The 254,704-nt window shown below is 32.9% G+C and overlaps 1 protein-coding gene across 2 annotated transcripts; it reads right to left on the bottom strand.

Moving 5' to 3' along the window:
• Nucleotides 1-78,896: 78,896 nt before the first annotated feature.
• Nucleotides 78,897-250,244, bottom strand: LOC118198298 (ras association domain-containing protein 10-like). Of its 2 annotated transcripts, XM_035369939.2 has the most exons (3): nucleotides 249,383-250,244; nucleotides 125,854-125,902; nucleotides 78,897-80,556 (listed from the first exon to the last, which is right to left on the bottom strand). In XM_035369939.2, exon 3 carries the CDS (start codon nucleotides 80,526-80,528, stop codon nucleotides 79,269-79,271), a length of 1,260 nt encoding a protein of 419 aa, XP_035225830.1. In that variant the 5' UTR covers nucleotides 80,529-80,556; nucleotides 125,854-125,902; nucleotides 249,383-250,244; the 3' UTR covers nucleotides 78,897-79,268. The 2 variants fall into 2 exon arrangements, with proteins under 2 accessions (XP_035225830.1, XP_035225831.1); XM_035369940.2 differs by lacking the exons at nucleotides 125,854-125,902; nucleotides 249,383-250,244 and adding an exon at nucleotides 92,663-92,786.
• Between the last annotated feature and the right edge of the window lie 4,460 nt (nucleotides 250,245-254,704).

The raw sequence follows: 254,704 nt of genomic DNA, 5'->3' as shown, positions 1-254,704 counted from the left end.
GTATAATACATTTGTACAGAACAGCATTTGATACCTACTAAACTATTCTTATCTAACTAATCCTCTAATCCTGAGTATGTTCATTTCGTTCATACAAAGAAGATTAGTGGTAAATGAAATAATTATGTATGTTGTAGTATAGGCTTCTGAGTGCGTGTATGTTAAAGTAAGTGTCCCTTTCGATGTTGCAACAGGTTACAGAAAGAATAAATTTAGCACTGTCTCTGGGTTAAAGCTAAGTTCACAGTTTCCTTTAATTAAGCTTTAATTTTTTTTAAACTGCGAATTCTATACACTGATAGCTTTTCCTTCCTTTATGATTTTTCTCTTCTTATTCAAAAAAAAAAAAAAAAAAAAAAAAAAAAAAAAAAACTGAAATAAACGTAAAAATAAATTAACTACATTCAGGCCCCGCGTGAAGTATTTAGGTAATCGAGAATGGCAATATGTTGGCCGAAGATGTTGCCTTAATTCCAACTGCCCTGGGAGACAGCAAAGAGGCATCTGGGACACAGAAAAAAGCTATTATATTAATGAAAAAGAACTTGCGGTCTGGAAAGCGAGAGAGCTTCCAGAGAAAAAAATAATTTGTATGTGTATCTTGGTAAATTAGCAAATGTATCCATTAAGTGAATACATAACAATATTGATCTAAATCAAATAAATTGTAAGCGGAATGGGGGAGCGATTTACGTCTTTTCTCTCACAATTTTTCTCGAGTCATTATGCTTTTGTGTAACTATGGGGATTGCTCCGTGAGAGCAGACATCTTGTTTAGGTCTGTCACCAGCCTTAATTCGTAAGAAACAGATTCTGCTCTTTTAATTTCAAAGATCTTTTAAGAAATATTTTGTTTTATCTTTAATTTACAGGGATTTTGCTCAGTTGCTTTTTAAATCCCAATATCAGTATAGTGGAAAGGTGTACTGGTGCACAAGATATTTATCTTTTCCTGAAAGAAGCGCATAACTTCTTTCGTAATTATCTCCGTTTCACTAGAATTAAAATATTGTTGACTTTCCGAAAAGGTTTTAATGTTTTCAGACAGCTGTTAAGTCTATCTCATTGAAAATAAGAATCAGAAACACTAAAGATAGCTTTGACGATAGACTTTACTTAAGATATGTCAATTATTTTCAATAATAGTATAACGATGAGTTGCTCATAAAAATGAAAATTTTAATCATTTAAAAAACCCTATTACTGGGACATGACAAACGGATTTTGCAACAAGTGTTACTTCACACGATGAGTAATCATAAGTAGAACAGAATATGTCTATCATTCCATAGAATCAGACGTCTATCATTCCATAACAGTTCGAATGCGAACTGTGTAATATTTTTCTTGTGTATTGTGTCATTTGGATTCAAAATAAAATGTAATGGATACGGTAAATTTTTGCAGTAACGTACAGTTTATGATTACAATGCTTCTCTCCCATTTTCTTTCTTACAATCAAAAACGAAATACTTAAGCTTTTATTGTTAAAATCTTTTTAAGTTTCGATTTCATTCAATAGTATAAAGATGCAGTTTTATAGAACTTGGCAACAATATATGTTACTAGAAAGGCTTCCAATTCTCTAACGAATTGAATAATGCTTTAAATTAAAATGACCAGTCAACCATACCTGTATAAAAGTTTTAACCTTTGTTTTTAATCACCAGTGATCTATCTCAATAATAATTTAATGTGATCATATTGATGTTAACTCTCGTCGAGCGCTTTGACGGCTCAATGTTGATGTTAACTCACTAAACGCACAGAGAGAACTCAAATGTTTTGACCGCTCAATGATCTGTCTCTGATTGTATTTGATTACTTACAATTTCAAAATAATTATTTGTATTAAAATTTTTTTTCGAGTGTTACATTTTACTAAATAAGAAAGTTAATTATTAGTTTTGGAATACTGCCAGCTGCAGCTACACGTTCACACCATTTTTTTTCTCTTCGCCATTCTGAAACATATTAACCAAGATGCTGATGTCACACCTAACGCTAGGAATAATAACTAAAATAGGTAACTCATGCCTTAAAACTCATTGATCTGATAATACCTTAAATGTAACTTCAAAACAGTTCACAGAATGGAAATCATAGAATTAGATAATAATAATAAGACTTATAACATCCTATACAATGTATTATTGGAATCTTAAAATTCATAGTTTTAAAAATATAAAAATTATACCTTACTTGTTTTCAAAAGTAAAAGTTTTAAAACTTTGTATTCCATTTTAAATATTATACAAATTGTTGCCATCTACAGATTCAGAGAAAACTAAACTAAACATTTCCAGATAACAAATTAGTATTTTCGGTTGTTAAATGTTCGTATAAACGTATATCTGTGAATAAACATGCCAAAAGAGCAAAAGCATTTTTTAAAAATCTGAAAGCTTTCAGATTTTATATTACGCTCAAAGAGGCTTTTTGCCGTTTTGTGTGTTACCTTTATTTGTTAGGTATCATGTTCTTCGCACTTAAACCACATAAAATGCAATTGAACAGCAGTAGCACAAAATATTTAAAAACAGCATATCTTTAGAACTTCCGATACACAGTCTCGCGCGCTCTTGATAAAAATGTTTCTTTTTCGTACAGTGTTGCCGTTGCTCGCTTTGAAACCATTGAGTTTGTTAACCATAAATTCGCTAATGTTTTACAAAATATGAAATAGATAATAAAGCAAATTCGAAATTCAAAATTCTGGACTCCAGTGCCCACATTCGAGTGTAGAAAGAACTACGTTATTTAAATGTTGGTGGCTCTAGGTTCCCAGTGTGATGAACATGCATACATTCATGCAGATTCCTCTTTATTTAAATTCTTTACATATAATAGAAGGCGATAATGGTTGGTGAAAACAATATGAAAAGAGATTCGCCGTTTATTCACGTCGTATGAAAGAGATTCGCCGTTTAGAGAAACGCCACAAAATGCTGTTTTATTGCCTTTGGCCACAAATGCCGCCTTTGGTCTAAAAATTTGGAACGTTTTTTACAACTCCAAGGAATAACAATTTTTAACGGTGAAAGTATCCAGAGCAAATTATTCGAAGACTTTTATTAATAAATAAATAGAATAGCGAACGTAAAAAAAGCATGGCAACATAATACTGAGACTTCTGCCCGCATAATTCGCCTTTTCTAAAATACAATTATTATTTAAGATTATTATTTTATTTTATTATTTTTAATAGTAAACTATTTTTTGAGGTATTGATTGCACGCTAAAATTTCAGATTTCAAGTTTTTATTTTTATTAGCCCAAAAGAGTCGTTAGTTCGTAATGGGGTATTAGACCTTAAACGGCATTTTACGTTGAATCATTATAAACGGCGTATCGCTTTTCAGGTTGTTGTCCCCAACACATAAAACATTAATAACAAAGGGGAAAAAAGGTTTTGTAAAGCCTATAAGGTATTTCTTCCGCCTTTCAAGCGTGTCTTAGTGGTGTAGTGGGTCAGCACACTGAGCCGATATTTCAGGCGTCCTTGGCTCGATTCCCGGCGAAAGCGACTGCACATTTTTCATCTTGCCTGCTTCCAAAAAATAGCTAATATCTCCACAGTTTTGCCCAAACTAAAAGGGTTGTGGATGATGACTCTCCACACCCAGGATTTGGCGATCGGGTCCCCAAAAAACCCCAGTCGCCCTTTAAAAGGGGTGTTCATAAGATATTTCTCCCGCCTTTCTATCGTGCCTTCGGGGTGTAGTGGTTCTGTATGCTGGGCCGGTATTCTAGAGGTCCGTGGTTCGATTCCCGGCGAAGGGAATTGCTCATTTTTCATCTTGCCTGCTTCCAAAAAATACCTAATGTCTCTACAAAAGTAATATAAATTTTTAATTCATTTATTAAGATCTTTTTGTGGTATGTCTCAGTTTAAATCGACAATTTAATATTCAAACTTTTGTTTTATTTCTCGGTGTAGTTACAGAATAACGTATTAATATAGTATATTTTATTTACTCATTACTTCCGATTAGTATGTAATTCCAGTGTATGCAGTTTCTTGAAAACAAATCACTTCACCTTACGAAATTCAAATAAAGTAACTACCTTAATGTAGCGCTTAAACAGTGGTAGCGTTAATGGTACGCATCTTAAATGCTCCTCTTTATCGAGTTAAGAAGGATTTACTTAAACCGATTATTAAATTACTGGATATGCGTCATACGAGTTTTAGCTTAATGTCAATATCTTTAAAAATAGCGTTTAAAAAGTACAGATAATAGTGGAAAGCTGCACTCTTTGCCTATTATTTGCCTATTTACATGAGTATTAAGGAATAAATTCAGAATCTTTATTATCACTTCACGTATAAATCACTCAAATTTATTTTCATATTTCGGGCAGTACTTATGATATTTTATTTCACGCATAAAGAAGATGACAGAGCAAATATATTAATTTATATACGCATTAAATCCATACGATAATGATTTTTGAGAAATGCCTTGATATTTCAAAAGTTATGTTCTATTAAAATTGGTTTTTTTACGTTCTGCTAAAATTTTGTTTTCCTTTGGTTTATCACAAAAGTAAAACTGTTTACTTCTATGTGTGAAGAATATTTTATTATAGGTAGATAAAGAATGAAGAATGAAATGCGAAGTCTTGTATTATTTTCTTATGACCTGTAGATTATACTTCAGTATCACAAGACCCAAAGTATGTTTACTTACATTAAAGGCGTTGCGAGAACTTAACGCTTGCTTAAATAATACAATTGCATGCTGTGGTTTACAATTTCACAGCATGCACTTTTTTAAAAAAGCAATTATTGAAAAGCTGTAATGCTATAATGGTTTAAATAAATTTAATTTATTTCACTTCATTTTAAATAAATTTAATTTATTTAAAAACATTAAGGAAATTTTATTAGTCAAAAAGCATTTCTTAAGATTAAGTCTTTTACTTGGCTTTTAATGACTAATAATTGAAATATAAATCAGTTGTATATTTAAACGCATTATAATAATTTATGTATGCTTGTCATGTTAGGAATTTCTTTAGGGGAACATTTCCACTTTTCTTATTTCATGAAAAATGTCGCGATTTATTCGCAGGTTATTAATAATAATGTGCTTTATTAAATACTTAAATTCTTATTTTTGTTTATATCTCTAATTAACCAAATGAGCTTTCACAGCAACAAGTTTACTACGAGTTATAAAATATGAAACTTAGCTCCCCTGAATGATATGAACGAGTTTTGTATTAAGAGATTGTACGGTTTATTTACGATAATTAACCAGTCATTTTATATTCTGAATCTGTACTATCACTTCGGTCTTTCCGTTTTTCTGCCCAGAATGCAAATTAACTCTCGCATATTTAAGTGAGGATTTGAGATTGTTTAGACAGAACCTATTCTGCTTGCCGAAGGCCACGTTACTAGTTCTTATTCTAAGGTAAGAGTTCCTGTCTTCGACGTTGCTTTAATCTTGCCATTTCACGCCTGTGTAAGCTTAAGAGCCAATTAAATTACTCTGCGTTGCCTTTGGTTGATAGACACTTAAATTTAGTTTTAGTTTTAAAATTCTACGTTTCAGTTTTGGCCATAATTGCTGGCTGAATTGTAAGCACCATGTGTGCCTTCTATTCAACTTGTTTAGTTTTAAATAGAAGGGTCTTTTATGTCCTTCTTAAGTTAAGTGTTTTGTGATGATATTATTCTACGTATAAGAATAACTCCCTTTTTTTAGGAAAAAATGTGTCATTCAGAAAGCAATAGATGGGCATGCAACGCTTTTTTACTCTGTAGGTACATCACCAGAATTTGTGTTGGAACATTACTTTTTTATTGTCATTGTGATTATTTTACTGTCCTTTTTATTGCCATTATATCATTGTTTATGTTTGTTATTATAATTTTTATTATCTTCATTGATCTTATAAAAACATTATTATTTCAAAACCGAAAAGAATACAATAAGGAAAATTAACAAAAAGAAATATTTTTTGGAGAAAATGTGCATTTTTGAACAATGTTCATATATTTAAATGTCTTCAGTAATTAAATTCTTGCAGTATAATTGTCATAACTCTGTAGAGACATTAGATTATTTTTAAAGGAGTGATGAAAAATGAGCAGCGTCTTCGCCGGGAATAGAACCATCGCCCTCTGGAATACGCGCCCAGCGTGCAGCCACTACACTACGAAGGCGGGAGAAATACCTTATAATTTTTTTGTTAATTATGGAATAGGAATTCATAAAAAGGTCGTCAACAAAAAGGAGTACATATGAAAGAAAAAATTAACGACTTTTGTTATATCATTTTGACTTTAATGCATTCATAAATAAGGCATATTACAAAATATGTGCGCACAGAGAGATATGTGCAGGATTCTTCAATCATGATTTACAAGATATTTCTAAATTTGAAGAAGAAGCAAATACAGACACATTTATAGAAGCGTTCGAGAATGTTGCCTCACACGTTTAGGTGGCCTGCTTTATAGGACACAGGTTTTCATTTCATATAATATATTTGAATGTAAGACGAAACAGATGCGTAGTGCCTTACATTAATTCTTATTTTATTTGCTTTTGTATGCCTAATTTACATACACAAACTATTTAGTCAATAAAAAACATAACAAACTGTAAAATGTTTATTTGAAACACACTAATTAATAATTTTGCTTAGTTTTTCAAGCGATAAAATATAATAGACTTATATTTATGAAAGAAGTGTCAAGTATATTAAAATTTAAATATCGCTTTTGAATGCGTTAAAAAGTTTTGTATGAGCTGTACATGTTACATTATACTAATTAAATTACGAAAATACAATATTAGAAATTTAAAATGTGCATGTCCCTTAATTTTTTTATTTCTCGCACTAATATAAAGGGAAGGAGGTAATGTTTTCTGTCCAAAAAATTCAATAGCGAGTTTTGATAATAAATGAGCACGAATTAGGGTCTCCGCAACACCTTTTTACCATTTTTACAATGACATCTTCTGTCTGTGTGTATGTGTGTTTCATCCACAATAATTTTTTTTATCAAACTTTCATCAATTCCTGTTTTCCGTAGTTAATATGTATTCTTTCAAAGAGTTGGTTAGGTTTAGGGTAAAATTGGCAAACGTAAGAAGTATTTAAGAAGCCCATAAGAATTTTTAATGGACACCCGGAAGTGATAATTTACTTGAAGTCCAAAATAGTTTTTAATGGAACCTGTATTAAAATAAAATCCAAAAATTTTTCAGTTTTAGTGTTTACCAGATATATCGTTGGGAATAACTAGATTTTGGCTAAAGTTGATAAAACGGAAGTCATACTTTTTTTAACTCTGAACAGATTTATGTGATAGAATATGTCATGATATAGACAATTAAAAGTGATGATTAGAGTGATGATTAAATTTGGTATGTAAAACTGGTATAAGCATATATGATGCATATACAGTCAATAGAGGATATTTATATGTATCAAAATATAGTGTAAAGAATGATTTTTATAATACCGTTTCATTTGCAGAGCTTCAAAAGTGTTCTTATACAAGCATGTTAACAAAAAATGTACTTGTACAAAAAAGACACTATTAATGATGACACGATACAAGAGCAAATAGCATAATATGGTATCTCTCGATCAAGTTTTCATCATACATTTTATGAATTGTAGTTTTATAAAACCCTTAGATTCATTTTTAAGAAGCTCTGCGTATGTAAATTTAGCTTAGCTCTGTGTGAAGGTAATGGAACCTTAAGTTTTCTGCTTCATTACATGAATATAGTAAATATATTCTACGTGTATATGAGTTTGTACGTTGTCTATGACATTACAGTTACAAACCTATTATGTCTTAGATCCAACATAACTCAGAACTCCATTTAATGCAAACACTTAATCCTTATCCTGTTTGTAGGTATTTCGCCCAAAGCATCTTAGTTTCCATTTAATATGAACGTAAGGAGTTACGTTCAAATATTGTAGGATTCAGCATCCACTCTGAATCAGATGCTCAGAACAGGGTATTGTGGTAGGCTAATTTTTATTAAATGTCATGATTACAAATAAAATATATATATGTAAAGTCTTTTAGCAAAACGTTCTTTATAGGTTATTATACCAAACCTTTGACAGATTACTAGCTAAAGCACGCAGAAATTTTATTTGCTAGAAGTCATTTAATACTGTTTCTTAGAATGGTTTAACATGGAATCTTATCACATAAGTTTTTTTTTATTATTATCATATTCTAAATCGCATTACCTCATATGTTGGTGCATTTCATTGTTCGAATGAGTAATTCATTCTCTGTCCGACGCTAAATTTGTTCAAGACATCTGCAATGGTATATTTCAGTTTCTGATATCTTTAATATATAAATCGGTCAGGTGAACTCCAACTTTATTCAAGTACTTTTGCTTACGAAGACTAAAATTTTCAACTAAAATACAACTGAAAAAAGCGTGTAAAAATTGTTACGCGTCTGAAAACTGCGTGTGAGTGGCAATGCACCTTCTCACGCATTGCCATGAATATGCAAGGAATTTTGCTATCATTTCAACTAAATTCCATTCTATAAACATAGGATCCGCTGTGCATCGCTTGTAAAGAAATAGGCTACGTTTCGTAACTAAATAAGCATTACACTTAATAATAAATTTATTTTTAGAATTCAGTTTAACAAGCTAATTCTTAAATTCTGCTGGACACTCTTAAAATTAAACTCCTCTTTTGCGAAGAAGCAAAAATTTCATGGCTGTAGCCTTATAAACTTCATAAATAAAATTTCAGACGTACAGTATTTATTGCATCACGAAATTGAAGATTATGCAAAAAAGTAAAATTCCTATTTTCAAAAAATAGAATGTTAAGTGAATTGACATTTACCTTGCGATATATCAGATATACTATTGTTCAAAAATTACCTATAAAATGCATTAAATGTTCAGTTATTAAATGCTATCTATCATTTTGTTATTCAAACCTCATACAAGTACTATTAGAAACGATGTAAATTACTCGGAGAGACCTCAAATATTTATACATGTACTATTAGAAACGATGTAAATTACTCGGAGAGACCTCAAATATTTAATATATTTCATCATTTAATAATCAAAATAGCTTAGGTATTTTCTAGAAGAATGTTAATATGATGTTCGTTTCCCAAATTTCAACATTCAGATAGCTTGAGATTTAAAACATTTTAGAAATATGAAACAATTGATGTAAACATAATAAATAATAAACAGTCAGAAGATGAAGGGATTTTTGATCTGTAGTGTTTTGCTAAGTAATGTGACAATATTTCCTCAAAAATAAACCAATCGAACTACGATGTAAATATTTCAAGCCTAAAAATCTACAACAATTTGTTTATAAGTTGGTTGCCACCATACCAAACTAAAATAATCTTGTCTGCCTGTCACTGTAATTATTTTCTTGGAAGAATAAGTTTCATTACAACCATTTTGTAAGCCCAAAGGGGAAATTTGCCCAGAAAAGGCTATTAATTTAGTTTTGATATTTTGCGTCATCTTATAAAACAGTGTTTCACTTTTCGAATTGTTACCACCAAATATTAGAGCCCTGAATTATATTTAAAGAAATTAAATAATCAAGAATCTGCATGAATGTATGTATATTTCTTGCAATGTGGAAAAACAACGGTACCTAGAGCTATCAAATTATGAATAACGTAGTCCTCCACTAGAATATGGGCATCTGAAAGCCCAAGTTTAGAATTTGAAATTTGTTTTATTATCTATTTAACATTAAAAAAAAGTAACGAATTTTTTCTTTTCAAACTCAATGATTTTTAAGTGAGAAATGGCAACATTGCAGGGAAAAAAACCTTTTTATCTCCAGAGCACGATACTGTGTATCGGAAATTCCAAAGATGTGCTCTTTTTTAAATTATTTTGTGATGCTGCTGTTGAATCGAATTTGATTGTTTAAGTGCGAAGAACATTATATTTGATAAATAAATGTAACTTAGAAAACATTAACCTTTTGGGCGTAATATAAAATCTGAAAGCTTTCAGACTTCTTTTTTTTTTTTTTTTTTTTTTTTTTGCCAGGGTGTATTTATATCTTACACTCGCCTGTGTTTGCTTTTGAATACATATTATTTTGGAATATATATTACACAGCAGCATAATTTAAAGCAAATGCATGAACAGAGGTATTTAATTATTCATTAATTCAGAGGTATGAGAATACTGGATCACGTAACTCTACCCATTCTCATTAGATAGGTTAATACCATATCTTTATAATTTACCAATATAGAGTACCCAATAAATTTTTATGCTATTTGGAAACATTTAAAATCAACAAAATATTATATTGGAGTGTAATTTACAGATCAAGACTTATTATAGCTGCCGAGTGGTGTCGTGAGATAAATTTCATTTGAATTCGAATTTTCACCAATAGATGATGTCATATCATTAATATATCACCGTAATGTTTGAAAATTAAAATACTTTGAAGGATGTGTAAAGGACAGCTCATGATAGACTGCTACGGTAATAAAAGTATTGTAATACACTTACGAATTCACACAAATACTAACTTCTGTATAATCATGAATTATTTTTATTGTATTTATGTAAAGTGTGATATTAATACAGTCAAAGTAATTAGAGCTAAAACTGATCCTCACATAAATAATCTACTATTGATAAGTCTCTACATGTATACCGCACTTTGATATCTTACTTTTTGATTTTTAGGAATTTTTAAAAGTATCTAAATTTATGAAACACCATGTATACATACTGTCGTTGAAGAACTCAAGCATTATCAATGTATAATTATAAACTTTTAATGGAGATCAATACCTATTTACAGCAGCAAGCGTGTTAAGCCTAATCACCTTTTAATTTCAAAGGAAAGCTGATTATTGGTAACTTAAATAAAGGTAATAAAATGTTCTCAGGCATCCCTTTCATTAGCATCTGAAAGTTTTAGATGAAATATTTTAAGTGCACTTTGAAAAATATTTCTTTTAAAAAAGGAACTGCTAATACTTATAGAACTTATCTCAACGTGCATTGAAAACGTTGATACCAGTTTAAAGCAAAACAGGCGTGGGGGCTTCTGCGGTATGAGAGATGTTTTAGGAAAATTTACTCGTATTCACGTTACACAAGGTAAAGAACACAAAGCCTCCCATGTAGCCAGGACCCCATACAGCTTCTTTTACAGGAATTCGAATCCGGATCGAACTGTTAATGTCCAGCACTTTTACCTCTTCTGCCAGTGGTAAGCTGCATTAAAAAGGATAAGTTTCTAAGAAGGAATATTATAACATATCTCTTGGTTAGGTTATTTGAGTATGGCAAAACACACTGAGGCCATCAACCTAAGCAGAGGGTGGCAAAACACACTCAGGCCATCAAACTAAGCAGAGGGATGCCCTTGATAAGAACCTTTTTAAGGGAAAGTAGCTCATAGGGGGAAAACGCCCCTTTAACCGTAAAGTACCGATCATAGTTTACTTTAAAACATACCGTCTAAGGAGTAGAAATACTTGACAGTAAGTGCGGAATACGTGTGGTGATCATGTGTGGTGATCTGAAATTTCTAGCCGTTCGTTTTGATCAAAGTAGCTCAACGTTTTGTTGAGTTCGGTTAAAAAACATCCGTTTAATGTATGAGCTAAGAAGAATTGCTTGATGTTAAAGGAAAATTAAAACTCGCTTTCCTGAATATCGGATACCTTTGATATATTTGACACCTTTGGCAAATTCCTGCGCTAAATTTTAAATACTCAGCTTTAGTTGAATTTTTTATACTGCATGTATTACGCGTAAGTTGTTATTCCTTTCATGTTTTCTGATTCACGACGCTTTCGTTACAGAAAATATTAGGTGAAAATCAGACTGAGTTTATTATCAATTCGAAATATTATTTTACATTTCTGAGTTCCGCCTAATCTTCGGGAAACGTCATATGGTGGCACTATTAATTTAATGAATAGTTTAAGGCAATATTTAACTTATTGATTTCGTTCTGTTGCTCGAGAAGTGAGACTTTTAAGCGCATACCTATCTTTAATTGGCTGTTTTGGAAGGCATAAATTTTGCAGTTTCATGTCGATGCGGATAGCATTAATATCTTCATAGGGAAATATTTGAATCGTCAAAAATATCTGTTTGGTTCTCTCCTAATTTAATCATAGTATTCATAATCAATTAATTGAATTATTTCCTGAAGGTATAGAGTAGTAAGTCGGAAATTAAATATACTAGTGGTTCGACATTGCTGGCTTTAATATAAGACATCTCTTTTACAATCTGTGATTTATGTTATCTTTATTCGATATGCTTTAATATAATGGCTGATTAAATTTTACCGTTATATATTGTCTCATTTCTTATTTATGTTGATATTTTTAGTTAAAAAATCCATCCTATAATCATTTCCTTTGCTTACTGATGAATAATGGAAGTTTAATAAAAGTTTCTGATTGAATTTCAGTATAAATGGTCTATAATTTCAGAAGTTTATAATTTTTACAAGAGAAATACGTTATCTTATCAATCTAATAAAAGTTTTGAAAGGTAGTTCTCAAATAGACGGAACATAATAAAATATTTCATTACCATCCATTGTGATACTTTTTAGTTTATATATTTTCCTATTCATAAACTTGGTTGCAATAGCATGAAGCTTATTAAATGCAAAAACGCAGGATCACAACAGCCACTCTGAATTAGCATTTAAGAATTTTAGAATTTACTTGCACAGTTGGAAAAGCTATTTTAGTTTATTCTAGTCTAAATCTTTCATGTGTCAATAGTATTTTACTAAAAAATTAAGGAATAAGGTTAGTTAGAGATAGGGCATTCGAATCTCAAATGTTCTGAAAATGAATCGAGATTCAAAAACTCCAGTCTTTGCGAATTTTTCATCGTTCGAATCTTTTAAAACCTGATACAAAAACCTATATCTGCGAGCTTTTGAATTTAATGCATTTAAAGTCAAAACTTTGGAAGTATTTGCTTTATTGACGTACAAAAGAAGAGTTAATTAAAAGAAGAGTGCACGTTTTTGCAATTTCCCTGGGTATTGATCCCAAATATCATCTCGTAAAAGCTCTAAATGCCAAATTTTTCTTTCAGTTTCTGGACAGCATTTACCATTCCATTTTTATTTCAGTTTCTCCTCCATGTATTAACTATCGAAGTTATCCTGTCCAAGCTGTACTTTCTCTTATATAAAACGATAATGGGAATGGGAAAATATAATGAAAACGAATTGTTTTTCAAATATTTTTTCCAAATTATTTTAAGAAACGAAACTGAGCATTCAAAAATTTTAATAAAATGCATGTTTTAGATTTTGATTTAATTAAACGCTTTTAAGAAAAGTATTTCCCCTTTTTTTTCTTCTCCGTCATAGATGAAATGTTCAAAACGTTTGAGATTCGAGAGCCGTTTGAATTCGGATTCCAGGGAAATCAGGATTCATTTTACCTCTAATTTTTAAAGAAATGTAAAAGTACTCTTTGGATAAGTAAGTTTGGTGCTCAAATAACACAACAATAACAAATAGTCGGAAATTTTAAGTGAAGAGAAAATGAAAGATAAAATTAAGTAAAATTACTACAAACATTTAAAATTTTTCTATTGTTATTTAAATCCACATAGCTTCGTTGTGAAACTGGAAGCCCACTCAATGTATGTTCGAGCAGTTCAGGGTTCGAGTCCCGACGAGATCACTGCACATTTTTCACCTCTCCTTTTTCAGAAGAAACCTAATGACGCTACTGTATATAATTATACAGCTTATGTTACATTCTTAGTTTGCATCATTTAAAATCTGGTGAAAGAGATTTTGGTTCAAATAAAATATATATTTATTTTTAAGTGGACATTTTCTGTTATCATATTTGTTTAAAACAAAACAAATTCTTAGTATATTAAATCTTATAATTAGAGATGCCTTTTTGCGAAAGTATTCTGGATGTCTTTTTTCCTAAATTTTATCTGCTTAAAACGATTAAATAATAAAATGAATGTTTAGTTCCTATAATAATTAAATTCGGGGATAAAAATGTATACTTCTGGTTATTATTTGTAATTTTATATTACGAATATATATTTTATATATAAAAAATTACATAAAATTTTAATAAAAAAGTTTAACACAAACTAGTAAACTTAAATCAATAAAAGATGCTATGTACCGAATTTAGTATGTATTAATCTAATTTAGGGGTATTCAACGAAGGCTATCTTATATAAGTTGTGCGTGAATATTCAGTAATTAATTAAAAATATTACATACTTCTGCTTAAAATGGAACTTTTTCACAAGACCTGTAATTATTGTCTTGTTTCTAATAGCGCCATGTATACTTATGTAATGAGGATTCCTAATAAATAATTTTAATATTTATTCCATGGTTACAAGGAAGATAGTGCTTAGGAGAGGAATATGAAATAAAATAGCATAACCAAGCAAGTAATAACAGAATTGATTGTTGAATCAAATTTCTCAGTATGGAATTTAGTATTACATAAGACGCAATAGGAAGATTAAAATAACGGTAATAATGATTTTTTATTATATTGTTCTAAGAAAACGATCAAAATAAAGTATTAAACACATATAATCATCCATAAAACCAAAGATATTTGAAACTAGATGAAAGTGACAAATTTGACGTTTCATTACAAATTAACCGAAAAATGCTTTAACAGTTTGTTTTATATTTCATTATATCGCTCATCTTTTGGACTATGTCAATTAGTAACAATATGTATGCCATGCAGTAATGTTATCTTTTTACTTCATTCACCAGAACGATCCTCTGCAGCAACGCCTGCTATTTTTATCGATCACAGTAGACTACTGTCCAATAGAAGTCTTTCTTTAGGACTGGCAGACTATAATTCCTTCAAAATGAAACTTTAAATTTATGAGCACATTTGGAAGTCTTGAATTTAACGTCCAAAGTGGGACGATCCATCCGCAAAATGCTTGGGGTTCGTTTTTATGGGTTGAGATTTAAGTAAATTGGGAGTTTCCTTTATGTGGGTTTACCCATATGCCACTTCTTGGACTTTATATTGGCTTAGTTTACAGGAAAGCTAATAAAAGTTTTTTTCCATGGTACAAAATGGTATTTTTTTAATTTTTATTTTTCTTTCGCTTTTATTACTGCAAGCAAGCTCTCAGACATATATGAAACGCACTTATCTAATATTGTTTTAAGATTTTTATATATTTACATAGCAAACATAAAACTGTCATTTGCTCCTCGTGGATGTAAAGATCTTAAACATAAAAAAATTAAACTTACACACATTAAATGATTTAGATTAGCATGTCTGCAATCTTGGACTGAAATTCAAGCCCGTACAGCAATAAATTTGCCTCAAAACAATAAACTCTTATACTTTATCTACTTTACTCGCAAGATGAAAAGCAAGTACTGAGTAATGATAGTGACTAGGGCTAATTATGAATGTCGCCATAATGAATTGAGGCCTTTTCTTAGCTTTTAGAACAATTAAAAGAGCAAGCAAACTCTCCTTCTAATGATTTCAAATTAAAATAAATGTTGTACACCTATTTCAGGATCCAAAAATAACGTAACATACAATAACCAAATATACAATAACCCAAACCAAAAATAGTGTTTCAGTATACAAAAGTACATTAATACAAGTAAGGCATAAATTGATTTAGTTTAAAAATTAGTTTCGTTCAAATTAATTTTTAAAACTTTCAAAACTTAGTTTGAAAGTGGTTAATGTAATAAAAAAATTTTATGCATAAAAATACAATTAATTCTTTAACTTTAGGTAAGTAATGAAATTCAACTTGTATTTAACACTTATAATTTTATTAACACCAATATTAAGTTGAAGTTTAAAATTTATTTCATATACACTGAGCTTAATTTCATAAATACTATTCAATTAATATCGCTATTCAAAATTTCTTAATATCATCTTTATTTCAGACTCAGAGTGTACATATTTCTGTAATAAATATATTTTGTTTCCATCTGATTTTCTTACTAATATTTTACAACAGTAAATTTAAATTTCTGTGTTTCACCTAGGAAATATATTATACTGTATGTTTATCAGGATAAGCCTGCTTTGTTAACTTTGTCACTCGATGTTCTGGTGGGGTACACGTTTGCAAATTAGTACGAATTAACTTTGTAATAATCAAATCAGTCCTTTTAAATGTTTTTAATTTTTTTGCCACATTGAACAAAAATTATCTGTTCTTTTAATATTTATATGCAATTCTTAGAAAATTGTAACTTATGTTTTCAACCTTAATTTCTTTTTATTTTTAATGTAAATGAAACAACAGTTGTTGGAATATCACACTCTCAGACCGTCAAGTGCTTTACAAACAGTAAAAAAGTACATGAAAATTTAAATATTATTACTAAGGCAGAGAAGAATTTCAGCATATTTTACTTTGAAAATACACAAAAGAGATAAAGTATTAAAAGTTTAGGAAACATAAATACTAATCAGTAAATGGAAATCCACTCAAGTAGTAAATCCTGGAAGAAGGCGATGATCAAAAACGTGATAATTAAGAGATACAAGAAACATCAGTAAGTGGCATGCATATATTTTTTTGAATGTCTCCTAAGCCCCAAGAAAAAAGTCAACTAGCTTTAATCTTTAAGATCCTGAAGTTTAGGATCCTGAATTTTTGAAGTTTAGGAGAAATAAGAACAAAAATTGAAATGAGATTTACATTCCTGAAATTGATTTATTGTTCCTTGCAAAATAATATTTTTTGCCGTTCTTTTGGATTTCATGTCTTTTTTGCTTTACGAAGTCAGGATTAATCAACGTGAGTTTCTTGTATCATCATTAACTTCAAGTAAATCTTTCAAAATTCTTTTATGTTTTGCAAGAAGTATGTTTTTGTGTCACTTGTTGAATGGCAACCTTAACATTTATTTTCTGCTTGAATGTTAGACTGAAGCAAATTCTTTTATCTGGCCCTTTTAGTAAGATTGCTTATTTGCTCTTAAACCTATAATGTTTACTCAGAAACATCTAGATTTCTATTTTCATCGCACCACCCACCGCAAAGCTTCGGTAATAATGTTCTCAAAATGAATTCGCGCAGTAGTTCAATTTCACTTTCCAATCTAAATTTAATCACAACAAAAACTCAAGCAATAGTGTAATAGATTACGTTTTGGCATGTCTATACGCATTTCTACTGATTGTGATTTATCACATCGTTCTGGAATCATTTTGTAACCTTTGTAACCAAGACGCGCTTTTCTGCAGGAAGTTGTTACATATTAAAAAAACTGCTGTTTATAAGACTATAACCTCTTTTCACAGTATTTTAGTCGCACAAAACGCAAGTTTATCCATTTCAAGAAAACATTAGCGTCATTTACCGGTACCATATTAAACTGAAGTAAGATAAAATGGATTCATCAGTCTGAGAAACATATTCTGAAAAATAGTCTGCATACGGAGACTTTCATCTTGTGATACGATTTAATTTCAGATTTATTTGATATTTTTCGTCTTATTTTCCAACTACATCTAGAGATAGTTTTTTTTTTTTTTTTTTTGTTTCTTTTTTATTTTTCTCAGAATTTCGCACTTTAAAGTATCGTATTTCATTATAGATATATCATCTATATGCATTCATCTGTTTAATTTTGGTACTTTCAGCTTTTTCACTTTTTTGATTTCCTCCAGCATCTCTACTTTTATGGGTTCGAGAATTGCTTTGATGTTTTCTATTTGCTTGGCATATATGATTGCACTTTCAATGCTTTACTCTATCTGATGAAACGTAGCTTGACGCATCTGGAAGTTGTTGATCTCTTCTTACTTTAATAATTCCGCACGCTGTTTAGTAGCTGAATATTTGTTAAGATATTTTCTCCTTCAATCCAGCATGCCTTCGTGGTGTAACGGTAGCATACTCGGCGTGTATTCGAGAGCTCCAGGTTCGAGTCACGGTGAAGGCATTGGATATTTTTCATGCTTTCTGCTTAAAAGCCCTAATGACTTCATAGAGTTAATTGGTAAGAACTGTTCTGCATTTTACTAACGTCGCTGTAGGCTAACTCATTTATTTTCTGTAATTTTTCCGGAATTCCTTCATGTTCTAAAAATAATTTACCAAACTTTAGTATCCTCTATAAATTACTAGAATAATAATATTTAACTCTTACATTATTGCTCCTTTTTTTTAGCTAGGCCTTCACATTCTTTGTATTCATAGTCCATGTAAATAGGAGCAATATCCATTTCTTGAAAGGCCAAGACACATATGTGAAAGCAAGTTTACATTTTTACTTCGATTGTTTCTTCTTCTTTGTGAGAGAGTTGATTGGAATAAATACCTAGTCTGACTGGCTTCTTTCTCTCTCCTGAATAACATGAGAGGCGAGAGAGATGTCGCTACGGGTAAACCTCTTTTTCTCTTGTCAGTCTCAGATGAAAGTTCTTCCATTTTTCCTATTCTTTTGTCATGAAAAGAAGTTGTAAGATGTCTGCAAGTTGACATCATTTATACTTTTATGTGAAACTGCAGTCTTCTATTGGAAACATTATAGTCATTCCATGATTCTTGAAGAGTGAAGCAGGTTTTTTCCGCCATTTGAAGAACAATCCAGCAAAAATAATATTTGGGCACTATTCAACCATGTTAAATTCTAGCTGAAATTCCGTTCATTAAGTGCCAGAAAGGAAACTATTCGCTGCGACACATACAGATAGCCATTTGTTTCCTGTATTACGGTTCAGAGCGATGAGCTTGAAAGAACCTCTTTGTAGGCTGAGTGATTAGCTGACAGCTTTTTTTTTTTTTTTAAATCTTATGATAAGTATCAGTTTCTACAATTACAACTAAAAAATAAAAAAAATTCACATGTGAACGCACTTATTTATTCTAGCAGTATGCAATAATGCAAGTAATTAAGCTGTATGTCTTTATCATATAGTTACTGCGGAAAAATCACATTCACAATTTAATTCATATTTGGTTCTAATAAATCATAGTTTTCGACATCCAAATATTTTTAATATTGGCAATTTTACTACAGAATATTAAGCATTGCTTATTATCCCAGGATATTATATATCCTATGTTGATCAACAGGATAGTATATCTTAAGGTGAAAGTGCATAAAAGAAGTGGGGAGCTTTCCTTGATACAATGCTTCAAATCATCGCTCGATATAAGAAGTGGCTCTGTAACTTAACAATGCAGCCAGTCGATGAGGTAGATATAGTGTTGCGCATCGACACTGAGTACTAGAATCTTGAATTTGCGTACTGGTAGGGGTGGCTCCTTTGACCGAGACCTCACAGAAAGAATTCTTCGCGCACCTAACTCTCGAATGTATTTCCGTTTGTCTGTGAAAACAGCTACGGACAAATTCTCTGGATGTGCTGCGTAACCGTTTCGCTTAATGGAACCATTCTCGATGATCATCAGATTGTCATTGAGGTACTGAAAGAACAAAAGTGTATTTCATATCTTAATGGAATCATATTTAACGGTTGGATTGATTTAATGTAAAACCACACTGGAGAATATATTCTTATGATAAAGGAAACCATTTTCTTCACTGCGACAGGTGGTTTACTGCTTATTATGTAAACTGGAAGGACTCTTTGCCATAGTGAGCCATTTGCATTAGAAAATTCCCAGGACTTCGCGTCACTAGATACTTTGATCATTTACTCGAAGGAACAGTATGGCTTATATACCACTGATATTTTTTATTTGTTTTGAGATTTACATCATTCTCCACCACTGATTTCAAATTTTCCTCAAGTGGTCTAAAATCAAGAGCTTTGAGGTGCTCAGAACTGACCACGCTCTTGCTTGTAGGTCCATAAAATGTATGAGAACTCACTGGCGATCCATACAGATAGTGTGCCATAATTTTAGCTCGTTGACATAGGATTCACTTCAAAGATCTTTCAAATTTCTTCTCTTGTAAACAAATGACATCTTTGAATTTCCTGTATTCATATAAGTCCCGTCGCATCCAACCGCTATATATATCAATGTTTTCACATTCAGAAAAATCAAAATAACTTCCTTGATCCTAGACGTTGCAGGGTTTCATGTAAAAAAGTTTCCAATGTACACCCCGGTTCTAGAATAATCGATATATGTTCTTCCGTTTTAGATTGTCGTATTTACCATCTTTCGTGTCCTCCATGGCCAATTCTTTGTCCTTTATTCTACCAAAATATAGATCCTGAAGCTTGATTTCTTCTTTGTCTACTTAGTTCTGCAGATTTTTAATCAGTTTTCTTTACTCCCTTTGATCTTTGCCTCTGTCTAAGATAACTAGTGAATCTACACATTTCTTAATTTCTTCTGTACTTTCCGTTACTTTCTCAGTACTGTCACTCCTCAAATGGCGTATTGATGTTGATGCGAGGCAGCTCGTCAGGAATGCCGTATCAGTAGCATGCTCTAGCAAATGTTGCAAGCTTAAATATGGTTTGGGGCACGGTTGAAGTTGCGTGGGGAATCCGAGACGTCTAGGTCTTCTTTTCTGGCATGGGTTTGAGAATTTTTTAAATACTTTTCTGCGACTTTGTCTTCGTCTTTAATTGAAACGCAACTCTTTTGGTTGTATTCTTAAAATTTGGCAATTCGTACTTCCCCAAAAGTAGCTTTTTTTGTTTCTTTCGATTTTTTTTATTTAGCTTCTCAGTAATTTGCAGATTAACGGAACCAATGACCGTTTTTCTTACAGTTCTCTGACCAGATAGGAAAGTCTGCTCTTTCGCAGAAAGTTTCGATGCTTTCTCATAACTACAATATTTGTTGCCAATGCATTTTCTCGTGCCTCTCGCTCCCGCAGTACATTACAACTAAAATCTTTCGAATTACCAGTAATAGCGCGTAGTAATTGCCAATTTGTAACAATGACCTCCAGGCATCATTTGCTCTAGGTATCCTTCTGTTCGTTAAATTCTACATGTAACTTTTTGAATAATCGCCATTTTGTGACTTTTCCTAATTAATGATAACCGCTATATTTTATGGTGTGAAAATTAAAATAATGTGAATTATTTTTTTAAGTGAATAGTAATTTCTCTGAACCCATAAATATATGAAATTTTTTATAGTTTTGTTAGTTTAAATGAGGAACGCTTACAATACTTTGCTTAATGCATCGCCATTTTATTTCTGCAAGTCTACAGTGTTACTGTGGAAAATTACGTACTCAGATACTTTGCTATAATATACTTCACCAGCAAGATAGAAAAAAATCGCTTTGCATAGAAAATTATTTTTCCGCTAAATAATGTAATAAAAAATAATGTTTTATATAAAAAATATATCCGTGGTAAATAATATGTTCTGCTCTTCTGGCAAGAGAAATACAGAGTTGAAATAATAAGACAAAATCGTCAGAATGGCTGAAATCTCAAGGAAAATATATCTCGAGGCAGTCGAAAATCAAATCATATGCTCCACTCAAGATTTCAAAATGTACATAATTTTCACTCCCATTTCTTCACTATAAAAGGGTGGTGATAATCCCCTTAGAAACTGTACTGACGGCACTGAATTTTTTACAGTTGGAGAAAAATTAAAGCGAGAGCACAATAAATGGATTAAACTTCTAAATCTCTCGGCAGCGGGCTTTAACATCAATTGTGCATTTATGTATCGCCACCCACTATTAAACTATTCAAGAAATGATTTTTAGAGTTCTTTTCTTTTAGAAGGATAGGACAGCATTATGGAAGTGATATCTAAAGCGTGGAATTTAGGCTGACAGTTATAAAGTTTTTAAGCAAGTCATGCATAATAAAATGCAAATACTTTATTCTAATAAGTTATTCTACAGATTTAAAGCAGTGTAGGAGAACGAATGCCAGAAGGAAGAGAACCTTGAATACAGAAAACAATACCTCTCTAAAAGTGTCGAGTGATCCATATTTAAAATTTTGTTATAATTTGATTTCCGGATGATATCATACGTATGATATTATATTTGCTTTTCATAATAGCTGGAAGAGAATCAGTCTCTCAACCATGAAGGAAATCAAAGCATGATTATTAATAGTTGTTCATTATTGACTCTATTAAGGGGAAAATTACATAGTGGTAAGTGATACATATGCCGTATTCTCTTTGAGAGTATGTGGTGTTTGGTGAAATCATACCGGGTAGTTATAACAAATCCTTTATACAAGCTTAAAATACAAAAGGCTTTCCGAAGAGGATGTGGTATTCGTAATGTGTCCAACAAATTAGTTATTCTTTTGTGAATGAGTAAACTCGAAGCTATTGGCTCTGTCCTCTGCAAAAGTGGAAATCCTTGGCAATCATCCAATTTACAGAGGATAATGTATAAGGTACAAGGCTGAAATCCTCATTGCAGTTAGTGGCAATATTCTTCATCTTCACTGCACAATATGCATATGTGCTCGCCATAGCGCAAGGTTAAAAACTTGACCTTTTTTCTCGAAACTTACCTTACTACGTACTTCTCACATTTTTGCTTGTTCGTTGCTGATGCTTGACGTCGGCTCGTGTGTGCGTTAATGTTTAAATATTTAACCTCTTGCGAGATCTAATTTCCTTTTCTAAATGCTGAAAAAAGTTGGTTTTAACCGTTAGCTGAAGTTCTTGTGATTCTTAGGCCTTTCTGACGAGTCTAACGGCGGAGTCCAGGGTTAGAGCTCTAGCGAGGGTTACAAGTGGCACTTGAACAAAATGTTGGTGAACGATAATTCGTCACCACCAGGATTTGGCGGCTAGGTGCTCTTATCCCGAGTCATCCTTTAACAGGAGGGAGTACATAAGGCATATTCTCCCTCCTTCCCGCATGCGTTCATAGTGTAATCGGAAATACGCTAAACGCGTATTCGGAAGGTCCGGAGTTCGAATCCCGGAAAGAGCAATGCACATTTTTCTCGTTTTCAGCATCGAAAACCCTAATGACTCTAATGTTGCCATAAATTCGAGAGAAAGCACTCGAATTCATATGTTCCATGTGATCAAGAATTTATTTTATTATTAAAGGAGTAAGAGTTTTAGTATAAATTGTTGCTTAACTATAATGCAAGAAAAATACAAATTTTTAACGAAAATATGATTCAATAATAGCAATTATGCAATTTTATTAATTGTGTATTTGTAATTAAAAAGTTTAAAAAAATGACATTTTTACGAGTTTCTTTACTTTTATCAGTCACTAGAACTTCGTGCTGCTCAACCGGGATAGCGGTTAGCGACCCTGACTGCCGTACCGAATGGCCCGGGTTCGAATCCCGGAAAAGGCATGGATGTCTGTAAATGTATAGTGTCTGTGCGGTATGGGGACACTCTAAATACGTGGCATCTGAAAATCCTCTCGAGAGGTTGGTGGTAGGGAAAGCGGTATGGGATATCCTCGGAACCGTCTTCCCGGGGTGCTCTGTATCAAAATCGGGGGGAGGGGTGGAAGTCAACAATGTCATACGGTGACCTACGGTGCTCAAGACGCTTGCCAACGATAGGCACAATCTTGCACTCCTTGCCATGGTGAATTTCATGGTGTAAAGAACGCTCCTGAACTCTCTACTAGAAAGATCTATGATGCTCTCGACTAGAGATCACACTACGAGGACTATAATTCATTTTTAATTCATATTTTAAAGAACTGTGAATGGCAACGACTTAACTGAGTAATACGCATGCGTAAAGAGAAGAGGTTTCTGGTCGGACGCCAGTCAGAGAGGGAGTTTGGGAAGCTCCGCCAGCGAGCTGAGGTGTGGAGACTAAATTTGTCGAGTGATGACGAGTGCTATCTTCGTTAACGTCTCTGATCGTGTCACCAACTCGGATATGTACTCAAGTTTTCTAAATGTATTAATTAAATGTTGTATCTGTGGTACGTGCTGTAATTAAAGTGATGCATCACCAATACCAGTGTTGATTCCGTTCCCAATGAAGCATCCACGACGTCATAGACGAAAAAGAAATAAAAATTGGAGGTCCCACCGAGATATGTGTGACAAGAGACCAGGTATGTGTTCTCCACAATATTCATTTCCAGGCCTGAAGTGTATAATGTAGTTATTTTTTACTTATTTGGGAAATCAATTCCCAAAGCAGAAGTAGCACGTTAGTGCATACGAGTTTAAGCAATGTGTTTGGTTTATATATCTAACAAGATATTTTCCTTTTGTGGTATATTCGGGAAAACATTTTCCCATTAACACGTAGCACATCAGTGCATTTTATAGCACGTCAGTGCATAAGAGTTTTTTTTAAAAAAAATCAAAGTGTTGCATTTATATATCTAACGAGATATTTTTCTTTTGTATGATAATGGGAAAAATCCATTCCCGTAAATAAACAGCACATCAGTGTATTTATGTTTAACGTTTCGTTATAAATTGGTGTGATAGAATCTGAACTGTTTATTTTGTGTATATGTGAAAGCACATCAGTGCAATATTGCAATTTTCATTTCTAAGTCATTAGAAGAAAATTTATGTTAAATTCTTGTGAATGAAATAAGTTGTTGAATATATTAAAAACTTGTTACTTTGGTTTTCTTATGAAAGCACACCTGTGCTGTATTTTAATAGGATGTGTATTTTCTGATAAGTAGAGTGTTAAATTTTATCATTTCATTTTTAATTTTAAAGCTTTGAGCAGTAAAGAAATGTTCTAATAGTGTTCTGATTTAAACCTGCTGCGCCTATCGATTTACGTAGTATTTGCGTTGGCCATGTGGTTGCTAACGGAAGTAGCTGTCATGAAAACGATAGTTAATTAAAGGTGTTTATATTTATTGGCGCCACTCTGGGTTTTTTCTGTCTGGCTGTACTAAATGAAAAGAATTTGTTATTATTTTTTTTATACGAAGTATTCAGTAAGGATGTTTATTTGCTTTATGTTTGAATGGAAATAAATTCAAAATGATTAATGCTTTTATTAATCTTTTATTTTTATTTGCCTAATTTTGTAAGCAAGAAGAAAGTGTTTTTTATATCTCTGATATATTTTTATGTGTATTATTTGTGAATAACTATTTGAGTTACTTGTTTTGAACAATTACTTTTGTGAAAATGGCATTTCTGGGGAAAGCTAAGAAAAGGGATCTATTCCTTGTCGCTTCAGAACTTGGGGAATTAGCTTTAGAAGATATGAAAGTAATAGATTTAAAACATTTAATAACGAATAGTAAAAATTATGAGGAAAAATTTGTTAAAAATTTGTTAGAAAGTATTATGACTGATAGAATAGAAAAGGAAAACTTAGAGAAGCAAACAAGAGCAAAAGAATTACAGTTAGAACAGGAAGCTAGGGAGAGGGAATTTCAGATACTACAACAAAATAAAGAAATTGAAAAGCAACAGTTAGAACTAGAATGCCTTAAAGCAAAACAGAACACTGAATTTGCTAAACCTGGAGGTGAAACCGTATTTAATCAGAATTTTCAGAAACTTATGCCTAAGTGATGATATCAGTTTATTCTTAGAACTTTTTGAGAGGCAAGCTAAAGTTTTAAAATTGCCCACGGATCAATGGGTGTCATATCTCATTGGTGTCCTTCCGGTTGAGGTAAATAATATAATTGCTAGGGAGCCTGAAGAACAGGCTAGAGATTACCAACATATTAAAGAATTACTACTTAAAAGATTTAAGTTAAGTGCTGAGAAGTTTCGGCAACTTCTTGTTAAAACTCAGAAAAATCCGGATGCTACGTGGTACGATTTTTATCACGAAATTAAAACATTTTTAGATGGGTGGCTCAAGGGATTAAAAATCGAAACATTTGAGCAACTCAAGGATTTAATGTTGGTAGATCAGATTAAAAGGCGCACGCCTAATGAGTTTAAGGAACATTTTATAGATGAATGGGCCACGATCACTTCACCAAAACAGTTGGTGGGTAAAATAGAGGAATTTGAAGATGCGAAAAAGACGATGGTTGGGAAAACGAAATTGGGTGAACTGGAAACGAAAATATCAGGTAGACAAATGGGTGTTTTTCAGTCCACTGGTAACGTTTTCAAAAATAGAAAAAAACCCTCAAGGCACACAATTTAAAAAAGATGATGATGCACGCAAAGTTAGGAAAAAGTTGGACTCAAATTTTGATTGGAGAAAAAGACTCCAGTGTTATGAATGTGGATCTTTTGACCATTTACGTCCTCAGTGCCCCAATTTAAAAACTCAAAAGGCAGATTTGTATCGGATAAGCGGGAGATCAGAGAAGAATCTGTTAGATCCCTATACATTAAATGGAAGAGTAAATGGTTTTGAAGTACCTATTCTAAGAGATACAGGAGCAACGGTAGATATTAGATTGTCAGAAATATGTAGACAGAGATAGAATGAAGGGGGAACATGTGTGGGTTCGACATTTGTTGGATGATCATATGACTTGTTTACCTGTTGCTGAAATAGATATTGAATGCGATTTGGGTACAGTAACCACCAAAGCAGCTGTTATAGGAGACCACTTAGACCAAGGACGATATATATTAGGCAACCAGACAGCGGCTTTTCTCAGAGGAACTGAGCAAAATTATTCGTCGTATGTCGGTAATGTTAATGCGGTCGTTACTCGATCTCAAGCACGACAATTTAAGGAAGCAGAAAATTTAAGTGAGACGAATCAAAATTCTGAGCAGAATGAGTTAGAATTGGAAGAGGAGGACGATGCTCATGAGAGGTCTGAAAACAAAGAGATATTACCTCCTGTCAACCTTTGTGTCCCCACAAGTCCTGCGATTCAAATAGACTCAAGTACTTTTATTGATGAACAACAAAAAAGTAAAGAACTTGCGCCTTTATTAGAACTAATAAAAAGCGGAAGTAAAACAAGTTATGGGATTAAAAATGGGGTTTTAGTAAAAAAGAAGGTAAATAAGTTAGGAAGAGAAGAACATTTAATTGTTGTTCCAGAAAACCTCAGAGAGCAAATTAAAGCAATTTGTCATGAAGGAACTTCAGGTTACTTAGGAGTTCTGAAAACAAAAGACCGGTTACTAAGACATTTTTTCTGGCGAAATTGTTATAAAGACAATGAGGAATTCGTTAAAACATGCGACTCCTGTCAACGTGTAGGAAAAGCAAGTGACAAAAAGAAAGCACCGTTGGTAATAGTACCTGTGATATCTGAAGTCTTTAGTAAGGTTAATGTAGATGCTTGCGGGCCTATGCCTACATCTACTGAAGGTAATAAATATCTTATTACAGTTATGTGCTTAGCATCTAAATATCCTGACGCCGTCCCGGTACCGGATATAATGTCGAAATCTGTTGTAAGTGCACTCTTGCAGGTATTTAGTCGGATGGGTTTTCCAAGGGAGGTTCAAACTGATCAAGGAAAATCTTTCATGAGTCGCTTAACCGTTGAATTTTTGAAGAGGTTTGCTATAAAAATTTCCAGAAGTTCGGTTTACCACCCCCAGAGCAATCCTGTAGAACGGTTCCATAGGTCAATAAAAAGGGTCTTAAAGGTATTATGTATTGATGCTGCCCCAAATTGGGAAGTACAATTACCTGCCGCTCTCTTTGCCCTGCGGACAGTAACGCATGATAGTACAAGATTTAGTCCAGCTGAATTAGTGTACGGGACCAACCTCAGAACACCTGTTGCATTATTGTATGAGAAATGGTTAGATTCTCAGGAAAAAGAAGATACCGTAATAGAATATGTTTTCGAATTAATCAATAGGTTAAAGAAATGTAGAGAATTAGCTACAGAGAAAATGGAAGAGGTGAGAGACAAAAGGAAGCAATGGTATGACAAAAATGCCGTGAAAAGGGAATTCCAGCCAGGAGATTCTGTATTAGTATTAGCAGCGAATCAACCACATAAACTCTCTCCTCAATGGAAAGGGCCGGGAAAAATAGAGAAAAGATTATCAGAAACAAACTATGTGGTTAGTTTTGAAGGGAATCAGGAAGGGAATAAAGTGTATCACATCAATATGTTAAAACCTTATCGTAAGAGATCTGAACTTTTGAATATGGTGCTCCTTGACAACGAGGAGATAGTTGAACCCTCGGAATTAGAGGAGGATTTTCCTTATATGTTAACCGACCCCAATGTGTTTGATATTAATGAAATAATATCAAAAGATAATCTTAAACAAAGACTTAGTGATGAACAAATCCTGCAGTTGGGAAAGTTGTTGGTAAAGTTTTCTGCTATATTTTCGAATATTCCAGGGAAACCAAATTTAGTCGAACATGATATCGAACTAATTAGTGATAAACGCGTACAGCATAAGCCTTACAGAATGAAAAATCGACAGAACGAAATTCTTAAAGTCGAGATTGAAAAAATGTTAAAATACAAGATTATTGAACCAGAGCCCTCTGAGTATACTTCATCCATGATCCTTGTTGAAGCACCAGGTAGGGATCCTAGGCCGTGTATTGATTACAGAAAGTTAAACGAAATAACGCGTACTGAGTTCTATCCGATCCCCAATATAGAGCAACGTGTTGAAACTGTTGCAGCAGCGAAATTTATCACCTTGATAGACTTAACGAAAGGTTATTGGGAAATTCCGCTGACCCCTAGGGCGCAGAAAATTGCTGCATTTGCTACAAATTTTGGCGTATATAGGCCTTTGCGCATGCCATTTGGGCTTAAAAATGCTCCTTATTATTTCAGTAAAATGATGAGCGAAATATTGTGCGGATATGAGAAATATGCGAACCCTTATTTAGATGATATTGCTATTTTTTCTGAAACGTGGGAGGAACATTTACAACATTTACATGAAATTTTAGAAAGAATAAGAAAAGCCAATTTAACTACTAAACCCTCTAAGTGCAAGTTTGCACAAGAAGAAGTGCAATATCTCGGTCACATAGTAGGTCGAGGAAAACGTTCTCCAGCAGAACTAAAAATCGAAGCGGTTCAAAATTTTCCTGTTCCCACAACTAAAACTGAGATTAGAGCTTTCTTAGGGTTAGCTGGATACTACAGACAATACATACCTATGTTTTCTGCTATAGCCGCACCTTTGACAGATTTGTTAAAAGGGAATAAGAAAAAGGGTAAAATTGTTTGGAATGATGAATGTAATGAATCATTCAAATCGTTTAAAGAAAAGCTATCTAGTAGGCCTGTGCTACATGCACCCGATTTTTCTAAACCATTTATACTACAGACAGACGCATCAGATCAAGGATATGGTGTTGTTTTAGTCCAGAAGGATGATAAAGAAAAGAACATCCCATATTGTATCTCAGTAAAACATTTACTGATAGTGAGCGGAAGTATTCCACCACTGAAAAAGAGTGTGCTGCAATTCTGTATAGAATAAAAAAATTGAAAGGGTATATAGATGAGCAGACTAACTTTTCAATTCAAGCTGACCATAATCCCCTAGTATGGCTAAAAAATAATGCAGGTAGAAACGGTCGATTATTACGCTGGGCCTTAGCCTTGCAATCTTATAATTTTACGATACATCATAAAAAGGGAAGTGACAACTTAAATGTAGACTGCTTAAGTAGAAACTCTGTATATGCCAGTTAAATAGACTAGTTATCATTTCTTTTAAGTTGTCTTGTTATTTGATTATGTATATTGTATTTTTTTAAATTAATACTATATAGTAAATTGTTAGCTTTATTCTTAAAGACAAAAATTTTTGTTTTGGTTTTTCATATATTGTATGTGTATTTTTATATGTGTTTTTTTTTATGATGGTCTGGTTATGAGAGTGGAGAGCTTTTTTAACAGTGTGGTTTAAAATTAACTGCTAAAATGTTGAACAATCTCTTTTGAAACCAGAAACTGTGAACTGTGAAGTTTTACTTCTCCTGCGTCCGCAGAAACAAAAACTGGAGGCGGAAGGTGTTTGTGTGTAGCGAACGCCAGCCTGAACTTGTATTTTATCCTGTAGTAACTTAAAAAAAAGTTTTGTTTCCTTTGTGTCCGAGGAAAACAAAATCTGGAGGCGGAAGGAGTTACTCTGTAAAGAACGCTCCTGAACTCTCTACTAGAAAGATCTATGATGCTCTCGACTAGAGATCACACTACGAGGACTATAATTCATTTTTAATTCATATTTTAAAGAACTGTGAATGGCAACGACTTAACTGAATAATACGCATGCGTAAAGAGAAGAGGTTTCTGGTCGAACGTCAGTCAGAGGGGGAGTTTGGGAAGCTCCGCCAGCGAGCTGAGGTGTGGAGACTAAATTTGTCGAGTGATGACGAGTGCTATCTTCGTTAACGTCTCTGATCGTGTCACCAACTCGGATATGTACTCAAGTTTTCTAAATGTATTAGTTAAATGTTGTATCTGTGGTATGTGCTGTAATTAAAGTGATGCATCACCAATACCAGTGTTGATTCCGTTCCCAATGAAGCATCCACGACGTCACAATGAGATTGTTCTGATGTTATTGTCAGACAAGTGAGATAAGTCAGATAAACGTAACAACAGAACTTTAAACTCGGTTTGGAATTGGACAAATCTTGTTTTTCCCTTTTTTAATTCCTTTCATCAAATTTTAGGGTCTCTCGAATTAATTCGGTTTATGACGAGACTAAAGAAAGGATGATGATCGCTCCTCCGTTGTTTTACAACGTACTACATTCAGTTGAACATTTAATTATCTTATTGGTTCGGGTACAAAACGGCTTCATATGTGTGAAAATCCTTTTAATTTTGAAAGTTTTTTAAAAGAAAAACTAGATCATACATAAGACAGCCTTAGGTATGAGTTTGATATACTGAAGTTCTCTGGAAGCAAAAGGAGATAATTAAATGGTTTAAATAGCATGTGAAACTACGTTATAGCATTTATTATTCAAATTATTTAAGTTATTTATAATTTCATCTATATTACAATTCTTTCCGTTTTCTCACCAAAAATCTTCATCAGTAAGAAGGTATTTAAGGGGACTCAAACACCTTAAAACCCATAAGATCTTCGAATATGGGACTTTTGCAGGAATTGGGATAACTTATTTATTTTAAAAGCAATTACTTCGAACTTTTTACAGCTGATTACAAAATATAACTGCTTTCTGAACTAGTAATCAAAAAGTTTGTGTTGCCACAAATATTTTTATAATTTAATCCGCTTTGTTGCAAAATTTTTCGTCGTGTTTCCAGTTTGCGCGCACAGTTTAAAACATTATGTTGCATAATTTAGTTCCATATTTAATATATAGCTTTTATAACATTTGGAAACTACTGTGATTCAAAAATCCTAAGAATTTCATGTTAAAATTTTTATTTTATTTGGAGTTAATAAAATGTATTTTTTAAAAAATCTGTAATGTTTTCGTACATAAAATTTTTTAATATTAAAATATTCATTAGATTTTATGTTCAGTTAGAAAATAGTGCCCATATAAAGAATTTCATCAAATTTTAAATATGTACCATTAGCCATTTTTAAAGTACCATGCGCGCAAGTTGGAAACATGAAAAAACATTTTGTCACAAAGCGGATTAAATTATAAAAATATTTGTGGCAACACAAACTTTCTGGTTGCTAGATCTCAAAGCAGCTATATTATGTAGTGAGCTGTAAAACGTTGGAAGTAATTGCTTTTAAAATAAATAAAATATCCTAATTCTTGCAACAGTCACATATTCAAAGATCATAAGGAGTTTAAGGTGTATGATCCCCCTTAAGCTCAGGTTTTTGAAATTACAAGACAGAGCGTGTCTCTACCTCTCGTGGTCAAGTGTACTTACTTCAATTCTGCTATCTCGGTTAAGCTGGTAATTATTCGGCTTTGCGCTATTTGTTGCCGACATTTAAATTGTTACCCCGGTTAGAGTTTTAAGCCAACTTCGATTTAAATTGAATTGTGTAGCCTTTGATTAGCAGTCTAAGTTTTAACTTTAATTTGACTGTTACTTAAGTTGCATAGTCACAAGGGGTGGTTGATTTCTGTAGGCACGAGAAGCGCATATACTATGTTCTAAGGTCTGTTAAATAAAAGAGTTGTTTAATTTTTTTAGGTCTCTGTAGGTGTTTCAGACACAGCGATAATTCGCTTTGCGTCTGTTAGGAGTTTTAAATTAGTTTATGTTTCCAAAGCGAGTCAAACGCTATCACGTAAATACGCTCTCTTTTAGCTAAAGGAAAAGTGATACATTATTCTAATACGTAACTATTAATGTCCTTCTTAAACCCAGTACAGCTTTCAGGTTAGTATTGTGAAGAAAACAAACACAGGAAATTATATTCATTTGAATAGTCTATCAAAATTTAATCGTATATGAAAACTTTATTCAGAATCCCACACAATAAATTTTAATTGATACAACTGGTGATTGATACAACTAACCTCTCTCAAAATTATCTCTTTATGAAATATATTTTTTAAATGCAGCAATTGCTAGTTCTTACCCTTCAGAAACAAATTCTGTGAAATTAAATTAAGAATTTCTATTACTTGTTAAAAAGGGGAAGACAAATAGGAAACCTATGCGAATTATACTATGCTTGATTAATAATTCAGCTGTATCGAAGAGTGCTGGAAAGCATTCTATATTATTCTAAGGTCTCTCACTAAAGTACTTTTTAATTTATTAAAAATATCATTAAATGCCTAAATTTTTAAAATGATTTCGAATTTAAAGTGTGGCATAATGTATTCCGTTTTTGTCAATTAATTATTGCAGATTTGCTTTGGAAATGATGCACTAGAATTTTCAATTTTTTGTAACGAATGTAGTATTTATTTATTAATGTATTTGACCTCAACTGCGTTTCATTGTAATTCATTCACTCAACAAATATTTTCAATAAAAATTTAATTTAATTTTCATAATATAATATACAGTTCGTTTCAGAAAAATCACATGACAAAACACCCTCAAATGATTTGATCATAAATCTGTGATCTCAAGTAAAAAACAATGAATTCTTTTAAAATGCGACAATTTTGGTCACATAATAGTTTTAAGAGAACGATATGAAGTTTAATTTTAAGGATTTATGACGAAATTAAAAAGTCATTGATAAAATGTTTTTCTGAATTTAATCAGTAAATTTTTAAAAAATCACATTATCAAAATTACCAAAGATATCACTAATCAGGATAGTGGTTATGCGACCACTATCCTAATTGGTTCCACTATCATCCATCACAGTATCCACTATCCTGGTAGTACCACTATCCACTAGGATAGTGGTAATCTGAACTCTAAAAATTGACGACTGATGCACTCTCGAGGCTTATATAGTATTCTCTCTTCCGACGAGAAATTTTCAGTATCTTCGAGTTCTCGAAATTGCTCGAAGATATACACAGTCACTCTGACTGCCGTACCAAAAGGCCTGAGTTCGAATCCCGGAAAGGGGTGGATGTTTGTAAATATATAGTGTCTGAATGGCATGGGGCACTCTAAATATACGGCGAGCCGAAAGTTCTCTCGAAAGGCTAGTGGTAGGGAAAAAGGGGTGGAGTACCTTTGCGCCTGTCCTCCGGGGTGTTCTCCTTTAAAACCGGGGGCGGAACTGAGCAAAGTCGCACTGTCACCTGTATGATGTCCAAGGCTCTTTGCCAACGACAGGCGCAATCTTGCCTCCTTGCCACGATGAATTTTGTGGGCGTGCACTGATATCAGACAAGCGAGATTAGTCAACAATAGCACGAAAATAGAGAATATCTGGATAAATATCATGAATACTTTTGAATAGAGAGAGGAAATTAAAGAAATATATTAAAATATTTAGACCAATAGTACAAAGGGAAATATTTGGCCCATCTTAGAAACCTGAATGAAACTAATAAAATCAAAGATAAAAAACAGGCGAAATAATTTTGTAATCACAAGAGCAAACTCATTGATGGACAGCTAACAACAATACTAAAATAGCATCCCGGGAAACATATGCTTGTGTTGCCGAAACGAAAACTAGAAAGGCTGATATAATAAGACACATACATTTCATTTCATTTCGCCTTCAACGGACAGCTGGTCTTCTGGGTATCTTATCAGCTTACTAAGTTCTGTCAACAGATGTATGTAGTATATTGTGAAAGCTGGGTTTATGACCCTTGAGGAAAATTGCAAAAATGCGTGGTGGCGTATGAAAGTAATATAGTTTTGGTAATATTTGCAGTGAGCGCATAGACAAACATTTAGCTTCTAAATTATATAATATGAAATCTGATTACTGTTGATGGGTGTACATTGCAATATTAACAATTAAACACCATATATAATTAAAAATTTGTTACTGTGATACATTGACAGACATTAATTATTGACTGGGATACATTGACATGTAAACTTTAAAACACAGTACGCAGGTAACCATTTCCTACAATGATAATATGTACCTTGAAGAAAGTTCAGTTACTAAATTATAAACAGGTATTCAACTGCTATTTTAAAATTATGCATTATGTGAACTTTAATTGTATTATGAATTTAAATTGCATTGAGTGCAATCAAATATTCCTTACTGTGACAGTATGTCAGTTCTATATACTTAATACAGTTTTATTCTATTGATAATTGCTAGAGTTTGTATATTAACAATTGATACATTATGCTTTAACTATAAATATTTACAATACGGCATGTACACAGTACAGTTATACTAATAATTACCCTATAATATATATCTATATATATAAAACTAAGTGCAACTCAGTGGGCGGGGGCATAGCTTACTATTCTTCCAATCTTTTTGAGATACTTGGGCATTCCTTTATTCTTCTGATTGTGTAAGGATTGTTACAGGTCTTATTGATCTATGCATGATTCTTAGTGTCAAAAGGTTTGCGCAGATGGTCTTTGATCTTCTTCGGGTAGTCAAATGCATAATGGTCGGGGTTACCGACTCTGTTCACCCTCCCACATACGCAAAGATCATTGTCTCCACATACTAAACGATAATATAGTTCATATATGGCGCAATTTCTGTGAGAATCTGTGCCAGTGTCTGGTACTTTGTATTAAGCTTTGCTTTTATTTTTGATAATGTTGATAATACTCGCCACGGTGAAGAGGTGTATCACAAAACTTGCATTTGAGGCAAGTCAACTTTCTTTTTTTTATGTGCCGCACAAACTACGCAGTTTCGTTGGGCATACAGCTTTTTGCATTTATTTTCTATCCGAATTAGTTTATGCATTCAACATTTAATGTCGATCTCATTCTATTTATATTGCCATTCTTCCATTAGTTATATTGTCATTCTTATTATCAGTGAAGAAAGCTGATGTAGTAGGCATAAACGGTAATGTTAAACTCTTTCAGGGTGTAAAGGTTAGCAGTGGAATACAGAATTCATAGTCAGTATGAACGTAGGTCTTGTTCCATAAATTTGAGCTTGTTTTCTATCTGTTACACTTTAACATTATACAGCTAGATGGAAGGAAGGGAATCCTGCAAGCACATTCATGGAGTAATTGGGGATGTACACCATCTTGCAGGGTAACAGAATTTGGACGCTTGAGCCCCAGGTTTCCTTGTTGGCGGATTCGATTCTATTATTGGCTTATCTTCTCGTTAAAATTCTGAGCTAGGGGAATACTAGCAATTTAGTTATCGTTATTTTCGTAATTATAATTAACATTTGATGCACATTAGGTGTTAAAAAAATTCTACATCCATTGCTTTAGTGCCATCTGTATTCAGTGCTTTAGCATAACAGAAGTGTTTCGTTTTCCTTGATTCACGCTTGAAAAAGTGTCCAGTAGAATTGGCCCCTTTCCATATTTACACATTTCCTATTTAAAATATGCGGAATTACAGCTGATACTTATCAAACCTCCTTACAGATAAATTTAAATTCACAAAAAAGAGATTATTTGAGGGTTTTTTATATGAAAATAATCATTTAGAAAAATGATTGGATTATTGTTATAAAAACATACTTTTGGAATAACTTCTTATACTAGTATGGTGTATCACCTAAATCATTTTGAATGGAAATTCAGAAAATGACCAGGAAAATGAAAAAATCACTTTCTTTGAGTAGATTCAGTAAATTTAAAGAATTGGAGAAAGTCATAATATTAATAGGTAACGTAATTTTAGGTACAGAATTCGATCTTCTAGATTGAAAGTCAAACAGAGCAAAATGAAAAATTTCTTCTATTTCCAATATCTAAACTTTCTGAAAGCAAGTGAAAACTCGATGAACTAAATTTCTATGTTAGATCTTGCAGGAGGCTTCAAGCTGTAATACGAAAATGCTTGCTGCACGAGAAGAATCTCAACAACCAAACGAAGAATACTATCCTTAGCAGTATTCATATTAAACACAATTGCATTTCATACTATATAATTTGCTCTATACAATTTTTGTTGTGAGACTAGACGTTATTTAAACAGCACATCATGAATGCATTGAAGTTTAATTAAGCGCAGAATTTTTCTTTTCATACATTGTTAAGTAAGGTAGTAAATTTATCGTTAGGGAAAATCTCAAGAGTCGCAGATAAATCGTTATATTTCGCGAGAAACCGAAGGCATAAAGTCATTTGGCAAGTTTTGGCAATATTAGTAACGGCTATACATAAGAATAAGAGAGCCCCATTTAATGTCATGTTCTGTAACATGTGTAACTTCTGTAAGTTTATTGTTCTGTAACATCGTTTGCAATTTTGAAAAGAATCCTTTGGCACGATATTGTTAATTATGTGTGGGTCAGACAGATGATAATTGATTGTCAGCTTCACGTATTTTAGGGAAACAAACATTTTCATGTCTTGTCAGGTAATTCAAAGTTCTGGCTCTGTTCCTGGAATAAATTTACCTTGTATCATTTATTCATGTTCCAATAAATGAAAAGTTAAAACTTTTAAAAGATAAAAAATAATATAACAATTATAATAGAAAATAGAAAATAAATAGGAGAAACTTAAAAGTCGTCAATTTATTTCATGTTTGTGAAAATTAATGTTTATGTTTGCAAAATGTTCCTAAATTCTCTAAAATAATCACGGAAATTTCCGTTGCGACAAATTTACTACTCCAATCAAAAGAACGCTGAAATTTTTTATTAACATAATTCCTAAATAACAAGAAATGAAGAAATTAACCATTAATTGCATACTTGCGTTTAATATAGACACATAAATTTTCTCAACGAGAAGGGACACTTCTTCACGTTGCGTATCACATTTACACGTACCACGTTTACTAAAACAAACTTTTAACTATCTCAGAAAAAGGAGAAAATATCCTTATAAATAATGTTAGGCAAGTCTATCTCTCCTTCTGTCTGCCACCTGTTTTTCACATCTCTGTCGCGTCGCTTTTCTTTTCCTTTGAGGATGATAATTCTAGTAACTCCAGTTCGACATATGCTAAAATTATGAAAGAAAAATATTATTATACAAGATTGTTTAAGCTTCATAGCAAAGAACTTTTATTAAGTATTACTGTGGATATCGCTTCCTATTATCTCAAATTTAAATTCGCTTCGGATTTAAAATTTTAATGAGAATTGCACTTACTTCAAAACTTTTCTTTCGCGAACATTTCGCTGAACTTTTCTGTATCTCAAACCTTCAATATTTTCCTTCCTATGAAAAGCTCATGGCTATCCTTCGCGTTCATATTTTTACGTTTCCTGCTTTTGTATACTAAATTTGATTCTTTGATTAGATGTTGTTATTCATCGAACCAAACTCGCATCTAAGAGAAAGAATTTCATCATTTCTGAATTCTCCAGCACCTAACTGCACATTTGGGTCGACTAACTCCCCTATCTGCCGTAAAAGAAACATTTTCCTTTGTTTTGGAAACATTTTCCTTTTTTATTTGGTATTACACTTGGAAAATATGGAGATAAATGTACTTTTCTACCACGAAGTTATAGTTTGGATTTAATATTCGTCGTCTGTATGCCACAGCTTTTGTCAAGGTATATTTTGCAAACCAACGCGTAGGAATTCAGAAAAACACGTAGTAAAAAAGAAATATTTCGAGTATATTTAGTGTAAGGATAAAAGTTTCAACGTTAAAAATAAGTGCAGTTTATTTTAAATGTCCTTTAAACGTTTTTACTTGCAGTTAATATAATATATATAGCCTATTCGGTATATAACGCGAAACTTTTAATACAAAAAATGAAATTGAAATTTACGAGTGCGCGTTATATGCCGTATATACAAATGATGGATTTAAAAATAAAGAAAAGATAATTATACAAAAATTTGATTTCTACATGTACCAATATGCTGTTAATTGTGATTCTGAAGATTTTCTAGGACCCAGCACTTTCTTCTAGGGTAGGCCATTTCGTTGCTCCTTTCTGCAAAGCATATTCATTCTTTGGCATGTTAATTATTGTGATATCATTTTGGATCCACTCACGCGTGAGACTTTCATCACCACCAAACATCTTTGCTGCAGCACCATTTCCATGGCATTGCATTTGAAACCAACGCTATGTTTTTTTTTTTTTTTTTTTTTTTTCGTTTGGCAAGAACATATTTACCACCAAAAAGAACACTAAATCAATTGTATTTCCTCTAAAGCATATGCGGTCCATTCGATATTCACTTCAAAATAACGGTTTCAAATGACTGCAGAAAGAGAAAACATGTGACTTCTAATATAGCAAATTCGTTTGGGCCGGAAGTACATTCGTATCCTAAATTAATATTTCTTTTTCTCGATACCCTAAAATAGCATTCTTGCGCACATCTGCATTGAATAAAATCCACACTTTTTGCAGAATTATTTACTCCCTCAAGTATTTATTCCACACATATATGGTTCTCCTTATTGTTTATCAGTTCAGTATACCATTGTTCGAAAGCCTGCGAAAAATCTTCGAATGAATGACTAAAAAAGACAAGAGCATCGCACATTTATCTTTCAGATATCTTGATAAAGAAACGGGTGCGCGTTATACTGCGATTGCATATAAAAATTTTTTAAATGCACTTTGAAATTACAGTTGCGCGTTATACGCCAGAATATACGATTATACAAATGCATAATATATGAGCAAATAGATTTGCTTGAAGCTTCAATTCAAAAACAAGACTTTCAAGTGTGATTTAATTTCAATATTTCCTAAACCGCGCTGTTGTAAAAAATTCACGAATCCGATAAGCGTCATTCCAGTCACAGGTAACTGACACTCTACTTTCTGTTCGTACATCATCAGTAACCGATGACTGATAGTATACTTCCCATTGAGGCCACCTTCAACCACTATTAAATGATGATATACAACTTGAAAAATTATATTATTCTATTAGATCTATCGTCTATCAAATTTTACAGATATCTTCGGTCCGCAGCGTATCTAGATAATCACGGATCGTGGGCTAAATGGAAAGGAAGACAAAATAAGTTTAGCTTTTAACGTATTTATCATTCTATTTTCCACACTTCGAGACCTCGGTTCCGAGTCCAGATTCCTGTAAAGACAACTGAAGTTCTTTTTAGCTGCCCGATCATGCAATTCAGATGGAAGTATTTCTGTTTAGTGGTTTTTATCAATTTTTAAGGGAAATCTTCTGGCAGATATACTCATGCCTACACTTTTAGACATATAGATATACAGGGGGGGGGCAAAAATATGGAAACACCTCAATAAAAACCTATTGCTGTGACTAATACGGTGTACAAAAACAGTTGGCATTCAAAACAGCTTGCAGTCTTCCCGGAATAGGTGAGCAGAGCGAAAAAAACAAAGCAATTATTCTTATTGATTGCGAAAATTCGTAACTGAGAATATTTAACGTCTGATGATAACTACTAATAAAGATTAATCAAATTTGTATCTTCAAATCTTTGAATGTGATGAGTGTAAATTAATTAGCTCCATATCTAGATCTTCCAGAGCTTTATTCACTTTCATTTTTAGCAATGAAGACGATGTAAAACTGAATTTGAAATCATTAAAATCTTAAAACTTTTTCTTCAAATCCTTGTCATAGTAATGTTAATTAATTTACGATAATATATCCGTGGGCCGCATAAAAATGCCTCGTGGTCGCATGGGGCCAGTTTGACACATGGGACCACTACATTACGCAGTTTAGCCTAGACGCGGCAAATTCCGAAAAATGGTGTAAAACGAAATTCACTTTTAAACATCATTGGTTTACATTCATCGTTACAGATAAATAAGTGCATATTTATATTTACATAAATATTTATTCTCATTTTACGGGCGAATATACGTTATAACTAGCCCAATGACATTGTAAAATTTAGCTTTGAAACATAAATCCTAAAAACCATGGAAAATTACGGAACTGATTAAATCTAATTGAAGTGTACAGTTTTCTGGTGGTTAAGAATCTTTTAAATGAAATTGGTAATAATTCGGAAGCAGAGTTAACTACTTTCTTTTTGACATTCAGAACGACTCGATTAACTGGATGCCTGAAAAAAATAAATTGTAAAACAAATTTTGAAAAAGCTTTCTGTACTGCAGTCACTAACATATTTTTTATCTTGGGATTTGTAATAAATTATGACTAACTTAAATGAAAACTTTTTAAGGAATTTTGACATACATTTAAATGATTTACAAAATCAAAACTATAACACTGCAGTTAAATGAGCTTTCAAAATATTAAGTTTCATTTATATAAATAAACTAACAATCTCTTCGAAGCGGCATGCATTCGTACCGGACACCTTGTTTAAAAAAGGTCGTCTTTACCATAAAAAACATAAAAATGTGAAAATATCACTTTGATACAAATAAAGGTATATGAGCAAAACAACGGATTGGCAGATCAATTTCTCTTAATAACTGCTCGTTCAAACAAGAATTTGATCACTAGAAAGAAAGGCCACCACTGAAACTTTTGTGCTGCGGCCAATTGTACGTACAAGGCTTAATGAGATAGTCAATAATTTGTGTTCCATTGACATCACAACAAAAGGACCTGTTTGAATTGCGTAGAAAACATCGTAGTCTATAACATGTCAATAACAACGAGTAGAAACATTCCCACCCACATTAATGCGACGGTAATGGAGGTGTGGATATGACGGAAAGGAAAACCACTACTGATCAATAGGCAAGCACCATTTCGAGAATTTTGGACAGACGATCTGTGTCTGCCCAAAGATATTCAGATGAAGCCTTACAACCGTATAATAAATCATTTTAGATGTGATCTGTCTTAATCTTTGTAAGATTCTAACTAAGTTAAAGTTACCTTTTTAGCTAGATCTTTACTTGAATTGTGAAGCGACTATTCGCTAAGTTCAAACTGTATCAATAACGACATTTACGAAGAGTGAAAAGACTCTTTTATTCGACTTCAGAAATAATTTACAGTCGGCACCCCGGGTGTTTTCAGAACTTAGCCAATAAATTTGGTTGTAACTCAAAATAGCAATATAAAGTTAAAACAAAATTCTGTGCAGATTTCTACTGTGCAGCTTAGGTTGATTATTTAAGTTAAATAATCAGCCTAAGCTGCACAGAGGAAACTGTCGCGAGCTGGCTCTTTGTCCTACCACCGACATAGACAAACCAGCAATTAATATGCACTGCCGTAAAATAGCGAGCTTAAATATCAGCGAAACAACGTGGTCGGAAAGCAGAACACGCTGAAGTAATTCATACATAAATTAAATGTCTGAAGTAAGTCAGACACCTATTTAAATAGTATCTTTCTACTCTACTTTGTGTAACGCGCGAAACTGAAGTTTCATTTTGTGAGGAAACCGAAATGAGAGAACACGTAAAAGGTAAATAACTGAACAAAACTGGTTAGTTTAAAACTAAATAACTTCTTACTTTATGGATTATAATGTGTGTTCATGTGACCTGGTTCATGAATTTCTTGAACGCTTCAAGAAAATAAACTGGCTATACAATTCCGATTTAAATCCCATATAAAATCTGAGTGACAACCTTAGAGGAACGTTTAGAGGTGGCAAAAATTCTCCAAAATCTCTCAATGCCTTCATAATCTTACTGGAAGAGAAATGAAACATATTCCACTGAGCTCCAATTAACTACGCGAGAGAAAGTGTGAAATATTATTGTGATGCGTATCTGTGAGTCAAGATTAGTTTCCGTATTCATGTCAAAGTTTGCATTTGTTTCTAATTATATTAATTTTATTTGTTTCGAAATACATTTTTGTACTCCACGCATTCTTATTCCTTTTTCCAGTTTTTATGTATGTCTCGTAGCGCTACATATCATTCCGCGCAAATTAATGTAATTTCATTCATTTCTGAGAAATCTAACGACAGACATATTTAACATCAAATTTTTTGGATCTTTTCGAGTATTTATGAAAAATCATTCTCCACTTGCAACAGCGGTTTACTTTAAATATTTTACTCCTTAATAGATCGAAAATATTTTTTCCAAAAATTTTGATGAATGTGTGTATGATCCAGGAAGTGTGTTTCGCTTCCCTTCAGTTGAAATTAATTGTCTTAATCTATCTTAAACTCACTTTACGAAAGCAATTTCTATATTGCGATAAATGTAGACGTTATTTTCCTTCAAAATGCTAAATTCTGCTTTAAACCAAATTATTTCCAACTTTAATAAGAAAAAGGCCTCATCGTTTGCTATTTTCTCCAGCAACAAAATTTATTATCAAAATAACGAATTCTCACGCTCTCCTTTTTTATCTGTCCGCATTCCAAATCATTCATCTTCAATGTTTATTTCAATAAATGGAATAAACTAATTTACAAATTTATAACCCTGGAAGAAATGCTGAAGGCCTCAGCCTTCATTTCTTCAGCATTTTCTTTCTTAAAAGAAGAGATTTTACGCCATTCTAGAAATATAGTGTTTTTTTTAAATATGAAAATTAACTATACGTTAACAATAAAGTTATTTTTTTTCTAATTTATTGCTAAATTTAAAACCAGATTTTTTATATTTTCGTAAGTACTTCCAATTACATCGCTTTCAAAATACTGAATTTATTAAAAGTTTCAAAAAAATTCTTAATAAATTTGCTTTAAAGGCAACAGAAAAATGTTCTCATGCAGTTTGTTTTAGAATGGATAACACATGCACACAAAAAAACTGGTGATGACTAACTGTGAGATTAACGAACAGATTTGTTCTTTGACCAGCTTTTTTAATTCCTTCCCTCTTTTTTATAAAAATTACATTGTTATTGTCTCTTCAAATGCACTGAGCACTTTACTTGAAATAAAAGCTAAATGAAGTTTGGATTTTCTTGTTGTTGAAGCTATACTAGGAAAAATTATTTTATTTGAGCTCTGTTATGTGCGCAAACATTAAACTGGTATTCTTCGTATTCCGTAGTTTTCTTTGTCTATTTTAATGGCATTTAATACTATATAAAAATAAACTTTACCTTTACGCTTATATTGGAAATATAAAGAAACATTTGCCAGACATTTAATCATCCTTTATACTACTGCAGAAATTTATCTTTTTATAACACACAAAATTTTCTTATTTTTCCTTCACGCGAGGTTTTTTGAGGTCACAAGCGGCAATATCATAACTTAGTTGCTAGGCAGCCAGACTATGCTAAGTCAGAGAAACTGACATAAAGATTCAAAATTTGACTTCATATAGGAGCATATACTAGGATCAACCTTAATAGACTAGAGATTTTTTTTTTTTTTTTACTGGAAGTATGCATCTGAAACCTATAGTTGGGAAACTATACAGAATTTTGCACGTTTTTTAATGTTTAGCTACAGTCAGATGATTGCATTCAGATTCAGCTTTAATCGGTAATAGAAATAACTATTCCTGCTTCGTATCCTTTGTATTTACGATGTTTCCATTGGAGATGCTACAAATGTCAGTCCTTAAACTTCATTTCATTTTTCTCATATATGTAAAAGGCAAAAAATAAGTCTTTTCATGTTATTTGAAATACTTTTTAAGATTCTTCATAATAAAATACTCACGTACATCTGTCTGAGACTCATTTTCAACAATACCATAAACTAGCTGCAATGAATTTCTATAATTTCTTAATTTTAGACTGAAGTAATATCGGATTACTTCAGTACATACAAGACTTTCAAGAGTAGACGTCAGTCCTAAAGTGTAAAGCAATTTGATTCTAAATACGTTTGAGTAATCGCCGTATTATTAAGTAAAACTGCTTTACGACGTTCTCAAATAATTAAAATAGTTATGATCAAAATATACGTTTCATAAATTTGTATGAGAAATGGGAATACTAATTAGCAAGGATTTAATTATAGTTTTCAACCGCATGCAAGGTACTTCACTGCTTCAGGCCTGTGTCATGACCTTATTTTAGGGATTAATATTCATTAGTGTTTACAGCAAATATTTAGCTTTAAATTTTGAATATCTGATGAGAAATTTTGAATAGTATGAATATTTATATATATGATTACAACTGATTTCAATTTTACCAATAATTACATTAAGGTGTTGTACAGCTGCAAATCTTAATAATAAGGAATTCCATCTTCTTAAACAGAACGGTGCTTTAGACGACGAACAAATACTATGTAAATGTCCATATTAAAGGTGTTAATGATTATCTAAATGAGGGTTTTTAAGTGTCATGCAAGAGATTTATCATTGGCTGTGTTACTAGCTATATTATATATTTCATTTTAAAAAATAAAATTTTAGAGATAAAAGTACATATGAACTTAAACTATATTATAATTTCATCTGAGACGAAAAGCAAGGTTTGTAGAATATTTAATGTTAATTAGCCAGTTATTATGATTTAAACTTTTCTCCTTTCTTCCTCCTTTTCTTTCTTCCTCAACAGAATGCAAATCAGTTGCTAAAGTGTTTAAGAAGATGGTTTTCAAAGTTTTAGTGTAAAAGCTTTTGACATCCTCACCTGCAGTTACATTTAATTGCCCAAATCTGCTTTGTGACTTCAGCCATTTCTCTAGCCGACGTTAAAACTGCGCTATAACAAATATTGAGCTTGCTTTAAGTAGACCATCTTGTGTAGTTCCGACTACCTTACCTTTAATCTGAAATTTGAAATTACGCTATTTTAAATACCTGCAAGTGGTGTTGCTTTCGTTGTAAGTTCACGAGTTTTATTGTAAGTTCATTCGTTTACGAGTTGTGAGTTTTGTCTAAGTTCAAGATTAAATAAAAGGGTTATTTAAAACTTTCTCAATACTTTTTGTCATAATATTTCAGACGAAACGATAAGTCGCTTATCAACCTCAAGGATCAGAAGGACTTAACATTTCATAATTACGACTCTATAAGTTAACTTTCGTAATTCGGAATTTTCGAATTCTTCGAATTTTCCGAAATATTGCTCACGACTTAAAATTAAGCACAAAAGCAACTTAGATTTCCAATGATATTGAGTATGGTAGAGTTTTATTCAAAACATAAGTCTAGTGATGCTCATTTGTTTAATTTAAATTTTCACATTGGTTTGTTTCCCTTACGATTCTTATACTAAGCGTAAACAGGTTATTGGAACTTTTTTTTTTTTTAATTTTTCTTTTATTAGCTTGGTTATCTCTAACACACAACTCAAAATGCTACTGCAGTGTATTAAACTAATTTCCTGTGTAATCTTACATTTATACTTTACTCTGAAAGCAAATATTTCGTTATTTGCAAAAGTGGCTCAGCGAAGCATCAGAAACAATCTATGTATATTTTCTTGGTTAATTAAAAAGTTTTTCACCATAGAATCCCACAGAACACATTGATAATAAGCTATCAACATTTCTAGATTTTATGGATTGAAGAAAATGGTCCTAATCGTGTAAAAATGATATGTAAATGCTTAATATGTTTTTGAAAACGTTAAACTTATACTTTAAAAACATCACGCATTCTAATTTAACATATATTTTGTAGCTATAATTCGCCTAAGTGCTTTTTCGCAACTAGTTCTAATTTCATAACAGACTTATGCGAATTATAGCTTTGTCTGAAGTAATTACAGAGACTAGAAAAGTTTTAAACAACATTTTTATTAAAACAAAACTTTGAACACAAATGCGCTTTTTACGCTAGCAGAATTAACTACCATTTGTGGCGATGTAACTAAAGTAAAAGTCAATTTCAGATTTAAAACGTAGAGTAGTATTCAAAGACTACACGATTAAATTTAAAACTAAGCTTGCTCAAAAACTCTAACCGACTTATAAAATTTAAATTTCAGCAGCAACAAGACAAAGCCGAATAATACAAACTTCTGAGAGCTGGCAGCAATAAATAACGTAACATGGCCTAGTAGCTAAACTGATAATTTGTTCCAAAAAAATTTCTTATTTTTCAATTAAAAAAAGCGGCTCACCTTTTTCATGAAGAGTGATTCTAAATTTTATTCTAAAATGAACTACTTAAATTTCTTGAGCACAGAATCTTTCTAACACTTTTTTCGGAACTCATTATTACTTACTAACTTACCACCAACTGTGTTGCTGTACCACCTGCTATATGACTATCAGCATTTGTACTGAACTGGTGGAGCATTCTATTTTTCGCTAAGCCTAGCCAAAAATATCTATAGAATATTAAAATTTAATTAAAAATTAAATAAATTTTAGCTGAATTTATAAAATTACTTCGGAAGGTAGGTATTTGTGACCTGTGGTTATTAAAGAGACTCTAGACTTTGACCGTGCTGAATTTTGAATTTTTTTTTTTTTTTTTTAGATTGCTTTTAGATTTTCGCAGTTCATTGCCAGGTATTCTATGAGAGTTTTAAGTTTTTTCATAGTACATTACTCTTTTGGTGTTGTTTCATTCATACGTGGGCATTTTCAGCTGTGTACGACCAGAAATGTAGGTCTTTGGTGATTTCACACTCGAACATATAGTGATCGAAGGTACCTGTTGAGCCGCATATGCATGAGTCTGTGTGGTGCAATCCGAAGCGAAACAGGTTGCGAAATAGACATGCGCCGTCAGGAAATATGGGCTTATTATTATTGTGAAAATGGCGTCAGCCCCAACGGGCTATCAGTGTAGAAACGGGAATAGTCTACTATAAACGGCGAATTACTTTTTAAATTGCTTATCGCTTTGTATGTATTATCTTTAAAGAAATTAAATAATGAAAAATCTGCATGTATGCATGCTTCTCGCTCTGTGTAAAAACGGCGGTATATAGAGCCATTAAAATTTGGATAAAATTGGCAACACATGAGCATGGGCACCTGGACGCCCGAAATTTGAATTTCGAATTTTATGTTACTTGTTAAACTTTAATAAATTTTGATTAACAAACTCAGCGTTTTGAAAGCGAGTAGTGGCAACACTGTACGGAATAAATATCGATATATATCCAGCGCGCGAGACTGTCTGTCGGAAAATCTAAGGATATGCTGTTTTTAAATATTTAGTAATTTTTATGTTGAATTGAAGTTTGTGTGACTTAGGGGCAAAGAGCGTAATATCTAAAAAATAACACAGAAAATGTTAATAATAAAAAGAGACCAAAAAGAACATTAGTTTTGTAAGCCATCCTACTAAGAAAATTGAACATTAATATGATGAACCGAGAAAAGACTTGAAAAAAAAATGTGAAAACGTTATGCCAATGCTTACACTGCAACGGGAATTCAAAACATATACCACTATGCTGCGTTTAAATTTTTTGTAATTTTGGTGTTCAATCTTATATGACGTAAGTGCGAAGAAAATGGTGCTTAATAATAAAGCTGGCAGAAGTGAGTGCAACCGTAGGCTGGTAGACTGAGGGCTCAGCAGTAACATAAAAAATCTTACCATCCTTTTGGGCGATCGTTAAAATCTGATCTCTTTCAGGACTGTTTACTTAATGTTATTTTAAATGGATATTAAAATTTTATCATCACGAATGGACTTTACTGTAGATTTGAATATCCAAAGCTGATATAGGAAAGTTATTTCAACATTAAAATTCACAGACAAGCACTTCCTCGTGCTACGTAGCTTCCACATCAAGGATATTAGTTGCGATTCATAACTGCATTCGGAACGGGGTGTTTTTCCAATACCCATACTTCTGTTGACAGAAATTGGTCTTTTACGTGCTTCAAGCTTAGGATAGTCTACACGACTAAGCTAGCGACGTAAATCACACAACGAAACGTACGTCACTTGCGAAAAGTCGTTCAAACGCAGACGCGAGCGAAGTTTGCGTGTAGCCAATAGAATTGCTGAAGAGAAAAATCATGCGACACTCACAGAAGGATGCAAGCACAAAAGTGTTTCATCTGCGGTTTCGTAGTCAGGTATGAAATCATTTAATTCTCTTTATATACCGTATTCCAAAACAATTTTTAAAATATGCATGAAAACTGATTTATGCGTGTAATGACTGTTTAATATTACTATCCTGAGTTGTTAAATTGCTTAATATAAACAAAATTTCACAATAAAGCGAACCGAGTCTGACAGTTTTCTGACCGGACTACGAAACCGCAGATGAAACAATTTGCGCCTCATAGTAATATAACTTCACTATATTAATATAAAATAAAATAATAAATAATTATAAGATAAAACTTCATTAAAAATTATTTCTGTATTAAAAGTATTATCTGCATTAATTTTTAAGATGTTATTTTAGTTCAAAGGGTTGCCCAGAAGGACTATTTCGTTTTGGCATTTTGCGTCCATTCACGATAGGCGTTGTTTCACTTTTCAAATTGTTGCCACCAAATATTAGAGCACTGTATTATATTCATAGAAATTAAATAATGAAGAATCTGCATGAATGTATATATGTTTCTCTCATTGGGATAAAACAACGGTACCTAGATCCATCAAAATTTGAATAACGTAATCTTCCATAGAATAGGGACACGTGGAAGCCCTAATTTGAATTTGAAATTTTTATTATCTATTTCGTATTTTGTAACACTTCAACGAATTTTTGATTAAAAAAACTAAGCGATTTTAAAGCGAGCAATGGTAACACTGTACGAAAAAAAAAAAAAAAAAAAAAAAAATTATCTCCAGCACGCGAGACTTTCGGAAATTCTAAAAATATGCTCATTTTAAAATTATTTTGCGATATTCCTGTTGAACTGAATTTTATAGTTTGAGTACGTAGAACATAATATTTAATAAAAAAAAAAGGTAACACACAAAACGTTAAAAAACCACCCATTTGGACATAATTTCAAATCTGAAACCTTTCAGATTTTTTATTCATTTATTTATTTTTTTATTTCAGCTAAAATTTAATTTGCTTGGAAATTTCCAAATCAGACTTTAGTGAGTACTAACTTATTGCCGGAATTATAAGCGAGCTATTGCTGTACGTATAAACGAGTTATTGCTGTACTTACCACTGGATTCAAAATGCTTGCATAAATAAAGCTTGTATTTTCCCTGCATAATAAGATCGCTCTTGCATGAGTATGTTGACCATTACTGACAGCATGCTGACCATTGCGTACAAAATATACGGTTGATTATAATATTTCGGCCCATAGCTTTTTAGCTGTCTCATTTAAAATTCGCTGGATTTTTTTTTTTGGGGGGGGAGGGAGTATAATAAAAAAATTAACAATTTCTCAAAGAATATTTCAAAATGAAGCATTTTAGTTAATGGCGGTCATTGAATATTCTAATGCTAACTTTAAACTATGAGCTACATAATGTCAATTTGCAGTGTTAGTAAATTTTTGTGGATGTTTGATTGCCACTCCTGAATTTCTTCCTAACTTTTACACTAGCAAAAGAGGAAAAAAAAAAAAAAAAAAAAAATGAAACAATTTTTTAAGTTATTTTCCAAAATCTCCATACGAGGCTTAGGCATTAATTATATAAGCATGCTTACATACAGCGGTGTTACTTTCTAGCTCCAAACAAAAACGGCAAGAGGCTTTCAAATTAAAGATAAATTTAACAAAAAGCGACCTCCTTAAAGTTTAACCACTCTTCATATTATCTTTTCATTAATTCGATTTACGCAAAACTAATTACCGGATATGCAAGTAATTTCATCAGAAAGGCAAAAAATTATCATTCAAAGAGGGGAAATATCTTAAAATTTACCGCAATTTATGATGTAATGTATTAGAAAAGATGTCGAGAAATTATTATACATACATATAACATTATAGAAGATACTTTTCTCAAATAGTGATAATGGCAGTTATTCTTTGACGAATTTACTGAATTTATATCATAATAATATGCGTGTATTAAGTTCTAATGGTGATCGCGATTTCAATTAGATCAGAGTAACTGAACTCCTAATCCGCGAAATCTCTCGATATTTCACCGCAGAAAAACATGGAGTGGTGCTGCCATCTCTCGATCACATTTTATACTAACAATAGATGTTCCTAACAATAGTTTCTTCCTAAAAGAAAGTTTCAGATTTTTCGTTTTGTAAGAAGATTTTTAAAAACATGAAAAATCATAGATAATTATATACGGAAATATATTTAAATTTCTTAGCTGTATATATATATAGTTGAAAATAGTCATTACTGAAGTTTTAAAAATAAAAAACAAAGAGACAAATATGCGCGTCTGCTGCTAAATTGAAAATGATAGAACTCAAAAAGTAAAGGTTTTTTGTCAATCCTTTTTCAACAACTTCAATCATTTTAACATCATAACAAATAAAAAGTTATTTTGTTTCGTTATGTATCATAACAAAAAATAATGTAATTTCTTAAAAAAATTTCTGTTTTAATCTTTTAATGATTCCGTTTTTGAAAGTTTCTTTAATTTGCTTTAATTCAGTTTGGTATCTTTTACTCGGAGAAGAAAGATTAGACCTTCCTATTGCAGGAACAGAATTTTATTCATTTCCGTTCCAAAGTTTATTTTTTGAAATATATATATGGTTTAATAAATTTTTTACTCAGAACAGCTTAGATTACATTCTAGCGCTTTAGAGCAGCTGGGGGCAAAAGCCGGCCCGCGGTTTAATGCGGCCCTTTTAATAGCTTAATTCGGCTCGTTATGAGATTCTTTCTGTCTAAGAATATTTTCAGCGTTTTCCTACCCGATTTTGTACGCAAAACTACTGAAATTAATAGTACGAGTGCATATCTCTTGGTAAAGTGTATATGCGCATATATACGATATAACTACGGTATCAACCTAAGCTGAGAATACTGGATTAACGAATTTTTTTAATTGTAACTGAAGAATGATTTCTTCTCTGTTGACATATTAACTTATTTGAACGATTAAATATTGAAGGTAAAGAGAAATATATAATAATAATAATAATAATAATAATAATAATAATAATAATAATAATTGTTCTCTTGGCGGAAGATGAAAACAATTCACGTTAAGTCATGGCCGGAAAAACTGTTGCGTTGATGACTGGACATTACGTCGTAATGGATGATCGGATGAAATTTGAGAAGCACGACCAGCTTGATAGTTAAACATTATTTATTCTTGAATGACGAATTTCCTAATACATAACTGTAGAGGACTAGGGTTGCTAAACGCGCCCTATAATTATAGATATGCAATTACATTTTAAATCATGATGAATAGCTAGCAAAGACTGAGCGACAAACTAGGCGAAGAGGCGAAAGAGAGAAAGACTACGCAGTTAGTAGCTATTTATACAAGATAGGTGCACAAAGGTACAGCTAATCTGTGATTGGTTAAATTTTGGGTTTCATTTTCATTTACATCATCAGATTTAGATTTTCTGGAAATGACGCAATGCAAAGAGAGCTTGCTATTTTTAGTATACAGAAAAATCAGAAAAAGGGAATTAATTTTCTCTGCTAATTTATTCTTTTACATATTATTTATTTTTCTTATTTCTTATGCTCAAAAATGAGGGTATTTTTGACAATTTTAATTTATTTGCTGAAAATTTTTAACGAGAAACAGTAAATCACATCTCATTATTAGAAACGCATCGAAAAAACTTGAGAAATGATGATTTTATTATATATGGAGAAATAGTAAAAAGGTTGCATGCTGAATTTGGCAGAAAATTTGAGGACTTTAATAAAAAAACAACTGAAAAGATTTGTCATTAAGTATGCCATTTAAGTTTTATGTGCAGGATACTGACCGTAGTTCAGAATCAGTTAGAACTGACTGATTTGCGTTTGGATCATTTATTAAAGGAGCAGTTTTTTATTCAAGCAAATTAACGGTTTTTGAATTATAAAAAAAATATTTAATTGGATTTGAATCTACGTATTTATGCGAGAAAAATTTTTCGTTCATGAGGTAAGCAAAAAATATATACCGATCCCAAATTCCTGATGAAAATTTACATTCAGTATTAAGGATTGCTACAGTGAATTGAAACCTACATTGGATGAAATAATCCCAAACCAACATTTCCATGTCCTACATTAAGCATATATTAATTAATAACTATTTTTATCAATATACTGTTTGCAATAAAAATAAAATTGTAACCAGAATCATAAAAATATATGATTAATCATCGATGCATTTTTATGTTTCGTCTTCCTTGAAATTTACGTCTACATTATATGTTTCATTTGTTGATCCGCGTGCAGGACCGTCGTGACCATGTATTCACTTTCTAGGGCTCTAGGGCTTATTTAAAGTAAAAATAAATATAAAATTACAATTTTGTTTTTAAATATTTTATCGGGTAAAGCTGTTATTCTCTCTGCTCCCACATGGTAAACAATAAGGATACCGCAAAAGCCACGACTGTAGTCGTGTCCCAAGGTCCGTACAGTGAAAGTCCGTTTCACTGTACGGACCTTGGTCGTGTCCTATTGTTTACCATCTGGAGATAATTTAATATAAAATATGAAATTAGGGGTACAAAATGCTCTCCATCGCATCGTGGCAAATAACAGAGTCAATTCAAAAGATCTCCACACAAGCGTCATCGCACCTTACAATGGTACTGCCCGCGTGATACACTAAAAAAGACCTTTTGGGACCTGGTTAAAAGTATTTGCCCATACCCTGTTTTAGAGAGTATTTTACCATGAAAGAAATGAAGGGAAAAAAAACTGAAATATTTGAGATTTTAAACGGTCATCCAGAAGGGTTTGTTAAGTTTTTTTTACACTCTCGCTGAGCTCGCAGTCTACCAGTCTGTTATTACTCTAACTAATATTAACAATTTGCTGTTTTTGTTGTCTTTTTAGCTTTAAACATGATTTTTTTCGCCCTCGCATATACAACTCTACTGCAAAATCACAAAATTTCAAAAGCAGCATAGCAGTATACGTTTAAAATCCCGATGACGCATACATTTTTCTATTTTATTCAATCTTTTCTCAGTCCATCATATCAATGCTCAGTTTTCCTTACTAAGATGGTTTTACAAAACATTTTTCCCTACCTTTTTATTATTAACTTTTTGTGTGTTTACTATATGTATTAACCATCATTTACTTGGAGCTTAAGGTACATTTAATTCGATTCAACAGCAAAATCACAAAATATTTAAAAGCAGCATATTATTAGACTACCCGCTAGACAGACTCGACCGCTGGAGATAATTTTTTTTTTTTTTTGGCAGTGTTGCCACTGCTCGCTTTGAAGTCCTTGATTTTGTTAATCAAAATTCTTTAAAGGTTTACAAAATATGAAATAGATGATAAAACAAATTCGAAATTCAAAATTCGGACTTTCAGGTGCCCATGTTTGAGTGGAGGACTGCGTTATTAAAAATTGGCTGGCTGTAGGTACCGTTGTTTTTTCACAGTGCCAGAAACATTCATACATTCATGCAGATTCTTCATTATTTAATGTCTTTAAGTATAATACAGGACGATAATATTTGGTGGCAACAATCTGAAAAGTTACAGGCCGTTTACAGTGATTCAAAGTAAAATGCCGTTTCTAAACTGATATCCCATTTGGTATTAACGTCCCTTTTAGGCTAAAAGTACCAGTGGTTGACAACTTATAAAACTAAATATTTAATGTTAGACAAAAACAACTCAATGTTTTACTACAAATATTTCATCAGTACTGCTAGGTTTTGATGCGAAAGGACGACTGTGTATGCAGTAACTAGAGACGTAAATTGCTCATTCGACATGTTACAAAAATGAATAATGGTTTATTTACCTTTTAAACAACAATAGCACTATAGAAATCAATTGCAAATATTAATAATGTTAATAAAATCATATTTTCTACAAAATACAGTTAAGCAATTTACATATAAAACCTGCGTTTTAGACTATTAATTTTATAATGCTTTTGAGCAATAGTCTTCTATATTATGTTGGATAAATGAAAGATTTTAGGTCCTTCGACAGGTAGTAGTAACTTTTGTCCTTTACCTGAAGAAGACGAAACCTTAAGTAATGACAAACTTTCGAAATCTGAGTATATATATATATTGATACATAAAATGGATGCTTTACTTTATAAATCGCATATTATTCCTTTTTCTTAATATTCCGTAGCAAATGTTTCTGCAGAAAAGCAATGAAGAGAATTCTGTGCTAAGTTCTTTTTAATCATTTCGTTTTGATATAAAATTAAAGCATATTCCAAGGGCCAATTAGAAATTTTTACAGCTGGCATCAGTTATGAATTATAAATGTAACAAACTTGAAATTAATTCCGTTGCAAAGCTATTTCACGTGTAAAAGTAGTTTTGGTGTTTCAGAAAATATAAAGTTGTATTAAAAGATACATAAGGTTACTGAATAATTATACTTCTATAATTCGTATCTCATCATTTTAAGTTCTTAAAAGACTCACTAGATGGCAACACGAGACTTTTTTAAAAACTGGAAACAATTTCTCTCGCGCTCCGAGAAGCAAAAGTTTTTATTTCCTCAGTTTTGTTCTTTTCACTTTTAATTCCTTTTAGGAGGTTTACGATTCTCACTTAGAATATAAAATCCTGTCCCAACCAAATAATCAGTAAACACAATCATACTTCAAAAATTGGCTGATCGGAAACGTGGAAGCAATTTAGACGGCCTTTGGCAAGCTTTGCCAATATACACCTTCGAGCGTAATGAATTTTTAGCAATAGCGTTCGGTGTCGCAGGATCTCTAATTTATCTTTTTATAGTTAAAGAGTTTGTGAGTAACTAACAAATTGAGTAGCTTAAAAGCAGTATATTGTTACCGAGGGAGGAAAAAAAAAAAAAAATGTCTTAATCTTTCCTCTCCGTCGCCCAGTTCTCAGACAGCGGGAGGGCTCACTAATAGCCCGAGCAAGCAGTAGAATTGCTAAATACTGTAGTTCCGACCTGTGTTCGAATCCAGGCGAACGGGCTGACTGCGTAACCGTTTTCGTGTTTTTCACCATGTGTATACAATCCAGTTCCATTAGAAAGTCCTCCACGAAGGCATCCCTACCCTTAGGCAGATTGCTCTAGTGCGCTTTGCCATAATAAATTAAATCAAAGCCAAACTAAACCTCAGAAAGCTGACATTCAGCAAAACGGTAAGATGTTTTGCCTTTGAAATTTACTCAGCTTGTTTCTGATTAACAAACTGAATGAATTAAAATAATAAACGTACTTCTTTATGATTTACATCTTTACTATAATAGGTTTCCACTATGGTTGGAATTTTGTCATGCATTTTTGACCAACTTCCTGATAAGCTATCGAGTTCAAATTTTATGCGCCCACTATTAGTGGATGACAATGCAATGTGGCGAAGCTATTTTGAAACATTTTATTTTGATTTTTTTATTTAATGTTTAAACGATTTAGTTTCGTCTAGCACATAGCTTCCCTTAACGAACAAACTAATAATAGCAAACTTTTAATGTTTGCACCATCAAACTGGGTGGAAAAAACTTTGAAATAAAAGTTTCTGAATTTTTGGTAATTGCCCGATTTGTTCGACTGTTTGATATGTCTATTTTTAAACTTCAACATTAAAAATGCATCGGACATGATTTTAAAATTTTCATAAATTATAACACAAACAGTTCTATACATTAAATAATAAATTAACAAGTTTTCAATAACATGAGATGAAAATCTGAAGATAATTAATTATTACATTCAAGCCAAAAAACTTTAAATAGATAAATAACAATTTTATGTTGCAAAAAATTGCTAAAGCGAAAAGAAGTTATTGAAACTTATTTATTATTAGAAAACATGGCACACTATTAGCGTAACACATTTTACTTTTACGTCCTTGTACGAAAAAAGTATTGTAATCGCGCAAAATTTCGGGTATCATATTTCAACGGAAATATAAAATTTGACTTTTCCCAAATCCATCTGGACGATTTTGGAGGATGATAGCTGAACGTAAGGACAAAAAAAAAAAAAAAAAAAAAAAGCCTTTCTTTTCAGAGAGGATTGTAAAATTGATTTAAAATGGATTCAAAAAAGGACCATATAAGAGCCACAACAACTTCGAAAGGTCATATGTAGCATCAAATGCGCGACGACATAAAGAAATGACGGCTAAAGTTTTCTGAGGACCTGCTGAGGAATCAGAAACAACAATTCCGGAGCAAAATGTGTACAGACTACTATAGATCAGGCCTAGTAGATGCGTAACACGTTTTCCCTTAGACATTATTTCACGAAGGTTAACTCTACTTTTCCTAAGCTTTATTCAACCAAAATCGGTAAACGAAAAAACAAAAATTCTTTCATCTAAGTTACAATAAATATATACTTGTGTGTATATATTTATTACAATATATTTACTACAATAAATACATATCTAGATGTATTCTAGATATTTCGATTGCCCGGATCTCTGAACACTGGTAATTCGACCAGATCTTGACAAAAGGCCTGAATGTAATCAAAATCGCAACAGCCAGGTTTCGTCTTTTTTTCTGCATGTGCAACGTGAATAAGAACCAGTTTTCTTGAAAGTGTTCTCCACGAAGGCATCCATCTCTTCAAGCAGATAGTCTTCGCGTTCATTTCCGTAATCTAAATAATGTAATCCGGTTATACGAACAGACTTTGTTTCAGTTTGTGAAGTTAACGGAAGTTCTGCTTTGTCTAATTCTTGAGAACTTTTTATCTTTATTTCATTTTCTAATTATCAGTCTACTTAATGTAGTGATAATTTTTATAATTCTTGGATTATTAGTTACATGAATTGACTAATAAAAAAAGGAATCATAAATAGAAAGGTTGTATGCATACGACAAAATTTAGATGTGGAGAAATCATATGATCATCCAAGAAATATTTAATTTACAATAAAATAGCATTGTACAATCAACGAATTACAAGGAAAATCAAATTAATTATACTAATGTATTAACTAAAACTATAATTAAAATTATATGATATTATAATTAATTAAAATTTTATATTAATTTATTACAAGATTATTGTATTATTTCTTTTAAACCGGGAGAAAATCCAATGCTTTGGACTTGCCCTGAGAACTGTATCATTAATTGCTTTTTTGGTTTTCTATAAATAATAGTGAAGGTACCGTAGCTGTTCTTCAAAGGTTAAAAATATGGGCTTTATAATAGTCAAACATCCGCATTTCAATCCATGTCCAGTCACACAACCCATGCATAGGATGGATTAGTTTAAAGGTCACTGCGAATGGATTCTGGAATAGTGGAAGCGCTATCTATAGAATCAGTAATCCCATTTCATCAATGAAGTACAGCAGTGGGCGAGTTCAGTTTCGGTAAATACTAAGAAAATATTATTTTCTTTAATTTATGAAATATGTTGAAGTTGAATGAAGCGAAGAAGGCGGTTGCATTCTAGAACTGCTTTTTATGCTTCACCCTAGAGTGACTAGCTAACTAGATTTCGTAATGCTGGTGATAAATGAACCGTATAATAGTTCTATGAAACTACCTTATGATAATTCCTCAGAGAAGATTCTGATGTCTGTAATTGGAAAATTACTTATTCGCATAATTTTCCCCTTCGATTTACGACAATAAAATTAGCAAAAGGGGGGAGAATATCGCAGTAAATACGGTATATGCTTCTAGTTAATATAATTTTAAATAAAGAAAACTTCAAATCATAGCTATGCTCAACATATAAGTGTTACACATATCTCAGAAGCATAAAAGATTTAAGATTTGAAATTGTATCAGTCACCTGTGGTCCGGCGATTTCTAAATGGACTGTAACTCTCAATTAAACTAACTTACAAACTATTTTGTAACATATCTTTATCTTTATTATATTAATTTTTGAGAGACGCTCAGGCTTCCACAATCACTCTCTGCTTCGCCATTGAAGCCAACTCTAAAGTAATTAACATTCTTTTTGTAAACAGTAACGATGGCAGCGCCATCTGGCTTCAGAGGGACTTAACACTCCCCCGGATTGAAATTACAAAATTTCAAGAAATTATACAAACATTCTTAAACAAAGTTAATATACTTATAAACAACATAATATACTATTACTAATACTACAGCTATTACAATACTATAACAATACAATACATATGCAAAAATATCATTTCAGTTTTCTATCGGAAGAACGGCGATCTTTGTTATCGCTCTTTTTAATTCTCCTGATTTTGTTTTGATTTTAACCGTTCTTACTTTATTGTCAGATCCATGATAGACTTTAATAACCCGACCTAATATCCATTTGCAAATTGGCAGATAATCCTCCTTGACGAGTACCATAGTACCAACAGAAATATTGTCCTTCTCTATCATCCACTTGTTTCTCTGCTGCAGAGTTCCTAAATAGTCATTTGACCATTTCTTCCAAATAATTTGAACTACTTTCGTTGTTCTCTGCCACCGGCTTAACCGATTTTCATTTACGTCTATTATCATTGGCTCCGGAATCATCTGTATTAATCTCCCTATTAAAAAATGACCTGGGGTCAAAACGTCATAACAATCAAAATCATTGGAAATAGGTGTAAGAGGTCTCGAATTTAGTATTCCCTCTACCTGCACAATTATAGTTTCAAACTCCTCATATGTAAAACGCAAATCTCCTATCGTTCTCTTTAAATGATACTTTACGGACTTTACACCGGCTTCCCATAGCCCTCCGAAATGGACTTGGGAGGTATAAAGTTCCAGTCTATTCTTTCGGACGTGAAATATGAGGCCAAAGTTTTATCAGGAAAATTAATTACATTGTAAAATTTCTTCAACAGAGAATTTGCTCCTACAAAATTAGGGGCATTATCAGTGAATATTTTCGCACATTTGCCACGTCTGGCCATGAAACGTTTAAGAGTGGCAATTAAAGCACTAGAAGTTAAATCTGACAAAGGCTCAAGATGAATAGCTCGTGTCACAAAACATATACATACACAAATGTAAATTTTATTTAGCACGCCCTTTCTCTGATGCTTGTAAGTCACATAAAAGGGACCGCATAGATCCAAACCTGAAATACTAAATGGGGGTGATCTATTAACTCTCTCGTATGGAAAATTGCCCATAATCTATACAAAGACAAAATCGATTGAAGACAAAATCGGTTTGCATTTAAAGCATGTCACACAAAGATGTACTGTTTTTCGCGCCAAATCTCTACCACCTAATGGCCAAAATTTTAAACGTACTGCATTCAATAATCCTTGGGGGCCAACATGCAATAATCTTCTGTGCACACTAGAAAAATAAATCTTACTTAGCTTAGAATTTTTTGGTAGGATTGTAGGATATTTCTGAGAAAATGGTAAAGAAGCTTTTTCAAGACGGCCACCAACGCGAATTATTCCTTTACGATCAACAAAGGGATGTAAATTTTTTAAGTTACCTGTTATGTCCTTTTTACAAAATAGAACCTTCTGCTCATGCTTAATAAGCATTTCCTCAGCTATTCTTACCTCCTCTAGTTGAAGAGGGCCTACCTTTCTTGATTCACCTTTCCTGCAATTACAAATAAACCTAAAAATATAAGAAAGAACATTAATTATTCTATAATAAGTGTTACTAATATTCAAGAGTTCGTCTAAAACGTTAGAGTTCATGTCAATCAACATAGTTCTCTCAGAAATGTCATTAATGTCACTAGAACTTTTGCTTTCTTGCACAAAGGACTCCCTTTCATTTGGTGTTAGGTTCTCAACCTCTGGAACTATTGGTTGTAAGCACTTGTAGGGAAGATGCGGCTCTGTAAAACATTCTGCACAAGTCCACCACTTAGAATTGTTCACTAGAGAAGAGGCACTAACTCCACGCGTTAGAAGATCAACTGGATTGTCTTTGGTTGAACAATAAAACCATGAATCTGGATTAGTCAACTTCTGAATCTCGTCGACGCGATTTTGAACGAAAGACTTTCATCTTCTGCTTGATCCTTTGATCCAATACAGTGTAACTTTATAATCACTCCAAAAAAAGATATTAGATGAACCTTTACGATCTAGAACTTTTTTAACTTCCGTTCCCAATCTTGCAGCAATCAGTGCACCCAGCAATTCAAGTCGAGGCAAGGAAACTTTTTTGACAGGTGAAACTCTGCTCTTGGAAGCCAGCAAATTCACAGAAATTTTTTCTTGATTCTGTACTTTTACGTAAACGGCTGCACCATACAACCTTTGACTTGCGTCAGAAAAAACATGGATCTCTATATTTTCATCACATGAATCCAAAGCAAATCTTGGAACACTAATGTTACTAAGTTCTGAAAGCTCGCTACACCACTGAGACCACTCGTCGTTCAAATCAGAAGGAAGCTCTTCATCCCATGGTAATTTACGTAACCATAGCTTTTGTAGTAAAAGTTTTATTCTAACAGTGAATGGTGCGATGAGTCCAAGAGGATCATATATTTTTCCAGCTGTTTGGAGGATGAAGCGTTTGGTACTTTTCTTTCTCCTCGAAATTTTAGTCAAATAAGAAGTCTCTATACTCAAACTATCTTCCTGAATGTTCCATTGAATTCCTAATACCTTCAGTATCCTTTCATTTGAGCTTAGGGGGATGAATATCAAAATTTTCTTCTTCCCATTTTTTAGCTAAATGATAATCATTCGTCACCCATTTGCGTAGATTCATCCCAGCTCCGCTCATAATTTCCTTTGCTTTCCTTGAAGTTTTTAAGGCTTCTGATACATCATCTGCTCCTGTAACAAGATCATCAACATACATACATGTATCAAGAATTTGAAAGGTATCGAGATACACATTTCTGTACTTTTGGATATGCAGCTTCATAGTTGCCGCTAACAAAAAAGGACTGGAATTAACACCAAAGAGCACACGCTTAAATCTATACACTTCTAGCTGATCGTCGGTATTCTGCAAAGGTGTATCAATATTCTTAACAAATAAAAATCTAACTGCATCTCGATCTTTCTCAGCTAACACGATCTGTAAAAATGCTTTTTCGATATCTCCTAAAATTGCAACTCTATTAAGTCTAAAATATATCAGCAAGTGAAATATATTTTGATTCAGATTAATACCTGGCCACAAACAATCATTCAAGGACAGACTACCTATTTCATGTGAGCTCGCATCAAATACAATACGCATTTTTGTTGTAATGCTTTCTTCTCTATAAACTGCCTGATGCGGCATATAAAAAACTGGCTTGTTTACTGGTTTCGTAGAATCTAATACTTTTTCTATTATCCCTTGATTTAGGTACTCTTCTAAAGTTTCTCTATATTTCAGGTATAATGTATTATCATGCTGCATTTTTCTCATCAGGATTTTTATTCTTTTTTCTGCGACACCAAAATTGTCACCTAAATGTTCCCAACGTTTCTTCCAAGGCAGACTAACAATATAACGACCATCTTTGAAACTAACAGTTTTGTTGAATATCTCTAAAGCTTTATTTTCATCGTAAGAATTGGGATCATCTCTGATACCAATTGATTCCAAATCAAAAATCTTCTTCAACTGTGCTTCGACATTGTCATAAATTAACCCACAATGCATTAATTGTTTCTCATGTGGTAAATCTTCAATGCTACCTCTTACCAAATACCCAAATGCTGAGTTTTGTAACACTAAATTTGTATTTGGTACATAAATTTGCCCGGATCTTATCAAATCGAAAAATATTTCAGATCCTAAAAGTAACTGAATTTTACCTGGTTTGTGAAAGTCTGGATCAGCTAACGTAAACTCCTTGTGGAATCTCAATATTACAGACTTCAATTTGTCTAGAAGGCATTAAATGAGTAATTTTCGGAATTCCGAAAAAATCTAGTTTACGACTGTATGTGTTTCCTCTATTTAAAATAACCGCACTTATTTTTGATTTCACCCTTGTTGAAATCCCAGATAAACATCCTACTGATACGTTTACATTTTCTCTTTGCAAACGAAGCTTCTCAGCTAATTCCGATGAACAAAGACTTCCACTGTCAAGCAATGTTCTGGCTGGAAATATTTCTCCTTCATTTCCCTTAATATAAACAATCGCTGTCGATAGTAGGACTCTATTAACTGCATTAAAATTTTTATTTACATTAGCTGTCATAAAACACTCGCTATCCTTATTTATAAATGGCTTTGCGTGAGCGTTCAGTTTCGCTACTTCCGTAGACGAACGGGCATCTGACTTTTGATCCGACAGAGAGGCGATTTCGCAACTCTCTCTATTTGGGGAAATCGAAACTTTTTCTCGCTCATAACACAGTAACGAATTGTGCTTTTTTCTGCATAGCCTACAAGAGTAATTTGAAGGGCAATTTCTCACTCCATGATTTCCAAAACAGCAGAAACATAAGTTGTGCTTTTTAACATACTCGACTCTATCCTTTAAGCTGAATTTTTGAAATTTAGGGCATTTAAATAATTTATGTTCCACATTACACAGTTTACAAATTAAAGCACGTTTTTCAGTCACACATGAAACCATTGAAGAAACCTTTGCTTGACTTACTGAAGCTTTTGATTTAGACATTACTGGAATTCTAGAAGCGTTTAATGTCCTCGCGTGATCCTTTAGAAATTCTAATAACTCTGTAATGTTCGGTATTTTTTCTTTCTTTAAATTCCTTTCCCATCATAACTTAGTATTCTGATCAAGTTTCTGGCTAAGAATAAAGGCAAATATAGCGGATGAAACCCCATCTAACTTTTGTTCTAAACATTCTAACGATCTTACAACTTCACTTGTAACATCAATTACATTTAGAATCGCAGAAGCTGACTCGTTTTGAATAACGGGAATACTCATAAATCTTTTAAGATGAGCATACACTTGTTCTCTAGGAATCGAGTATCTTTCTTCAAGAAGAGACCACGCTAACTTATAATTATTATCCGTTATAGCTATCGTTTGGATAATTCTAAAAGCATCTCCTTTCAGTGCTGATTTCAAATATTGCAATTTTACAGCATCTGATAAATTTGGGTTTTGATCAATACTCGCTTTAAAAATGTCCTTAAAGGAAAGCCAAGAATGCATTTCTCCTGAAAATGTTGGTAATGAAATCTTGGGTAAACGCACAACAGTATTTTCAGAAATTACTGCATTTTCCACTTTATTTTCTTTAACAACGTTCAACAATCTATTATTTATTTCAAATTCTATATCAATAATACTACTATTGATTTCATCTTGCTCACTGAAGATTTTTTCGATATTTTCTTCACTACTTAAATTGATAATAGAATCAAAAACATTATCAAATTAATTTTGAAGATTGTTAAATTTAGTTTTTAACAATTCTAAATCACTAACACTTAAATCTGGCTCACAAAGTTTCTTTTGCAACTTCGATAAGATAGTTTCTTGAGTTCTCTTTTTAGTGAGAACATCTTTCAGTTTCGTAGCCATTTTCGCTACACTTATCAATAACAAATTATTACACAAACTTAATTCAGAATTTACTAAATGCAACAGTCAAGGGTTTTTTACTTACCCCTTTCTTTCAGCAACTGGCTATAATCCACAAACACAAATTCCATTGAAACAAAATGGCAAACTCACTGTTTTACACTAGATTATTTATTTAGCTGATATCCCTGCGGCTCTACTGGACCACTCAAATGGTCCGGCGATTTCTAAATGGACTGTAACTCTCAATTAAACTAATTTACAAACTACTTTGTAACATATCTTTATCTTTATTATATTAATTTTTGAGAGACGCTCAGGCTTCCACAATCACTCTCTGCTTCGCCATTGAAGCCAACTCTAAAGTAATTAACATTCTTTTTGTAAACAGTAACGATGGCAGCGCCATCTGGCTTCAGAGAGACTTTACAACCTGTGCTTGAAATTAATTTAAAACTGAGACCTTTAAATTTAATGTCAAGTAAATCTAAATTCGTTATACAAAGAATACGAAAATATAATGTTGCGAGCAATACTACAGCTTTCGGGATCCCATTAAAGTAACATTGGAATAACTAAACCTTATCAATTTATGAGTAACACTTATATAATGCCAACTCGTTATACTAACCACTCTATTGAAAAGAAGGATAAAAAAAAATCCAACTAATAAACAAAAAACATTACAAACATTTTTTTATATAGTGAGCACTCATTACATTGTAACAGCCGAGCAGCAAAGCAGCTGAACATTGGGGGGGGGGGGTAGTTCGGTATGGGTTCCATTCTAGGTGAACGAGCTTACTGCATGAAATTTTCATGGTTTTCCCATGTCTAACGTGCCTACGAGCCAGTTTCCCTAAGAAAATGTTGATCGAAGTGATCCCTTCCCTTACGCAGACAGTCCAAGCATGCTTTGCCGTAATCCAGTAAACCAAACCGTTAGAAAGTACCTTTTCTGTAACATAAGAAGGGACATTTCAGCGATGGTCAGTTTCATAGATTTCAGTGTCCTGTTACTTTTAATTAAATTTAAAAATTTAAAATGAAAAATTTCTTCAATTCTGTGAGCAGTGATTTTTCAACAGGGAGTAAGTTTTAGCTGCTTAATTTTTCCTGTGACGCGTATATCTTAAGCATCATGCTATGTATGTATAAAATGTTCATTATACATATGTATAATGTTCTCTAGGAAGCACATATGTTCAGTAGCATGTTATGTATGTATAATGTGTTTAATAGCATGTGTGTATTTTTCCTTTGAAGGTAAGAAAAAAGAGGGGGGAAGAAAATAACACTTTACAGTTCTGGAACTTTTCACGCAAAAGTACTTGTACAGCTTGTAAGGATTATGTTAATTTTATTAACAGTTAAATTTTGAGTTGAACTTCCTTTCCTATTGATTCTTAATTTCAACTTACCACTTCCGGCTAGACCGTAGTTTTAGAATCACATCTGAATGCTGATGAGGAAGAGCGGTATTTAACCGCGAAGTTTTACTGTCTTAGTGAGAGAGCTACCAGGCTGCACGCGTCCGCTTTTTAGGCTACTCTCTCGTAAGCTATTATTACGCTCGGCCGTACTTTGAGCCCTTGATAGGTTCGCAGTCAGTTAGCGTTAAGGGGCCAACTGTGTTATAATTTTGATAGCTTCGGCTATATCTCTTTAGCTAAGATTAGTTTAGTTTAATTCTTAGTTTCTTAACTTGAAGCAACTTCAAGACGGAGTTCTGTTAAATCTTGATTGGAATAATGAAAGGTTATTTTACCCTTCCATCTTGTTGCTTCCTGTCACACGAACTCAAACGATTATTCGCTTATCAGTTCTTAAGATTCTTCACATTCAACGATAACTTAGAATTACACAGTGGAGAATCCTACAAGCTTTTCTCAGTATGGCAGATCACAATCAATATTTATCACTTCAAACTACTAAGAACATTGAACACATGAGAATGCAAAGAGCTTCAAGTGCGTAAGCTCGCACGGTAATCTCTTAGTACTCTGAACTCAACTGAAAATTAATGCTCTCTTCAATGTCCCACAGTTTCCCCAAATCCACTGAGAAATTTCCAGTACCTATGATTTCACGAAATTGCTCAAAGGCATACTCAGTTACAGTTACATAGGACAGATTACAATTCCGCAACGATCAGACTCGAATATCATCAAACAGTATAAAGCTTGGCGACTTTTGGTGATTTCTTGCCAAGTTTGGAAATAAAAATTAGTAGCCAGTTTGGCGCTGTCTCGACGATTTGGCGAGATAACGATTTCTCACCAAACTGTCAAGATAGCTCAAAGCTAGCGATAATCAATGTTAAATATGTAGTTTACCCTTGTAAAGGGAGGACTCTGCGTTTTAAAGGACTTATCCTGCAAAGCTCAATGTTAAACTGATTTACGACCTGCAGCCTATTTTTCTGCGATAGGTCGCTTTTTAGGTATTTCAAAATACGTTATACAAAAGATACTGCAATTTACATATAATTTCACCCAAATTACATACATGGTCAACATTATCCCCTTCCCAAGAATTGTATGTCCTAGGCAGACGAATCCATGGGCTGGAAGGCCATACAAAGCAAAATCAAAATCTAATCAATAACTATAAGCAAAATCAATAACTAAAATACTAAATGCAATACTAAAATAACAGCCTCAATAAATAGCATACAACAAATGAATACTAAATCAATAAATAGAGCATGCATTTACAAATTTATGTGCACAATAGGACCATGGTCTCAGTATACTACTCACGCAATGTACATTATGGAGACCACGTACTAGGTCAAAGTAAGAGGTAGCCCATCGTAATGAAAGACTTTAGGCTTAAAATCTGATGACTTAGGCAAAATTATTTCAGCCTGTTTAGGACTGTGCAAGAACTATCCCATGGTAACTACAATTTAAAAGAAAGTCATTTCCGTCGAATCAGATTGCATAACCACACTTTGTCACCTAAGTTGAATCGATATTCTAAAGTTTTCGTGTCGTATCGGGTCTTCATCTTCTCGGTCGCCAAGTTCACTTGCTGTCGTTCAAAATTGTGCATTATTTATCTTCTGCCTGGTGATCCTGAATGCACTCCTCAGGCGATGAAGCTCATCCAGAGGGCAGCCAACAAAAAATCGCAATGCAGACGAACTTCTGACTAGAGACGAACTGGTTCCGACTTCAAAGACGAACTGGCTCCGACTTCCCTACCATGCCGTCTGAGTGTGGATGTAAAAATGTTATTTGAGTTTTGCCTATGCGAAGTAGTTTAGAGAGTTCTTTAATTACAGCTGAGACAAAATTCTTTGCTTGACCAGACTTTAACTGGAGAGGCATTTCACACCGGCAAATCCAATGATATCAATACTCTCCCTGTCGTGACAGCCTCTTGATCAGCGATTGGTTACGCCTCAAGCCACATTGTAAAATAATCGAGTAAAACGATTATGTATTTGATGCCATCATCAGATCGTGGCAGAGGTCACATGTGGAAGGCGATGCTTTCAGTAGGGCGTTCCTGGATCGTAGCGTTGCAACTTTACTTTGTTGTGTTTCCTCTTTCCTTTCCAACCCGCACAAGCATCGCAAGACTGGCACCACTTTTGACCATGAACCCTTGCTTTAGTTCAACAGAAGCTCTCTCGAACTCTATGCAAAGTCTTCAGTATTCAAAAGTGTCCCCCTGTTGGACTACTACGTATTTCGTAAAAGACGGCTGGGATAGTGTTGCTAACAGAATGGCTTTCAATCACCCGATTAGAACTTCCGGTACAAGATGCCGTATCAAACATGGAATGAGTCTCGGAGAGCCCAGCATTGTTTTATCGTAGGATTCTGACAAGAAATAGAAATGGTTTCCTAAATGAAGTAGTCAAAGGACGACTCCATCAAATCAGTTATGTCTTTGATATCCCCATTCTTCCAATTGAACTTTTCTTCACCCCTCCATAGAACAGTGTCGGAAGAAGTTCAGTTTATAACTTGAAGTAAGAATGAACTACATAGCTCGTATTTCGGTTAGACCCTAGAAAAATATCAGCAGCTTTTTGGACAAGGTCTTGTAGACAGGACGTCAGCGTTTCCCTTCCGATTCCTCCTATGATCTTTTCCGATGACGGATAGTGATGTCATATTCTTGGAGTCTGTATCCACTGGCTATTTAGCCTTCGGGATTCTTCCACTTTAATAACCAAGACAACGATGCATTGATCTGTACGGAGCAAAAATCTTCTGCTGCACAAGCAGCTTGGAAATATTTTACGGGTTTAAGTATAGGGAGCAAATAAATAATAATAAAATCGCTGCTTTAAACCACTGCTTTAAGTCAACCACTTATTAAAATTAAAACCTAGGGAGCGAATTCAAATGAATACAATATCATTTAAAAATAATCCCTTAATAAAATCAATGCTACTGCTTACAAAAACCATACCGCTTTTGAAATTGCAAAGTTGAAACCACAAGTTTAGTGATTTTCTTCAAATTCGGTTCACTTTTACACGTCGAGATACAAATGTTGGAATATCCTTATCTAGAATTTTGAAAACTTCCAAGTCTGGGGTTCAAGGTCAGTGATTTTATTCAAGGTCAAACAACTTTTACACGTGGAGTTGCAAATGCTAGAATTTTTTTATCTGGGACAATCATGGGTAGGGGAGGGTCAGAGATTTGTCAGAACTACCTCAGACCACTTCGGGAAAAGGGGAAACAAAAAAAAGACGTGAGGGAGACTCTGTATAGAAAATTATCCCTTTTTGCTCATATAGTTCATTCAATTCACCCATCCACATGGTGTTTTGTTGTTTGGTCATGTCTCAAAATGCTGAAACGGAAGCACTTATAAAGAAGAATTATTGAATCAGTATGGTGCTTTACAAATTGCAGCCAACGTAAAGCCTCTGTACAAATCGTAACTCCTAAATCTGCATGATGTACATTGGTGAACAGAAAGGAGTCAATTTCGGATGGCAAATGCAAATGGTCTCACGTAAGCGGAAGAAGTGGAATGTCTACCGATGTAGAAACTGCCCTCTTGCAGTGGTTTCGAAATGCCAGGAACATGAACGCCACGATGGCGGGAGAAATTCTGTATCAAAAAGGCAACAAAATTTGCCAAAATGCAGGGAGAGGAATTTGTCCCTAAAGTTGCATGGCTCACAAGACAGAAAGAAAGAAACAATATCGTTTTCAAAAAATTAGATAGAGAATCACAATATGAAGACTAATGAAATAGATAATTGGATAGGGAAGAATTTAGCTGGATTTTTGCAATAACCTAAACCGCATCAAATTTTTAACGCTGATTAAACTGATCTCTAACATCGAGCCCTACTTCAGCAAGCTTGAATGTTTAAAAATGAGTCGTTTAAAAATGAATGTTTAAAAATGAGTAAATGAGTTGGCTGTAAAAAAATGAAAAAAACGTGTTACTGCGTTAGTAACGTGTAATATGGAAGCAGCAGTTAAAAAGATTCCATTAGACGTAGTGCAAGCAAAGTTGTCTGAAAGGTGTTAATTTCCATTACATTAATGGTTCTGAAGATCGTTTCGCCATCAGCACCACATTTTCAGCGCTTTAGGATAATTTTTACCACTCTTTTTCCGCCTCAAGGCATTGTCTTACCTTGATAAATGATTTAGACGAGCGGTCACTTGATTTCCTGACTCCTGAAAATGATGAGCTCTGAGTGGGTGGCAGTCTCTATAAATTGTTTGTTGGCTGCCTCGAATATCATGGCTTACACTATAGCACTTTTTAGATTCTTGGCATTTCCCATTTGCAGGGCAATTTTGACAGTAATATATCTTTTTATTTTCTCCTACTTGACATCTTTCTCAGTCTTTCTTGGCACTCTTTCATCTTTTTTCTAGGCTTAATGGTCTCTTCCACCTTTTCTTTTCCTGCTTTCATCTAATCTGTAATCGATTTGATCGCTCCTTCCATCTTTGCTTAGCCCACATTCATCTCTCCTTGGCTCGCTATTATCCCTTCTTTAAATGCAGCAAAAGCTGTCACCAGTTGTCTTAGTTTCTTCTCCATCGCTTTTGTTATCGGTATTCAATACCACTTCTGACACCAACACTTCTTACATGCATACGGGTTCGTAATAGATTCAATGGACAATGGAAAATTTGAATTTTTTGAAATTTATCCCCCCCCCTGCTAAAAAATGATACTTTTACAGTTCTGGAACTTTTCACACAAAAATACTTGTAGAGGTCCTCTTGTTATGACGGAGCACAATGGAGTAGTTCCCACCTCAGACTATTTAGAACATTGAAAAAAAAAGCCTCAAATGCTTAAGTTCGCACTGTGATCTCTCAGTATTCTAAACTCTCAATGCTCTGAGCCCAACCAAAAACTGACGTTCGCTGCGAACTTATGCAATTTTCCTGTGTCTCCTGAGGAATTTACAGTACCTTCGATGTTTCGAAATTGCTGGAAGACATACATAGTTACAGTTACACAGGAATCGGACCAAAATATCTGGCTATAAAAAATTAGTTTCCAAAACCATCGCCAGCTTGGTGGTATCTCGTCAATAGATTCCTCAATGTTAAATGGGCTTACATCTTTTATCCTATTTTTCCGGCAATGTTTCGCTTTCCGATGCCCTCTTATGTTATATTATACAAAAGATATAATTTTTCTAAAATTTCACTAAAATTATTTGTTTTCCAAAATATTTGTTTTCAAAAAAAACAAAACACATTTTGTTTTCCAAAATAAATATTACAAGCAAACTGAGGGATTAGCCATGAGAAGTCCCCTCAGTCCCATCCTGGCTGATATCTACATGCATTATTATGAATCAAAATTGTTTGAAACTTTAAACTTCCCGGCATGGTTCCGCTACGTAGACGATACTTTTACCCTGTTTGAAGGTAATAAAGATGATTTAAATAAAGTTCTTTCAACAATGAATTCTATTGATCCTGCTATTCAGTTCACTTTTGAACTTGAGACTTGCAATTCTCTTCCGTTTCTCGACATTCTGGTCACACGTAACACATCCAACTTCAGTACTACAGTTTACCGTAAACCTTCATCGGTTTGCCTTCCACCACACTTTAAATCATGTCATCCGACTAAAGAAAAGTTAGCTTCATTTTATTCCTATGTTTTCCGTGCTCTTCAAGTTTGCTCCTCCAAACTAGCCCTTGATGAAGAACTAAATTATTTAAAAGCAATAGCTATTGACAGGGGCTTTTCACCCAACATTATTAATCAAGCAGTTAAAAAATTTTCATCTCAACACACTAAAAGCCACACTCGTATTTTAGGAGATTATAAAAATTCTGTTGTCATTCCCTTCTTTCCATCAATTAGCTATAAAGTTGCACATATTTTGCAGAAATTTAACTTTCGGGTTGTTTTTTCTCCCATCAATAAAATTCCAACTTCTATACTCAAGGACCCCATTCCGGATATGAATTCCTGGGGTATTTATAGGATTCCTTGCCAGTGTGGTTTAATTTACATTGGCCAAACTAAGAGAGCCTTAAAATTTCGCGTCAAAGAACATGAGGCATATGTTAGAAAAAAGGAAACACAGAGGTCTTCTGTTGCTCAACATTGTTGGTCCGAAAATCACACTTTCAATTTTTCTGCTGCCAAAATTATTCAAAAAACATCTTCCATTGGAGAACTGGATTTTCTAGAGGCATTTCACATTCATAAAAATCTTTCTGTTCTAGTTAACGATCCTAATTCCAATCCAAATTTGCCTTCGGCTTTTAGAGAAATTATGTTTTAGTTCTGGTTTCGCCAACAGATGGCGCCACTTGCTTATTCTTGTCCAGGCTTTCTTATCTTATCTAATCATTATTTCCTATCTTGTTCATTTGCGGTTTTGCAGTTGAAGATGATGGTTCGGTAAAACCATCGAAACTAGTCCTGTGAAAATTTTGTAGGTATAACGCTGATTTTTGTTGTTTGACTTCTGAATTAGTATTTGTTCGGCGTGTTATTGTGTCTTAAGAATTTTTATGTTTTTATGTTTTAAAAAACTTTCTTAAATGCACTTAAATTTGACGCTTACGAAAATTTCTGAAATATTAAAAAGAAGAAAATAAATGCAAACAGTGGCATGCTGTTGAAAGTCCCTGATCTGGTCAGGGCAGGGCGTTTACAACTAGGTGAAATCCCTCCTTTAGAGAGAAATTTCATTGTTTCAGGAGAATAATGAAGTCAGCCTTTTAGTTAGCTGTTAAGTGCTTAGTTTTCAGTATACGTTTAGTTAGTTTTTGTTTAGTTATATGAAAAATACTTTTATTCAAGCTTTGGTATTTATTAGCATTTACTATACTTTTTGTTTTTAAATTTATACAACATGTTAAAAAATAATCTAAATGTAAACAGATGTGAATAAAAGGATTGTGATGATTTTCTAGCAATGGGGAAAGGAATGCATGGCCAAAACAAGTTGAGAACTATTGGATTTGAAGACCTTAACTAGTCCCCACATATTTTTAGCAATAATATTTCACAAAAAAAAAAAAAAAAAAAAAAAAAAAAAAAAAAAAAAAGAAAGAAATAAAAAAAATAAAACATCGTTTGGAAATAATTAAATGGAAGTGAATTTTCCCTCACTGTGGGTTGTATTGAAAGGTACAGTGGAACTCGCCTATAACTATCGTGAAGTTATCGCGGTATCTGCTCGTTATAACCGAGTGCTGGTAAAAACGGAATCGTGAAAAAAATCATACAAATTCACACATACCTACTATATTATAATTACTTCATTTATTTTTTATTCCTGTACAGTACAGAAGACGATGTTTAATTTGCATTAAAGTGCCTTATTGTCTATTTATTGCGTTATTGTTCTTTGGAGAAGACTCACGGCTCGAGAAACATTGTCATTTGCATTCCTGGCTTCCATAAAAGCTTGAAGTTTTTCTGCGCTCTCAAAAGACATTTATGTTTGGGGCGGTTTAGCTTGAAATTCTTCACATTCGTCGTGATCATCACCGCTTTCATTATATTTTTCATCTGCTTTAACCTGGATTTCAGCCACAGTATCCTCGGGAGTAGGTATCTCGGAAGTAATAACTTTGACGTCTGCAGATAATAATTTTCCAGTTCTTTTCCAAGACGTCTACCTTTTGCCTCTTGAGAAATGTCCAATTTAGCCTTACGGAAGCAATCAGTCATTAAACGTATCGCTTCAAGCGCGTTTACATTAGCACTTGAGATTTTTCCTATTTTTCTCTTCGATCGAAAAGCATCAAAATCATCAAGTGCTTACTAAAGTTTGACTTACTAAGCTTTGATGATTTCTTGTTCCATAGGCTGGACAACACTATTAGAATTCGGTGATAAAAATTAAATTCTGGTTACTCCCTAAAATAAGAAAGGCCGTCGTCACGTTTGCGTGGGATTTATGACTTGTCACTAACTTTTGCTTGACTTCGTTGTGCTAAAAATTTTTTCCAAGAAAGGATTAGCTCAGCTGGAGAGATGGAAGTCAATAGAAATTTTATGAATCAAACTATTGCTCGCTATAAACGGGGTTTGCTCGTTAAAAGCTAGTTATGCTCTCATAGACTTAGCATTGCACCAACTAAGTATTTTCGGTTTCCTCATTAAATCAGGGCTCGTTATAAGCGAGTTATACTGTAATCCGCAGTTCATTTAAACGAGAAGAGATCAGGTTGCTTCGCTTGTAGTCGTAAGCAGCAGATGGGTATTTGGGAGCAGGTGACAACCAGTTTTCATCTACTTCCCAAAGTGTCCCCCCCCTTTCGTTAACCAAGTTATTCCGAAGAGCTCGTGATCTGTTCAAGGAAGAGAACAGCTAATTCTTAACTGTTCTCTTTGCATTCGACTACTGTTGTTGCGTGTAAGGAATTCTAACTTTTTCATACGTTTCACAGGTGATTTGATTTAGGCTTTTAGTGCAATAGTTTAATTAATTCAAGTTTATGAAAGCACTTTTGTGGGATGTCAAAGATTATGAAGTGAAGTATATTACCTTTTAATTCTGTATTTAACAAATGGAGAGGAACTTGGTCAAAAATGGGGTTTTCTTAGAAACATGCTAAAAAATGCAGCATGCTAAAAAAGTCAAGAGGCAAATTTAAGGAGTTATTCCATCTGACGACGTATGAGGCTCGGAGAAATTTTTCCAAGAAACAAGCTTCTCTTTCTCCTACCAACCGAAGGTTCCGAACCGAAACATGTTTCCCTGAATCGATGTCCCAAATAGCGACGCTTTTAGTGTTTTACAATAGAGATTCGAGATGGAAACGTTTCGTTTAAAGCTGTGTTCCTCGTAGCTTTTCCCCAAAGAACTGCTCTTCGCGTAAGTCAACCAATCAGATATCTAAAAATAAAAATTCACGGAAATGTTTCTTTCGACGCCTCGTTGAGGGTAAGTAGCAGATGTAATAACAATTTTACATCAAATGTGATCAGCTGTTAGCTTTACTGTGGTCTCCATATTTTCTTTGTTTTATCTTTCCGAGTTTTAAGCTTTCGAAAAAAAAAAAGCATGAATATATAATCGAATAGAGGCTTACTCTAAATATTTTTGCAATATTTCTGAAAAAAAAAAAAAAAAATGCAGCTTTGCATCCGTTATTTCAAAGTAAAATACAATTCAAATTCATAATGGATAATTGCATATAAACGTAGAACTCGAATAGTGTGTTGATCTTGTGTTCTTTTTGTATAGATAAATGAGTGTGAAATAGGATCATAAAACCAAAATTTGCCATAAAACACGCATTCCTATTTACCTGTAATAACTAAAGTCAAAATATTTGAAAGAGTAAAGACTGACTTTCAAATAAGGAAGCAATGATATAAATTATCAAAAAAGGAATAAAGATATAAAGCTTTCAAATAAGGAAGCAATGATATAAAGTTGTATGTAAGCAATAATATCAATATGCAAGTAATAATAAGGATGCCTTGAAGCATAATGCTGAACTACATTCAAATCGAGAAATTACAAAACGATTAACTGATGTATGTTATTTGTTGGCAAGATAAGAACTTTCATTTAAAAGTCATAATGAAGATGGGGATTCTCTTAATCGGAAGACCGGCTTGTCCAAAATACGATAATAAATTAGAAATTCATTTAAAATATAAATCTTCACTTCACTTAAAGGAACTTCCAACAAAATTCAAAGTGCTATCGTTGATAGTAATGGAGATGTAATACCGGATGCAATAAAGAAAGAAATAAAGGAGACTTCATTTTAAGTAATAATGTTATATGAAACTATTGATTATTAGAAACCTGTCTCAGATTTCTACTCTTTCTATTTCTGGAAGATGTCTTGGCATTATGGATATCAGTAGCGATCGATCAGCAAATGGTTTCAGTAAACATGTTTTCAATATGATTCTAGATTTCGAGTGTTAGAAAAAACTTATAGCTCAAGAATATGAGGGAGCGGCAAGATTTTCCGTTCACTTTAGTGATTTACATTCAGCTACAAAAAAGAAGTGCCCCAGTGCAATTCTTAGTGATTGCTACGCACAGACATAATCCAGTTTGCAAATTTCATTAAAATATTGCTGCGTGCGTACGGGTTCGTAATGGGTTGAATGCACACAGAACGATGAAAGCTTGTCAGGATTTATTTTTCAAAAAAAAAAAAAAAAAGTACGTTTTACAGTTCCGGAACTTTCGTCAAAAGAAGTCGCACAGCTCTTCTCAGAATAACAGAGTACAATCAGTAGTTACCACTTCAATTTACTAAGAACGTTAAACACAACGCAGTGCAAATCTCATCTAAAAAAAGTGAAGCTGTCACTGAAAGCTCTCAATACTCCGAAGTAACTCTAAATTAAAGAAGTGAGAGCTGATGCTCTCTTAGGGCAAATAAGCGTGCAAATAACCTTTATACGTCTCGAGGATCAAGAAACGCTTTCCAACAGTTAGGAACATAAGACGGAATCATGAGCCCAGAAATGTTAAAAAAGTGCTCAAGAATAAAACGCATAAAACGCAACTCATTAGATATTTTACAACATTGCCGAAGGACCAGATGATTGAGACACAGAGACTTCATGACCGCGAAAGATAACGCGTCATCATTGAAGGGTTCTTTTTCTTTTAAAAATTTTCAAATATATTTTCAAAACTGATAGACATCTCCTTTTCCTCTTTTTTATTAGCCCAAAAGGCGTTAGCCCAGATGGGCTATTAATTTCGTTTTGGCAGTTTCGGTTGATTCACTTTCTGCGTTGATCACTTTTCAAACTGTTGCCACCAAATATTAGAGCTCTTTGTTATATTTAAAGAAATGAATTCATGAAGAATCTGTAAAAGTGTATGTACGTTTTTCGCACTGTGAGAAAACACCGGCACCTAGAGCCGCCAAATTTTGATTAATATAATCCTCCACTGAATATGAGCATCTAGAAGCCCTAATTTGGAATTTGCTTTATTATCAATTTCATATTTTGTAACACTTTAAGGAATTTTTGATTAACAAAATCAACAATTTCAAAGCGAGCAATGGCTGCACTGAACGAAAAAAAAAAATTATCTCCAGCACTCGGTATCAGAAATCCTAAACATATGCTCATTTTAAAATTATTTTGCGATAAGGCTATTGAATTGTTCTGTCGCACTGTTTTGGATAGCTTGAACTATCTGAAAACTTTGAACTCATAGAAGCATCTTGAAAAGTGACAAAGTGAAGGCAGAAAATGATAAATTTGGAAAATAAGATGGTTTGGAAAATAAGATCATTATGAGGATCTGTTACTGATCAAAGAAACTCAAGCTTCTTCCTGCAAAATAACGATCTCATGCCAAATGGCCGAAAGATATGATATAATATGACATTTTCTGCTAAACTTTTGAAGGGGTACGAGCTAATATTAATTTTTGATAGAGTAGTTTCTGGTGCTATGAATTTTACATTGCAAAAACAATACTTACTTTCAAAACTTGGAAATATGTTGTTATAAACATTTTAGTCACATGGGTATTTTAAATTATATTTTTAATAGTGTGTTAGTATTTTTAGCTCCAGAATAGCAAATGCTACGTGATATAATTTTATAGTGAAAGAATGGAATCGCGTATAAAAGGAACATTTTGTGTCCATTCCTTTTGAGCTAACAGTTCTGCGTTTTGTTGAGATTGCTGAGTGTATTTACGATTAAATTTGATTATCGCTGTTTAAATGGATATAAATAATGCTCAGCGTTTTATAATCATTTTGGTAATCTGCGTAATTTAATGCACAAAAACATTTTCAACTGCTTATTTGTAACCGGTGCCAGGCTTTAAATTTTTAACGCTGTTATGAGATTCATTTAAAAGCTCCTACAAAATTTAATATTTTTAAGTATCATTGTTGTATACAATTCTTCAAAATAAAGAGCTGAAAGATTTACAAAACTAAATTCATCAAAAAAAAAAAAAAAAAAATATGTGTACACTACATGTCTTCCTTGCACGACCTGTTAAATTATACACATTTTTGCTGCATATCATTTAAAGTTATTTCTTCGAATTTCATTCGAGATATTTTTCTCATACAATTAATTCAGCTCTCACTTCGTGGCAAAGGAAAAATACATAAAAACTCAAAGAAACTTCATTTAAGTTGCCAAATACAGAGAAACCTGAAACATCAAATACACTTAAAAACAGTTTAAAAAATGCAATTAAAATTAGAGTTTAAACAAGCAATTCGGGCAGCGGGCAGGAAGACAAAATTGACGGTTCTCAAAACCGAAAGTTTGCTTTTGGTCGCCCTTGGCAAAAAGACATTGAAGTTGGTGCACAAACTAACTCACTATTCTACTAAGATATTTAAATGCAAGCAAGTGGCGCCCGTTAGGCTTGCACCACTTTTAAATTGTTGAAAATTCTACATCTATTGCATGTAGATTAACTATAGGCATAAAACCCTTAACAGGAACATAAGACCAACATAATTAATCACTTTTAAAGGAAAAACTGTAGAATTTACCAAAACATAAGAATAAAAATCTGAGCTTATCGAGTCGGGTAACAAAATGGGATATAGACATACATAGGCGTACATGTTTGGTGCTGCCAATTGCAAAAGGGAAGTGAACTACATGTTATAGCAGTCCCATATACAAAATTTTGAGCGTTGTGAGGCTGGTCATTTTTGACTTATGGAAGCTACATACATACGTACAGACGTCAGAAAAAATTCTCTTCTGAATCTATTTTAAATCGATTTTACAATGCGTTTTGAAAAAAAAATGCCCTTTATTGTTTCCGTACGTACAGATGTCACGTAAAAACATCATTCAGATGGATTCGAGAGCGGTCAAAATGGATATTTTCATAGTAAAATGAAGTTTTCAATGAATACGTCTTAGCTCAAGTGGCTGCAATAGTATACACTCCAGCTGACTAGCCTTCCCGTCGTCTGTGAAAACGTAAATGCTGCGAGCCGATAAGATCATCATAATTATACTACTAAATCAAGGTGAATATCAGTCCGAGATGATCATCCACCATATTAAAAAGAAAAAAAAAATCCACAAGAGTTGACTTAATTTTCCCATTATTTTCCAGTTTCCATAAATTTGGTTTTAATTTCAATATTTTCCAAATAATCAACTGCCAAACATTGCAATTTATATAAAATAATGTTTTTATGCAAATTTCGATTAATAATTTTTAAGTATCATTACGTTTTATATCCGTCATTATCCTTAAATTTTGATGACCAGTGTACATACCTCAAGCTATAGAAAATAATGAAGCAAATTTTATTTTCAAATAAAATATTTTAAAAAAATTACTTAGGTATTATATTTACGCCCTCAGCATTATTACTAATCTAATTTTTTTTATAAAAGTTTAATTACGATGACTGTTTGACTGTTTGGTTGATATATTTTTTGAGAAGCAATGAATAAACTTAGCAATATATAAACATTTTGATTTATTACTTTCAAAGAAAGCAATGGTACACATAACTTTAACATATAAACATTTCAATACTTCGCTAACTAAAATCATTGGTATATTCATATTTTACAACTCTCTCTGGCAGTATCATTTAAACTTTCTAGAATGATTGACTGTTATTTGAAGTAAGTGATGTAAAATATAAAAGCATTTCATGAAATTAAAAAATGAATTGTCTCTAAAATTTATACATGATTTCAAGTAAAAATATTTATATTTTAAGTTTTGAATCCATCCTTTTCTTATTGATAGTGAAAAAAATTAATACTCCACAGAACTTTTATGGTCAAATACAAATTAACTATGTTTAGACATATGCTTCTGATTGTTTAGGAATATGAATAAAACTTAAAGTAATTTTTCACATAATTTTTACGGCGATGTTTATTAATACTATATGGTGGTTTACTGAAGAGAAATGTAATAAAATTTATTACTATTACATAAACTATATCTCATTTCACACACAATGCAGTATAATTAAATCTTACATTATAAATCAGAATAATAAGTATTCGTTTATGCTTTAATACATAGTATAAAAATATTTTACATACCTTATTACAATGACTGAGAAAATATTTTTGTGTAATTAAATATTTATATCGCAATGGTAATTGCTGAAAAAAGAAATAATGAATTTTATCACTGGGCTAGAACTTCAAGGGCAAAAATGTTATATATAAATCATCTGGAAACTTCTTTGGAAGATATGAACACTTATAACAAGCGAAATAGTTTCCACTATTCATAACGAAGTTAATTTTACACCACAATTATACTTATAAACAAACAGATAAAAAATAATTGCTTAAAATCCGTGGCAGTCAGTCATATTAGGTTTGAGTTGTGCACCACATAAATCCAAAGAAAACAGTCACTAAACTAATGTATCCAGAACATTCGCACCGTCATCACTGCTACTGTGAAGCGAACTCAAACCAGTGTCCGAATTACTGTCACCATTTTCAGGAACATCACAAGAAACGTTTCTGTCCATTGAAATGACTTGTATAGCAGAAAATTCTTCCTGCAGCCTCATATTATCTTTGTCCAATCTGTCCAAATCTAGTTTCAAGTGCTGTAAATAATAATGTTTGTCCTGAATGATTTTTGTGCAATCCAAAAGCGTCTGTTCATTTTGTTGTATGGTTAATTGTTGAGTTTGATTGATTCGCAGTAACCTTTCAATGTCGTATTTGGTTCGATTTAAAATCTCCTCCAACCTTTCAGGACCTGCATATGCTATTTCGGGATTATCGTCAATAACTCTACACTCTGTGTTGCTGTCTTTCATCTGTATACTCTGCTGGATTTTGTGTGTAAGCTCTTTAATAGTCAATTCCTCTTGATGTACTTGGTCGCAGATTTGAAGAACTTTTTCATAGAGTTCAATACAATGGTCCAAAATATCACAGGTAGTATTGGTAGTGTTTCCAGTTTCGTCCCCAGTGTTACTACCGTTGTTGCACGCACTAGAACTGCTAGTATCGCCTTCGCTAGACTCAGCTAAATATGTATCGAGGACATAGTTTACACCAATTTGATGCATTCTTTGGGTGTGAATCTCTGTCTCGATGACTTCTATCTCCTCGTCTTTTTCTCGCAGTCTCTTCAGCTGTGCGGTAATGGCTTCGTTTTGAGAAGAAATGAGGTTTCTCAGTTGTTCCTCTGTGGCAGGAAATTGATCGTCGTCGTCTAAACAACAACCACCGCTGCCGTCGTCTTCCGACTCCGATCTTAGCTTTCTTGGATGCCATGTTTTCGCGGATCTCGTGCTTACCTTCCGACGATGAGATTTGATATCTCGTGGTGTCGATGACGAAGTCTGAGCATAGTGTGCCTTCTTTAGAAGAAACCGGACATTACATTGCTCCAGACCCCAAGTGTTCCACACTTTAAGGAGCCGGGAGCGGGGATCCAGAGGTCTTTCCACTTTGTGCCAACGTTCGACTATAACGTAATGTTTGTGATCGCGATGAGACTTCCCACCGCTCTTATAGTGATGATGATGATGATGATGATGATTCTCGTTGGTAGAAAGAACCGCTTTTATGATATCCTCACAGGTTGTTTGCTTTGTGACGCCTGTCACCCACTTCTGAAGTCCACCGATCCAGAGTGGAATGTCTGTGCCCATTCCTCTCGATCAGCACCCAGAAGGAAACCTGTTAAAAACAAAAACAATGCTCAGAATTAATCGTGTTCGAATTGTTTTAACGATACGTAATCAAAACAATTGACTTCTAATTAGATTTCAGAACAATTGATAGTGAGTGAACTTTGTAATTACTGTTCTACTGCCAGATTAGAAGGTTCTGTTTATTCAAGACACTTCTCATTCTGAAAACGTACTGAATGCCATACTTTTTCGCAGCTCAAAAGCTTGTGATATATGGCCTACTTATAGTACCAAAAATATATATATCGAACAGAATTACAATCAGAATAATTAAAAATGTATTTAAGTTTTCTCACAAGATTTTGTTAAAATAAAATAAAAAGGGAATATAGGTAAAATGTACTGTAATGCAGCGTTTTAGTGAAAAGGTAACAAATATAAAAAAATACTAAACTTTCATTAGTGCACATTTTTCGATTACTTTAAATTTGAATAAATTAGTATGCATAAACCATTTTTAATAAAAAAATCATTAAATCAAAGACAGTAAAACAATCAACAATTAAAAACATTAGAATATGCGAAAGGAAATCACTTCAGGAAAATGAAATTTGATGTAAATACCTAGAGAATAATCAGCTAAACTGCAATCGATTTTGTCTTTAGAAGATTCTGTAAACCTTATAATTTGGAACCTTGACGAAAATTATATTATTATATTCTAAGACACACCTCTTTTAAAAAAAATCATTCATTGCAGACTTATTCTTCAAATTAGAAGCAAAATATTGTAATAAAAATATTAATTTTTTTTTAATTTTGATTTTTAAATTTAAAAATGTGAACTTAAATTCATATTTTTAATTGCAATTTACTACGAAACGTATGAATAACATTAAATCAATATATAAATAATTAACTTTTTCTCAATATCTTACTTTAAAGGCTAATTAGAGCTTATCAAATTAATGATTTTTATTTACATTTTGCGGTAGTTCAAGGCATTTATTTCCTACAAACGATTCAATAATTTAATAATTAAAGTTAAAATAACATTTTAATATGAATGTTGGCGATAAATACGAAAAATATGAAAGCATATAAATAATAGTGTTCTGAGCCATAAACTAAAGTACAAAAGTTTAAAACAATAAAAAAATTCAATTTTTTTTTAAATTTAGAAAAAGGTTATAAAATTTCAAGCTTAAAGGTATTTTAATTACTGATGAATATTCATGGAAATATATATAACATATATTCTAATTATGACAGCAGAATTAAACTTGGTTTAGTGGTACAAATCGAAAACAAGGACACTTGCGCGCAAGAAACGTTCATTGTTAGATGGGTAACACTAGTTTGTACAATTCAGTAGTAATTCCACACAACCCTAATTTCTTCATTATCTTTCGATAATTTTAACAGTAACTTTGATTATTAATTTGCTTTACAAATCTTAAGCTACTGTTCTATATAAATATAGATTTTAACAAAATCCATGTGTTTTATATTATACATGTGTTAATGTATAAAGAATGATAAATATATTAAGGAGTCATGTAATTTTAAAATGTCGAAATATCTAAAAAATGCAACGCATTTTAAGGTTCAGAATATTCATAACTGGTTTATATATATATGCTGCGCGCAGCATTATATAAGCAAATGATCTATAAAATGCTGCGCGCAGTACATATATAAAGTGATATTTCAGCTGATTTGTTTTTTCAAAATGGAAAAATAATGTACAATTAAAGTGACCTATGTTAAAAATGACAGAATTGTATTTTCTTAAAAATAAATTTTTTATATTTTTATTTTCTTAACTCTAAAAACAATTATTTTTCAACATAGTTAAAAATAATTCCTAAAACTTTTAGGCGAGAGGCATAATAATTGCTCATTTTAAACTCTTTTCAGGTTTATAACAGTTGGCCAATGGTCAATTTGCTTTGAAATTCTGGTCAATGGTTTTTAAAGAAATCATGTACATAAATAAAACATTTATAATTATGAGAAAGATAATTTAAAGATATAATCATCTTCAAATCCTGTAAATGCATATTATTTCCTTAATAAAGAAATATAAAAATGAGCTTGTAAATTAAAATTTGTCATTATTCAAGCCTTAAATATGCATGATTCCATATTTAAGCAACTATATACTGCGATGATTTACCTTTAGGTGTTTCAATAAGAGTTAAATTCATTTTACTTAAATATTCTAAAAAGAACTCTGGAAGAAAACTTATAATACACAGGAAAAAAAAAAAAAAAAAAAAAAAACCACCCAGAATAACAGTCAAAGCAGTAATGGATACTGCTTTAAAAAAATCATAAGATTGACTGATTGTTTCTGACAGGCTGGGCAGAAGTGCCGCTTGTTGTCTATAACTGGTTACAACTGTTAGAAAATTTCATGTTCCTGTAGGTATAATCTGCGCAAATGCTACTTGTACAGAGCTACCATGTGCGCAAGTGTCACATCACCTTAAATTTACAGGTTAGATTTATTCATATATGAACAAGATTTTTAATTCGCAATTTTGAAACAAATGTTGTAAGAATTTAATGTACAGAATGTATTTAAAAACTCAATGATTTACCATATCAGTTTTTACACAAAAGTTGTTTTGATACTAAAAAGTGACAAAATTTGGTACGATGGAAACTGTGAAAGCTCGATTTTTAAAGCCTTATTAATAATGACTGGTCCTAAATTTGTTCTAAAGTTAGAAGAAGTACAGCCATTTACCTAAATAGAAAGTATAAAAGTAGATGCGTAATGGAACGGGATAATAACTTGGGTGAGAGGTAAAGTTTTATACCTGAAACCGATTTTAAAACGTGAGTAATACACAAAAGTATGTGAAATCCCTTTCTAAAGCTGGACTTGAGTACTTCAGGTTTGAATACTCTTTGCTTGAAAATGTTATGCGTTTATTATACATGAAATGCTCAACAGGTTCAACAACGCCGCGGTAGGTTTATTAATATGCACGCTCAACAACGGCCGAGAGTTCGAATCGCTTAACACTGGTTGTTCGACCGGGATTCAAATTAAGGTTGGCGAATTAAATTTATAATTGCTACATTCTTCTCCATTAAGAGAAGTATGTAGTAACGGCATCAAAGTAAAAATCAGTAAGTCGATTTCTATACCATTTTTTCATTCAAAATAAGATGATTCTCAAAGATACGCTTAAGTTGCATAATCACATCTGAATGCAGCAAGTTTTTTAATAACTTCTGTCGCTATATGCCAGAGATTTTCTAGAAGCATCAGTTGATTTTTAATTTTTCTAAAATCTTAAAATATATCATTAAATTTCTTTGAGAAGGCAGTTAAATTGCTGGAAATTATCTTACAGTTTTTTAGAGGAACATTCTTTTTGTAAGAATTTTCAATAATTCCCATTTTAGGCCGGATATAAAATCTCGCCAGACCATATGTCGTAAATAGACCGCGTGTTTGGTATGGATAATCTAAATAAATAAACTATTTATGCAATATATATTGTTTTATCTGTTTGAATAAGGCAAAGCAGCAGCAGACATAGGTGTAGTTGCATGCCTACGTATATGGCCATTGGAAGAAGCTAAACTACAGGCACATTTGCATTTACCAATTATTCAACACTTTGTGATTTTTTATACATTCACTTCAGTCTAAAAACACAAATCAGTGACGTGATTGAAGCAATTTATTTGTTTGTTTGTTACGAGGTTAAACATTTCTAAACATTTAGCAGTCCATCTAATAGTCACTTTTCACTTATTTCGTGCCTAAGACTTAAGTAATGAACCGAGCAATCTGAATCACGTTATTTCATTTATCGAAAATGGCAATGGTACCTTTTGTTCCAGTACGGAAGGATGACGGCTTTAATAGATACTACTTTACATTCCAGATGTGTGTAGTCTTGCGAGCCAATCGGTGTTCGACAAACGATTCGTCTTGTTCGTTGAAAAGTTCATTGCACTTGATCACGCCCGTGGAAACAATAGTTTCAGAACAAAAGGTGATATTGGAAACAATAATAACTCTCGAATTTTCTTTAATTTACCATCTTTCTCTCTGATTTCGAAGTGATGAAGATTGATCACCCTTATCTGAGAGGAAACTGATGCTTTTACAAAAAGCAACAAGCTTTAAAATTAAAAGAAAAATTCCCCTGAGGCTCTTTTAGAAATTTAACCTTTAAAAAAACAACTTAAAAACGTTTAAAAGGTATCCATAGAAGTAAAACAATTTCGCTTTCTTTATTGTTCTATAAAATCAAAAATTTCACCCCTGCAGTTCTAACTTAATTAATTGCTAAGAATGTTATTTCTGTATCATAGAGAGAAATGTGTGGCTCAGGTTTTGTATCCCGAAATATTGATCTTTAAAATATATTTACGCTTACAAAAATTCTGTAAACTGCTAGTGGTAAATCAGAGAGAGAAACGTGTAATTCAGGTTTTATATTCCTAAATATTGATCTTAAAAAAATACAAAAACTTTTCAAAACTACTAGCGGTAGGATTTCACAAAAGTTACATTCATTTTTTACATTATTTACATAGAGTAAAAGTTTCAAAAAGTGAAATACTTATTATACTTTAATTGATCAAAATCAGAACATTTATGTTTTTAGGGACAAAATTGGCAAACAAATGTCTGAGAAATATTTTCAAGGAATTAATGAATTATGTTTTATCGAAAAGGCAGTATCAATCACTAATAACTTTCGTTCTGCAGCTGTTCCATATTTCTTTCTTTTTTAAAAATTTTTAATCTTTTGAAATGTGTGGATGATAGTTATGGGGAAATGACTTAATATGAAAAAAAAATGTTCTTGAAAGTCTTAATATGAAAAAAATGAAGATTTTGAACATAAAATATGATATTTTTGTTTTAATGAATAAAAACGTAGTGAATATTTTGTTATTTCGGATTTTTCGTTTTTAAGAATATACAGATTTATATTTTAATTTGACATGATCCTGTCAACTATCGTTTTGAAAGCGTTCTCGTAAAATTATATACCTTTAAAGAAAGGCTTTGTATTATAGCGAAAGAAGTAATAAGTCTTTAGCTACCGTTATTAGAAAAATCAGTTTTTCTCCCGAAGACGTCATATGATTTTCAAAATGTTTTCCAGTTCTGTATCGTTAGTACAAAATTGTGTCAGGGTAGTCATGCTTTTAACACCGTATGCTAAAGAATAACACACTATTGAAAATTCGTTGTCCAAGCTTTGTAAAGCGTCAAAACTCTAATTTTTGTGTTTCTCCGAATTGCTGCTATACAATGGTATCTCTGTCCAGTGTAATGGCTATATTATATTATGAAAGCAAAGCGAAATCAGATAAAAAGTATTTCATCGAAGTTATTATTAATATTTAACGGAACTGTCGTTTTCTTCTCTGCATACCTTCATGGTGTTAGTAGATGATATCGATACCGCTGTCACCTATGCTGAGAGGACAGAAACTTAAAGAAGGAAAGGGCTTAATAATTCTCATATCTTCATCTGATTTTGGAAACTTACTTATACTTTCATATTAAATATTCACCTATAGCTATATTACATAATAAACTGAAATGTATCTTCTAGAGTCATTAGTGGTTTCGATGCTGGAGATGTAAAGAATGTGCAATGCCGTCGTGTCGATTTGAACTCCGGACCTATCCAATACGCGTGGTTAAATGCTTCCATTTAACCACGAAGGCATGTGGAAAAGAGAAAAAAAAATACCTTATAATCTTTATTCTAAATTTTTCATTATATTTCCCTGTTATAGCTCACAAGATAGAATGATAATTATGCTTTCGGAAATGCTATGGGAGAAACCATATAATGATCAGAAAAATTAAAATGTATTAAAACGGGCCCACCAGCGGCCGAGCGATATAAAGTCGCTGAACACTGGAAGTTCAGATCTGTGTTCGATTTCAGGCAAACGGGAAGACTACATGTCGTTTTCGTGGCTTTCTCCATGTGTAACGTGTATTCGGTACATTTTCACACCTGTGAAAGTGACATCTTCGAAAAGTACGGACCGAGAGCAAAAGTGCTTGCACTGCCGCGTTACACAGTGACTTTAGTTTCGTGTAAAGGCGCTGGTTTGCCATGGTGAGTGTTTTCGTCAGCCCAGTGAACGCCGTTCTTAGGGTTTAGGTTTCCAGTTAAGAAGAAATGCACCTCATCTGTCCATAATATTCGCAGTGGCCAATTGCTGTCTTCATCATATCTGATGAGAAATGATGATGATCTCTTCTTTGCAAATGTTTTACACCGGCAATTTTCGTAATAATCGTACGGCTCCAACGAAATTTATGGCACTGATCATACTGCACAGGAAAAACATCGGTGTTGCCATTCAAAAATTTTGAAATTTTTTCACTGTAATAGTAACCGTCTGAGAGCTCCATTGTTTTAAATCATCACAATCTCGAGCGTATATCTTCGAATAAGAATATCTGAAATTTCATTTCAATTGGTTGAACTGACAGGCCGCGAAGCATTCTTATATCGTGCAAGTTTTATTATGACTATAACGTATATATGTTATATAAAAGGACATCTTTGCCTACATGCTATGTATATAGCAATACATTTTCTGATATGCTGGCCCATCAGTTGACGAACGATTAAAGCTACGAAAACTTAGTATTAGGTTGGGTTCTGTTCAAGGTGGCTGAACTAAGCACGAAGTGTTCAAAGTTTTCGTCATACGTAGCGTTAACACAGACCAATTACCTCTAGAAAGTTCTCTATGAAGTTCTCTCCCTTCTCATGGGTTGGTATACTATAAATAATAACACAACCCAGCATATTACCTAAAGACTGAAAGAATAATTAATGCAAAACTGATGGAAGTTCATATGAAGCATCTGGGTTACTTTCATAGGCTACTGAGCAGACCCGACACTGTACAGGATCTCACTGCGTAGGAACGACATGGTAAGGACTGATACAGGCGTACGATGATCTTATATGAAACATATCTAATATGAAATTCTAATATGAAACATAAATTTTTATAAGAGTATAATAACAAGTAACTATATTAATATTCATTTGTCACACTCACAGAGTGTCACAGCCTTAGGACCGACACTGCATAGGACCGGGACACGGGCATAGCACCTGAGTATCTACGCCAGTTAGGTTATGAGTCAATATCGCGTTAAATTGCATTGTGTAGTCTTTGACTACTAGCTTATTTTAAATTTGAGCTTACTATTATTTAAGTTACCTCGCTATAAGTGCTGGCTGATTTGTAAGCACCAGATGTGCTTTCTGTCCTTCTTTAGTTTTGATAAAAAAGATTTTTTACACGTTTTCAAGTCTCAATTGTTATTTTAGACTTAGCGATGTTATTTTAGACTGTCTAAAGTTTGGTTACAATTTATGATAGGTGAAAAAAAAAACTAAACTTTATAGGCTTTTTAAACATTAATCGAAATTTCAAATTACTACTACAGTAATTTTTAATAATCTTCCCTAAATAAAATAATTACTATTTTTTAAATTCGTTACTTAATTTATTAATTATAAATCACATATTAAAATTTACATTTTTTGATACCATAAAAGTTTTAATCATTTTCACAAAATAGTGCTAAATTTTTAAAATCCAATATAATTATAAAATAGCATATTTCAATTTCCAAATAATATATAACTTGCTAACACTTTTCTATATGATAATAATATAAAATATTTCTAGGAACATTAATTTATATTATAGGGAACACTAATTTATATTATGAAATGTTTTATAGAAAATTAATGACCTTGTGATGTTGCGTGGCCCCAGCTTGTCCGCAACAGTAGTAGTGACTGCTATGAACTGGAAGTTACACAAACTCGTAAGAAGGGTTTAATCCCTTTTTATTTCACTTTAGAAATTACAGTTGCGTTCACTTGACGCTCACAAACTACGCCGACCCGGCGGTTAAACAAAAATAGAAAAGTACAACTAAAAATCAATGACAGGATGAATAACTAACGAAGTCACAATCTACGAGGCTCTATAATTGTAACTATCTTAACCGCGTTCTAAGATACAGCTGAGATTCAGCAAACTTTCTGATTATGAAGTTAAACGATTCAACTAACTGCCGAAGTAGGCACACAGGCCGAAACGCGCGGTTCTTAAATTTCTACCAAGCAACCTTCACGCTCGTGAATCAAGAAAGCAGCCACTTACAAATTTCGTTTCCCTTCTATTTAACTCAAATTACTTCTGCTAAAAATTTGAATACTCTGCGCGTTCTACTAAAATTTACATACTCTGGCATTGGCAATTCTAGAGGAAAGTAAAGGCTTGACAGGAAAGATAGCTTAAACTTAAAATAAATGTTAGTTAAAATAAATATAAACCCTACAACCTAATGAAATTATCTGTTGAAAATGTCAAAAATGTTAAGCGAATACTGAGAAGACATGGAAATGGATCGCCTCCGCGAGGAAGATTTGTTTAAAAATAATAGCATTGAATTATGCTGCTATTATCACAAGCGAGTGCTACGATTCGCAATCCTCCTTTTTAAGTTCCAAAGCTTTGACTCTAAAGCAAGTATTAAAATCCTGCCACCTACAACTCAAGCTCAGGCCACTCCTGTGAAGCTACAAAAAACAAAATGGTATTCAGTGCTTTCGTATGCAAGTCACAAAACTCTCTGCAGATAGTGATCGACAACCAAAACATCAGGTGATTGCGCTTTAAGTATTCCTACTTTATCGGATGAAAATATCAGTCGCGTCTTGAAATATAGTCCTCGGAATGCCATAAGTGTCTCCAAATCGTCCACATTTCAAGTCGTAGCTCAAGGAGACATAAGCCTATCGTGGACTTCAGATTTCACGACTGACTCGTGCTCAGTAATCCGAATATGAGGGTATCCATAAATGATCGTCGTTTCCTAATCAGAGCACAGACCACGCCCTCTGAGTAGAGTAATTTTACGGATGATTGTTGAGATACAATAATCTGAGCATCCACGGCGGAACCGAATGCCAAGTTTATTAGAATTTTAGAACTCTCACCTGGAATATACCGCAAAGCGTACATTTTAGGATTGTTTTACACTCCGACATTATACGGTGAAACATTATTTTTACTGAAGCCTTCAGCGATAATAAATACATCAATCAATGCGAAAAGAACTTAATTCTATGTAATAAATGTTCATGCAAGCTTCGACGACTTTTTTTCCTGTTTCAAGCAAATGTATTCCTAATTTTTTATAATCCATTGGTTTGGATTTTATTAATGCACAATTTTTATAATAAATTTATTTTTATTATTTGCAAAATACTCTTTTCCAAATCTTCAGGAAAAAAAGGCGATGAATACATCATTTAAAGTACGTACATGTCAGAGAATTAAATTTAAATCTTCAAAAATCTGAAAGGTTTCAGATTTTATCGTTCGCCCAAAAAGGTTTTCCACGCTTTCGCTGAGCTCGCAGTCTACCAGTCTGCTGTTACACTCACTCCAACCAATTTATAAGCTAATTTTTCTTAGCTTTCGTATAAATTAACAATTTGTTATTCCAGAATGGCTAGCCATTTAGGATAAGAAATTTAGGAAGCATCATTTTCTTCGCACTCACGCCATATACAATTCAACAGCAAAATTACGAAAATTTTAATACGTGTAGCACTTCCAATGCAGCGTATTGGTGTATATACACTTTTCCGTTTTTTACAGTTTTTTCCTCAGTTCACCATATCAGTCTACAGTTTTTATTATTAACGTTTCGTGTTTTATTATTGACGTTTTCAGTTTATTTATTAAATATCACGTTCTTAACGCTTATGCCACATAAAATTCTATTCAGCAGCAAAATCAAAAAATATTTAAAAACAGCATATCTTTAGAACTTCCGACAGACAGTCCGGCATGCTGGAGATAAAAATGCTACAGTGTTGCCACTACTGCTTTAAAGTCACGGAGATTGTTAATCAAAAATGCCTAAACGTTTTCCAAAATATGGGGTAGATAATAAACAAATTCAAAATTCAAAATTTGGAGGTGCCCATGTTCGGGTGAATGACTACGTTATTCAAAATTTGATGCCTCTAGATACCGTTGTTTTATCACAATGCAAGAAACATGCATACATTCATGGAGGTTCTTCATTATTTAATTTCTTTAAATATAAAAATGGGCGATAATATTTGGTAGCAACAATTTGAAAAGTGATACACCGTTTATAGTGATTAAACGCAAAAAGGCGTTTCATGACTAATGTTCCCTTAGAGACTAACGTCCCTTTTGGACTAAAAATTAACATATTTTAATCTCACCGTTTTCGTTCGCATAAAAGATGAACTCATGCATGCTCTGGTTCAGATCCAGACACATAAAGCCGAGTCTAAGCCCTCATATTTTAAGGGGTCTCAAAATCAATCCATATTTTCATATTTTTATTTTTCTGTCATAAAAACTAACACAAATTGCAATTGCAGTTAATTCATCTGCGTTGTAATTGTAATCATAAATAGTACAACTGCAATTAATTCAGTTTCATCGCAATAATAATTTCACTATTTGCAACTAAATTGCATTTACAATTACAATATAATTATAAATTACATTTATATTAACGGTATTAATTAACTAACGTTTATTAAGACTCGCACTTTATTAATCTTAAGAGAAGCTCCATATTTTTAATTATTAAACTAAATATTGTCCTCCGAAAATAAAATCTGTGCCCTCGAATTCAGAAAGTGCCCTCAGCTAGTCTTACCACTGCGAGAAACAAAAGCTCTTGGAACATTAGTTTCTGGATACTTCTAATTTATATTGCTACTACGAAATGCAATATATGCATAACGTAGCAGAATGATTTTCTAATATTTTTATTATATGTGACACCCTTTCGTATAAATTAACAATTTGTTATCCCAGAATGGCTAGCCATTTAGGATACACTGAATTTACTGTAATATTTAATTATAATCCCGATTTCTTAAGACTGTGGATTCTAATAATCAGTCCTAATTACTTTCCTAGTTAAGTAATTATAGTTATCTGTTGCAAATTAAAATGTAATTGAAATTACAATTACTTTTTCATTGTAATTGTAATTAGATTATTCAATTATTGTGCAATTAGAAGAGCGATGAAATTGCAATTACGTTGTTACTGTGATCAAATTACACAATTTCTTCGGAACTACAGTTGCAACGTAATTAAAAACGCAGTTGAACTGTATTTGTAATTCCAAAGAAATTACGTAATCTAAATACAATTTGAATGTAACTGCATTTACAAAATTTAATTTCAATGTAATTGTGTTTGTCATCACAATTATATTATTTTGCCTATCTATGAACTCGAATCGCAGATCTTCAAGTTGCTCGTTGCGCATGCTAACATTTCTAATCCAGAGAGCATTCTCGTACTCCAATAATTCCTTTGCCATGCAATTTAAACATAACAATGAAATGAGATTAACACGATCCTTATGAAAACATTTCTTCTAATATGCAGCTAATTAAAATAAATTATTCAATGAATTCAATAAAAATTTTGAATTATCATCAAGTGTATTATCATAAATTTTTATTATTATAATTTATACGCAATCGGATTTGTTTGGCAATTTTAAAAGCTCTTAAAAAGGATTCTGGATCTTCTTTTGAACAAAATATTGAAATATTATTATTTTAATTTATTTGGCAAGTATAAAAAAACTGAAAATTTTACTTGGTTGTAATAGCAATGGATTGGACCAAAATAATATATTATTGGCTTATCAGACATCTTTCATCAAGTATATTAGGTATTTATTGTCTCTAATATATTTTCGCTTTAAAACTCTTTTTGAAAATTATACCCATGTACACATACAGCTAATATTTAAAATATATATAAATTGCAAGATAATTCTACATCAGTTCTTAATTTTTTTAATTCAAAGAAGATGATCACTTAGTTTTACTTTACAGAACGGCATTTCAATTTCTTAATTTATTAGAGTTATTTTATTATTGGTAAATTATTTTAGTTATTATTATTATTGGTAGACCACTTTTATCATAATTAGTTCACTCAAACAAGGCTATTTTATATAATTTAAAAAAATGCAAGGTTCGTAAGGCTTTCATATAATCAACCCTGCACGAAAGTTAAAATCAAACCTGAATGGCAGTGTCACCAAACTCCATTTGAATCCAAAAAATGAACTGGAAATGACACTGAAATTGGCTGATCAGCTGTAACAATCCAAGTTTACGAGGAAACCCCCGCAGGTGTGCGCAAATCAAAACACTTAAGGCGAAGAATTACGGTCAACCTCCGAGCTCAGATTTAACAGGAAAGAAATAAAAAAAAGCAACATGGGTGCAGGAGAGTGAAATTCCTCCACGCTGATGCCATCTCAGAAAAAGAACATAAGTAAATGAAACGATTTTATTTCAGCATCGATAAAGTTCAAAAAGAGGAAGTTCGTACGCGCTGGGTGAATAGAGAAGACAAAGATAACTGACAAGCGGCACGCGAGGATGAGTATTTTTATTATTTTGCTGCCCGTCGCGCACTCCTTCCAGCTCAATGATAGGTTTTTTAACGCATACAAGGTAGAAAAAGAGTTCCGTGAAGCGAAGGTAATAGCTGTTTTTCAGTATTTACGGCTTTGTAAAGTATGTGGTTAAAGGAAAAGACCATTTTCCTCGTTTCTAGAACTTAAGTGGCAAATTGAAACTGTGGTTTGTAAAAACTGGTTCTATTATAGTTACGCGAAAGTTACCAACGAATAAGAAGACAAACTGTATTGTAACACCAAAAATTACATAAAACTAAAAAAAAAAAAAAGCTATAATAATTTAGGCTTTACGTTAATATACTGTTTCTATGTTTGCATTTGTAAATAGCAAAATATAAAAATGAATTTAGATTTATATACGATTATGTTTAGCTATTTGAAATGGATTAAGTTTGCTTTTTTTATATCAAACTCTTAAGAGAATTAAATTCGTTTAAAAGTCTTGTTTACTTCACAGGCTAACAATTTTTATTCATCGTTTTAATTTATAAGTAAATTAGACTATAGTGCCAATACTGGATTTTACTCAAATAAGTTAGAATACACTTTTAAGAGCATGTGAAACATTTCCTAATGTATATAACTAAAATGGAAATAAAATTCATTATAGCATTTATTGCTTCTCCAGTTTTCCGAATCTTTGGAATATATATATTACTACAAATTATTTTGCAATATTATGCTTTAGATAAGATGAATTTAAAAAGTGAAATGAGGCGAGAAACAATTATTCTTTAACCGATGTCCATACCTTAATTTAATCGCATTGGTATTTATAAACCTTCATGAGCTGCATTCCAGAACAACTTTGTGATAATTACCTCTACATCTAAATTAGGCGATGGTTCAAAAGGAATGAAGTCATGCTTGACCGCTTTTGATATCGCTCCTGTTTCTGATGTCAGTATTTACAGATTCAATACCTTCAGTTTCGAATATCGATATAAGCATTAAACGCAACACCTTAGCATATAAATCCTTTCTTATGAACTTATTGTGGACTGAATGTGTGCAGAATAGCTAAGACTCGCCAAAAGATTAATGCAATGATTGAAAGCTTCCTGGGAATATATTTAATTTCTTGTATTAATTAGCATTGCAATTATAAATAACAATAGCATTTACTTAAATTTACTGATTATAAACAACTATTATGTATGTAATAAAGTCATTATTGATGAGGATATAAATTCATCGAAGAAAGTCGTTTCATATAAAAGCAGACGCAAATATTTTCCAATTAATGACTTTTTTATTCTTGCTAAAACATTCTTGACAAATATAAAAATATATAGTTTATCTTGCGTACCCGTTCGTAATCAATTGTGCTTTTATTTACATCCTTATTACAACGTAACTGAAACATAATTAAGCTACAACATGTTAGCAAACTATAAATAAAATAAAATCCTACCTTTAATTTGTAATAGCTCTTTAAGTCTCATATTAAATTTAGTTTTTTTCCCTTTGTAAAAATAGTAACACTTTATACCGGCTTGGCCATTATACTGGCCTATCGATTTCTTAGGACTTATGAGATGCAAAAACTGTGACTAAACATGGGGGATATTTTATCAAAGGAAAAACACCTACACAAAAAAAGGGGAGGAGGTAAGACCTTTCAGAAAATACCATAATATATGCTAATATCTATAAAAGTTTGGACTTCAGTTTCAACTAATATTTAAGCTATTCCCATGGTCTCTTCTATTCCGAAATGACTGACTGACGAAATAAATGGGAAACGTGCATTTTTTCACACCTTACTTGTGTAAAATCTATTTGAATTTTTCACGTCATAATGGCGCAGTCTGAATAAATACCTATAATTTAAAAGGCTTTCGATTATTTAATTGTATTTTCTATTTAATAATTAACTGATTTGTTGAATAATATTTTATTTAGTTGGTTATTATTCTTTCTTCTGGCAACAGGTATTTTAAAAGATATTGTTACGAATTTTGTATAACGTAACATGAAAAGTCCGAAAAGAGTGAAGCTCTGACGGAAAAATAAGGTTACAGGGGCAAGTCTATTTAATATTGATATAAATGGGTATCTCGCTAAATTGCCGAAATATCGCCATACTAGCCATGGTATTGGCGACTAATTTTTTTTCCCAAGATGGCAAGATATCGCCAATTTCTCGGCCGCGTGTGTGTGTGGGCGGGGGCGGGGGAAACTGTATAAGGCCGGAAAGCATCATTTCTCAGTTATTTCGGAACATTGAGAGATATACGTGCGAATTTCGCTCTTTAGATATACTTAGCATTGCATTGTGTTTAATATTCTTAGTAATTTGAAGTGGTAACTATTGATTGTGCCTTTATACTGAGTAGAGCTGTACAAGTACTTTTGTGAAAAGTTCCAGAACTGTAGAGTATTTCTTTTGCGAAAACAAATCCTGTCTCTTCTGTATGCATTCAGTCTATTACAAACCCATACGCACGTGACGATATAACAATTTACCCTGTTCTGTGATATATCACTGTCTAACTGGTCAATAAAAATATTTATATAGAAATAAACAAAACAATATATATATATATATATATATATATATATATATTAGAAATAATTAACGATTTTATTTGTTGAATTGCTGAACACGGTGCATATTATATATAAGACGCCTAAATTAATTTTTCTTATGCTTTAAGTAACCGGACTTCTTAACCTGTCCGGTTATAAGAACCTATATTATTTTGCATTAATTCAGTATAGGTGCTGCCCAGTTCATTTATATTGCTGCCCAATTCATAAGGTGCTGCCGATTAAGAACTTATATTTAATATATCAATTCAGCATAGGTGTTACATGATTCTTGAAATTATTTCAAATGATTAAAATCAATGATTTTTTGTTTGTTTGTTTTATGTCTAAACGAAAGTTTTTCATGTAATGTTTAGTTTGCGCTAAACTTGTTGAAATGTTCTGTATCCTAAAATATTCGATCATCTAAAACGAATTATTTCAAACTCGCAGACTTATAATTTAGACTTAATAACGTGAACAATTTGTGATTAGATTTCCAGTTACTTGTTTTTCTCAGTATCATAATTATTCGATCTTTACTTGCTTATTTATATATACTTTATGACTAACATAAAAAAAGCATTATTCCTTAATATAAAGCGAAATTCTTAAAGATTTAAAATTCTTTCCTTTCATGGCAATACTAATACTGGTAATAATGTAGAAGTCTTTAGATATGGTATTCATGCTTGTAATTCTTTTCTTTAGATGCACTGGCAGATTAAATAACATGATCTACTTTATCACGTCTTTAAAGTAAATCGTAAACCAAGCTATTTATTAAGTGGTGAATAAAAGCGCATTTGCAGTCTTCGCCTGTAAAACAATAAAATCTTATCTCAAACCACAATTCAGTGTTCAATTTTGCTTAACGAATTTCGTCATTAAATAACAACGAAAGAATTACACTACCTATGTATAACAAGATTGAACCCTAATTTCTTTGCAATTAGCAGACAATTGATATTCAGTTCCCTTCTGTTAATAGATAATATCTTTTAGAAGACACAATGAATAAATTATTCTTGTGGCGCATGAGCTTGTTACACAGGATCTGCCAACATTATGATTTCCGGATTGTAACTGGAAGGTTACGGTTAATCCAGAATGAGCTGCATTTGCATAAGGTATTATGTAACTCATGAACACACAACAAAAGAAAAAAAAATCACCCGTGAAAATAGAAAGAATCGATGAGGCGTCGCCCGGAATCGATCGAGATGTTAGGTTTCGTGACACACTCCGGGGCGCTTTGTTGATGATTGCATTGTTATCCTATAAAGGTCTTTTGTACTGGAGGGGACATGTGGTTTGAATGATTAGCAGATCATGAGAGAGGTAATCAAGAAATATGCAAAAAACGGTAAGAGATGAGTTTCATCACGCATACTGGTTCTATCTATGCTTTTCTTTTCAAGTCCATCAGCCAGCTGTGAGCAAGAAATGAATCCCTTTCTATTACACCGCAATGCATACACTATCTGTCTTATTATTAAGTAAATGTTTATCACGAAGAGAGTTTTGTACAATTAGTAGTATATTAGAAAAGCAATCAGAAAATTTGCAATTATATATCTGTAGAGTCATTATGCTGGAACGCGAAATTATGCCATCCATGCAGGAACGTGAAAAATGGGCAATCCCTTTCCGGGACTCAAACCCTGGACTTCTCGAGTATACTACCAATTACACCATCGAGGCATGCGGAAAGGAGGGAGAAAATACCTTATATACTCCTCCTTTTTAAAGGATCACTGTGGATGAGGGAACCCAGTTGCCAAATCCTGGTGATGACGAATTATCGTGCTCTACTTTTTAGTTCGGGGGGCAATCCTACATTAGGATTTTTGACGCAGGAGACGTAAAAAATATGCAGTGCCTTGAAACGAAATATTTACCTCTCGAATACGAAGGTGTGCTTCCAATTATACCACGAACGTACTCGAGTATGCTTCCAATTATACCACGAAGGTATGCGGAAAGAGGGAAGGGAATACCTTATAAATCTACGCAATTTTTACTCCTGATGAAATGTATTGGAACTATTTAATTTCATATTAACGCCAAACAATATTTGAATTTTTCCAGTTTAAACCAGATGAATTTAGACAGCATTTAAGAACATTAGGTAAACCAAAAGATGAAAAATTGCTATAAGATGTAATGTAATAAGCAAAACAGGCATAGTTAAATACTATAAATTAAAACAAGGGACATGATAAACTATTTTAAATGTACTTATGCTTAATTAAGTACATATGAATACATTTATTGTGTTTCTTTCTTATATAAATTAATGTTTGAGTTGCTAGTAAAATATCTTGTTCATTAAATTTTATTTCATAAACAGTTCCCTATAAAATCAACAATATGCCATTAATTTGAATTGATTATTAAATATGATGTTTTTTATCAAAAGAGAGATGAGAACCTAGCTAGGAAACAACCTAGCTTTTCTTCTACAGTGGAATCATTGTGAAGACTGCGAGAAATCTATATACGATTTTTATTATTTATTTTCAGATCTGCTTTTCTAAGAAACATTATTTCAAGCTTCATTAAAATTGCATTAACCTCTTCCTTCTATTTAGACATTTTATGATGTTTATGCTCTACATACGTGAATGCAATGAAATTTCAACGTACCTGAACCGTCTTTATGATATGAAAAATCCATTTTCTTCTACCCAATCAGTCGCGATTCAAGCATCAATCACAATTATCTAGACATTTGACTAACTCCTTGCTTTTATGCGAATTTAATGAAAAGTCGCGCATGATTGAAGTATCTTTTCCTGTTAAGTGACGATGTCGCTCATTGTAAGTGCTCAAGAAACTGTTAACTCTTTTCCGCGTGGCATTTAGTCAGTGTAAAATGAACATCTTGGCTAGGTTTACGGTTTCACAAGAAATAAGAGGATATCATCAATCAAAATGTGTTCTGCTTGTATGACAAGCTATTCGTACAAGTGGGCCGCTTTCTATTTAAAACCACAGGATGATTTATTTACGTGTCAAAGCATCGGACGTTTTCCGAAATCTAAAGCTAACATGTTAATTTCAGGACACGCCCTGGTTAATTTTTAAACATCACTAATGTTTGATGCTTAAATAATTATCTGCCTAAGACATCATTTTATTTCGAATGTTACTTAACTAATCAATTTATCAAAGATGTTTTGAAAGCATAGCGGCGTAATGCAAACTGACAGTGTCATTAAAAACACGAAATGAGAAAAATAAAGATTTATAGAAATGACCTAATCTGAGGGAATTATTATTGAATGGGAAATTATTCAAATGCAGTTTTTCATTACTCCTCATGCAGAACAAAATATTCATAGATGCCCAAGCAGTTTGTAAGCTATGGGCAATAATTTTATTTTTACGTGAACACCTTTTTGCTATAGTTAAATAGGTACTAAATTTAAAATTTAAAATTATCATCTCAACTAATGACTTGAACTAATTATTGATGTTTGTTATAACAACATTTCTTGTCTTACAGGAAAGGACTTTGGAATGCTCACTACAGAAAAGTCGATTTATTATACTATCTTTAGGAGTTATTTTGTACCGATCACTTTAATGAAGTAGTCTTTATATGGAGTAGTCATTATATTGAACGTCGGCTAGCTAAGTTTGTAAAACCTCCCTCTTTAAAGACGCCCTGTAGTAGAACACATAAACCTAAATTTTTTATCTTCCGTGAAATGAAAGTTTTAATTAAAGCTGTGGTTCTTTTTAGGATTTAAGCCTCTTTTTTAGAATTTTAGAGCTCCAGAGCGTTTATAATTATATTATCTAATTCTTTTATAACTATTTTCCTAGACAAATGATGCTACATTCGCGTTCACTTTGCTTCGCCCATTGTTTTTGATATAAATAGAGTCGTCGCTGTTACCCCTTCTGCAAAATCATTTTTCCTCCTGAAGAAAAGGAACCTGCCTCTGATAGCCCTCGAAATCGCTCGAGTTTTATTCAAACTCTAATCCCAAATAAGGTGGGATTTTTTTCACCCCCGTCTCTAATTTTAAGCTAACATTTAATTGTTTAATGATAAAGAAATATGTACAACCTACTACTGAATACCGACTATGTATAACGAATTGCATTCGCTCTTGTATACTTTACTACAATTTTGAGCACTAAATAATAGCAATAAATCTGGAGAATTTTTATTTTGAATACTCTCTAAATTTCTGCAGAAAATATGTCATTTGTAACTATATTCACTCACACTTCAGGAAAGCGCTATTTATTTACAAAATATTTAAACAAGTTTTATTTATAAGCTGAAAAAGTCGTTTGACAGATCAAGAACAACAAGATCGAGAGTATCAAGGAATTAAAAAATCAACAGGATCAAAGAATTAAAATAATGTATTTTTTTATTATTTTATATATGGTTTCTTGAGCTACACGATGTGAATTGATGTATTTTTCAGAAAAATGTACTCTGCGAGGAAGTAAAACAAAATACTTTTATAACATAGTTTCGAAGGTTTTCAGTTTTTTACCATAACTGATACAAAACTGCAGAGCTATTGCGCTCATCGAAGCAGAAAACACGGAAAATCAGCAATGCTCTCTCTAGGATTCGAACTGCAACCCTCCCATACTTACACCATGACAGCAAGTGCGGGGGAAGGCGATAATGCTTCATAAGTTATCATGTTGATATCACGTGGAAAATATCTCTTGCTTCGACTGACCAAAATTTCTTCCCATACCCATGAGATCCTTTATTATTGTATGCTAGTAATTTTAAAATGGCGTTTATTGCGCCACAAATACGACATCTTTTTAATCAAAATATAATTTTTATTATTATTAACTAATGCATAGCCATCTTTTACTTGCATCATTTAAAAAGAAAAATTGGAAACATGTCAGCAGTTCCACAGTATATCATAAGTCTTTTCACTCAGACAAAGGCATGAACTTATAAATTTATCTTCGAAAAGTTGATTATTATGTCATATTTCGTTGATGATTAATAGCGATGAGTGTAAAAAGCAATTCATCACGCCAAGTTGTAGGCAGAAAAGTGAATCTCTACGTTCATTCCAAGGAAACTACTCTGATCGATTTTGTTACACGTACACACAACTTAATTATTGTGATACATTATTACTCGCGTTCATGTAATTTTTACATTTCCTTTGCATAATAATCATAATGTGAATATGTACTACCTTACACACCGTATCTATGAAAGACCCTTACTCGGCCTTTATTTCCGCAACCATTGATCATAGACATATATTTCTAATCACAAAAAATGTATCAAATGATTAGATATTCATGTTTTGAAATGACTAAATTAAAAAAAAAAAAAAAAAAAAATATTTTTGTAAAGTTTACAAAAATCTAATTTTTTATACGATCCATCAATTTGTATATTTATATTCAGGAAAACTTTGTACTCATTATGAAAAATAAAACACAAAATATTTAACTCCCTTATGACAAATATTCTCCGTTTTATTTAACGATCGGACACGGTTTTAGCTCTACATTGGGATAGGCAGTCGACCCAAGAAACCGCCGCCCTAGCGGGATAGTGGATTCCGGAGAAGGCATGGATGTAAATGTATAGTGTAGTATGGATGTTTGTAAATGTCTGTGGGGTTTCGGGGCACTCTAAATATCAAGCGAGCTGAAAGTCCTCTCGAAAGGTTGGGGGCAGAGGAAGAGGGGTTTGTTCATTCTTAAATTGTTATTAACTTTTGAAAATTTTAATGCTAAATTTTTCGAGATCTTAGACCAGTGATTCTCAGCCTGTTTTACCACATGCATTTCTTTCACAATAGCTAGATTATTCGCTCTCCTTTCAAAAACTCGAAAAATACACACACACACACACACACACACACACATATATATATATATATGGATTTATATTATTTTTTAATGTGTTTTATGTATTATACAACGAAAAGTATACAAAATCTTGATAAATACCAAAACTTGAATAAAAGTAGTTTTATAGTCGTAGTTTATAGTAAAACTAAGTACTTAGTATCTAAATAAAAGGCTGACAACCTGTCCCCTGAAATTAAAAAAATCCCCTCCAGGCAGAATTATACTCTGGTTAATCCCCTGTGTTAAATTATAATCTGAAATTTTAAGTTTTGCGTACTTTTATCAAGTAAATTGATTAATTTTAAACTTGCAGAAACAGAATAAATCTGCCCGCGAAAAGTGCTGAAGAAGGCCTTTACCTCCTCTTGACAACGTAAAGGTCTGAAGATAATAATACAGCTTATCCCACTTTTTTGTCATTTTTACCGCTATATTTAATTAATATGATATAGCAAATATTATTTGCGCTGCATTTTTAGGTTTAATTTTAAAAAAAAAATTATAATTTGAAATACTAATAATTTGCTTAATTTTATGATATATTATTTTCCCACTTGTTTTTCTTTTGCCTGTTTACTTTTAGTTTTAACTATATTATATTAACTATATAATATTAGTTTATATATTATACATATATATACATATATTAGTTTATATATTTAATTATATAATATATATTTTTTATTTGTTTAGATGCAATGTGTGACCTCTTATCCACGGTTGCAATTATTAATCCTGTTGGGGAAATTGCCATATATACATAAAAAGACTACACACACTTCTTAAGATACATCTAAACAGATTTCATTTTACAGGAAGCTTCTAATTTTTTAATCTTTCAGTGCAGTGTTTAAGATGATTATCAGCTGGGAAATAGCTTTTTTAATGCCTATTCGTAAAAGATCTTACCTTATCCCTAACTTAATTTCGATCTGTGATAGATAAAGCGTCCAATCACGGTGTATCGAAAGCTTAATTGTGCTTCAAAACGAATTGTCCGACAGCGGAGGATCACCGCCTCTGCAGAGGCGAGATCCCGTCCAGGTGTGATTTACAAACTCACCAACAACAATCATTAATCTTAGAAATTTCTTGAGAGGGACCCGTTCGGACCACCCACCAGAGAGAGGGTAAGAAGAGTATGACGTCACCATCTCGTTTTTCGTATAAGAAAAAGCAAGGAGAATGGCCTTTTAGTTGAAGGCCAAGGTTGAACCAGAGATTGCGGAAGTCTCAGACACTGGTCAGCTGACCACACCCTTGCCTGGTCTTGCGGTTTTTAATCATCGATACTGTACTTCGTTTCTGAAGTGTGAGATTATGTGTTTGCTGATTACTCTCTTCTCTGTACATACGGTTTTGTTCTCTTTTTTTTTTTTTTTTTCGCAAGGACGTGTAGGATATTGTTCATTATTCTGGACGTGACGGTATGTAAGAAGTTCAGCGTTTAACGGAATTTAAATATGCGATTAAATTCAACATCATGCTTTAAAGGGAAGTGCTAATTGTCCATCTTTTCATCAGGTGTTTTACGTATTATTATGTCACATTCGAAGCGGTGAACTTCTGTTTTCTTTTATTTTTTTTTTTTTTTTTTTCTTTTCTTTTCTTTTTTTTTTTTTTTTTTTAAATCTAATTTGCTGCAGTTGTGAAAAATATCTCCTTAGTTTTCCGGTTAGAATGTTTGGCGTTAAGAGGAAAAAGGGCAGATGATTGAAAAAATGAATGAGCAAAGACATACTCATACTAATGCATACTCATAAGTATACATTAGATGGTTCATAGATATCAAACGTTAGGATATGTCTTGCTGCCCTTCCTCTTTTTAAGTTGATAGATATTCATGATGTTGCTCCTAAGAGTATCATATCAAGGTCTAATAAACACCTCTGAAGTTCTAAGAATATTCAGGAAATAAAAAACACTCCAGCGGTACAGTATGAAGTTTTATGTTGTGCTTGTTGTGACTAATGTGTCTTCTCTGACCCATGAAACCCACGAAATTTATAAGCCCACGAAATGCATCGAGACAAGGAGTACAAGATTACGCCTGTCGTTGGCAAGAGCCTCTGATTTTGTACGTTCCCCCCCCCCCCCATTTTGAGGGACAGCACCGCGGGGGGGGGGATTTGAGCGATCTCCAACCCCTCTTCCACTATCACTAATCCACAATAGAGGATTTTTCGGTTCGCCATATATTTTGTGTGTCTCCGTGCTGCAAAGACACTATACAATTTCAAACATAAATGCCTTCTCCGTTATTCGAACCGGGTCCTTCGGTTGGGTAGTCAGAGTCACGATCCACTACTCCGTTTGAGCGGCATGATGTTCTGTGCATTCAATAGATAATGACGTCAGAAATTTCTTTACTGGAATTTTCCCAAAATTTCTAACCGTTTGCGTTAGTTGCATTATGGTTCTCTACCGTTTGCGTTATCTGTATTATGGTACTATGCATTTGTCATCTGTGCAACTTGATAAATACACGAAACGTCATGTATATCTTTAATTTACTTATCATAATACTTATCATACTATCTTTAATTTACTTTCCGTGCGATCTCGCAAAAGTCAGTTCTCAAAGCACTGCCAGTTGATAGGCATAAAAGATCTTCAATTTAGCTCTAAAATTTAACAAACCTAGTTACTTAAAATCAATTAATCTATGCCAAACCTAGTTACTTAAAATCAATTAATCTATGCATTCCTTAATTTAAATGTTTGTTTTTTAATAATAGTACATTAAAATAATCCACTTGGAAATAAGCATTTGCACTATTATTGTAATTATTTAAAAATGTTCCTAACGTTAAAAAGCACTTCGTTTCCTACATATATATAGAGAGAGATATTATATAATTTAAAAAGTTAAGTGGTAAGAACAAACGAAAAAAGACCTATGTGGTCAAAACATTTTGCGCATTGTGCTGCAAAATTAAGGAAATTAGAAGAAATTTAGTACGCACGCTAAAAAGTTACCAAAAACTGTGGCTCCGTGAAAACTTCAACATAAGCATATTTAGTTGCTATGAAATGTGTGAAAAAAGAGAAATATACAACATTTGAATATTTACAAATAAAATTAATAAAAACAGTAAACTATATGCTAAATGAATTAAGTAGATTTAAAACACAGTAAAAACTAATCAACTGATCGAGGTAAAAATAAAAATAGTAAGCTATATGCTAAACGTGTTAAGTAGATTTAAAACACAGTAAAATACTAATCAATTGATCGAGGTAAAAATAAATATAAAAATAAAAAATAAAAATTAAGAAGCGGTAAATGGTTAATTAGCCCAATTCGAAGTTCATTTTGGCTCGTCAAGGGAAATTTTTTTTTAATGAATTTCGAACTAAGCCAACTTCATTACGCGTTTCGCCGAAACAGACAATTGAAAGTGTGCGCGACAAATTTTTCTATGATTTAAATAAACTATGTCAAAAACTTTAGTCTCTATTCTCCGTTCCGATTTCCCGACGCGTCCGCTTATTTTGTTTTTAAAATAAAGTTAAGAGTAATTTAGGTTACAATATCACGCCGAATAAATATTAATTTAAGTCAAACAACAAAGTTACAACAAAATTATTCAAAAAAAAAAAATATATATATATCTTTCGTTGGTGAATTAGATTTTCTAGAGGCTTTCCACATTCAAAGATGTCTTCTTATTCCAGTTAACGACCCTAATTCCAATTCATATTTAAATTCAGCCTTTAAGGAAATTATGTTTTAGTTTTCTTGTTTCGTCAATAGATAGCGACAGTAGTTTATTTCCTGTCCAACAGTTCTTATCTCTTTCATTTGCACTTTGGAAGAGGATGATGGTTCGGTAAAACCATTGAAACTAGTTCTGTGAGAATTTGAAATGTAACGCTGACTTTTGTTGTTTGATTTCTAAATTAAAATTAAGAGTTTTTACTCAAAAACAAGCAACTCGACAAAGAAAAAAAGACACAATTTTTGGCGCATTAAAATTTAAAGTTAACTTTTGGTCCGACTGAGAAAAGCGACACTGAAGTTGTTGCATAAACTTACTGAATTCACTATACTGTACAAGAATTTCAAATGTAAACAAATTCGCTTCCCGTTAGGCTTAACCCCATTTAAACTTTTAAACTGTTGATAATTCTGCAACTGTTGCATGCAGATTAACTAAGGGCGTAAAATCCTTAGCATGGACATAAGAAAACCATAATTCAATCAAGTTTAAAACAAAAAATTTAGAGTTTACCAGTATATAAGAAAAAAGGAAATAGCAAACCGAGCCGAATAAGAGAGTATATATTATTATTATTATTATTATTATTATTATTATTAGTAGTAGTAGTAGTAGTAGTAGTAGTAGTAGCAGTAATATTAGTATTATAAAAAACTTTTTCCTATATCATCTCCAAGGAACAGAAATTTAATTAAAGCGATGAATTATATATATATATATATGTGTGTGTGTGTGTGTATTTATAATAATAGTAATAATAAGGGAAAATAAGCTGAAATGATTTATTAGAACCAATCACTAATAATTATAGCTGGAAATTGTTGTGGTGTAGATAAGTGGTAATTGCTGGCACACTGGTGACGTCTTACTAGATGTAACTTTTGAAAAAAAAATCACTAATCACTTGATAATCCGAACATACAAGTATCTTTATTATTTATTAATTAATCTATAGCAGAGGAAGGCACATCGGAGGCAGTCCACAAACCCCAATTTGAAATGCATTACATTTATAATGTATTTCATTAATTTATTTGTTAAATTTATGATGTATTACATTTTTATTGATGAACAGAAGTAAGTAAAGGAGAGATCTCCTTCAGCTAACAAGTTCAGGCAGCATAAAAGAGTGCGTAATAGTTGCAGTAGTATTTATAATCTCAGAACGCTTTGTTTTAATCCTGCACGGCGACTAGACTTTCTTTCCCTTTTTTTATTACTGAAGAAATTTTAATTTCACGTTGTTATTGAAATCACTACACAGATAAATGAAGTAAATGGCATCGTTTTCAGCAGACACACTTCAGTTTTGCAACACAATATCTGATAATTTTCGAGCACCGACCCTGACCCACTTTACACTAACTCGATACTAATACTAAATGCCCATGAAAACGTTTGCGTTCTAATGGATCAACGAATAGTTCTTTCGTCTCGAAGCACTTTTGATGAGGCATTCAAATCAATACATTCTGGATAATATGTAACTTCCGGGATTTCTTTTACTCATTTACTTTCGAACTTGCTGCACAGGTTTAAAGATACTGTCAACGGAAAGAGATTTTTCGTTCAAAATTTGTTGTGTACTTTGATCAAAGTCCGGAGATGAGAAGAGGGAAAACTCTGCTCAACATATTGCAATCTGGATACGTACCAGATTCTACAGAGATGGCCTTTACCTCCGCTATAATCTGACCCGATTTTTTACACTATGTGTAGTACTCCTTGCATCCTTTCCTTAGAGAAGGTACAAGCAGTTATAGCACACGCCAGCTGTCCCCGAGAAATACTCCTAATTTTAAATTAAAATTAAATTTCTTTTTGTATTAGAAGCTATAGTCATCGACTGACCTGAATAGTAGCGTTTTTTCACCAGTCACAGTCCTCTGACCTTAGTTAAAATACAAAGTGCTACTACACACTCACACACACATACAAAAAACTACACACATTTGAATACCATTATTACTGCCGTAATCCTCATCATCACCATCATTATTATTATTGTTACGTTGTATGGGTTCGTGGATTTGGAGTGATTGGCGACAAAACCTGACGAAGATTCAAAACACAATTTATTCGCCAGTATTTCCCAGGGGAGTTCCAAAGACATGTTTACAGTCGTCGAACAACTACGACGAACACGCTCAAATAATCAGCAACACAACCTTCCGGCTATCAGGCTATAACGGTGGAGATAGCTTCAAGGTAAAGCACTACAGTACAGCTCCCGACTCCGTTGATCGCTCTCAGAGTTTCAACTCAAGTTAAAACTCGACGATACACTCAGACGATGCACTGATGATACTCACTCGATGCGCTAACTCCGCGAACAAGGCAAGCTTTGAATAGCTCGCGATGCACTCGACGACACACAGAGCAGAGCTCCCGAATCTTCGGTTCAGTCGTTCCCGGAGCTCAACACACTGTCTCGACGGTGCACTAACCGCGATACACTACGAGACTCTTTCGGTGCAATCGACGACCCACTCGGCACTCGCTGCCCGGCTGTCAACTCGATCGACTCCGCAGGGATTGACTCTCTCGAGACTCACAATCTCGCACTCTAGACGAAGCACTCTCACTCGATACTAACTAACTCTCCGCGTACCAGCAGGGTTTCTATAGCTTTTGGCTGGCGTTCGAGAACATTCTGGGCCAAACTGGTGAGAATCCGTTCCAGAATGTTCTCCATCCGTCTATGGCATATAACCAATTTCGGTGCCAAATGGGCAATTTTGCGCCAAATATGACAATCCCGCCTTCTCTTGCTATTTTCTGGCAATTCTAAACCAGCTTTGCGGGGAAGCTGGGCATTTCGTAACATTATTATTAATTATTGTAGGGTAACGTTAGATCCTGTTTACTAACTTTCTAAGGTACAATTTGAGGATACAAGTTATTCATCTTAATGAATTAAATTTTAATTTTAATTAAAATTTAGATTATTTAGAAGATTAAATTTTAATTTTTGTATAGTTATTTGTATTTTTAGTGCGCCATTTTAAGAATTTTTATGGCCATAAAACTAAATTAAAACTTTATCATACAATACTAAAAACCAGTTACCTTTTATAAGGAAGTGAGATTCTTATGCGTAATTGTATTTAAGCATTCCACAGCCATTAGCAAGTAACTATGCTGATTCGCTTGTAAAGTCTTGCCATGTTTCGACAAAGTTTATTATTACATTGCCTTTGTTTCTTTTTATATATTAGTTACTACATAGCTCTACAATAACAAAATCTGTTTTTATTTTACACTGCGTAAAATGCAAATTCATAACTATATACTGAAAACATTTTTATTTTACACTGGTTGTCACATTTAGTTTTTACAAAAAACTGAAAAATTTAGCACATTATTTCAAGATATGCGCCTTTCAAGAACTTTGAACTTTCTAAAATTATTCTGTAGAAAAACTGTTACTTTTACTGATACTTAAAATTTGATACTTCCATACTTTTTTAGAAAAACTTTTACTTATAATTCAGAACATTTTATGCTGTTTGGAGAAAATATTTTAAAAACTTTAGAAGTTTAGAGATTTTCAAGGTGGACCCTAAATTCAATTTACAAATCAAATAATATTTGGGTATTAGATTATATAATATTACGTTATTAGGTCACGTAATATTTTGCTTCATATTTATAAATCACATTTTTATGGGTTTTTGTATGTTCAAACGTGAGAAAGTTCATGAACCAAATGATGAGGCATAGTGAAACCTCAAAGCTGTGTTTCTGAAGCACTTCATTTGCTTTCTGATTGAAATTGTAGACAGTGTATAAAATTGCTCTCTCTTTACTTTCGCTAATGCCCTTTTCTCAAAATTTTCCTCAAAAGACTTTTCTTCCTTGAACAGGGGGCTATGTAAGATATAAAATATGACGGCCATTTATGAAAAAATTTAATATAATTGGAACAAATTGACAAAAGACCTATAAATTTCTTATTTTCAATTAAAGTAGCATTTCTGAATAATTCTTCATGATTAAAATAAAAATGATGTTTTAACGATCAACACTCTACTAAGTTCTATCGACGCATTAACGAAATTATTACATAAATATGTGTTTGGTGCAACCGACTGCAATAAAAAAGAGAATCATAACTAAACTAGATGTTATACTAGTCCCATATACAAAATGTCAATGTTCTACGGCTAATCGATTTTAAGTTATGCCAGATACGGAGAACGTATGTACAGACATCACGAAAATTCACTTTAAATCCGTTTTGGAAAGAAAGAGTCCTTTATTCTGCCCGTAAGTACAGATGTCATGGAAAAAAAATCGTCTAAATGGATTCGAAAGCAGTCAAAAATAGATATTTTCATTGAAATATGATAGCCGAAATTTTTCGCGATTGCAACATTTTCTTTACTTCAAATAAGCAAAAATGCCCTCTTACTTATATGAAAATTTTCTCAGCATAGTACTAAGAAATAAACAAAAACAAAAAAAAACTACTTAAAATATTTTCTGAAATAAGCATATCATTTGTATGTGAATTAGGAACAAGAACCCCAGAACAGCTTTATAACGTACATTCACCAAAATATTAGCTAAGTAATATAATTTTTTTTTTTAAATTTTTTAATCCAATCGCGTTCACTTACCTATTCAACATTGTCCACGTGTAAGGCCACAAGTGGTGGTCATTTTATTATGGACTCGCCTAACAGGACAACACCCTTACTTCCTTATAAAGGACGGACAGTTACAACTATGCCTTCTCGAGCGTTCGGCCGTTTAGTGCCGCAGTAGGCTCCCCTAACCTCTATACCGCGTGCGCGCCAGTAATCAGATTTTGATAATTCCTGCAAATAGTATCCAGTAACACTCATTACCTGCTCTCCTGCCCTCTGACAGAACACCTTCGACAGCAGTTCTTTCCTTCCGACTACATCACATATCCTGTGAATAGACTGTTCACGGACTATTACTGCAACAAGGGCATCTTAGAGATAATGAAGCAAGTGAATGAAAATAATTATATCCAAGAAACTAGATTAATGTAAAATGTAGAAAGGCGGCCTAACCGTCAGATTGCTAGCAATGACTAGGATGACTTCCTAACCCATAGTTCAAGTGCCATTAACTTAGTTTGGCCATTAACTTAGTTTCCAAGTGCCATTAACTTAGTTTGGCGGAACAGGTTAAGTAAAGTGACCATATATACACTTTTTCAAGGAATCGTGAATTCATGGAATTCAAGTTACAAGTAGTAGAATTTTTGTAGAAATGTCTATTGATTTTGTTGAGAAACTTATAAATTGTTTCAATATTGAGGTTGTCGTGCAATTTTTGATTGCGCACGTAGAAGTGTACTTGCGCAGATATGCAGAAATGATGCGCAGATATTTATTTTGCACTTGCTGGTCGACTTGCCCATGTCGGTGAAGCATAGGTAAGGACTGGATGCACAATTGAGATATAAACGAGACGTTTCTATCTTAAATATAATTTTAAATAATTACCAATTATTGGGGAAAGGCAGTTGATGATATTTATTGCTTTATTCTTAAGATTTTCGATGAGATCCTTCCGATGAAGTTTGTCATTTAAAATGATACAAAGATTTGGCTTCGCCAACTTTTGGAATAATTTCATAAAAAAAAGAGTCAGGTTTTTCTTAGGTAAAATATTCATATGCTTTTTACGAATAATTAACAATTGAGATTTATGGGCATTGATGGATGTTCTCCATTTTGTGCACTAGTCTTCAATTATTGGCATTAACTCTTGCAGCTTTCGAATCGCATGGTTTGCGTTTGCTGGTTTGACTGCCAAGACGGTATCATCGGCATAACTGCCCATAAAATGATTTAAATAATCTACTGGTTTGGGAAAGTCGATCACGTAGAAGGGAAGAAGATAGGACCTAAGATAAATCACAGGCATTCGATTATCACGCTCTTATTATGCTCAAACAAGAAGAAATCCATGCATGTCAAATCTGGTAATCGTGGTGTCCTTAAGGAAATGCCCACTGCATCTGATGTAGTGAAGATGGTAAAATCTTGCTCGTTGGCGTTAATACAATTGGCGAATCGTTACAATTGACGAAGATCGTTAAATGTTGCTCATTTGGCGTTATTACAATTGGCGAATCGGTAGCCGACTACTCGGGAATCATTCATTCTCTGTTTGTACTTTAGAATAGTTGGACCGTTTCTATCTGCAGCCCGATAGGTAAAATGCGTATCGGCGAGCTTCGTATTTGTAAAAATATGCAAACTATTAATTTGCGGAACGGGAAATGACGATTTAAGCCAGCAGACTCGTTCGCTCAGTAATTTCATCAGCACCCTCTATCGCCTCAGTCTACTATTTCCGCACACATATTCCATTTCAAACCTACTTATATCGGTCCCTTTACTTGCCTTTAGAATTTTGACAGGTATTTTAGCATTGCCTTGTAAAGTTCGACCGCCTCATCCGCGACCATGAGCGCAAACACGCATGTGCCATTCGGACCGAATTATTCTCAAAATAGGGTGGAAGGATGATGATTTTCTTTCTGGAGAAGAGGACTTTCACATCAAAGCAAGTCATAACACCCCTTTTGGAACAGTATATGTGTTTTGGCAGAAAGCCAGCCAGGGTTGCTGTTAAACACCAGCGTTTGAGACGGTCGAACTGTATATGCGTATAAATCTGTGTGACTGTTTGTAAACCCTTTGCATGATTTTTCCGTATTAAAGGAAAAAAAAAAAAAAAAAAAAAAGAAAAGAAACATATTGTAATTTACTATTGGTGGAGAAGGGTATTTACGTATTCTTGACAAAATTTGGAGATTTTTTACAGATAATCGGGTGCAAGTTAGTGGTTTTTCGAACCTGTTTTATAGATTCCCAAACTATCGACATTTATCGTAAGTTGGTAAACATTATCAGCAGATGAAAAGAAAACATATTTTGCAATTTAAAATACAAATTTTAAATTTGAATTATTAAATAAAGATTAGGTGATACATTAAAACATTAGGCACTTACATTCTTTTTCAAATCTTTCCTGTAATGTTTTTGAGTTATTCGTTTCCCGAAGTACATATCGATCTGTTTTGCCTTAAATTAACATCAGACAATTGCAGAGACTCGGAAATGATATATATTCGGTTGATCGGTTTAGCAATATATGTATGACTGGAATCGAATTTCTCGCCTGCGGCTTAGAAGTAAGATTACTGAACATTGGTTGTTCGATCCGGGTTCAAATCCCCTACGGACGGGCTGGCTACATGGGAGTTTTTGTGTAACATGATTGGTTTATTTTATTACGGCAAAGCGTTTGAGGGCTACCTGCCTAATGGCCTTCGTGGAGGACTTTCTAGGGAAAACTGGCTCGTATACACGTTACACACTGGGAAAACCACGACAACGCCCATGCAGGCGGCCCGTTCGCGGGATTCGAACCTCCAACCGAACTACCAGTGTTTAGCTACTTTACCGCTCGGCCGCTGATAGGCTCCGTGTAACATGAATACAAGCTATTTCCAGTAAGAGAATCGCTATTAAAAATAATCTGAAAGACTATCTGGCTTGCTTTAAAGTATTTGGCCTTTAAAGTATTCCTTCTAATTTGATGAATAGTACTTCCTAAAACTGTTTTTAGAAAATTTTTGAATAGGCAATTTAATTCTTCAGTATTTTTTTAAAAAAAATTCTGTGACATTTTGAAGACTTATATCACAATGGTTAAGATTCCTTATAGTTTCTGATTTTTTAAGTTTAGTTTACACTGTTAAATGCTACTAGCAAATTTGTTAAAAAGTTAACTTCATTACCTTTTCTACACTGGTGTGCAAAAATTAAGGACGAGACGGTTTTTTCAGTATAGTACAAAAGCTTTCCAAATCAACACATTTAATACCGTAAGATCCCCAATACGTAAGGACATGAGTAATGTAAGCAACACTTACTAAAAGAGAAATCAGAGGGATAAAAAGAAGCTTTATTGAAAAAGTAGCATGGAGCGCAATGCCACTGAAGGCCGAAACATCCCTGTGATGGGTGTCCAGCAAGAAACATCCGGTCTTTAATAGGGGATATGATCTCCCCTGACTGCTAGGCAGGTTTCACAGCGTCTGCCCATGCTGAGAATGAGGGTGTCAATGAGTTGTTGAGGCATTGTTGCCCATTCGTCTTGCAGCGCCAATCGAAGCTCCGGAATCGTTACTGGTGGTAAGGTACGAGCTGCCAAGCGTCTGCCTAGAAAATCCCATACATGCTCGAGGGGATTGAGATCCGGAGATCGTGCCGGCCAATCCATACGTTCAATATCCTCAATCTCTAAGAGCTGTTCGGCAGCTACTGTGCGATGACATGGTGCATTGTCGTCCATGAAAGACTGCGGACCCATAGCGCCTCTAAAAAGACGCACATATGGAAGAAGAATCTCGTTACAATAACGGGTCCCGTTGACTGAACCTGCGTCGAAGATGTGAAGGTCTGTACGACTACCAAGCATGATGCCTCCCCAAACAAGAACTCCGCCACCTCCATACCTGTCCCTTTCAATGATGTTCGAGGGATGATTGCGGCTTCCCCGCTCTCTCCAGATGAGTATGCGATGAGAATCGCTACTCAGACTGAATCTGCTCTCATCTGTAAAGAGTACTCGTCCCCATTCATTGTCTCTCAAATTCCGGTGTTCCCGGCACCACAGAGAACGCCTTCTCCGATGAGCAGGCGTTAGAGGTACACACCGTACAAAGCGTCGTGCAAACAGACCACCACCGTGCAGTCTTCTGGCCACGGTAAATATGGCGATATCGGTCGTCTAGTCGCCTGTGTCGTGTGTCTAGCGATTTCTCCCGCTGTCTGCCGCCTGTTTCTTCTGGCCTGTAAGGCAATATACCGGTCATCTGCGGGTGTGGTTCCTCGTGGACGACCACTACTAAACCCCCGGATAGCTGTTCCTGTAGTTTAAAATTGTCTCCAAAGTCGTGAAACGATGCTGTGATCAATTCCGAACTCTGCAGCCACAGTTGTCACACTGCGGCCTTCCTCCAACTTCCCAATGATTCGACCTCGGGTAAAAGCATCCAGATGTCGTCTAACAGATTGACTATTCGCCATTTCTCGCTGAGGCAGCAACTCGGTGTGATTTTAACTGCTATACGGCGTGCAATCTCTTTGCCAGAAATACTGATCTTACACCGACAACATGCTTTATACTACTCAGACACTCCCCCATTACGTCTACCTGCATATCTGCGCATGTGCTACCGTACATCACCTTACTTAATCTCCTGATTGGTCTTTCTGTCCGCTCTGCCTCTTCGTTCAGCTGATATGCTAATTTTTCAACTTCGTCCTTAATTTTTGCACACCAGTGTATGCTAGAAATAAACCATTTACATACGAAATCATAGGAGCAAAGGAATGCCATTGGAAATTGGTCTTTATTTTTATTTGAGCCATTTCAAGTACTGGGAAGTTCCGGAAAATAACCAATTTATTTATCTCATGGACGTAATAAGAATTCTTATCATTCGTAGCACGTTTTTCACTTTGAAAAAAGGGTTTAAAAACTTCTAAGTAATTAATCCATTATAAATATATTTACTTGGCTTCTTACGTAAGATTCAATCTAGAAATGATCAAGGTTATTCTTGAAATTTTCCTTATTTGTTATCTAACGTACGGAATATTTCCATCTCATTTTTTTAAATAACTGGTATGCATTCTAAAATACATGTTTTCGAAACGGCAAGTGTAAATATCTTCGGAGGAGAGCAGAATCATCATTAGACTATATAGAACTTAAAAGATGAAGTGTGATGAAATGTCCAAGTGGAGAACGAAGTGTTAATATCACAACGAGTTCTAACAGATGAAATACAATTTGCTTGTCAAACCAAGAAATATAATTCAAAAATATCCTTTTACATAATCTCCTAAACGAGTAGCGGACACTTGTATAAGTTCTTTATTAAAGAATATTTAAGCTCTCACTTTAATATCGGTTTTAAACTAAACGTAAATATTTGGCAAAATTACCACATTTTGTTTTTCGGGACTAATTTTGAAGTCGAGCCCAGTTTATGTCACTTAATTATAGGCATGTGATCCCAAAACTGAATTCATACGTTGCTAAATGACCAGCATTTCACTTAAAACGCCACTATATTAAGATTTCAGGGTTGCTAATGTATGCATTTATATGCTTTAGTGACAAGTGACAGGTCTAAGATATCAAGCTTACCAGTGACCGAGCGGTAAAATCTCTAAACACTGGTAGTTCGATCCGAGTTCTAATCCCGCGAACGGGCTGGCTGCATGGGCTTTTTTGTAGTTTTTCCCATGTGTAACGTGTATACCAGCCAGTTTACCATACAAAATCCTCTACGAACTCACCCCTCTCCTTAGGCATATATTCCTCGAGGCTTTGCTGTAATCACATAAACTAACCAAAATATCGAATACACTTTTGTGAAGTATTTTATACAAATACTGAAATGTTCTAAGTAAACAAATTGTAAACAGTTTTAGTACCATATTTTTAATTAGAGTTCAGGTCAATTAAACAACTGACAATTACTGAAATTAATAAGCATATTCTCATCATAGGCCTCACCCTCTTTACAGTACTATATACTGCGGGAATGAACAGATAATAAATGCGCGTATAAATGTATTTAATACATGCAATATTTACAAATTTTTAGCACAATAAAATACTGCAGGAAGGAAAATTTGTTTCAGACACTGCGTAGATGAAATTTAAACTATTTCGAAAAGGATTACCGGCTTAGACTCAATACTGTAGAAAAGCAAAACACTACGCGGATGAAATTTAAATAGTATTAAACTATTTCAAAACGGGGTACCGCCTTAGAGCAACTAACTCAACACTGCAGAAAAAACAAAGTAAAGAGTCGTTACAAAATGTTGTACTAAATCACAATGATACAGCCAGGAATGAACACGAGCCTAATAAATAAAAAATAGAAAGTATTGTAGCACTAAGGAAGACCTTACAGAATAAATATGACATTTAAACAACTAGTGAAAAATGTAGGATTGGGAACTGAACCCGAAACCTTTCAGTTGCTGTCTACGTTGGCTAATTACAACACCATAAGGAAGCATGAGAGAAAGAATTTGTATTCCTCACAGGATCAATGCCGTTAAAATCAAATCAAAATCGTGTTTCAGCCAAATTTGCTATCGGTTTGACAATAAGTCTATCTTTATGGTTGGCAGTAGCAAGAGGGGTATAGATATCATAGCAACGAACATTTAAGAAGCGATATATGCTAACTCTTGTCAAAGGAAAAAGAGAACAAACCACGATTAACAGCTATTCAATTTGTAAAATAAATTTAAAAAAATGAAATCTAATATTCGTGCTGAAATGTTTCTTAACTTTTTCATAAGAGCTAAACAATTTGCTATCATATATATATATATTCTCCTTCATTATAATACAAAAAGTAAAATAATAATAATCTTCCTCTTTCATTCTTTTTCTTTTAATTTTCGTCGTTTGTGATTCATTTCATTTGATAACATTTATTGTACTACCAGAAACGAGTAGGCAGATACCGATCTTCTCTTTAATGAGACGTTTTATCAATTGGTACAAGTTTTCCTTGTACCAGCCCACCGTTCATAATACCCAAAAATGTTTTGTAGCTGACACGTGATATCACGTTCAAATTGGTTCATTAAGCCAATTTGCATTTTTCTTTAACTCCCGCACTGAGTGGCAGTTTGAAATCGTGGGATTTCAAACAATGATGGGACGACACATCGTGAGTTTTGTATAAAATGAGTTATGGTCAGCAGTCAGAATACCAGCTTGTGGCCATATTTTATATATCAAAAAGTTCGAGGCATAAAAAAAGTAGCTAAAGTTGTTTATGCTTCCGAAGAATAAATGAAAAATAATTACGCAGTGTATTACAGTGAAATTAACGTATGAGTTGTTGGCTTGCAGATACAAAGGGTTCCGAGTTATGATTGAGGTAGTAAGTTTATCGTCACGCAATTTCACGCGATCATTTTCTTGAATTTTCTGAGGTTTTTCGAAAATCAGAATTCTTCCCGAATATCCAATAAATTCACGAATTTCAAATATGTTCCTATCATTTATGTAATTTTTAATTTACGGGTTTTTTTCTACATTCTTAAAAACTTACACTGCGAAGAAAAATGGGACAGTTCTACCCGTTCTACTGGGCCGATTGACATAATTTAAATTGCGTTTCTCACGTCTCGAAAGCACAATTTAGGATATAAATAAGATTTATATACAACATTGTTCTAAGATAGGTATTTTAACACAAAATCGGAATTTTTCTGAAATGGCATGCCAGTTATTTTACATATTTCATGGCTGAAATGGCCATTTCTGAAATGGCATGCCAGTTTATTACATACATTTGAAACTCCTAAAGGAGCAGTAAATTAAGTCAGTTAGCGTACCAACTTCATTATTTTTTTTGTCGAGTGGAGCTAAAAGTTAATTTTCAATTGTGTGCACCGAAAAATCTGTCTTCTTGACGCTGGAAGTTTGCTTGTTTTTGCGCAGAAAATATAATTTTGATTGTAAAAATTGTTCCTTTGACTGTTTTTAGCTGTATTTGCTGTTTTATGTTTTTCTCTATTTTACAGTTTTTAATGAAGATGTTTTGAGTTTTTATGTATTTTCACCTTGCCGAAAAGTGAGAACTGAATTCATTGAATGAGAAAATAAGTTTAAATGAAATGCAGCAAAAAATGTGTTAATTTAATAGACCGTATAAGGAAATCATGAGGTGTCCACATCACATATTCTTTTTTTTTTTTTTTTTTTTTTTTTTCAAAATGCAAGAAACGATACAGCAGTTACAGTTAATTTATATCCTTATTCATAAAAGCAAGGCGTAGTTTATCGAGAATCAATCGGTGTCACATCAAACGAAAGTGCAGATGAATGCGTTGGTCTGTCATGGCTTATTCATAATTGGCACTAAATCGCGCTGCTTAATGACAGCTTGACGGTCGACGAAACTTACATTCGTAATCAGATAAATCCTCCTTTTGGCATGTTGCAGTATACTATCGGCCGCGATATGTTTCACGAAATAGCAGTGTAAATTTCAAGCTGATTTCGCGAAGTTTTAGAATTTGTCCTGTGACTATCTCAAGAATTTCATCTTATTTCTGAGATGAAATTATGTTTCTAGTTATAATGCATTATTTCAAGTTAAACAAATTATTAAACTGCGTTCTAATTGACATAGAACAATTACAATTAATAAAATCTTGCAATTAATAAAAGATCCACTCCCTGTTATTTGAAAAATTTCACCCAGGAGATTTAAACGTATAAAACAAATCCCGTTTGTAAGTGGTCCCCGAATCTTGTTCCTTGTCCTGTCTCTGATTAGAATGAAAGGATTCAATGGGATCAGATCCACAGTAAACTGTATAAATGTTTGCTTTTCAGCAATTGTACAACAGTTGGCAATACCAGGGGACCACCAGCGGCCGAGCGTCAAAGTCGCTGAACACTGGTAGTTTGACTTGGGATCGAACGGGCTGGCGTCGTGTCTGGTGATCGTGGTTTCCGCCATATGTAAAATGGATGCGAGCCAGTTTACCTTAATAAGTCCTTCACGAAGATATCCCTCCCTATAGGCAGATAACTCTCGAGTTGCTTTACCTTAATCAATTAACGCAACTTAACCTAACCTTGGAAATAACAGGAAAAAGAAGCAAGCTTCACAAGTGCGTGTCTTATTGATTAAAACAAGAAACAGCGTTCTGAAGTGTGCTTTTCTCTGTTAAGAAGAAAATTTCCTGCAATTCATTGTGACTGTGGTTTGGATATAGCAAAGCATGCAAAGACTACCTGCTTAAGAACAGGCATGCTTTTGAGGTGAACTCGACTCGAACCTCGCTCGCATCCACGTTACACGCGGGGAAAACTACGAAAACCCATTTGAAAACAGCTCATTAGTCTCAGATCGAACTACCAGTATTCAGCGATTTTACTACTCAGCCGCTGATGGGCAATTGTGCCTGCGTATGAAAAGTGGAAGATTTGAAATCGTAGACGTTTGTTCGTAGAAGTTGGGTTGGTTTGGTTTATGGTTTTGGTTTATTAGATTACGACAAAGCACACGAGGGCTATCTGCCTTAAGGGAGGGATGCCTTCGTGGAGGACTTTTTAAGGGAAACTGGCTCGTATACACGTTACACATGGTGAAAACCACGAAAACACCCATGCAGTCAGCCCATTCGCGGGATTCGAACCTCGCACCGAACTACCAGTGTTCAGCGACGTTACCGCTCGGCCGCTGGTGAGCTGGTTTGGTTTATGTAATTATGGTAAAGCACGCAGGAGTTGTATGCCGAAGGGAAGGGATGCCTTCGTGGAGGAATTTGTAAGAAAAATTGGCTCGTCTGTATATTATACATAGATAGAGGATAGGAATGAAGAATAGTCTAAGAAGAACTCCAAACATACCTTTGCACGCAAAGATATTTAATGTATGGTAATCTTCTGCTGGAGTTATTCATTCCTTCTACAAAGTAGTTCTATATTGCACAGATATGCGGAAAATAAATAAAATTAAAAGTAAAAAGTAATCAGCATTTGAGGAAAAAAGTGTGGAATCCTATTATTTCAGGATAAATCCCGACTAGACAGCCTCGACCATACAACAAAACACAATTTAAGGTTCGATATTGTGCCTCATTCGCCATGCTCTCCTAATATTTCCTCAGCAGAATGTAATTTGTCGCACTTGAGTCATTTTTTTATCCAAGAAATACTTTGACAAAGACGCATCAGTTTATAGGACACTGGAGGACGACTTCATTACTTCCAGAAAAACTTTATTTTACAAGTATGGTATAAATGATCTTGCCATGCTGGCAACAACTCATTGACGCTGCTGGCAATTTAAAACAGATACTTTTTTCCTTCTCTCTTTTTTCCCCCAATCATTCTTAAAATCGGCCATGCCATATGTAACAATTGAATGCAATAAAATTGCATTTTAGATTAACTGTCATAGCATGCGATCAATATTTCTTTCTTAAAGCATAAAATGTGATAATATAATTGTATTACAAAATAATTAGATAAAACTCTTTTTCCGGTGGTAATGATATTATACAAATTTTATGAGAATGAATCAATCTGAAATGAATTTAAATGAGAAACACTATTGCAGAAGTACGTTATAGCAGATAGTTTTAAGATTCTGAATCTCTTACCTTAAAGAACACACGTAATTGCCCAAAATATGTGTATGAAACCTATTAGTAAGCCTTTTGTATGAGACAGTAAGGCCTTTTAGTGTCTCTAATATTTGCAGAGGGTACTGCACTGTCTGTACTAAGAATCGAATCATTGGTTCACGAACAGTGGATATCAGGGATTCCTTATAATACTTTCTTTTTATTTATATTTCCTTGTATGAAAAGAAGTGTCGTAATCGCGAAAAATTTCGGTTTTCAGATTTCAAAGGAAATATCCATTTTGACTACTTCCGTCTATACGTACATATGTCGCATAATTCAAAAAAAAGCTTTTCTCTAAAATGTTGAAATTTCGTATTTGGGGCTTTTGACTAATTTCGGAGTGACGTCTGTACTTGCGTATGTATCTCGCATAACTCCGAAACGATTACCTGTAGAATATTGGAATTTTGTATTTGGGACGTTTGACTCGTTTTGGCATGACGTTTGTACGTAGGCACGTATCACGTTTAACTCAAAAACGATTAGCTACAGAATGTTATGTATCTCGCATAACTCCGAAACGATTACCTGTAGAATATTAGAATTTTGTATTTGAGACTTTTGACTAGTTTTGGCATGACGTTTGTACGTAGGCACGTATCACGTTTAACTCAAAAACGATTAGCCATAGAATGTTGAAATTTTTTTATATGACACTGCTGTAACTGCTAGTTGTACACCTTTTTTTATTGCAATCGGTAGTGTCAAAAGGGTCCTTTGAATTGGAAGAATTTTGAATTTTGAATCACTCACTTACAAGTGAAATAAATTTGAATGAAGTACAGGAAAAAATATATTTAATTTAATAGGCGTACAAGGAATTGATGTGTGTCCGACGTCTGGGCGATATTAGAGAAGATATTTTTTAAACTTCAAAATTCTGTTTATTGAATTGCATACTTTGAAATGTTTAGGTTTCTACTGGAAATTTAACGCGTTACTTAGAATTATTTTTACCGTAAAATCACTTGCGCTTTGAAATATCAAAATTACTATCGAAATATAAAAGTAGTCAATACATTTCAAAATTTATTACTGCCGGATTTCATGCCATAAATATTCAAAAAAGCTGAAAAGCTATTACCATCTCTTCTACTTACCAAATTCCCTGTCTTATTTACGCATTAATATTACGCATTACATTAAATTAAAATTTTGAATAGAGCTATTTCTTTCATATATTCTTTTTCCTTATTCTTTTCCACGGTAATGCAATATATAATTTACAAGATTTCACGGCACACTCGTTAGTTATTTACTTAAATGTCATTCTTAGGTGCAAAATGATCTTAGCCCAAAAGGGACGTTAGTCCCGATTGGGATAATTAGTCTCGAAACAACATTTTGCGTTGAATCACTATAAACGACGTATCACTTTTCAGATTGTTGGCAACAAATATTATCGCCCCGTATTATATTTAATGAAATTGTATAATGAAGTATCTGCAAGAATGTATACGTGTTTCTCGTACAGTGAAAAAATGACGGTAGCTAGAGCCACCCAGTATTGAATAATGTAGTCCTCCACCAGCACATGGGTACCCGAAAGTCCGAATTTTGAATTTAGAATTTATTTTATTATCTCCTTCAAATTTTGTAATATTTTAACGAATTTTTAACAAACTCAACGATTTCAAAGCGAGCAAGGGCAGCACTATATGAAAAAAGAAAACATTTTTTATTTCCAGCGCGCAAAACTGCCTACCGGAAGTTTTAAAGATATGCTGCTTTTAAGTATTTGGTGTTGATTCAAATTTATATCACGTAAGCCCCAAGAATGTGATATTTAATAAATAAAGTAAACAGACAATTTGTAGCTATGTATCACTTTTAAGATTTGTGGTACACTATTCGCGTCCTGTGGAAATATGTGTAGGGAATGCTTAGATTATAAGGTGTTTCTCCCGCCCTCTTAGCATGCCTTCTTGGCGTAATGGACAGCACACTCGGCACGTATTCGAGAGGTCCGAGGTTCGAATCCCGGCGAGGGCACTGCTCATTTTTTTTTCCTGTCTCCTGCTTCAAAATTGCATAAAGGCTCTACGTTCATAATAAAAAGTTCATAATAAAAAGACAAAAAATGTTTTGCTAAGTCATCTTAGTAAGAAACCTGAACCTTGATATGATAAACTTGGAAAAGACTGAAAAAACAGAAAAATGTAAGCCAACACTTCACACTGCATCAAGAATTCTAAACATATACTGCTATGCTGCTTTTAACGTTTTTGTAGTTTTTACTGTTGAATTGTATGTTGCGTAAATGCAAAGAAAATGATGCTTAATAATAAATCTAAAAACACAGAAACAATAATAGCTTCTTAGAAGTAAGTGTAACAGCAGATTGATAGACAGCGAGCGCAGTGAGAGCTTAAAAAATGTTAACAAAACCTTTTGTTTGACCGTTCAAATCTGAAACCTTTCAGATTTTTTTAACCTATCTCTAAACATTTATCTTTTAACTAAGGTTTTACACAAAGCATTTAAGAGTGATTTCGCCTTTAAAGAAAAACCCACGAAGAAACTATCTGTTACGTGAACGTACAGATTATTACAAGCATTGTTTGTTTTTCTGTCTATCCGTGCTGATAAAACGGAAAAACCTTTGTCAGATGTCAATTCTGTTTAACGTATGAAATATGTGAAATCTTCATGAAACTGCAATTAATTTAGATCTAATCATTGAATCGAATGCTATCTTCATAAACATAAATTTTATATTTCTATTAACGGTTGAAAATTTAAGTGATTTCTTTCATGATTCCATTTTATATAATAGTCTGATATCATGTGTAAATTTCTAACTCAATTTGTAGCTATGTATCACTTTTAAGATTTGTGGTACACTATTCGCGTCCTGTGGAAATATGTGTAGGGAATGCTTAGATTATAAGGTGTTTCTCCCGCCCTCTTAGCATGCCTTCTTGGCGTAATGGACAGCACACTCGGCACGTATTCGAGAGGTCCGAGATTCGAATCCCGGCGAGGGCACTGCTCATTTTTTTTCCCTGTCTCCTGCTTCAAAACTGCATAAAGGCTCTACGGTGGCACCCGAACTAAAAAAAAAAAAAAAAGTGGTGAATTATGATTCACCAGGATTTGGCGATTGAGTCCCTTAATCCCCAGTCGCTCTTCAAAAGGGGGGAGTATATAAGGTATTTCTCCCGCCTTCTTAGCATGCCTTCATGGTGTAAAGGTCAGTACGCTCGGCACGTTTTCGAGAGGTCCGAGGTTCGAGTCGCCGCGTGGGCACTGCCCTTTTTTCACATCTGCTCCCTCAAAATAGCCTATTGACTCTACAAGATATATAGTGCTTTTATTCGTAGGTAACAGAATTATAATATTTTTATTTCGATCATTTTTAGAAGAAATACGTATATAAGCTTATTCCTAGCAGGAGGTTTTGCATTTAATTCAGTTGTGTTGTATGATTTTTTGGATAGAACTGGAGAAAAGTGTAACGAGGTCGGCGTCCTAGCAGTTTATGTGATAAATTTTTCTATAAATTCAAATATAAATCAAGGTATGTAATTTTAACTATTGATAATAAAATATAAATTAATTTTCTTGCTAAAAATTTTAAATACTCGGACTCAAATAACACTGACAGCCACACTGACATTTTTATCTTACAGAAGACTGATAATGGTTGCTCTGCCTTGCAGCTGTCTGATATTCATAAAAATATCTACATCTACGTTATGAAAGCTTAATTTTGCCTTTCATCTAAATGTTTACACTTACGTCAAGCGAAGTAAATGTCAAATATATAGGGCGTCCAGAAAAGAAGATTACAGATTTTATTTCTTTTAAGTATTGGTTTTAGATATGAACTTCTTTAAGTTTACAGTTTTAAAAATAAGGTAGATGATTTTGTGAAAATAATTTCATTAATTTATGATGCGATGCTGTAGAAATAGAATCTAGCATTTTACTGCATCCCCTCTGAGCAAAAACTCCAATTAATAAAATGTTCATTATTCATTAATACCTTATATATAAAATGTTTCTTATGTGTTTATACGAGTTCACATAAGTAAGCTTATTAAAATTTCCGACGATAGTGGTAATTTATGTAATAAATGCTGTTTGGCTCTATTTCAGAAACAAAACATTTGTTGCGAATATAAATAACATTTGCTTTTTAAATACCTTCATAAATTTTCTTAGTAAACATTAAATTTTCTAAGTCGTATCCAAGGAAAATTGATCTTGCTTTCTTCAAAATCACTACAAATTTTATTCGTAAATTTATAGATACTCTGACTCATTATAGCATAATAAATCTTGTTTTATCTCTACTTTTTAGAAATTTGCGCAACGGACAACAGGACAAATATTTATTAGTAGTAATTAATAAATAAATCAATAAATCAGTAAGAAGTTACACTAATACAGTCTTGCCACCCATTGTCCTGAAACTATCGCATAAAATCCTCTAGAAATTTTTGTGGAATTTTATGATTAAATAGATAACTTATCTATAATCGCTATTTAAAGAAGGAAAGATTGTAACTTTTCACAGAATATTCATTATATCATTGATTCATAGTATTATATGTTCTTCTTATCAGTTTTTATTGTATTTCATTACTCTTTGTTTATCTTATGGATATCCTAACATGAATACTAAACAATTCGAAAGTAAAATATTGTTTGCTTTAGACAATTAGTACAAGTAATTATGTTAACTTACAAAACGGTTGTTAAAAATGGGTTTTTTTCCTTCTTTTCATAAACATCTGGAAAACTAATTTCTCAAAGAGATTATTTTGGACTCTACGCTTAATGTTTCATACAGGACATAACTGTTTCTAAAATATACAACTTCATAATAATTTATCATTTTTAAGACTGGAATTAATATATAAATACTTGCATTTTTCTTCAACTGGAATTGCATGAAGTTAACTTTAATTTCCATCTTATTTTTCATGAAAATTAGAAAATGTCAGTAAAATTTTACTTTAATTAAAATTACGAAGAAGTAGATAATTGCGCAAATGAAAAATCTTTAATACACAGTATTTAATTTCAGACATTACATATGCAAGAAAATAATCCCACGAAGTGCAATGGTTGCTTACCCAGGAAGAAATTAAAAACCGTTTCCTATTCTAATTCTACACTTCAAAGAGTATTAAACTATGTTATTGCTAAAATACACTAAAATAAAAGAAATGAAGCTTAAATTATAAAATCACGCTATAAAACAGAAAGCTGATCATTACAGATCATTTGCATGTTTTGTGAAGAAAAAATATCTAGGTAAGGAAAATTGTTTTAGAAAATTAGCTTCTAAGGTTTGTTTACAATTACTTTTCATTTCAGAATTGCTTAACAGTTATTTGAATGCTGAATCATAAATATTAATGTTAGTTATGCAAAATGTAATAAGAACGATAAGACATTACCTTTCTCCTCTTGTAGGATTAATTTTCATGATTTTCTTCAGATAATCATCTATGCAAAACAAGGAAAGAAAACAATTAGAATTTCATTTATTATTATGTTTTCTTTAAAACAAGCATGCACATAGAAAACATATAATAAAACCACCGCAAGACCATATGGCCTGTGATTGATGGTGACAATTAAGGTTTGCTTTTGTGGTGTAAAAAAGTTTTATCTTTGGTACTGCGTTGAACATAACAGTAGGTCAGATTAATTTCTGAGACCTATTGACCTGGCTATTATGTAGAAAGGAACTCAACAGTTGAGGAAACCAACAACCGATTTAATGCCTAAGATAAACCAACCTAGATACACTAAGAAAATACCGTGTTACATTATACAAGAAAAGGAACCCCGAAAGATTGCGGTTAGGGAAAAAAAAAAAAAGGGTTGATGACTTCTCTGCCTTTCATTAGACCGCGTCTTTTTTTATTTCGGAAAATTTAAAGAGTGAAAAGTAATTCTTCTGTGACCTAAATAATCGTCTTATGCGTTTTTAAAAAATCTATTATGCAAGAATCTCCCAGGAGATAGAATGAACAAAAAAGTGAATCGCGTCATTTTACTTCCGCTATCATTGTATTGTATCGAAAGATAAACATAGAGAGAGAAAGGGAGAGCTATCCTTATCCTGTTAGTGATACTTTTCCACTCACTGCGCTGCACAATAAGTCTGAAGAAATGAATTAGAAACGCCCAGACGGGTGTTGGCAGGTAAGCTAAATGTAAATAAGTCGCAAAAGTTTTAAAGATAAAAAATGTTTTATATTTTTATTTTCGTTTTGGAACGATTAAATACGTCCTCAGCGACTGAGCCAGAAGAACCAGGTGTTCCCCAAAGCCCGAGTGCAACTTCATCCTTGGGAATAATGATAGGGCTACTTAACTGTATATACGTTATTAACTTGTCGCAAGTAACGGAGAGTAGGACAAATGGCTATGATTTTATTTATTTATTTTAATTGTGTTTCTGGACATACTGTGCAGGACAGGTATGTCAGCAATGTCCTGCGGGCCTCTCGATTATTATTATTATTATTTCATTGCATGAGTGGAACATTTGATTAATAAATAATAATCGTACCCTATTTATTTCTTCTGTCAAGTTTTTGTATATTCAAGATGCATGGAACATAAAAATTGATTTTTGGCAAAAGGTACACATGTGTTCATTTAAAAAACATCGTAAGGCAATAAAAATTTAAAGAACATTTAAATTAACAAACAAAGATTGTTAAACATGACTGATTATTACCAAACATTGACATATTATACACTGGTGTAATGTAAAGTTCACAAACTCCCTCAGTTCCTTTGCTCAACAGTGTTGCCAAAATCAGAACATAAAAATACCCGTCGGTCAAATCGATCGATGTTTACTTATAGGTGTTAAAGTTTTGTAAAGTTTATGTTATAACAGCATGAAAAGAAATTAAGTTTCAAATGCATTCAGATCTCAACATTCGTTACAACAATAATGGCAAAAACTTTAATGCACATGTTCTAGCAACTGCTTTATTCACATTTCTTGCCTATATCTCTATATACTCCAGCGTCATCTTATTCTTGTTGTCAAACAACATTAAAACAGAAAGCTGGTGTAATGCTATCTATTTACTAATTTTTGAAGTTAATGCTGCTTATTTGGCTTGAAGTGCACAAAGTGCTTACAATATCAGATTTATCCATTAACATTCAGCAATACAGAAGTCATCAATGAAAGTTTGTGCAGAAACCCAAGAGTTACTGAACTAAATTATGTTACCTTAAACACTGTCAGAGGCGTTTTATCGCCCCGTCTAATTACGATTCAAATGCAGAGTAAATAAATTTTTGCATTACAACTTTAAACTTAACAAATGCCCAGCTCACGATTTTCTAAATCAAAATCGTTGCTTTCGAGATTTGTCCCAACATAAAATGGTTCAAGTAAAAGGTAAAGTAAGTAACGCTGGAAATTAGCAAAGCAAAATCTGAAGTCTTTTCTCAGGCTTTAAAATAATAAATCAATGGGTTAATTAATAATAAAACCTTATAAGGTGGTCAATATTTCTCACTTCCGTTTACAAGAAAATGGAGCTACATTTTAGTCTATTTTAAGTCTGATTATAGCTACGCCTATCACTTTACTTAATTTAAGTCAGATATTTTTATTTTTTCCCATATATATATATAGCTTACTCTTCGCAGTTTTCAGTTACTGCGTTGTATGAAGATATTTTTATCATGACAATGTTTTTAGTGCTTTCCATGTTTTTTAGTTTGTTTTATTTCTAAACAAAACATTTTATTGCATTTTTTAAATAAACGAATGGTTAAACATTTGCTTCTGTTTGTTCGGAAAGGAGGGGGTTGGCCAGTCAGAAGATTCAGTTCAGGCATTTTCCGAATTGAGGACAGGAGGAAACTAAAACGTTAGCCATATTGCTACATAGTTAAGTTGCAAGTACCATTAGATTTTCACAGAAGAAAAATCAGTTACGCTATCTAAATTCAGACGGGTTCTAACCACTTGCACCATAAGATTACATATAAGGGAATGCAACAGTTCCTTTCAGGGAAAAAATGAGTTCTCGTTCTATCAGAACTTGAATTTTATTATCATATTTTCGTTAGTCTGAAGAAATTACGCTTAGTAATTAATGCATTGACTATGTTTTAGGTAGCAAGGATTTACTTTATTTTGGTAAAACACTCGAGAGTTACTTGCTAAGTGGAGTGATGCATGGTTTGGTTTATTTATTTACGACAAAGCAAACGGGGGTTATCTGCCTAAGGGAAGGGATGCCTTCGTGGAGGACTTTCTAAGGGAAACTGGCTCGTATACACGTGACCATTAGGGAAAAAACACGAAAACGCCCCCTGCAGCCAGCCCTTTCGCCGGGATTCGAACCCCGGACCGAACTACCAGTGTTCAAGAACTTTAACGCTCAGCCGCTGGTAGGCTGCAAGGATGCCTAAGACTTTCTAATGAAAACTGGAGCTAATCAATTCCAGCTGGAAATTTATAAATATATTTTATTGTATTTTTAAATGTTATGTAATAACAGTCGAATGCAAAACTGACTTCTGTTAAACAATACATGAACTGAATTTTTTCAGATCTATTATGTTTCCTGTCTGTTTTATAACTAATTCTGTACAGTTATTAGGTTTGCCGAAGACGGAAACATGAAAAATGTGCAATGCTCTTGCTGGTATTTGAACTCCGGACTTTCCGATGTTAGCTGGACACGGACATGCTTCCAGTTACACCACTAAGGCGCGAGGTAAGGAAGTAGAAAATATCTTACGTTCTCCCCTACTTAAAACTAAATACCTTACAATCATCCTTACAGCTAATATAGAAATAAAGCATAAATTGAAATTTCAACAACTGATTTGATTATAAATTATATAGTGTTCTTCAATTCAGAGATAAAATTTTTAGCATTTCCAAGTATTAGTGACAATGAAGAATTTTTCTTAATTTCTTAAACGGTACTTTTAGGTATTTATTCCTTTGATAAATATTAACCATTCTTAAGTTATGCAAGTCTTCTGGTTCAGTCAAGAATGTAAGCTATCCAAACCTTGAAAAACTGTAATTTTCATTTGATGTAATATCGATAAATGTTCTAAAAGTATAGTCTACGTTTCCACATCGTAATGTTCTCATCTCGCATTCAGTAGAGAAGCTATTACTTTAAAAATGCCTGCGCTTAATTTATTAGTTATTGTGACAAATTACACTGGTGTGCAAAAATTAAGGACGAGACGGTTTTTTCAATATAGTACAAAAGCTTTCCAAATCAACACATTTAATACCGTAAGATCCCCAATACGTAAGAACATGAGTAATGTAAGCAACACTTACTAAAAGAGAAATCAGAGGGATAAAAAGAAGCTTTATTGAAAAAGTAGCATGGAGCGCAATGCCACTGAAGGCCGAAACATCCCTGTGATGGGTGTCCAGCAAGAAACATCCGGTCTTTAATAGGGGATATGATCTCCCCTGACTGCTAGGCAGCTTTCACAGCGTCTGCCCATGCTGAGAATAAGGGTGTCAATGAGTTGTTGAGGCATTGCTGCCCATTCGTCTTACAGCGCCAATCGAAGCTCCGGAACGGTTACTGGTGGTAAGGTACGAGCTGCCAAGCGTCTGCCTAGAAAATCCCATACATGCTCGATGGGATTGAGATCCGGGTATCGTGCCGGCCAATCCATACGTTCAATATCCTCACTCTCTAAGAGCTGTTCGGCAGCTACTGTGCGATGACATGGTGCATTCTCGTCCATGAAAAGGAACTGCGGACCCATAGCACCTCTAAAAAGACGCACACATGGAAGAAGAATCTCGTTACAATAACGGGTCCCGTTGAATGAACCTGCGTCGAAGATGTGAAGGTCTGTACGACTACCAAGCATGATGCCTCCCCAAACAAAAACACCGCCACCTCCATACCTGTCCATTTCAATGATGTTCGAAGGATGATTGCGGCTTCCCCGCTCTCTCCAGATGAGTATGCGATGAGAATCGCTACTCAGACTGAATCTGCTCTCATCTGTAAAGAGTACTCGTCCCCATTCATTGTCTATCCAATTCCGGTGTTCCCGGCACCACAGAGAACGCCTTCTCCGATGGGCAGACGTTAGAGGTACACACCGTATAGGGCGTCGTGCAAACAGACCACCACCGTGCAGTCTTCTGGCCACGGTAAAACGCGATATCGGTCGTCCAGTCGCCTGTGTCGTGTGTCTAGCGTTTTCTCCCGCTGTCTGCCGCCTGTTTCTTCTGGCCTGTAAGGCAATATACCGGTCATCTGCGGGTGTGGTTCCTCGTGACGACCACTACTAAACCCTCGGATAGCTGTTCCTGTAGTTTGAAATTGTCTCCAAAGTCGTGAAACGATGCTGTGAGCAATTCCGAACTCTGCAGCAACACTTGTCACACTGCTGCTTTCCTCCAACTTCCCAATGATTCGACCTCGGGTAAAAGCATCCAGATGTCGTCTAACAGATTGATTATTCGCCATTTCTCGCTGAGGCAGCAACTCGGTGTGATTTTAACTGCTATGCGGCGTGCAATCTCTTTGCCAGAAATACTGATCTTACACCGACAACATGCTTTATACTACTCAAACACTCCCCCATTACGTCTACCTGCATATCTGCGCATGTGCTACCGTGCATCACCTTACTTAATCTCCTGATTGGTCTTTCTGTCCGCTTTGCCTCTTCGTTCGGCTGATATGCTAATTTTTCGACTTCGTCCTTAATTTTTGCACACCAGTGTATTTCGACATAAGCACATAAAACTGTGCGTAAAATGCAGAATAAATCAAAACAGAGTTAAATAACCGAATGAATTCACATCTAAGAAGAAAACAAGAAGCCAAAAATTATCAGATAGTACCCGAAAAATACAAGTTGGTTTACTTGTTTTGTTTCGCTTGCAGCTAGAGATTTCGTCAAATGTTTGAATGAAAAATCAAATATTTGAATGAAATTTTTAATGGAAACGTTTCTAAACAAAAGTTAAATAAGATTTTTGAAAAAGAAATAGTTTGATTTAAAAACTATTTAAATATTACATAATGAATTATTTTGCAGAAACATGGCTTAAATTTAATTAAAATCGTGATCGTCTCCATGGAAATTAAAGAATTGAGTCTCACAGATTTAATAAAATTTGATTTCTCTTATCAAATTAATGCAGATACACACAATGAACTTTCCATAGAAAGATACGTCAAAAAAAGTTTAGTCTTTTTCTATTATTTGCTCTCATCAATAACAGTCTACAGTTTTAGTAATAAAAATATTTAAGTACACAAAATTCTTTTCAATCAAATCAGTTTCAGCGAAACGTAAACGTAGGAACATTTTCCATGACATAGAAAATTGAAACTATGCAGTATGTATATTGCAATACACATTTAAAAGCCTTATAGATTGTTTAATAGTCTCCTGTTGAACATAATTCCCAGGAATTACTAAAAAAGGAAATGGCTTCCGCATAAACGGGGACTTTAATTGCGTTTTGAATACTTCCAAGAAAGATAAAAAAATTTAAATCAAAAAAGAAAAATCTGAAAGTGTTCAGATTTTAACGATCGCAAAAAATGTTTATTAAAGTTTTTCACGCACTCGCTGAGCTCGCAGTCTACCAAGTCTGTTGTTAAACTCACTCCTGCTAATACTTTTTGTCATTTTATCTTTATTACTACACATTTTTCCTTCGCACTTATGCCGTATAAAATTCAATAGCAAAATTATAAAAATTTTAAAAGCAGCATAATGTTTAGAACACCCGATGCGTTAAGCGTTGGCATGCATTTTTCTATTTTTTAATTTTTTTCTCAGTTCATCATATCAATGCTCAGTTTTCTTACTGAAATGGCTTGCAAAACTTTTCTATTTTTTACTTCCTTATACGAAGTAAATAGGAAGTATTGGAATCGCGAAAAATTTCAGGTATCATATTTCAACGAACATATCGATTTTGACCGCTATCCAATGCAATTTAATGATGTTTTTGCGTGACATCCGCAAGTAAGGATAGAATAAAGGCCTCTTTTTTTTCCCCAAAAATTATAAAACTGATTTAAAAGAATTTCTAAAGAGAATTTTTCGTGTCGTCTGTGCGTACGTACGTATCTCGCATAACTCAAAAACGAGTAGCAACAGAACGTTGAAATTTTGTATGTAGGACTGCTATAACATGTAGATGTGCACCTCGTATTTTGGTTGCAATCGGCCGCACCGAAAGTTTTATAAATATATGTATATGTATATCCACTCTGTTACTCGGTTCAGTGAGCTCAGTTTCTTTATTCTTATGTGTTTGTAAATTGTACATTTTTTTTTTTTTTGCTTTAAAAATGATTGAATGATGCTCTTATTATCTTCCAGTTATGGTTTTTATGCCTTTAGTAAATCTGCATGCAATATTTGTGAGTTATCAACAATTTAAAAGTTGTTTAAGTGCAGCTAAGCCTAATGAATTTTGCGATGGCGGACATGTTTGTTTACATTTCAAACTTGGCAAAATAGCGGATTTGTTGCCAATCTAGAGATGCTAAGCTTCGCAACAACAAAGATAACGCCTTCTTTTATTATTGCGAATTAAATCATGCTTAATCCATTCTGGAATTTATTCGAGGAAATAAGTGTTTCGGATTTACTTCGCAGATATTTTGAGTTTTTATGCATTTTTGCCTTGTCGGAAAGTGAGAACTGAATTAATTGAATGAGAAATACTGAATCGTCTGTGAAAAACTGTTTCTTTTTTGTTTTGTTTAATTTCTTTTATACATCGTTTTAGGTTTATTATAGTATTTGAATAGAACATGCGGCAATGATTAGAGAATTCTTCAAATAATATAAATTTATATGCATTCTGAGTTATAATATGGACGAAATGTAACGTTGTTAAGTGAAGCTAGCGCCAGAGTGTCGCTATGGTAAACAAATATAGTGAGATTTAAAAAGTACATTTATTCTATTGTGGCTTATGTGCTATCGACGATGTAGATTTAATTCAATCCAGTAAGTTGTACACATCAGATTTTTTTGTATTATTAACGTTTTGGTGTTAATTTTATTAATTAAATATTACGTTCTTCGCACTTACGCTCATAAAACTCATTCATCAGCAAAATCTTAAACTATTTAAAAGCAACATATCTTTAGATTTTCCGATAGACAGTCTGGCGAGCGGAAAGATTAAAATGTGTTTTTCCGTGCTAGGCTGCGACTGCTCGCTTTGAAATTGTTGAGTTCGATAATAAAAAGTTCATTAAAATTTATGTAAATTCTTCGTTATTTAATCTCTTTAAAAATAAGACAGAGTAATAATATTTAGTGGCAACAATTTGATTCGCTGTTTATAGTGGACTAAGCAAAATCCTGTTTTGCCCTTTCGGGCTATCGTTTTTTTCGGCTAAAAATTATTGCTGTGACTTTCTGAATTTTTCTATTTCTTTAAAATTAATGAAGTAGTTTAATAATTGAAGATAAAATAAACGAAATTAATTTTACAATTCTTTATTTAATCATTACGGCAAACAAATTCATATGGGAGAACATCAGAGACCGATCATCTCCTTAACGTCTAACTGAATAAGCAAAAGCAATTGATCTACTTTAATTTTATGAAATTGAATGATTCAACTACATGACAGTATTTTTTAACGCTGTGAAAGCTGTAGAAAAGAAATCATGATTTGTAAAATGAATCATGAAACTTTGGCAGACATACATAAATATATTCTTTGTTTTAGAAATTGCACTCTTGGTTGTTCTTTTCGTCTCCTGCTACCTATATGTCAGTTATGATTTTATCTAACCGTTCTTTCACCCGATGGTCTACGTGAGAAGAACGTAGTGTGTTTCACTCCTTCCGCGTGATCCATTTTCATCTGCGCCACGTGACAGGTGAACTAAAATACACACTTCAAGATGTCCCGTGCCCGCACATGCCACTCAGTGAAGAGTGCTTGAAAGAAACCTAAGTAGCCAAGCCTTTTTCAGGTTGGGCCAAACCGGTATAGCTTCACGCGCAGGTTAAGTAGAAGCAATTAAACGCTGTGTACCACGACATATGAATTTTATTTATTGTTACGAATTTGGTATTTAAAAAGCAAATGTTAGTTCAATTATAAATTAAATGGTTTTATTTCTCGCGCAGTGCAGCGCGTGACGAATATTAACAGAAAGCTAAGCCGGAAAAATTAAAAATACAAGAGCGCGTGCGTTAAATAAATAAATATCTCTTTTTGATTTCGAGAAAGTGCTGGAAAATTCTAGCGCGTGATTTTAAAATCTTATAAAAGGAGGAAAACATCTCAGTTTGTAGTAGTTGCTTAGTTTGTTGTTGTTTAGAAAACTACTGTTGTTGATTGTAGCGAATTCGCGGATTAGCGTTCTTTAGCTGTTTTGAATTACGTTCTATTGGACATTTGAGTAGTTAAAAGAAAACTACTGTGAGATATTGTAATACTGCGTGATAATTTGAGAAAATTTAAGCATTTTTGTTGTGATAATAATAAATTTTTGTTCATTTTTCATCGGACTTGTGCATTCATTTAGTAACGAATCCGTACGCACGCAACAATTTTTGGTATCAGAAGTGGGATTTGAATGCCAATAACAAGAGCGATGGAAGAGCAGTTAAGGCAATTGATAACAGCCTTTGCCTCGTTTAAAGAAGAAATGAAAGAAGAGATGAAATCTAGCCAAGGAAAGATGGAAGGGGCCGTCAACTCTGTTAAGGACGAAATGAAAGCCGTTCAAGCTGGTCAAGAAAAGATTGAAGCAGGTCAAGAAGAAATGAAAAGAGAGATTACCTGCATAATAGAAAATAAATTTGAAGCTATGGAAGGCAGAATTGACACAGTTGAAAATAAAGTTGGACTAATTGAAGAAAGAGTTTCTTCGGTGAAAGAAGAAATAGAAGAAAGAGTTTCTTCTGTAAAAGAACATATAGAAGGGAGAGTTTCTGCTGTGGAGGAACGAATTGAAGGAAGAGTTTGTGCCGTCCAACACCAAATCGAACAACAAATTGATGAGAGAGTTTCTGAAGTTGCCAAAGAAATGGATACTTTAAAGAAATTCGTAGCGTCGGCAGGGAGCAGGAGTGATGATTTTAAATTCTTACCAATGCCTGCTCGTCCACCTCTGAAGCTATCCACATATGATGGGAAGACCTCCTGGCAGGTGTATAAGACACAATTTTCTATCGTGGCGGATGCGAATGGATGGGATTCCCAAGCTAAGGCCTGTCATCTCGCCGCTTCTCTAAGAGCCGACGCAGCGGATATCCTTCAGACTCTTCCCGAAAACAAAAGGTTAGATTTCGAAGCTCTGTCCGGCGCCTTGGAGTTGCGCTTTGGGGAGAAGTGTTTAAAAGACTACAGCAGGCTCCAATTAAAATCTCGTCAACAGAAGCCTACCGAAACACTTCAGGAGCTCGCCGCGGATGTTGAAAGGCTGTCCCATCTCGCCTTTTCGGAATGCCCGACAGAAACAAGGGAAATCCTGTCCTTGCAATACTTTATCGACGGCATCCGAGATACTGAAATACAGAAAGCTCTACGAATGGCGGATGTAAAAGATTTAAAAAGTGCTCTAGTGTACGCCATGAAATTTGAGGCAGCCCAGCAAGCCACTCGTCGAGACCGCCACCCAGTCAGAGCTGCTCAAGTCAGGAGCCAGGGGATCAAGTCACCGCTCGACTTGACGATTTAACTAGACAACTGAACGCCTTGAGACGGAATATTGGTGAGAAGAAACCGACCGTTAAGTGCTGGAACTGCGGTGCTGAAGGACACATACGAAGAAACTGCAAAACACCCCAAGGTACTGATGTTAAGACCGCTTCTAACAAGCAGCAGGGAAACTAATTAGTGGCCATCTCGCGGGGCGGAGGTTGCCAGATAATGAAAAGCCCCCGTTTAAAGCGCTTCAGATTTCTGCAATGAGAGGCGGCAGTAATGGACTTTTCATAATAGGACATATTAATGGAGTTGCGTGCAATATGACTATAGATACAGGAGCCAACGTCACTATCATCCAAAAAGATTTGGCTCAACAACTAGGAAACAAACTTATCTGAACGCCGCCCTGCGTTACCCTCCAGACTGTGTCCGGTGAGAAGATCGACATCGACGGAAAAGTAAATGTTAACATTACGTTTGGAAGTGCCGCTTACCATCACACGGCATATGTAGCAGAGATCACTGATTCTTGCATACTCGGATTGGACTTTCTAAGGAAATACAATTTTTCCTTGGATTTTAAAAATAACGAATTGCATTCTACATCTGAGGACATAGCGTTTTTCTCGTTAATGATGAAGAAGTTAAATCTGTCCATAAAATCATAGCACAAGACTATATCACAATACCGGCAAGAACAGAAATTTTACTTCCTGGATCCATAGCCGAAAATAGAAATTTCCGCTACGGCATCATAGAATATCCCAATAACTGTAATATCCCAAAAGGAGTACTAGTAGCCTCAACACTCGTCGACCTATCCAGAACGGTTATCCCGGTGAGAGTCGCCAATGTAACTGAAAAGTCGAGAGTTATTAAGAAAGGTGAAGTGGTTGCAACATGTACTCCAGTAACCAGCGTTGAAAGAAAGAGTAACATCCCAGAATCCGTGTCCTCAGAGAGCATTACATCGGAGTTATTGCAGAATGCACAATTAAACGATAAAGAGAAAAATGCTGCCGATCGCGTCATTAAAGATCTTCAAGTTGTTTTTTCCCGCTCGTCTTCTAACGTGGGTCGAACTAGTTTGACACAACATAGAATAGATACTGGCGATCATCCCCCGATCAAGCAACATCCAAGACGTCTACCGTTTGCTAAACAGGAAGAGGTGCGAACACTGTTAAAAGATATGGAAGAAGGCGATGTCATCGAGCCTTCAGCGAGTCCATGGGCATCTCCCATCGTTCTCGTCAGAAAGAAAGACGGCTCAACAAGATTTTGCGTTGACTATCGCCGGTTGAATGAGGTTACGAAGAAAGACAGTTACCCTCTTCCTAGAATTGATGACATTCTAGACACTCTTTCTGGAAGCAAGTGGTTCTCAACACTTGATTTAAAGAGTGGGTATTGGCAGGTAGAAATCCATCCTGATGACCGAGAAAAGACGGCATTTACTACGGGACAAGGACTTTGGCAGTTCAAAGTGATGCCGTTTGGACTGTGTAATGCGCCGGCAACATTCGAACGTCTTATGGAGACTGTTTTGAAAGGCCTTTCCTACGAAGCCTGTCTGATATACCTGGACGATATCATCATCATCGGAAAGAGTTTTGAAGAGCATCTAAAAAATCTAAGAAAGGTGCTTCAGAAACTGAAAGAGGCCAATCTGAAGCTGACTCCCGCTAAATGCAAATTGTTTCGAAAGGAAGTGACTTACCTGGGACATGTCATCTCTGCAGAAGGTGTGCGCACGGATCCTGAAAAGGTATCAGCGGTTAAATCCTGGACGCGTCCCGAAAATGTCCATCAGCTGAGAAGCTTCCTAGGGCTTTGCACCTACTATAGGAGATTCGTGAAGAACTTTTCTTCCATCGCAAGACCACTTCACAAGCTGACAGAGAGCAAGCAAAGATTCTTGTGGACAAAGGAATGCGAGGATGCATTTAACAACTTAAAGGAAGCTTTAACATCTGCTCCAATCCTGACGTATCCTCAGCTCGACAGACCATTTATTCTCGACACCGACGCGAGCAATGAAAGTGTCGGTGCTGTTTTGTCCCAAGAAATAGACGGCCAAGAACGTGTAGTAGCTTACTGGAGCAAGTGCCTGTCTAAACCGGAGAGGAATTACTGTGTCACAAGGAAAGAGTTGCTCGCCATAGTCAAAGCTGTAGAACATTTCCATCATTATCTATACGGGAGAAAATTCCTCCTCCGCACGGACCATGCCTCATTGGCCTGGCTTTTAAATTTCAAAAATCCTGAGGGTCAAATAGCCAGGTGGATACAGAGACTCCAAGAATATGACATCACTATCCGTCATCGTAAGGGATCATCACACGGAAACGCCGACGCCCTGTCTAGAAGACCTTGCCAAGGAAGCTGCGGATATTGTTCCAGGGTGGAAGCGAAATACGAGCTGCTGACTCCGGTCGCAAGACAAATTACAACATCAACATCGGCTGATCGAGACCCGTGGAGTGATGATGAAGTCAGGAAAGACCAGCTGGAAGACCGCGACATTAAACCCATACTTGATTTAATAGAGTCATCAAACAGAAAACCTACATGGCAGGACATTTCTATCTGTAGTCCTACAACAAAACAATACTGGGCACTCTGGGATTCACTTCACATTCGAAACGGCGTCTTATACCGGAAATTCGAGTCGGATGATGGGAAGACGTTCCGATGGCAACTGATACTTCCAAGATCCCGGATTCCTGATGTCCTCAAAGAATTACATAACAGCCCTACAGGAGGTCACTTTGGAATTATGAAGACCTTACAGAGAGTTCGTGAGCGCTTTTACTGGAATAATGCAAAGAATGACGTGCAAAAGTGGTGCCGATCTTGCGATGCCTGTGCAGGTCAGAAAGGACGGAAGAAACGCAGCCGAGGCAGACTGCAACGTTACAACGTAGGTGCGCCTTTTGAACGTATCGCCTTTGACATCCTGGGACCTCTGCCACGAACTGCTGATGGCAACAAATACATACTCGTTGTCATTGATTACTTCACCAAGTGGCCTGAAGCTTATCCTATTCCTGATCAAGAGGCAGTCACAGTAGCTGAGGTAATGATACAGCACTGGATTTCCAGGTTCGGAGTGCCTCTTCAGTTACATTCCGATCAGGGAAGGAATTTTGCCTCGGCAGTAATCAAAGAACTATGCAAACTACTTGGCATTGACAAAACTCAAACGACGCCATTGCATTCCCAGTCGGACGGCATGGTAGAGAGGTTCAATCGAACCATCCTTAATAACCTCTCATTAGTGGTTTCCAGAAACCAACAGGACTGGGACAAGAAATTACCACTCTTTTTACTGGCTTACCGCAGTGCTGTCCACGAGACTACCGGCTATTCTCCATCACAGATGCTCTTCGGTCGTGACCTTCGTCTGCCTTGTGATCTATTGTTTGGCCGCCCTCCGGATGCTCCTTCATCGTCTGAGGAATATATTCAAGATCTCCAGGCCCGGTTTGAAGTGATGCACAATTTTGCACGAGAGCGAGTCAACTTGGCGACGGAGAAGATGAAGACCCGATACGACACAAGAGCTACTGAACATCAATTCCACGAAGGAGACAAGGTGTGGTTGTGGAATCCGACTCGACGGAAAGGACTTTGTCCGAAATTACAGTCACCTTGGGATGGGCCGTACACAGTCCTAAACAGGCTGAATGACGTCGTGGTTCGGATTCGTAAGTCTTTGAACTCTAAACCTAAAGTCGTTCATTACGACAGGTTAGCTCATTACTATGGCCATAGTACATAATGTAAATAATTGTAAATAGTATAAGACCATGGTCCTTTTTGTTTTTAAATGTGTATTTGATTTGATTTGTATTTAGTATTTGATTTGTATTTAGTATTTGTTTTATATTTAGTATTTGATAGCATTTGATTTGTTCAAGTTAGTTATTGCATTTATTGTTCATGTTGTTTGATATTGTAATGTAATGTTTATGCCTCAGTTGCATTTATGCCGCAGTTGTAAGTTTAGCTTCCTATCCAGGGATTGTACTGCCCGGGACGTGCAGTCCTTGGGAAGGGGGCAGTGTTACGAATTTGGTATTTAAAAAGCAAATGTTAGTTCAATTATAAATTAAATGGTTTTATTTCTCGCGCAGTGCAGCGCGTGACGAATATTAACAGAAAGCTAAGCCGGAAAAATTAAAAATACAAGAGCGCGTGCGTTAAATAAATAAATATCTCTTTTTGATTTCGAGAAAGTGCTGGAAAATTCTAGCGCGTGATTTTAAAATCTTATAAAAGGAGGAAAACATCTCAGTTTGTAGTAGTTGCTTAGTTTGTTGTTGTTTAGAAAACTACTGTTGTTGATTGTAGCGAATTCGCGGATTAGCGTTCTTTAGCTGTTTTGAATTACGTTCTATTGGACATTTGAGTAGTTAAAAGAAAACTACTGTGAGATATTGTAATACTGCGTGATAATTTGAGAAAATGTAAGCATTTTTGTTGTGATAATAATAAATTTTTGTTCATTTTTCATCGGACTTGTGCATTCATTTAGTAACGAATCCGTACGCACGCAACATTATTTATTTATTTATTTTTTACAAAAAGACATTATTTTCCCTACATTTATAAATTCAAATTTGAACGGATATTTATACCCTTTATTGAGAAGTATACCATTGTATTCATTTTAATAAATAATTCTGGATCTGGTTAGCTATATAATGGTGATACTCACTTTACCGTGGATTTTATTCTGATATCCCAAGAAATGACCTACGTCAGCGTTTTCTTTTATTTTTCCAATCACCGTGTGTGGCAACAGGTAACAGAAAAAGGCGACGAGTTTATGACGTGACTACAAGCCTACACATTATCTTTCAGTCTTTCAGAAATGATTGTCATGTAATGATACCCATTATGTCACCCATCATTGTAGCCCCCACTGGTAGAGCAATTTCAGTTATTATTGAAACTTAATGGAATTCATACACACATACAATGCTGCAGTTTATTTCATCTTGTTCTTCAGAATCAAGTGACAATAGTCATCTCGATGACACATGAATATGGATGTAATAATAGAACTGGTCACTTGCTTGCCTGTTATATAAGGTAACATTCCCAAAAGACTAGGGTTTATCTTGACTATCTCTCCCTCGTTTTTGCCTTAGCTCATTGCAGACTCCATGGCCAAATAGACAGGAAAGAAAGCCCCTCTTTTTATATAACTGGTTACCCTATTTCTAATTATTACACATTATAACTGAAAATGATCCAACAGAACGGCGAAACCTCAAACTTAAATTTAATGTTGCAACCCTCTGTACTTTTCTGGGCGACAAAAAAACAAGGGGTTACATGTTAAACAAGCAAACAAATAAAACTTACTGGTTCATTTAAAAATTCTTCGGGATATGCTAATAAAAATTAAGAGAATTTCTCCCATGTGCACTTGCATTTTTGTAGTCCGTACATGAAGCAGTAATTCGAGAATACTATTTTCGACGAGCAAAGCCACAGTTTACATCGCTCCTATACTGCTCTTGTCTTCATATATTACGCTTGCATTAAAATATTTGGGCCATAACCAGAGTTGGAGTGACTTACAGGAGTACATATGGCCTCTCACAGTCGTCGTTAGGTAAGTAGTACATACGCATAATTTAAATACATTCGTTCCTCAAGCTCATATACTGCAACTATTAGCACACTAGGCTGGTTATTCGGATATCACATGGTCGATGAGACAAAGGCACAAATTATTTGCAAAGATTTTAATTTACGTGCTCCTATATCTCTATACGTATTAATAATACATTTTGAAAATTTTTAAGCATGCATTTTTCAAACTTTTTAACTTATGAGTACTTCTATTACAGAAAATGTATTCCTCATGCATTCTTTTGAGATGAAAACTGGCTTTTCACTCTTCTTTTTGTATAAAATTACCGACAAATATGTGTGTGTGTGTGTGATTATGGCAAAGCCTCGAGGGCTATCTGCCTAAGAGGAGGGATACTTTCGTGAAGGACTTTCTAAGGGAAACTAGCTTGTATACACGTTACACATGGGGAAAACCACGAAAACGCCATGCAGCCAGCCCGTTCGCGGGATTCGAACCTCGGACCGACCTGCCAGTGTTCAGCGATTTTACCGCTCGGCCACTAGTGGGCTTCCGACAAATATATGAATTGTTCTAGTGTCCTGACACATCTGTGATGTTAAGTCCTCAAGTGCAACGCAAAAGATGCACTAGTATCCCCTTAGAAATCCTCTGTTAAGGTCTGCTCTTTTGAGAAATTATTACCGTGTGCTTTGCTTTTACTAATATCAGTCAAATAACCAACAATGGTATTAAATTTGGTAACCTTGCAGCTATGAAAATGCTTCAACTCTAAATTCTGAACGCACCGTACATTTATAATTTTTATCCCAAAGCAGTGGCGTAGCGAGGTGGGTGTAAGGGGGTGTATGACGCCCCGGGCGCCGCTCGCAGAGGGGCGCCAAATGGTCTCCAAACTAAATCTTCATCATATAACTGTGTTTTTTCGAGAAGGGGGTGCCAAAATGGTATTTTACCCCGGGCGCCAGTTATACTTGCTATTCCACCGTCCCAAAGGGCGTTAGCCCAGAAGGGCTATTAATTTCATTGCGGTATTTTGCGTCGATTCACTTTTCAAACTGTTGCCATCAAATATTATCGCCATGTATTATATTTAAATAAACTAAATAATGAAAAATCTGCATGAATCTATGTATTTTTCTAGCATTGTGAAGAAACAGCGGCACCTAGAGGCATCAAATTTTGAATAACGTAGTCCTTCAACCGAACATGGACACTTCGAAGCCTGAAATTGAATTTCGAATTTATTATCTATTTCAAATTTTGTAAAACTTAACGAATTTTTGATTAACAAACTCAACGATTTCAAAGGGAACAAATGGCCCACCAGCGGCCGAGCGGTAAAGTCGCTGAACACTGGTAGTTCGGTCCGAGGTTCGAATCCCGCGAACGGGCTGGCTGCATGGGTGTTTTTGTGGTTTTCCCCATGTGTAACGTGTATACGAGCCAGTTTCCCTTAGAAAGTCCTCCACGAAAGGCATCCCTCCTCTTAGGCAGATAGCCCTAGTGTGCTTTGCCATAATTAAATACACACACACTCAAAGGGAACAATGGCAACACTGTACGAAAAAAAGTATTTTTATCTCCAGGGCTTGAGACTGTGTATCGGAAATTCTAATGAATTGAATTTTATGTGTTTTAAGCGCGAAAAACATGATATTTAATCAATAAAGGTTACACACAAACAGTTAAAAAAAAACGCCCTTTTGGGCATAATATTAAATCTGAAAGCTTTCAGATTTTTTTAATCGATTAAGTATTAGCATTATTCTAATGAAAAAAAAAAAATTTTTTTTTTCAGTAATGATAACTACCATTGGCAGTAAATCCCCTCTCTCGCAAGGTTTCGATATATATTTTAGTGTTTACTGGACTCAGTAGAAAATTTGTATTAATAATTTGTTCTGAAAATGAAGAGCTAGTTTTTCACTGAAATTCCTCTCTTTGGGGAAACATCCTTTGAATGCTTTGATATAATTAAATAATACTTAAGACAAATTCTTTGTATACAGAAATCTTAACGCGATTTCGATATGTGTGATGATTAGTTGGCGCGATTAAATAAAACGGTTGTACTTTCGGCTTTAAGCATACATTAATTTCCATTATGCTACGCGATTGTTTTGGAGGAAGACAACCTACGGCGCCACTTTGAACATTAACTAGGGAATAAACATCACGAGAACTTTGCTTGTGTCTCACTCAGATTAAATTAAGCTAGAATAACTTCCTATAACTAGAAAAATTTTGTGTGTACGAAGAAGTTGAAAGAAGAGTATAAAGTTGGAAACAAAAGAATGCTACACATAAGAAAATGAATGCATTGGAACTGTAAATACAGATTCCAGTCATGTTCACATGCCATGTAAATTTTATTTTAATGCTTTTCTTGATACGGGAGGAAGTCCTAAAATCCACTAATAGAATCTTAATCGTCAACTTTCGTGAACTTGGTAAAAATATGAATATCGCGAACACTTTTTTAAAAATCTGTACTTGAATGGTTTATAATTCTAACTTTTAAGTATCATTAAAGAATTAAGCAATTAATATTTATTAACGTTGATGATTTGAATCTGCAGCACACCTCATACGGTTGTTTTCAAATTCATGTTAACTGATTAATAAACTGCAGTCACAAATCCCATTTTTACTTCATTGTACGAAGTTAAAAAGTAGTGTAATCACAAAAAACATCTTGTATCATATTTGAAAGAAAATATCCATTTTGATCCCTCTCGAATCCACGTGAACGATGTTTTTGCGTGACATCTGTACGTATGGACAGAAAAAGGGCTCTTTTTTCCAAAACTGATTGTAAAATGGATTTTAAAATAGATTACAAAGAAATTTTTTCATGATGTCTGTATGTAAATAGCTTTAAAAGTAAGTAGCCTTAGAACGCTGAAATTTTATATATGGGATTGTTATAAACTGTAGTTGTGCACCTCTTTTTTGTTACAATCGACCGCAGCAAACGTATATATATATATATATGGTAGATTGGTTTATCCCCTTGATAAGTCGATTAATCTGCAATGAATGGCAATAGCTACTTTTTCAATGTTTCAAACTTTTACTTTGATATTTTTGCGATTCAAGATTTTTGTTATCAGATTTTTATGTTTTTAAAGCAAAAGAGGTCTAAAAAATACTAGTTAAAAGTGTTAATCAAAATACTAACTCAAACATTTTTTCATTCATAGTTTTAAATTAAATTTTACTCATAATAGAATAGTGAGTTAAGTCAGTATGTGAACCAACTTCAGTGTCTTTTTGCCGAGTGGGACCAAAAGCAAATGTAGCTGCAGTTGGTGTTTTATGTATTTTTGCATTTTAGAATTTTTAATGAACATATTTTGAGTTTTTATGTATTTTTGGCCTTGCCGTGAAGTCAGAACTGAATTAATTGAATGCGAAACATATCTCTAATGAAATTCCAGGAAGGAAGGAAGTTATGCGGTGTCTGCATCAGATGTTTACTGTATTCGCTTAACGCGATTTTGTTTAACGTGATTAAACGGATAGATAAATTAATCATATTAGTTTAGCTTTCCTTGGGCAGTGAACAAGGACTGTTTTCACTATTTTCGTGTTGTGAAAACTGTTTACCTGTTTTATAATTACTACAGATATCTTTGAATATGATTTTATCACCCAGATTCCAGTGTGAGCCTATGTAGCATTATTTGTTATTTTTTTCTAATAAATAAAACAACGTTACAGGTTTTTTGGAAATTCTGCTTTAATTGAAGTATGTTTAGATCATTAGCCCTAAAATTCAATTTGCCTAGAAGGACTACTAATTTCCTTTTTGACATTTTGCGTCAGTTCACTATAAACGTTTCAGACGTTTCAAAACGTTTGGTTCACGTTTCAAATTGTTGCCACTAAATATTAGAGCACTGCAATATATTTAAAGAAATTAAATAATGAGGAATCTGCATGAATATATGCATGTTTCTCACACAGTGGAAAAAAACAGCGGTGCCTAGAGCCATCAAATTTTGAATAACATAGTCCTCCATCCGAACATGGGCACTTGGAAGTACGAATTTTGAATTCCGAATTTATTTTATTACCTATTTGATATTTTATAAAACTGCAACAGATTTTTTTATTAAAAAACTCAATGATTTCGAAGCGAGCATTGGCAACGCTGTACGGAATAATAAATATTTTTATCTTCAGCGCGCGAGACTGTCTGTCGAAAATTCTAAAGGTATGATGTTTTGAAATATTTTGTGATGTTGTTATAGAATTGTATTGCATGTGGCGTAAGGCCCAAGAACGTGATATTTAATAAATAAACACACAAAATCTTAATAATAAAAATAAAAAAAAAATCTTTTGTAATGCCATCTTGTGAAGAAAACTGAGCATCGATGTCATGAACTGGGAAAAAAATGTATGCGAACGCTTAACGCCGCATCGGTAATTCGAAACGTATACTGCTATGCTGCTTTTAAAATTTGTGCAATTTTTCTGTTCAATTGTATGTGGTATAAGTGCAAAGAAAATGATGCTTAATAATAAAGCTAAATAAAAAGAAAAAAAAAAAAAAAAAAAGGAACATGTGTTAGTAGGAGTGAATCTAGTAACAGACTGCGAACTGAGGGAGAGCGTAAAAAACTTAAACCCTTCTCGGCGGCCGTTATAATCTGAAACATTTCAGGTTTGAAACATTTAAACTGTAGTAGTAAGAGCTCATATTTTTAAAACAATTTTTGGTTGCTCATATTACTATTTCTAGAGCCCTCGCAAGGATGCAAGGCACAACGTGGGGCCTCAAGTCGAGGATTCAAAACATTCTTTATAATACCGTGATCGAAAAAATAATCCTCTACGGGGCATCAGCATGGGCTCACCCTATGACAGTGAAAAAGAAAAGACTCTTAGCTTCGATCCAACGCCCCTTCCTCTTACAAATAGCAAAAGCATACAGAACTACCTCAACAGCAGCTCTCTGTTGTGTATTAACAGGAATCCCACCCCTCCATCTAAAAGCAAAAGAAGATGCAGACTTAGCCACGTTATTCCACCTCAAGAAAAGCCTAGAGGTAGAAGATCAATGAAATGAAAAGAAATGTATTAATAATTCGCCTTAGTAGTTCAACTAAGTATAATAAGATGCACAGAAAAAAAAATCTTCCCCAATTAGTTCCTTAAAAAGACGTTTATTGTAATTCGATGTAACTAGATATACAAATGTAAATATATTGTTTGTATGAAGTACAATGTACAATGTAAATGTGTATGTATGTTCGAAGTAGTTATGTTATATTAATTTGCCATAATCCAACTTTTGTTAATAGGTCAATTTCTTTGTAATAATTGTATACTGTGTCTTTGTAATTGTATATTCAATACGTAAGTATAGTATTAATGTAAAATTACTATGTAAATGTCTTGGTAGGCTAGCATCCGATGCAGGCCAACTAAAAGCCCAGCGGGGTACAGTAGTGCGGCGGAGCAACACCTGTAAAAGTCACTGACGAAGTTCTGGTGCTCCGTCCACTTTTCCCTGTCCCTGCTCATATTACTTTCTAAATGCTATTGGCAAAGCGTACTGGCCAATGAATACGCTACTTTTAGAATGGTAAATGTGAACTATAATGTTTAGAATATCTCACTTTTTATTAATTCTTTATTTATTATTTATCTTTGACAAGATAATCAACGTAAATAAGTGAAAAGCCCCATTAAGAAATATACGTACGGACAAAATAACACGTTTATACAGAAAGCACATAAATACCTTTATCAAACTTTCAAGACGAGTATTTTAATGAGAAATAGCGCATGTAATTGTGGATAGAACAAAGGTTAGTAAAATTTATAAATTTAATGGCAGTAGTAAAAAAATGCGGTGAGTCATAAACCCAATGTTCTAAGTCCTTATTAAACATGTTCTTAGAAATGCATACAATTCATCTCAAAATCATGAGATTCTTGCATCTGCAAGCTGTAAAAAATGAGCTCATTAAATAAATTAAATCGTGCTGGTTACTATTTACATATATAACGACGTTTACTTCGTGTCACTGAGGAAAAGAGACTGCGTCATAAATTACAAAACTTAACTCGTATTTATGTTCTTTGGGTGGTCCACAATATTTGGTTGAGGTAAATTACATTTAAAAGGTGTGCTTTTGGAAAACGTGACTTTAACTTCAAATGTTTGTTTCGGTGATTTCAAAGAATTTTCTCTATTTCTTTGCCCAAACCATTTAGCAGATGTGAAGTAGGCATTTACATTACAGAAGGATATGTATAAACAAGTTTTTTATAAGGATGTGTAGAAGAACTTAAGAAAATCAGAATAAAGATAAGCTAATTTTAAATACTTCGTTGTATAGATTCATAAAAGTCATTCATTAAAAAATGTATGCACAAATCTGCCATAACATAAAATATGGAAAACTGTTTATAAATTAAAAAATTATTGAAGGAAATGTGCAAAAACAATTGAAGCAAAGGTACAAACTGAAGCTTTGTACAGAAAGAGGCAGTGCGGAATGTTAAAACATTGTAAAAATAAAATCGTTACTATGGTATTTTTTTTAATCAATAAATATTCTTCTGAGTGGACGCTGAGCCGTGAGGGTTCTACAGCTATAGGGGAGTCCGCTCATGCAGTGTTCCAGAACTTGAAATAGTTGTTTTTTGCGATCGCAAAATTAAATTATTTTTAATTAGAATTAAATTTTTAATTAATTTTTTATGGTTTCCGTAAAGCAAACAATACGGGCAGCAGAATCTTCATTATTTTACGTAGGGTAGGTACAGAAGTTTTCACGCCTATAACACGCAAAATTCGCACTTAACATTTTCTGTTCTATATGCTTCCAGATAAGCTAACTTGCAGTTTAGCTATGAATTTAATACCTTAGCTATAAAATTAATGATAAGGGATGTTTTAGCTTTATTCATTCCGGAAACTGCAATCACTAGAATGAAACCTTTGTTTTGCAGACTATAGTGCTTAAACTATCGACAATATTTAATTTTAACCAAAAGCATATATCAAAAGTAACCTAAGTTAATAGATTTTTTCCTGCTATCTCTATGAATTTAGTGCGTAAAAAATACAGAATATTTTGCCTTTAATTGATTACATTTAATATATTAAGCATTAACAATATTTTAAAATCTAGAATTTTTACCATTCTTTTTAATGCTATAAAAAGTTAGATTTTGTGCAGCTAATATGTTTTATACAAGTTAGTTCTGATTGCCTTAACTTCGATAATTCAAAATTTTTGAAGTCGAAATTGCAAACACCTTCATTACAATCTATTAAAAGTTAGCAACTACTGTTCTCGTAAATTTATATTTATTCAATTCGATAATTCAAAATACTTAGTAGATCGAATGTTTTCGGGGCATGTTGAAATGATTTTCTTTGCATATTTTTCTCAATGAACTGAAGCTTAAAGTATAATCGATATCGTTAAAAAAATCTCTCTGTCTGTCTATCTATATATATATAAACAAACACAATAATAGGCTAAAAATTAAAAACACCTCTCCGGCGTTATAGCTGCAGGTTTGAAGTAAAATAAACTTAAAACATCTTAAGTTAAAATTAAACTGGAATCAAAGCAAGGCATCCCTCAACAATATTAATAATTGAAAACGTGTAAAATAGGTTTAGAACAATATCTAAACATATCAACATTAAAATAAGAAATTCGAAAAAAAAAAAAAAAACGCGAAAAGGAAAAATACACAAATATATAAAAAATTAATCTCCTTTTACTGAAACTCCAATTCAGAACTCATCAGGGAAAAATGAATTAAAGTTTCATAAAAGCCGACTAATACGTTTCGTAAACAAGTTTCGTTCTCCTGGTTCATTTGAAATTAAATACCGAAAATAGATTCGATTAAATTTTTATTTAAGACATAAAAATTCATATAAAACCGAAAAATCGAATTTTCGAAATCGAATTGAACCGAAAAACTGAAAAATCGAATTCTGACATTTACACTTGCTTTACACAAGATAATGGGAGCAACAGGCACCCCAGAATTTTGTATACGCAGCTTCATTTTTGAACAATAGAAGAATACGAATAAGCGAAGCGTCGTGGGTTATTCAAGACTGAGCAAACGATAAAAAAGTGTGCATAACCTGAACTGAAGCAATACTTATAGCAAAATTTTTCGTTCAGCTGATTGGCTAAGAACTATACGCAGTGCAAAAGGTTAAAATGATATGATGCGAAATTAGTTTTCAGATATGAAGCAGTCTCGAAAGAGTTATTACTAATTTTAGAATAGAAAAGGGAAGTGCCCAAAATAAAAAGAGGAATTAAGGTGCTATTTCTAATTTAAGGTATAATTCACAGACACATATTTTTTATCTCGGGTATATATATGTTTATATATATTTTATAAGAGGAATGTTTAAAAGCTAATGCTAAAAAATACATTTGACATTATAGTTCCTTAGCAAAAATGAGAAATCATGTAACAATTAGAAACAATATTAAAGTAGTAAAAGCTATCTCGTAAAAACTAAATGTAAAAATTACAAATCGAGATGACTTCAAAATCAAAAAACGGTGAGAGAAAATTAAGAAATTTTAACTCACAAATAATTTAAAAAATAACTCTTGTAAAAATTAAATACATTTCAAATACACAGTAAATACGTACAAAAAATTGCAATAAATGATAAATAGCTCAACTCGAGGTTTGAGCCGGATTTATCAAGGGAAAAGCAGCTCAAAACTCGAATTAAATTAATACCTATAATAGCGCGTTTCGTCAAACGATAATAATTGAGACTATAAACGTAATTTCACTAATAGAATAGTCCAACTTAATAATCTAAAAAAGTTTAGTATATCTCAATTATATCGCTTCTTTTTCCGACGCGCTGCAATTCAAACTGTAAATGTAAAACTTACTATTAAACAAGAAAAAGCTATACAAGAAAGCCTAGTTAGGAAAATGTAAACATTCCTCTTACTTATAAGATTTAAAAAAAATTTCAGCTCAATGCGCAAAATTCTTGACCACTAAGGTCTCTGTTATTCATGTTGTCTTGCTACTTTTATATTTCTCTCTCTCTCTCTGAGAGAGAGAGAGAGAGATTTCGAGTAAATATTTAAGCAAAAGATAAATCAGCTTTTGCCATTCTACATTTTATTTTGTATTTTAAAGCAGGTGAAATATTTTGTATAAAGAATTTAGAATGTCTTTATTAGATGGAAGGAAAGCATTTGTCATAGCTAGCTGAGCAAACTGATCAATTACCTCTTAATATTTTATGATTAAATAATGAATTTAAGGCAAATGGGCAGAATGAAAGAGCAAATTGTAAAATAAGTTGCATAAAAATCAGTTACTTTTAAAATTATTGATATCGTAAATGTTTAAATAAAAACTTAAAATTCTATTTAATAAATTTCTATTCTTTTGTTCCATGCTTAAACAATTAATTCAATTAAAAAATAAATAACATTAAAGTGCTTAATCGTATTTACATTTAAAAATAATCTCTTTAAGCATATTAAAGCTCCTATTCTATATGGTGTCAGCTATCTGCAGCTTAAACAAAGTACAGAATCAGCAAAATGAAAGAGAGATGCATTTCATAGCGCTTAAATAACGTATCAAATAATCAAGCCTATTCAAATATTCTGTCTACACATCATACGATTAGCTTGTTTTACTCAAGTTCTTACCCACAGTAACGTGTTTCCCCCCTTGTTCTTAATTTTTCGTCAGCCTACGCTAAACTACTTTTTTTACTTACTTTTAGTAAGCAAATTAACTGAGCGTTATTCTTTTTTAGGCTTGCCTGTCCAGTAGGTGTTATAACCATCGGCAGGTGGTTGCTAAATTTGATGGTGATAACTAATGCTTGACATTTTTGTTTGTTTTTGTTTCAGCGAATTTTATGTATTTTTATTTTTCCTTGCGCGTTTGAAGACTATGATGATAGCTGCAGATGCTACTTAAGATGATAATTCATGGTATGGCATTAAACATTAGTTTAATCAATACAGAAATTTAGAGCAATTATTATGGGTCACACGAAATAAGTAGAAAGATTTTGAGTTTGATCATAGTATTTATTATTTTAAGAACAGACAGAATTCTTTAAACTATACCTTAAAATTTAATGCATGATGACGTTTAAAAACTTAATTTTTTTTCTATATTGAGAACAAAAGAAATCTCTTCCATCTCTATACATAAATCTGTAATTCATGTTTACTTTTTAAATATTTTACTACTTGAAGAGACTTGTATCGAAATATGATAATGTATATTATGGTTGTGTACCTAAGAGGAAAGATACCTTCCTCGAGGATCTTTCTAAGGAAAATTAATTGCACGTAAGAAAGACACGAAAATTTCCCTGCATACAGCCCGTTCACCGAAATTTCTTACGGGTCAAAATATCAGGGTTTAGCGGTCTTTATCACTCGGTCACTGATACGCTTCTCAAGGGAATCAGATAATATAATACTTTGGTTTTCTTATTATGGCGAAAGCACACTAAGGCTATCTGACTAAGGGAAGAGATTCCTTCGTGGAGTACTTTTCAAGAGAAATTGGTTACTTTACACATGGAGAAAACCACCGAAACGTCCACGCAGAGAGCCCGGTTCCCTGGATTCGAACGCAGGTCGGAACTACCAGTGTTCAGCGATTTTACTGCTCGGCCGCTGGTGAGCCGGAATCAGATACCTCAAGAATATAATCTTTACTTAAATACTTGAACTCTGTTTCGTATTTAACGTTTAATAAAATTCATAAGTAATATGTAACCTCCTAATACAAAATATGAATTCAGTTTTTAAAGACATTAAACTTGTTAATGTTATTGACGAAGAAATTTACAAAAGTTTGTAATAAATAACTTCTTAAGAAAGTTGTAAGAAGCAACATTAAATTGGTAACATTATTTTTTGCAACAGCAACGGACTTAGTAAAAGGATACATCAAAATGAGAGCAATTCATATTCTAATAAGAACCTTTAATTTATTTCTTGACCGCAGTTCAAGAAGCATTTAAGAAACTTCGCATTTTTAGTTCAGTTGGCTTAACGGGTAGACGATAACTGATTTTTCTTTTCTGGATAACACATAAAAATTACATATAAAACTAAAAATAAATAAATATAAAAATGTTGTATAATTGCTAATTTTTAATTCTTCCATCGATTTCATATTTTACTTCATACTATTAATTTCAATGCGGGATAAATGTCTTCTGAGCTTTTGATGTAAAGTTTTTTTTTTATTATCATAATTATGCAGCTCTACACTTTACTATTAAACATTCCGTTTTTGCAATTCTGATGAATATCTTCGATTAAGTTATTTATTACTTTAAGGCTGTTCGTATCTAGAAAAGTGATATAAGTTTGTATGGGCAAGCATTATTTCATACATTTACTTGCAGTTGCAATGTCTTGCATTGCAATGAACTCATACATTACTTGTATGTAATATAACTCTACGAGCTCAGTTTATTAAATATCGATACAAGATTATGCAGCTATTATGCAATTATTAATTTCTGTTATTAATTATGATATGAGCTTAAGGTAAATACCGTGTATTTCGGCATATAACTCGCACCGATCTATAATGCGTGCCTATGATTTCAAAGTATATTTTTTCATTTTTAAGTATATTTGCCATAAAACGCACACTCTTTTCTTTACTAAGAAACACGAAAGATACATCTGCGCTGCTCTTATTCGTGAAGTTATTCATTCGAAATTTTTTCCCAGGCTCTCAAACAATAGCATACCGAATTGACAAACGATAAGGGGAACTGTATGTGTGTGATTGATGTGAAAAGCACAAAAACGGTTTACATAAAACAACAGGCCTCGAAAAATCTCACCTTACCGTGGTGCTTTAGCAGTTGGTGCAAAAATTAAAACCCATTGTTAGTTTTAATAGAAATACGCCTGCCGATGGTGCCAAAATGTAATTTCCTAAATGTTGTTTTCATCCATGTATAAGGTATTTCTCTCGCCTTCTTAGCATGCCTTCGTGGTGTAGTGGTCAGCACACTCGGCGCGTATTCGAGAGGTCCGCGGTTCGAGTCCCTGGGAGGGCACTGCTAATTTCTTCGATTTTCTTATTTCGAAAAATTTTCTAATATCTCTATAGTGGCGCCCGAATTAAAAAAAGTATTAGAACTAAAAATTGTTCTCCACCACCAGGATTTGGCTACTGTGTCCTCATAATTCCCAGTCGTCCTTTAAAAGGAGGTAGTATATAAGGTATTTCTCCCGCCTTCTTAGCATAGCTTCGTGGTATAGTGTCAGCACACTCGATGCGTATTCGAGAGGTCCGTGGTTCGAGTCCCGGCGAGGGCATTGCACATTTTTCATGTCTCCTAATTCGGGGGGGGGAGGTAAAAGCAACTAATGTCTGTGCACCCGTTTACGAGAAAAAATGGACGGATGAAAACGGGGTGAAACTGTGGGTGAGAAATGCTTAGCAAAAGTGCCCTATTGTCTTAAAATCAGAAATTTTTCGTCCTAATTCGGATAATTCCTTCTTGATGCGTCGTATTTTAGCCTAAGAGCGTATTTTTAACTGCGTGGCGATCACTTTATATAGCGGCCAGCATTTCTGAGAACATAACTTAAAAATTGCATTGAACATCAGCTTTCTTCGATGATCACCTTTACAAAATTCCAAAATCATTTGAAATCATGGCTTTTTATCTGAAAAAAAGTTCAATGCAGTTAGTCTTAATTTTTTAAATAAAATTTGATGAATAATGCAAATGTAACTATGTACATAAAAAATAAAATACATCAGTTACAAAACAGTAAAAATTCTCTTCCTTACCATGAAAACCCATGTATTAATAACTATTTCCTTGCCTCGAAATAAAACTGATAAAACTTTTAATGAGCGGCAAGAACTACGCTTTTCAGAGAAATTTATTATATTTATTAATTAATCATCTAAGCAACACATGGAAAACTACATCTTATTTGTTCACCAAATGCTTTAATTTATTTCTAACAAAAATGCAGCGTTAATAGTATGAGCTTTTAACTAACCTAAATTGAAATGTTTTTACTAATCCCTAAATTCAGGTCAAGTAATTAAATATCGACCATAATACACATGCACTCAAAAATTCTACGAATGTTATCAATTAACTGCATTAATGTTTAACATTCTATGAAATGAGAAACCAGTTACTTTATCATATTGAATTAAATAAATAAGATTAAGTTGCAATAAAGAAATATATCATCAGATTCATTTGCATTTGCAGTTATTTCTCTATTAGATTATGCAATGTAATTATTATTGCAGCTGAGACTAAAATTCAAAGAAAGTATAATTGCCTAAAGGGAAAAAAAGAAGAGAATACTAGTAGTTACTTAAGAGTCTAGACAACATTTGCGTGAGGCTCTAGCTATAAATTTTCCTGATTCGTGGAGGCTCGCTTTTTGCACAAGAAGATCTTGTATTGGTTTTCTAACTCTTTGTATGCTAATAGGTCAATAATGTTTTTTCTTCTGGTTGATTTTCCTATGCTTTCAATTTTCGTTTTCTACGTTTCATCTGCTACTTTCTACATTTCGTCCGCTGCTATCCTCTATCCCTCTCATCAGTAACCCTATTAATGAAAGGATGAAATTTCCTCGAAAATCCTCTTTTCGAAAAGTTGTTGTTGAGAAAGTCATTTGTTGAGAAAGGGGATATTACGTGATAAATGCCAACTGGCTTGTTACACTTAACAATCTGTCCAATGCAGTAGTTGCTGTGATGTTATTTCAGAACAATGCATAGGCGTGAACAGCAATTCTATTTTCAGTCGTATGTGATTATATTCTGAAATGTTCTCTTGATCTTTTCATTCATCTCGGTTTAAAACGTGATCATGATTTAATTGAAACCCGACTGTAATATTCCAAGGTACATCATACATATTACAATTTAAAAATGACAGTAAACGAGACACTCACTGCAATGGAACTTTATTGACAAATTCTGATGAAGATGATGTATTGCATATTGCAAGAAGAAAATCACATCTGCCTTTCTCATATAAGCTAAGATAGAGATAGAGAAATCTATCACAAAGTGGAAAAAAAAAATGGTTTGTGACAAACTTACTCATTTTAACAAATTATTGAATATTCAATATATGTTGATAGCGCTCATGGACATATATCAGTTATGTACAACGAAAAATATACGGTAAACAATTAAACTTATATAGCAACTTACTGTGAAAGAAAAATTACCTCTTAAGTTTCTCTTAGTGTGAAGAGCCGTTTTTAAAACTGAATTAGATTAAATTGATTCTTTATAAAATAATTATAGTGAATCCTGTATTGAAATCCTCTCTAAAATGTTGCTTTATGAAAGCAAGTTGAAATACAATTTGCTTCCAGAAGGCAACATTGAGAATATTGCTTTCATAAGGCGATATTGAGAATATAAAGAATTATTGCCTTTCTAAACATCAATTTTCTAAGACTACCACATCCACAAAACTCCAAAATCCTTTACAACCGCGGAGGGTCGATATTAAAGAAGAATCACTGTACTTTTAGTAAAACGTATGCATTTATTATATTCTTGTTTTCTTTCACCGCTGTGAAACTATGTTTCTATTGCTTTAGAGGTACGTGAAATAAGAAAAAAAACTTCCAAAAGGTTTCCAGACGTTAACGGTCGCTCAAAAGGGTTTGCTAAGGTCTCTTAGGCTCTCGCTGAGCTCGCAGTCCACTGCTGTTACACTCACTTCTACTAACCCATCTTTTTGCCTTTTTAGCATCATTTCTTTTTTGCATTATTTCTTAGCATGCTCTTTCCGCCCTGAAGTTTTTTTTTTTTTTTTTTTCTGTCCCGTACAGTGTTGCTATTGGTGGCTTTGAAATCGTTGAGTCTGTTAATCAAAAATTCGTAAACGGTTTACGAAATTTGAAATAGATAATAAAACAAATTCAAAATTCGGCCTTCCATGTGCCCATGTTCGGTTGCAGGACTACGCTATTCAAAACTGAATGGCGCTAGGGGGAATGGGAATTCGCCGTCGGGACGTTTCGCCGCCAAGACGTATTTTTTTCTTTACATGACAGTATTATATTAAGTTGATTTACTTTATTAATTCTGTTTAGTTTAATAATTTAATTTAATGAACATTTTACATAAAATAATGTATAAGATTTCTTTGTGTAAAATTGTATACAAATACATAGTTACACATGAGATATTAATTTTAGGAGAGTAATGTGCTGACAAGATTCCAAAGTAATTCCGTTTTCCATTCAGATTTCATAAAAATGTGAATTTCCTGCTTGTATGAGTGATTTCTCTGAACTAGCCGATTACAATTTCAAGAAATTTTAATGAATCGTGTAAATATTACACCCGTATAATTTTTAAAATCGATAATATAACTTCTGTTTTATCAGATGTTTAGCTCCAGTTCTCTTTGACACTGACATAATTCTCCAACTAACCATGTCTATTTTTTATAGCTCATATTTATAATCAAGTATATATATATTAAAGTAACCTTTATTAAGTATACAAAAGATAAACAGAATTATTAAACTAAATAAATTTCATACAGCAAGATATGATATAGCCATGTAAAGAAATTATGTTTTGACAGCAAAACGCCCCGAAGGGCGAAACATCCCGACGGCGAACCGGCAAGGGCGAAACGACCACGGTGAAATGGCGACGGCGAAAACTCCTAGACCCGCTCGAGGAACCGTTGTTTTATCTCAATGCGAGAAACATTCTTGCATTCATACAGATTCTTCATTATTTATTTTCTTTAAATAAAATACATTGCGATAATATTTGGTGGTAAAAGTTTGTAAAGTGAATTAACGCAGAAAGTTGAAACGACGCAAAATACCGTTTTGAAACTAGTATTCCTCTGGGTCTTAACGCCCCTTTCGTTCCCCCCTCCCCCCAAAAAGAAAGAGTTCCTAAGAGAGAAAAATCTACGCAATGTTTTTGAAGCTTAAAGTTTGTATTTATATTTTGTCTGGATTATGCATAAAAATTCGGTATTTTCATTCCAATTGTATATACATTTTCTAGCCTGTTAATACATTAAATGGAATAGAATATTGATTTCTGTTAAAAAAATTCTACTGTTTTATTTCTCAGTGTGATGGTATCACATGACAGTTGATTTACATCATAGAATGTGTAGGCAGAGAATGCTATTGAGAAAACCAGACGATTTTTATTCCCCCTCCTGTTTTTTGATTTGAATTAATTCGTACGTTTGGGTGTAATTTCTGGGATGATTCATCAGGCTGTATGGTCTTCGCTAAATTGTTCCTCACTAAGAAGTCGTTGATATTTTTTCAAGCTTTCCAGATGGAGGCAGAGATAGAAGGTCAGGCCCAGGGTTAGGCCCGACGTATCAGCTGGTTGGTCCAGAGGGGTGCGGCACGATTTGAACTCTATGACTGGGATCCCAAACCCACTCCCCATCACTCTGTACGTCACTAAGAGGTTAAGATGAAACACTAGAGAGCGGAGAACTTCCTTCCAGTTTCCTATACACCAAAATCCGGTTTAAAAAAAACAGCATAGTAATAAAATAATAATAAATGGCAGATGTCGTTATGCCGCGTTAATGAGTAGCAATTTGAACATAAAGTTATCATATTCCTAATAAGATTCAAGGGTACGCTGTATGATACCTATTTAATAAAAGTATCTAGTTGTAAAGTCATTGTTTTACCTTTAGCCTAACTTTTAGTATTTTGGTAAAGCTGCATTAATTTTTTCTACTTAACTCCCCTTTAAAAAATATTGTAAATACTGAAATAAGCAAATACTAATTGGAATTAAGACACACATTTGGAAAATAAACGCATATTTTATAAACCATATACATTAATTACAGTTAGTCCACATTTCATTGAAAAATAAACACAAGAGAAAAAGCTACTTTACGCAAAATTCATTCTAACCGAGATATCATCATTTCAAAGACTACAAAGGGCCCAAAAAACACTTACATCGATCGTGTTGTTAAACTTTTAAATAAAGATGCCTATAATTTGATATCCGAAGACCTTTCACCTTAGAATTTTTCAAATATAAATACTTCGATTAAATTTTCACCCATCGCTTTCAGAAACGTCGATATCGTCGATTGCGATCTGTGCCAAATAATATGCACTTTAAAAAATTCATACAAGTGGTATTCCATGCCGCTCGTCGTATCAAGCTTGGGTACTGGTTCTTGATCGTTGGCTAAATTTAGTTTCTAGATTTTTGGACGGATTAGTCAACAACATTTAAAACATAAAATATTCAACAGAATGTTCAAATTCTTTTCCCTCATAGAAATGTTATCCTGGTTTCATCTGATGTAAAATTATTTTTCACCTATCTTTGGTGAAAGTTACGCTCAAATGTCTAAAAAATAGGTTTCTAGAATTTCATTTCTACTGTACTGAAATTGATGAATTAATTTCAGCTACTCAATTTCGCCTGAAACAAACTGTTTCCCAAAATAAGTACTACTAGCAGCAGACTAAGAGATTAGCTCATGGAAGGCACTCTCACTCCTATTTTTGAATGGTGTGAGGCCTATAGCGTTTTATATATTTTCCCTTCATTTGGTCTATTTTACTCAAGTTCTTTTTAATAAATTCAACTATTCGTAACGTCGATGAAGACCCACTTCAGGTTTAAACGTTAATGAGACTCGATTTAGAGCATTAAAGGGAAAAGACATAAAGGACATTTCTCGTGACAAATGATATAAAATGTGACCTACAGTATGCAACTATGCTATTCTATGCAAACTCGATCTGTCATTTTTTAAAGAAAATAAGCTTACCCTATTTAAAACTTGAGACAAGCTTTTTTAAATTTTCCCATTTGACTGTACATCATATCTGTACATCAAGTGAAACTAGTTTTGAATACAATTCTTTAGAACTTGACAACACTGTATGATTTATTCGCTAGTCCTTTTGAATTTCTATTTCTTACGAAAGGTAACTATTTTTCATCAGCTGACAATTTAGGTTTTTCCTTTCATTTTTCAGTTATCGTAACTTCGAAATTCCGTCAGCTATCACAAAACTATATGAAAGTAACGAAAATAAACAATAAGCGTTTTTATTAAAGTGCCCTTAAATGCATAGGAAGGACCTGGTTATGCTAAGGTAGTCGGGGCACTTTCTCTGGACCTCAAATCCCTCTAAAATATGCCAAACATAACGTAATTTTTCATGCTCAGGTTTAATAAAATTAGAGGTAGAATAAAAAAGATTTAAGATGCATAAGATTCTCTTTTTCCCAGTTTCTTTCAGTTTGCCTCTTTTCTTACGTATTTGTACAAAATAAAGGAAGTATTGTAATCCCAAAAATTTCTGGTATCATATTTCAAAGAAAATACACATTTTGACCACTCTCGAATTCATTTTAACGATGTTTGGCGTGACGCCTGTATGTACCGACAGAATAAAATATTCTTTTTTTTCCAAAGCGGATTGTAAAATGGATTTAAAATGGAATCAGAAGAGATTTTTTCATAATGTTTATACGTACGTATGTATATATCTCTTATAACTAAAAAATCAATAACTGTAGAACATGGAAATTTTGTGAATGGCAGTGCTATAACATGTAGTTTTGAATGCTCCAAACGTATATACAACATACATATATATATATATATATATATATAAATTACCCCTCTGTTACCCGACTTAGCAAGTCCAGTTTTTTTTTTTTTTTTTTTTAATTCTCATAAACTGGCTAATTGTGAATTTTTTTGATTTAAAAGTGACTGATTGAATTTGCTCTTGTTCCGGTTAAGGTTTTTATGCCTTAGATAATCGTCATCCAATAGTTGTAGAATTATCAGCAATTTAAAATGTTTAAGTGCCGCTAAGCCTAACGAGGCCGCTATTTGTTTGTATTTGAAACTCTTAGTAGAATAGAGAATTAAGACATCTGGTGCATCAACTTGAGTTTCATTTTTTTCTAACAAGTTTAAATGAAGCGCAGCAAGAAATGTGTACAGTTTAGTAGGCCTTGCAAGGAAGTCATAAAGTGTTTACACCCAATTTTTTCCCATTTCCCAGTTCAAAGTAGATAGCTCTTATGTGCTTTGCCTTAATCAATTAACCTTATCTTAATTTCAAAAAATTAAGATCTTGATCTGAAATAAATACTTTATTTAGGACATAATAAATTGTAACCATAAAAATATAATAATTTTAAGGGGATCAATAATTTTTAAAAATAATTTGAAGGGGAACATATTGAATTATTAGGTTATTTGACGAAAAACTTTGTGAATTTTCATCAATGATGTATCTTACGTTGAAAAAAAAAAAAAAAAAAAAACGTAAGAGGACTCTTTAAAGGGTTTTGTCCTTGGCCTCTACTTTTATACATCGTCTTCTGTGCATGCATATTATAAATTCAGTATGAAGTAGAAAAAGTATGAACAGAAGATTCTCTGTAAAGAATTATATATAAATAGATTTGCATTTATCCTTAAACTAAATAAATTTTTCATATAACGTCCCTAAACCAAGAATATTATAGGTACGTACACTGTAGTTCTGATTTAAGCCAGAAATATTATATAATCATAAAAATGGAAATATTTGACTGAAAAAATTTTAATAGAAAAATGAAATGGGTAAGTCTAAAGCAACAGACACTTAAATAGTAACCCTATAATAAATTAAATCTCGTAAATTATGTATGCCTACTCAAAGCTTTTAAAAAAGCTTATGATATTACAATTTTCTTCCTATAAATGTGTGGGAAACACAGTCTTGTTTCGAATTAATTATTAACCGCTCATGCATCGTTAGCATACATTAAATATTGAGACTATAGTATTCGCTTTGCTATTTATATTTGACTTTTTATTCATATATATATATATATAAGGAGTATGTCTAATAGTAAACTAAAAATTTCTGTTAAAAGAATTGGAAAGGATTCAGATTTTAACAAGCACCCAAAAGGTTTTGTTAACGATTTTTACGCTTTCTACCAGCCAGCTCTTGCACTCACACCAGCTAACCGTACCACCTTATTTATTATTATTTTTTTTTTTTTGGTTGTCTTCTTTAGCTTTATTAATGAGCATCGTTTTCTTTGCACACTTACGCCCTATATAGCGCAACAACAAAACTCACAAAATTTTTAAAAGCTACATAGCTATACGTTTAGAATTTTCGAAAAAAGTGTTGGCATACATTTATATATTTTCCTGGCTTTTCTCAGTTCATCATATCAAAATTCCCTTAGTAAAATTGCTAATATTTTTTTTATTATTATTAACTTTTTAAGTGCTAACTTTATTTATTAAATATCATGTTCTTCGCACTTACGCCAAATAAATTTCGCTTTAACAAAATCACAAAATATTTAAAAAGAGCATATCTATAAAAATTGAACAGTGTGTTAAAGGTTTTCAAACATACTTTTGTATTCGCTATATTATTTCTTTAAAAAAAAACTAGCCGCCCGCGCTGTCTAAAATAGTCAACATAAAAAAGAAACATTATATAATGATTTTATAGTATATGTATATAATGATGAGTCCAGCTGGTATTATTTTACAAAAATATTGAATATTTCTAATTATACGCCTCATGATTTTAATAAATGTCAATTTAAATTAATTTCAAAAGTAGAAAAAACACTCTTAACCGACCTAAGTAAATATCTCTCAGATCAAAGTAAATATATATACTATATAAAGGCTTATTTTCAAGGAATGTATTACAACCATCACAAATGGCTCATAAGAAGTAATCAGTACTTCAGAAACGATGTATAAACTAAACTAAAACTAAACTCAGTGGCGTAACAGCCCTACTAGGCCAAGGCCTGCAGTGCCCGAAATCTGCTTTCTTGACCGTGCCCCCCGGGGTGCGTAAGCATATGTCCTGAACAAGTGGTCAGCTTGTCGCAGGACCCTCAGTGTGTAGTCCCCAAGAGAACTTGGTACTCATTTTATCGAGCCAAGTGATGGAAATCAAGGGACGAAAGGCTGAGTCGACTTTGCCCAGCCCGGGAGTCGAACCCCAGACCAGTGGTGCTTGCGCGATGCGCTAGCCTCTGCGCCACCGGGACTCAAAAATAAATAAATAACTAAATAAAAGTAAAGAAAAATAGGTATAAGGAAAACGAGTAATCAAAGCGAATATCGATGGCATACCGCAGTTTTCCAAATTAAATAGTCCACTTATTTCTTCTATTTGTACAAAAATTTTCTAATATTTTGTGCTTTTCTTTCTAAAGTTATCAGCGTATTTTTAATTCAGATAATGAAAATTTCATATAATTTACCTTTTGTGTAAATTTGAATAAAACAACGTTTAATATTAAGAAAATGGATAACGCAATAACATGCTTTACTTTGATTTTTGAACAGTTTCAATACTACAAGTTAGGGCAAAAAACCATCGGTCATTTCTCTTATCTATTAAGTGTGAAAACCGTGAAAACGATCTAGATAATTCACGGATTAAAGCAGACAAAGAACAGAATTGATATTTAAATGACAGGGGTTTCAAGGATTCATTTTCTTTAAGTAACACCACAATCCAGAAACAAATAAAGGAAACAAGGCGAGAAAGGCAACATATATGATAAATGATTTCTCGAAATAGGCTAAGGTAAGATCAATCAGTAAGCTTTTTGTACCCTTAGATAAAAGAGTTTATGCTAAACAGCCGTAATTGTTGTGGGAAAGTAACCTGTTGGTAAGTTCTTTAACTTCGCCAGGGCAATTATGGTTGCTTGCAGAACACTTAAAAACAATCAATAAAAAATATAGTTGGAAAGCTTCCATCTATGTTTAATTGTCAAAATGCAAAGCGGGAAGTAAGACGCAAAATCAAACCACAATGAAATCACCAATGTCTGTCATTTAATAAATGCTTCTTATCATTCATTTTGTGACACCTTTTGAGCTGTACTACAAGCAATGCCAATTTTGATTTGCACGACTGAATCATTAACATAGTAATCAGTCTTCGGCGAGACGATTTCGTAACAAGAAACGAAACTGTCAGTTGTCTGCTTCTTGAAAGAACGAGTGATTTCTATTTTAAAACACGGATGTAACGCTCACTTAATTACGAGTTATGCCAAATTTCTAAGTAAGATACAGTACTTTGGTGTTTAATGAGATATCAGTCACTCTTTCCAGATACATTAGATAAATACACCCCAGTTAGGGAAAAAAAAAGAAATACTTGCATATGAGTTCAGCAAAGGAAAAGTGTATTTCTTAGAATAATTAACAATAATACAAGGATATATTTAAGTTTAAATTTTCAAACGTTTCTTGTAACAGATTTGCAAGTTATAACACATCTGGTTAATCAATAGCAAAAACAAAATATTCTAAGAAGATAGTATATTTTTTTTTGGAAAAACCGAAGAGACAGAATGCTAGTCCAAAATGCTCTTTGATGAAACTATGTTACAAAGCAAAATGGTTACCATTGCTTTCTCCTTATTAGTCAATCCAACATATCTCAGCGTTACCTTTTTTTTTTTTTTTTTTTTTTTTTTTTTTTTAATGGAAACATCGAAGGATGTTTTTACACTTAGCATTTAGGTTTCAGATTTTAAATTACGTCCAAAGAGGCGATTTTTTAACATTTTGTGTGTTACCTTTATTTATTAAATATCATGTCCTTCGCACTTAAACCATAAAATTCAGTTCAAGAGCAATATCGCAAAATAATTTTAAATTGAGCATATCTTTAGAATTTCCGATATAATCTTACACGCTAGAGATCATTTTTTTTTTTTTTTTAGTACAACATTGCCATTGCTCGCTTTGAAATCCTTGAGTTAGTTAATCAAAAATTCGTTAACGTTTTACAAAATATGAAATCGTTAATAAAACAAATTCCAAATTTCAAATTTGAGCTTCCAGATGTCCATATTCGCAGTAGGATTACATCATTTAAAATTGGATGGCTCTAGGCACTGTTGTTTTATCACAATGCGAGAAGCACACATATATTTATCGACTTAGTTCCTCTTCCCCGCCTAGTGGGGTCGTGGAATGTGAGATTCTGGTCGCCCCGTAGCTCTGTTTGCGGGGGCGGGCTGGCCCGGCCATTTGGCGCACGATTCACATTGATCGCATCTGGAGGCAGGACTTTATATCTGTATAGGGCAGGCCCAAAGAGGCCAGCCGGGTGACGGAGTCCTTCCCTCTCGTTTTCATGTTCCTTTTCATGTTGAAGTCATCCTTCAAGTTAGAAACTATTTCTACAGGATATTTACTGTCATAAGGTTTCAATGGATTTTGAGATATTTTTTTCAGAAAGAATAGGAAAATGCTTGTCATCGCGGCTGATTAGGCTTCGTTCCCAAAATTCAAGCTTTTTGATAAATGCTTTTACATCAAAAAACATTTCCGCTATTTCTTTTTCTAAAGCTGCAAATTAAGTTCATTTATTTTCCGTAATGTTCATAAGAAAACCCAAACCTCTAAGCCAGACTGAATTTTCTTGTTTCGATATCAATTCAACGCGTTGTTTGAAAAATTAGATTATGACAGATAGGGCATAATTAAAACGTTTAAGTACTCGTCCTCTACTTAATATCGGACTTCAGAGTGAGCTCCCTTTATTGACAGTAAATTTCAATGGCCAAGGTTTTGAATAATCTTTGTAACGCTTTAGCTCTAATCTTGTTTATTTTTACTAGCGATTTCATAAGGTTTTTCCAGTTTTAGAAAATTTTCACATAATATAATGTTTGCTGATGTATAATGCAGTGGTAACAGAGAGATTGCGGAAACTTTCATATTTACGACATAATGCCACCAGACCCTTATCACAACCTAACATAGCTGGAGCTCCATTGGTTGTCAAACCTACCATTTTCGGTAGTGGAAGCAATATTACTTTTGAGTATGTCCTTTCAGTGGAATAAACATCAAAAATCTTCTTTAATCGAAAAATCAATAAATATCATCCTGCCAAACATGGACATCTGGGAAGTGTCAACCACAGCTGCTGATTCGTCTAGTTGCAGTGTAATATAAACACAGTTATCTAAGTCAGTTTTTAACTTTAAAAATATCATTACCCATTACTCCTACTCGTCTCATCACTGTATTAGCAGAAAGTTGCATATATTTTATAGCTGAAACTAGCTCGTCTTTATTTCTAAAGTTGTCAAATAACGAATCTGCATCTTTTTAAAAGCATCATCACTTTATCATTTCTCCATCTTCATAAAGTTTCTTCATTTGCTATGCGATATGATGCTTCCAGTTGCACCCTTGTTTTTGTCGACTGTTTTTGAAAATATTGACTGCTGTCCAATTAACATTTTTTTTTTTGTTTCAATTTATCCTTTCTGCTGGCAGAATGTAATGAGAATGATTTTCCAAAATTCGAATGGGCAGTTTTATGATGCTCCTCAATATTTACTTTTTCTTTAGCAACGAGACACATTAGGTAAAAATGTATGTTTAGATACCAAACATACGTACATTTCTACCTTTAACTTCTGTAAAGAAGTATTGTTCTTTCCATTCCGAATGGAAATGGTACGTCTTCACTTGCGACTGGTTGGCACATTTTTTTTTCTCTATACTAACCCAACCCGCTGGACGTTGATTATTGCGTTCAGTTTTTTAACAAAGCGCAATGTCGCCGCGCAATGCATATTTATCCCGTTCAAAGCAACCCAGAATCGTTCTCGAATACTAGTTCGAGTTCTAGCGGATTCTAGCACGGTGACGTCGGCGGCAGATCGCTCGTTGCAGTACTGCTACGTGTCTACTATGGAATTTGTGAAATTTACGGAAGCTTCTATGATTTTTACACCCTTGCATTTTTTAAATTTTAAAATATACTGTGAACTACCAGAATTGCCTTTGCGATCTACCGGTAGTTCGCGATCGACTGGTTAGCGACCGCAGGATTAAAGAATAATCAAAATGAGGAATTATTCCTTTCTTTCAATCTTGACCAATAAACTCATTGTGTGTCTGATTTATAATTCTGTTTACTTTACTTATAACCCGTGTAGTTCCTAGTGTCACATCCCATAAGCAATAAAAACGCCAAAGGTCAAAAGTTGTTCTGCGCAGTAAACTCTTTGTTTAAAAACAAGAGTCATTTTACAGTTTCCCCTTATGCATTATTTATAACAAACTGTAAACTGAATTTTGCTTTAGTTACTCATTGTAAAATAGCGTACCTAGCATTTTGTGCAATGGAGCTTCGTAACTTTGAGTTAAGTTGCGGAAAAGAAAAAGAGAAAACCCGGCAAGAAATAACGCTAATAAGGCAGTATCTTTGAAACCTGCCGAACTTGTCCGAACTATCTTCATTCATAAAACAGAAATCTGAAACAGTACGGTGAAAGACTAATTGGAGGCGTTTCGGTGATGCTGTGTAAAAAAAAATAAAGGAGGGGGGAGTCGCCTGGAGGAAAGAGGTCATACAACACGTTCAAGACAGAGTAGAAAGATGGGGGAACAAGATTAAAAATTCTGGGGGGAGGAGATAGGAAGCACACGGCCAGAAAGTCTTAGGGATGTTCCACGGGACGCAGCCACGATTTGCGCCATGCTTTGTAATTATGATCCTGGGCCGTCGCTTTAGGCGAGTTGCAAAGACCCAAGCGTGACCACACGCGCATTCTGCCTTACAAGAGAACAGAATAAACTTTTTTTTTTTAATTTTTGGTTTATATTCTCTAAATTTTTTTAATCATTTTTCTAGTTCGTCGTTATTAAATACTACTACGTTCAGATTCGGGAAGAAGAAAAAAAAGGGAACAAAGAAATACGGCCCCCTTTTTGTTTCTCTCCAACTGAAAAATCGTGCATTTCATCTCTCTACAAAATGGGAATCAATATCAATTATATCAGTTTTAAGATTGAATACTGAGTAATTAAATAGACAAACAACTGTTTTAACAAATATATCTTGTGGTTGGTTCTAGGTGAAAGGAGTCATAATGCATGAAAGGCACATTTCAAAATTTCTAAGAAGTATGTTCGAGAAATCGTGCAGGATGTCGAGTAAGCGATGATTAGATTGTTTTTTATTACTTGCACAGATTATCACCTAACATGATGATTGATATGCCGAAACGTATGCCATTCAAAATATCATCCGTCTAGTCTAGAACAAATGGAGATGGAATTGACAATACACAGAATCTAACTTCTTCTAAATACAGATTTCACAGACAATGTGCAATCATTTACATTCTTTAAAATTTAAACATCTGATTTCATAATTTTCTAATCTTCAGCGAGAAAGTATTGTAGTTTAGATATTTTGTAATGTATTGTAAATTTTCTTGCCATTATAAAAAATTAGTACCTTGCAGATGAGCAATAAAATATGACACAACATTTCGCAGATTTCACCTTAGATTTATTGAAATAAAAATTTCCAAACAAATCGCAAACAAATCTGCAGTTATGTTTAATGGGTAATTTTGCATCACACATAGTTTTCAAAACAAAAATCACATTGCTCAACGCTGATATTTGCAAGTTAAACATTTATAATTTTTTAACAGCGAAAATGTAATCATTCCGATGCATTACCAAAATGTGCCATCTGTAAATCGTACAGAATGTCGACGCAAAATCACCTACACATTTCATTTCTTTCGCTATCTACGGACGTCTGGTCCAACCAATTCAAAGTTCAAAATTCGGGTTTGCGGAGAATATATCCGGAGGAAATATTATGTGTGTTCAAAATATGACGATGCCGCCATTTTAACATAATGCGAGAAACATACACAATATTTATCACCATGTCATGATTCCATACCAAAATCTACATCTTTATTTATTAACTGAGATTGAAATCCAGTCCCAAAATGCAGCACAGTACTTATAGCAACTTGTCATGTTTGCAATGTATTAAAATGTTCACATGACTTCTTTATACAGCCTATTAAATTATACACATATTTGCTTCATTTCATTTAAGCTTATTTCCTCGAATTTCATTAGATATGCATTTCTAATTCAATTAATTCAGTTCGCACATCGCGGCAAGGCAAAATACATAAAAACTCAAAACATCTTCATTAGAAATTATAAAATGAAGAAAAACTAAAGAAAGTTACAAAAAAGAAACAAAAGAAAGTTATAAAAAAGAAGCAAAAGAAAGTTAAAAAGAATTAAAAAAACAATTTTTACAATTAAAATTAGAGTTTCTAAGAGAAAACAAGCAAATCGGCCAGAGGGAGGAAGACAGATATTTCGGTGCACAAAACTGAAAGTTCACTTTTGATACCACTCGGCAAAAAGACAGTGAAGCTGGTGCACAAACTGTCTTAACTCATTATTCTAGTAACAGCTTCAAATGTAAAGAAACAAAGGGTGGCCTCACAAGCTTAGTAAATACTTAAACTTTTAAATTGTTGATAATTCTACAACTATTGCGTGCAGATTATGCGGCCGATGGCAACGTAAACGTAAGAAGTACAACTACATCTTATAGCAGTTTCTATACAAAATTGTAATGTACTGAGACTACTCGTTTTCGAGTTATGAGAGATATATACATACATACGTTTGTATATTGCATAAAGAAAAATGATTGTCATGAAAAAAATCTGACAGACTTACAAACATCACGAAAAAGTCTCTTCTGAATCTATTTTAAATCCATTTTACAATCCATTTTGAAAAGAAAGCGTGGTTTTTTCTGTTCGTACGTACAGATTTTACGCAAAAACATCGTTCAAATAGATTCGAGAGCTTTCAAAATGGATATTTTCTTTGAAATATGATTCCCGAAATTTTTCGTGACTAATATACATTTCGTACTTTATACAAGAAAGCGAAAAAATGACTTAAAAGTGTCAAAACTTCATCGAAATCAGCTGTTATTAAAGTACATTCATTTATTCGTATGTTGTGGCCTCAATTTCGTACAACAGATAAAAAACTTTTAAAGATGAGAATAAATTTGACATGCATGGGTAAGACAATTCGTCTCTTTATTAGATCGAATAGAGGCGAAATGGAACATAACTTTCAAACATTAATTCAACGGAGATAAACTTGATACGTATTTAATGTTTATAAATAAGAAACTGAAAGCATAAGACTTTAAAGCGAATCTCGAAGAGTCCTTAATACCCTAATTGTGCGGACTGACACTGACGTTTCAATAGTACTCAGTCTGTACATACTTTGCTTCTCTGCTTTGAATGTATGTTGTTCTTACAATGCTTTTGTTTCTAAAATCCTTTGAGGCCCACCAGCGGCCGAGCGGTAAAGTCGCTGAACACTGGTAGTTCGGTCCGAGGTTCGAATCCCGCGAACGGGCTGGCTGCATGGGTGTTTTCGTGGTTTTCCCCATGTGTAACGTGTATACGAGCCAGTTTCCCTTAGAAAGTCCTCCACGAAGGCATCCCTCCCCGTAGGCAGATAGCCCTCGAGGCTTTGCCATAATCACACACACACACACACACTAAAATCCTTTGATTTTCTAAATGTTCCTAACCATCACATTATAGAAAATTTGTAGAAATCAATGGTCAAAATGTACAAACAGTACAGATCAGTAGCAAACTTACTTCTATAAACTTTTAGTTGCTTGAATATTATTTACGTACCAGCAATAATATATATTATATTATTTTCTCAACAATATAAATAAAAGTATACTTTACGAATATCCTAAAAACGTGAAATGGAACTGATGCTGCTTTTCAGGTTTTCAAGATTTTAAAGTCATATATTTCTCATATAAAGCATAACATCGTTAATATATTTTAAAAAATAAGAACTTAAAAATAACAGGCTTATTAATATTTTCCCCATATATTAAAAAAAATATACACTGCCACATATCAGTGCCAAGTAAAAATAGTATTAAGGCATATTAACGAAATTCAGAAACTTTAAATTATCTATGATTTCAAGGATTCCTTTGTGGAAAACTTTAAACTCCGCCTCTGTATTCAGAGAATAAAGCGAAGATGGAAAGCTAAGGCTATTTTCTCAACAATATAAACAAAAGTATAATTTGCGAATATCCTAAAAAAAGTGAAATGAAACTGATTTCATTTTTTAGGTTTTCATGATTTTAAAGTTAAAGCAATATTTTTATCATATAAATCCTTTCCTTTTTACAACGTTTCGTTAATATATTTAAAAAAATAAGAACTTAAAAATAACAGGTTTATTAATATTTTTTCCATATATTAAAAAAAATTATACACTGCCACATATCAGTGCCAAGTAAACATAGTATTAAGGCATATATATTAACGAAATTGAGAAACTTTAAATTATCTACGATTTCAAGGATTCATTGGTAGGAAACTTTAATCTCCACTTCTGTATTCACAGAATAAACCGAAGATGGAAAGCTAAGGCTTTATTTTTGTACTTTCGAGAAAAAATCTTCAAGTTCTTTGCCACATAATATTTTTCAGAAGAAAGGTTCCACGCACGCGAATCAAAGAAATGTAGAAGTGTTTCTATTGTTCTGTTTCTGACAAAGCGTTGAATTGTGTGTTATGAGAAAAAAATGAAAGCGTTGAATGAAAGCGTTGAATTGTGTGTTATGAGAAAAAAATGAAAGCGTTCTGAAAGCGTTGAATTGTGTGTTATGAGAACTCGCGACCTTTTCAACAAAAGCCGTTCATCTTCAGTACGGAATTTTCACTGAGAGGTGACAACATTGCTTTCGGTTTTATTCGCGTTGCGCATAACTGAGCTTCTTCGCTCTTCAGGTGAAATGTTTGTGCTCTGAAGTATCACGAACTGATTCCCATTTTTTTTTGAGTTAGTAGATATACTATACGTCATTAATTTCAAATTTTATATACCACTTAATAACGTTAACTAGGCATTTTAAAGCATTTTTCAAAGATTCATTTACTTTGAAAAAACAATTTGTCATATAATTTTTACAATTTGTCATATAATTATAATTTTTCAACGTTTCTCTAATTATTTCATGATAAAATAGATTTTTTAAAATTATATTGTCAGTTTAAGGATATTCTTAGCTAAACGCAGTGCTTCTCAGCTAATCTATCACTACATACTGATATGCCACGAAGATACTACACACTGATATACCACGCGTCCTCAAATTTTTCAATTTAAAGGTACTACGTTTTAAACATTTTGTTACCGTTTCTTATGTTATATCAGGAAAAAAAACGGTAATTTTTGGAACGAAAATATTAAATCTATGCTGAAGAAATAATGCTGCATCTTTAATATTAACATCTGAATGAGTAGTTTTTTTTTTTTTTTTTTTTTTTTTTGTTTAGATGACATATTTTCATGTATTTTGAGCTTTATTTAAATTTTGCCAGTTAAATTAACCATTCAACAAGCGTTTTTTTGTGTTATAAATAGAAATATTTTAACGAAACTCTCAGTTTATTCCGAAACAAGAAAACATACGTTACTCACTGCTGGCAATGTGACATAAAAGATTATTTTTAAACGGAAAGGATTGGGCATTCTAATGTTAAGATTTTCATGTGGATTCTGTTAACTATGGTCTCTTTTATCAACACATGGTTTTTATGTCAAGATACAAGACAACTTGTTGGCAATCACTGTCTTTAAATTCATGTTGAGATACAATAATAATAATACCAATAGTAGTAATTAAAATTTCTATTTAACGTCACTTTGTCGTAACATATTGCACGTTTATTTACTGTCGGCCGTCAATTGTTTGAGATCTGCTGGTTTAATACGATGCGTTTGCGTTAAATACTTGGTATACATATTAAATAGAAAATCAAATATTCGATTTTCTATTTAAGTTACTTCGATTTCCTTTCGTGGAAGTAAGTACAGATTGTTTTGAAACAATCTGTACTAATACTTCACGAATTCGAAGTTTTCGAGTCAATTAAATCTTTATTAGTACTGAAAAATGTTACGCTAGGATAATTACCCATTTTCTGTTTCATAAAGAATCAGCAAATGGCATTTAACATATTTTTAAATCTTTAAAACGTATATGTAAAAGAAACACAAAGGAAAAAAATCGAAAAACGCATACATTTCTCCCAGTGTTTAAAATGTTAACCTTTGAAAGAAATTCATATTTGTCTCTCTCTTCATGTCATAGTACGGGCAAAAATTTGTAAATAATCTTTAGAATGATAACAGAAATCTTTAGAATGATAATATAATAACACAAAAATCACTTTACTAAGAGTATATAATAAATATAAACTTTTTGACATTAATTTATGTATTACATAAATATAAAAACACAATCGATTTTAAGAAATTTGAAAATATCTTTTATATTTCAGATCAAATAATTGAAAAATTATCGATTACCATCACTACACGGAACTTATTTTTCACATCTATCATCAACCGTATATTTAAAAGGTAATCGATTATTTGGAAAAGCAATTTGAACTTTAACCTGCGGCATATTTTCCGAAATAATGTTTAATTAAGTTTCTTCACATACCTCTTTCGCGCCCAATATCAAACCGGTTTTTGGCCTAAAACAAGATTCCTTAAAAATGGAACAATTTTTGCCTTTCGCCTTCAAAGGATTCGAAGTTTGTAAAGAGTTCAGTGTCTCTTCTTTCTGTAAGAAACTAGGTGGATTCTCGAGGTCGTAAACATTTGTATTTTCAGTAGTTTTATCATCACCATCATCATTATTATTTTTGAAGATCATCAAAATAGACTTTCTGAATGCATTTGCGCTGTTTTTCTTGATCTATATCCTGAGAATAATCCTTTTCTTCTCAAAAGATTTCCGCTCGACGCACTTGAAATGGAAATGTGGATTTCCGCTCTTTTTTTTCTTACATGTTATATATGTTATATGAAAAAGCTGTATTTTTCTTTGTGGTTTTTTTAACTGCCATAAGGATTTGTCTCTCGGTATCAGAACTTTTACTGAAATGTCTCGATATCATAGGTGTAGATGAAAACAGGAAAGGATATTTTATTTTCCATTTACCTTAAGAGCAAGCCAAACTCTCATCCCTTTCTGCTATCATTTATAGAAGTTTTCAGTATTTCTGTTAAGGTTTTAGTTATGAAATCGGCATTTCTTTCTATTATGACAAGTAATCTGTATTTTTTAACAAATGTTTTCTCATATATTAGAGCATATAGTTAGTTTTGGTGAAGGGATAGCCTTCTAGTTTCATAACTTTATGCAAAAATTTAAATAGTTTAAACGATATTTTTTTACGATACATGCAAAGGCAGAAAACTTTTCCAAGCACGGTTAAACAGAAAAAAAAATTTAAAGATTTCAGATTTTAACGGTCGCCCAAAAGGATTTGTTAATGTTTTTTACGCTTTACCTGAGCTCGCAATTTTTTTTTATGTCTTTTTAGCTTTATTATTGAGAATCAGTTTCCTTGCACTTACACCATATACAATTCGAATTTACAAAAATTTTATTAGCAGTATACACTTAGAATTTCCGATGCAGCGTTAAGAGTTGGCATATATTTTTCTGTCCCCCCCCCCTCTTTTCTCAATTCATCGTATTAGCGTACAGTTTTCTTGCTGATATTGTTCTACAAAACTTTTTTTGTCTTTTTATTATTAACATTTCATGTGATTACTTTATTTATTAAATGTAAGTTCTTGGAGCTTACGCCACATGCAATTCGATTTAACAGGAAAAATCCCAAAATATTTAAAAACAGCATATCTTAAGAATTTCTGATAGACATTCTCATGCGCTGGAGATGACAGTGTTTTAATTCATACAGTTTTCCCACTGTCCACTTTAAAATCATTGAGATTGTTAAAAATACCTTAAATATTTTTTCCCATATAGTGTGGCCACTGCTCGTTTTGAAATCGTTGAGTTCGTTAATCAAAAATTCGTTAAAGTTTTATAAAATATGAAATTGATAATAAAACAAATTCAAAATTGAATGTTAGGGATTCCAAATACCCATGCTCGGGTGGAGGAGTACGTTATTCAAAATTTGAATAGTAGTTATTTTTCTTTTTACACAATGCGAGAAACATACATACATACATGCAGACATACATTCATTAGAATTTCCGATACACAGATAAAAATGTTTTCTTTTTCATACCGTTTTGAAATTCCAAATTAGGACTTCCAGATGCCCATATTCGGTGGAAGATTACGTTATTTAAAATTTGATGGCTCTAAGTACCGTTGTTTTATCACAATGCGAGAAACATACATATATTTATGCAGGTTCTTCATTATTTAATTTCTTTAAATGCTGTTTCGAGACAGTCCTGTAGAGACATTAGGTTTTTTTTCGGGGGGCGGGGAAGCAGGAGATGTGAAAAATGAGCAAAACCTTCACTGGGAATCGAGCCACGGACCTCTAGAATACGCGCCCACGTGCTGATCACTACACTACGAAGGCAAGCTAAGAAGGCGGGTGATATACTTTACATACTCCCCCTTTAAAGGGCGACTGGGGATTAAGGGACCCAATCGCTAAATCTCGGTGAGGAGGAATCGTCATCCACCACCTTTTTTTTTCAGTTCGAGCGACACTGTAGCGACATTTTTTTTTTTTTTTTTTTTTTATTAGGAAAAGCAGGAGAAATGAAAAATGAGCACTGTCTTCGCCGAAAATCGAACCACGCACCTCTGGAATACGTGCCCAGCGTGTTGACCAGTACACTACGGAAGCACGTTAAGAAGGCGGCAGAAATACCTTACAGTAACTTTTGGGCTAAAAAATATTTATGAATGATGGTGGCTTTTTAAAACATATGTTCTTTTTAGAAGTCTGATGAATCCTAAATTTTCTCGTATCTAATTCTGAATATCAAAAAGAGCTCGAATCTCTCAAATCCTTCGTACAATAATAATAATAAAAATAATAAAGCTTTAATTAATATTAACGGTTTGAAATTAAAGCAAAATTCCATACCGCCATTTAAAGAAAAAGAAATTTAAAAATTCCCTTTTTAAAAAAATGCACGTACGTTTATTACGAGGCTAAAGATGAAATTTAGTAAATGGAACACATGATTAAATCTCTTAAGGTTAATTTTCCCAATCTATTTAACAGTTTGCATTTTATAAGAACCTTTTTAAAACTAAAGCCGTGTAAAATGAGATTAAGAAGAATTATTTCAAGAGTTAGGTGGATAAACACTAAAAATAAAAAAGGTGAATTTTTCAAATAAAATTAAAAGAAGAAGCATTCAGGGCAGCCGCGAGTTGTCTTGTTATTACCAAGTTCTCTAAAACTGGTGTTTCCCACCCCTTACGGAACGCATCTATTGATCAGCAATTAAACTAATATTTCTGACATATTATGATTAAAATGTGGAATGATTTTTCAGGTATCAAAAGATACGAATGATGATAAAAGTGTGAGTCTCAAATTTTTCACAAAATTTGAGGTATTCAAGAATTTGAATGTCTTATCTTTGATATTTATTTATTTTGCTCAAAGCCCAGTCACGCTTATCAGACCCTTTCATGCATTTATCTAAAACTCTTAAATTTGCTATTTGATAGCTTAGTTAAATGATAAAACTTCTTTTTCAAAATTTTATTACATTAACAGATTTTATTTCTATACAAAGATACCAAAATTATGATGTAATAATATATTTATTAAATAACTTGATAAATTACAATATATTGCGTAATTTAGAAACAAAACTTTGATTCCCAATTGTTATCTGGTAACTTTTGAAGCATGCATTACTTCTCTCTGAACATAAATGTTTTGTTTATGAAATTTTAATGTATAAATATCTCAATATCATGTACTATCTGTGACTATGGAAATTTGAAGTCCATATAATTTATCATTAGACTCAATTAATAGTCTGTTGGGGCCATTTAAAGTACTGTAAGACTCTCCCCGTTAAGGTCAGGTCAGTGGTCACCATTGGTGGTGTTTAATACGTTTAGTTTCATAAAGCTATTTTAAAAAATAATTTAAAAAAAACTTAAAATCGAAAAATTAAAAACGTGATGTAACTCTGTGCTTTCTAATACTGACAGCAATCTTATTTTAAAGGTAATGAATATTTTAAAAAACGATATCATGGTTTAAATTCCAACTTTTTATTTTCAATTTTAATTTATTGAGAAAACGTTTTGGAAGTGTTTTTGTAATATTTGAAGTTTTTTATAATTTATAGAAGAAATAGTAAAATAGTTTTTTATAATTTATAGAAATAATTCGACAAACAAATAAAAATGCGCACTTTTAGATAAAGATTAAAAATATTTCAAAATTTTTCATCTATAGCAGTTTTCAGTTATGAGAATCTAAATTGTTTAAGTAAATTTAATCCTAAAAACAATAACACAATAAGAACACTGTCGTTTAAAACTTCAGATTTATCCCTTTTTAAATGCAGGCAAGCATTCACAAAAACATTCTGATAAACATATAGGATTTTAGTAGTAAGTTTAATTTTTTAAGAATTTTGTAAATTGATTTGTTTCTTTACTGTAATTTCCAGAAATGTTTCCAATTTTATGTCCAAGCATTTTAAAAAGCGGCGGTAATATACAAATGCAAATAACTTCATTGTATATGATAATAAAAGACGAACCATAAACTGGCCCAATAGTAGATCCGGCAAGACCCGGATATCAGTGTTCTACTGAACCTATCACAACCTTCACACTAATTTTCCGACCTACATTACAATACGAGTTGGCGAAAGAGCGCCAAGGTTGGGAGCCCCGCGCCAACGAGAGTGTTCGTAGTATTAAAAATGACAGCACGCCAAAATCTACATTGATTATGATGGATATATGTGAGAAGAAGAAACGAATTCCGCGTACCCCACATAACCTTCCTGGTTTGGATAAATTCCCGAAACGGGTCTGACCTCGTGGCTTATCAGATGCGAAAGCGGTCTGTTCGAATTAAATAAGACCCAACAGAGAACAACAAACTGGCTTCGGAGGAGCATGCATTGCTAAAGATGGTTATCTGGCATGTTTCGGAGAGATATATATGTGATAAATACTTACTTCTTTCGAAAGGAAAAGACTTCTTTCGAAAGGAAAAGAGAGAGTTTAAAATGTTAATAACCTCGTGGTCAGTCAGTGGACACCCTTGAGTAAAATGATGTCAAGGAATCTGCAATAACATCATTAAAATAACTCGAAAAAGCTCGCAGGTCCGAATTTATAATTAAAGTTTCATCACTGCATCTTTGCACGTTACCCTATTTCTAAATGCAAATTTTTCTTCGCACAGTTTAAGCTAAAACATGAACATAATAATTATATTGTGTATAAGAAAATATATGTTATAATATGATAGCTGAAGTCTTGGACGTTTACGGATTCGTCAAATAGTAACACAATGGAATACTAGGTTACTAGCGGTTACAATAAAATTTCTCTTTCCATAATTCTCTTTGAACAGAGATAGGCATTTTTGGTTACTTTAATTCATTCGTTAAAAATAATCTAATAGTAAAGAAGGAATAAAATGATGCACAATCATGAAAAGAAAGAGTAGGGATTTTATATTTACATATTTATATCTTAAAAAAAAAAAAAAACTGAAAGGTTTCAGATTTTAGCAGTCGCCCAAAAGGGCTTGTTAAGGATTTTGACGCTCTCTCTGAGCCGGCAGTCTATCAGTTTGATGTTACACTCATTCCTACTAACCTATTTTTGTTTGTCTTTTTCGTTTTATTATTTAAGAATCATTTTCTTCGAAGTTAAGTCCACATACAACAGCAAAATTTCAAACTTTTAAAAGTAGCATAGCAATATGTGTTTAGAACTTTCAAGATAAAAAGAATCAACAGCAAAATAACAAAAAAATTGGATTAAATTCGAATTAACCACAAATTTAAATCCCTATAAAATTCGATTCAACAGCGAAATCACAAAATATTTTAGAACAGCCTATTTTTAGAACTTCCTATGGATAGTCTCATGTGCTCTAGAGTTGCCACTGCTTATCTTGAAATCGTTCAGTTTGTTAATAAAAAGCAGTCCAGATAAAAATATTAATCATTTGCTATTTTTAGAACAGAGAGATGGGAATACACAAATTAAACTTATGAATTAAGGAACTATTGCTGATTTAAGTTATAATTTTGATTTACATACTTTTTTATCTTACACACACATACAAAGATATTCATATCTTTAATTAAATTTCTTTTCCTTGGAGATGATATATAAATACCTTTTCTAGTAAGAAATTATATATATATATATTAAAAGTGAAAATTTATGTAAACAGGACTTCCAAAACAATATCCTGCAGAACTGCTGCTAAGACCGACATACAATAATTATTTAATTAAGTTATCATGCATTAAAAAACAGTTTATGAAGGCTGGAGTACTCTACGATCTATAAATATATCATGTAAATGTCAACTCATTCGTAAACCTAACAGGAAATTATTGAGGCGAACGGTGAATTCTGGCTCTTACTTTCACTAAAAATTAGCCAATTTCAATTTCCGTAAAAAGCAGCTTTGAGCCTGAAATAGAGTTACTCTGTTCTAGCATGCTTTCCCCTATTTCTTTAAAGTTTGTGCCGGAATTTAAATATTTAGTTAGTTTATACATTTGAAAAATAATAGTTTAACAGTTTTTCTTTAAAATGTCCGAAATGTTTTTCGTCAATATTTCTTGGCGATGTTAAAAATAGCCAATATATTAACTCTGATTTACATTCCCATGGCTCGTTTTTCAACCAACAATTTGTAATAATCTTACTCTTTAAAAAAAATAAGATTTCATATTGAAGTACAGTTCTTAAAGGCTATTTTGGTTTATTTTTTTTGTATTTTGACTCGAATTAAGTTGAATTAGATGAGAGTTTAATTTAATTACTTCCATATTGTGTAAAAAAACCATTTTGTTGCCATTATTTAGAGATTTTTATGCACAATAATTCTTTTTGTAAGTTTAGTCATTTTTTTTGCGTACTTTACGAATATTTGTTTCATTTAATTTTATCTGAAAAATTAGAGTCGATTTACTTTTGTTTTGGCAGATTTGTGATGTAGAGGTGGAGTGTATAATTTTGAGACGTACAAATAATTTAAAATAATTAATGTAAATAAACAGAAACATAACTGTTTATGTCAGAAAATAGAAGTGAAATCGTTGTTAGATTCTTCCACCTCTTGAAAAATTTGAACCTGACGGTGATAACACAGACTTTCCTCATTATATTAATTATTGTGTATTTTTTATTTTTAAATATTCTTTTTCCAACTCGGCCAGGCTACTTTAGTAGATTCCACTAACTGTATTTATTTTCTTAATAATTTAATTAAATTAAAATTTTAGTTCATTCTTTGCCTGTTTAGCTTAAAAAATTTCCTGCGCATAATGCTGCTAAAAATAATTTATAAATATAGAATAAGTTTAAATTAAAAACTCAACAGTAACAAAAAGAAATCTTTAGAATTTCCGATACACAGTTCGGGGCGCTGGAGATAAAAAGGTTCACCATCCCCCGTAGAGTGTTGCCATTGCTCGTTTTTAAATCGTTGAGTTTGTTACTCAAACTTTTGTTAAAGTTTTACAAAATATTAAATCGATAATAAAGCAAATTCCAAATTTCAAATTTGGGCTTCCACATGCCCATATTCGTAGGAGAATTACGTCATTCAAAATTCGATGGCTCTATGTACCGTTGTTTTATCACAATGCGAGAAATATACAAACATTTTTGCAGATTTTTTTATTATTTTATTTTTTCAAATATAATGCATAACTCTAAAATTTGGTGGCAACAGTTTGAAAAGTGAACCGACATTTATAGGGGTCCTACGCAAAATGCCAAAAACGAAAGTAATAGTCCTTCGGGTTGGTTTAATTTACGTCCAAAGGGGCGTTTTTTTTTTTACATTTTGTGGGTAACATTTATTTATTAAACATCACGTTCTTCTCACTTAAACCATAAAATTCACTTCAACAGCAATATCGGAAAATATTTTTAAAATGAGCATATCTTTAGAATTTCCGATACAGAAACTCGCGCGCTGGACATAAAAATGTTTTTTCTGTACAACGTTGCCATTGCTCGCTTTGAAATCTTTGAGTTTGTTAATCAAAAATTCGTTAAAGTTTTACAGAATATGAAATCGATAATAAAGCAAATTCTAAATTTCAAATTTGGGCTTCCACATGCCCATATTCGTAGGAGAATTACGTCATTCAAAATTCGATGACTCTATGTACCGTTGTATTATCACAATGCGAGAAATATACATACACTTTTGCAGATTTTCCATTATTTAATTTCTTTAAATATAATGCAGGACTCTAAAATTTGATGGCAACAGTTTGAAAAGTGAAACGTACATTTATAGTGAACCAACGCAAAATCACAAAACGAAAACAATAGTTCTTCAAGGTCAAAGCCCTTTTGGACTAAAAGAATTATTAATTGAATAAATTAATGGTACGGCAAATTATAAACTGAAATGTTTTGTAAAAACTAAAAGTTAAAATTGAAGTCAAAATAACATTTGCAATATCATACAAATTAAAATGTAGCGGTATAAATGACTGAAAAATGTAAAAAAGCTGTATTATTATTTTCAGACTTATGTTGTCAAGAGGAGGTAATGACACGCTTATAAAGATAGACTTTTTCCGGGCATATTTATTCTGTTTATGTAAGCTGAAAATTATATACACTAAATTCTATATAGATTAAAAAAAAAAAAAAAAAAAAAAAAAAAAAAAGCAGAATAGATCTGCCCAGAAAATGTGTATTGTCATAAGAAGGCTTTTTGATTTAATTTTTAATTTTTAGTTTTTCGAAAATATTTCTCTGTTAGAACCTATAGAATTTTTAACATCATCTTAAATTATATGCATTTCTTTGAAATCTGGCATATTTGTTACAAGCAATAATAACGAAAATGTGGTTTACGCACTTTGTTAAAATTATTTCAGAGTAATGAACGTGATCTTTTTTCCGCCTGTATACAAATAAAAAAAAAAAAGGAAATAAAATTGGTTGCTATAAGTTAAGAAGTTCGCCAAGTGAATTATTCTTGGCTCAAACTGAGAAAAAAATGCGCCAATATAAATTTTTTAATTTCGCACCAAATTTTACAAAATTTAATATTTATGCATAATTTGAGTCGTAGAATCGAAATATGCAAAAACATTGGCATGTCATATTTCAGAAAAACTCGAATTTTGTGTCAAAATACCTATATTAAAACAATGCTATGTATAAATCTAATATATACCCTAAGTCGCGTTTTAGTTATATAAAAAACGCAATTTGAATTTCGTCAATCGGCCCAGTAGAAAGGGAGGTATAGTTCGCAGTGTGCATAAAATACGATATTAAAATAAATATCTTTTATCATTTAAAATATTGCAAAAAATGTTTACAAAATTTATGATTTGGGTATAATATGAAAGTAAATTAATTACGTGGAATATTAAAATAAAATCAAAAAGAAAGTAAACGTCAAGGTTGTTAATCACGGCGACACCCCGGTTTAAAGGCTATGATGACAGACAGGGGTACAAGAGAGCGGGACACCAAGACTTTCACCGTTGGTTGCACAGGTACAGACCCAACGCAACGCACTAACTATGCAACGCCGCTGCCATTTTGATGGAGAGCAGCACGGGGAACGCTCCAAAGGTATTCCACCCATTTTCTACCCAAACCACTCGACAGAACTTTCGGCTAGGCAGTATTCTATGTGTCCTCATACCATATGAATACATCCATACCTTCCCCAGGATTCGAATCCGGGCGCATCGATGTCGTAGCTAGTGTCGCTGATAACTATTCCGATCAGGAAGGTGATAGCACGGGACACCACAACAAATTTAGATAGATTACTAAAATAAAATATAGCGGGTTACCGATGACTGACTTGCTAACGGTCGCCGGCGTGGAGCGAAGTAATAAATATTACTAAACAAAATTAAGCCGAAAGTTACTGTTGTAATATAACGGGGTCATTTATCAAGAAGAGGGTTTATTGCTTTTAAATCGCTTATTATTTAATTTTAAATCATACTGACTCGTTTATTCCCTTTTCTAAATGCAGGATCTAACTGCTTTTACTAAATCAGTCCCTGTATTGCCTGTATTATATGTTTTACATGCATCATCAAGAATGAAATGCAGATTGTGACCTTGAAATCTTCCGTAACTAATGAACTTCCATCACATACTTCCCAGCAAATACATGAAGCAAGTGAAGAAATGCACAGACAGACAGAAGAATTGTGTTGTTTTCATCCACGCAAGAGAGCAAACGCAATACTAAAAAGTAATCCAATCGTTCCGTTCATCAGAGTTGGAGATTAGATAGGTTCTGAATTGATTTTAAGGAGTGGGATTCTGCCCTCCCCCCTCATACATTGTATCCAGCGTTTAAAAATGCTGTTGGAACGAAACATTGACTCGTGAGATTTTCACACGCGGGGCGTTCAACGGAACAGTGGCTTGCATGGTGGGGGTTGAGCAATCGTGGGAGAGAGGGATTCTGCATAGGCTTGTTTAACTAAGTGTTTGTTAGGTGCAACGCACAGATGAGAATCATCTTCGGGTTAAAATGTATTATTAAAAGACACTCTTTCGAAAGGCGGCTGCAGTAATTTCGTTTGTAAAGTAACTTGCAGGTAATTTAGAGTAATAGAGAGTATGTAAAATTTTCACTGAGTTGTGGAACCAGTTTGAAAAGAAAGCTCTGCACTCAAAACTTATGTTAACAGTCGTTAAACATAAATGTACGCGAAAGTTTCTTATTTTAATACATTATTATTTAATACATTATAAATTTATTAATATTATATTATTATATATTATTTATTAAATATTATATTATTTAATAAATTACACATATTTCTTATTTTTACACAGATTTAGTGTTGCACAGTTGAAAGTACATCTAGGTACATCTACATACATCCAAACTGATCTATCTGTTAATTACATTTATATTAACATTAAATTCACAGGTAAAAAAGTTATATTAGTATTTTTGTTTCCTTGTACTAAGTAAAGGAATTACTGTAATCGAAAAAAAAAAAAAAAAAAAATTGGGGGTATCATATTTCTACAAAAATACAGGATATATATTAGATTTATATATAGCATTGTTCTAACATAGGTATTTTGACAATCTCTTAAAGTATTTTCATCTTATGGTTTCTCTCCAAACATGACTTTTAAATTCCATGAAAACTTATTATTAAATTATACAATCGGGTAGCACGCGAAAGTATTACTAAACATAACAGACTTTTCAAAATATTTGTCGTATTACAAAATAATGTCAATAAGGCCTCATTAATATCTTGCGACCTCATTCTAAGGATACACCTTGTTATAGGTATTTACTAAATCTCACAAAAGTGCAATAAATATTCAAGCACTTTTCTTCAAGTATTTGTACAAGAAAACAGATCTCTTCCTGAGTTAGGAATGTTTTTAATAGATTAAACTGAATGTACATGAAATTCAGACGAAAACACTTCAGATGGGATAAATATATAACTAAGAAGTAGTTTCTTGTAAATTAAGTTGAAATTAAGAGATATCTGGAAAAGAGCAAAAGCGGTCTCTTTACAAAAGCCTTCATTTAATATAATGGACTATTTAATAAATATATTTAGTATTAACCTTTTTACTTGAAAAATTAATGCATTAAAAATGATAAAGAAACTAAAAATAAAAGAAGTAAAATAATTTATACAAGTGTTTTAAAATAAAAATTAAAGAAAAACAGAATCAATATAAATTTTATAAAAAGAAAAATGAAAAAAATAAGTGAATAAAAAATAAATTAGGCTACTAATTCATTCATAATATATAAAAAAAAGGTGAGAAATAATATTTTTTTAACGTTCTTTTTAGAATTGACAGAGTTTGGCATTTTTTCTCCATATTAGGAAATCGCAGATATAAAAAATTAAATATCCTGAAATTAGAATTCTAAATTTTGAAATAAAAGCTTACGAATTTAACACTGGTAATAATAAAGCATAAAAATCTAACATTTTCTTAATCAAAAATCTAACATAAACGTGTTACATTTAAAAATTATATTTGAATTAAACGAAATTGATTTAAATTTTACATTAAGCAAATCCAGTATTGAAGGATTTTGTATGGTGCAAAACATAAAAATTAAAATAATTTTGCGTCTTGATGTACAGTAACTAATTGTTGTAAAAAATATTTGATGCACTTATTTTTTAGAAGAAAAATGAAAGTTTTACTTTATAACACAATTAGCTAGTTAAGGATTTTCATTGTATAAACCGGCCAATATGCGACAGATGTCTAGGTGGTAATTGAGTTTATGATAACCACATCAGTAGCAAGTCCACGTCGATGGTGTTAATGGCTACCTTAATGCGTTTTTATAAATTTGGGGCATCTTTGAAAAACAAAAGGAACAAAATAGTGTTCTGGACATTTTCCTATCGAAATCATAAACAGAAAGAGAGCAATGCTCGATGGCTGATAACAAAAATTCTTAGTAAGTAATTTCCGGTAGGTTATTAAATTTAATAATGAAATGAAAGTCCATTTAAGTTTCATAACAAACTTTGGCACATCCATTCATATCATCTCTGTTGATTTGCATAAACAGTTCTTTTATATTAACTGTGGAAAAAAAAAAAATTCTTTTGTAAATATTATGTACCTCGGCTCAGGCGAACGCAACTCTGTGTAATTTGATACCTATGTGGTGTCGATAAGCCAATTTAATAATGCTAGGCGATATATATATATATATATATATATATATATCATACAGCATTTCATTCACGAGATAAGGCGTGAAATCATCATAACTTCTTTAGATAAAATGAAGACTGGCGAGGACCGACAGAGACAGATGAGTCGCTAGGCCAAATTGCCACAAGTCAAATTGAGTAAAAGAGAGGCTGTGAGTATCAAGAGGTAAATGCAGAGTGCGAGAGGTGTTGATCAAGTAGAGTTAAAAAAAAAAAAAAATTATATAAGAAACGCAGTTCACAAACAAAAGAATATAGACAGCAGATACATCATAATACAAATAATAAAGATATAGGCGTAAACAGGCAGAGAAAATATAAATGTAAGGATAAACATAGCTTTTACTTTTTTTTTATTTTTTACATAACTATGAAAAAACGACAAAAATGCAATACATCAGTACATCTGAAAGGCGAGGAGACAATTAATTCAGGCATCTTAAGACCGTGAGCGGTCTCTCGCGATAAACATAGCTATTGCAGTCATAAGTTAACGCAGGCATTGTGGCATTTTGCACACTGGGTATTTTACGGAAGAAAGACTCAATAGCTTAGCCATGCAAGGGTGAATTTCGCCGCCCAACCAGTATAGTGGTTAGCGTCGCTGATTGCCGTGCCGAGGTGTGCGGCTTCGACTCTCGGAGAAGTCATGGATGTTTATAAATGTATAGTGTCGGTGCGGCATGAAGGCACTCTAAATATGCGGCGAGCCAAAAGTCCTCTCGTGTGGCTTGGTGGAATGGGAAAGGTGTGGGAAATCCTTGGACCCGTCCTTCATGGGTGCTTTCCGTCAAACTTGGGGGGGCGGAACTGAGCAAAATCCCACTGTCACATGTAAGATGCTCAAGCCTGTTGCCAACGACAGGCGTATCTTGAGCGCTCCAAGAGGAATTCGTGGGCTTGGGCTGATGTTACTGTCAGACAAGTGAGTATAAGTAACAACAACAGGATTAATTTCCAGGACTTTAAACTCCTGGTAAATTGCCGAGTTCCTAATGAACAATCAACAACCCATTGCGTCACGAAGTACAATGTTTGGAATAATTTGCAGGTTTTTCAGCACAGACCCAAGCAGAACAGGACTTATGTATCTTAGGTACAGGAATATTTCCCATTTGAACACTCTAAAGCAAATATTATTGTTTTCGTTATGCGGAGATAATACCATCCTGTGAAAATAGGAAGTGTTGCCAACTCAAGCGTCGCAATATACATTGCTCATCAAAATTAAAGAGTAATCTGAAAAAAAAATTAAAATAAAAAAAGAAACGGTTGTTGATTAACGTTTTCAGCCAATGTCCATTGGTATATTTATAGTATATTTATAGTTTATATGTCCATTGGTATATATATAATTATCTGCAAATTAATGCAAAATTGGATTTCTACTCGTAGATTAGAGCCTGAAATCTTCAAATTAGGTGATTGACAATACGTCGCGCGGGGTGCATGCTGGAATCCGGGTGTATAGTCTTATTAAATGTGATTTCTGCGAAAAATTAATATAATCAAGGAAAATAACGAAAAAAATGTCTGTTAAACTGTCATTTTGAAACTGTCATACTCGCTTAAACAGTCAGGTTTTAGAAGGGAGGTAAATTATTTTTTTTTCAGGTCAGAGGTCAAGATCATTTCATTCTCAGATAGAGAGCTTACGGTGCACTGTCAGTCTCACACTCTCCTCCCACCATTCACACAACTGGGCACCTGTATACTATGTCTTCAGAATTTCTGGGAAATAGACAGATGGGCAGTTCTTGGCGCACGTGATAAACTCAAAGTTTTCCTGAGTTATTCCTGGTTTTCTTTAGTTTTCAAGCGGTAACTTGAAAATGTGACCTTTTCAATAGAATGTCAGGAAAGGGAAAATTTTAATATTTTTGGAGAAAAAGGAAATTACAGAGGAGTTTGAAAAATCGAATCAGTGGAAAGATGTTTTTGCAAAAACTCATGAAATTCCTAGAACGTCGTTAAATTACATTTTATCATCAAAAGATACTGTAGATTGTGATACTATAAAAAGAAAAAGACAATGTGTATCACCCTATAAAGAAATCGAGAAAGCTCTAATCACCTGGATAAAATGCGCGAGGATACATAACGTGCTGATTTCCACTTTAATTATGAAGAAAAATGTTCTTCGAATTGCTGCCGAACTCGAAAACGAAAACTTTGCAGTTAGTAAGTGAATGGTTGGAACGTTTGAACATAAGGCATGGCTTACCGCTTATAGCTTACAGAACGCTTATCGTTCACATAAATCAAGGGAAGCATGTGAAGATCCAGAGGTTATTTTGCACTCGAGAAACACCGAGATAAAAGTCCCAAGTGACATTTTTAATGTGTCCAAGTGACATTTTTAATATGGATGAATGCGACTTGTTTTACAGAAGAATCTGGCCCAATAAAACTCTTTGTCTCAACTAGGGAAAATGCATTGGAAAAAAAAAAGAGTCATGAAATCACTGTTGTGCTGGGATATAACATGGATAGCATTGAGAAGCTAAAAACCTATTGTCACAGAAAAATCCCCCAACCTCTGTGTTTTAAGAGTGTCAAATTTTTGCTAGTGAGCTATGAAGCCAACTCGAAAGCTACGATGACTTCAGAGATATAGGTAAGGACAATCAAGAATTTAGACATTTATTTAGGATTATTCAAAATTTTAAACTACGGAAAACTTCTCATCAAAGATTTTGTAACTATGCTTGACTACAAATCCTCCTTTTCCGCTAGTGTGCTTGATGTGATTTTCTACATAACGAAAAGTTGACGTGTGATCTCCGCTAAAACTATTGCTAATTGCTTCACACATGCTGGTGCTAAAATAAATTCTTCAGAAACCAATGTCGAAGTAATGACGGATTGAAAAAAGTGCTGATGTATCAAGATACTATATCTGCAATAAATACGGTTAAACTAATTTTTATTTTTTGTGAAAAAATAGGTGACAAAAATTTTGCAGTCATGAGAAAACTTGAAAACAGAAAATTTGGCAAGTAAGAAGCCGGTATTTTTTTTTAGATAAAACAGTATTTTTTAAAATTTATTTCTTGATCTGTACAATGTAAAAAGTTTTCTAGCATTGTAGTTTGCATTTAGAAATAGTATTTGCATGAATATATTTTTTATAATAATCAGAAGCATTAAGTATACATATATCCTGTTTTCATTTCTATAACTTCTGGATTTGTCAAAAAGAAAAATTTCGCAAACCCACATTTACCGTCATCCCGCGTATAATGTCACTTTTGACTGGTTCGCTGGGGTGACGATTTAATAAGGGCTGAATGTATTTACTAATTGTGATTTAAAAGCATCATTTTAATGAAAGGCAAAAGTGGTGATTAGTTGACAGACTTGAAAGAGGAGCAGCAATCAAAATTTCAGGTCATCCCAGATTCGAATATCCCTCAATATGTCCTATCAGAAAACCCGAAACTGCTATTTAAGTACTGTATTAGTTAATACACGGCTTAATTAACAACATCCAGGAGCGAACTCGTTTTCTGACATTGTCGACTCGAAAAAAACCACGAATCTCTTAACAGATTTGGTTTTAGACCTTAGCTCTGCCACAAAACTTCGTATTAGCCGTTCTGCTATATAAAGACTTCACGAGGTTGAAATTTATGCGAAAACATCAGTGATTTGGGCTCTACTCTCTTCAAATGAATTGTTTAGTGGAGTTTTGTCATGTTTAGTTGAGCCAAGAAGAATGAGATTGCTGTTTTTTGCCGAGTCAGTATCTAGCCTGAAATGCGATTCTAGACGTGTTTTGAGCTGCAAGGATAGAGGAACGTATAACTTGTGTTTCCTTGTTCATAAGATCTCGATCCCACAGAAGTGTTTCTATGGTTTGGAGTTAACTCGTCAAAACTGGTCGCACTAGCCTGTATATATCTGACAGAGGTTCTCAGACCCGCCACTGATATGAGGAAATTTGCTTAAACAACTTGGACGGCTGTTTAGGAGTGCTGTTGGCCCAGATAGTAGTTAATGGATGATGACATTCGTCCGCATTGAGCATCTCCCGATGTCAGAATATATGGACACAGAAGACTGTCCCTCACACATACCGGCCAGGTCACTCACTAGATTTGAAGCCAACCGAGCACTTGCTGGATGCCTTACGCCACCAAATGCTTCCCCTGGAAGATCTGGAAAGTGCACTAATAGTAGATTTGGCGTGCAAGTCTGCATGACTTGATCAACAGTTTGGTTAATTCTATGAAATCAGTATGAAAGGTTAGAATTTTTGTTATATAACCATATAAAATTGTAAAAAGATTTATTGCACAATAGGGAAGAATTTGTACACAAATTTGATAGTGATTTCGATATTTTGAGATTTATCAGCTAACAAGATAGCAATTTATGTTGACTAAAGCTTTTTTACTATTGGTAATTTTTTAATTCTTTTTTCGACAAGTAAGAGCTACGTTTTATTTCTTTCAACGTCCTTTAATTTTGACGAGCAACTCCAGGTCCTTCCAAAAATATGTCAAGATTAAACTTAAGAACTACTTGAAACTGGTCTCAAGCTACCGGTACAATATTTTTTTTTGCAAATTTTAATAAAATAGTTTAATGTGCAGTTTTATGGCACCATATGCGGAATATGATGTTTTCTAGTAAACGAATGTTTAATGCTCATTACATAGTATTTCGTATATAAACAGATCAAAGTAAAGAAAAATTTTTAAAAAGGAGTACAATTTAACATTGCCCTCCGTGTTTTAATTTTACATACTTCCTGTTTTAATGGCTATTATAGTAACCATTACAAAAAAAAATTGAGTTCTCATCTGCGCAATGGTCGTGTAATCCGATTTAAATTCTGCTACAGTCACATCCTATCAAGACATCATTAACCAGTCCCACCTCGCTAGAAAAAAGAAAAACAAACCAAACAAAAACAAAAAAAAAAAAAAAAAGGTAAGAAACTCATCTTAACCACTAATACAGAATTTTAACTGCATCGCCACTTACTACCAAACAATCTTAATGGAGAAGGAATACCGAAAGAAGCTTCTTTCACAGCTGTTATTAAATCGTGGTCTTGCATTTTTTTTTACTCTATTCGCGGATTTCTTTTTCTTTTCGAATCGTTCCATTCCATTACCAGTTTAAAGGAAACACGATACTGCTTTGTTTGTATCTCGCAAAAGTTACCACTTTTATTGCTATTTTTTTAGAAGGGGTGGGGTATACAACGGAGTTACGGTTGAGGAAATACGACAATTATAGGAATACACACATTTTATGTGGTTGCGCTTTCTGCGACCGTCTGCCATCTGTTGCGATCCCTGTTAAGTAAATGTTCCATTCACTTTTAGCGGACCTGTCATTTGAGAAAAGTATTATTTGTATTTCTCAATGAGAAAAATAATTTCATTTGATGCTTTGATCTTACTCCGAAAGCATCTGCACTTCTCACAGATTCTATTTTAATACCGCTTTCATTATTTTGCTACCGAATTTCTAATTTTCTTTGCTTTTCCAAAGTTTTGGGCGACTTATATTTGCAATTTTATAATTATTTTATACATAAGATTTTTTATTTTACGTATCGAAAATAAATGTTCTAATACTATTCAAATAAGTAAAATTTTATCATGACTCAAAATATTTAGGCTTTATTATAAACAAAAATATTTAGTCTTTAAGTTAAAAACTGTTTAACCCTTTAAGCTAAACAAAATATTTAGGCTTACGCACCCATGATATTTCATTTTTATAACTCAAAAGGAATAATTTGAATGATGTTGTTTGTTTAAAGATTTTAAGTTGGCAGCAAAGCGATTCAGAATATTCAATATGTATAGCACTGTTTATTTTACTTATAAAACTATCGAAGTACTTTCTTATTAATTAGCCAGATAATTCTTATTAATTAATATATTACTTCATGTATTTCTTATTAACTAATTAATTTCTTAGTCGCATAGAATTATAGAAAATTTACAGCTAATTCTGAATTATGCAAAGCCCAAAAAAGTGCGCAAATATAAAAGATTTCATAGATTATCAAAATAGTAGGAATAAAAGAAGTTCCTTCTTTTCTTCTCATTTTTAGCATTATATTCAACAACTTTATATTTCTAAAGTATTTAAATTTTATATTTCTAAAGCATTTCGATCTTATATTTCTAAAGCATTTCGATTCAAATATATTTACGAAAATGTAATTCTTAATAATTTCGAAAAGACTTCGCATAGATTTGGAAAAAAAAAATTAACTTCTTAACAGACAGATAAATTTAAGATATAGATGAATAAACAAAAATTATGGATCTAATTTTTGATTCATGATAAAATAATATTTAAATTTAAGATTCAATCCTTTTGCAGACAGACTTTAGAGAATTTTTATCAGTAGAATTTTAGTTTGAATATTAGAATAAAATAATCCATTCCGAGAAAAATTCCCACTAAATATGACATATTTATATTTCAAAAACTGTTAATTTCAAAAGTGAAAGCATGAAATACAATGAACTATATTTCTGGATTTGTACAAACTGAAAAAAATTTCAAAGTTAATAAATTTGATTTAAAAGTTATACTCGTATAAACTTATTTTTAATTAAAAAAAAACGATTTTTTTTCCTTTAACATACTTTGATACCTCGCAGAATTGTATATTAGTGACGTAAGTGCAATTTTATGGCTTTCTACATCAGCATTTTAGGCTCACCAACATTGAGCTGTAAAGTCTCTAAACACTACTAGTTCGGTCCGAGGTTCGAATCCCGCGAACGGGTTGGCTGCATTCGCGTTTTCGTGGTTTTCCCATATGTAATGCGTATGCGAGGCAGTTTTCCTTAGAACGTCATCCACGAAGGTATGCCTTCCTTTAGGCAGATAGCCCTCGACTGCTTTGCCATTAAATTAAAACAAAATCAAACTATTTCATGATTTTAAATTAACATCTGTGATGTAAGTATGAATCACGTACGAAAGATTTTAGTGCTAATATTTTTAAAAAAATTCTATTTATTTAACATGGATTTTTTAATTTTGAAATTCACCTGGAAAAATATTTATTTCCATTTTTGATTTTTTAAACGTTTGCTGTAACGTTAATGCATAATTTAGTACTTCAAATTTTTATTGCAATCCTAAGCATATATGAATTATAAAACATCTTATTAAATGAAAGAATCAGAAATCGTTTTCAGGTATAGATTTTTCTTATTTCATAGTGGATAATCCTATGTTGCTTTAAAGATTTCAAGTATAGTAAAACTCATGGCAGTTTAAATGGTTATATTTTCCGAAACTGATAAATTCTCTGGCAGTCAACTACTAAATCCAAAGATGTTTTTGAAAATCTTCTTTCTTGTGTAATAAAAAAATAAATTCCTCTTTTAAGTTTTACGTGAAGACTATAGCTTTAATTCGTGTATATATATACCGGGAAGTTTCTGTATGCTAGAAATCCGCAATTCGCTGAAATGCGGAGTTGAAAAACGAAGTGATGAAAATTAGTCATTGTTATATAAGCGGGGTTATGAAAATTTTTCTGAGACCATAATATCTGCAGTGTGCCTTCCACTTGCTTGTTTTCTTGCCTTTGAGGATTTAACGTTCTGTTACTGGGTTAAATCTCGACTTTTTTCGCTGACCGCAAAATTTTCTCACCACCCGCTTTAACATTTTATCTGTCCAGATGTCAAAAATGATAAGATAGATGTAAGCCAATTTCCTGCCGTAGACTATGAGCGCAACACCAAATCAAAAATCATACCTTCAACCATCTTCCCTCCACCCCAAGCTTTTGCTCACTCAAGTCTGACATTTTTGATGAGACCGCTATTGTTCCAGGCTATGATCGCCTATGAGAACCGAGCTTTTTCTGAAGTCTAAACCGGATGAGCAATCAAGATTCCCTTTCAGTGTCTGCTACTAGGAAATTAACGTGATGATCAATTATTAGATGAGATGGTGTTACACTGAACTTTGAAATTCTGAGATAAATGGATTTGTATTTAACTAGAAAAAGCTATTGAAGCACAATTATTGCATACATGTTTCTAGTATGAAAATATATCCTTTGCAATTAAACTTTAGCGTTTAAATTTTTGCTTTAGTTATTTAGAATATGCATGTATAAATTTGGCTTTGTTTCGTCATAATTAAATGTTACGAAAACTCATTTCAAAAAGCAAAATTTAAATATCTTTAAAAAATAAACTGAATAAAAGGGAACATTTAAAAAAAGTTTTAAATTCTGTAAGCAGAAATAAGGAAGATATAGCTGTTAAGCAATGAATAGACCTTCCAAACTTCTTTGTCTAGGTGTCTCAGCTGGTTGCAAGTCATTTTTATGTTTACTTCTTGTAGAGATACAAAGAAATTTTGTAATGAAAATTGTATCATAAACTGTATTATATTAAAAGAGCTTTATAAAGTAAACTGGTATTCATAAAGCAGCCGCATATTACACAAATGCGAACCAGTTTACTTTACAAAGATTGTGTATAGATAAAGATTTCAGCCTACTGTTTTTTAAAGCAGGAACACAGCGGAAATCACGTTTATTACAATGGGAACTAAACAAAAATTAATAATTAATCAGCATAAATAAATTTAAATCCGTGTTAAGACTTTTTAAATAATAATTTTGAATATCGATATACATTACTGATAGAAAGCTCACTATGTTTTCTTACTGAAATCAATTAGGCTACTCCAGTACATCTATACATACTTAGATCGACAGATCGTGTGTAAAATTTAAAATGTGAACATACGGATCATCAAAGGATTAAACGTACATAAAAATTTTGAATGAAATATACAGAATGAACCTTTAGAAAAGGTTAGACTGAAAAAAATAAGAGGTAGAAGAAGAATTGGCATCCATAAAAAATAAAAACAAAAATACAACTCTAAGCACATATGTTAGCTGCAAAAGCGTAGCCATAACAGAACACTTTGCGCAAAATGTTTGAAATAAAAGGTGGGATACAAGAATTAAAGAATCTTCCAATCTAATTGACCACTCATTTTGCAAATTACACTTTCGCTAACCGCAGCGCTTAGCATCACTAATTGCCAAATTTTTAATAACTCACGCTAAGCTCTTGGTATGCAGATTTAGAGTACAAATAAGTACTCTAATTTTTAAATAAAACTTTAACTTTTATGAATGTCACATAAATTAATTTTTATGAATAAATTTCTTTCGTTTTCAAGCTGATATCTCTATTTTATTATTTTCCCTATCCAATTAGAAACGCTAGATCCTAAGATATCATTGATTTTGGATTTAATTTTATAGCTATGCTTTTTTAGGAAAAGAATTTTGAAAAAAATCTTTTTTTTTGAGGGGGGGGGGACTAATTTTTGCAGTTCTTTGGATTTTGGAGAAATTTCTTTTGTGAAGTTTTTAAAAAAACCTTGAAGAAAAGGAAAAGAACATTTGTTTTTTTTGGGGGAGGGGACTAATTTTTGCAGTTTTTTTTTATTTTGTTGTTGCTCTTTTACGATTTTTGTTTTGGTAGAGTTTTTTTTTTTAAACTGAAAAGAAGAAGAACTTAAAAAGAAACTTTTTTTGGGGGGGGGCGTAATTTCTATTTATTCCGTTAAAAAATTCTCCAATATTGTTCCTTGAAAGCATTAGGTATACATGATCTTACTTTCGATTTTGTATATATTTCTACGCAGCTACTAATGTTTATGTTCCTTCTATAAGATACCATTAATTAATTATTATTAATTTGTATATACTAATATATATATCACTGTAGTCCTCTCATACTAAATTCTGTGGGAAGATATTATTTTACAGCAAAAGTTTCAATTATTAATTTGCATAAAATATTTTTAACTCACTAAACGTACACTTAAACGCATTTTTCATAATGATGAAAACTTATCTCAGCAACCTGAAGGAAGAATGCTGTGTAAATACATTAACGTTTGCAAATAAAATAAATCCATACATATATAAATCATTTAAACAGCTCATTGTCTAACATAGGAATAAGTATGTTAACTTTAATTTTTTTTTTTTTTTTGTAAAACTAAAAAAAAAAAAAAAAAAAAAAAAAAAAAGCTTTTAAAGAACAATTTTCTTTGCGGTCAAATTTCTGCTAATTAAGTAAGAATAATTATCATTTCAAAAAGAATAAAGAATACACGTCTCTCCTCAGTATATTAAAAAAAACTTATTCAGTTAAAAAAATTGCTAGAAGGAGATACAATAGGCTTAAAAAAGCATTTTTCCTTTTTCTGAATGGATTATTTTTATACCGTAGCTCTTCTGCCATTCTTTCATTTAATGCTGAGGTTCTGTTATGTTTCCTAGAAGCGGTCTTTGTCTAAAACAAGTACCCATTGCATGGTTGGTGGAGCTGCTTTTGTATGGCATATGTATCGCTGCATATCTTTACTATTATCTAGTAAGTGTTTTATTTCTTGCCGATATTAATTGAAAGACGTTTTTTAGATATAAAGAGGAAAGAAAGAATACATTTTTTTTGTTAATGTAGCAGGTCAGGTCAGTTCAGGAAAAAAAAAGAGCAAGCAAAAAATGAAAAACTATTATGAATAGGTGTAACATTAAATCTCGCGATTATTTTTAGAAAATAATTATGTCAAAGAAAATGATTTCAGAATATAATATATAAGTTATCTATGACTTACTCATTGTGGTGAATTAAGATGAATAGTAAATTCTGACTTTCTGAAAAGGGATTTACTTATTCCTTTAAATAAGGAAAGTGCACAAATGCAAATATAAATCCAAAAGAATGTAAAGTATATAAAAAGCGTTTTATATTGCACGATTTTAATTCAATGCGGCAAAATTAAAAAAATGGTTATTATATGCATAACACATTTTTGATGATACAGGCACTATGCTAACGATGACATGTTTTAAATTGAAATTGTCAAGAAGAAATTTAAGTAAATTACACGTAGCTATTCTTATACAAATTATTTCTATACTGTTACCTTCATTGTTTCCAGAAATTCTGTTACTGTCTTAATAAAATTCGTATATTGACTTCCAATGGTTTTATCTATAAAGTTAAATTTAATTGCACTTTGTTTAATTTTCCTGTGCTTCAGACAACTTTTTCGGCCTTCCACTGAACAAGAAATATAGATCTCTAAAAGCACAGGTGAGACGTGAAACGAATTAAAAGTTCATAACACTACGTTTTACAGATGCAACTAAAATTCTATAAAACGTAGCCATCGCTACTTTCGGGGCTATATTTAAGTATTCGTAAGAAAAACAAATAAATTTAATATCTACAAAACACAGCTGTAACTTTTTGCAATCGCTAATCTGTTAACAATTATAAAAACAGTCGCGAAACAAAGTTTGGTCAATAAAAGGACAGCTCACGAGATTAACGTGCTTTCCTGAAAAGTTACCAAAACTCTCTTTTTAAATTACGTATTCGCTCGTTATTTAGACATCATATAATTTGCATTCTGGTCGGGCTGACAGAAGAAACAGGAGATACAAAAAACAGTCAATATAACTGCTGCAGCGTACAATCTCACAATGGGTTGTAGGACTTCATCTCGATGCCGGACAGCCGTCAAAGAACCCTATTTAAAGATGTGCAGATCGGTGCGGTATCCTAATGAAATCCCTGCCCACACCATAATGCTTCTGCCTCGGAATGCGTGATGTTCGGTGATGTTTTGGGACTGATTGCGTGTTCGTTGTTCACGCCATATCCTTATACGCTTGTCATCTGGTTCCAGAGCAAATCTTGAGTCATCAGTAAACATGACATTGCCCCAGTCAGACACATTCCAATTGGCATGTTCCCGACACCACTGTAATCGTGCCCCTCTTGATTGGACAAATAAAGGAACACAAACTCGAGGTACTCGGGCGTACAGTGCACTCATATGTAATTTTCGGCGTACAGTAGCTGCAGATATCGCCTTACCAATAGACGCTGTAACCATAGATGTCACATGTGTGGAGGTCGCTCTGCGATTCCGCTTGGCTACAATAGTAATATATCGATCTTCCGCGGGGGTTGTAACCCTTGGGCGACCGGCTACGGGCCTTCGGACAACTGTCTGTGTGGTTTGGAATTGTTTCCATAAACCTGAAATTACAGAATAATGAACGCCGAAGAAAAGAGCAACATCTGTGATCGACTGTCCTGCTTCAATGCGCCCCACAGCACGCCAGCGCTCAGAATCTTCCATTCGTCTTCTGGAAGTTATAGAAACACGTATGTCTTGAAAACAAATTGTACGAAAGTTTTAAACACCTTCTATCAGCACTTACAATCAACTTCTGTAACCCTTCATAAAGCTGGCTTCTTATAAGACTGCCTTTTTTGCATATTTCTTGACATGAAAGCGCGATTGGCTGCTACCTAACATATTTGCATACTTCCATCTATATCTGCAGCGAATTGCATCCTCTTGAATTCTGATTGGCTTCCGGAAATTAGCATTTTCCTCTCCGTGCTTAACTTTTGGAAGTGAATGTATTATCCTATAAAATGTTTCTTTATTCCGTCCAGGCCATTTTTATGGAGATAACCCTTACTGATAAACCATACTAAACTTTAAAAGAGCCCTTTTAGGGGACCGTTGAAATCTGAAGTCTCAGGCGTACAGTTTCAGGAATTCTCGAGAACGTTCTCCCATATGTGTAACTACGACTGTAACTTTAATCGACTCCCAGTTTTGATTTCCAATTATAGCAGCGAGGAATTATTATTTATTTATTTATTTATTTATTTTTTCTTTTTTGAGTGAGCAATATATTTTGTAAAACGCTCTAAAATGTATTTATAACTTTAATGTTTTATTAAATGTTTTCAAATTATTAGATCATTGTTGCGAATTGTGATGAATTTGAGATGTCAGCAAACATGCTATTTACCATCTGCGGACCCGTTTTGTAGAAATGGTAGAAGAAACCTCAAGGTGAGTATTTATCGTTCCTTTATTGAACTTTTCAAAACTTATTTTTTAAAAGAATCTGAACGAAAACAAAGGATGGATATTTTAGCCCGCAACAAACGAGCTGCCACTCTTCTATTAGGCTCGAAAGAATAAAAGCAAAAGAAAGAGATTTATACAATCAAAAGTGATTTTTTTATTGAGTTTTATTATTAGAATCAATTAAAACTATAACATGCAGCTAGAGAAAATATTATTACATTGCTAAGGATTATTAATTGAATATGTAGAATATAGTTGTATCTAACAAATAAGATAAAATTTTTATTTATTAATTTGATACAACTACCTAAAATTAAATAGAACGGATTATAAACAGATGATAAAAAACAGATGCTAGACTAGAATAGACAAATAACAGAAATTTAATATACAAGCATATTTTTCTATATATTTATTAATTTGACCAAAAAATAATGAGCCTAAAGATTTCACGGATATTTAATTTTTCAATTAAAATTTCATAAAAATGTGATTTTTCAGCTTGAGTACAATCTGGTCTGAACTAGCTAATAAGATATTAATTTAGAAGTCAAATAGCAAAAATCAGCGTTATATTTGCAAATTTTCACAGTGAAAATTTACAAATGTAACGCTAATTTTTGTTGTTTGAATTCCCAATTAATATTTTTTCCGCGTGTTATTTTAAACTAGCTAATAATAATTTCAAGAAATTTTAATTAATTGTGAACGCACTGTATATGTATCAAATGGCCAATTATTGTGCATTTCTGATATATTTCTGATAACTTATAGAACTGCAATTAATATACAATTTGAATAATATACTATTTTAACGTCACTTTTTGTTGTCCTCAAGTAATTTAAAACTAGAATGATTGTATATGCAGTACTAATATATTTCTCAATTTCTCTTAAAATTTCAAAATTCAAAATTTCAAGAAATTTTGACAGATTGTGCTAACTCTAGGTGAGTATAAAATGACCAGTTATTATTTACGATTATCGCATAAAATGTTTTTAATTAATTACTTTTAATGATTTGTTAAAAACAATCGATTTTGCGGTTTCAAAAATCCTATTTTTTAAGTAAATATAATTCCATTATTTTTAAAATAGGTCTAAAATTACTGATTTATTCATCCGTAATACGTTGACATTTTCAGAGTAAGTTTTATTATTTCCTTTAATATTCTTCACAGGATATTTTTTAATTGTGCATTACATTGTTCATCATAATGGATCTATCTTTATTACCTAATGAAATAATTTTACTCTTATATTCATAAAAATTCAAAATTGCATATTGATTCTAAAGCACGGAAATGACGACCGTCGTGTGCTGCGTCCAATTTATAGTAAAATAAAGTCTTTCTTTTTTTTTTGCTTGTCTTTGTTTTGTTTCTTACTTTAAAGTCTTTTGGTAATTCTTGCAGTTTAATATTATCGATTATCTATACTTGATTGTTTTCCTGCATGTGGCATTTTCCATTTTTGGTCCCGAATGAAATCTGTTATAGATATCGTAATTTATTATTTCATACGTCATTTTTCGAAACAATATTTTACAGCATTAATCATTTATAAATCTCATTCTTCCTATTTCATTTCTAACATGAATAATTTGAAAAGAAAATTGAATTACATGAAGTGTTGTATCGATTATCCAGGCTAAAGCCGGGGAACTAGGTCACAGATAATTAAAAAACTCGAATAATCAAAATTATCATACTGAACTAATGTAATTATCAGTATCTTCTTTGCTTATATTTTCAGTATCACTCTCTGGCGTTTCCTTTCTTCTGACTATTGAAATGATATCCGCATCACACAAGCATTAAAAGCACGACGCAGTCGAATTACCGTCGAACCATTCCACGATGTTTTCCCGATCGATATTTTCGAAGAATCATACATTCTCAGTTTTTGGTATACAACTTCAGTTATTACTTTGTCGCTTTCATAATTAGATAACTATTTCTGTATTAAGAAGGATCTTCCTCCATTTTCGAACCAATGTGTTATTGGTTTTACTTTCGACCAAGATTTCGCTGAAACGTGTATAGCATTCAATACAGTCAACTTATTCCAGAACTTCATTAAATCATCATCCTCCTTAGCAAAAGATTTGAGAAGAACAGACCCGCCAAGTCGTTTCATTGATGATATTATATTTTGGTCCATCAGTAAACCTAAACACGTAATTCAGCGTTGCTCGGGCTCCCACATGTTTATTTTTACACACTCTCGTGCATAGCATTGAGTGTGCATGCGTAGCCACCGCCACATAATCCGCAGTCGGATAATCGAGAGTATACCGTATTTCTAATTTGTATTACCTACACTTCGGACTTTAAGTATGAGAATCTAATAATACAAAAAGATTCCGATCTCTGTTATTAACGTAGCTTCCAAATATTATTTCAAATAAGATGAAGTATGTTAGTTTTAGATAGCTTATTCGTGCTATTTTTAAAGGTTTGGAAGCAAGGTTTTGGTTGAGGTCTACACATGGTTTTGGTTGACGAATTATGGAGATTTCAATTAATTGATTAATTATCCCAGAAAAACAACTTGTGAGCTATCTGTCTACAGAGAAGGATGCTTTTATAGTTGACTTTCTAAGGAAAGCTGGTGGTGTTTACAACACACGAAATTCTCGAGTGCATGCATGCAGCCAGCCCATTCGCCGTGATTAGAAATTCGGATCGAACTATTAGTGTTAAAAGACGTTACCAGCCGTCCACTATGTAACAAATTATTGATGACTCTTTCTCTGGTTTATTCCAATATAGCAAAGAACTCGAGAGTCATCTGCCTAAAGACAGCGATGCCTTCGTAGAGGATTTTTAAACGGAAACTGGCTCGTATACACGTTACACATAGGGAAAACCACGAAAACGCTCATGCATCCAGCCCATTCGCGGATTCGAACCTCGGACCGAACTACTAGTGTTAGTTATGGAGGAAGAAGATGGAGAAAATAAAACAGAACCAAGAGAACAGACCGATCTGCACCGAGTCTTACGAAGCTGTACAAAAAAATTAAAACACTTTTTCCGTGCATAGAGAAGAAGCGACGTGGACTGTGAAACACATACGTCTCAGGAAGTATTCCTAACTGAGCAAAATTTAGCCAAGAAACAAAGAGCAATCTGAGACGTTTAAAGGTTTTCTTAGTAAACTAGAGATTTTAATGTAATATATTCAGGCCGAATGTAATAAATGATATTTATTTATTTACAATTAATAATGCATTACTTTTCCGGCATTTATCGTTGTTTTACTCAATCGCACTAAAGATGACCAATTAATATTCTAGCGTATCGTGTTAGGGTAAGTACGATGAGGTACATAATGTATCAACAGCGAAAATATTTCACAAATTAATCTGAGAAGAGATTCTCTATCTTGTAATTGGAACTTTTAACAAATTACTCATTTTGTTCCTCGCATTAAAGCTGATTGATTTACAAAAAATAACGTAGCCGCTAATAATATATTTTCCACTTTAATCGACAGGATCTTATAGATATGATCAGGAAATAGATACTTGGAAAAGTTATATCCCCATCCGATATATCTGCTGCTACATTTAACACTTACAAGGCCAATCAACTGAAAGGCAGTTTGCAACAATAGACGCATTTATCATGATTACCTCTTAAGCCTTAAAAATGCAAAAAGGTCTTTCTTAAGTTTTCTATGCCGCGAATTAGGAGAAAAATATTAACACGCTTATCTTCTTTCTGGAATTTACATTTATCTTTTTTTTTATTTGGTTTCAAATGCATTGCAAAATATTCAGAAAGAACTCGTCGACTACACACTTACTGTAAAGAAAAAATTCAGTAAATGTATCGTGTACATTTTAGTGTAAAAAGAAACGAGATTTAAAAGCTATAATAAATTTCGTTTTAGAAAGAATATAAAAGAACAGAATGAAATATCAAAGAAATACGATACCGTCAAGTAATACAGAAAGTCTGATGTAAAATTAGTATTAAAACATTTTTCAGTATTTGGATGACGTTACAATTCTTGAACTGCCATAGAGAAGAGCCGCGTAATATTCAAGTATTTTCACTGAAATGATGCTTTATCCAGGTAGTATTAGAAATGGCGCATCAATGTGTTGACGCTATGATAAGATTGTTCATTCGCTTGATCAGTTACAACAAAGTACGCAAAAGCTATTTGCCTAAGGTTAAAGATGCCTTCATGGAGGACTTTTTAAGGGAAACTAGGTACATATTCACCTATGCAGATATCGTAGTACCATTTCATCTGAGTGGATTTGAACTTTGGCTTTACTACCATTGTTCAGCGATATTATGCATTAGATCACTGACCAGAGCTATGATAGAAAAGGGAATTCAAGGACAATGCACATTGTACACCAATAAATGTTTAGCTTTATCAAAGATAAAAATATGAAACATGGAGTATATGATATCAGTGAAAGTTGTATGTCCACAGCTAATTGCTTAATTTAGTTTGTTATTCTCGTGACTTGTTTCGCTTGTCTGAGAGTAATATCAGAATTTCACAAATTTTATCGTGGCAAGGAGCGTAGAATTGCATTTATCCTTGGCATGGATCTTGGACATTATACACGTGGCAGTATGGCTTTGCTTAATCCCGTACCAACTTTGAAGGGGAACTCATGGGAACGAGTTTGAAGATCTCCTACCACCAAGCCAGTCGAAAGGACTTTCCGCCACGAGTATTTGAATTTCTCCCTGCCACAAGGACAATATTCTTTTACAAAGATCCAAGCTTGCTACGTGATTCGAACCAGGGCCAACAATGCGTCAGCCCGGGATCTATCGATTACGATAGCGTCGAGCGTGCTTCCAGTTATACCACAAAGACACGCGAAAAGGAGGGAGAAAATATACTTCCCCTTTTAACGGGTGACTGGGGATTAGAAAACCCAATCGCCAAATCCTGGTGGTGTCAAATTATCGTCCACTTTTAACTCGGGGGACACTGTACAGTCATTTAAAATTTTTCGAAGCGAGGAAATCGAAGAAATAAACAATGCTCTCACCGGAATTCGAACTCCGGACTTCCCGAATATGCATCAAACATGCTTACAGTTTCACTACTAGGATATTCGGAAAGAAGGAAGAAAATGCTTCATAGAATTTGTGAATTCACATAGATTTTATTCTGCTATCTGCGGAAAATAAAAGAATTTTTACTCAATGTTTCATCAAATTTTTGCTGAAAAAAAAAAAAAAAAAAACCGCCATACAGGAGAAACTAAATGAAGGTTCGCTTTGGTTCGTGTGATTATGGTAAAGCCTCGAGGGCTATCTGCCTAAGGGGAGGGATGCCTTCATGGAGGACTTTCTAAGGGAAACTGGCTCGTATACACGTTACACATGGGGGAAAACAAATTACAATATATTTGTAGTAAAAATTAATACTACAATATATTTGCAGTAAAAATTATCTACTTGTGCTTATTCTGCACGAACATAATTTTCTGATGGAATACAAAATTAGTTTTGGCCAGTAAGACATGTTTCTTGACTTCATTAATTGTTGTCTGCGATATTTAAATATAATTGTTTCTATTAAAAACATAAATTTGGATAATTAAAAATAATAAAAAATCAACTTAATACTCTATGCTTCATAAGGAGCACTGCTAATTCTATTTTCAATTGAAACTGTGGCTATATTATTACTAGTTTTCTTTATATATAAATATTTGTATCTAACACTCTATGAAGATTCGTTCTCAAAATATTTCAGTGTGCATCATCGCTTCTCGAAATGAATAAATGTGCTAACAAGCGTCTGCACTCAATTTTTTTTATGTTAAAAATGTTTTGTTATTTAATACCGTAAAGCACACTTTCATAAATCTTAACATTTGCTCATTTCTTTTAAGTATTTTCCTTAAGCTTCCAATTTTATAAAACTTTCTACAGTTTTATATTAATCATTTAGCGTTATCCTATTAGTAATACTTTTAGTTATTCTGTCTTCAAAGAACACGATGATGGATTTCATAACTGAATGATAAATGAATTTGAAATCTTAAAAGCTTTTGAAAACAAAAAATGTTTAAACATCAAATAAATTGAATATCAGAAAAATGCAAATGCATAAAGACGAAATATTCACTTCCGTTACTTCGAAAAATGACAAATAAATATACTTCTACTTAAAAAATAGGAATTACATTTTCTCAGTTTTGTTCCTCTAAAGAGCTGTTTCAATACACTTTGCTCAAATAATTTTTATATACATCTGAGTTTAAATGCATGTAAAATTACATGCACATCTAAAAGTGTAGCCATTTAAAAAATAATTTATGCATTATTCCTAATCTGTGTATTGTTTTGCATTTTAATAAAAAAATAAACGCAGTTGAATGATGTTACAGCATGTATAGAAAACGAGATCTCTACATTAAACAGTAAAACCTAACATAATAATTATAAAAAAAACGCTATTTGTGTTTATTTATATTCATTTCAGAACTTCAGTTCCCCTTTTGAAATGTTTATTTATGTGAAAACTTTATATCAGTTTCTATTTATAGATCAAGGCAAACATGATCAAGACACATATCAAGACTCTTGAAAGATTAAATATAACATATACATTCGGATACTAAAATTTAAAAATAACCTGACAGCTGTCATATGGATATTCGGTTATCAAATGTTTTGTCTAAAGTAAATTTTATTAATTCTGCAGACGTACTGCATTTTTTATGAGCATTCTATCAACCTGTGTGGAATTACAGAAATTTTTATCAGTATCCATACCCTTCTAACCCACGTTGCATCGTGAGCACTGAAAGCAGAAGCACTGTCAGAAAAAAGTATGAAGATCCTATCAGATCTTAATCACTTTTATATAAAAAGTTCAAAGAGATCAGATAAAATCTCAGAGTTACCTAAGTCTAATAAAATTAATTTTTGGCAAAGGACAGTAAAAATATAAATCTGCCAGAACGGTTTCAGGATTTTATTGTGTATTCTGACGGTAGCTTAAAAAACATTTTACATATGCATTTCTCGGGTCAGCGCTCTCTACATTGATATTTCACATTTTATGCTAGATTTTAAACACAAGTCGGGAAAGAGAGTATATTTTTTAGAAGGTGATTCAGAATATTTTATATGAATAGTAAGGATATAAATTTAACATATAAAAAGAACAAAACAAAACAAAAAAATCTGAAAGTTTTCATATTTTAAATTACGTCCAAAGTGGCGTTTTTTTAACGTTTTGTATGTTACCTTTATTTATTAAATATCATGTTCTTTGCACTTAAACCACAAAATTCAGTTCAATAGCAATGACGCAAAATAATTTTAAAATGAACTTCTCTTTTTCCGATACACAGTTCCGCGCGCTGAAGATAAACAGGTTTTTTTTTTCCCTCGTAGAGTGTTGCCATTGCTAGCTTTGAAATCCTTGAGTTTGGCAATCAAAAATTCGTTAAAGTTTTACAAAATATGAGATCGATAATAAAACAAATTCCAAATTTAAAATTTGGTCTTCCACATGCCCATATTCGTAGGAGGATTACGTCATTCAAAATTCGATGGCTCTATGTACCGTTGTTTTATCACAATGCGAGAAATATACATATATTTATGCAGATTTTTCATTATTTAATTTCTTCAAATATAATGGAGGACTCTAACATTTGGTGGCAACAGTTTGAAAAGTGAAACGGACATTTACAGTGATTCAACGCAAATCGCAAAACGAAAACAATAGTCCTTCGGAGACAAAGCCCCTTTGGACAAAAAATAATTGAACACTATTTCATGGGTTTTAGGAAGTATTTTAAACCAAGAATTTATTTGTTGAAAACATATCATCATTACTTTGCCCAATATAGTTCGATTAGACATGTTAAAAATAAAAAACGAAATACAACATACTTAAAAGTTTTGCATGAAAAATTTGGAATGTTCCTTTAAAACGTTTAATACGATATGTGAAATAAAAGAAAGATAATGAATTATATATACTACAGTTAGAATATCATTTATATATATATTCATATTAAAGTATGATTTCTCCTTGAAATATTTACATCATTAAAAATTATGTCTTTTATGATTATACATATAAATTCATAAGCATCCGTAATCGCAAAGAAGAAATAAATTTCGTGGAATTTAGGAGTGTTTTGTTTCCTTAACTGCAAGTGCTTTTTTCGTACCATTTGTTTGATCCGACCGCCTTTACCCGTTTTAAAGTTAACAACAGTTGGACCAGACTGAATTTTACGCAATGCCCTTTTCCCTTCTTGATTTAAATAAACCTGTTATTTTATTATTGAAATTAACCTTTTGGATAATTGAAATTAACCTTTTGGATTTTGCTTGTTTCTTTTTGTATTCTTCAAATGTCCTTCAAATTAAATGCTTTTCTAATAACAGCAATAATCTTTAGAACAGAGATTCAAATCAAACATCTTCCATCCCTAGACCCATCCATCCTTCCCCAGCTGTTAAAAAAGGTATTGGGGCAAAGGCCATCTTTAGTTGTTCAGTTAAAAAAATTAAACTATTGTTTCAAAAGTAAAATTTTTTAATATTATTTTTGTATATAAACACTCAACTAATTCTGTTATAAAAGTCAGCATTGAATAAACTTAATATATCAAAGGGATATTTTAAATAATTTTCACTAAATACGAATGATAAAAAGAATTAGGGCATTGTAGAAACAAGTGTGTTAAATTTGGCGATTCTGGCAGAATAACTGCATGAAATGATTTCTAAACTCATTTAAGTTTGAACTTTGTTTCGAGCTAAAGACTGGTATTTAAGAGTTATGTTGCCAACATGGATCGGAAAATTTCTAAAATGTCTATGACGTTAGAAACTTTTGATTCGTTACTGGAAACATGGAAAAGTTGACAGAAAAATAAGTAAAATATTAAACGCATGTTAATCTACAGTTAAATAACATTATTTCGAAACACAAGGAGGCAAATGCAATAGAAAATAAATCATCTAAAGGACGTCTAACTCGTTTAATTGAAAGCAGGGAATGGTGGATATTTAGGAATATTATGTATAATCCTAAAACCAATGCAGTAAACTTGACTTCAAAAACGCATCAGAAGTTTAACAAACCTGCTAATGGAAAGCTGGCGAAAATTTTTTCGATTAGTGTGTCAGTTAAATTACGGTTTATTATTTTCGGGTGTCCAGTGTGACACTTGTTATGTTTCTTTTTAAAAAATCATCTTTAAACCCTTGCTCTAATTTCAAACTATCGAATTGTATTTTATAATCATATTTCCTATTTAGTTAATAACTTATTAGCATGTTTAGTTATTAACTTGTTGTTTGGTTATTAGCTTATTAATTTGGTGTTTACTTATTAATGGTTTCAAAGATTGTGCTCGTTTCTAAACCCGCTTTTGATAGCCGTTAGTCTTGATTTTTTTCTTTTTTTTTAAACTTTGTTTTTAGTGAATGTAAGTGAATAAAAGCAAGTTAATATGTACCTATGGCGCACCACTGAAATACGGTACACGTGTCGTAGTTTTGCCATCCCTGAGTTAATGCAATTGTACGAAAGGTATTAAGAAAGTGCAATTTTCATGCGCGAGTCGCTAGAAAATATAATTCCTTAGTGAAGCAAATGGAAAAGTTAACTGCAATTCTCTGGCCCAACAAGCGGCCGAATCGCTGAACACTGGTTGTTCGGTCCGGGGTTTGAATCCCGGCGAACGGGCTGGCTGCATGGACTTTTTTTTTTTTTTCTGGTTTTCTCCCTGTGTAACGTGTATACGAGCCGGTTTCCGTTAGAACATCCTCCCCGAAGGTATCCCTCTCCTTAGGTAGATTGCCTTCGTGTGCTTCGTCTTAATCAATTAAACAAAAACCAAGATTACAGTTTTCTAAAACTATATCGAAAAGCCCCGAGATTTTTCGAAATCAGTTATATTTGTAGATGAGACCAAGCACACTATTTTTAAAAGTGATGTAAAGATAAATGAAATGATAAATAAAGAATATAATATAATAAGATAAATAATGTAATATAATATAAGATAAATAATATAATATAATATAATAAGATAAATAATATAATATAATAAGATCTTTTAATATAATAAGATAAATAAAGATTGAAATGGCGAAAACCTAATACTGTACTTGAAATGAAGAAAGTTGGGAAGTAACCACATGGTCTGGAGCCGTATGAGTGCTAGCCTAGCGGTACTGGATATCTTCATTTAATTAATGGTAAAATGGACACATTTGTGTATTTTAAGTATTTTGAAACAAAATTTGAAACAAGCACTAAAAAAAACGGGCATATTATCAAATTTCAAACTTTATCAGGCTAATGACCTGAAACATAATGCTCATATTTGCACACAGTGGGCTTTGAGGAACTGTACACATGCAATCGGAATACTTCTGCAGAGTCCAGGTCCTAGTCCTATCGAGCACATTTGGAATGATGCAAAATAAAATTAATAAATTTGAAATTTACAACAAAAATAAACTTCAACCAAAAAAAAAAAAAAAATCATAGCAGAATGGGGAAAAGTAGAAGGATTTTTTTAATAAAAATCTGGTGAAATTCACACTCGAAAGGCTGAATGCAGTCATAAAACGTAAAGGAGGTTATCAAGGAACAGTTACAGAGTTTTATAATTAAAAGTTAGATTTGCGTGGCCTGATACCTTTTTGATCAATAACTTAAGTTAGTATACCAGAGCTGTATAATTTTATAATTATTTAGCAGTGTTTAAAGTTAATTTTAAGCTTTTTTAATTTTATGTAGCTATTAGATTTGACATGTAAGAAAAAACAGTTAGTTAAAATTAAACATTTCTTTCAAAAAAATTTTGAAAGGTTCTTTATTCCCAGTACGTTTTTGATCTGTTGCAATGTATAGTTATGATAAAATAAATAACAATTTAAGAAATCTTTGTAAGATGTAGATGCAGATTCTTCACATTACATTCTAAGTCACACTGCAATGTAAACTAAAATACTTATATGTGAAAAAGAAGCAAGTCAATTCCACACATAAGATATGCATTTAGTTTTAAAAATTATTTCCTTATAATGCTGTACCTTTTATTGCAACATTCTGTAGTTTCCATTATACCTTTTCTACAGGATGTTTCAATTTGTAAGGCCTTTTCTCAAAACTAAACTCACGCACTGAAATATAGGATATCAAAATACACGCACGCAAATATAGTATGACTCGAATATAAAATCTATATTTCTTTATCATTCCGTAAATATTTATCTACAAATAAGAAAAGCGTATGAATAGCTGGTTTGCATAATCAAGAAATTCCTTCAGCGAGGATTTTTTTTTCCACCTAAATGCAAAATAAATCTCTAAAAAGAAATGTAAAAAAGAGGATATAGCAAAAATATTTCCTATCTCGTATGATATTAAATTTTGTTTTAAAATAGTTTTAAATTATTATAAATTATTAAATATAATAAAATAATTATTAAATCTAATAAATATCAATGATATTTATTAGAAGTCAAATGAACCAATGCAAGAAATTTTACTTTTCATAAGATTATGCCTCGTAAGATTATTCTTTAAGTTGCTGTTTGCATAGGATTCTAGCTTTAATGCTTTTCAATATCAAATTTAAAATACTGCAGCAGTAATTATTTATTTACCTGCGACAGGTCAAAAGTAAAATGGATTTCAAACATAACTTCCGTACGTTGGGCGTAGACTGAAATACCTAGCATTTTCCTTCGATGATTAAACTAGGTCAAATGTTAAGCTTAAAGTTGATGTCGCCAAATGGGAATATTTCAAAATAACTATGCGCTAGTTAATTGTCTTCTAATTTACAAAGTCAACACAGAATAGAATTCGCTCGGCAAAATTCAATTTGGGGGGATTATTTGAAATATATTAGTTTAGTATAAAATTTCAGTCTAATTTTTGGAAATAGATTTTATGCAGCCAAAATGCCAAGGTAAATTGATAAGGTGATAGGCACTTCATGTACAGGAAGTAAGTTTTAAGGACACAAAGGAGAAATTTTTCTTGATTTTTTTACAAAGCCTATAATAAAATAGTACATTGGAACTTTCTCATATAATTATATATGCCACTAACAGAAGTACCCCATAATAAGCGAAAAACATGTGTTACTAGCTAATTGCAATATGATACGATGTATGACACGATAACCTGAAACGATATCTAAAGCTAAACTAACCTTACCTAAAGAAATAACCTAAACCTTACTAAAATTATAGATTTAACAAACCACGAAAAAAATTGTTTAATCCATTGTTTTAAGGAAATTCGCATTACAGAATAACAGCAGTGACTGTGTGATATGGTCATTCTACTCGTAGCAACATATTTTTCAAATTAAAATAATATCAATGTTAATTTTTAGTCTTGTAACTGAACTGCTCACATTTAAACATTAAAAAATGAGATTGTTTCAGCTAAATGGCGTCACAAAAATGAAACCAAGGGAATGTCAACAGCGTTCTGAGGATTATGTTAATTTTATTAACAGTTAAATTTTAAGCTAAAGTTCCTTTCCTGTCAAATTTTTAACTTCAACTTACTACTTCCGGCCAGAACGTAGTTTTAGAATCACTTTGAATACATAATGAGGAAGAGCGGTATTTAACCGCGAAGTTCGCTGAGTTAAAGAGAATCAGATTTTCTGATTTGCGCGCGTCTGCTCGGCCGTTACTCAGGCCCTTGATAGCTTTGCAGTCAATTAGCTTTAAGGGGCCAACTAGGTTAGAATCTTGATAGCTTCGGCCAAAGCTCTTAGTTTAGATTAGTTTTAGTTAACTTCTTATCCTCTTAAGTTCAAGACCAAGTGTCGGCTTTTATTGTACACTCCAAGATGGAGTTGTGTTAAATCTTATTTGAATAATAAAGGGTTATTTACCCTTTCATGTTGTTGTTTCTTGTCACACGAACTCAAGCGATTATCCGCTTAAGAGGTCTTAAGAATTTTCACGTTCAACATAACTTAGCATTTACAAAGTGAGGAACTCTACAACGTAACATCACGACTTATCATGGCCGCCATAAAGCGGTATATGAATAAGACTTCAAAACATATTGTTAAGTAAAATTAAGCTGAATTTGAGAACAAATATCAACATCGAAACTTCAGAAAAGTGTCTTTAGGCATTATTTGCGTAAAATACCGTTGAAACTTCCACTGGCGTTCTAGGTTTTACCATGTCGTACAGTTACCATTTACACATCTTCATGTATCTAGATTTTATTGAATTTGAAACAGTTATTTACAATCTTTGTGATTTTTATATGCAGTAAGTAGAAAGTTTTTTATGTTAAGTATTAAAATTAAAACGAGAGACTTACAAACATTCTATGATGAAACCTAACCTGTAGACAACATCGATTAGAATGTAAACAAACCCAACTAGAAGGTCGCTCATGGTAGCGTCCATGATAAATTGAGATATCATACCGTGATGCTTCAAGGCTTCATTTTCATTGGATGGGGCACCCGTAGGAGGCTTACTCCATTTATTCTAACCTCCTTGGTTTTAGCCAATAATCTTTTATTTGAAATAAGATTAAACTACGATCTTTGTCTGATTATCGTCTTAATAAAGATTTCTTCTAAAATGGATATTTGTTCGCACTCTGCTTAAAATACTGTAAATATTAGAAAAAGTGAAATTATAGAAAACGAAAGATCGCGCTATTGCTGCAAATTATAGCTATTTTCATGATACTCAAATGTTAACAAAGTAATTGAACTGAATTTATGAAAAAGGAAAAATGGCTCCATTGTTGAAAATCACTTCTACTCCCAAGATTAAGAAACAAATCATGACAATATTATCTAGAAGAGTTCTGGTTTTCAAAAAGATGAAAAATTTTAGTACTATTTTTATTATGGTTAATAGAATAGTTTGTTGAATACTCGACGCGAATGCCGTTTCATGATTTTGACCATCTTAAGAATCTATTCCAAGACTTTTGAAAAATTATTGAAAACTTTCATTTTGCTCTTCAACATCTCTTGTGTATTCACATGCTAATTGATTTGCATCATATTTCTCGCCTTAAAATTTAGCGACATAAATATATTGCAGTAAAATATGTCCCAAAATGGTATTTTATTTTTTATTTGAAGAATGAACAATTAGTCACGGTTTAGGCCCATTTGCTTCGTTATCTAACTTGGTTTTCATATGCACTGCCATTAGGCAGTTCTGGCATAGCTAATTCATTTTTAACAAATGCACAGCGTCATTCACGATTTTTATTTACAAAGAGAATTTACCTCAAAATTCGGTGCGGAGAATTAATAAACTATTTTGAGATACTGAACTTAATAATTGTGATATTTATTTCAAACGTGACACCAAATTCAATTAGTGTTTTTTTATAAACTTCACCTTTTTTAAATTTCAGTCGAATTGCTATCTCTAACATATGCTTATAAACAAAATGAGAATCACGATTTCTGTTTCTCCTTTTCCAACATCCGTTTCAAAAGACTTAGGATGTTCTGCCTTAATTTAAAAGTATGGCGAAAGTCTTCCTTGTTTGCTTGTATTCGTTCTTTCTTTCTTAACAGCTTTTATTGCTCTCTAAATTCTAACCAACCCTCATTTTCCCTGTTTGTGCTCACTTCACCTACACACGTGCAAATAATCATGCGAGGATCATTTTTCAACATTTAGGCACTTGTGTCTGGGAGTCACCATGACTTCAGGTTAGTTTGTCTTGCTTCCTTTTAAAGTCTAACTCGCTTTCAGGTTCTTTAACCCTCTGTAATGTGCTTAAAAGTCGGTAGCATCAACTCCATACACGCGACTCATCATTTTAGAAATGAATGGCGGTATTTTCCTTATACTTTGAGGAAGGCATGTATTTAAATGTAATTACGCGTTACGAGATTTAATAATATTCATTTGAAATATCATGATTGGTGCGCAGTTAACGTAGTCATTTGCTATAAATGATTAAAAGTAAATGTAAAATCGTTTCACTAAATTCCTCAATAATATTTCAGATTCCTAATGTCTACGTATATTAACGTTATTAACAGTCTCGGTATCATGTTAGCAAGTCAGATTGCAAGAAGGTAACTACTATGTATACTTTTCATTTTGATCGTTCTATTTAAAAATTACTTTACTATTGAAACAATCATGAAAAACCTGATTGAAAGATGAAATTGACATAAATACAGTGACTAATTCAGAAGGCAAATAACAAAAATCAGCGTTATATTTTCAAAATTTTCACAAGACTAGTTTCGATGGTTTTACCGAATCATCATCCTCAGCTGCAAAACCGCAAAACGCGATTTTGCTTTTTAATGATTTTTTGTACTGTTGGCAAGGAATTATTTTCTTCTCATGCTCTGAATAAAAATATATTGCCCGATCAAAATCACGCCCTCTCATAATAGCATTTTTAATAGGTTAGAAAAAACAGGGTATTTTCAAAATGACTTACTCTTAAAATTTTCCCTCATTTAAATTTTAATACCATTTATATATACCATATTCATCTAAAAATTTAACCCCCGTTAGTTTGCCTTTTTTTCTTCCTTATACAATGTAAAGGAAGTATTGTAATCGCGAAAAATTTCGGATATCATATTTCAACGAAAATATCCATTTTGACCGGTCTCGAATCCATTTGAACGATGCTTTTGCTTGATTGCTATACATACGGACAAAACAAAGGGATTTATTTTCGAAAAAAGGACTTTAAAATGGATTTAAAATGGCTTCAGAAGAGACTTTTTTCGTGATGTCTGTATGTAAATATGTACGCATAAATCTCGTATAACTCAGAAACAAGTAGCCGTAGAACTTTGAAATTTTCTATATGGATCTGCTATAATATATAGGTGTGCATCTCCAGTTTTGGTTGCAATCGACAATACCAAATATATATATGTACCCACTCTGTTACAAGCCTCGGTGAGCTCAGAATTTTAATTTGCTAAATTTTGAATTTTTTGCTTTAATAGATATCGAATTATGTTGTTCTTATGTTCCGATTAAGGTTCTAATGCCCTTAATTAATCTGCATGAAGTAGTTGTAGAATTATCAATTATTTAAAAAATTTTTAAAAGATACTAAGACTAACGCGGCCGGTATTTGTTTACATTTGAAACTTAGTAGAATGTGAATTAATTCAGTTTGTGCACCAGCTTCAGTGTATTTTTGCCGAATGAACTAAACTTAAACTTTCAATTTTGTGCTCTGGAAAATCTGTCTTCCTTCCCGCTGGCAGAATTGTTTGTTTTGGAATAGAAACTATAGTTTTAACTGGAAAAAACTAACTGTTTTTTACTGTATTTGGCGTTTTATGTTTTTCTGTATTTTACAATTTTTAATGTGAGTTTTTATGTATTTTTGCTTTGCCGCGAAGTGAGAACTGAATTAACTAATTGAGAAGTATATCTCTAATCAAAAGCAAGGAAATAAGTTTAAATGAAATGCTGCAGAAATGTGTATCATTTAAAAGGCCTAACAAGAAAGTCACGTAGTGTTCACATCAGATACTTTTTTTTATTCTCCAGTTAGAGGAAAAACATAATTCTTAAATTTACAATTTTTTTAGGGGAAGGATTATTTTTTTGGAAACTATCACACATATAATTCAGCCATTCCATCAAAAATGAATTCATTTTGCATAGCACATTCATATACCTGATCTCTAGAATGTCATTAAATAGTTATCAAGTAATTATTTTAAATTATTAATTTAATTAGCTTTAATTTGTGCAATATACATATCAGTAACTATATAAGGAATCAGAAAATCTTCGACATAGAGGCTGTGTGAGAAGTATGATTCCTGTTTGGCCGCATTGTATAATGACAGCATTATGGCTCGAAGAAGTGAGATAGTGCCAGCGCGAAGTCTGAATTGAAGAAGCATGCACAAAAATTATTGCTTCAAACTGCTCTCCATTTTGAACGCTCCCAAATATTACCAATGTTTCTGAACGATTTTTTCCGGAGGTTTATGTTTCTGGATTCCAGTTGTAAGCAATACTTTTTTCTTTTTGTATAGTTGAGAGCGATAATGCTGAATTAAAATTCCATGTCTCATGCCGTATACGATTGTGTTCATTCTGATCTGCTATTGCCCAATCTGGTTATAGAGTATTCAACTCCATCTTAGCTAATGATTTGAAATGGGGCACACGGCATTTACTTCAAAAGAAAAAGTGAAATTTTAAGTTCTGAAATATACCATTCGTCATGTTCCTTTACGATTACAAAACAGTTGAGGTTTTATCGAAATGCTAAACGCGAAAAATGCATTCACTGGGATTCGAATTGCTACCTGTTACACCATGAGAGCGTAGATGAAGGAATGCGATAATTTATTATACTCTCCTCCACAAAAATAATGACTGCAGAAAGAAACAAGACCCAGGAGAAGAAATCTAGGCTGTAATGAGTTACCGTCTACCAAATTTTAGTTCGCATCCGTTACATGCACGTCCCATTGTTACGATACGTTTTGTCGAAAGTTGGGAACGGGACAAATTAATTATTCTCCCTCCCTGTTTCGAACTAGGATCTTCCAGCTATTATCTGCACATGCTACCAGTTACATCACGGCAGCATGCACGGGGAAATGCAATAAAAGTTACACACTAACAGTGATATCAAAAGTGTAGCCAGTTTCTCATTTGTAATGTATTATTATTTAATAGCTTGTAATTATTATTTAAGAATAATGTACTGTTTTAGCTCATAAAATTCATTTTCAAAATTATTATTTCATTTCCAACTAATAAAGAAATGCATAAAGTTTTATATAAAATCGGTACTGTAATTTATTCCGATATTTTTAGTCCAAAGGAGCAATTTGCCCTGAAGGACTATTGTTTCCGTTTTGCGATTTTGCGTTAAAACATTTAAAAGGCTGTACCACTTTTCAAATCATTGCCATCAAATATTAACGCCCTGTATTATATCTGAAGAAATTAAATAATGAATAATCTGCATAAAGGTGTGTATATTTCTCGCATTGTGATAAAAGAGCGGTACCTGGAGCTATCAAAATTTGATCAACGTAAGCTTCCGTAGGGCATGTGTAAGCCCTAATTTCAATTTGAAATTTGTTTTATTATCGATTTCATATTTTGTAACACTTCAATGACTTTTTGATTAAAAAACTAAACGATTTCAAAGCGAGAAATGGCAACGTTGTACAGAAAAACCATTTTTATCTACAGCGCGTGAGACTGCGTATCGGAAATTCTAAAGATATGCTCAATTTAAAATTATTTTGCTATATTGCTCTTGAACTGAATTTTATGGTTTAAGTGCAAAGAACATGATATTTAATAAATAAAGGTAATACACAAAATGTTAAGAAAAAAGGCCTCTTTGGACGTAATTTAAAATTTGAAACCTTTCAGTTTTTTTTTTTTTTTTTTTTTTTTTTTTTTTTTTATGTATAAATGTTCTCAACCAGGAATGATTCTTGATTGTAGACAGGTCAATTAAATGTTATGAAAAGTCATTTTAAATCTGGTATCGAGATTCAAAACTACCTTCAGTTAGTTGGAAATTAATCATCGAGAAGCAAGCAAGACCGGAGGAAGTTGCTTGGTTTTCAAAATGCGAAGTAATCCCGGGTGAAAGCGCAGAGAATCTCTTAAATTTATACTTATACCTAAAATGCGATGAAATAGATACCAAGTGAGGTAGCATGTTAAACCACAAGCATTTCATCTGAGTGAAAATTAAATTCAAGGCACATTACCAGGAAGATGCCTATCGCAAATAAGATCATGAGCCTGTTTTAAGAATTCTGCATTTGCTTCCTATTTTATATTTCTTTTTAGCTCTTTAAAAATATGCTCTAAGCATCTGTAATAGAACATTTAAATAACAAGAATACAGCCTTCATCTGAGTCGTAGTTCTGCAAGATTAAAAACATACTTTTACTTCAGCTACGCGTTAAAAGTAATTGGAAACTGAATGAAGATTAAAGGAGATAAGCGATTTGAGACTGAATCATTAGGAATAATGTATTTTAGCAATATGAACGAGATTATTTGTTCTATGGTGAGCAACATTTTTCATCAACTTGTTAATTACTGATTGAAGTTCAGACAGGTAGCAGGTTTGAACATCAAACGATAACAAATGATCTGCAAAAAAATTAGATAAAATCCATTAATTACATCCTTTCATTAATAATTGAAAGTCGGCAACTCAGTCCGCATACTTATCTGAAGATTAATATGAGCCGCAGGAAGTATAATACTGGCAATTGAACGAAAGAGTGATGTATTCATTTAGCTTAAAAGATTAGCCGCTAATGAAGCAGCGGTTTTAACATGTTATATTTTGAAATATATTCACTGTTACGAACATAACTTAAATTTTTACTTCATTTTCAGTTTTAATTTTTAAAACAATAAATTAAAATGCATCATGGGCTACTATAATTATCTCAATTAAATAAATAATGATATATCTTTGTTTTGGTATTTTTAGTTTATTGATCGCAAAGATCATATTGATGCGCATTAATCGTTTTGTAGCAAAGATTAGACGCACAAAACAATGAAGATACTGTTAATATAGTTTTTATAACTATTACTTAAAAAATAAAATGCGCATACTTGAAAAAGGTGAGCAATATTATTTCTAAATCAAGTTAAAAGAATACAGTATTCTGTGCGTTATAAATTGAAATTTAATATCTTCATGAAATTTTAGTGCCCAAGACTTCGCTATTTGTAATATAACATACTGGGAGATTCACAGCTCCTTCCGAGGTCTCGAAAACTTATAATAAGAAAATAATAGTAATAATAATAAAAATCTGAAAGGTTTCAGATTTTAACGGTTAAAAAACCCAAAGGGTTTATACAGGTTTTTTTTTAAGCTCGCAGTCTACCAGCCTGCTGTTACACTCACCCCTACGAACGAATTTTTTTCTGTCGTTTAGCTTTATTATTAAGCATTATTTTCTTCACACTTACGCTAAGTACAATTGAACAGCAAAATTAAAAAAAAAAAAAAAAAAAAAAAAAAAAAAAAAAATTAACAGCAGCATAGCAGTATACGTTTAGCCATATGGTGTCCCCATCATATATTTTAATATTAAAAACTATTGTTATTTATTTGCTGACTATTAAAGATAACTGTGTTTCTAATATTAGCAATAATTTTTAGTAGTATAAGTAAAACGAAAATGGTTTACTTAGTTATATATGTGGGAAGTTACAGAGAATATCAATGCTAATAATTTATTAGCTTACAAAATTTTTGCTTGATATTTAATTCAACTCCTTCTTATGTGTATCATATTTGGTAAATTATAATGCAGATTTAAATTAGATTTTGTATTTCTCGGAGAATTATGTACCTTTTGAACGCTATCCTTAAATAATAACACGTATTAATTAATGCCAGATACATTTTACCATTCGTTTTACGAAACCTAATATGCTTTTTTTTTCATTAATCTTTAATTGATTTGTAATTTAGTTAAATACTCATTTACTATATTTTGGGAGTAGTAAGGTATCCTACTATGTTCTAATAATCAATTTTGATGGAAATTTTCAAAATGCTTTTATGAATTTATTTTAAAGTTTTTACATTTATCTTCCCCGAACTACTTTTATTTTGTTTCTCCGATCGTTAGAAACAGAATTACGGCTGTTCTTGTTCTGTGTCTTAAGCCAGGTGTTTCTGTTTAAGAAAGGTATACAGACTACTCTAAATAACACTAAAATGATAATTTTTCATCTGAATACTTTGGATGTTGTTTATAAGATGATTTTGAAGATTTCTGTTTGTTATTAAGTGTTTGTGGAAAAATATTAAATTTGCAATTTAGTTTTCATTATTTGGCAACATTTTCTTCACTTCTGTTTGTGTCTGCATTACTTGTTTTTTGAAGTCTATTTTTTGTTTTTTGAAAAAACGTGAATTTTTCAACTTTTCTGTTACGAAAAAACTAACTTAAAATACTACTATAGTTACTTTATAAAACTCTCCACAAATATTTTATGAAATATTGTGAATTAAATGGACTAAAAATATTGGCTTACGTACTTATCTAAATTTTTTCAAACAATTTTTGTAAATGTAAAGAGAAAGATTTTTCAGAAACTAACCAGTGCATGCAATCAAACAGGCATATTGAATAGATAATTTTACTTTATCTCTTAGATTTTAATCCATTTAATTCCTTATAACTTAAAGAAACATAAATGATAAATATAAAAGTAAAATAATGATACGTATTTTTGTGGAAACATTTCTAGTAGTGAAATTTAACACATTTATAACCCAAAATTATGCTTTGATAATATGTTTACCGATTGTTTTATCATTTTAGTAATATGCTGTTAAATAATAGATTTATTTGTACTATTTTTCAAAATTTGGGTGTCGAACGTAGTTGGTTACTTTTAAAGAACACCTCATTTCTTTATTAAGGATGACTACTCCAAGTCAAATAATTAAACTACGACAGTAATGTAGTCATTTTAGAGGTCCACCCTAAATAAAACGTCTTTAATGCGAGGTTTACACCCAAATTTTCATTCTTATTCATTTCTCTATTATGTAAACAAGAGTTCCATTTTTGTTTGTTTTATGTAATTATTTAAGTAGGCAATTTATTCTTTTATATTATTCTTAAGAGTGTCTTCTTGAAAAAAAAAAAAAAAAAGTATTTGCAGCAAATCATGAACATCAAAGCATCTAATAACGCAATTTAATAAGCCATTTTCTCCCTCTTAAAATGAAGAACAAAAGCATACATAAATCACTGCTATATGCAGATGGATTACTCAGAAACGCATTTCGTAATTCGTCATTTTTTTTATTTGAGTGAAAGAAACAAAAGCCTTTGCTTTTACTTATAAACATTATATGCTTTCTTCATTAATCTTTACTTAATTTAATCTGGAAGGATTATTATTATTTTAATTAAACAGTTATTATTATTTAGTCCTTTACTATGACTTCTCTTTTCCATTTCCTCACCAAAAATGTAAATGATTTAGAGAGTATTTAAGTCAAAGGTTTTGGTCTGTAAGAGACAGGGCCGGCGGAAGCGGGCCCACAAGGCCTTCTTTGCAGGCGGGCGCCGACCAAGGGAAGGGCGCCGACCAGCGAACGACACAGAGCATTTTTTTTTTTTTTAAATGCAAAAGAATGTGCATTTATAGGGGAATATTCCTTGAATGCTTACACAGGACAGGGACCATGGGAGTTCGTGCCCCCTCCCAACACCTCCTAACAGAAGGTATTGCCCCTCCCCACCTTTCCCCTCCAGCTCATCCATCAATGCCTTGTCACCCATCCGTCAATCGTCAGGGATATTCCATTTTCGTATTTACTGAGTCACTGAGTGGTTGGCGAAGAAAATTTTCGATGCACAATAATCTTACTACTTTTGGAAAAGAAAAGTCCATTTGATGAAGTACGTTCTTATTTTATTTTACTTAATATAATTTCTATTTATCCTTATTTTATCGTTTATATTATATTTTTATTTAAAATGTATACAGTGAAATACGGGTTTTTTTTCTTGAAAATTTCTGTGAGGACGGGAAGGGGGGAACGGATTAGCCCTTTCTATCAGGGAAAATTTGCCATTTTGTCATATGTAAGAATGAACACAGGCACCAACTTTTCATTTTCTTCACGGGAGTTGGAGGGGAGGGCAAGATTCGCATGGACGAAAACGCAAAACTCTATAGAGCAGTGCTTCTCAACCTTTTTTCACCGGTAAAACCTACGAAAAAATTTCGCGGACCAGTGTGTTTTTTCCCTCCCCCCCAAAAAAAACTTTACAAAGTGTTCAAGAATTACTACATAAGTGAGTTGTAATATTATTACCATTTGCATACAATCATATTTAAATATATGTGCCTTTCGTTTCCTTCTTACTCATCCTGGTTATTGATTTTTAATATACCTATAGTTAAAGAAATAGTAGTTATAGCACGGTATTAAACTCCATGGTTATTAAAAACTTACGCTGATGTATAGTTTTCAGTTGTCCAAACACGCAGAAGAATGTAAGCAAGATAAAAACTGAAACCTACCCTAAGACGCCTTAAACAATACGATAGATATTCATCGTTCAAGTAATCAGCAATACTCGAGGCAGACAGGAGCACACTAGCTGGTGTACTAAGTGTACGGCACGGCAATTTATAAAAGGCGATTAGGTACCTAGTTGCCAGGTTGTTATATTTTTATCACCGATCATATTATTTTATAAACTAGTAAGCTATTGTTATTGTAATGTGGGTGCTGTTGTAATACCGGTAATTTCGGTTTTCGACAGATAGCTGGATATTTCGCTATCTGGACACTTGTATAGAGAGTTTATTTTCTATTTCGGGGGGGGGGAGGTTGCCGGTGTTTATAGTCTAAGTCCAAATTCTCAACATTTATACAATTTATTTAATGACTAGACTCCCCAATTAAGCATCTTGGTGTGTTCGCGCCATGGACCTTATAAGAAATAGACAAACCCAAACGGGTTTTCTCCCTCGTCTGATGCCCTGCTGGCTGTCACCTTGATCACATCCGGAGGAGTAGGGACGACTTGCAGAAATTTAACATTGGTTGCCTATTGCAGCGTGTATAATTGTCAAGAAAAACCTGGTTGTAGCGCCTCATTTCACAAATTAGAATTTCTACATACTTTTATTTTTGAAATTGAGATTGATTTTTAAAAATTTAGCATCTTTATCAAGCATAATTAACGTTCCAAATAATTATAAAGCTATTGCATGGTTTCAGGGCTGGATATTTTTTTAGCATTTCCTATGTTGTAAGGAAATTTGTAACTACTTCCTTTAGAAAAACATATTTTAAATCTGAACTAATAGAAAATTTCAAACAAGCAATTTTCTCTTGCAATTTTTATGCTTTTATTGATGTAAATAAGTAAGAAGTACTAAAATATTTAAAAACGAATTTTTGAAAGTTTTGTTTAAAATTCTAAATTGTGCTGCTTTTTTTTTAAATTATAGATGAGTATTATAGCATAATTTCTATAAAGGAATTTTATTTCAATTATATTTCATAATACATCACAGTGATAAACACTTTTGACTCCTTAAAAGTTTTTTATACATTTAATTCTAATATTAAAATTGTATTTAACCGTACTAATTAATTTTGCTTGTATTTTATAGCGATTATTTTGTAAAATTTATTTTTAGTTCTGTATAACATTTTTTTTTATTTACTGTTAATTTAATTTGTTAGCCCAAAGCGGTGGTAGCCTAGAAAGGCTGTTAGTTTCGAAGCGGAATTTTGCGCTGTTTTACTATAAGTGTCCGTGTCTCCTTGCAAATTGTTGTTACCAAATATTATCGCCTTGTATTATATGTAAAGAAATTAAATAATGAAGAATCTGCATGAATACATGTATGTTTCTTGCACTGTGTAAAAACGACAGTATCTAGAGCCATCAAATTTTGAATAATGTAATCCTCCACCCCATGGGCATCTGGACGGCCGAATTTCGAATTTGTTTTAATCTATTTCATATTTTGTAAAACTTTAGCGAATTTTTGATTAACAAACTCAACGAGTTCAAAGCGAGCGAGCACTGTACGGAAAATAACAGTTTTATCTCCAGTGCGGAAATTCTAAAGACATGCTGTATTCAAATGTATGTGGTTTACGAAGAACATGATATTCAATAAATATAGATAACACACAAAACTTTAAAAAAAGGTTCCTTTTGGGTGTAATATAAAATCTGAGTACTTCTAGATTTTATTTTATCTTTTTTTTCCCCTTCATTACGCTCAGAAAATTTTATGCTCTGAATTTTATGAATTATTAAAGTAACTAATCCACTTTAATGTTAATAACTTAATGATCACATAATCAAATAAATATGATGTTTTTGTAATGTTATTATAGTTTGGAAACTCATTGCCTGAAAATGTTCATTAAATTAAAAAAAAAATAAATAAATAAAATATCAGATCTTGTTTAATTTTACCTTATTTATTTCAAAGCATCACCTACTATCAATCTTATTTAATTTTACTTTATTTTTACGCAAAATTAAGTTCATAAATTTTGTGCTTAGAATTTTTACCGTTTTACCAAAGTAAAGATGTTTGTACAAGAATTACGCGTGAAAAAAATGCGCGAAATGCAGTTAAAAAGTGCTTTAATGAGATAGATTAAATCCTATTTGGAAAAAACTGTGGCTTTCATAATCTCATCACTATACAATATATCCCATTTAATAATTAAAAAGAGTTATGTGATACAAACGCCATAGGTTTCAGTGTTAAAGTTAAACAGATCGTTCCCTACTCTTTCTTGCCGACATGTCGGTGACGCGCGCTCCGCCTACTGGGTTAGTCTATCTCTTATAGGTCCATGGTTTGCGCACGCTTTTGTACAGAAAGACAAAAGGCATATAAAAAGCCGATTGAAGACCTTACCCTAGGCGCATTTGACCGCGTCTGGCATAGAGGACTTATTTTTAAGCTCATCAATTTGAATTTTCCACGGGAAATTATTCTCATCCTCAGCTCATTTTTGAACTCCGGAACTTTTTCAGTGCGGCAAGGAGATTCCAGTTCAAACTCACATCAAATTTACACTGGTGTCCCACAAGGAAGTATCCTTGAACCAATATTTTATATTTTATACGTAAATGACTTTCCAAAATTCAGTCAAGACCCTAATATTATGTTAGCATGCTACGCGGATGACACCGCCATCATCGCGAAGTCCAGACGACCAAATCACGCCTTGGAAAAGATTCAGCGGATTATTCCTAATATTGAAGCAAGGTGTCAACGATGGAAAATTCAGATCAACCCGGAGAAGTCAAAAGTTTTAGTTATCAGAAAATTCAAGACCACAGACCCCCTCACCTGTAATGTTACATTCTTCGGGAAAACAGTCCCTACTGTAAGTACGGCAAAATACCTAGGAGTCATTTTAAATCGATCGTTTACCTGGAATACACACATAAACAGTGTGTGTGGAAAAGCGTACGGCATTGTGAAAAAGCTTTACCCACTACTTTCTAAGAACTCTGGATTAAACCTTGCACGCAAAAGAAGGCTTTACACTGCAATTGTCAGGCCTGTTATCATATATGCCTCCTCGGCCTGGGCAAGTGCTAAGGCAAGTGAAATTCATCGGCTCCAAGTTCTGCAAAATAAGATCCTGAGAACCATCACTAACGCCCCATACTATATTAGAAATGAAGATTTACATCGCGACCTTCATATTGATTATATCAAGGACTATATCCAAGATAAATGGAAACTTTTTCAGGAAAGCAAAGACCAACAGTACAGCTAACTTTGAGTATATTCTGAGCTACGAAATCATCCCGGACGATTTGCTCATCCGACCTTATGCTGCACACTCAATTAGGCAAGCCAATAATTAAGTGTTACTCGTCAGTACTCCATGCTGACGCTCCGTGTGCATCTTTCCATATCATCTTTTCTGACAAGGATTCCAATCTAGATTTCGACCAATCACAGTGAAGTGCCAGCAGGCTACGAGCATCTTACGGACTTTGGAGTAATTACTCTGGACTTGTTCTTGGTTGGACCAGTGTTGCAAATAGCTCGCGTAAGCTCCTGAGCCCAGGCGAAAATTGCGCCGTAACCCCCTTTTCTCCCTGTTATTTCTCCCCTCAGAGGAAACTCAATCAGGTATTTTCTAATACCAGGCTCCGCATGGAACTCCTTGCATGACTGGGAAGTATTGCTCCGGCAATAGAAACCCAGTACAATACAGTATATCGCAGTATCGCGGTACCCTAGGCACGTCAGCTGAGATGGCCGAAGTAAAGAACTGAAGTTTTATATTCAGTTATTTTCATTAAACGTTGAGAATCTTTATTAGATTTTTAATATTAAGTTGGCTTCTGGGGCTACACCCAAGGACAACTAGATATCTACAGGCCTCTTCCATCGATTTGTGACGCCACAAGCGAAGGCGATCGACATATATTTATGTCACTTTTTATTTCAAACACAAAAGTCAAGTGAAATTAATTTTTACAACTTAATATTTTGAATTTTAGGAATAAATTTTAGGAATCTTTTTTAGAATTTTGGATACTGCTTGGACATCATTAAACGAAAGATATGATGCAATGAAAAATCACTGCTATAATTTTAGTTTCCTGGGTAATTTATCCGAAATCGATAACGCAAATTTCAAAATAAAATGTGATAAATTAGAAAAATTGTTACAGCGTGATGACAATAAAGATATTAACGCAGAAGAACTCTATGACGAAATAGTAGCTTCGAAAGACATTTTTACAGCCGATATGAATGACCCATTCGATATTTTGAACTTAATTGTGTCAAATAATTTGTGCTTCCCGAACTTGAAGATCGTACTGAGCATTCTTGTTAGTGTTGCTAGTAGCGAAAGATCATTCTCCAAATTAAAATTGATCAAGACAGATTTACGTTCAAGTATATCGCAAGAAAGACTCATAAATTTAGCTTTGATTGCCACTGAAAATGAAATCTGTCAAGAAATAGATGGAAAAGAAATTATAGAAAAATTTGTAAATATAAAATGCAGAAAAATAAATTATTCTCAATAAATTGTTAAAATCAATTTCAACAAATGCTTTCTTCAAAATTCTCTTCTCCTATACAAAAATTTAGAAAAAAAAGGGGGGGGGGCGACTTCAGCTATTTTGCAGGCGGGCGCCGGATAACCTTGCGCCGGCGCTGGTAAGAGAGAGCATGTTTCTGCTTCTAGAGGGCTCGTTACTATGTTTCGCTCGCTCTGACAAGATTGTAATTCTTCCGTTTTGCTTCAGCTTTGCGTTGGGAAGCTCTGAGTCAACGTAGAGTTACAATGAGTCGTGTTCTCTTTCACTAACAGTAGTTTAACTTTTGAATTTGACTGTTACTTTAAGTTAGATTGTCACAATTGGTAGCTGTTTCTATATGCATGAGGTGTGCATCTTATATTCAAGCTCAGATTTAATAAAAAGGTTATTTTAATCCTTTCAACTCTCTGTCGTTAACTTCAGACACAGTGATAATTCACTCCAAGTCTGTTAGGAGTTTGATGTTAGTTTATGCTAAGAAAGAAGATAAACTTCTACACTCTAAATAAAATTTTATTTTAATTGAATTCCCACACTCGATTTTATTTGTAATGGTTTCTATGCTTTTTGTTTTAACAAATCTTGATGGAAGTTTTTGATCCATTTTCTAAATAGCATATTATTTTTAAATCGTGCCCACAGTGGTATATGAAATTAAAATGCAATATTCCATAGCAAACTTTTATCAGAATCAAGCACAGCTTTTTTTAATTATTATTTAATTTTGAAGCGAATGTTTACGGAATTTGTTTACGTCCTTGTTTAATGAGTAAGCTAGTTGTCGTAGATCGATATTGGTTCTATTTATCTTCGATCTTCAGCCCATCCCGCAAATGTAAAAAAATAATTTTCCAAATGAAGCGCTTTTTAGAAACTCTAATTAATTTACTAGTTTTTAAGATACTTAAAAATTAATCGATTGGCTGCTACCAATGATGCATTTTGAAATCAGAAATTTTGAAAGAGAAGTTGAAGCAAATTGAATGTAATCTATGAAGCTATGAAGCAATGACTGAATCGTAAAACTCTCAAAAAGATATAACGTTATGTACTTTAATGCTATGCTAATTAGAAGAAATAACTTTTTTATATTCAGAAATAGTGATTATCAGTATATTCCTCCCTTTTCCATGTATTAAAATGCGTAAAAATAATCCCCACATACAACTTTTAAAGTTATATCGTTTCACTTTCAGTTTTAAAATATGAAGCAATTTTTTATCCCAATATTCTTAGCAATATGTGGTTAAAAATATAATGGTTGAGACTCATAAAAACACAGTATTGGGACATAAACAGAATTATAACAAAGAAATGGTTATATATAAGGACAACTGCATTCAATTCATTTCCATTTCCTTTTGACAGTTTATATGCTTCTAACTGAGTAAAAATTAAAGCAAAGTTCTTTAGACCCTATGAAAAGCTCCATCTGAAATACTATGGCAAAGTCTAGGAAAGGTTGTAGAAAACACGTTTTTATTTAAGTCTTAAAATTAAATAGAAGGCATCACTTGTTCTAACAATCAAAACATCACCGATTGCAGATATTTAAAATTAAAGATGTTTCAGTTTCAGTTTCAAGGTATCATAGTTGGAGACTGCACAAAAGTGGCCAACTTAAGCTGGCTCAATAGTTTAATGGCGCGTTTCAACGTAGGCTAGCGAAATAAGTAAAGACGGAATATTCAGTGGCAAAACTGGGCCTTATAGCGTAAACTGCATGCGACACTGCCAAAAGCTTTAAAGTTAAAACATTCAAACTCTCGGCTTAAATACTCTACCATCTAATTTGCATCTTCATGAAGCCTATGGAAAAGTAGAAGTTACAATAAAGGTTATAGTAAAGGTTAAATATTAAAAAGTTAATTAACATATAATATTCAGGGAGTTTTAATTTAAAGTGTGTCAATGCTAGCAATTCCCCGATTTAAGTTTTAGTTTACCCGATTTTAGTTTATTACAGTGGAAAGCCCCAGGTTGAGTGGCTAAAGATAGTTGTGTACTCGTAATTCGTTTCTGATTCGAGCACAGGAGAATATGCTGGCTGCATAGTTAGTCTTCGTGGTTTCCCCCGTGCATAATGTGAATACTAACCAGTTTAACTCATAAAGTCATCCTTGAAGGCATCCATTCCTTCAAGCAGATGGCCTTTGCTTATTTTGCCATACTCAAATAACATGACATAACCTCTTATTACAAGGGTGTGTTACTTCCAAAAAGGTTTTTTTTTCACTTTTTAATGCATTTAACTAACTTACCATTTTATTTATTTTTATTCTACCACTATCATCTAATAAACATTAATAAATGCAAATACCAAGATGGGTCTTAGCTTGTAACACACTTAAGTCAATCTACTTTTTGTGTGGAATGTTTATAAATTAATCACATACAATAATAAACCGTATAATTTTGAAATTAAAATCTAATGACAGAATTTATAATGTTCTCTTTGTTTTAGAATTTTCATTTTCTTTCCTTCCTTCAACACAATTGTTAAAAAAATATTATTGATTTTTAACCAGTTGCACTAGTTTCATTAGAAATGTAATTGATGTTTACACATGGCAATTACTTCACCCGAAGTGAAAATTTTTATTTTGAATGACTCAAACACTTTATGTTTTTAATTTAGAGAACAGCTGAACGAAGATTGTAATTAGCGGAAGAGAAAAACTTGTATTTTGAGTGAGAAAAAAACCACTTTTTCGCTTAAAAATAATGCAACATTAACAAGCGCACTCAACTGTACATTTTTCTTATTAATACTCCCCCCCAAAAAAACTATTACATCCCTCTTTATATATGTAATCTTGGGGGGGGAAGAAAGACATTTATAATTAAATAATTAGCTGTAAGATCATATGAAATCTAATGAAGTAACCATCTTTGAAACTAAAAAAGTAAAGCTGTACTGCTGCGGGGCATGCAAAGGTGTTGCTTATGAAAGATACATTCGTGGATAATTTCCCCCAAAATTCGTGCAATTATTGGTGTTGTACATAAGAATAATAATGGTAAGCAATCCCGAGCAACCAACCATTCAGATGCTGTGAACAAAGTCTGAAATAAGTTAACAATATGCAGTGGTTTTCTCCGCTGATGTATCAAAAGGACGTATCATGAATATGTTGAAATTTAATATCCATGTTAACTTCAGCAAATGGCAGCATTTATAAGTACAAAGGCCATCTTTGGCATAGCATTTCTCTTCATACAGATACTTTCCTTTTTCCTCAGATTACAAATGCTTGAACGATGTACCATTACCAGTGGCCACTTAAGCAATTAATTCCGTTTTGGCCTCACGCTGCTTTTCTGGAAGAGCGGAAAAGACCACAGTTGGAGAAATGGACTAGTCCCCAACTGGGCGATTTTGCGGTATCTTTTGTAGAACGAATTAATCTGGTAAATGGACCGATTCTGCGCGGCAGCGTAGCGTAGTTTTGAAGTTGATAACATTAGTATTTAAATCTCTCGATGAACTTTCGCGATATCCACAGCGCTGTAAAGCGAAACTTGTAATACGCGTAATCCATTTATTCCTGGGGATATTTCCTGTGATAGAAACAGATAATAATTTGTTTCCTTCAAAGACGCTAATCACTTTGCTGTTTTCTTCTTTCTCACCCCGATTCATGAAACGGGAGGTGAATGAATATAAATCTGTCAAATATGCTTTCAGGCTATGTATCTCATTACACTTTAGTTAAAATGCAAATTAGGTTAGTCAAATGAATTTACTTTTGAGTATTTCAGTTTTGCTATCTACACCCAATAACATGAGAAGAAAATATATATTTAAAGTAAGTAAGAGAAAGCAGTAAGAGAAAGTAACTGCAAGCAGGTTAATTACTATAAATGCCGAAAATTAATTAATTGTTAGCAATATTTTATAATATCAGTTGCATTTACAAATTACTAAACAAATCTAAAAAACAGTTCTCGCTCCTGATATTAGAGGAATGCTAAAATTGAATTGATTAATATTTAGTTATTACTAAGATTTTATATTTTTGCAGTCAGCAGCTTGAAATTATCACTTTGCATTCATAACAGTATCAGTTTATCTCATTTTATCAAAGTCAATAATATAGCAAAAACTGATGTTAAAAAATTGTGGACGACGGAACCTGTGTTTTATGTATATAAGGTATTATGAAATCAAGCAGTTCCTAAAATATCGCATCTAATAAAGCGACTTACAAATCTAAGTAATTTGATGAATAAAATATCTATTGTGGACGTAACGTGACATTATTGGACGGCCTATTAAATTACATACATTTTTTGCTGCATTTCATTTAAACATATTTCATCGAATTTAATTAGAGATATATTTCTAATCCAATCAATTCAGTTCTCACTTCGTGGCAAGACAAAAATACATAAAAACTCAAAGCATCTTACATTAACTTGGAAGTCAAACAACAAAAATCAGCATTATAATTGCAAATTTTCACAGGACAAATATAACGCTGATGTTTGTTGTTTGACTTCTAAATTAATATTTGTTTGGAGTATTATTTTTACCTAAACCAAAGAATCTCCATTAAAAATTGTAAAATGCAGAAAAAAAACATAAAACATCAAATGCAGTTAAAAAACTTTTTCTGAAATCAAAACTAGAGTTCCAGCGCGAAAACAAGCAATTTGGTCAGAGGGAAGGAAGAAAAAATTTTCAGTGCAAAAAACTGTTAAAGTTAACTTTTGATCCCACTGAGGAAAAAGGCACTGAAATAAGTATACCAATTGACTTAATTCAGTGTTCTGCTGAGAGTTTTCAAATGTAACCAAATGGCAGTTTTGTCAGGCTTAATGACATTTAAACAACCTTTAAATTGTTGATAATTCTACAACTATTGCATGCAGATTAATTAAAGGCATCAAATCTTAACCATAACACAAGAACAACATACTTCAATCACTTTTAAAGCAAAAAATGCACAATTTACCAACATTTAAGAATAGAAAACCTGAGCTCACCGAGGCTGCTAACAGAGCGGCTATATATATATATATCCATATCTATATAAAAGGGGGAGTACATATATTATATGCTTTTGGTGCGGCCGAAAGGAAAGGTGCACAACTGCATGTTATAAGAGTCCCATATACAAAATTTTTAACGTTCTAAAGCTAATCGTTTTTGAGATACATACGTACGTACGTACAGAGGTCACGAAAAAAAATCTCTTCTGTATCCTTTCTAAATTCATTTTACAATCCGTTTTGGAGAAAATTAATCCTTTATTCTGTCTGTACGTACCGATGTCGTGCAAAAGGATCGTTCAAATATATTCGAGAGCGGTCAAAATGCACATTTTGGTTGTAATACTATACCCGTAATTTTTCGTGATTGCAATATTTCCTTTACTTTGTACAAGGAAGTAAAAAAATTGTGAGTCGTTGCTAATCAGAAGAATACGAATAGCAGTATAACTTTTATACATGGGACTGCTATAATATGTACTTGTGCGCCTCCATTTTTGGTTGCAATACACTGAGCCAAACATATGTGTATATATATATATAGAGAGAGAGAGATAGAGAGAAACTATGTTGCGCAGCTGGGTTAGCTCAGTATTTTTATTCTCATACGCTCGTAAATTCCGTATTTTTTGCTTTAAATGTGATTGAATTATGTTGCTATTATGTTGCTGTTAAAGTTGTTACGCCTTTGTTAATCTGCGTAGAATAGTTGTAGAATTATCAACAATATAAAACTTGTTTAAGTGTTTAAGTGGTTCTAAGCCTAACGAGGCCGCCATTTGTTTACATTTTAAGCTCTTATTAGAATAGAGAGTTCTGTCAATTTTTGTACCAACTTCAGCGTCTTTTTCCCCGAGTGCGACCAAAGTAAACTCATAAGGTAATTCTCCCGCCTTCCTAGTGTGCCTTCGTGGCGTAGTGGTTCTGCATGCTGGGCCCGTATTCCAGAGGCCCGTGGTTCGATTCCCGGCGAAGGCGTTTGTTCATTTTTCCTCTCTCCGGCTTCCAATTTACCTAATGTCTCTACAGTGGCGCCCGAACTAAAAGGGTGTTGGATGATGATTCTCCCCATCGAGGATTTGGCGACTGGGTCCCTTAAAACCCCAGCCGGCTTTTAAAAGGGAGTACATAAGGTATTTCTCACGTCTGCCTAGCGTACCTTTTTGGTGTAGTGGTGACGCTGGGCCGGTATTCCAGAGGTCCGTGGTTCGATTCCCGGCGAAGGCGTTTGCTCATTTTTCATCTCTTCGGCTTCCATTTTACCTAATGTCTCTACAAATTTTCATTTTTGTGAAAAAAAAAAAAAAAAAAATCTGTCTTCCTGCTTGCTGGGGTTGAATAGCTTGTTTTTGCGTAGAAACTCTAATTGTAAAAATGTTTTTGCACTGTTTTTAACTGTATTTCGTGTTTTGTTTTTTCTCTATTTTACAATTTTTAATGAATATTCTTTGAATATTTATGTATTTTTGCTTTGCCGTGAAGTGAGAATTAAACTGGTTAGAAACATACGTCTAATGAAATTCGAGGAAATAATTTTATATGAAATGCAGCAAAAATGTATACAATTTAATAAGCCGTACAAGGAAGTCATGTGGTGTCCACATCAGATACTTTCGAATTCGTTCAAGCTGGACGACTGAATGTATAAAAAGCCTTTTCTAAGCTACAGCTTCTTTTCTTCCCAACATTTAGTATCATTTATTTGATAAACCTTGGAAGCTTTGATACGTATATTTTATATGGAATAAAACCATTTCACTTAGAATGAGCGTATTTAAAGAAGTTTTACTTTTCTAAAACCTGTTTTCATTGTTTTATGCGATCAATTATTTTAATCGGAAATTTGATTCGATATATTAGATTTTAATAGCTGCAAATTACAATGACCGAATTTCGTGGAAGTTCTTTCAACGAAACGAAAAACAACGAGAGAAAAACGAAAAACAACCTAAAAGTAAATGCAGTGTCACTGCCATTTATCATGATCACATTTAATATACGGTTGGTTAGGTCAGATAAAAATGTGTAATTCCAGACGCAGATTAATTTAGAATCCTAAATGATGCCTTAATTGAAGGATTAACCTTTGGAGAAAGAAATTATTACTTGTATTCTCAGGTAGTAAATTTTCAGAAAAGTAAAATATAGGATACAAGAACATTGGTTGTGATGAGAAAATGAGATACGTGAGGAAGGAATGATAGATGTTTCAAGAGAAGAATAAAATATTCATCTTAAAAGAAAAAAAAAATTCTGAAAGGTTTCAAATTTTAACTGTGTTGAAAAAGGTTTGTTTAGGTTTCTTACGTTCTCGCTGAGCTCACAGTCTACACGTCAGCTGTTAAATTCCTTCCTCTAACCCATTTCTTTCTCTTTTTAACTTTATTTTTAAGCATCATTTTCTTCGCCCTTAAGGCCTCAAACCTAACGGTTAAACAGGACTAAAGGTGCATATGAATAAAGGCTTTAATAAAATGCTTATTAAACTTAACTTAGTAACTAAATGCTGTATTTTTGCTTGTAATTTACTAAAATGCAAATTACAAGCAAAAATACAGCATTTAGTTACTAAGTTAATAACAACGAAAATATCCCTAAAATTTAAACATTTTCTGCAGTCTAAATCAACAGAAATATTTTTTTCCTTCAAAGATTACAAGGATATTTTTGGTGAAGGAAGAATGTTTCCCTATGGAAAGTAATATATGCACTAAAATTTAAATATATCAGGGGACACAAATTGTAGTTAATACCGTAATCACCCAGTTCAACAGTAATGAATTTTGTACATCTATATATAACTTAGTGAAATTATAGGTAAATTTTTTCTGTAGAAAGTAAAACGAAAATCTAAAGAATCGCAACTTTGGCGGAAGAGGTAAGAATACAGAGGAAAATTTGTTTAGCATTGAGTAAATGGCTACCTCGCTACATTGGCGAGATATCGCCACGCTGGTGATGGTTTTGGCGGCTAATTTTTGTCACCAAATCTGACGACATTTTGATATTGTCCTTTCTGGTTGTAAGAAACCTTTACAAACCCTTTTCGAGGGCCGTTAAAGTCTGAAACATTTCAGGCATTTTTTCGACAGATTTCTTTGTATAGATCTGTAATATATAGAAATGTACTCTCTCTTTTATATACAGTGAAACACTTTTATATACAGCGAATGCAGGGAAGCTCTTCGGAAAGTAACCAATACGTTTGATAAAACAATTATGCATCGGTTCTGAAAATCTATATTGATGTTCTCTAAAGCGACTATCTCGACAGGAGGCCGAAAATGTCTTGTTTGTAGTCTCGTGAACATTTAACCGTAATTAATACAATTTTATCATTTTTCATGTCTTTTCCTATTCTATATCCTCTTATTTACGCCGATGTTCACGGCAAGTTTGCCATGAAAAAATAAAATTTAGATATAATAAAAAAATTTATGTTAATGATATTAAAATGATATGATTTTGCCATAAATTTAGAATTTTGTGTATGCGTGTATGAGTGTGTTTAATTGCCTTTTAGCATTTTGATATTGCACTACTTTTGCATTCTTTAACAGAAAGCTAAGGAATAAATAGTATGCAATTTTCGCTATGTTATTGCATTTATGTATGTGTGTATGACATATAAAAATTTGCATGCATATATAGAAAATAAATACCCCTTTTTAATTCCATAATAATATTATTTTCTAGGTATGCCACTGCATGAACAGGACACGATGAAAATCACAAAGGTACTAAGATTGACGTGTTTCATTAACGATGTTTTAAAGGTTATAATTTTACTATTTCGCTTCCATTCTGAGACTATAACATAAAAATAGCCTTAAACTTCCTCAAGAATGCACATAAAAACAATTTAAAAGGAAAGAATCATTTTATAATGCTCATGACTATTTTAGTTCACCTTTCCGAGCGAAGATTAGAATTCTACCGTACACGGTGCGTGATTTAACTCTCAGAATTCAAATAAGTGCAACAAGTCATGAAATATTGCACCAAAATCTTCAGAGCGATAACATGTATGCCAATGGAACAGACGGAAAATTCTCTGAATTAGAATTTTCCAATACATTCATAACTAAAGCGTATATGGAAGTGATATTATTTATTTCCTTGAAAAGGGATTTTTCATGAATAATTCTGTTGGTCAAGGTTCTTTTCTTCTGCTGCTGTGTGAAACGGGATGTGTTATTTATCAGACGTCATAGATGAGTTAACGTTCTGATGATGCTCATTTGGATGGAAACGGTGTGCTTTTTTTTTTTGGCATACATTATTTTTAATATTCTTTCTTTGCTGCATCCTGCATGCTGCGGATGATTAACCGAGTAATTACAATAATAGTCATTTCTTAAGCCAAGGATGTGGAATGTAGCTGTAATTTGATATATATTAGCATTTTGGAATTTTTATTAATTTCATCATTCAACCATTGAGCAAATATAATTAGGATGAATATTATAGCCATGCGATAGTTCTACAGCAGAGCTTCTGAAATTGTGCGTCTAGCTGGAAAGCGTTATAATCTTGCAAGATTATTATTATCAGTAGTATATTATACTGCATAACACTGAGCCATGTTTTTATGCACTTCAAAATGTCCACTTTAAAGAATGTAACTAATGGCGATGTTTAATAATGATTTTAATTTGATTTTACAGAAATACTAGTCATTTTCAGGAGTTATAGCCTATAAGAAGCTGCACACCCATGCGAGATTTCTCTGTATTTTAGATTTCCTTAATAATGACAAATTTTGGTTTATTTTGAACTTTTTTGTGAAAACTAATTTTAGTTGCTTTTCTCTCGTTTCGTCTCTTTCATGTTACTTGAGTTTCAGCACACTGTTACTTCTAAAAATGAGTGTATATTGTGATTTTGGTATTAGATGTGTATGAACTACTTTGCTTGACAAAGTGAATTTAAGGAAAAGGACTATAATGAAAGTTTTGCACACTTGAAATTTTCTAAAAATATGCAAACTCTTCTTGTGGCCTTTAGAAGTGACGTGTTCTCGTCAACAAATAAAAGGTGTCATGAACAATGTGATTATTTAGTAAAGGAAACGTTAATTGACCTGCTTTGAATATTTTATATTAATGGAAGTAATATTTGAATAACGAAGTTTACTATATTTACTGAGGGCTATTTTCCTGAACGAATCAGAAGGAAATCGAATTCAAGTAGAGAAGATGGAAGTCAAACAGAATTAAAGGGATGAACGGAATTAAGGGATCCAATTCGATTAGAGAAGATGGAAAGTTAAGCAGAGTATTTTCCTTAACGGCTCAGGAATCGAATTGAAGCAGAGAGGATGTAAATTAAGCAGAATTAAGGGAAAGAAGAGAATTAAGGGATCGAATTCAAGCAGAAAAGATGGAATTCAAGCACGATTAAGTCAAGTGTAATTTTTCTAAACTGCTCAGGGGTCGAATTCAAGCAGAATTTTCCTGAACAGCTCTGGGATCGAATTCAAGCAGAGAAGATGTAAGTCAAGCAGATTTAAGGGAAAGAAGGGGAATTAAGGGATCGAATTCCAGCAGAGAAGATGGATATCAAGCAGAATTAAGTAAAGCTAATGGAGTGTCTCAAAGCCTGATTTCGAAATTAGAGAATAAGCTTTTGTGGAGTACCCGTATAATGTGAAGACAGGGCATCACGAAATAAAAATAGCCTTAATCTTTGATGACCAGCCAAAAGCGAAATAAGAAAACTAATTTTCTGCAATGCATATTTCGTAAGACTATTGGTAAAAATGTTTCAATTCAGATTATTTGAAGCCTACTTCACGCACTTTTCTTGCTTGCTCGCAGACCTATGATGGTTCTTCATCAGTTCAACATCGTGATGGCCGCAGACTATCAACCCAAAGAGTATGTGAACTAGGGAAAGGAATAAATGAAGGAAGCAATGCTGTGTTCTCAGACGAGTCATAATTTACTACGCATCATAACAACAAGCACTTATCATTTGTAATGAGCGAGATGCTCGAAACTACCCTCTTATTTGTACGACACCGTGTTTGAATTGAAAGGAGTTGGAGTGGTTGTGTGAGAAGATAACTTTGCTATTGTCACACCAACTCGTATTTATCAGCAATGAAATACTAACTATTTAAGGGCATATGGATTAAGAGCTCGCACTCTTTCTTCGACCATTTAAGCTGCAATAATCAAAAATGAATTACTTCTCATAGATAAATGTAAGCTACTGTAAGCTTAGACAATTTCCTGTTCGATGAGTGAATCAATTAAATGAACTGGCCGATTTTTTCCCAGCCACGACCGCAATTAAGCATGGTTGGAATGTTCTATGGAGAAGAACAAGTGATCAATTATTACTTCCAAAACCAATTAAGCCACTGGAAACAGTTTGTAAGGACACAAAATACTTCAATCCAGATTACAGGCCTCATACAGTATTGCTTTCTGTCAGGATAAACTATATCTCCATCAAAAATGTTTCTTGATTAAGGAATTTAATTTAATTTTTCTTTTATTATAAGCATTAAAAATAAAAATTTTTCACATAAATTATTAAAATTTAGTTCTTAATCATTTAACCTATATAGCATACCTAGCAGCGCATGGTTTCTAAAAATAGATCAATATTTAACATTCAAGGCATAATATTCTTGTAAGCATTTTTGCATATTTAAATGGCAGAAAATTCCAGTATTTTAAGAAATAAGATAATTAACAGTATTTATTCTGTGTGCAGACACACAATTATAAATATTTATCACTAAATACTAAGAAAATTTAAAAATTATGTGCTTAGTTCAGAAGTCAAACAACAAAAATCAGCGTTATATTTACACAAAATTTTCACAGGACTAGTTTCGATGGTTTTACCGAACCACCATCCTCAGCTGCAAAACGGCAAATGAACAAGATAGGAAATAATGATTAGATAAGATAAGAAAGCCTGGACAAGAATAAGCAAGTGGCGCTATCTGTTGGTGAAACCAGAACTAAAACATAATTTCTTTAAAGGCCGAAGGCAAATTTGGATTGGAATTAGGATCGTTAACCAGAACAGAAAGATTTTTATGAACGTGAAAAGCCTCTAGAAAATCCAGTTCTCCAATGGAAGATGTTTTTTGAATAATTTTGGCAGTAGAAAAATTGAAAGTGTGATTTTCGGACCAACAATGTTGAGCAACAGAAGACTTCTGTGTTTCCTTTTTCCTAACATATGCCTCATATTCCTTGACGCGAAATTTTAAGGCTCTCTTAGTTTGGCCAATGTAAATTAAACCACACTGGCAAGGAATCCTATAAATACCCCAGGAATTCATATCCGGAATGGGATCCTTGAGTATGGAACTGGGAATTTTATTGATGGGAGAATAAACAACCCGAAAGTTAAATTTCTGCAAAATATGTGCAACTTTATAGCTAATTGATGGAAAGAAGGGAATGACAACAGAATTTTGATAATCTCCTAAAACAAGAGTGTGGCTTTTAGTGTGTTGAGATGAGAATTTTTTAACTGCTTGATTAATAATGTTGGGTGAAAAGCCCCTGTCAATAGCTATTGCTTTTAAATAATTTAGTTCTTTATCAAGGGCTAGTTTGGAGGAGCAAACTTGAAGAGCACGGAAAACATAGGAATAAAATGAAGCTAACTTTTGTTTAGTCGGATGACACGCAATTCTCTTCCGTTTCTCGACATTCTGGTCACACGTAACACATCCAACTTCAGTACTACGGTTTACTGAAAACCTTCATCGGTTTGCCTTCCACCACACTTTAAATCATGTCATCCGACTAAACAAAAGTTAGCTTCATTTTATTCCTATGTTTTCCGTGCTCTTCAAGTTTGCTCCTCCAAACTAGCCCTTGATGAAGAACTAAATTATTTAAAAGCAATAGCTATTGACAGGGGCTTTTCACCCAACATTATTAATCAAGCAGTTAAAAAATTCTCATCTCAACACACTAAAAGCCACACTCTTGTTTTAGGAGATTATCAAAATTCTGTTGTCATTCCCTTCTTTCCATCAATTAGCTATAAAGTTGCACATATTTTGCAGAAATTTAACTTTCGGGTTGTTTATTCTCCCATCAATAAAATTCCCAGTTCCATACTCAAGGATCCCATTCCGGATATGAATTCCTGGGGTATTTATAGGATTCCTTGCCAGTGTGGTTTAATTTACATTGGCCAAACTAAGAGAGCCTTAAAATTTCGCGTCAAGGAATATGAGGCATATGTTAGGAAAAAGGAAACACAGAAGTCTTCTGTTGCTCAACATTGTTGGTCCGAAAATCACACTTTCAATTTTTCTGCTGCCAAAATTATTCAAAAAACATCTTCCATTGGAGAACTGGATTTTCTAGAGGCTTTTCACGTTCATAAAAATCTTTCTGTTCTGGTTAACGATCCTAATTCCAATCCAAATTTGCCTTCGGCCTTTAAAGAAATTATGTTTTAGTTCTGGTTTCACCAACAGATAGCGCCACTTGCTTATTCTTGTCCAGGCTTTCTTATCTTATCTAATCATTATTTCCTATCTTGTTCATTTGCGGTTTTGAAGCTGAGGATGGTGGTTCGGTAAAACCATCGAAACTAGTCCTGTGAAAATTTTGTTGTAAATATAACGCTGATTTTTGTTGTTTGACTTCTGAATTAGTATTTATTCGGCGTGTTATTGTGTCTTAATTATGTGCTTATTTGAAAAAAATATTTCAGATTTTTAAAATTATAAACTGAATCAGAAGGAAGTAAAAAATATTTTTAGAAGTTATCCTAAAAATTCTGGAGCATAATAAACGCTCAGCTGTTTCTAAAAATGGTTAACTAACAAAATAAACAATCTTATTCTGTTTTAAAACATATGCGAAATTTAGTCAGGTTTCTTTTTTCCTCCAAATAAATTTCATTTAATTAGGAAAGAAATCAATAATTAAAAAATAAAAATACCATAAATAAATCCTAAAAGCCACTTAAAGTCTATAAATCTCGTTTGCATCTTTTATATCGCATCAAAAATAATATAATATTTAGTGCATTTTCATTTTCTTATTTATGCATTTGAATTTCCTGTGCGATATTGCCTTAATCTACTGCAACACGTTAACCCAAATGTGAAAGTAAACACATTAATTGCATATGATTTATACTGACGCGGAAAAACAATGCATTTGGATGGAATATTTAAGAGTGTCCTAGATAAGAGCCCTTGGCCTTGCATTATTAACTCACTTTGGATGTTATAATGTTCACCGGAAAAACACGTGCTTTAGTTGCCAGAGGGCATAATAATAAATTATTATCTTAAGTTTTTCAAACTTCAGTCCAAGGTCCTCTTCCTTACCTTCCTCTTACTCATTACTCATCAGAAACTTCACCTCCACGCTTGCTTCGGGGAAAAGCGGCTCTGTTCAATAACCCATTCTTTTACTAATTTCCCTAAGCGGGTTAGAAAATCACGCACATTTGAAGATGTTTCATTCTACAATATCCGAAGGCATTTATCGTGAAGTCTAAACTTGGAACTATTTCCCGCAGGTATAGTTCGGATAGATACATTTCCCTCCGTGGTATTCATATGTAAATTAGGAAGGAAATACTTACGTATATTTCGTGGAAAAAGCAGAAAGGATGCGTGCACCGGGATTAGAAAAGGAACAGTAAGGATATGTATAATAAACAGATGTAGCAAAGAGATATTCCTCATATGTCACGGGTATTGAAAATAATATAGCTTGCTATTTTGTGAGGAATTATCAGAATATTCCGTACGTGCTATTACGATGTAAAACACTTCCAGTTATAACCTGTTATTTTAGAATGGTCTCTTTAAAGTCTTTTTACCCTTCTGGTTTGCATCGTAACCATTTTAACGACTGCTGCGAATGATAGTTAAGTCTTTCAGGTCGCTATAATCGTTTAATCTCGACGAATACAGACATCAAAATCTTAAGTGACGAAAGGGTCAGTACAACCACTAGGTGCCTGCGTATTATTAAGTAACATAATACCGAATGGGTATAGGCTTGAATACGAGTGAAGGCACAATTAAGTTTTCATGTTTCTTGCTCACAATCTAATAATCTCTACATTGGTGCCCGAAATAAAAATAGATGAGTGATAACTCATCACCACCCGGATTTCGTATACAGAGTAACTTGGCTATACCTAATCGTCCATTGTGTGGGAAGAATTATTTCATATTCCTGCGATTGCTCTTGTAGTGTAACTGCTTAATCCATCCATCACAAAGAAGGCACAGTTGGATTTTCATATTTTACTCTCCCCAAACCACCTCAGAGTGTGTATAACATCTTCGGATATTATGTACGGGTACAGTATTGTAACGGCATAGGCATCATATATCAATCATCACATGTGTTAGCTGCCTGCATGTCCTAAATACTCTAATGTCTTTTGTAATGAAATGATGCATCGGGATTTAATGGTAAAATCAATCGCCTGATTCATCATTTAATTGGAGAGAACATTAAGTGCGCGATCCCATGTTATATTCAAAGACTGATACTTTACCCGCATATAATTTGGGTTCGCGAGACATCACATATGTAATTTGGGAAAGATGATCTTTACTGTATTCATATATCATCATCTAGCGCATCAGTGGACAACACAAAATCAGTTTGCTGTTATAAATTTATAATACGATCGCCTATCTTGAACATTCGTAATTTAATCTGCGTTTTATTTGAGACCGTCATTATGTTATATTATTGCATCTGCTGTAGTAATTGCAGTATGGCCTTTAACGTGAATTATGACATCCTCCGTTTGAGAGGTTATTTTATAACTGTATTAAGAAATCTAGTAACTTCTCATTTACTACAGCTCTTGAAGATTAAAACTGGAGCGATTTTCCTACGCATTTGAGTATAATCCTAATTTAATAAGCTTGGCAGAATATATCAAAGCGAAGTGCAGTTTCACTCGAGGGGAAGCTTTTCCTCCAAGAATTTTACTTTTAGTCAGTAACTCATACGAAATGCTGGTTCGAGATTCGAACAGAGGAGCGTTCTTTCGCGTGAAGGAACCGCTACCGAAACCAGGAGCAAACTGCCGTGGCAGATTAAAATTAAAAGGATTTCATCTTGAATGTAAATATAATTGAAAATAATCCTCGTAATAAAGTATTTTACTAAAAGCGAATGCTCTTAAGTATAAGAAACCAGTAATGCAAACATGTGTGTGAAATTAATTTTAATTATGAAAATATATTCTTTTCTATCGTATAAATATGGGAAATGGACGTGCATTTCCTAGATTTTTTAATTGTCACTAAACCAAAGAGACTAAATTATTATTTATTAAATTAGCAAACAAAAATTCCAAGAACGTTCAGACAAAAACTTAAGATACAAAGTGTATACAGCAAAAACAACGCGCTGCAACAAATATAATGAATTAAAAAATTAAATTTAAAGCAACGTGAGCGAAAGCATTATAGTAAAATTTAGGCTTTCTTATCCAATTTATGGTAAACAGCAAATTTAATACTGGTACAACTTTTATACAGTTATTGTTATCGTAATCATTGTTTCATTAGCCGTGATATCAGTTATCCGAAGTTTGGAAAATTAAAGATATAAAAGTTTCATAAGTTAAAATGCGTACCAAATGAAAACCAACGTAACATAACATACAGAACCTTAAATCACACAATATAATCTTCTTGTGGCAATCCCTACTTATTAGCATAAGTAACCTTTTATTCAATCACTAAATGTAATATTTTTTCATCATTGTCATTAGATGACACTTGTGTATCATCAATAGTGCAATCTCTTAAAAGTGTAAACCAGCGGTTCTTCTCCTTTAGACTAACGCGTACCCATCTAAACAAAAATTCAAACCTTTTGTACCACCACTACAAAGTACTACTCCCACCACCACCACTCTCGAATAAAGCTCACATAAATTTACAAGTGTTAAAGAAAAAAGGTCAGGATGTTGGGGTTTTGATTTTTGAATTTAATAGTTAAAAATACTTTGTTTCTTTGCGTACCACCTATTTTTCTCTTGCGTACCACCAGTGGTACTCGTATCACCGGTTGAGAACCCCTGCTGTAAACTATAATACTCGTAAATAAAAAGACTTCAGATTTTAATGGTCGCCCAAAAGGTTTGTAATTTTTTTTTACGCTTTCGCTGACTTCGCACTCTGCTGTTATACTCTAACTCCCCTTTTTTTTGGCCTTTTTAGCTTTATTATTAAGCATAATTTTCTTCGCACTTACGCCGTATACAATTCACAAGCAAAATGGCAACATAGTAGTATGCGTTTGGAATTCTCAACGCAGTGTTAAGTGCCGGCATAAATTTTTCTGCTTTTTTTTTCCAATCTTTTCTGAGTTCACCATATCAGCGTATCTTTAGAATTTCCGATAGACAGTCTCGCGCGCTGGAGATAAAAATGTTTTTATTTCCTCTACTATGTTGCCACTGCTTGCATTGAAATCGTTAATTTTGTTATTCCGAAATTCGTTAAAGTTTTACAAAATCTGGAAAAGATAAAAAAAGAAATTCGAAATTCAAAATTCGGTCTTCCAGGTGCCCATATTCTGGTGAAGGACTACGTTATTCAAATTTTGATGGCTCTAGGTATCGTCGTTTTTTCACAATGCGAGAAACATGCATACATTCATGCAGATTCTTCATTATTTAATTTCTTAAAGTATAATACAGGGCAACAATTTGAAAAGTGATGCACCGTTTATAGTGATTCAACACAAAATGCCGTTTCCAAATTATTATCTCATTTAGGACTGACGTCCCTTTTGAGTTAATAAATATGAAACAAGTTTGAAGTACTGATATTTAATATCTGCTGAAAACCAAAACAGTTCTTGTATTAAAATAATTGCCCTCAAATATTTCCTTTATTAATAACCAATTTTTAGTACTAATAAATTTTACGCATACTGCAATTTAAATATTAATCAGGAGCATAATAACAGAAACCATTCAGTAAATGGCTATAAGTGAGTGTAGTAGGTTTCTTTTATACCCGTGTTTGTCCTCAATTCGAGACTTAATATTCCCCTGAAGGATTTTGGCGAACACTGTTTTTACTTCTTTTTCAGGTACGTTAGTGCAAATGAAAAGAGACTGTTATGTGCGTTGTTGTTCTGCAGGTCATGGACTTTTTTTAAGTTTCGATTTTCTTTATTTAGAGGTCTTATGTAGTAGTAATATTTGTTCACGGCTATTATTTCCAAATATGTTTCCCTTCACTCATATTATATGATTTTCATTGAATATCGAATAACATAAATTCAGTTTATCTGTGTAATACCTAAATCATCGAATGCGTCGTATGTCCTTTATGCAGGTATAATACTTATTTGTATTATCCATAACTAGATGAAGGTTTTCTTTTAAACTACTTAAATTTCACTACTAAAAATGTTTAATTTTTTTAAGAGAGTTATGTTTGATACCTATGGAAAGAAAAGACAAATACAAACAACATTTGATCCCGTTAGAAGCTTTGAGATTTTTTTAGTCCAAAGGGATTTCAGTCCCGAAGGACTATTGCTTTCGTTGTGGCATTTTGCGTCGGACTCATAAACGTCGGTTCACTTTTCAAACTGTTGCCACAAAATGTTAGAGTCCTGCATTATATTTGAAGAAATTAAATAATGAAAAATCTGCATAAATGATTGTCTATTTCTCGCATTGTGATAAAAGAATGGTACATAGAGCCATCGAATTTTGAATGACGAAATCCTACTGCGAATATGGGCATCTGAAATCCCAAATTTGGAATTTGTTTTATTATAGATTTTATATTTTGTAAAACTTTAACGAATTTTTGATTTACAAACTCAATGCTTTAAAAGCGAGAAATGGCAACGTTATATAGAAAAAAAATACTTTTATCTCCAGCTCGCGAGACTGTGTATATCGGAAATTCTAAAGATATGCTTAATTTAACATTATTTTGCGATATTGCTCTTGAACTGAATTTTATGGTTTAAGTGCAAAGAACATGATATTTAATAAATAAAGGTAACACTCAAAACGTTAAAAAAACGCCCCTTTGGACGTAATTTAAAATCTGAAAAATTTCAGATTTTTCTTTCTTTCTTTTTTTTTTTTTTTTTTTTTTTTTTGTGTGTGTGTGTGTGTAATGAAATCATAATAGTTTAAGAATCCAACTTCTGGTATGTTGCGCACGTAACTTTCTGAAGTTAGGAAGTTACAGAAATTCGTAAACATTTGAAATTTATAACTAAGTTTATAGGAGGGATACAGCATATCAAGGAGCTAAAATACAAATAAAAGGGATCACTCGTTACTTATACACAAATAAAAGCTAAAAACAAATAATAGCTATCACTTGTTCCTTATAAATAATGAGTACTTTAGTATATTTTGTTCAAGGAAAATACACTTACATTAATGTAGTGGACTTAAAATGGATGTCCAATCCTTAGACCCGCTGTACTGCATGTAATGCTTTAGACAATTAGATTTCTAATTTAATTATTAATTATAGAAAATCACTCAGTGTTATTTGTCTAATGTAAAGCTTATTAGACAAGATATCATATCTGAAGGATGATTTTGTGCAATCTTTTTGGGATTAAACTGATTCGCGTTAATATTATTCAAGGGGGGACCTCAATGCATGTGAAGTCAAATCATTTTATTTCGACAGTCAATTTCGGAACAAATAATCAGTGTTCCTTGAATTTAACCACTTAACCACTTTCTGAGATGGCAAGCATGGTTTGTAATGAATCTTTCATAGAATGAAAGTGCAAGAATCTAATGTCAACATTATTCACATATTACGATGTTAATTCTAGGAAATCTATGCTTTTAAGAAAACAAATCCCATGCTGGCCATAGATTTCAATTCTTTATGAAGACGGTTTCTTTATCTTTCAAGTCACAGAAGTAGAAATGCAATTTTGTCTCAGCTAACTGTCAACCAAGGATATGGATATCTATTTCTTATGTTAGAAGAAAAAACATCATTTGCAAACATGCTTTGCCGAAATAACATCTGCTTCTCTTTCACTCATTTTATATAACGTAGATAAATTTGATACTGGAACAAAGCAGATATTTGCGTTGCTTAGTACTGCTCACCGTTGTGTCTAGGTACACTTTTGTTAAATGTTCTTGATTTACACCACACAACGTTCTGAGCTAGAAAGTGAAAGGAATAAGACAACCAAACCAGCTTTATAGGAAAAGATATTTAGATGATAAGAATATCGTATTTTTTACAGAAATATCTTCATGTCTTCATATAACCTATAAGTTCTGTAATAGATTCATGAATGAGTAGAGATTTTCTCCTTGACTCTGAGATCTTGAAATTAACTTCTACGCGACACTGGTTGACGCACGCATGGTCTTTTGTGTTGAATGAAAAGCCTAACAACCTAATTGGAGGAATGAAAAAGTGCTAAGCATTTAATCAAAACTAAACTTGAGTAGTCATAGCTCCATATATTTCCTTTCCTTAGTTGTTTTTGACAACAGTTTGTGTTTATTTTTCATTAATTGTGCAGTGTAAACTCAATGTAACAGTGTAAACTCAAAACATTATTGTGTCTGAGAACTTAAACGAAATCCGAATGCTTTTATTTAGATTTAAGTTATATTATAAAATGTTCTTAATTTAATCTTTCATTTTTGAGGATATTGTTTGAGTACGTAGATAGATAAATAGGTATAGGTACTCCAAACTAATGATTTATCTGGTAGGAAGTCAATATGCATTCTATGATTTCTTTTGATAGTATCATACCACAGTAACACATAATTACGAATAATTTAAAGGAATACTATAAAATAATGGTATAATGGATTTCATACTTTTTTCTTGATACCTCCTAATTAGTTTCAAAACGTTAGTTTACTGGAAACCCGTAGAATTTCATTTTTGGATGTCTAGTGTGAAACCAAATATAATGAAATTAAATCCTCTTTAAACACAAAAATAAAAAATAAAATATCTCTTTATTATTAAAGATTTATCATGGCCATTTATTTTTAAAATAGAAAAGAAAGCACATTTTCAGAAAATCTTTAGATTTCTTCAGTGAAGGCACAGGAATATTTGCGCGTAATATTTGTTAGACATTTAAATGAAGAGATACATACACGATTACATGGAGTCGTAAAATCTATGAACAATAAATAAGGTCAATCAAATACGATGCATGTTACGCAGACAGTAAGTAAGGATTGACTAGCAGTTTTATTTTCTATTTTATTTATTTTTATTTATTTTTTGATGAAGGAACAGATACTTAAATGGAGCCACTGCCTTTCGATGACCATACATAACGCGGTTTTTTTGCTTTCATTTAGGGAACCTCCTAAGCTTCTGAATATGCATTATCTGCTTATAAAGATGATATCTTCGATTTAATCTCCACCCTAACCTATATCGCAAGTGAAATGTACTCCTCAGAAATCACATCTCGAAAGAAAACAAATTCTTCGTTAAAAAAAAGGTATTTGTATTCAAGTGCAGTTGCCGGTTATCGCGTCTTCCAGGTCTGGCGTCTAATAGGGTGAAATTTGTTTTCACAACTGTTTGTTTATTTATTAATAATGATACTAAATGGAACAGAAAAATTTAACATGGAAAGAAACTGCGAAAACTTCATGTAGCTTTTTCATTTAAGCTTATGACATCGTCTACCTAACACATAAATTTAAATAAATATTTAATCTTAAATGCATAATTATTACATTTCCCGCATTTGTAAAAAATAAAGCCTTTTTAAATACATTAGGTAAGCAAAAGAGGATTTTTTTAGCAATCAAACGTATAATAAAAATTACGGAGAAAATCTGTAGGTCAGTGTTATATCACCTCCAGATTTTGATGCCTTGCCTTTAGTATGTGCTTTTAAAAAAGTCCTGATGAAAAGTGTTTCATACTGAGGTCCACCTGCTGTTGCTGATGTTTCCCAAATTTTAGGGTTTTAAAAATTACTGAGTAAGAATATGATTGGAATTCAGACGAAAAATAAACGCATTTATCATTTTTGTCATCGAAGACTATATGTCAGAGATCCTCTCACAAGCACACAGATTTGATTATTGTTATGCGAGATGAACCAAAAAAATATGAATGGCTCTCGAAATGGTACAGATTTAATATAGCTGAAGACACTTTGGTTCTACATGATATTGGTCTTCTGTGCAATGCCTTCTTTCTCATGACAAATGCCTTTCTTTGGGAGGAGGGTGCCAAAAGCGGTTTCATTGTATATGAATTAATTAATTTTCTAATTTAACGTTTGCGTGCAGTTTTTAAATTTAAATATTCACCATTTTTAATTTTGATTTGATTTTAAAAGAAATTTATTTCTAATGCTTTAAAATTACACTGCGGTTGAAATAAAGCATATTTTATCTGGATTTCCAGGTAAGAAACTTTTCAGGAATTTTCATGTAATGTGATATAAATTACTCGTACTGCTTGGTAAATTCGGTTTTAAAAGAAGACTCTGCAGTAGTTTCAACCAAGAAGGATGTAAGGTTATTATTTAAATTAACCAATTATTATGATTTAGGTCTTTACTATAACTTCTCCTTTCCGTACTATTTCTCATCAGAATGAAAGCCAGTATTTAAATTGAGGATTGGATCTTAAGACAAAAGTATTCTGGCTTCGTGTGCACACTACATATTAGTTTTCTGTGAGCTCTGATAGTTGTAATTATTCAGCTTTGCGTTCTATCGCTGCCGAAACTTCAATTTTGATGACTTAGACCTTAGAGTCATATTTAATTAGTAATTAGAGAGCGAGCTGTGGTTGATATTCTTCCACAAGACAGTGCCGTTGTATTCTAAATTCTGTTTAAATAAAAAAGGTTACTTAAACCTTCTCGAATTTAAAATTATTTCAGACACAGCTATAATTGGCTTCACGTCTGTTAGAGTTGTTGGGTTAATTAACATTACCAGATCAAGTAAAACCCTACAAGGCAATTGAGATTATAGAATCTTTTGATCCATAGATTTAACTGACGCCAAACTAGAAATTTGTAGGATAACGGTGATACGAAGTGATATAATAAGCCTCAGTAGCATAAATAAAAGTAAGAATTAATTATTATTATTATTATTATTAAATCTGAAATTAACATTTGGTAGACAAATACGCTTCTAGTAATGCCATTCATAGATTCTGAAAATAATATAGCAAATATATATTTTATTCAATTATTTGCAAGCCATTTAATGTCCTCAAATTAACGGTGTACTATAAAATTTAGTACTCACATTCATTTTAACTGTATTACGTTGATAACAAAATAAAGATATTTAGTATTTAAAATTGCTGCACACACACGAAAAAAAAATTGAAATATCGTGGCGTATACTCTGTACAACAAAAATATACTGATAATAAAACCACCTACTTACCCTCAGGTTTCAGCAATGAAAGCAAGAAAAACTGCAGCAAAAACAGCTGGTAAACCCACAGGTTTGATACGGTTAATCCTCCGAGCTTAGATATCACGTGTAATATCCGTTGGAAGACCACTCTTACGTAGAATCAAAGTAAACAGGATTTATGTAAGGATGTATATAAAACTAAGATGACGTCCAAGGTATCTTTATTTCCTGGGCGTTATTACGGTAATATTTTCTCATTCAGTTAACAGATGGTAAAAACAATTCTTTTTATTTCCCGTGAATAACTGCATATCATTTATAAATATGTTGAGGACATAACATAACTTGACTCCCCTTGAATTACAACTTATAAATCACATTACAGTTCAGCCTTTTTAGTTTTTATATATTAATATTCCTTTCTTTGCAAATGAAAAGAACAATAAATCCAGATTTTGTGATAATGAAAAATTAAAGTTTTTTAGAACATCATATATTATACTTCACTCATTAGCCACAAAGAATTGTGCACTCACTTGAAAATATTAACCATTTACACGTATAATTCCGTAGAATCAATTCAGTGCGTTTTGGATGAAAAACAATTTAATGCGGAGTTTGCATCCGGTAATTTTTCCATATAAAAATTCTTCGTCACATCATTATTTTTTCAAAATTCCACAAAGTCACCAGCTGAAAACACAGAAAATTGCGCATTACAAGCTTTTCGATGCGTATCGAAGTATTGTGTCAGACATGTCATTCAAACCAAAAATAAAAACAGTAAAAAGAAACTGAGCGGTAGGGAAAACGTCTTACCGCTATGCTGTCTGGCTCACAACTAAAACTTCAAACCACGTGCTTTGGAAGTCAACGCGCGCTACAAACCGAATAGAAACAAGTACGTGCTGCAAAGAACACATTAAAAAAGAAAAGAAAAAAAAAAAAAAAAAAGTCGACCACCCGGTCGAAACTCCTTTGATTGGAGAATCTCCTTCCACGTGACAATCAACGTAATGTATCTTTTTCTCCTCTCGTCATAGTAGCAGACTTCCCTCTGCAGGAAAATAAACGTTTTTCCTGTTTTATTTATGTATAATCGCTACTTTCATGCATTTTTTTTAAATTCATTGAAAGGTTTTGTTGCATAAATAGTAGCACAGATGTTGCAACTGAGATATAATTTTTTTAACTGTTCATGATCATGGTAGAAGGAAGATTTAATTGATCCATCTTTTCATCTTCGATGGGCTTCAGGTTTTATGCCCTTAAGTATATTTATTTGCTTACTATTTTTGCAAACTATATGTGTCAAGTTTTAATTCAATGGCAAAATGTACTAATTCCTTTTTCTTAGGGGCGGGGGTAATATTTGAAAAATAAATAAATAAAGGATTTATTTAAAAAAAAAAAAACACCATTGAAATGATGTTTAATCACTGTGCCTTTAAGCACACTTATTTGTTGAGGGTGAAAAACTGTGAAAGTCTAATAAAATTAAAATTGAAATGGAATGATATTGTTGAGTGCATATGGGTTCGTAAAGACTCAATGCGCGCAGCTCCGATGAGAGGTTGATTAAATTGATTTTATCAAATGAAACACATCAGAGTTCTTGAACTTTCCACAAAAATACTCGGAAACTGTTTACAGTATCATAGAGTACAATCAGTAGTTACACTTCAAACTACTAACAACGTTACACACAGCGCAATGCAAAGTGCATCTAAGGAACGAAGCTAACCCGGAGAAATCTCAGTACTCCGTTTCACGCTGCGCTAAAAACTCGCATTAACAACAACTTAGGGCAGATGCTCTTTCCGTCCTTATACAGTTTTCACCCAGCCGCGGAGATATTTCTAATATTTTCTGCTTCTTGAAATTACATTAAGGCATTTGATTGTCAGGTGCAATTACAGTTAATTTATGGGACCTTCCTTATTTAGGAGCGCTTTTCATAAATTAAGCACGTACCGCCAGCGGCCGAGCGCGGTAGGATTGCTGAGCACTGGCCTGGGTTCGACTCTGGCGAATAGGCTGTCTGTATGGGCGTTTACCCCATGTGTGGGGTGGGTAGCAGGCCGGTTTCCCTTAGGGGATCCTCCGCGGGGAGTATACGGTTACAGCTAATGCAATGAATAATTACATTTATTGCATTTACTCAATTACAATACCTATTACGAAGATAAGGGACCGAACTAAAATTTTGCCAAATGGTCGCTAAGTTTGGCGATTTTTCACCAAATTTGAGACAATAATCAGTAGCGAAAACCGTTGCCAGCTTGGCGATATATCGCCAATTTAGCGAGATAGCCATTTACTCAATGTTAAATAGATTTGCCCCTGTATTTGTATTTTTCCGGCTGAACATCATCCCTCTAGAAGTTCATGTTATATTATACAGAAGAACACAATAATATCACGTAAATTTTCGCTAAAGTTATTCGTCTATGTACAAAATTCGTAACAATTTGTCTCGAGTGCTTTTCCGTAATCTAATAAACCAAACCAAACCAATCCGTAACAGTTTGTAAAATAAAAAAAAATTGTATAATAATTTTAAAATGTTAAGAATTTGTAAAATAATTTTAAAAAAACCTCGTTCCATATTGATGTTGTACTAATTTAAAGCAAACAAGAATAATAAAATGCTAAAAATCCGAAGAAGATCAACTGCTGTCTGCAGATATCAGATTACAAACTAGTACATTAAAAATATTTTTTTTTAAATTAGTTTTTAAATTAAAATTATTTGAAAAATAAAAAATATGAAAAATCATCAAAATTAAAGAATTATTACGCAGTTTTGGCATTCAGATTATAGTGTAACACTTCAAGACTAAGTAATTATGAAAAAGTAATTGATAGAGTAAAAATTTGTTGTGATATATTTTCATTATATATTGTCAACACCTGAAGATCAAATACGTTTATTTGCTAAACAAAGGAATTGATTATTCATGCCATAGCTCTAACTTTTTAATTCTTTTTACGAAGTAAAGGAAGTACTCTGATGGAAAATTTCGGATATTGTACTTCAACGTAAATACCTTTTGACTGTTCCCGAATTCGTTCTTTTTTCCCAAAACAGATTGTAAAATGGGTTTAAAATAGATTCAGAAGAGATTTTTTTAGTAACGTCTGTACGTACGTATATATCGCGCATAACTGAGAAACAATTAGCCTTAACATATTGAAATTTTATGCATGTACCTATAAAATCTAGTTGTGCACCTCCCTTTTTTTTAATTGTGGCTCACCAGCGGCCGAGCGGTAAAACCGCTGAACACTGGTATTTCGGACCGAGGTTCGAATCCCGCGAAAGGACTGGCTGCATGGGCGTTTTCGTGGTTTTCCCCATGCGTAACGTGTATACGAGCCAGTTTTCCTTAGAAAGTCCTCCTCGAAGGCATCCCTTCCCTTAGGCAGATAGCCTTAGTGTGCTTTGCCGTATTCTCAATACACCACCACACACCTTTTTTGATTGCAACTGGCAGTACCAAACGTATATATGCCTGTATGTAACCACCCCCTTACCCGGCTTAAAAGTCCTTCCTGAGAAGTAGTTTAAAAATTCATGTTCTGGCATTTTCAGATTTAAAATATATATATATATATAATTCTCGACAAATAACAAAATCTAACTACTAGCATTGAAATGAGCTGCAGTGAGAGAGGGAATCAGTCCCTTCATGACTTTGTCGTATGACTTTTACGTAAGATAGCGCTCCTTCCCATATTGTTATACGTGTGAAAGATACCTTGCACACATCATTTGGTGAGGATCGCGTGCTGAGCCGCTACTTCCCTCGTGCTTGGCATCTCAGGTCCCCAGATCTCAATCCGTGTGATTATTGATTGTGAGGTAACCTGAAATCGCAAGTCTACCCCGATCGTCCGACTTCATTAGGGATACTAAAAGACAACATTCGACGGCAGTTTCTCACCATACCTACATATATGCTGTACAGTTCTGTTCACAAAGTTGTCCCTCGACTGCAGGTATTGAATGACGACCGACATGTTGAACATTTGTTATAAAGAACATAATAATAAATAAGAATAATAGTCTTTGTTAAAAAAAAAAAAAACAGTTGTTATGCTAATTATTGCTTTCGTTATCATATGAAGCGCCATCTGTTGGCCGTTTCGGGCACTTGATTTTGCTTTCAATAAAGCCCCATTTCAAGCACGTGTGTCAGTTTTTACCTCTCTACTTATATTATTCAGTGAATTATTGAATTTTCAAATGTTAACGGACTATTGGGTCATCCGTTATGAAGTTTCCGTTATGAACTGAAGTTTTTATGACGTGCATAAGGTCAGTATCTATTTTTAGTCTAGTGTGTAGTAAAAATGCGATCTATTACGGAACTACTGGCATTGATGAATTAATCTCAAGTGCCGCAGGTGATAAAAAAATTAAGATTATAAAATTCAGATACTAAGAGGGAAAACAAAAACAAACAAACCGAAAAAAAAAAAAAAAAAAAAAAAAAAAAAAAACTAAAAATTATTGCGACAGCGAGTACAAGTCATCAGTAATATTCTGAAGGAAGATTTGCTTGAGAGTTTATCTAATATTCATCCTTTCGTTTTACTACTGTTTCATCATGTGATACTGGCTTTAAATCAACCAACTTCTAACTTTTGCCAAATGAAGATATTGAAGTTAATGTGTTTGCAGAATTTTGCATTTTAACTGGTAACTACTTGTATTAACAACTGGACTTTGCACTTATTATTTCAAAGTTTGTTTCGGGAATGAAATAAGTCAAAAATGTTTTCTTAATGCAGATAAATATTGCTTCAGAAAGCAAATGAGAACAAGATTATTTTACATGCTAATAAAACACAACGCTGTTGCAATTTTACTGTATTAAACTGTTTAATAAAAATACATTCTATTATACAATTTATAATATTATAAATGTAACAGCGTTGTGTTGAACATAAAAAAAATACAAATAGTTACGAGATTTTAAAGTTTTCCTTATCTCTGTGCTAAAAAGCATAACTATGTCCTTTTTAAGGTGTATTTTACAAAATACTGCAACAGCTCTTTAATAAAATGCATAGAAAGTTGAAATCGCATCACCTCTTCAAAATTCTATTACGTAATATTATCGATGCATCGGTTTTCTCAAACAAAAGAACCAACGGCACGTTGCTTGAAACACATTAGGAGTTGGTAAAGACCAGACATAAACAACCTTTAAAACAAATTATTCCCTTAAGTGTAGTTAGATATAATCTCATTTAATTATGTCACATCACTTCTGACAAGAAAGCGATACGAAAAAACTTGAAATTTTGACCTTGGTTAGAGAGTAGCTGAGAGAGAGGAAG

This window comes from Stegodyphus dumicola, chromosome 5, assembly GCF_044657685.1.
Source record: "Stegodyphus dumicola isolate Sdum_Otavi_A_Nest chromosome 5, ASM4465768v1".
In the NCBI taxonomy this organism is placed as follows: domain Eukaryota; kingdom Metazoa; phylum Arthropoda; class Arachnida; order Araneae; family Eresidae; genus Stegodyphus; species Stegodyphus dumicola.
The sequence above is the reverse complement of the archived record's forward strand: the minus strand, read 5'-3'. Positions and strand labels throughout refer to the sequence as shown.

Coding starts and splice junctions, on each gene's coding strand:
- LOC118198298 (XM_035369939.2), bottom strand. CDS start 80,528: ATGGGCACAGACATTCCACTCTGGATCGGTGGACTTCAGAAGTGGGTG.